The sequence below is a fragment of the Schistocerca serialis genome, chromosome 1 (genome assembly GCF_023864345.2).
Source record: "Schistocerca serialis cubense isolate TAMUIC-IGC-003099 chromosome 1, iqSchSeri2.2, whole genome shotgun sequence".
NCBI lineage: Eukaryota > Metazoa > Arthropoda > Insecta > Orthoptera > Acrididae > Schistocerca > Schistocerca serialis.
In genome coordinates, this window is record NC_064638.1 from 1,008,565,416 (window position 1) to 1,008,853,773 (window position 288,358).

A 288,358-nucleotide genomic window follows, 5' to 3' on the forward strand; every position below is an offset into this window, starting at 1 on the left:
ATGAGCCATACAATGAATTAACAATTCCGTTGATCACTGCCTTTCTCACGAAGAGTTGGCCTTCAGAGAGAGAAAAGTAGGTATCACGGACATTATTTTGTAGATCGGATCTGTTCTAAGAGGCGCTAGAATATGTAAGTGTCGAAGAGTGAACGGCTAGACATAGTCACGAAATTGATTTTATTACGATTAAACGAAGAATCATTGTCCAAACGGCAGTTGATTTTTTTCACGACATGTCCATTTGTTTGTTTCACAGCACATCGGAATAGGGAATTGGCGGTACGCATTGCGACTCAACTTTCAATTTTCGTGATTCAACTTGTGTGCTCCATCACCTCGTTGTGGAAGAAAGAGTATCTTTTCTGTACCATTGCCGCAAATTTGGAGGAATTCCCTTTTATTTTGCAAGCAGTTTCTCTTGATCACTGCATGGCTACGCTACTACTTCAGCGCTTCAAAAATTACATCTTATACTTTTGCTGCCGATACGTCATTTTAAATCTGTATCGACGTACTCAGGGTGTCCGGGTATAACAGTGGATACTTCTATTACTCACAGAGGACAGTTTACTGGCGTTACAGTCTGCCAGTATTTCAGGTTCTTCAGCATAATTGCGACTCTCCCCCTCTCACCCCCCTCCCCCATTGTGTAAGAGACGCCTGTGCTCAATTGCGCTGCCCTTTTTGGCATACCGTTTACACCCCTATTAGGCCTGTTTTGTGTACGTCCTTCAAACTTCAGCTATTTTCTTGTTTACACAATCTCATTTGTACAATGGTTGCATTTTACTGGTATCCTAACGATAAACCGAAGACTGTCAACTGATTTACATGGGATGCCCAGAAAGTAAAGCACCACTTTTGTTTTCTTCAACAATTTTTTATTGAACATAATGAGAATTACACACACGAAAGAATGGTGTTTTATCTACACATCCTATTTTTCCACGTAATCTGCATCCCGTTCTATGGCCTTCCTCCAGCTCGAAACAACGATGAGTATGCCCTGTCAGTACCAGTCCTGTTGGTGGCGGAGCTAGTGCTTCACTGCGTGAATCACCTCCTCATAGTCCTCAAAACGTCTTCCACAAATAGCATCCTTTAATGACCCAAACCTCAGCTCGCTGCAACATGCCAGGTTTGACAGCGGTGGATAGTATTCCTGACCGCTGCAGATCGTGGAGCTCCGCCGAACCGCCTTCTGATGACCTCACCCTCCGTGTCCAGCGACTAACTGCACTTCTGTCGACACCAGATGCTCCATAGACTTTGCACAGGCGTTTGTAAATATTCGCCACACTTTCGTTCTCTGCAGAGAGAAATTCAATGACCGGACGCTGCTTGTAACATACATCACCTACAGACGTCACTTTGACATTGTCCTGCAGCTACGCTATCTGTCGGAAGTGACGGAAGCTTGACGCGCTCACTCAAAAGACTTCAGCTAATACATACGTAACGTTTCGCATTCGTAGCATTGTTCTCAGCCGAGAAAAAAATGCGGTGCTTTACTTTCTGAGCAACCCTCGTACTTAACAACTAAGCATGTGTGATCGTTCCATTACACATCCATTGCAACCTGTTATACGAAGGGATTTGTGTGAACTGACTGATTTTAACTGTAGCTCATTGATGTGATAGTTAGAATGTACTACGTTTCTGCGTTGTGTAAAGAGCACAGCCTTATATTTATTAACTCTTAAAGCACCTTGTAAATGTTTACACTACTTTGAAATCGCTTCGAAATTTGACTAAAAACACTATTAGATCGGAAAGAGTCTGAGAAGCTGGTAAGGATGTTGCTGGGGAGATTGTGTTGAGAAATAATCGTTAAGAAAAAAATCGGTATGTTGCTCCGGTTCCAAGTTATTTAAGATCGACGTTAGGCAGTCAGCTCGTTGCAGACACAATCTCAAGCAATGCACAAACGCCTATGGGTCCATGAGCTATCGCTTGTGAAAAGTTCATTATCGATTAAGATGTGCCTTTTGCAGAAGTGATATTTTTAAGATAGATGAGTAAAAACTACGTTTGTTCAGTTTGAGGAAACCACATTAAGGGGACCACACCCTGCCTATCTACCCCATGTTAATGTAGGCAAGTATTTGACCCATTTCTGAAAAACCTATTTGATGCAGGGCCTTAATATTTTTACTGTACCTTACATGATGCTAATAGAGTCAACTGTACTAAAATCTACTTTATCCATTTTATGGTTTTTAAGACATGCTTTTTCAAATTTATTAGCAAACAACTTTAAGTTTTTATGCAGAAAATATGTTTTGTGAACTTCCTAATGGGGAGATATTAATGAATGTAGTACCAGAGGTGGCTTTTTATGTTATGCATAGTCTCTGAAAATTTCATTCATTTATCTGTGATAGTTTCTGATATAATGGGACATATGTAGTGAAAATTTTAGTTTCTGGGATATTGACTTTAACGAAAAAACTTTTGAAATTTGTTACTTACTGTTAACTAAAACTGTCCTGCTGCATATGATGGCCCTTCTTTGGCCTCTAGCACGTCTTCCAGCTTCTTTTTCACCTTCCTGGTTATTTGTCTTGCTTTCTTGGCCATATTAGATGCAGACCTGTCTGCATCGCCTATCCTCATTTTATCGCAGTGTGGCAGCTCGGTGATCATATTTTAACCAGGATTAATTCTCAGATTTTTCAGTACTATACACTTTCAAATATTACCACAATTGAATGTAATAACAGCATCATGAGCTCCTAGTTTCATTGTATGCAATCCTACAATTACAGTTTTGGAAAGGTGGTTCCAAATTACGCTGTTGAAACATTCATTTGGGTTCCGTGTCTGCCCATGCAGACATTTCCTTAGAAGATCAGGATGAGCCATGTCTCTGAAAATAGGTTTAGTTGCTGTAATAACAGCAGCAGGAAGAGAATGCTGGTGAAAATGCCTTAACGTTTCGTCATCTTCAATAAACACAACAAAACACACGTAGACAAGCACTGCAAACGTAAGTATAAAACACTTGAACAAAACTAACCGCGTATTTGAAAGCGTGTTATTTACAAACAGCAGAAACAAAAGAATACCGACCGTTGTATTCCAAGGATATCCAACACACCCGGGAGTAAGGCAAAAAAATCCCTAACGTGCAATGAAGGGGATATAAAGATCTCAAATATGTGCAGAAAAGTGGGAGACAGAAAAGTGGCTGTGGCACATAAACACACGTGGTAGACCAAATGCTTTTAAATGCTCGAAAAAAATTTTCTTCCCCAAAATCCTTTTTTGAGTACTTAAATAAAACCTTAATCTATCGAAAAATGTTGAAAACCGAAAATCGATCTTTTTCGACCTGAACCACCGTGTGGTCCCCTTAACAACAAGTTTGGCAACACTGTCTCTGGCAGCTGCTTGAATATGCCCGCTAGACCCCTTTTCTGGCTAACTTCAGTGTTAAATTACTGAGAAACGGGGCAACGGATCGAATTTCTTTCTAACTGACTATTTCTCAGCACAGTCTCCCCTGCAACACCATTACAGTCTTTTCAGACTATTTATGATCACACTGTACGTGAAGAGTTTCTCAGACAGTACTTAATTATAGATAACTGTTTCACCTGCGAAAAATCTCGGCATATTGTATTATGAAAGTATTGAAAGACAGTTGGACTTCTAGTGCATCTGGAGTCGATTACACACGTGGTGTCTGGCATCTAGGTAAGCAAACAGTAATTATTACTCCCGTCTAAAACTAAAGAAAACAGTCCCGCGACCACGTCAACATAAGATAAATATTCGATTTCACTGGAATGGTTGCGCGGACACTGGCAGTGACTGGCAGAAGGAATAAGAAGTCAATAGAATGAAAAATCTGTCCAAGTATTTTCTATGCACTGTAAATGTTCAGTGTACATTTCTGACATCTTCGAAAAGTGCGATTCCCGACTTTGTTATGTTGATCTGAAAACGGGTCCTGGCCAGAAACGTGTCATCGAATGAATAAAAAGTAATAATTTGCAACTTGGACTGGGTTTTCGTGCTATTGATTAGCAGAAGTTGTTGACCCAACCACTCCGGCATGCTGGAAGCTCGTTCATTAAAAAAAGTCAGTTGGTATTCTCTTTGCAAGCCAGTGGCGAATCAAATGAATCGAAACACGGCTGTCTGCGAGGAGCACTGCGGTTGTAACATTACCGAAGCGTACCTCCTTTTCTTCGTCTCTCTTCTCCCTTTCACACCACGCGTATCGCGCGCGTCTCTCTCTCTCTCTCTCTCTCTCTCTCTCTATGTGTGTGTGTGTGTGTGTGTGTGTGTGTGTGTGTGTGTGTGTGTGTGTCTTGAAAAATAGTTATCGTTTTGAACTGACGAGATTACGATTACTGTGAACATAGCATCGGAAAACATGTTGTCTTTCCTAGGGTATAACAGATGTTAAATCACTTGCAATGATGATATTCGGCAGAATTACATTTTGTGTTAAATATGATAAGAAGGCATTCCGCTGAGTTGTTCACGTTCATCAGAAAGCTTCAGATAGTCAAGCAATGCACATTCTTCTTTGGGCGGTTACACATTCCCGCGCCGAACGCTGCGGCCTGGAATGTACCTCTAACAGAGATAGCCAAACAGCGCGGCAAGCGACCTAACCATGCCGGCCGGTCCAGCGGAACGCAATATCGCTGGGGGTCGCGTAATCCGCCACCGATTCCGCAGAGCCGAGCTTACCGTCCTCCTTCCTGAATACTGGCTGTAGTCGATTGAAAGATCAATTATAGACAAATAGCGGTACGGCTACTTACGCGACGTAAGGCGCTTTCCGGGCAGCGAGGGAACTTCTGCAGGCTCTTGCAGAACTTCACTGGTGGTGGAAAAGTGGAGAAAGCAGGAAGCGAACGTTAACTCACTCAAGCACAATGATGAATTCTAAAGACTATGTTTAATACTAGCAGACTTGTCTTGCCCAGGAATGCCCTTTTTGACAGTAATGGTCTTCTTTTGATGTCCTCCTTGCTCCGTCCATCATTGGTTATTTTGCTGCCTAGGTAGCAGAATTCCTTAACTTCATCTACTTCGTGAGCGTCAGTTCTATTCTCATTTCTGCTACTTCTCATTGCTTTCATATATCTTCGATTTACTCTCAGGCCTTACTTTGTTAACATTAGATTGTTCATTCCATTTAGCAGGTCATGTAATTCTTCTGCACTTTCACTCAGGATAACAATGTCTCCAGCGAATCATATCATTGAGATCCTTCAACCTTGAATTTTAATTCCACTCCAGGATCTTTCTTTCATTTCCGTCATTTTTAACCCGAGGGCTTCGTTCTTGGTCGTCCACTCTTATTATTCCTTCTTGGCTCCTGTACAATTGAATATATTACCCATCACTCCCAATAGCTTACACCTATATCTGTCAGAATTTTGAACATATTCCACCATTTTACATTGTCGAATACTTTTTCCAGGTCGACAAAGCCTATGAACACATCTTGATTTCTATTTAATCCTGCAATGTCAGAATTGCCTTTCTGGTGGCTTTAACTCACCTAAAGGCAAATTAATTGTCATCTAACATAAACTTAATTTTCTTTACTATTTTCTGTATACTATTCTTGTAAGCAACTTGGATTCATGAAATGCTATGCTGATTATGCGATTATTCTCGTACTTGTCAGCTCTGCAGTCTTTGGAATTCTCATGGTTTGTTCGCAGGTACCTTTTATGTACCTATGTTTTTCTTGCCAACTTCTGTAATTGTTATTCATAGAGATGTCCATTCCTCTGTTCTTTATTGCTGAATCTATAGCCTTAGCGAACATCGAGCGTATCTCGTCTTTACATAGTACTTCCGTATCCCACTTCTTTGCTGATTGATCCTTTCTGATTAATATCTTAAACTTCAGCCTACTCCTCATGATTACTACACTGTGATCTGTATGATCCTGGGTACGCCTTACAATTCGGTATCTGATTTAGGAACATCTGCCTGACCACGATATAATTGAAATCTAGTTGAAATCTTCCCTTGTCACGTGGCATTTTCCAAGTATACCACCTCCAATTGTACTGAACAGAGTATTTCCAATTACTAAGTAAAATGTATTACAGAACTCAATTGGCCATTCTCCTCTCTCACTCCTTGATCTAAGTCCATATTCACTTGTAACCCTATCTTCTACTCCTTTCCTTACAACTGCCTTCCAGTCGTCGATACTGATAACAACCCTGTGACTGAACTGTTCACAGTAACACACCCCCTGCCCTATCTTCCTATTCATAACGAATTCTTCGCCCATGATACCGTTTTCGGCTGCTTTTCATATTATGCTATATTCATCTGACCAGAAATCCTTGTCTTCTTTCCATTTCACTTCACTGACCCCTCTTATATCTAGATTGAGCCTTTTCATTTCCATTTTCAGATTTTCTAGCTTCCTTAACAGGTTCAAACTTTTGACGTTCCACTCACCGACTAGCAGAACGTTATCCTATCGTTGGTTGTTTAATCTTTTTCTCATTATTATCCCACTTCGGCAGTCCCCTCCCAGAGAACCAAACGCGGACTACTCCGGAATCTTTTGCCAATGGAGGCATCATCATGATACTTTTTCAATTAGAGGTCTTGTGTCCTGTGGATACGCGTTATGTGCCTTTAATGCAATGGTTTCCTTTGCCTTCTGAATCAGAACTTCTGTCCTATCCCTTCTCTATGTGAGTGTTTTTCACATTTTCCTCTCCTCTCCTGCACAGGACCTCCTCATTCCTTACCACACCAGTCCACCTAATTTTCAGCACTTGTCTGCAGCACCACATCTCAAATGCTTCGATTCGCTTCTGTTCCAGTTTTCCCACAGTCCATGTTTCGCTACCATAAAATGCCTAAAGGGACTAAACTATGCAAATGAGAATATTTGCTGTTTTAAACAATGGAGAACAGAACAGCAGTTCATCACAAAAGGCATTGTTGTATTGCAACATATTTAGATCTTAACAATTCCATACTCATCTTCAGTGCTACAAATTACAAAAAAGAAGAATCATGTACAAATATATTAAAACAGCTGACAGAATACTGCAAGTAGATACATAAGCACCATACAGTTGCATAGAATATAGCAACAGATGACTTTGAGCAAAGTATCGTGAAATAAAAAGAGCAGGGGTGCAGAGCATACAGGCGTCTAACACGAACTGAAGCCATTGCTTACATGGTTAAATAGGAAGAAAGCATGTTATCAGAGCTGTGTGATGCCCTCCATCGATCGGCCGGTGCATATTAAATTATAGAAAAGCTATATAGTTTTATATTTTTTTTAAAATGTTCCGAAAGACAAACCTTAAGTAATGTCTAAACAATAAACATGTTTGAAGCCTTATGTATAACATACTCAATTACAATAAACACAAGATAGTATGTACATATTTTTCCAATACAGACCAATAGAAGCACATCTATTTACAATTTCATACAACATGAAAAAGTACAAATTAAAAGTAATGTACCAAAATAAGCAGAAGTTAAAGGAATGAAAACATCGTGTGCTCTTCCTGAGCATAAAATAAGAGTGTACAATTTGCAATAATACATTAGCATCATCTACGGGTTTACGGTATATACGTGTGGAATAAATCAGCGTCACAAAATCGAAAGATATGAAAGTAGCACAAAAATAAAAAGATAACTAAATTAAAGGAATGAAATAGTACAGTAAAAACTTTGTACCCTCTTTGGGCGTAAACCAAAATTGTATTGATCGTAAAAATACAATGGCATCATCTCTGGACTTATAGTAAATACGTGTTGAATAAAAAGCACTCAATACCAACAGATATGGAGCATAAGAAATGATGAAGTAAGTAAAATGAAGGAATGTAAAAGTTATGTGACTTACAATATGTTCAAACACCTTGGAATTACCCTGCTGATTAAGTACTTAATAACTACAAAAATACCCCTTTTAACTGAATACTTCATATTTACAAAAAAATTGCTAAGGAGTAGAGCAATAGAACTATGGAAGGATTCAAACCCTGGAGGTACTGACAGTAACATGATGTACATTTCACTGCTGTACTATGTGATCTTCAGTACAGAAATTGCTTCAGTTTTCAGGAAGTATAAAATAAACGTTTTGTTGAACTAATATTACGATCTCTGGTGCTCAAGGAAGGCAGGATTTGGTTACATTGTGGACGGGGCCTTAATCAGTTACTACTGGTTAGCCTGTTTCTAATCACACACAATTTATTTAAATTGAACAACACATTAAAATAATGACAATAATTTAAGAATTGTTTCACGTTTGAAGGCCTTAATGGTAATAGATTAAGAGTTGTTTTAACTTACTGCAAGTTACAATTACAGTTATTAAAATATTGAAAACAAATCACGAAGATCTTAAAGGTTAACTGCTAAAATACAATTGCCACATTAGAATTTTAAGACAAGTATCAACAGTCATGGCTGAAGACCTTTAACGCCAAGAATGGAAATTATTAAAAACAAGTAATAAACATGCTGTCAAACACCAAGGCAATAGCAAAAGTTAATTTAAAAGACAGGCAACTGATCACCAAACAGGCGAGACAAAGTGATAGTAAACGTGGTAGTACAACCGTTTAAACTTGCCGTAACGCCAAGAAAAAATTTAGAAACCTACAATAAAACACCAAATATAATAACAAGGGTAATGTAAAAGGACAAGCAACTGATCAGAAAACAGGTGAGATAAATAATGGTAACTTGGTTCAAATGGTTCAAATGGCTCTGAGCACTATGGGACTTAACTTCTGAGGTCATCAGTCCCCTAGAACTTAGAACTACTTAAACCTACTAACCTAAGGACATCACACACATCCCTGTCCAAGACAGTATTAGAACCTGCGACCGCAGCGGTAGCGCGGTTCCAGACTGTAGCGCCTAGAACCACTCGGTCACCTCGGCCGGCTGATAACTTGGTAAAACAATAATAAAATAATAACACAAGAATAAAACACAAGGGCTAGTCATAGACGGTGCTCCAGGAATCGACTTCTGAGTAGGTCAGGCCAAAAACACTTTCGCTAGCGATGAGAAAGACAGCCAAGAGTTGCATTCACTTTGCAAGATGGTTACTCACACTGGTAGCCGTCTATCGAATGAATAATGATAATCTGCTAAAGCCACCTAACGTCCAATAACCAATGCAACGATGGAACACCACGCCAAAGCCGGAACCGACGGTCAGCAGTACGACTTCAGAATGCTGTGTTTTAGAGTGTCCGAAAAGAGAAAGGAACCACTACTACAAGAGTAGAGGAAACACCAGCCAACCTACAGATCAAGGAAACTGTCAAAACTACACGCCTTACCGGACAGGAGCGGCAAGGAGAGGGAACGTACACTGCCGTTACATACGCTAACGGCCAGGGCAGGTCACTGGGGCATCTGCGGCCACCAGGCAGGAAAAATACCGCTGGTTGAACTTAACAAATAGTAACACATAGAGTGCAGGAATTAGTAACAAGAGATAGAGGAAGGCTAATTGGATCCGCCTTCCCTAAGCACTCCATTCGCTGCTCTTCATCTCGACGACACTGCGAGCAACAACACGTACCCAAGTAACTGGAGAATCGCGACATCTCACAATGGTGGATATTTCACTGATAGGATTAAAATCCACTCAACTTAAAGCTTGTTGGATCCGGTTGACGACTAGGTCGTGTACCCTCATAACCGCAGCCCTACCATCCGGCAGTGCATGCGTGCCGCCAGTAGTCCCAGCGTGTTCTCGCCCTGCCCTCTTGGCTCCACCAGAGTCCCCAACCGAACTGCTCACTCACACGAAACGGAAGAACAACGACGTCACCCCAAAGATAGGTCCACGATTACTACATATCAATAACGCCACTGCTGCCAATAGCGGACAGGCAACGCTTCAGAAATCAAGTGGCGCCAGTCAGAACAAGAAGATAACAAACAACCGCAACCATGTCAACTAAACGATACAGCCCGGCCTCCAACACAGCAACCTACAACACCACCAATTCGAGCCACAGCTAGTCTCATAGTAACTTACAGTTTTGTAGCCCATAAATACTTTTTTGTGTATCTGGCCCATACAACGTTGTTAAAAGAGTCATGTACATTTTGAATTTTCCTGTGAGGCATTTCTTCAAAAGACGTGGAAGTGCTACATCTCTATATACTGTTTCTATGACTGTGCCAGCAGCTTCTGGGATTGTGTTTCTATAGGTAGCCTATATTCGGTTCATGCTGCCCCAGCTCTGTGCTGTTTACAAGAGTCTATTGAACACAAATTGTGTTGTGGCTTCTCATTACTTCACATTTTGTGCAAAAACGTTGCCCATACTGCTTGTTCATTACTTCTAGGTTGTTTGTATTTTTTCTAATGGCTTCGCTATAATATTCAAGTAATCAACTGATTGTTTTGCCTGTCAGGTGTCTAATGCTCTTGCTATCTTCAAACTTTTTGCTAAAAAAGTTCTGCCTGATTTTTTAAAGTTGGGTATCGATACATATCTGCACTCGGCTTAGATAGTTCAACATATGATTTGTTAAGTCATCAGAGGGCCTGCTGGAAACAATCTGAATCAAGTGGAATTAATACTATAAACCAACATTGTTCTTGAGAGTGCCGAAAGATCTTCACAGCAGAGGTCCTTTCCATTCTTCGACTGCATCCCTCATATGTTTTCTGACAGTTGTGTTCATGCAATTGTTTCTTTTCATTATTTGTACCCAGGTTTTTGGTTTTACATTAATTCATGCACCTGGATGGTGTCAATACTTATGGGAGTTACACAAGAATTTTTGTTGAGGGCCTCTTTCCTGCCATGATTCGTCAATTGCTATGCGAATATCCTTGTTACCGTCATTTTCTTCAATTGGTATCACTATTGTTACCGTCATTTTCTTCAATTGGTATCACTATTGCAGATTGCACTGATCCCTTGTCAATTAAGTTTACCATATTCTTTAAAGCACCTGTAGATCTTGAAACTTTAGTTGGAGTGCATGAAGATTCATAGGAGTATGTAAAATCTGTGCAGCCCTAGGGTCCTTACCAATGCCTCTCAACCCCTAGAAATATCAGACGTTTGTTAAAAAAGACTATTGTTTTAACATTTTCCAGATGTCAAAATTTTTCTTAGTCGAACAAAAGACTTCCGAACTAAGAACTAAACCGTGACTTTTGAAGATATTTTCTTCAATTATCAACTCTTCACCACACGAATTACAGCATGCAGTTTGATTAAACGTTGTTTTTAACACATTTAAGCTGGTTGTTAAACTCATACCACTGGAACCACTTTCATTGTACACTTCATTACTGTTCACTAGCTGTTGTGAAGAACAATACTAATACTATACTAGTATTTATGAACAACGACATAAATCCAGAAGCTCAGGCTACTGGAGGATTACTCATGAATTTTCATGAATGTTGCTAATAGTTTCACTACCTTAATTCCTGTTGGTACGAATAAGTATTGTTGCTGGTACGAAATATGCTTACTTCGACAAGTATGTTCCTATTTTAAATATATGTAATCTGCCCAAATAATGAATCCTGTTAATACAGTTGATAACATTGGATTCATTATGCGATTCCACCTTCTTGACATTCAATTTGTGACATAATACCAAATCCTCGTGAAATTTAAGTATAAGCATCTGGGTGACCAAGAATCAGAATGTATTTTGGAATGGAATAGGATCACTTTCTCCTTAGGGGTCAATGAAGGAAGTTGGTACAAATGGCTCTGAGCACTATGGGACTCAACTGCTGAGGTCATTAGTCCCCTAGAACTTAGAACTAGTTAAACCTAACTAACCTAAGGACATCACAAACATCCATGCCCGAGGCAGGATTCGAACCGGCGACCGTAGCGGTCTTGCGAATGAAGGAAGTGTTTGAGTGTCAATTGGTTAATAACATAGTAATTGCACCAACCAAAGTTTGAGCTTATGAAAAAGTAGAAAAGCTGGGATGGGAAACCTCCCTTAAAAAAAAATGAAATTTGATAAACTTTTGTTATAAAAATACCTCCATACATACATGGTCTCGTATTATTCAAGAGAATATATTCTATCCAACGGAACTACTTTTCAACATTGCCATTACCTTCTTTGCATGTGGTTGTTAGTCGACACAAAGGACCAGTACGTAATAGTCCGAAAATGGTTATGGAATGAAGACACCGTCAAAAATTAACACACACAATTACCACTAATAAATCGCTGAGAAGATTAATTACACAATAGATAAGGACTTTCACAATTTGCGAAAAATCAGGGACTGTCACACAAGCCACATCATTTTGATAATATTATGAAAATTTCATAGATATTACATGCTCCAATGAGATTAATGCTTCACAAGATGGTATGTGATAATTATGTCGTTCAGAGAGAAAACATTGAAGTTAATAGGAGATAACCAGATCACGCCAAGAAACAAAGCATGATTACAGATACATGCGTTTCACCTAGATTCAACCAGATAATACCGCAGTGTGAACCTAAACATATTTCTGAATACGTGATTGAGAAAAGCGTGTGAGTCCCTAATAGAAATCACCAATCATTCTTCACAACACAACCTGAACTCAAATCTGGAGATTGTTCTGATGAACGAACATTCTCACAGGTCAGCAACAGGCACGAGAATGTCTCAAAAATGGCCAAAGGTTGAACGTTGCGGAGCCGGGTCGGTTCTTTAGCATGGTGAAGGTCGTTTCCGTTGCTGGACCTAGCCAGTCTCACAGACAAAAAGAAATTGGTAAGCTCTGAATCGTCAGCATGTTACTCTACTGAATGGAAACTCCTTGATAAGTTTGTTCTAGCTTACTGTGATGAAAAGGATCTTCTCTACTACTGGAGAATTTAAATTCACTCATCCACACCCAATTCTTTCATCCAGACATCCGAACTTTACAGTAATTTTTAAGGAATAACTGGAGAAACAGGTTGGTTAAATAAGGATGGAAAGAAAAGGTGCTACAAACTTATTCTTTTTTCAAGTATTGAATCGGACAACAGAATAGCGTCTGAGAGACATTCCGATAAGCCAGCAGGACATCATAACGGAATGAAATATGGAAGGGAACCATAATAGGCCCATTTCAGATCGTGCATATATGTTTCCTGTTTCCTTGAAATTAGACATTAAGCGTGACCGAGAGAACATGCGAGTGGGAGATTAATGGACGAGGGACGCTGCAGTGCTGCATGCGATAATTTGGAAATATGATTCGTTCAGGGACCGTGACCGGATAACGAATCAGCTGGCTGGGGAATGAACGTCTTGTTTACGTGTTATTTACGTCGCCGCCGTGCTGCTAGCTCACAGATTTCTTTAGGTGATTATTCCGTCATAGCGTGCTACATTTTTTTTAGAAATTCCGCTCACAGAATAGCGACACTGAAGAATAACTTTTCGAATGATATACTCGACCGAAAGCACTTGAAGTCATACAGTTTCTCAGAGATGAAGATTGATTGTAACGATCCTGTTCATACCCACTTGTCTATAGTGAGCAGTGTGCAGTACGTGAAACTGATTAATAAAGACGTATGTGACAGAATTCTAGGTGCAACTAGAAATCGTTTTATTTCCGGCACTCTGGTGGGTACTTCTGTGACGTAACTGTGGAACAGGTGGGACCTGGACTGCGAACGATTCGTAATTTCTACTCCCTTTTGAGGTGCCTTCAGAGGTAGTGGTATCTGCATTCTGCCCCTATGGGAAGGTGATTATCCATACAACTGAAAAGCGCGCTCAGTTCACCATATACCCGGTTCTCAATGAAGTAAGACAGATCTGCACAAAGCTAACCACACATGTGCCGCCTTACTGATATGTTAGGGTATGCCGCGCCATTATAATTTATGATGGACAGCCGAAAAAGTGCTCGGCAAGAGGCCAAGAAGTACAGCCCTTTTCCAGTTGTACGGAATGCAGAATGACACAGTCGCCGCCTGGGGACCAGAGGGCCTGGACAGCCTCGACGACGCTCCCACTGAGTTTGTCGAGGTTCTCCAATACAACCCGCGACCAGTATCCGCGTTGGCCTCTACTGCTGAACTATCGCTATCTCTGGTAGTGCCTCTGGGTGTCGCACACGGAATGACACCTGCGCCCTTGCCCCTCCTCCACCGCCTCTCTTGTGCGGTGGTGAACAGTCTCTGACGCAGGTGATTGCCCTCGACTCCATGGTTGTGCCTACCGATGCTTTTTTGCCTGACCGACAGGATCCCCAGGCGTCTTTGAACACCGAAAATCACGGTTACCAAAGAGACATCGTAGCGGCGGATCGCCCAGTCTAACACCTATAGGGCACAATTCCATGACGATTACGGTCACACTTACCAAGATGATCTCCCGATGGACGATTCTGTCGTGGAAGCATCAGCCCACCTCCCGTCGGAGGTGTAACCATCAATGCATGCACCAGGCGCTGTGCCTATGGACATTAAACAGCGGTTGAGCCAGCACCACTCTTCCACAGGAGACATAGCAACGCCTTCAGGGTAGACAGGAACTCCATTGGACGTCCACCATCAACTCACTTCTACGTGGTCTGATGACGTAGACGACGAGATACCAATCGTTATGACAGCGCGAATGCTGCGGACGCTACCGTCCATGACTGCTGATCTACAGGGTTACTGGACGGTGATATGCTGCCAGCTGGGACCACAGTCCTGTTCACTGCTGCACGTCGTGGCTCAATGAAGTAGTAGCAAGTCCACCACAAGCTGTCAAGATTGGCACAATCAGTGTCAATACCACTGCCACCCCTGTCAAACTACAATTGGTCCGCAAAGTGTTGAGGGCGGCGGACCTCTATGTTGTCCTCCTGCAGGAAATTTGCGTAGCTACGTTTACGACTATCTATGGCTATGTTTCACTCCATGTGCTGACAGTGGCAGTGGGACGGCTACACTTTTACATGAAGGCACTGAGGCAGACTAGGGAGGGGTCTTGCTGCGACTTTCCATGATGTCCTAGTCATCAATGTTTGTGCTTCCTCAGGCATGGCCATGCGACGGGAATGGTCGCGATTCTATTCAGAAGAGATCGCTGCTTTATTTGAGGGCCATTACGACTATATTATTCTTAGCAGCGACTTCAGTTGTAAGTTATTCCAGAAGGACCAAAAACCAAATTTTATCAAATTCCAGGAACTGAAGCTGCTAGTGCGCGAACTGAATCTCACCGATAGTTGGGGCCGTGTGCATGGTAATAGGCCACAATACACCAGTCACTCATTCGGTCGTCTTGACAGTGTCTATGCTTCCCAAGCATTCGTAACTACTACACTCGACGCTGAGTTGCGGCCTAGGGCTTCGCTATATCGCCTACATTTGCACTGTTTCACTCCAGCAGCATAATGTGCGGCATGGTGAAGACCCATAAAAGCTGCATGTTGCCCAACTCAAGGATTTGTAATGCAGGCAGGTCATAGAGACGACCTGTAACAACTGTGTGACACGCCTTCCAGCATATCCTTCAACATTCGGGTGGTGGCTCGACTGCACAAGCCCGCTCTACGTTGTTCGATGATGAATTACGGTCGCAACAAAAAGTTGAATCAACGACATACCGTGGTACATTATTTCACAATTTCGCTCTGTTCAACGACATGTTGAAATTCAACGGATTAAGGCGAAGATAATTTCGATTAAGCGTCGCCGCCTTGAGGGCGCAACAGTACGTGAGAAATGTCACGACTGGGTACGAGGAGAACCTCCGTCTATCCAGCCGAGAGAATCAGTGGTGTAGGAGAACGCTGGTCAACTCCCTCGACGTGGCAGATGTTGGTCTATTGACGTCCCACAATGATACCGCAGGCGCCTTGGTGGACCTCTACAAACAATACTTTGTTACAGAGGACCAGAACCCCACAATAATGAATGATTTCCCCCACTCGTTGACAGGGACGCTTGACGGGGCGACTGTGGAGATTCTCACAACGACGATTTCGGCGGTATCTTGCCTTACGCTAACATTCAGAAGGAGCTCAGCGATTATCGTGACATCATAGCACTGACAGCGACCAGCACATATGCCGTGCGCTAGTGACAGTGAACGTAAACCGCGCCTTTGGTAGAGTGAATTATGACTTTCTGGATAAAGTGCTGCAAAGCATGATATTCCCCCAGAGATTTATACACATCGTCTCGCGACTCCTTCGAGGTGCCACGTCGCGAATGCTGGTCAATGGCCATGTATCGCGCCCTGTTACTATCGTGCGGTCAGCCCGCCACGGATGTCTGCTGTTGATTCTTCTTTAGATCATCGCTCTTGAACCACTGTTACACGGTCTTTTTGGAGCTGGATGGCTGGGGCACAGGGAGGGTACATACTTTCGTCTGCTGTGCGTTCGCTGATGACCTACTGTTCTTGGTTATTTCGGGGGATGAACTACGAGAGCCACTAGAATGGATCAACCAATAGGGGAGAGCTGCGGGAAACCGTGTGAATCTGTCGAATGGAGTGTGGCTCCATTAATATTACTGGACAAGCTGGGAATCACCTTTATCCGTGATATACTGTACCTTCATGCGTGGTATACAGCAAGCGGCCTCTCTGAACTATGAACGTCTACTTCAAGTGATGAAAATTCGTGGCAACCTCCTATGAACATAAGACATGATACTCATCCGGCTTCGCGTCTACACCATTTGGCACAGATTCTACCGATGCCGAAGGCAATAGCACACGGACTGCAGGCGGTGTTCGGATACTTTGAAAGGGCGGGTCTTATCATCAAAGCCCACTACAACACGATAACTCTTCTTCCTCGAGACGGTGGCTTCTGTCTTGTCAACGTCCACCCTTTATGTAAGTACGGTGTTTAAATCGTGGAACCGCCACCAAACCGGATTAACGGGAAGCCTGATTGATAAACTGGCTCCTGCCTTCCGAGTGGCGCCAGTTCCATTAACACTTATTTCTGTCTCCCTCTGACAAGCTAGGACCTTCTCATCGAATACAGTTATGTCCATACCGACTTTCCTTGTACTAGGAATACTACAGAACTTTATATCTATCGTCTAATGATGGGAGATCATACTCGGAACGCGGTGAAAAACCGATATCCTATGGTCACATGGCCCGTGGCCTGGTGTTCTCCGCATGACGTCCTTCTTGACACGGACTCAAGTGCAAACGGGTATCTGGTTCTTAACGGGAAATACGTGTCGTAATCTCGTCTACATACCATCAACATGACAGATTTGCCTCTTTTCCCACAATTTCACACGCTTGACATGGATGAACATCGTTTGATGTGTGGATATCCCGCAGAAAATGCTTACCTTTCTTCTACGTACAGCTCCCCATGCCATTGCAGCGAAGTTACATCTGTTTCCAGATGAAGCCTGTTTCCCATCTACGAAGACCAATGCGGTGAACTGGATAAACGATCTATAGATCCGTTACATGTTTGATGAAGGAGGTAAGAGATTTCTTAATTGTTGAGTATTCTGCCAAGATCACTTTACTTTCCTCCCGTACAGTGCGAGATACAGTCAGTACTACACCAACTTTTTGAGTAGTGCTTTCCTGCTTTCCTGGATCCCCTCCCACCCTGAAGTTTGAGTGTCTCAAGTACGACAAAGTGATATCAACGTGCGTGTGTGTATCATCAGGACTTGAACCAATGTACTGGTAAAATCGAATATTCTCTCATAAGACGTGCCCGGAACATGTCTGACACTTTGGAGTCTGACTGCATCTACCCACAAGTTGGCAGCACGCGGATTCCATTTCGTGTAGTTCCAATTTTGTTTTGTTTGTTGCTGATGCTAGTTGCACGTGAATATTTTTCGCCTGGAGGGCGTCCTACTTGATCTTAATTGTTTATTATTTGGGTAACGGTCACACATAATGTATGAACCTTTCCCACATATATTCATTCCTATTGTATGCTTTCCCACATACACTCCTGGAAATGGAAAAAAGAACACATTGACACCGGTGTGTCAGACCCACCATACTTGCTCCGGACACTGCGAGAGGGTTGTACAAGCAATGATCACACGCACGGCACAGCGGACACACCAGGAACCGCGGTGTTGGCCGTCGAATGGCGCTAGCTGCGCAACATTTGTGCACCGCCGCCGTCAGTGTCAGCCAGTTTGCCGTGGCATACGGAGCTCCATCGCAGTCTTTAACACTGGTAGCATGCCGCGACAGCGTGGACGTGACCGTATGTGCAGTTGACGGACTTTGAGCGAGGGCGTATAGTGGGCATGCGGGAGGCCGGGTGGACGTACCGCCGAATTGCTCAACACGTGGGGCGTGAGGTCTCCACAGTACATCGATGTTGTCGCCAGTGGTCGGCGGAAGGTGCACGTGCCCGTCGACCTGGGACCGGACCGCAGCGACGCACGGATGCACGCCAAGACCGTAGGATCCTACGCAGTGCCGTAGGGGACCGAACCACCACTTCCCAGCAAATTAGGGACACTGTTGCTCCTGGGGTATCGGCGAGGACCATTCGCAAACGTCTCCATGTAGCTGGGCTACGGTCCCGCACACCGTTAGGCCGTCTTCCGCTCACGCCCCAACATCGTGCAGCCCGCCTCCAGTGGTGTCGCGACAGGCGTGAATGGAGGGACGAATGGAGACGTGTCGTCTTCAGCGATGAGAGTCGCTTCTGCCTTGGTGCCAATGATGGTCGTATGCGTGTTTGGCGCCGTGCAGGTGAGCGCCACAATCAGGACTGCATACGACCGAGGCACACAGGGCCAACACCCGGCATCATGGTGTGGGGAGCGATCTCCTACACTGGCCGTACACCACTGGTGATCGTCGAGGGGACACTGAATAGTGCACGGTACATCCAAACCGTCATCGAACCCATCGTTCTACCATTCCTAGACCGGCAAGGGAACTTGCTGTTACAACAGGACAATGCACGTCCGCATGTATCCCGTGCCACCCAACGTGCTCTAGAAGGTGTACGTCAACTACCCTGGCCAGCAAGATCTCCGGATCTGTCCCCCATTGAGCATGTTTGGGACTGGATGAAGCGTCGTCTCACGCAGTCTGCACGCCCAGCACGAACGCTGGTCCAACTGAGGCGCCAGGTGGAAATGGCATGGCAAGCCGTTCCACAGGACTACATCCAGCATCTCTACGATCGTCTCCATGGGAGAATAGCAGCCTGCATTGCTGCGAAAGGTGGATATACACTGTACTAGTGCCGACATTGTGCATGCTCTGTTGCCTGTGTCTATGTGCCTGTGGTTCTGTCAGTGTGATCATGTGATGTATCTGACCCCAGGAATGTGTCAATAAAGTTTCCCCTTCCTGGGACAATGAATTCACGGTGTTCTTATTTCAATTTCCAGGAGTGTATATTCATTTTTGTAAAAATAAGATAGCGTAGAGTCTATTGTAAAATAAAAGAAAAACGAAATATCCTTTTCAGGTTCCCTTATTATTTTTACATGTTCGAAAAGTCCTGGCATAAAGAAAACGGTTAAGGCAACCGCTCATGAGAAGCGGTAAATCGGGGTTTATAGTATCGGGCCTGCAAAAATTTTCAGTTTTCGGCATTGCATTACCACAATGCCCTGTGCCGCTGAAAGTCATCAATTCCCACCCATCACTTCCCTTTCCCTCCCATTCTTTATTTCATATAAATGTATGTACCAGCCGCGTCATCACGATTGGTGTCTGTTTCTGGCGGAAAGAACAGATACACTCACAATACACAAAGTACTGTATGTGACATAAATAATTTTTGTTGTGCACATATCAGAGATGAAATTTGGTGCTGCTGCTGCTGATGATGAGGTAGAGCTGCAAGAATTTTTTGTTTCGAGAGGGAAGAGGTAGGAGCGGAGGACGGGAGGAGGTTAAAAGCAAAACTGTATTAGTTCTGACATTTTTAAATTTCCAGTCACTATCATCTTGCATTTTTAAATTTCCCACCACCAGCGTCTATCTCTCATTTTTAAATTTCCTGACGCCGACAACGTGTTATTTTTAAATTCCCCACCAGCGCCATTTCGCCTTTTATAATTTCCTACTGTCAGGATCTAAGATCGTTCAGCGAGTGCAGGGCCAACTTTCGGCGTGAAATTGAACTGATACCTTTACTGTACAACTCATACCAACGTCCTGTTTTCAAATGGCTCGCATGCAAGTAACTGTTTTCTATTTTATAAATTTGTTTCCTCTGAACTGCTATTGCAGGCAGTTTCTTAAATTTTTGGGCGTTTCTCTACAAACGTATCACAATATTAGCAAAACAAGCAAGAAACTGTTAATACTTGTAAGTAGGCTGTTTATGTTTTCTCTATGTAAGTAGGCTGTTTATGTTTTCTCTATGTAAGTAGGCTGTTTATGTTTTCTTATTGGCAACGTTACGTAGCGCTCAATATGAAAATCACTGGCTGTGCTGTGTGCAGTCTGTGGCTATTTTGCATTGTTGTCTGCCATTGTAGTGTTGGGCAGCGGCAGCTGGATGTGAATAGCGTGTAGCGTTGCGCAGTTGGAGGTGAGCCGCCAGCAGTGGTGGATGTGGGGAGAGAGATGGCGGAGTTTTGAAATTTGTCATGAACTGCTATATTTATATATGATGATATCAGGGTAAATACATTGTTTGTTCTCTATTAATATCTTTCATTTGCTAACTATCCCTATCAGTAGTTAGTGCCTTCCATAGTTTGAATCTGTTATTTAGCTGGCAGTAGTGGCGCTTGCTGTATTGCAGTAGTGGGAGAAACGAAGATTATTGTGAGGTAAGTGATTTAGTGATTTGTGAAAGGTATAGTTTAATGTTAGTCAGGGCCATTCTTTTGTAGGGAATTTTGAAAGTCAGATTGCGTTGCGCTAAAAAATATTGTGTGTCAGTTTAAGCACAGTCATGTATAAATTTTTCAAAGGGGACGTTTCATATACTGTAAATTTCTACTTGGTTGATTTGATGTGTACTTATGGATGTCCTTATTTTCGAGAAACCCATTAATAATTTGACATTGCGTCTTATAAGATCGGTAGTTCAGGATGTGAAAGTGTTTAGAGGGCCAGAATATCGACGAGATTACCATGTGGTACTGGGAAGAGTCATATTCCCCCTAAATATAAAGATGTAGAGAGGAAACAGGAAGAAGTACTCAGTACAGAAACGTCACAGTAACTTAGGGTTTCTGCAAGACTGGAGTATACGAAACCTGTAGCAGAGGGGAGTCGAGCATAAACTCAGAGTGAATAAGGACGGAACTACAACTTCACTGTAGGATAATTAAAAATCATTTTTGCTGGGACCTGCTAGGGAGGATCATGGGAAAGGAGAAGGAACAGGGTGGGGGCACTGAGGTTTTAAGAGAAAGGCGTGAAGAAAAGAAAACTGCTTACAAGGAACAGTTACACTCTAAAAGGCTGGAAGATAGAGAGCACTACAACACAATTAAGGAATACGTAAAACGGATAGTTAGCTGTGCTAATGATAAGTCGTGGTAGAGTCAATGTTTCGAGGTAGAACATTTAGTTGGATACAACAGGACATCAGAAGCTTGGAGAGTTATACGTCAAGTGAGAGCTACTGCTAAATTTAGGAGAGAAGCTAGAACGATTGCCATTTCTGAGTGGAAGACGCATTTTATAGACCTTCTTACAGAGGATGGGGAAGAGATTTGAAAAGAACAGAACGAAGCGGAGATTTATCCTTTGGAAGAGGTGGCTGTCGGTGAAGTTTATCAGTCCCTTCAAAATTCAAAACCTGGAAAGGCAGGTGGTCATAGAGGTACAGTAATGGAATTAAGGAATTGAAGAGGGTCTTTAGTAATTATTTTAATGATGTAGTACAAGGAGATGGAGTACATCAAGAATGGAAGATGTCAGGAAGATATCATACATTCCACATTAAATAAGGACGGGAGCAGGAGAGATCCGACTATTTACAATGGAATAAGTTTAATGCCTTTGGTGATTAGGTTGTCCAGTTGTACAATAAAGAAAACATAGGAAAAGTTTGCGGTTGTTGAAGAGCAGGAACAGTCAAGTTCTACTGCTGGAAATGCTGTGTTGTAACGTTTCTTGTGTGCGCCAGATGTGTCAGAAAATAATTGCAAAAAAAAAAAAAATCTATGTCTCCATTTTATTTTTGTTTATTTAGAAAAGGCCTACAATTCTATGTCAAGGAGTTGCTATGGTCAGCAATGGAATATGTTGGAGTGTATGGTGAATTAACAGAGTAGGTGAAAAGAATGTACCAACAATGGTAGGCAGCTGTCAAGAATGGTTGTAAGAAATCGGAAAATTCTATGACACGAATCATATTTAAACTGTATTCAGAACTTGCTGATTGGAACAGACGCTGCAGAAGTTTGTGAGTGACAATACAGCATCAAAGTTTCCATACGTTACAGTTTGCCGATAATCAAATACTATGACTCTGGATAAGGATGATGCCAAATATCAAGTGACTGTGACTCAGCTGAAAACTTAAAAACTAGCAGCTTGGATTTTTCAATTGATTAATAATCAGTTACTTCAAATCATTTAATCAAAATTAATTACTTATTAATTACAACTTCTTTAATGACCTCTTGGTCAGGCAAAAGCATGGCAACAAGGCAAATCTTTAAATCTTACACTCTATATTTACATACTGTACAAATTACCCATTCTGTGGTATTAATCAATCTTTGGTTGGTACAATTTCAAGTCTACAATGTTCCATATACTTAATAGTTTTCCAGAGTTTGGATACTCTAAGCAATAAGCACTTGTGTGAGGTATACCAATGACTTTATATGGTACATTATAAACAAACTTCAATTTAGAGATTTCACTGTCTATCTCGCTCAATTTCTCATGAGCTTTTACAAGTACTAAGTCTCCGATTGGAAACTTAGCAAAAAGCCATTTAGCGTCGGCTTTTAGCTACATTATTTCTCGCAAACGATCATTTTTCACACCAATAATAATGTCAATCCGTGGAGGGAATTTGATTCTCTCTTCCACTAAACTTTTACATCTGCCATCTAACAGGATTTCCTCTGGAGAAAATCCCGTAGATTCATGTCTCAAGGTGTTCATAATTCTCTCAAATTCTGCTACATATTTGCCCCATGCTCTATGGTTGTGAAGGCAATAGGTACGGCAAAGTCGGCGTAGCTCGCACATGTACCTCGCAGCGGGATTTCCAGCAGGACACTAAGCTGAAATATTGATCACTTCGACCCCATTACTTGCCATGCCTTCATTCCACAACTTAGAAGTAAATTGTGCCCCATTGTCTGATAGAATCGCCTTGGGCTTACCAATATGAACAAAATAATCGTTCACATGCTTGCTATAGACCGCTTTGGCTGTAGCTTTTCTAATCGGGTATAGTTTGATGAACTTGGAAAAAGCTTCTAGCGCTACTAAAATGTAGGCAAAGTTTCCTGATGACTCGGACAAAGGTCTGTACAAGTCCACGAATAGTAATTCAAAGGTGTCGTTAGGCCTCATACTTTGCATAGGACCACGACTTGTACAGTTGGTAACCTTCACCATTTGACATAAATCTCAAGTTTTCACTCTGTCAGTAACGCGTTTTAACATGTTGTTAAAATGCACTACTTCACTCAGCTTTTCCGTACATTTCTTTGGTCCACAGTCACCATACGCCAAATGATAGTAGTCTATTACTTCCATGACGTATTTGGTGGGCCAGCATATCAGCCAATCATCACCCTTACGTATGTACAAGATATGATCGTATATCTTGTAGTACTTCCTTAATTTCTCTCCTTCTGGACTCCTTTCGTCATATCGCGTTTCCACCATATTCAAACAACCGTCCTCGTTCTGATGACGACGTAGATTCTTACAGATGTTCACTATTAATTTACTTCCCTCAACTTCTTGAAAATAGTATAATTTGACCACTCCATTTGACTCATTTTTCAATACATCTTCATTAGACTCCGCAACCGTGGTAGAGCATCCGCTACGCAATTGTCGGTCCCTTTTATGTAGCAGATGTCGTAGTTAAATTGCTGTAAATACAGCGACCATCCAGTCAGTCTTCCGTGAAGTAGTTTACAATCCTTCAGATAAGTGAGCGCCTTATGGTCCATATGAATAATCACCTTACAGTCCCATAGGTAACCCTTAAACTTCTGGAATCCCCACACGATAGCGAGACACTAATTCCCAGAAATCGTGTAGTTTCGCTCATTTTTTGATAAAGTTCTACTCCTGAACGCTATCGTCTGGCGTTCCTTATCCTCTCTTTCACCAACTTCTTGGAACAGTTCTACCCCCACCCCGTAATTCGACGAATTTGTCCCCAGATGGAAGGGTAGTGATAAATCAGGATGAAATAGTATGTTAGATATTAACAACTCATCTTTTAATCTCTCGAAAGCGGCATGTCAGTCCATACAAACGGAACATTTTTGCGAAGAGGTTATTCAAATATTCATCATTAAACACCTGTTCTTTTACAAATTTACGGTAAAATCCTGTGAGCCTTAGAAATTTTTTTAACTGTTTCCTAGACTTGGGTGGAGGACAATTCCTTATTGCCTCTAGTTCCCTGGGTCTTTCGTAATACCAGCAGTGGTAATTACAGGTCCTAAAAATTTCAGTTCCTGCTTCACAAATTCGCATTTTTTTAGATTTAGAGTCATTCCGACACAGTGCAATACTCTAAAAACTTCTTCTAACAGGGCACAATGGTCATGCCAAGAGGCATAGGCCGATAATAGGTCATCAACATACACAGTTAATATTGAACTGTTTGCCGGAGTGGCCGAGAAGTTCTAGGCACTACTGTCTGGAATCATGCCACTGCTACAGTCACAGGTTCGAATCCTTCATCGGGCATGGATGTGTGTGATGTCCTAAGGTTAGTTAGGTTTAAGTAGTTCTAAGTTCTAGGAGACTGATGACCACTGCAGTTAAGTCCCATAGTGCTCAGAGCAATTTGATTTTGAATCTTGAACTCAAAACTGGGTCTAGCACTTTATCTGGGGCCCTGATGAATGCAGATACATATATACACTCCTGGAAATGGAAAAAAGAACACATTGACACCGGTGTGTCAGACCCACCATACTTGCTCCGGACACTGCGAGAGGGCTGTACAAGCAATGATCACACGCACCGCACAGCGGACACACCAGGAACCGCGGTGTTGGCCGTCGAATGGCGCTAGCTGCGCAGCATTTGTGCACCGCCGCCGTCAGTGTCAGCCAGTTTTCCGTGGCATACGGAGCTCCATCGCAGTCTTTAACACTGGTAGTATGCCGCGACAGCGTGGACGTGAACCGTATGTGCAGTTGACGGACTTTGAGCGAGGGCGTATAGTGGGCATGCGGGAGGCCGGTGGACGTACCGCCGAATTGCTCAACACGTGGGGCGTGAGGTCTCCACAGTACATCGACGTTGTCGCCAGTGGTCGGCGGAAGGTGCACGTGCCCGTCGACCTGGGACCGGACCGTAGCGACGCACGGATGCACGCCAAGACCGTAGGATCCTACGCAGTGCGGTAGGGGACCGCACCGCCACTTCCCAGCAAATTAGGGACACTGTTGCTCCTGGGGTATCGGCGAGGACCATTCGCAAACGTCTCCATGAAGCTGGGCTACGGTCCCGCACACCGTTAGGCCGTCTTCCGCTCACGCCCCAACATCGTGCAGCCCGCCTCCAGTGGTGTCGCGACAGGCGTGAATGGAGGGACGAATGGAGACGTGTCGTCTTCAGCGATGAGAGTCGCTTTTGCCTTGGTGCCGATGATGGTCGTATGCGTGTTTGGCGCCGTGCAGGTGAGCGCCACAACCAGGACTGCATACGACCGAGGCACACAGGGCCAACACCCGGCATCATGGTGTGGGGAGCGATCTCCTACACTGGCTGTACAACACTGGTGATCGTCGAGGGGACACTGAATAGTGCACGGTACATCCAAACCGTCATCGAACCCATCGTTCTACCATTCCTAGACCGGCAAGGGAACTTGCAGTTCCAACAGGACAATGCACGTCCGCATGTATCCCGTGCCACCCAACGTGCTCTAGAAGGTGTAAGTCAACTACCCTGGCCAGCAAGATCTCCGGATCTGTCCCCCATTGAGCATGTTTGGGACTGGATTAAGCGTCGTCTCACGCAGTCTGCACGTCCAGCACGAACGCTGGTCCAACTGAGGCGCCAGGTGGAAATGGCATGGCAAGCCGCTCCACAGGACTACATCCAGCATCTCTACGATCGTCTCCATGGGAGAATAGCAGCCTGCATTGCTGCGAAAGGTGGATATATACTGTACTAGTGCCGACATTGTGCATGCTCTGTTGCCTGTGTCTATGTGCCTGTGGTTCTGTCAGTGTGATCATGTGATGTATCTGACCCCAGGAATGTGTCAATAAAGTTTCCCCTTCCTGGGACAATGAATTCACGGTGTTCTTATTTCAATTTCCAGGAGTGTATTAAGTCCAAATGGCAGTACTCTATACTGATAACACCTGCCCACAAACAAGAAGGTGGTGTATGGCCTAGATTCTTCTTCAAGTTCTATTTGCCAGTAACTAGCCGTGAGATCGAGGCTAGTCATGAACTTAACATCATGAAAACGCTGCAAAATCTCCTCCATACTCTCCGGTCTGTTTGTTTCGTGTTGAAAGACCCTGTTCAATGTGCGTGCGTCAATCACAATATGCACACTACCATCCCGTTTTCCTACAATGACCAAACTGTTATTGTATGGACTCATACTTCTTCCAATCACTCCCCATTCGGCCATCTTATCTATCTCCCGTTGCACTGCTTCCTTCTTGGACAGCGGTATAGCACACGGTCTCACAAAGAATGGTTTGCCGGAATTACATGCAACTTGCATTTATATCCTCCCACAAGTCCCGATTTCTCTGAGAACACACTCTTATTCCTCATTATTACTTCATACAGGTCTCGTCTTTTTTGTGTGTTACGTTGGACACACTATCCACAATACTTTCCAATTCACTTTCTACACTATTGTCAATGCCGAGATTCCTCACGTTACAGTAGCTCAAATTCATGCCTACGTCAATGGCATCCAGCCAGTGAACAATGTGTATAGGCTGGTATTGCCTATGCACACCGTCTCCTGCCTCATAAATACTAACTACTATTATCTTGTGACGCACATGTCAAAGTTTTGCTTTCGCAATTAATCACTGCACGGTACTTTAATAGCCAATCTAACCCGATAATTACTTCCGTAGTTAAGTCTGGCACGACGACGAACTCTTGTTCTAATCGTGCCCCACATATCTCGAAGTTGACAAAAATCTATTTTGTGACCTGTTTACTGGCCTTCCCAGTAACACCGATAATTATCACTCCTGTTACTGGCATAACTACGTTACCAGGTCTATCTTTCAGTAACTCAAATATTTTCCCAGATACAGCACTCAATTCAACACCGGTGTCAATCAACATGTATAGTTGTAGGTCGTGCATATTAATAGACAATACTATCTGTCTATACTTGTCCTCAATTGTTTCTTTATTTTCCAATAATAAAACCTCGTCTATATCCAATTCACTCCAGAAAAAACCATCCGGCTTTGATCCTAAATCCGGCTTGTTTGGCGGCTTTTTCAGCATCTGTTCACATACAGTTTTAATTTCAACACGTTTGTCCTGAGGCATAATCTGTAGCTTCGCCTCTAATACCGAAACCTTTTCCTGTAACTCGTCAACTAGTGAGTGTTGCTTTGCTATCACCTCACTAATTGTCATCTTCGTTGACTCCTCTTTGGCCAGATTGATCTCATCTGCCTATCTACCTAGAGGAATGTGCCCAGTAGTATCTCCAGTTACTTCCTCTGGATCTGCGCAACCCACACTGCTACCGTCCGACCGTATAACGTCAGCTCTAACCTCATACACGCTGTAATGTACGGGCTTTTCTACCAACCGTGTCCGGCTATCACTAAAATTCTCGTAATCTTTCTCCTTAATACTTTCGCAATGTTTAAACTGGAGTTTTGCGTCGGATGGGTTCGCTACTTTTACCACAATAACTTTCGGTAAAGTCTGCCGGTTAGGGCCAGAATTATCCGTTACTACTTCAACATTCAACTCCTGCAGGACGAAACACGACAAATCTTGCTCGTACTCCCCATTAACATCAACTATTTCTGCTAAAGTCTACCGGCTAGGGCCAGAACTTCCTATCACTTCACAAACAGTATCTTCCTGCGGGACGAGACGCGGCAAATCCTGCCCGTGCTCCCCATAAGCACTTTTCCCATACAGGCCCCTATAATCTCTTAGTTCGTCGTATAAGCAACCGAACTGCCTTAACCAGACATCATCCCTCTCTGCATCCCATCGCTAGATGACGGACGTGTTATCCGACATCTGATCTTCTCTCAACACTTGCGAACCATTCGTAAACTCAGTCTCCGGTTCCGCTGTGGGTGACAGCTGCCACTTTATAATCGGTTTCCGAAACACTACTTAAGTTGTTCTTACTGTCAGGGAATGTATTTTGTACAGCCATGTCTACAGCTGATCTACTACTTGTGGGCGCACCTCCTTTCTCCTAACACTGGCACACTCTCCAGCCGTTGATTATTCCATACGAAATTTTCATAACGACGACACCTCGGTTTTCTCCCGTTATTGGGCCGCCAAAATTTCTTCATACCCGGTCGGTCCCCCACCGGCGCGGCTAATGGTTTCCCTGTCTGGTCCCAGCAGACCCGCTTCCCGGATGCTGCCGAGGCGGCTGATCACACCCTCTGGCGTTATTACTATTCTGCGAAGCCCGTATCATGTTAGTATGATACTGGTTCCCGTCATTCCTTTTATTATATGGATTGTACCGATTGTCATTACGGTCCGAACGATTACTGTTGTTGCTGCCATGGTTGCCGTATGCATTGTTCCCATGGTTATTACGGTTGTGGTACCAGTTGTTGTTACCACGGCCTTTACCATTGTCGCGATTACTGCGCCAATTGTCTTCGTCCTCAACTCTTCCCAGGACTACAGTCTGGAACCGCGTAACCGCTACGGTCGCAGGTTCGAATCCTGCCTCGGGCATGGGTGTGTGTGATGTCCTTAGGTTAGTTAGGTTTAAGTAGTTCTAAGTTCTAGGGGACTGACGACCTTAGAAGTTAAGTCCCATAGTGCTCAGAGCCTTTTGAACCATTTTTTCTTTCCAAGAAATCATTGATTGTCCTGTAATTGCTTCCTACGTAGCGTTTTGTATCATCTGGAAGCTTCTTGTACAGTTCCCAGACTATTTCGGATTCCGTGCGGCGATCACGCAAATATTCCAACTTGCGGATCCAGCCAACACAAAACTTCTTCATCAATCCTCGCGAATTCTCATCAGAAGGCCTCGATACGACAAATTCGCGCCAGACACTTTGTTGTCTTTGCTCTGACCAGTATTCAGACAGAAACAAATTTTTAAACTCGTCGAAAGTCAGGTTCGTGATGTTGAGGTTAAAGCCACAACACTTGGCATCACCAGCCAACACGTCAATAACGGCGTTAATTTTTCTCTCATTAGTCCATGATGTGGGTAAAACTCTTTCACAACTTTTAATGACATCAGTCGCATGTATACTGTCTTTTTTCAAGGCGTTGAACCGCTCCCCTTTCATCAACAATTCCGAAGTATTTGCACAGATTGGCACATAGCTCTGTTTTTCGTCAAGTTTCTTTTCTAATTCCGACGCTCTCGTAATTACTTGGCAAGTGGTTGACGCAAGTGTTTCCACTTCCCTCTTTTTCTCTTCGCAGGTATTGGCCTGCTTCCTCACTTAAGTATTTACCTCGGATACTAAAGCCTTTAAAGTTTCCACCTTCTGTTGATCCTCTTTTTCACTAATTGAATTTGTTCCGTCATCTTATTCTCGATGATGGGAGCAACTGCTTCTCCCACACTTTTCTCGATTCTGCTAATTTTGGAGTCAAAACGAGTATTTATGCTCGCAATTTCCGCCTGAACTCCTATCATTTCCTGTCTAAGTTTACCGATTTCGGTATTAATCACAACAATACTTCTTTGATTTTATCAACTTTTGTGTTAACAACTCCAACATTGTTATTTACAACATTAATAGCTTTGTTCTGATTTTGAAGCTTCCTGTCAATTTTTTCAGACTGAGCTTCTTGCTTTGCAGACTGAGATCCAATTTCTGCCGATTGAGTTTCTATCTTGCTAGACTGAGCCTCAATTTTGCTCGACTCAGCTTTGATTTCCATAATCAAAACATTCAATAAATCGGTTAAATTCCCGGAAACTTGTAGCAGTTTTACTTCCGTAGCGCGTTCCTCTTCAATTGTCCTCCCCCCCCCCCTCCCTCCCCCCCCCCCCCCCCCCCGTTTTCATCATCAAGGGGTTCAGATTTGATTTTCACTTCCGATTCCGAAACATTTTCTAGAGTTTGGAATTCCATTTCTGCTCTTTATTGCGTTTCGGCAGTCGCGTCTTTCATGCTAACCGCCTGCCCCTGAACAATAGGTTCCGCGGGGCCTGTTTCCCACTGTCCGACCGATTGTTCCGTACCCAAGTCAGCCAAATTTTGGTAATTGTTGCCTTCACTCACTTTACTAATTTTCAATATTAACGCCAAATCTCAAATCTAATTAGGATTCCTCCCACTTCTTATTCTCGCTGACGTAGCCAGTACTTTGTTACGAGATTTGCACAATGCAAAATTCGTGTCCAGAACAGCCTCAAAACCGAAGATTGTCCTGGCACCAGGTCGCCACGTGTTACCTACCCCTCACTTATCGACCGTAATGACAGTGAAAACTTATACTGCATGTACCTAATGGAAATTTGGGAAAAGCAATCGTCACCGAAGTTAATCTGTCGGTCAAGAGGGAGGAAGGGTTACATCTAAATGAAAGGAAAAATGCAAATGAAACTGGTGGAAATTAATTTTGAAAAAAGGTAAAGTTAATAAAGAAAGTAAATGTGCGATCGTTACGCTAACAATTAACTGGCGTTAATTAGATATTTGAGATTTGGGGAAAATTACGGTCGCCAGTCCTATGGAAAACTACCATAGTAACTGAAAAAGAAAGGTTAATGCACATATAATTAGCACTAACAGCGTGGCAACTGAAGATTGATACATGTTGTGTGAAAACTGAATGTTTGTTAGAAGTAATAAATTTCGCAAAACACTGACTCAATTTAGCAAAAGAATTAATAAAACCGGAAAATTGAAAGTTAATTTAGTGACTGAAATTAATAGTGAACGTTGTTTCTGAAGCACTACGAAATAAAATAAAATAAGGTTAGTCTTGGGCTACCTCAACAATCATCTGTAAAGCAACCTGAATCTACGCAATTTAGAAATAAGAAGTTTAACTTTGAACTTGAATGAAATGATTTTGAACAACTAACAATAGTAAAATTTTGTACGTACCAAGCTGAGCTGCAGTCACAGGTAAGCGAAAATTTGGTAACAAAACCCGCACTCTTAATTTGTGCTTGTGTAATCTAAATACAGTTCTGTTTGGTTATTGTAGCCAGCTACGAATACTTCAACTGAACTTAGAAATTAAAGCAGTGAAATGGAATGATATTACTTTAATGCTGGCGTTTGAATTTCAACGACACTCGGGTTCATTTCGGAAAAGGTAGGGACTTTGCTTGGTAATGCAATTGGGACAATGAGCAACAAAGGTTCATGCTAAGTTGCTGTATTTTAGTGATGCAAATGGAACAGTTTGAAAAGCTGAGGTCTGCCATACAGTTCTGAAACTTTACGTGCTTTCAGTCTTCCTTGTTGGTTGATTGAAGGTTTGAAGTCGTCGATCGAGGAGGTGGCGACAATCACATATTTTCGGCCGTCGCTGTTGCAGAAGCTGGATGTTGGCGCGCCTTCTTCTCGACACGGTCAACAGGCAAAACGGGCTCTTGATGTGTGCCAGCTAATGTTTCCCGTCCGTGACATCGTGCCAGAAACTATCATAGCAAGTCGATTGCAATTACATGCTGTCAAACCCCGAAAGCGCGGCAGCTCGCGAGAGCATCACTCAACACACCTGCTCCATCGCCAGCCAGACTCTGCCCTGCCCACGCTCCACGCGGCAGAGTTAACACTACCCAAGATCCTAAACACTTTCGCTCTTCACACGACCTATCGATGTAATCGTTCGATAGCATAGTTTTCCCTAGGCATGACCCAGCGTAAAAATACAAATAGTATTTACAAACCAAACCAATTATACATCGACATAAATGCATAAATATATATCTACAAATTGTAAAACAGTTACAATATACAGTATAAAGACACACAAATATCATTTCTTCAGGTAACAAAATAAGGAAAAATTTATAGTACAATAGATGGAAATAGGAGATCACTCTCATCAGAAGGAAGAAAAGATTAGGGGATCATTTGCAACATCTCCCAAAAATAATGAACTTGTCACTGGAAGATGCAGTAGAGGGGAAGAATTTAGTAGTAGACAAATAATAGCTTGTGGGGGATTATGAGTCTAATGTTTTTATAACTGTAAAAAGATTAGAACAAGGAAGGATAAATGGAGGACGCAGAGAAATCAGTAAGAAAAAGCTTTTGACAAGAATAAATACGTGTTAGTAACCACTACATTGTAAAAATTATGTGCTGACACATGTAGCCAGTATTCGAACTCAAGAATGTATTAAAAAACGGGATTGTACTTCCGGTTCTGTTTGGATTCGTTCGGTTAGTAACTTGTAAGTTCTTAAAGACTGAAGATTGAAGGAAGTGAAGTGAAAGACCTATACCATAAGTTTTAAGGTAAAATTTCGCTGCCAGACTCAGCACATACTGAAAAGAATGGTTCAAATGACTCTGAGCACTATGGGGCTTAACTTCTCAGGTCATCAGTCCCCTAGTACTTAGAACTACTTAAACCTAACTAACCTAAGGACATCACACTCATCCATGCCCGAGGCAGGATTCGAACCTGCGACCGTAGCGGTCGCGCGGTTCCGGACTGTAGCGCCTAGAACCGTTCGGCCACGCCGTCCGGCGCACATACTGAAATTTAAAACGTAACACGTCGCGGTACTGTACATGTGAAGCGAATATGTTACGGAAGAACCTTAGGCTACTACGTAGTTTGCAGAAAATAAAATTCAGTATTCAGATGAAAGTAAACGGTTGTTTCTCATGACGACTAATAAAATAATCCATTGTCAATATTTACCCCACAGATTTAAAATATACTGGTTATTGTGCAGTCGATCAGGAAAGGGTGAGAGCCCTTCTGTAATTATTTCATAAACTATTAAAAAACATTTCTGCATGTGTAATGCGGGGTGGTGTCAATTGATTACAGGCACGTGCTACCAGAGGATATTTATAGTGTGAACGTCCCACGTTTACAGCTTGCTTCACACAGGCAATATCTCAACGGACAATCGAATTATGTAGCGGAAGTAACGTTCTCAATAAATACAGCCGGCGGTCGGGCGATATGATCGGCGGCATTGTGTCAGCTGCACCTAAATACTGATGCGTTTGCTTTCACGATCCAATCAGAAAAGAATAAACTACCGAACGTCTTTTATTGTGCATTTGGGATAGATTGTCTGATAGTTGACAAAGCAAATTGTGTTCCTGGATTTCTCGGGAACGAACTTGGTCACGTGATAAGGCTGTGCTAAGTTCTGTTTCACAGGAGTTCTCGTTGTTACCTCGCAGTGTATGGATGGAAAGTAATAGAGGAAGATGTCTTCATGTACAAAACCAACGGATCGTTAATAACGATTGGCAACGACCAGAAAAATGCGGCAACGACGACGAAAAAGACATAGCGCCCATATAAAACGCCTCAACAGAGCAACTGAAATGTGTACAAATTATTGAAGAAGAAACACAATGGTAAGGATAGTGTGATTAGCACCTCCTTCCGAAAAGAAGAGGAGGATGAAGTAAAACGGTCAAACTCCGCATTTCGCTGAGTAGACACTCGAATGTGGTAAAAAACAAAAACTTTAGGATAGTCCATGCTACGAAGAGTGTGAAAACTTACTAACATCTGCGGAAACGCTATACTTCAATTGAATTTGGCTGAGGAGTAGCAAGGAAATTGTATGAAACCACATTTGCGTCTATTGTATTTGGTTTCAAAGATGAAAGATTGAAAGACATATATACCACAAAACATCATAGCGGTAAGCGTACACGAGAATACATTTTTAGGCACGAATGAAGAATCAGCTAGAAAGCTGATAGCTTACTCAGAAGAGACGTGTATCCTTATTGTTGACAGCATCGGTAACAAGTAGACACCGCTGGAAAGAAACCTCTGCTAGATTTTTCCAGCAATACGGTCCTTAGGTGTATAGATTTATGTTGTTCACAAGCGTCATCTGATACCATCTGCTAACCCCCATTTAGTTGTCGTCTCATTTTCTAAATCTCTTGGAATCCAGGAAAAACATCCTAGGTCCATCCACCAAAACTCTCCTGCTTACACTTCCTGGCCGACTTATTTCAGTTTCATAACAGTCATAATAGATTTTGTGGTGTTCAAGTCTAAAATTTGTTTCAAACTAAAAGCTTTTGAATCCATTTGCATTTCTAAGGCCCACTTTGTAATATAATTAAAACTTCGTACAGAAAGGTGAGAGAGATTTACGGGATGTATGTTCTACTGTAGAGGTGAAAGATATTTCTGACATGCTATGAGAAATTTAGATACATAAAATTGTCAACTGACGTTTAATTCTCGCTTGCCTATCACAACGCTCCATTTGTAGGAATAGCGAAACGTAAGCTGTTGGTTTGTATCTCTCTTCCTGGCCGTAAGCAGGAAAGTGTTGCCACCATAGCTTGGACTTTAGTTTAATTTTTCGGGTAGTATGTAAGAACTGATGTAATTTTTTGCATAATGAAACATGACACTATAATGGTCGCTGGGAATACTGAGATAAAATTTTTGCTGCCACCTTTCTACTACTTTAAATCACACCATTCTAAAATCAAATTATTCTTGAAGAATTAAGTTTGCTAAGTATGTTTGTAATGCTTTTCATTGTTGTTACCTGTTTCGACAGATCTTTGCTGTCGTCATAGGATGTGAAAATTACACAAACAAGTACGCCAAGTGAATGTGGCCCAGACGTATACGACTATACATAACCACTGCATACACTACTGGAGCACAAGATTATTTATTTCAAACATATATATTTGCAAAATCAATTTCCCCTAACTTTCTTCGATTCATTTGGATGATGCTGAACCAAATCGAAACATTTTGACACCTCGCTGCTGAATCAGTCATCGTTTTACAATATATTTCTGGTAAGTACTTCTTTAAATAGTAGTCTTAGTTTACCTTGAAAAGGCTTTCTTGACATGGCTTTAAAATTGACGTAAGATGTGAATTTCATTTATTTTTGGGACCATTTGAGCCGAAACCAATTGGCTTTGGAACGCCTCACAACATAATTTAAAAGCTGATAACAAGACATGAAGCCCAAAATAGAAAATTATACAAATTATGAAACACAAAGATTTACATAGTTGTACACAATAAGGCTGCTGTACATGATTCTAAACTGCAGCGAGGAGCTCCTGTGAAGCATAAAATGAAGCTACCAAAACAAACCTTCCCAACATAGACTTGAAAAGTCACTACGATTTCCACATTTTCTTGGAGGTTTGTCGAAATTCTAATCCGCGAAAGTATACACATTTCTTGTTGAATGCTTCAACAAATTCTATCAAAATGGAAATATTTTCCCTATGGTGTTTTCGAAACTAATGAAGAAAGTTAAAAAAGATTGTCGCTCAACCAAGGCATCCAGTTTCATTCATTCATGTATTTATTTTTTCATTCAGCTTATCATTCAAAAAGCATTCTCGCAGATCACATCATGAACGAGTACTTTCAAGTATGTTCAAAGGGCTGAGATGTGCGTTATTAGAAAGATGTATCTGTCATAAAAGATTACGAATGCTACGTAAAATTAACTTTAATGGTAACGTCCTTTCTTTATTTATGTAACTTAGAGATTTAGAGGGTTATCTCAGAAAATATTCCATGATCCTAATGATACCTTTCAGCTTATACATTAGGGTAACAGGCAAACCTTGGGTTCCTGTCACACTGAAGTTATGTCACTGAAAATGCAGAGGACGTTAATTGTTACACCTCTGTATCGACAGCACCATCGACTTACCTTTCTCGACCGACCAGGCACAGGCGGAAAAGCACAATGCCAGTTGTGTCACTTAACACCTAAAGGTATCCAAACAAGATAGTAGAAACACTGGGGAAATGTCTTCAAATTTGTTACACTATGACGATATTTTTAAGTAATTTTATTAATTCGAATGAATTAAAGGAAGTTTTAATCTGGGCTACTTGAAGCGCTTATTAGTATTAAAAACTTGGCACGTAGAATTTACGATTATTTAATTACTATTCACAAAATTATTGAGTCAGTTTTCAGTATAACAAGTCGGATTATTTCTTGTCATATGAAAGCGATATCTCTAACTTCTAATACTATGTGACCAATGTACCTAGCATACGATGTCTCCTTCAGATTTAAGCATATCCATTTACCTCAGAATCTGAGTAACAATGTAAGGTGTCAGGCAAATCCAACACCTTCCATGAAAACCCTGACATTATAAGCAAATCTGGCAGGATGTCACATAGCTCCGAATAAATCCTGACATTAAATTAACCAAAGTAATACGATCAACGAGTGAGCAAATGGAATACCACAGACAAACACAAGAATGCCTAAATGCATGTCATACCTTCCCACCGTGAAACAGACGCAGTTCCAAGGGAAGAAACGAGAACAGAAGCCGAGAGCAGAACCGTGTTAAGCTAGAAGGCCCTACGATCAGGGACGACACCCACGTCGCCAGCCAACCACCAGAACCACCCCACAGCCCATGTTAAAAGATAGAGCCCTCCAGAAGAACAGTATAGATCTTACGATAACACTAAAAGGGCCACACAGCTGCAAGTTTTAGCGTGAGACTTTTTCGCGTCTCTGTTACGTTGCAAACGTTAAAGACATTGCCCCACAAAGAAAAGTATAACGGAGCTGTGCCACCCGCCGCCCCCTGATGAACACCGACAAGGTAATGAACGCACGTGATGTCGCATTTTTGAGCGCATGAGGCTTCACTCAGAACTGCAGAAGTCTCTTCTGTTACATCCCCTGTTTACGTATACTAGTGTCGATCGTCAATTGAAGCTCATGGTATTCACATTTGCTACGTGAAGTTAAAATCTGAAACGCAATGATTTTTCTGTTATATAATTATTGAGAAGCCACATCAGCCGCTGTAATTTACGACAAGTTAGATAAGTAATTAAAGATAATTGAGGGTCACTGTGGACCATTTTGATAGTTTTCTCTTTTGTGAAACTTAATTTAAACCTAGATTATAGATGTGATATAGCATAGGTCATCCTTTGATCCATTGTAGAACTTGGAAACCCACTCAGGGAATATTCGTTCACATTTTTGTCGAACGCAGTTGGTTTTTGTCATCCTGTATTAAAATATTTCCTATTATCAATAGTGCAACTTATAAACAATGTTTTGTGAGTAGAATAAAATTTCCAATGGTTAACGTAACTGCTTTTTCGACGTTATTTTACCAGCTAACTAAAAACAGGAAAGCCTTGAGCCCCTTCCACTAAATTTAGTTAGTATTAAGATTCTTTTACAGGGAGTGCAGTGGAGCTCATGCTGAAATCATTCAGTAATTGGTTATATCATTGCTAGTCTCACTGAACTCTTCTGAACTCTACATGTGATGTGTGGTCTGGCGTCTCCTTACCAGCAACAGGTCCCAGGTTCAACTAGTCAATTCCCTAAAAAACATGCTCAGAGCATTGTCGTGCGAAAGTGGTAGGGAGACATGACTTAGAACAGACAGACACCATGCAGAATGTTAGAGAATGGTGACCCTGCCAGGATGGTAAAATACCATGATTGAAGGTCGACCACATGCCTAACTAGGTCAAAAAAATATCTTGTTGAAAAATTTTAGTAACAAACATTTTTTTCCTAAAGTTATAAATAGTCGAAAACAGTAGCTGCAGTGATAAATAGTAAGAAAGTGTTCAATAGAACGTGAGACAGTCTAGCAGAGACAATATCATAATTAAGTTATGAGTTTTAAAATTGTTAGAATTAAGTTTTCTCTCCAATGCAAGCGCACATGTGGCGGATACATCGTTGACAAGTTGGTTCTGACCCAACAAGCAAGTGAATGGATTGTCAAGTCGTGTGTTCAAAAAGTTTAAGAAACGCGTGAGATCGTATGAGTGCATGTCGACGCGAAGTAGGGCGCGTAAATTGCTTTTAAAACAGAAAATAAGGGATTCGGAAAGATTGAGGTAGAGACCCAACATGAAGATGGACAGAGAATAGAGGACAGTACAACAGACGACGCAGTATCGCGAGATATAGGACAGATAACGCTCCATAACGAGGATAATGAAAATCAAGGCATAGAAAACGTAAGTCAGCATACGACGGAGAAGCAGGAAAGTAGAGAGACAGTCGATGAGGGTTCTAACTTGCGTCTTGAATACGTAGAACCCATATTACAAGTAATCAGAACTCCCTCACCACAGAATACAAGGAATACGAGCAGAAACGTGTCACCGCACAGTTCAATGCATTCGGTTGCGAACCAACACTTGGACGAAAACACAGAGCGTAGGACGTCGGAAGAAAACGCAATAGGACCCACCAATCTGGAAGAATTATTACAACAAATTACGGAAACCATGACAACGCAAAATAAAGAAATGGCGAAACAAATTCAAATTCAGAATGCAGGAACCACGAGACAAATGCGTGAGATTAAAGAACAAAACAAAAAAATTCAGTTACACCTAAGCCACATTGAAGACGAGGCAAAAGAATCTCGAGAAGTGATAGGAAACTTAGTTACAGGTCAGAATCAATTGAGAACAGACATTGACAAGGTACAAGTGGACGTACAGACATTGCGTAATGACATTCAGGTCGAGATCAAAACATTACGTAACAACACCCAGGGAGAAGTCAAGAAACTAGAGTAACACATAAACGTAATTACTAGACAAGCAGCAGGTGCAGCGCGTGAAATTGTTGAAAACAGTGTGTTACGCAAACGTATCACAAAAGCTGCGCCGAAAAGATATGATAACCGCATAGTCAAAATAGAAGCGCAAACGAAGCAACAATTTCAGAAATTGCGAGCAGAGTTGTTGCAAACTATTGAAGAACATAGTGAACAGGGTCGAACAAGCAGTGAGTCTGCAAAGACATCCATATCTGTAACAGCACCGGAAAAACAAGCAATTAACGGAGATATTACGCATTTGCGATTCCAATCACAGGCGGAAAGTAACATACGTGAAATCAGACAGCCTGCACAGCAACAAACACGTTTCGAAATTCTTGATGAACAAACGTCATCACAAACACATGCGGAACCACAAATGTATGTTTCAAGACAGTTTGAATCGTGCAATGAAGCGGCAAGGTTAGCTAGACAAGATACCCAACCAATACGTGACAATGGAAAGCCAGGTCGCGAAGAGTACAGTGCAATGCATTCAGCTACACGTTCACAACCAATGGAAGAAAATTATTGCGTGCCACTCCAACGGTACTACGCAAGGGTAGGTGAAAGTTACAGTGGACTATATCCAATGGATCTACCACAACCGGAAAGAACGACGGGAGAAATGACCAGAAACAAAAGTGGCGAAGAATCGCGAAGTTCATATCGAACTATGTCGAAGTGCGACAACGATCATTTCCTCATAGTCAGAAAATTTCAACACTTTCGAGAAGGAAACTCATTACATCAATGAACGTTTATTGATCAATTCCGAGTAGGATTACCAGAACACTGGACGCTAGCACACAAATTAGACTTTATATGTGCACACATGTCAGGAACAGTCGCAGAAACCATGCAGAATGTTGCAGCGACATGCCGATCGTACGAAGATTTCAGAGAGAAGTTTCTCTCACGATATTGGTCCAGCGAAGCACAGAACAGAGTGAAGTACGAATTATTACAGAACCCATATTTTGAAAATTCGGGAGAGAAGAGTCCCGTGGAATTTTTCGAATTAATGGCAAAGAAAAATCAATGCTTAGATGTACCACACAGTGACGGAGAGTTGGTTACATTATGCGCGATGAAGTAACCATTGAAATACCAGCAATCATTATTAGGTCACGGAGGCAATGACGTTGAAGCATTTAAAGATGACACAAGAAAAAGACGAAGTGCACGTGAAAACGAAAGCAAAAAGCAGTGGAATCCACAAGACACAGTACGAAGAAACAATAATTACGAACCACGTGATAACTTTGCACCAATAAACGACAATACATTTCAGCAAAGAACCGGTTATGGATTTAGAAGAGAATATGGCAATAACTATAATTCGCCCAGGAACGGCGACAACTATTACAGAGGGAATAACGATAACCGGAACGGGTATTGGAGCGCCAATAGACCGACAAATAATCAACAAAGAAACCAATATCAACAAGTGGAGCAAGAAAAGAGAATACAGATAGAAGAGGTGGAGGTAAGACCACCAAACCCCGAAAAACGTTCGAATAGACAGCTAAGCGCCCGTGCCAAATGGAATGACGCACTGACCCAGGACAATTGCAGCACCTTGAACAGAGAAATTAATATTTTATCACGAGAAGAGAAGAAGGAAGAAAGTAATCCGCAGGGACCAGATGAAAACGAAGACAGGAAAAGAGTAATATCGTGTTGGGACGAAATTAATTGGGAGAATACTGACGAGGAAGATGAATTACCAGAGGCATGCACAACGAATGTGGGAGGAAAGGACGAAGTTATGAGTATTGCAGAGCTATTTGAGATGGAAACCAGGGAAAGCGAATTCAGTGAGGATAATGCGCAGTCGACAGAAGTTGAAAATAAGTTACTAGTGGGCACACAACCCAACGTATATATTGAAGGAAGTTATGAAGCGATAATTAGAGTATTTAGATGCGATTATGTGGAAGTATCGACGAAGAAGGAGAAGAGAGACGAGGATGAGAAAAAAGTAGAGGATGTTGAAGAAAGCGTAAATGAAGGAAGAAATAGAGAAGAGGAAATAAAAGAGAGAGAAGTAGCAGTCGAAGCTTATCCTACAGAAAGTTCGAATTCACAAGGGAAATTCATGAAAAGATTCAGTGGAGGATTCGCTGATGCAAGGAGAAGAAGAACAGAACCAAGCCTTTCAAATTCAACCAATTGTGAAGGCCATGGTAAAGCATATCCCAGTCAATATTGTAATTGATAGCGGAAGTGAACTGACCGCGATCTCAGAAAATTTATTCATGCAGTGTAGTGCCAATGAGGAATTGCCAGTTCTGAAAACACGTAAGATTAAAAGTAAGAGGTCCTATTAGAAACAATGCTGCGGAAGTTACGAGACAAACAAGGTTAACTCTTTCGTGTCAAGGTCAAAAGATCGAAGCCAACTTCGTGATTATACCTAAACTAACTGTAGATTTGATTCTAGGTGCAGATTTTTTAAATGAGAGACGAGCGATAATAGATATGGGGAAAGGTAGCGCAACATTCAGGAATGTCACGCTTCTCTTTGAGCAAAAGCTAAAATTAGAAGAAATACCAGTTATAAACAAACAATTAAGGCCCGCATCTCGTGGTCGTGCGGTAGCGTTCTCGCTTCCCACGCCCGGGTTCCCGGGTTCGATTCCCGGCGGGGTCAGGGATTTTCTCTGCCTCGTGATGGCTGGGTGTTGTGTGCTGTCCTTAGGTTAGTTAGGTTTAAGTAGTTCTAAGTTCTAGGGGACTGATGACCATAGATGTTAAGTCCCATAGTGCTCAGAGCCATTTTTGAAACAATTAAGAATGACGCTAGATAAAGAGGATGAAGAATTAGAATGGTATGCACAAAAGGGGGTATCGCCTCATCTCATGTTAGAAGTCCATAAAGAAATCGACGAAAAATTGCAAGGAATTCAAGGTATTTCGGAACACAGTAAAAGAGAATTAGAGGGTATTTTACAAGACAAACAGAGGTATTTTTATCTAAGACTGGCAGTATTAAACAGTTTCAGTACAAGTTTGAAGTAAAACAGCACAAACCACTTAGAGTGTCACCCTATACACAAAAGCATTAGAATTTCTGTTATCCGCCAGACTATCTCATGGGAGGTTAGCCAGATGGATGTTAGTACTACAAGAATCTGACTTCACTATTACACACATACTAAGATCAGCGAATGTATTAGCAGATGCTCTATCACGATGTCCACAGGGTGCATCCAATAAGCTACAGGAATAAAGTATTCCAGGAGATATCTAAAATGTTAGATGATGATGTTTTTGAACCAGCTACCTCCACATATAGCAGCCCGCTCCATATTGTACAAAAACGAGATTGGAGCATCAGGTTAGTGCTTCATTCCAGACAGATCAACACAACCATTATCACTGAGACAGATCGCCCAGAAAAATTAGAGGAATTGATACAAAACTTCCAAAGTGCTAAGACATTTTCATCAATTGATTTACAGAGTAGTTTCTGGCAAATAGAATTGGCCCCAGAATGTAGAAAATTTACAGCATTTATCGTATTCGGTAGATGTTACCAGTTTAAACGATTGCCATTTGGTTTAAGCATATCATCAGCAGCGTTTATTAGGGGATTTGATACTATACTCAGTCCTGAAATTTTACAAAAAATTTTTTGTTATGTTGATGATGTGATTATAGCAGAACCCTCTTGGGAACATCACAACGACACATTAAATCAGTTTTTACAGATCATGAAAGAGCAAGGGGGTCACAGTAAATATAACAAAATCCAAATTTGGAAGGCGAGGGGTCAAATTTCTAGGACACATAATTTCAGAGAAAGGGGTAATGCCCGACCCAGAAAAACTAACGGCAATCAAAGAATTCTGTACTCCACATAATAAGAAAACTCTCAGACGATTTCTATGTCTCAACGGATTCTATACAAAGTTTATTTAGATCGACTCTCTCGCAACACCACGCCTATGTGCATTGACTGGAAAAAACACGCCGTGGGGATGGGATCAACAAGCCAATGAAGAATTTTTAAAAGTGAAAAACGCACTAACAACAGCACCTATTTTAGCACATCCTGATCTAACACAAAATTTTTGTATGGCCACCGATAGCGCGAAAACAAGTTTAGGAGTTGTTTTATTCCAAGAATACGAACTGGCAAGGCTAAGATCACATAGAACAACTGCATTTGCCAGTCGTGTACTGAGAAAAAGCGAGAAAAACTATTCATTCACGGAGCTGGAAGCATCGGCCATTGTATGGGGCTTCCAACGTTTTCGATACTCCCTATTTAGAAGAAAAACACAAGTATACACTGACCATAAAGCATTAGAATTTCTGTTATCCGCCAGACTATCTCATGGGAGGTTAGCCAGATGGATGTTAATACTACAAGAATTTGACTTCACTATTACACACGTACCAAGACCAGCGAATGTATTAGCAGATGCTTTATCACGATGTCCACGGGGTGCATCCAATAACTTAGGTTTGGAAGCAGCAGAAAACCAGTTTTCAATGTACTATACGAAACAAGTACCTTTCGAAAACTACATTACGACAGCATTGAAAAACATAGGCAAAGAACAGGACAAGGATCTCGAAATACTAGGAATCAAACACAAGTGGTGAAGTAAGGATTTTCCAGATATTCGACAGCACTATCTCGTAAAAAACAATGTTTTATTTTTAGACTAAATGTTGCAACGAATGAATGGTTAATTTATATCACAGATGAACTGATTAATAAATACATATGGTATACACATTTAAATAATGGCCACTTTGGACCAAGGAAATGCTTTTTAGAAATAAAACAAACAAGCCATTTTCCCAATAAGGATAGACGAATTAGAGCACTATTAGTCAAGTGCAAAAAATGTATGAGGGCTAAACACGTCACTTTCCAAACCAAACAAACTATGTTTCCAATAATCCCTAAAAAATTAAAACAAATAGCTGCAACAGATTTGATGGGGCCCCTCCCACGCACAAAAATGGATATATTTTCATATTTGTCGTTTTGGAACTTACTTCTCAATATGTTACCTTGACACCATTAAAACGGGCAACGGGTCTTACTATAAGTAAAGCATTTAGACAAGAATTTTTCATACGAGTAGGTTGAGTGGAACGAATAATTTCGGATAATGGCCCACAATACAAATCAGTGCAATGGAAGAACACGTTAAAACAAAGCAAAATAAAACCCATCTACATATCTACGTACAAACCTAGCATAAATCCAGCAGAACGATCTATAAAGGACATAGGCACTTTGTGCCGATTATATGCAAGTAAAAGAAACAACACTTGGGATATATACCTTAAAGATTTTCAAGAAGTAATAAATGGAATGCCACATAGTATTTAATCCCCAAAGATAACCAGAGAAAATGTTAGATTTCCTATAGTACCACATACACAGCACAAACAGATCATAGCAACAGCACTCTCCAACAACAGAAAGGCAACCATTAAAAGAAAAGAGAGAGGAGGTAGAACAGCAATTAAAAGAACATTCTCTATAGGCCAGAAAGTATTTGTAAAAACACACCATCTCTCCAGCAAACAGAAACACAAAATACATAAGTTTTACGCTGCATACAATGGACCTGCCATAATTAGCCGAATTCCTCATGATAATGCTATGGAACTAATGAACCCAAAAACAGGCAAACCATTCACCATGTCAGCCATATCAAAAAGTTTGAAGATTAACTTTATTATTGGTAAATAATCAGCACAATATTTCAAGTTTATGATGGAGATAAGAACGTCAGGCAAAAGAAGGATGAAGAGAGAACAAGATGAAAAAAAAGAAAGTAGATTCAATAAAAACAAAAACAACAATAACACCAATATTAACATAGATTAAGGTGAAGTGATAAAGCGTAGATAGTCTAACAGCATGAAATACTAAAATGCTATATACCATGACACTACAATCTTAGAATTGTAACATGGAAAGGGCGCCAAAATTAGTAAAGCTTTATAAGAAGGCGTAGAACAATGTAGGTACTAGACATATGTTAGATGATTATAAGTAAAACTTATTGTAAGAACCCCTGTAAAAACTCCAGCAAAGACCAGATGCAACGACCCACAAGTTGCAACGCGTGAAGTGTCAAGAAAGAAAAGGACGTAATTAGCAAGACACGATTCTTACAAGGCAGAAGCGTTGAGAGAAGGGAAAGGACAGCGAGACCAACAGAGGGCCCTTGTAGCCAAAGTGGGCAGTAAATCTGCTGCCAAGCGGAACCACAGAGTGGCAGAACCCTGCTGGGACAGAACACGGAACCACAGAGTGGCGAAACCCTACTGGGACAAAACACGGAGGGCCAAGAGGGTCTTGGAATGCCCCGATTCAGTGGAGCGAGCAAAGAACTGTCCAACGAGAAGACCTCTTGGGAAAGGCACCACTGGCAAAAAAAATATGTGTAGAAGTCACACTACAGCTATTAAACAGCACGCTGATGCACAAAACTGAAGAAAACCTGCACAAAGTAAAAATGACTCGCCCAAACAATTTATCAAACTGTAACTAAGAGGAGAACTTCAGAGCGACTAGTTATCAATAAATATTTCCATATCCTGCCCAGAGAAGAACCAAGAATCAAGTAAGAAGCAGAGAAAAAGCAGCAACAACAGAAGTTGAAGATTTGCAAGATTGAGACCAAGAAAGAAGATGGGTGAAGAATAGATGACATACCTTCCCAAATCCCTATCCTATTGTAAACTAGTCATCTGCAAAGTATTACAACGAAAAACGACCGCTTTCAGCGACACGTAGCGATGACTTTCACACATACCAAGCCAGTAAACCACGATATTCTGCACTCACAGCTCCATTCCGTTATGGGACCTCCACAAAAGCAACACACACTTGCAAAGCCAACAAGGAACAATGAACGAAGCTGTACATCAAATACTTGCCCACATCCATCTCGCTCAAGTCCATCACCTCCGTGCAAAAACATTCGCCAACCACATGCTTAAACATTCATAGGATTGTGTGGAGGAACCCGTGGTCTAGGGGTAGCGTCTTTGATTCATAATCAAAACATCTTCGGTATCGGATTCGATCCCCACCACTGCCGAAATTTTAATAAATAATCAGCATTGGCCGCCGAAGACTTCCGGCATAAGATGTCAGCCTCATTCTGCCAAGGACCTTGTCAAAGAGCTCGGAAGAGCGGATAGAGGTTCAGGGAACTCTCTTGTCCTAGGGGTGCGAAATTGCCCCTAAAAGGCGGAAGAATCAGCAATGATCAACGACATGAGGATGCAGAAGGCAATGGAAACCACTGCATTAAAGACACGTAACGTGTATCCACAGGACATGTGGCCTGTAATTGAAGAAGTGTCATGATGATCTCTCCATTGGCAAAAGATTCCGGAATAGTCCCCCATTCAGATCTCTGGGAGGGGACTGCCAACGGGGAGGTTACCATGCGAAAAAGATTGAATAATCAACGAAAGGATAACGTTCTACGAGTCGGGTTGTGGAATGTCAGAAGCTTGAACGTGGTAGGGAAACTAGAAAATCTGAAAAGGGAAATGCAAAGGCTCAATCTAGATATAGTAGGAGTCAGTGAAGTGAAGTGGAAGGAAGACAAGGATTTCTGGTCAGATGAGTATCATGTAATATCAACAGCAGCAGAAAATGGTATAACAGGTGCAGGATTCGTTATGAATAGGAAGGTAGGGCAGAGGGTGTGTTACTGTGAACAGTTCCGTGACCAGGTTGTTCTAATCAGAATCGACAGCAGACCAACACCGACAACGATAGTTCAGGTATACATGCCGACGTCGCAAACTGAAGATGAACAGATAGAGAAAGTGGAGGATATTGAAAGGGTAATGCAGTATGTAAAGGGGGACGAAAATCTAATAGTCATGGGCAACTGGAATGCAGTTGTAGGGGAAGGAGTAGAAGAAAAGATTACAGGAGAATGTGGGCTTGGGACAAGGAATGAAAGAGGAGAAAGACTAATTGAGTTCTGTAACAAGTTTCAGCTAGTAATAGCCAATACCCTGTTCAAGAATCACAAGAGGAGGAGGTATACTTGGAAAAGGCCGGGAGATACAGGAAGATTTCAATTAGATTACATCATGGTCAGACAGAGTTTCCGAAATCAGATACTGGATTGTAAGGCGTACCCAGGAGCAGATATAGACTCAGATCACAATATAGTAGTGATGAAGAGTAGGCTGAAGCTCAAGACATTAGTCATGAAGAATCAATACGCAAAGAAGTGGGATACGGAAGTACTAAGGAATGACGAGATATGTTTGAAGTTCTCTAGCGCTATAGATACAGCAATAAGGAATAGCGCAGTAGGCAGTACAATTGAAGAGGAATGGACATCTCTAAAAATGGCCATCACAGAAGTTGGGAAGGAAAACATAGATACAAAGAAGGTAGCTGCGAAGAAACCATGGGTAACAGACGAAATACTTCAGTTGATTGATGAAAGGAGGAAGTACAAACATGTTCTGGGAAAATCAAGAATACAGAAATACAAGTCGCTGAGGAATGAAATAAATAGGAAGTGCAGGGAAGCTAAGACGGAATGGCTGCAGGAAAAATGTGAAGACATCGAAAAAGATATGATTGTCGGAAGGACAGACACAGCACACAGGAAAGTGAAAACAACCTTTGGTGACATTAAAAGCAATGGTGGTAACATTAAGAGTGCAATGGGAATTCCACTGTTAAATGCAGAGGAGAGAGCAGATATGTGGAAAGAATACATTGATAGCCTCTATAAGGTTGAAGATTTGTCTGATGTGATAGAAGAAGAAACAGGAGTCGATTTAGAGGAGATAGGGGATCCAGTATTGGAATCAGAATTTAAAAGAGCTTTGGAGGACTTACGGTCAAATAAGGCAGAAGGGATAGATAACATTCCATCAGAATTTCTAAAGTCATTGGGGGAAGTGGCAACAAAACGACTATTCACGTTGGTGTGTAGAATATATGAGTCTGGCGATATACCATCTGACTTTCGGAAAAGCATCATCCACACAATTCCGAAGATGGCAAAAGCTGACAAGTGCGAGAATTATCGCACAATCAGCTTAACAGCTCATGCATCGAAGCTGCTAACAAGAATAGTATACAGAAGATTGGAAAAGAGAATTGAGAATGCGCTAGGAGAAGATCAGTTTGGCTTTAGGAAAAGTAAAGGGACGAGAAAGGCCATTCTGACGTTACGGCTAATAATGGAAGCAAGGCTGAAGAAAAATGAAGACACTTTCATAGGATTTGTCGACCTGGAAAAAGCGTTCGACAATATAAAATGGTGCAAGCTTTTGGAGATTCTGAAAAATGTAGGGGTAAGCTATAGGGAGAGACGGGTCATATACAATATGTACAACAACCAAGAAGGAATAATAAGAGTGGACGATCAAGAACGAAATGCTCGTGTTAAGAAGGGTGTAAGACAAGGCTGTAGCCTTTCGCCCCTACAATTCAATCTGTACATCGAGGTAGCAATGATGAAAATATAAGACAGGTTCAGGAGTGGAACTAAAATACAAGGTGAAAGGATATCAATGATACGATTCGCTGATTACATTGCTATCCTGAGTGAAAGTGAAGAAGAAATAAATGATCTGCTGAACGGAATGAACAGTCTAACGAGTACACAGTATGGTTTGACAGTAAATCGGAGAAAGACGAAAGTAATGAGAAGTAATAGAAATGAGAACAGCGAGAAACTTAACATCAGGATTGGTGGTAATGAAGTCAATGAAGTTAAGTAATTCTGCTACCTAGGCAGTAAAATAACCAATGACGGACAGAACAAGGAGGACATCAAAAGCAGACTCGCTATGGCAAAAAAGGCATTTCTGGCCAAGAGAATTCTACTAATATCAAATACCGGCCTTAATTTGAGGAAGACATTTCTGAGGATGTACGTCTGGAGTACAGCATTGTATGGTAGTGAAACATGGACTGTGGGAAAACCGGAATAGAAGAGAATCGAAGCATTTGAGATGTGGTGCTATAGACGAATGTTGAAAATTAGGTGGACTGATAAGGTAAGGAATGAGGAGGTTCTATGCAGAATCGGAGAGGAAAGGAATATGTGGAAAACACTGATAAGGAGAAGGGACAGGATAATAGGACATCTGCTAAGACATGAGGGAATGACTTCCATGGTACTAGAGGGAGCTGTAGAGGGCAAAAACTGTAGCTGAAGACAGAGATTGGAATATGTCAAGCAAATAACTGAGGACGTAGGTTGCGAGTGCTACTCTGAGATGAAGAAGTTAGCACAGGAAGGGAATTCGTGGCGGGGCGCATCAAACCAGTCAGTAGACTGATGAGCAAAAAAAAAAAAAAAAAAAAAAAAGATTGTGTGAATGAGTGAAATCAAATTATGTGACATAGGAATTGTGCAAAAGAAACGTGTGAAAAACTAAATAAGTGAAGCACACCAGACAGATAATAAACTACAAAATGTGTCATTGACTATGGACTTAAGTAGAAAACAGACTATCGGTAAAAGTAAGTCATTAGTTCTGAAATGGACAGTATATAAAGAACAAAAGTAATGCTTATTAAACACTAAAACTATATGCCACTTATTTTCTCCACATAAAAATAAAAGAATAACTGTATTTTACTTATTTTCTCCTTATAAAAACAAAGAATAAAAAATTATCTTGTTGAATGTTTTCCCTTTTTTTAATATTTGTAACATTTGTTAGGATAATATCTCAATACCTGAGTATGTATATTTCTTTGTCAAAGCAATTCTTGGAAATAATTCTTATTTGCTAGTGTTACAACGTTGAAATGAGTGTCTAGAAACAAAAACATTTTACTTGTACATGATATTTAGAAAATGTGTTAGGAATAGATTTTACTTAATTACTACATTCATAAAAAAAATAAAGAAAAACAATATTCCTAAGAAAATCGACGTGGAAGATTCCTCAATTTCGATAACAAGCTTCTTAAAAAACAAACCTCACACTTAGGTAAAGAAAGAAACTAACTAAAAAATAATAATTTTAATAGCATAAAAATACTCTTCTCTTGTCAATTTAAACATATTTTTGAGAATAATGTGGAAGAATATAAAAATATAAAGTAGTAATACAAACTAGAATAGAACCAGGATAACGTGGCTGAACAGTAGGCAACAAAATTTAGATAAAGGAATAATTTTTGACTGACTTAGACAACGATTCAATCATTGCCTAACTTCTGTGCAAAAATGAAGTTCGAAGGGTTGTAATATGTAAGGTGTCAGGTAAATCCAACACCTTCCATGAAAACCCTGACATGATAAGCAAATCCGGTAGTATGTCACATAGCTCCGAATAAATCCTGACATCAAATTAACCAAAGTAATACGATCAACGAGTGAGCAAATGGAATACCACAGACTAACACAAGAATGCCTAAATGCATGTCATACCTTCCCATCGTGAAACAGACGCAGTTCAGAGGGAAGAAACGAGAACAGAATCCGAGAGCAGAACCGTGTTAAGCTAGAAGGCCCTACGATAGGAGACGACGAACACCCACGTTGCCAGCCAACCACCAGTACCACCCCCCAGCCCATGTTAAAAGATAGAGCCTTCCAGAAGAACAGTATAGATCTTACGATAACACTAAAAGGGCGACACCAGCTGCAAGTTTTAGCGTGAGACTTTTTCGCGCCTCTGTTACGTTGCAAACGTTAAAAACATTGTCCCACCACGAAAAGTACCCGCCAGCACCACCCCCCAGCCCATGTTAAATGATAGAGCCCTCCAGAAGAACAGTATCGATCTTACGATAACACTAAAAGGGCCACACCAGCTGCAAGTTTTAGCGTGGGACTTTTTCGAGTCTCAGTTGCGTTGCAAACGTTAAAAACATTGCCCCACCACGAAAAGTATAATGTTTCTCATTGGATAGACAGAATTTTTGTAGGCGGAGCTTAAGGTTAACATTGAGACCCTGATTGGTCAGATGAAAACACAGCCAGATAGTTCTTTTTAAACCAACTACGGTAAATTGTAGTAAGGAGAAATTAGGAGGGGCGAGTTGCTTCCGAGGCGGCGAGGTGCGTGTGGCTGTGCCGACCGCCGCCCCCTGACAAACACTGACAAGGTAATAAACGCACGCGATGCCGCATTTTTGAGCGCATAAGGCTTCACTCAGAACTGCATACGTCTCATCTGTTACATCCCCTTTTTACGTAATACTAGTGTCGATCGTCAATTGAAGCTCATGGTATTCACATTTGCTACGTGAAGTTAAAATCTGAAACGCGATGATTTTTCTGATATACAATTATTGAGAAGCCACATCAGCCACTGTAATTTACGACAAGTTAGATAAGTAATTAAAGTTATTGAGGGTCACTGTAGACCATTTTGATAGTTTTATCTTTTGTGAAACTTAATTTAAACCTAGATTGCCGGCCGAAGTGGCCGTGCGGTTAAAAGCGCTGCAGTCTGGAACCGCAAGACCGCTACGGTCGCAGGTTCGAATCCTGCCTCGGCCATGGATGTTTGTGATGTCCTTAGGTTATTTAGGTTTAACTAGTTCTAAGTTCTAGGGGACTAATGACCTCAGCATTTGAGTCCCATAGTGCTCAGAGCCATTTGAACCAAACCTACATTATAGATGTGGTATGGCATAGGTCATCCTTCGATCCATTGTAGAACTTGGAAACCCAGTCAGGGAATATTCGTTCACATTTTTGTTGAACGCAGTTGGTTTTTATCATCCTGTATTAAAATATTTCCTTTTATCAATAGTGCAATTTATAAACAATGTTTTGTGAGTAGAATAAAATTTCCAATGGTAAACTTAACTGCTTTTTCGACGTTATTTTACCAGCCAACTAAAAATAGGAAAGCCTTGAACCCCTTCCACTAAATTTAGTTAGTATTAAGATTTTTTTACAGGGAGTGTAGTGGAGCTGACGCTGCAATCATTAAGTATTTGGTTATGTCATAGCTAGTCTCACTAAACTCATCTGAACTCTCCATGTCATGTGTGGTGTTGCGTCTCCTTACCAGCAACAGGTCCCAGGTTCAAACTAGTCAATTCCCTAAAAAACACGCTCAGAGCGTCGTTGCGCGTAAGTGGTAGGGAGACACGACTTAGAACAAACAGACACCACACAGAATGTTAGAACAATTAGTATAAAGATCTACGTTTTCACGAGTTCATTCGTTCCACAATGTTTGTCATTATATTATTTCCGCTGTGCAGATTTTAGAATCTCTGTATTGGCGACAAACAGGTTCGTCAAGATCATTTATGGGATTGCCGTCCACAAACAGTAACAACATTTTAATCTCGAATTCTGGTAAACGAAATGTCCTCATTATCTCCGTATTATCGGAGGTCTTCTCTTTACATCCTACCGTTCAACATAATGTTTACGAGAACTCAATACCGCAACGGGGAGAAATAATCCAGAGTAGCAGAAATACGTATTGCAGGTGTGGTAGGGTCTCCTGTGGCTCTCACGCTGATCCCACAGCCAGAGGGGTACCGATGCAGCGTCTGTCTCGAAACAAGCGCCTACTCTCACGCCACACGCAGCCAGAATTGTACACTTCTTCCCGCCAATAGCGGCACACCGGTGTACACCGTTATTGGAGCTGAGGAATAAAAGACGAATCACAACGAAAGAGGAGTGCGCTGCTCCTAGGATTACCGGCCGATTCAGAGCCGTGATTGTCATCAGCCGGCAACGCTTTGTACCGGCGGCTCAGCGCCAGCGAGTCCCGTTCATTTGCGGAAATGCTCGACGGGCTACCCATTGCTTCTGACCAGGAAACCACGCCACTGTGGCCTTCATCAGAACGTACCACACGCTCCAGGTTGTTGATTCGGTCTTTCTCAGCAATACCCAGCTTTTGTGTCTGTATATACATTGCTGTAGATTACAAAATAAACAAAAGTTGTTCGAACGGCTAAATGATACACAGAGTGACGTCAGAGCTACTGTTTTCATGGAGTCTGAATGTTGAACAGCACAAAAGACTAGGTGCACACGTATACGATAGGTGCTGCAGCGAAATACTTGCAGTATTTCAGAGAGAAGCTGTTTATTAATGTTGTTATTACATAAAAATAATCAGATTATGGTGGTAATTTCCTTGAAACAGACCTGGGTCTTACACACACACACAATACTCTCTACATTATATGTGACTATGTCATATTTCGTTTGAGTTATACAGGGTGATACAAAAAGGTACGGCCAAACTTTCAGGAAACATTCCTCACACACAAAGAAAGAAAATATGTTATGTGGACATGTGTTCGGAAACGCTTACTTCCCATGTGTAAGTAGGCTGTTCAGGTTTTTATATTGGTTACGCCACGTAGCGCTCTGTATGAAAATCACCGGCTGTGCTGTGTGCAGTCTGTGGCTGGTTTGCATTGTTATTGGCTATTTTAGTGTTGGACGTTAACAGCGCGTAGCGTTGTGCAGTTGGAGGTTTGCCGCCAGCAGTGGTGGATGTGGGGAGAGAGATGGCGGAGTTTTGAAATTTGTAAGACTGGATGTCATGAACTGCTATATATATTATGACTATTAAGGTAAATACATTGTTTGTTCTCTATTAAAATCCTTCATTTGCTAACTATGCCTATCAGTAGTTAGTGCCTTCCGTAGTTTGAATCTTTTGTTTAGCTGGCAGTAGTGGCGATCGCTGTATTGCAGTAGTTCGAGTAACGAAGTTTTTTGTGAGGTAAGTGATTCGTGAAAGGTATAGGTTAATGTTAGTCAGGGCCATTCTTTTGTAGGGATTATTGAAAGTCAGATAACGTTGGGCTAAAATATATTGTGTGTCAGTTTAAGCACAGTCATGTATAATTGTTCTAAGGGGACGTTTCATACGTCGACCCTTAGCCGAGGATACCTCACTGGAATCTTCTGATTTTTTCTTGTAGTTTGTGTAATTAGTGTAGCTTTTGTTTATTGCTAGCGCGTAATTGTAGAGAAAATCTCCTTTGTAGTTGCAGTCTTTCATTGTTGTACAGTAAAGTAGTTGTGGCATGCATGTAGATTTGCACCAAGTATTTCGCAGCTGCAATTAACTAGATATTATTTTCAGTGCTATGTTAATGTGTTCTCTTATTTTTGCTTTTCAAATTGTTCTTTTCTGTGTTATCGTGTGAAATATTGTGAGAATAATGGCGTGTGAAAAACGTAATACTAGGCTCCAAAGAAAACTGAGAAATGACAGTGATGACGAAAGCAGTGTGTTAGCGCCACCGTGCAATGAATTAACTAATGTTCAAAGTAGTAATTAGGTAATTGTACATAGGGAAATGGAGCGGGCTGCAAAGAATGGTGTAGGCAGTGAAAGAATTAGTGAACAGGGAAGCATTATCGATCGATCGGTGGGCAACAGCTTGCCTCAGGAATCCGAAATGACAGGACACAATCTTGCAAATACTGTAGATTCACGTTTTGCGTCCTCGGCGTTTTCTCAAATAAGTCAAGACACATTTTCTGCTTTTCAAAATGCGAATATTGGCGGTTCAAATGCATTGCCGAACAGCACTGAGGAACATGTTTCAGACACCAGTGCATTGTTATTACAATTAATGCAACAAATGGGACAAAAGCTTCAAAAGTTACACACAATGGAACAAAATCCTCAAAAGTTAGACACAATGGAACAACACCAGAGACAAACACAGCAACAGTTAGACACAATGGAACAAAATCAGAGACAAACACAGCAAAAGCTTCAAAAGTTAGACTCATTCGAACAAACTCTCGAACAAACACGTGAAGATTTAACTACTGAGTTACACAACATTGAATCGAAATGTCAAGAAGTCTGTAATGACGTAAAAACACAAATTTGTGAGCATATTCAACCTATTTTTTCGCAGCATGAAAATACGTTACGGAATCACGAAGCAGCCATAAAAGAACTGCAAACTATTGTTCATGAAAATCATGAGACCTTGCAAGCTAAAATTGACTCAGCTGCATCTACCGATTTGGTTACGCAACTTACAAAAACTCAGGAAAACTTAAAAGACACAGTAGATACTCTGAAAATTGGTTCAGAAAGACACATGGAGAAAATTAGTTCATTATCAGAGAAAGTAGTTGAACTTTCGGATCAGCTAAATAATTTATCTACGAAGGTAGATGATAATCTGAATGACACAAAGCCTTTAACGATACAGGAGAGTGCGAACAAATTAGCGAATGGATTTTCGTACGTTCTAGTCGCTGTTGAAATTACTTCAAAATTTGCTTCTTTCACTCCGTTACGTAAAGCCACTGGACGGTCTGTATCCAACGCCTTTGTTAAAAATTTCTTACGTGAAGTAGGACATGTTAGTAAAGTCATTTCAGATAACGGACCGCAATTCAGATCTGCTGTTTGGGAACGCATGCTTCGGCACCTTAAAATCAAACCTGTTTTTATTTCATTGTACTCAGCACACTGTAACCCCTCCGAACGGATTATGAAAGAAACAATAAGCTTTGCAGACTTTATTGTCACAGAAAGCATCAGCAATGGGACAGATATTTACACTTATTTCAAAACATGCTGAATGAAATGCCTCATAACTTCACTGCTTTACCACCTACTCTTGTACTGAAAAATGAAGAACCACCGAACAGAATCAGAGAGTTTGTACCTTTCCCGAATACACATAAACTTTGACACAAAGACATAATTGATTTGGCTATTAAAAATATAAAATCTGCGGAAGACAAAAGGAGAAAACTAAATGGTAAAGCAAATGCAAAGAAATTATATATTGGTCAGAAAGTTCTCATTAAAGCTCATTCATTGTCACATAATAAGAAACACTTGAGTCACAAATTCTTTCTAGTTTACAATGGACCTTACAGGATCCGACGTATACCACATGACAATTGCGTTGAAGTTGAAACTCTGCGTACTAGGAAGAGTAAAGGTTTACACCACATTTCACATGTAAAACCGTTTATTGAAAGATGATCTGTTTTTTTAACTTTGTCTTTGCTATAAAATTTTTCACTTTGCATTACTAGTATGCTTTGTCAGACTTAGAATCTGTTAACATGCAACAATGTCTGAAGTTAAATATCCAGTCAAGAACCAAGAGAACTTATTTAGACAGTAATTACCACTGCATTGTGATAGTGAACAGAGGACACAGTGTTACTGTGTGTGTACATTCTTGCTTCTTAGTTGCACGATTACGTAACTACTATAAGGCTTACATACTTAGAACATGTACTGCTAATGAGATTTTAATGCAACATTTTGGTTTACTTGAAAAGACATTCCTTATTTGAAGTAGTTTTTGTGAGATTAAAGATGACTTAGTATTTGGTTTTTTGACAGCTACACGATTATATCACGACGCTACTAATGTGTGATACAATTTACATTTTTGCTTTTGCGGTGTTCCTGTTTTATATCTGCACAGTTTTTCTGAATTATTCTGGAAAGAAAAACATGTTTTAGTAGTACCTTTTGTGGTATAGCTACAATGACAGAGCCTTTTTCGTAGCACAACAATACGTTACATTATAGTACTTTCTTGATCACGGTAAGGTACGTAATAACTACGATATCTACACTCCTGGAAATTGAAATAAGAACACCGTGAATTCATTGTCCCAGGAAGGGGAAACTTTATTGACACATTCCTGGGGTCAGATACATCACATGATCACACTGACAGAACCACAGGCACATAGACACAGGCAACAGAGCATGCACAATGTCGGCACTAGTACAGTGTATATCCACCTTTCGCAGCAATGCAGGCTGCTATTCTCCCATGGAGACGATCGTAGAGATGCTGGATGTAGTCCTGTGGAACGGCTTGCCATGCCATTTCCACCTGGGGCCTCAGTTGGACCAGCGTTCGTGCTGGACGTGCAGACCGCGTGAGACGACGCTTCATCCAGTCCCAAACATGCTCAATGGGGGACAGATCCGGAGATCTTGCTGGCCAGGGTAGTTGACTTACACCTTCTAGAGCACGTTGGGTGGCACGGGATACATGCAGACGTGCATTGTCCTGTTGGAACAGCAAGTTCCCTTGCCGGTCTATGAGTGGTAGAACGATGGGTTCGATGACGGTTTGGATGTACCATGCACTATTCAGTGTCCCCTCGACGATCACCAGTGGTGTATGGCCAGTGTAGGAGATCGCTCCCCTCACCATGATGCCGGGTGTTGGCCCTGTGTGCCTCGGTCGTATGCAGTCCTGACTGTGGCGCTCACCTGCACGGCGCCAAACACGCATACGACCATCATTGGCACCAAGGCAGAAGCGACTCTCATCGCTGAAGACGACACGTCTCCATTCGTCCCTCCATTCACGCCTGTCGCGACACCACTGGAGGCGGGCTGCACGATGTTGGGGCGTGAGCGGAAGACGGCCTAATGGTGTGCGGGACCGTAGCCCAGCTTCATGGAGACGGTTGCGAATGGTCCTCGCCGATACCCCAGGAGCAACAGTGTCCCTAATTTGCTGGGAAGTGGCGGTGCGGTCCCCGACGGCACTGCGTAGGATCCTACGGTCTTGGCGTGCATCCGTGCGTCGCTGCGGTCCGGTCCCAGGTCGACGGGCACGTGCACCTTCCGCTGACCACCGGCGACAACATCGATACACTGTGGAGACCTCACGCCCCACGTGTTGAGCAATTCGGCGGTACGTCCACCCGGCCTCCCGCATGCCCACTATACGCCCTCGCTCAAAGTCCGTCAACTGCACATACGGTTCACGTCCACGCTGTCGCGGCATGCTACCAGTGTTAAAGACTGCGATGGAGCTCCGTATGCCATGGCAAACTGGCTGACACTGACGGCGGCGGTGCACAAATGCTGCGCAGCTAGCGCCATTCGACGGCCAACACCGCGGTTCCTGGTGTGTCTGCTGTGCCGTGCGTGTGATCATTGCTTGTACAGCCCTCTCGCAGTGTCCGGAGCAAGTATGATGGGTCTGACACACCGGTGTCAATGTGTTCTTTTTTCCATTTCCAGGAGTGTATATGCAAAGCATTTCACTTTCGTTTATGAAGAGGTAAGTACATTGACTTCAGCAGAACTATGCTTACAGAGAACGATAACTACGACACTTCCACAGAATTATCTTACAGCAAGACGCACATTTAGCGCTACAGGACACACATTTGAGTGATTAATTTTGTACTTAAACCATTTATTTTTCAAGATTTTTGAATTACAAAGAAAGTTTTCCGTGATACATTTCATTCCATTGCAGTAATCTGTAACACCTGAGGGTATAATTACATTAATCCTCAGGGGGGTATACGTTTACTTTGTGTACCATGTGTTTGGCAAGCACAAGGAGCCCTAGCTAATATGGTATTTGCTTATACAACCTTACACATCGGTACCATATTTCTCTAACACACAAATTACACAGCTATCTGATCATTTAACTGAGAGATAAATATTTTTTTTACTACATCAGTGACACATGTTTACACAATTACACAGTTGGGTAACTTCACACTTTTGAAATTGTATTTTGTCTGTACTTTGTGAACTGTTCATATTTTTTTGGAACCATTCTGATACTGCGAGAGCTTTGAATGATATGTTTGATAAGGGAGCATGATTTTTAAAGTACGTTGGAGGTAGATGACACTATTGAAATGAGCAGAGAATTTTTTTTAGGTTTTGACGTTATTGCAGAAAGCTATGCCTTTTTTTGAGATTTGGCTGAGGTTTTATGATGTTATGATGACGATGTGTATTACGCTGTTGCGGTATGTTTATGATCAATAAGCTGATGCTATATGAGGAATTTGATTATGCTACGTATTTATTATGATGAAATATTGAAGAATTGTCGACAAATATGTATATGTGTAATAAGGTAAGGAATAATGAGTAGTGGTTAGGGACTCTGCCCTGTGAAAAAGTATGTTGGAAACCATGAATCGTACTTATAGAGTTATGAAATGTGTCTAAATGCATGAATGTATCACAATGCCGACGAATTTTTTTTGGACGCTGTTATATTTATAGGATTTTGTTTCTACAGATTTGCAACGCAATATGAGACTGTCACAGTAGTGCAAACTGGTGTCGTAAATATTTCGGTAAGAAAGCCAAGTGACCTTGATGTAATGCGTCGTGAGTGGCCAGCTGCATCAGACGCCTGGAGAAAAAGCCATTAGTGTGTGCCTTTTCAGAGGCACAGGTAAAAAAAAGAGGGAGGCCATCATTCTTGCTATTGACATTCCTTTGTAGAAAGCATTGTAAATATGACACCCTCAAACTTGAAAACATGATTACACTGTAGAGTTCTTAATTTATGATATTTACTGAAATGAAATGATGAGAAACATTTCATGTCTATTGTCTTGCTAGTTGAAAGATTGTTTGCTGCATTATGAAATGCCATATGGCTAGTGAATGACGTTTCACGCCTTGCTTTGCCTATTTTGTTGCCTATCTAGTTCCTAGCTGCACGCAGCATTGGTTAAAATAAAATTTTATAGATGTACTAATATAAATATTTTATGCCTACAGATCCAGTAAAAAATAACTTTATGATGGATGTACTCCAAAAAAATGAGGAGCACAAAAAGACATTTCCACTTCACAGGAATTGCATACGTAATTGTTGTCAGTGACTTGGTAACTTGCCTGCTAGAGCAAGTTACAGTGATGCATCACTCTAGTGTTAAGATGTGACACAGGTATTAGACGTGGCCACCTTTACTGTAATATTTTTTCTGCTTGAGCTTTTTCATGATTAGATATAAGTTATTGCATTTGCTGCTGCTGTTTGCCAGGCATAGTGTTATTAAATTTCACTATGTATTACTCTGTTAATCTAGTTTTACTACTGATTTATTTTTCTTGTTTGCTGCGCATTGCCTTATATTAGTTGTAATATTGCATTTGCTTTGCTAATTTATGCTGCTTGCTTTGCCATTTGTATTTTTTATCATTGCTGTTTGTGTTAATTGTTTTTTGCTGCTGCATTGCCTCGTTCCTTAGTTTAGCATCTGAGCTCAGTAGATTTAAGTTAGCTCAAGATGGGGTAGGCTATATGAGAGAACGAGTTGTGATGAATTGGAAGAAATGCATTGGGAAGGTATAAGAAAATGGTTTGGCCAAAAAAAGTATTTTGAAAGAGGATATGAGCAAAAAAGTAGGGTTTAGGGACAACAGGTTTACATAGGATTTTCTTGGAAATAAATGATGGGGTAAGATAATGGAAAATAAATAATGAGGTAAGAAATATGTGAACATATAAATACAGAAAGCATGCTGGGATAGGATTTTTTTGGTGGAAACAAATGTTGAAATAAGACGAAAGATCTCTGGAATGAAGTTTTAGGTTGGACTGCAGTACCAAATGTCACACTGAAAATAAACCCTGTCCTGTATTTTTGTGTTATTACACTATGTGAATTTGTGTTTTTCCTGTCTTAATGTGTTTAGCTAATAAGAGTTATGTTGTAGAATTTTTCTGATAATATGTTATTTTCTTTGTAAAGATGTTTAGAAATTATTTATTCTGTTCTGTTTTAATGCTCATGTGTGAAGATGATGTTTCGAAAGTTATTCTGATCTTTTATGTATGTACTCATGTCAATATTCCTGTAACACTGATGTATATGTTATTTCGATTCTTTTGGAAAGCCTGTACTACAAATGTTATCTGTATTGTTAGGTTCTTTAATGATGTATTTTGTACCTTTGTCATTGTATTCTTATGTTATAAAATTGTAATTGACACCAGTTCATCATATTATTAACTTGTAAGTTACATTTCACTGCACACGTTTCTGTTGGTCATAGTTGTGGACAATATGTGAGAAGTAGGGACTGTTAGTGTTTTCACGTGTGTTAATTCAGCAAGGTACTGGATAACAGCATTGCTGGTTCTAAGGACAATTCCAAAAACTTTGTGAGTGCACAAGTGGTGGTTATGAACTTGCTATATTCTCCGCAAGACTCTTCGATGGTGATTGTGCACCTGCACAGTCGCAACAGATGGCTGATGGCCGTCTCTACAAGGACTACAGTGGGTCTGCATCTTTGATGGCCCACCAATACCATTATCTCTACAAGGACTATAGTGGATCTGCATCTTTGATGGCCCACCAATACCGTAATCTCTACCAGGACTACAGTCGGTGTACTCTGTGATGACCTACCTACCAATAGTCTTCAAAACTTCGAATGACTCTGTTGTGGGTTTGCTCTGTTGTGGGTTTGCTCTGTTGTGGCCCATTACCTGTCTGCATGTCGAGAGTCAGGACTGTCTTTCTGTTGGAAGGACAACACTACTTCTTCAAGACTGCATGGAAATCCCCTACTTCCATGTGCATTGGCCTTTACTGCTCAGACATTGAGAAAAACACTGCTATGTTACTGTGATGAATGATCAGGACTGTCTTTATGGACTGTGAGAAAATTTTAGCTTTTGACCAACATTCTATCAATAAGTGTGTGCATTTGATTTCTTTGTTACTGTAATTGTGAAAAAATTTTTAACAAATATGTATTGGCCAGTGCCCAAAACAATTTGTAAAATTTTTTGTGGGGAGCATGGGGGCTATGTAAGTAGGCTGTTCAGGTTTTTATATTGGTAACGCCACGTAGCGCTCTGTATGAAGATCACTGGCTGTGCTGTGTGCAGTCTGTGGCTGGTTTGCATTGTTGTTGGCTATTGTAGTGTTGGACGTTAACAGCACGTAGCGTTGTGCAGTTGGAGGTGAGCCGCCAGCGGTGGTGGATGTGGGGAGAGAGTTGGCGGAGTTTTGAAATATGAAAGACTGGATGTCATGGACTGCTATATATATTATGACTATTAAGGTAAATACATTGTTTGTTCTCTGTTAAAATCTTTCATTTGCTAACTATGCCTATCAGTAGTTAGTGCCTTCCGTAGTTTGAAACTTTTATTTAGCTGGCAGTAGTGGCGCTCGCTGTATTGCAGTAGTTCGAGTAACGAAGTTTTTTGTGAGGTAAGTGATTTGTGAAAGGTATAGATTAATGTTAGTGGCTCTGAGCACTATGGGACTTAACTGCTGTGGTCATCAGTCCCCTAGAACTTACAATTACTTAAACCTAACTAACCTAAGGACATCACAAACATCCATGCCCGAGGCAGGATTCGAACCTGCGACCGTAGCGGTAGCACGGTTCCAGACTGTAGCGCCTAGAACCGCTCGGCCACCCCGGCCGGCCGATTAATGTTAGTCAGGGCCATTCTTTTGTAGGGAATGTTGAAAGTCAGATTGCGTTGCGCTAAAAAATATTGTGTGTCAGTTTAAGCACAGTCATGTATAATTGTTCTAAGGGGACGTTTCACATGTTAGAGCTCATTTTATTATTTCTCTTCAAATCACATTAATCATGGAATGGAAACACACAGCAACAAAACGTACCAGCGTGACTTCAAACACATTGTTACAGGAAATGTTCAAAATGTCCTCCGTAGCGATGATACATGCATCCACCCTCCGTCGCATGGAATCCCTGATGCACTGATGCATCCCTGGAGAATGGCGTATTGCATCACAGCCGTCCACAATACGAGCACGAAGAGTCTCTGCATTTGGTACCGGGATTGCGTAGACAAGAGCTTTCAAATGCCCCCATAAATGAAAGTCAAGAGGGTTGAGGTCAGGAGAGCGTGGAGGTCATGGAATTGGTCCGCCTCTACCAATCCATCGGTCACCGAATCTGTTGTTGAGAAGCGTACGAACACTTCGACTGAAATGTGCAGGAGCTTCATCGTGCATAAACCACATGATGTTCATGCGACGTACTGATGTGCTTGATGCTAGTACTGTAGAGCAATGAGTCGCATGTCAACACAAGCACCGAAGTCAACATTACCTTCCTTCAATTGGGCCAACTGACGGTGAATCGATGAAGTACAGTACATACTGCCGAAACTAAAATGAGCTCTATCATAGAAATTATGCGTTTCCGGACACATGTCCACATAACATTTTTTCTTTATGTGTGCGTGAGGAATGTTTCCTGAAAGTATGGCCACATTTAAGGCAGAAAAAGTCGTAGCACTCTTCATGCAGTGTGCTAATAATCACTACCTCAATCTTCATCTACATCAATACTTAGCAAATTCCTTGATGGTGTGAGGCAGAAGGTAGTTCAAATAGCACCAACAGATCTCTTTTTTCCAGTCGTGAGTGGCACTTGGGAAGAATGATTGTCGGATAGCTCTAATTTCTCGGATTTTCTTGTTGTGGTACTTTCACGAGGAGGAGGCAATATACTGTCCGACCCTTCAGCGGAAATTACAACGTATCTTGAAATTTCATTAGTAAATCTCTACGTGATGCACAACATTTCTCTTGTAGCGTCTGCTCAAAAATGGGTTAAATGGCTGTGAGCACTTTGGGTCTTAACATCTGTACTCATCAATCCCCTAGAACTTAGAACTACATAAACCTAACTAACCTAAGGACATCACACACATCCATGCCCGAGGCAGGATTCGAACCTGCGCCCGTAGCGGTCACGCGGTTCCCGACTGAAGCGCTTATAACTGCACGGCCACACCGGCAGGTGTATCGTCTGCCACTGAAGTACGTTGAGAATCTCAGTGACGCTTAAGCGCCGTTCTTCGTTGGATCTTATCTATATCTGTAATATTTATATACAGTTTGTCCCATTTATCTTGAACCCCCTCCCCCTTAGTGGCTGTTGGCCCCTTCGTTGTAGCTTTGTTTTTTTACAAAGCTAGGAAAAGAGGTATGGTATTTTTAAATGAAACCCTGTATTTTTTATTCGGTGATTCATTTAATCTCCTAAAGACCTATTCAAAAATGTGTCACAGTGTACCGTTCACTGCAACACAAAGTTATTAAATACATAACACAGAACTGACGTCGACGCTCCTAGCGCTTAGTGCAGGTACTCGGGGTAAAGGAACACATCCATGTGCCGACGTAACAAAAAAAATTGGTTCAAATGGCTCTGAGCACTATGGACTTAACATCTGTGGTCATCAGTCCCCTAGAACTTAGAACTACTTAAACCTAACTAACCTAAGGACATCACACACATCCATGCCCGAGGCAGGATACGAACCTGCGACCGTACCAGTCACGCGGTTCCAGACTGAAGCCCCTATAACTCCACGGGAACACCGGCCGGCGTAGTGTCTGCCACTGGAGTACGTTGAGAATGTCGGTGACGCATAAGCGCCGCTCTTCATTAGATCTTGTGTGTATCTGTGTTATCTATATACATTGTGTCTCATTAATCTTGAACCCTTCCCCCGCCCTAAGTAACTGTTTGTCTGGTTCGTTGTAGTTTTGTATTTTTACAAAGCTGGGAAAAGTGGTATGACTTTTTTAAATGACACCCTGTACGTTTTATTCGGTGATTCATTTCTTCACCTAAAGACCTATTCAAAAATGTGTCACAGTGTACCGTTCACTGCAACACAACGTTATTAATTACGTAACACAGCACTGACATCGACTCTCTTAGCGCTTAGTGCAGGTACTCGGGCGAAAAGGAACACATCTATGTGCTGACGTTGACAAAAATATGGCTCTGAGCACTATGGAACTTAACTTCTGAGGTTATCAGTCTCCTAGAACTTAGAACTACTTAAACCTAACTAACCTAAGGACATCACACACCTCCATGCCCGAGGCAGGATTCGAACCTGCGACCGTAGCGGTCGCGCGGTTCCAGACTGCAGCGCCTAGAACCGCTCGGCCACTGCGGACTGCCTGACGTTGTCAGAGGACGAATGTAAACATAAATAGAATGCACACCCGTCATTCGGTCAACCATAGTCAGTGGAAGAGTTGTGTGAGTAGAATGTACACCAACGAAGAGAAGGTAGAAATGCTACTCATCTGTGGGCAATGTGTGTTAGCACAACAGTAATTACATTACTGTTTTCCTATGTTCGGGTACATTTAGTACGGTAGTGTAGTCCTTTTAAACAGTGTTGTGTAGAGTAGGTATACAGTAAAGTCTGTCCTTCCTATAGACTGCATCGAAATAACGTTTCTTTTATTGTTGTTGTTGTTGTTGTTGAAGGTAGACGAGATGCTGCGCAGGCAGCGGAACTGTACAGAGAGCGATATTCTGACAAAAACCCACCTTCCCGACGGATGTTTTCTCGTCTTGTTGCGACGCTTCAGGAAACGGGAAGTTTCAACCCACGACAACGCAATCGTCGTAGCACTCGCACAGACGAAACTGCCGAAGCTACTTTTCTGGCTTCCGTTACCATAAATCCACATATGAGCCCACGACATCTTGAACTCGCTATTGGCATGACTAAAACCAGTGTACATCGTATTCTTACATGTGACGGGTTCCATCCTTACCATGTACCCCTACATCAAGAGCTGCATTTGAATGATTTCCAGAATCGTGTACAGTTCTTTCAGTGCTCACAGCAACAAATCCTCGCTAACCCGAACTTCTTCTCCAATGTTCTATTTACCGATGAATGTTCCTTCTCAAACAAAGGACAGGTAAATACAAGATAAGAGCATTATTAGTCCAGCGACAACCCGCGATGGCTTAGACAGGTGGAACATCAGCGTCAATGGGGAGTTAACGTCTGGTGTGGGATGCTTGGTACTACAATTATTGACCCTTATTTCATCAGTGATAGTCTAAACAGCACAGCGCATGCCAACTTTCTAAGAGGAGTTCTTTCTCCTCTTTTGAATGAAGTGCGGCTAAGAACCAGAATTCTTATATGATATCAACACGTTGGATGTCCAGCACATAAGGCCATGCGGGCACGTCGTCTTCTGAACCAAAGTTATCATGCCAGCTGGATTGCTCAAGGAGGAACAGTTACTTGACCTGCTAGGTCTGACTTAAATCCTCTGGACTTTTTTCTTTGGGGATGAATTAAAGACGTTGTCTCTCGCAAATTTCCATTAACTCCAGAGGAAATGCAGGAAAGTATCGTGCTTGCTTGTAATTATCTTCAGCAGGCAACACTGGAAGCAGTAAATAATTCTTTCATTCAACGAGTGCACCAGTGTATCGGCGTCCAGGGTCATCACTTTGAGCCTCTTTGAATGTTCTACACCTGCGCAATGATACAGGAGAATCAAAGTCAAATCTGTGTGATGTTTTTACTTGGTTTGTATTTGTTTTCTGACAACTCCAGCAAGTGGACGAGTTTGTGATTCCGGGCTCAAAGTCAGTGTTGTGTTATGTAATTAATAACGTTGTGTTTCAGTGAACTGCCCACTGTGATACATTTTTGAATAGGTCTTTAGGAGAGGAAATGAATACCGAATGAAAAATACAGAGTGCCATCTAAAAAGACATGCCGCTGTTCATATCTTTGTAAAAACAAAGCTACAACTGATGGAATCACGCTGATTGATGTCCCAATGACGCCTGAAGAACATCTGCTTCAAACATTTTGTAATTGGCGTCTCGACAAACAGATATTTGGGACGGTCAAGATTAATGGGACACCCTGTATATAACCTATTAATGCGTGTGTTGTGGAATGGAATGTGAATGGGGGTTTTTATTATTTTGTTTTATTTATGTATATTTTGCTTCTCTTTTTTATTTGATTTTTGTTTCACTGCAAAGATGTGCGAAGGTAAGGATCGTTCTTAGATTTTGCTGACAAAAAAGTTTAGCATGGTATACTGTATAATTATTGAAATTACGTAAACGAATCCGTGCTCAAAAAGATTCAATGATTATAGCTTATATACATACATAAAAGTAAGCCACCATTTTCAGTACGTAAGGAGCTACGTGTGATTTAATTACGTCTTAGTGCAGGCCAAGTCTGTGTCCTATTCCACGTGACATAAATGTTCTGAATAAATCGGTAAGTCAATTTCCTACAGATCATGAAGGAAAGAAATGATATCGCCGATCTCCACCTTCGCCTGTCGAAAGAAGGGGATAATAATTACTATAACTTGAAATTGCCGCTTAATGGCGGCCAGTAGTTGCGGTCCAGCGATATTCAGCTTGCTGACGGCGTGGCGTCTGAATGTCTTTTAAATATGATGGGACAAGCCAACGGGATGTGTGGTGCAGGTTACACTTAAAATTAACTACAGCAATACTTCAGACATATATTGGAGCTCACTGCTCAAATAATGAAACATGTACACCCCTTATTATGTAGATTTCGCACAATGGCGTCCTATCCGAACAAGACAAAGCATGATAGTGTCTGGCGCTTTTTGTTTCACGCCGATGCCAAAGACAACGGAGATAATAATAATACTTACATTACAGATAATAGGTTTTCTTTATTTTCTTGACTTTCAGTAGAGTTTCTTTTGCATATGACAAATATAATTGCTCAATATCGTGGAAAATATTTAAGAATTTATAGTTAACCTAATCTGAGCCATGGGACGTCATATGTTCTCTATCAGTTCCACCTGTCTGGATTCCATACTGATCAACAGATTCTGTCGAACGAACGCTTTGCAGACCAATTCTCTCGTGGACGGGTTAAATTTCATCAAGATTCTTCACATCAATCTCGCTTTGACACCTTATTTTCCTACTGTCTGCAGCCATTTAACTTAAGGCCGCTGCTGGTGGTTAGTCTTAAGCATTATCTAACATTCTGCGTGGTGTCTGTCTGTTCTAAGTCGTGTCTCCCTACCACTTTCGCGCAACGACGCTCTGAGCGTGTTTTTTAGGAAATTGACTAGTTTGAACCTGGGACCTGTTGTTGGTAAGGAGACTCCAGACCACACATGACATGTAGAGTTCAGAAGAGTTCAGTGAGACTAGCGATGATATAACCAATTACTTCATGATTTCAGCGTCAGCTCCACTGCACTCCCTGTTTAAGAATCTTAATACTAACTAAATTTAGTGAAATGGGTTCAAGGCTTTCCTATTTTTAGTTAGCTGGTAAAATAGCGTCGAAAAAGCAGTTAATTTTACCATTGGAAATTTTATTCTACTCACAAAACATTGTTTACAAATTGCACTATTGATAAAAGGAAATGTTTAATACAGGATGATAAAAACCAACTGCGTTCAACAAAAATGTGAACGAATATTCCCTGAGTGGGTTTCCAAGTTCTACAATGGATCGAAGGATGACATACCACATCTGTAATCTAGGTTTAAATTAAGTTTTAAAAATGGCTCTGAGCACTATGGGACTCAACTTCTGAGGTCATTAGTCCCCTAGAACTTAGAACTAGTTAAACCTAACTAACCTAAGGACATCACAAACATCCCTGCCCGAGGCAGGATTCGAACCTGCGACCGTAGTGGTGTTGCGGTTCCAGACTGCAGCGCCTTTAACCGCACGGCCACTTCGGCCGGCGAAATTAAGTTTCACAAAAGAGAAAACTATCAAAATGGTCTACAGTGACCCTCAATTATCTTTAATTACTTATATAACATATCGTAAATTATAGTGGCTGATGTGGCCTCTCAATAATTATATAATAGGAAAATCATCACATTTCAGATTTTAACTTACGTAGCAAATGTGAATACCATGAGCTTTAATTGACGATCGACACTAGTATTACGTAAAAAGGGGATGTAACAGATGAGACTTCTGCAGTTCTGAGGGAAGCCTTATGCGCTCAAAAATGAGGCATCGCTTGCGTTTATTACCTTGTCGGTGTTCGTCAGGGGGCGTCGGTCAGCACAGCTACACGCACCTCGCCGACTCGGAAGCAACTCTCTACTAACTCCTCCTGACTACAATATACCGAAGTTGGTTTAAAAAAAAAACTACCTGGCTGTGTTTTCATCTGACAAATCAGGGTCTCGATGTTAACCTTAAGCTCCGCCTACAAAAATTCTGTATGTCCAATGAGAAGCGTTCTACTTTTCATGGTGGAGCAATGTTTTTAACGTTTGCAACGTAACAGAGACGCGAAAAAGTCTCACGCTAAAACTTGCAGCTGATGTGTCCCTTCTAGTGTTATCGTAGGATCTATACTGTTCTTCTGGAGGGCTCTATCTTTTAACATGGGCTGAGGAGTGGTGCTGGTGGTTACTTTTCGTGGTGGGGCAATGTTTTTAACGTTTTCAACATTAGTGCGGTTAGTGTTATCGTAAGGTCTATACTGTTCTTCTGGACGGCTCCAGCTTTTAACATGGGTTGGGGGGTGGTCCTGGTGGTTAGCTGGCGACGTGGGTGACCGTCGCTTATCGTAGGGCCTTCTAGCTTAACACGGTTCTGCTCTCGGCTTCTGCTCTCATTTCTCCCCTCGGAACTGCGTCTGTCTCACGGTGGGAAATTATGACATGCATTTCGGCATTCTTGTGTTAGTCTGTGGTATTCCATTTGCTCACTCGTTACTCGTATTACTTTGGTTAATTTAATGTCACGATTTATTCGGGGCTATGTGACATACTACTGGATTTGCTTATCATGTCAGGGTTTTCATGGAAGGTGTTGGATTTGCCTGACACCTTACAATTTTACACTAGATACTGTTTCCAGCAATTGGTCATCAATAATCAGCTCCGCCGTAGTGGTTTTCTCCTACGTTTCGGCAATAAGTAAAATTTATTTGCGTTCAGCGTCAACTGCCAGTCCATATACAATTTGTTAATTCTCTAGAGGGCCTCTTATAAATCGCTACTGTCTTCTAGCGTTACTACCTTATTAGACAGGGTGTTACAAAAAGGTACGGCCAAACTTTCAGGAAACATTCCTCACACACAAAGAAAGAAAATGTGTTATGTGGACATGTGTCCAGAATCGCTTACTTTTCATATTAGAGCTCATTTTATTACTTGTCTGCAAATCACATTAATCATGGCATCGAAACACACAGCGACAGAACGTACCAGTGTGACTTCAAACATTTTGTTACAGGAAATGTTCAAAATGTCCTCTGTTAGCGAGGATACATGCAACCACCATCAGTCGCATGGAATCCCTGATGCGCTGATGCAGCCCTGCAGAATGGCGTATTGTATCACAGCCGTCAACAATACGAGCACGAAGAGTCTCTACATTTGGTACCGGGGTTGTGTAGACAAGAGCTTTCAAATGCCTCCATAAATGAAAGTCAAGAGGGTTGAGGTCAGGAGAGCGTGGAGTCGCTGGAATTGGTCCGCCTCTACCAATCCATCGGTCACTGAATCTGTTGTTGAGAAGCGTATGAACACTTCGAATGAAATGTGCAGGAGCTCCATCGTGCATGAACCACATGTTGTGTCGTACTTGTAAAGGCACATGTTCTAGCAGCACAGGTGGAGTATCCCATATGAAATCATGATAACGTGCAGCATTGAGCGTAGGTGGAAGAACATGGGGCCCAATCAAGACATCACCAAAAATGCCTGCCCAAACGTTCACAGAAAATCTGTGTTGCTGACGTGATTGCACAATTGCGTGTGGATTCTCGTCAGCCCACACATGTTGATTGTGAAAATTTACAATTTTATCATCAGAATCGAATAAGTACAGTACATACTGACAAACTAAAATGAGTTCGAACATGGAAATTAAGCATTTCCGGACACATGTCCACATAACATCTTTTCTTTATTTGCGTGTGAGGAATATTTCCTGAAAGTTTGGCCGTACCTTTTTGTAACACCCTGTAGACAACCCCAATATCTGCGAACATGTTTATGAAGATTCCTACGTTTTCTACTAGATAATTTATATGTGCTGTAACAATACTATCACCTTTCCTTGTACACCTCACAATACTTGTGTATCTGTCGATTTTGACACTTATTATATGTTAAGCTCTACCAGCAACCAAGCCTTGAATTGTGGCACAAGTCTGGTACGATACTCGGTAATCTCTTATATATTTTCACTTAACGACAATGTGGAACTGTTCAAATGTTTTCCTGGATTCAAGGAATACGATATGAACCTTAGCGCCGATGTCTCATCTCACAAAGAGACAGAGCGAACTTGATTTCACAATATCTCTGTTTGCAGCATTCATGTTCATTTTTATAGAGGAGATATTTGTTTTCCAAAGCATAAGGCGTTCCATAATTCTACAAAAGGTTGGCGTCAACGATACAAGTCTATAATTATATACCTGTATCCTATGAGCCTTCTAGGAAACGGGAATGACCTGCCCTTTCTTCTAGTAGCTAGGTAACCTCCGTTGCTCAAGCGACCTACGGTAAAGAGATGCTAGAAACAGAACTAGTTTTCCCTCATGATCTGTGTAGAATCTTACATGTATCTCATCTGGTTCAGATGCCTTTCCGGTACTAATAAGTTGTAGTTGGTTTTCTATTCCGCGAAGACTTATCTCAGTATTTGCCACTCCGGCATTAGTGCGATGACTGAAAGCAACGACGGTATTGTGATATTCGGCGGTGAAACCAAATTCAATATTTCAGTTTGTCTCTGTCATCCTGCGAATCGATGGCAGTGTGGTCACTGAGGGACTGAACTGATGATTTCTAACCGCATACTGACTTCACGTAAGACCAAAACCTCTTGAGGTTTCTAGTCAGATCTATTGGCAAAATCTTGCTTTCAGAGACACTGAACGCTTGTCTCATTGATCTTCTAAGGTTTATTTTCGCTTCGTTCATAATTTATTTCACAGCTAAATTTTGACAGCTCTTAAATCTTTGATGAATTTCTCTCTGTTTACACAACTGTTTTCTGCCACGCCTTTTACACCACGGTGAGCCTGCCCCGTTCCTTGAGACCTGGGAACATACTTGCGTAAGACATATTGAAGAAAGTTTTTTAATTTTTTTTTTCCATTTGTGTTCAACATCTTCGTCCTCAGGCCTGAACGTTTGACGATGACTACTCAGATACACAGCAGTTTGTATCCTGTCACTCTTGCTAAAGAAAAATGCTTTACTACCTTCCTTAACAGTCCTTATAACACACTTAGTCATTGATGCTATCATCGTATTGTCACTGATACCCTTGTCTATGTTACCTGATACGAAAAGTTGCAGTCTGTGTCTTGTAGGTGTTGAAGACGTTAACTTCAGATGTTTATTCTCTGTCCGTAGGAAATGATGTTCGGATAAGCCAATCAGAATAACGTCATATGCACGCCTGTCTCTGGAATCAGTTTTGATTCCATGATTCACCCATTCTGTAGCTGGGAAGTTGCAGTCTCCCCTTATCAGCAAGTTCTTTCAGAAGTGCTCCTGATGCAGGTGGTCTATAAAACCATCTGACTACCAGTTTTGATGCACATTTGATGCTTAACTTCACGGAGATTAATTCACATTCTAAATCCTTGTTAACCTTAATAGATAGTATCTCATTCTTTACTGCAATAAATACACCTGCACCATTGGCGGTTAACATGGATTTACAACAAATACTCCAATCAGAATTTAGAATATCGTTGCTATTCACTCCCGGTCCCAATTAAGTTTATGCTCCTAATACAATCGGGGCATTGTTAGCTTTACTAAGCAACAATACATCTGATTCCTCGTACCAGACGATCTTGCATTTTACTAAGAGCACAGTACCATTTTCTATTTCAAATCTGGGGGGAGGGGGGGGGGTGAGAATTCTGTGAGAGTTAGTGGCTGAACTATATTCGATTTTGACAGGCAGACACCACTGGATACAAGTTGGGGCGGAGTATTCCTGTAACTTAAAAGAAAAACTACGACCGCATCATACGTATCCGCTAGCCTATCAGCCGCTTCCTGCGTGTAGCGCACTCCTGATGTGTAAAATGGTTCAAATGGCTCTGAGCACTATGGGACTTAACTTCTGAGGTCATCAGTCCCCTAGAACTTAGAACTACTTAAACCTAACTAACCTAAGGACGTCACACACATGCATGCCCGAGGCAGCATTCGAACCTACGACCGTAGTGGTCGCGCGGTTCCAGACTGAATCGCCTAGAACCGCTCGGCCACTCTGGCCGGTGACGTGTTTGCATCCAGACGACGGCGATAGATTCGTGGTACGATGCTTCAAATTGTGAGCTTAGCCGGGACTCTGCATGCGAAGCTAGCTGCCTTCACCAAATCAGCGATCCGCCGAAAGCAATCCATGATGACCCCAGAAACCAGTCGCGTATTATTCAAGCCAACGTGAACCACGATTTGCAGCCCGATGCATCCTACGCAATAGAAGCTAGTTGAAAAATAGTAACAATAATACTCGTTTTGAAAATGTAGATCATGACAAATTTTATCACAAAATACCAAATTCCAAGCGTATAGTTGTAACTGATTATAAAAAATACTTTTGACTCTTTGTACAAAGTAAATTTAAATGATGTACTCTTAATTCATGAATCTAGACGTAAAACCTGTTGAGAAAAATTAAAACGTGAGCCTCTCATTAGTATGGTCTATAAAATAAACGTTATCATTCAACATCGAAAGCCATGCAGCTAAATACGGAAGTAGACGAGACAATGGCAGAATTTCAAACCCATTCAATTGTATTTTCAAGTAAACGTAGAGAAACTGTAATAAAAAAATCTCTCAATAAAAATTTCACAAATATTCTTGGCTACGGAAAACAGTCATTAAACTGCACGGCCTGCTGTCTGATTGATTACGTTGTGCTTACTGAAATTTTGCAAGTGTGGCAAGGTGGGGAAAGTAACAATTAAAACAGTTTCAAGATTCTCTGGAAGAATTATCAAATGTATATTTAAGATGATTTATACAAGAGAAAATGATCTATGTAAATGAATTAAATTTGAAATGTTTATAAAGAAAACTGCAGTGAAAATGTTACGATCATCAGAAAAACGGTACTCTTGGAAACTAGTACTGTTGACACGTGTGAAAAAATTCCGATATTACAGAAACAATATGAGTGACAGTATTAATACTCACTGACAATTTTATGGAATGAATGACTAAAGATTGTCGGCCGGGGTTCTAGGCGCTACAGTCTGGAACCGCGCGACCGCTACGGTCGCAGGTTCGAATCCTGCCTCGGGCTTGGATGTGTGTGATGTCCTTAGGTTAGTTAGGTTTAAGTAGTTCTAAGTTCTATGGGACTGATGACCTCAGAAGTTAAGTCCCATAATGCACAGAGCCATTTGAACCATTTTTGACTAAAGATTATGTTAACAAGTACGCACATCACTTTGCTAAAGAACGTCAGCTGTAAGCTAGATTCGCGAGACGAAGTAGGATGTACAAACAGATAATGCGAAAGAGGAATATACAGGAGATACACTATGTTCTACAGTGGAACTTTAACACACTAAAAGAATTCAGGGCTGGATAAAGCACAGGGTTGAAGTGCAATAATAACAGTATATTATATGAATGCGTGAATGTCCGAAAAAACAGACGCCATGCTGAAGCCAAAGTGTGACTGGAATTACATGAATTATAGGTGGGATGGGGGGGAGAAAGGAAAGTAGAGGGAAGGGAAGGAACTATTGTCGTCTCCTACATCGGGACTTAAGCGGAATCAGCGGCGACGAATGAAAATGTCTGCTGGACCCATATTGCAACACGGTATCTCAAACTTACTTGGCAGTAGCGTTACCATGCCACCATCCAGACACCGTCTTTATTGCAATTGCGCGAACTACACTCCTGGAAACTGAAATAAGAACACCGTGAATTCATTGTCCCAGGAAGGGGAAACTTTATTGACACGTTCCTGGGGTCAGATACATCACATGATCACACTGACAGAACCACAGGCACATAGACACAGGCAACAGAGCATGCACAATGTCGGCACTAGTACAGTGTATATCCACCTTTCGCAGCAATGCAGGCTGCTATTCTCCCATGGAGACGATCGTAGAGATGCTGGATGTAGTCCTGTGGAACGGCTTGCCATGCCATTTCCACCTGGCGCCTCAGTTGGACCAGCGTTCGTGCTGGACGTGCAGACCGCGTGAGACGACGCTTAATCCAGTCCCAAACATGCTCAATGGGGGACAGATCCGGAGATCTTGCTGGCCAGGGTAGTTGACTTACACCTTCTAGAGCACGTTGGGTGGCACGGGATACATGCGGACGTGCATTGTCCTGTTGGAACGGCAAGTTCCCTTGCCGGTCTAGGAATGGTAGAACGATGGGTTCGATGATGGTTTGGATGTACGGTGCACTATTCAGTGTCCCCTCGACGATCACCAGTGGTGTACGGCCAGTGTAGGAGATCGCTCCCCACACCATGATGCCGGGTGTTGGCCCTGTGTGCCCCGGTCGTATGCAGTCCTGGTTGTGGCGCTCACCTGCACGGCGCCAAACACGCATACGACCATCATTGGCACCAAGGCAGAAGCGACTGTCTTCGCTGAAGACGACACGTCTCCATTCGTCCCTCCATTCACGCCTGTCGCGACACCACTGGAGGCGGGCTGCACGATGTTGGGGCGTGAGCGGAAGACGGCCTAACGGTGTGCGGGACCGTAGCCCAGCTTCATGGAGACGGTTGCGAATGGTCCTCGCCGATACCCCAGGAGCAACAGTGTCCCTAATTTGCTGGTAAGTGGCGGTGCGGTCCCCTACGGCACTGCGTAGGATCCTACGGTCTTGGCGTGCATCCCGGCCTCCCGCATGCCCACTATACCCCCTCGCTCAAAGTCCGTCAACTGCACATACGGTTCACGTCCACGCTGTCGCGGCATGCTACCAGTGTTAAAGACTGCGATGGAGCTCCGTATGCCACGGCAAACTGGCTGACACTGACGGCGGCGGTGCACGAATGATGCGCAGCTAGCGCCATTCGACGGCCAACACCGCGGTTCCTGGTGTGTCCGCTGTGCCGTGCGTGTGATCATTGCTTGTACAGCCCTCTCGCAGTGTCCGGAGCAAGTATGGTGGGTCTGACACACCGGTGTCAATGTGTTCTTTTTTCCATTTCCAGGAATGTATTTCGGGACGCCTCCCAGCCGACTCACATTCCCGCCTAACGGCAGCTATTCGCAGTCCCCGTCCACGTTCTCTGTGCTCACCACTTTGAGACATCAACAGGGAGGCGAACGTAATTGTACATGCGCACTATAGGCGGTGGATTCATTGCCAATCGAGTGGAATTAAGTATGCAAAAGTGTGGTAACTGTCCGAATGTAAAGACACCACGCATTCATGTAATTGATTCGCCTCGATGGGCGATGAATCCACCACCTTCAGTATGGATGCATAATTACGTACGATGTCCTGTGTGAATCTCAAAGTAGCGAGCATGGAGGCCGTGGACGGGGAATGGGAGACAGTAAAGCTGGATGGGAGTGTGCGTCACCCGGGAGGCCAGTTGAGATAGTCCGCGTAATTGCGCTAGACGCTGTGTACGAATGAGGCGGTGGTCAATCCATCTTCCTATTAAGCGGGATATCAAGCGTTCGAATCCTGCCCCCGCACACGTTTCCAGTCGTCCCCGCTGATTCCGCACAAAGCTCCGATGGAGCTGACATCGATAGTTCCTTCGCTTACCTTTCCTTCCTCCCACATCGCCTTCAGTTTACGTAATAGCAATAGTAATAATGTTTATTGTAACGACACGTTATCAGAGCAAAAACATTTTGAAGAATAAGAGGCATATCGGAGCAAGGTAGTTGCTGATTGATAGTGAGAGGGAATTCTGCAGTTTCAAGAAACAGGTAATAGTAGCAATCTATGAAATAAAGTGGTCAACCTGAATTTGGGATCGAACATACGGAACAGAATCTTAGAGACACCATGCGTCATCTCTTCATGAATACATGAAAAATTTCCGATATTATATAGTCAGCAAAATTTCATAAATGTGATAATCATGTCCTTGTCGTCTACCCACGAACAGAGCTTACCCTTTTTTTTCATTTCTAAGTATTTACTTGGATGAAGCGCTATGAAATCCTATTTTTCTCTTTCCAGCAGGAGAAGTATTCGGTACCAAACCGTCAAGAGAAGGGGAATGTCCTTCTATAAAATAGTCATGAAATATTCGTCATAATTTATCGACGTCGCTAGCGTGTGTTCGTCCAATAGGTTACAAGGACGAACGGAACAAATATTTATTGTCATTGTTGCGAAGTTAAGGTCGGAACCTTTCCACAATGTCTCAATATTTATCAGTACTATTATTGATGAAGGAAGCCTACAGTTTGAGCCGGACATGCGAAATACCTACGGTAGTCTCTTCGACGTTCTTCGTGAGGAGTAGCTTCTGGTCCGATACCTGATTTCATACTCTCCCTTGCTTACTTTCCATGTATAAATATAACAAATACTGATCCTACGGTGATGGCTGAACAACCTCGTCAGATGTCGCACAAATCTAAGGTCCTTACAGAGAGTTCAAAATTAAGCAATACCCTTTCTGGCTTCATAAGGGAATTATAACTGTTCCGTTGCATAAACGTAGGTATAGATCCTCACAAACTTTAGTGTTGAAGAAATTTCCAGTTCGATAATACTAGTTACGTATCACAGACTAGTGAAAAAAAGGAGTGGGTGGGGCGGCGATTTGGCGAGATTTTGTATGGCATAGTAACTGATGTTTATCCTCCCGTCTCGTTTATTCCTTGACGATGACGAAAAGTGAGGTCTTGCACGTGTTCAAGTATTGGTGTTTAAAAGTATTCCACAGTAGTTTGCCCTATGTCTTATAACGTATGTCAACATCATTGCTCGATACAGCTGTAAGTTAACGTACATTCCCTTGGGTTATAATTTTTTGTAGAAATTAATCAAAATAATGTTCTGATATAGGAAACATTGTTTCTTATGGAGCTGGCAGGAAGTTGTGAGTCTATGTCATCGCCACGCTGCGGACCTGAACTGTCTGACGAATAGGAATACTGTGAAGACGGACTCGACCTCGCTAGATCACAGGCAGCTGGCTTGTAGAGCTGCTTAGGCCGCATAAAGTAGTAAAAGGCATTGAATAGAGCAACTCTATTCAGTAGTTCCATGAGAAGACTTCCATTGAATTTTGGTTACTCGGAGTTTCACATAGTCCTGAGTTTCCTGGAGAATTACGCCGAGTCCTGTGTCCCTGAAACCCCTGATAAGCTTGTAGGTTCTTAACAAAGTAGAGTCCTACAACCTGCCAAAGCGAAAAGTCACTCTTCGATAACATCGATCGAGATAAGCCCTTGTCAATAAAAAAGTGTCTTTCTGACTCCCTCTCGGGACACGACAATGGTGGCGAACACCTTTTGATGTCAGATGTGGGGTGGGTTGTGTTTGAGTAATTGAGCAGGTGGACCGAGAAGAATGCTAAAGCGAATCAGGGCACCGGAGTAGATGTAGGGAAGCTTAGCAGATTTATGAAAACTCCGACCGGGTACGTGTCGAGGGAACGATTTCGGAACAGAGGGCAGCCAATGCCACCTCTACCGCCACCGCGCAACCGTGAGCGAGAGGCTCATCTGACTAGAGGGACCGCCACTGACGCCGCCTTTGTCTAAGCAGAGGGTAGCAGCCGCCAGCGCCGCCACCGCCACCGACGCCGCCCTAGCCGCAGCCGCCGCCATCGTCGCCACCGCAACCGCAGTGGGAGGCTCGCCTGGTCCGAAGGTAGACAGCGGGAGAGCAACGCAGCAACCATCAAGACGGAAGGTTAGTGACCCTGGGTTCACCTGACGAGTCCAATAGTGTCACTCCAGACAATGGGCACCAACTATAAAGCAACAAATTAGTGCCACCGAAGTTTGATAGGGATCGCAAACAATTGCCGGAATTTATTAATAACTGTGACGGTACTTTTTGGTTAGTAGACTGGAAAATATCTACGTTTTATAGTAGGACATATCACAAGGACAGCCCGTAACAAAATTTTCGTGATCATACGGAATCCTGGTACACAGAACGTGTTATTCTGACCGAGAACTAAAACGAACGTTTGACTATTATACCAGCACATTCTTTGGCAGAAGGCAAGCATTGATGAAAGTGTGGCTCAATGAAGTGCGCGAACAAATACAATGCAATTCCATTTCCGTTGCTGTTGTTGTGGTCTTCAGTCCTGAGACTGGTTTGATGCAGGTCTCCATACCCCTCTATCCTGTGCAAGCTTCCTCATCTCCCAGTATCTACTGCAGCCTACATCCTTCTGAATATGCTTAGTGTACTCATCTCTTGGTCTCCCTCTACGATTTTTACCCTCCACACTGCCCTCCATGTGATCCCTTGATGCCTCAGAACATGTCCTACCAACCGGTCCCTTCTTCTTGTCAAGTTGTGCCACATACTCCTCTTCTCCCAAATTCTATTCAATACTTCCTCATTAGTTATGTGATCTACCCATCTAATCTTCAGCATTCTTCTGTAGCACCACATTTCGAAAGCTTCTATTCTCTTCTTGTCTAAACAATTTATCGTCTGTGTTTCACTTCCATACATGGCTACACTCCATACAAATACTTTCAGAAACGACTTCCTGAGACTTAAATCAATACTCGATGTTAACAAATTTCTCTTCTTCAGAAACGCTTTCCTTTCCATTGCCATTCTACATTTTAAATCCTCTCTACCTCGACCATCATCATTTATTTTGCTCCCCAAATAGCAAACCTCCGTTACTACTTTAAGTGTCTCATTTCCTAATCTAATTCCCTCAGCATCACCCGACTTAATTCGACTACATTTCCGTAAGCAACGAAGAGAGTAATAAACGAGGAAGGTGTCTCAGGAAGTAACGCATTGATCGGAAAACTCGGACGGGCGTTTTCTTTCGTGTATTGTATGAGGACCGAATAAAGAGGATCGTAGACCTCAAGGGGAACTCCTAACACTGTGTGAACGTAACGATTTAGCGTCAATTGAAAAGTGTGCCGTAGTTTCGGATAGGGAAACGTTTAAGGGGTCAGGCAGCTCAAGACAAGGCAGTAGATCTGGTGCAAAGTGCTGCCATTACGATCGGAAAGGTCACTTGGCGTCTGAGTGTAAACGAAAATACCAAGTCCGACAAATTAATCAGACTTAGAACAAGTTGCCCATAAAAGAGATAGACGCTCTTTACTTCAGCGATAGCCGTTCCAAGTTGCAATGTCTGCCTCCAGTTAGTTGCAGTCATTGCAACCTGACGGAAGACACTCCCCCATGCACCCAAGCGAAACCAGTGATATGTTTTACATGTCGTCGCTCGGGCCACTACGCCAGGAGAGCCGATAGCTAAATATCCGTAAGAAGAATGCTCAGAGGAAAGAACGTAAGGTGTAATGATAACGCAAAGCTTAAGGTCGACTTCACCAGCAAAACTGATTTTATTCAATTGAACTGCAGTGATTCACGTAACTCTCAGTTGAAGTTGCTCATAAATAGTGGTGTGCATGTGAGCTTAATGAAGGAGGAAGGACTGATGCAAGGGAAACACTGATTTAAGGAGTATTGTACATTCCGCATGGAACAGAATGTATACAGAGTTTTCAGATAGTTTAGTTGGCAGAGATTTTCTGGACAAGCACCGCCTAACTATTGATCATACAGGCAGGTTAAACTATTGTACGAATGGATCGAGTAGCAAGAGGCGGAAAACTATGCAACAGTGGCCAAATTGGATATGACGCCAAGCAGAAGCACCGAAACAGAACACACAAGATGCGAAACGAGGATCAAGAGATCGAGAGTTAACAAAAAAGCATTGCGAAGAATTACGAGGCCTCAGAGGTACGCAAACTCGGGAGACTTAACGCAGGAACGGACAGCAGCGCACACAGTAAAGAAGAGTTTACCCAGTCTATTAAACGCAAGCGGGAGGAGAGAGAGAGTAGAGGAAGTCCCAGACAGAGGAAACCGGCAGGGATTAGCACAAGCAGCACTTGACCAGTCAAAGTCCATCAGAGTCGCATAAAAATGATTATCGCGATAAAGGATTTCGCTAGAGAGACGTGTAAGCAGGTCGCGTAAAGTATATGGTAGTCCATAGGAAAGGCGCCAGCAGCAGTGGCTACAACAGGTGAAACGAAAACGCAGATAGGAGCACGAGCGGTAAGTTTTGTGAAGGCACCCCTATCAAAACTAACAAGGGCTGAAGCTTTCATTCCGAGGCAAGAAATATGAATGGGTGTATTCATCCCAGATGAACAGTGACAGTGAAAGATCGGACACGTATTGCTAGCGTGATAAACACTCGCGAGGCTAAAGTGCGACAGTCAATGCCCAAGGTACTTTTAGGACATGTGCCTCCACCAGACGAATGTAAAGCTAGACGCATAAGAAAAGAAACACCCGCTGTAAGTAAGTCTAGAAAGAGCCTTTTACTAGAGCGTATGCAAGCAGAGTATTTGAACGAATAGGAAAAACAGTCAGTTGAACAGTCGCTTATGTCACATTTACAGGGTGGTCGACTGAAGGGTGCGACAGTAGTGAAGCCGAAGATACGATTATCAGTCAACTGCCGTACCGGGTTCTGCATGCCCAGCAGGGAGCACTGAAGAACGAACCCGACAGTATTTTAGAGGATGGAATAATATTACCTAGTAAGAGCGCCTGGAACATCCCATTAATATTGCTAAGAAAGAAATTAGATGCTATTGGCCAACATAAGTGGGGAGTCTCTGTATGTCCACCTTTTCACAGGAGGTTGCGGGATCTCGGCTGTTGAGTACAGAATGTCAAATCAAACACGCGTGTGTTATTTGACATTCTCTATTAGGAGAGTGGTAGCAAATTACCGAAAGTTAAACATAACCTAATCTCTTCCCTGCATAGACGAAATATTAGACAGCTTAGGGAAAGAATAATAGTTTTCTACATTATACTTAGCTAAGGGATACTGCCATATGATTCCAGACGAAAAAGATCGAGAGAAAACATCATTTAGCACGCCCATAAGGCATTTTGAATATAATAAGATTCCCATGAGGTTGAAATCTGCATGTAACACGTTGCGAAGATTGATGAACACTGTGCTGACTTTTTATCTATTTAGATGACATGGTTCTATTGGGAAGCTCGCTTGAGGAACATGACGCCCGACTAGAAGCATTATTTGAACGGCTGAAACAAAACACTCTAATGCTCCAGGTTGTGGTGTGCGTACTGTAAGTCATTCGGTACACAAACGATCAGATTATTTGACTTGTCGCTCTAACGAAGTAGGCGAGTGTCAGCAATATGTCTCGTGGTCTTATCGTGGCGTGTTTATCTTCTGCCGTTAGGTCAGACGATAGAAATGCCACTTACACCCTTAGAGTAGCAGATTGACAGTGACCAACTTCAAACAGAACTTGATTAATTTTCACACACGTTTATTAAAATAATAAAAAATATAGACATCACATAACTTGATTCTGGATGCTGTTTGCAACTGACAATCTGAAGTTCCTTGGGTTTTGGTATGTTAATCTTATTCTCACATATCTCTGATACTTGACAAATTGTCTATAAATTTCTCTTCATGGCTATGTACAAGAATACGATCATCTTATTAGGCACAGACTGGAACTTGACTATAGAATGGTGCAGACTAATGCAGACTGATGCAGACTGACTAATCGGTGGTCTGTACACTCGTTGTAATACCTCGCGCGTTCAGGTATCACTGCGCGAGTGTGATTTGCGAGGAGGAAAGGTTCTGCGTTAGCAGCAATCTCATTGGCTGCGTTACATATTAATACGGGGATCGGCGGAAGCAGAATTTGGTCCGTCTCTAAGACAGCGCCATCTCGTAGTGCGGAGGCGGACGAGCGCTGCGCTGTTGTGCTTAGTGGAGCGCGCTCTATTGGGAAAGTTGTGTACGTGCTGACTACGCGTAACTATGTACACAACACAGGTACATAAGTGCAAATTTTTGAGAAAAGAAATTACGTTTGTAGATCATTTATTGACGGCCAGGAGCTTGAGCTGGATCCGTCCAAAGTGGAAGCCGTCATGAAATATCCGCAACCACAAACGACTACACAATACAAAGCGCAGTTAGGCCTCGTCGAGTACTAAAGGTGTTTTTTGAGCAACTTAGAAAGGCAGCGGAACCCTTGTATGAATTCTTGAGAAAGAGAGTTCCGTTTATCCGAAGGATACAACAGGAGGAAGCATTTCAGCAGTTAAAAGAGAATGTAGGCAGTCCACCCACTTTACAATACCCATTTTGAACAGGAGTTTATAGTAACCACAGATGCCATCCAGAGTGCTATTGGTTCGGATCTGAGTAGCCCTTGTATCCCGAATACTTGACGAAGTGGAGTAAAATTACACCAAGGTGGAGCGGGGACTACTCGCAGGTGTCTGGCTTGTGATATATATGCGAGCTTAGCTCTTTGGAACTCCCTTCAAAATTTTGACAGATCACAAGTCATTCATTGGGTTAGTCAGTATTTCAGACTCGTCTTCCCATCTGATGAAATTCAGGTTAAAATCAGAGGAACACAATTAGCAGATTTTATGTAGGGAAAGAAAATAAAATGAAGTGGCAGAAGCATTCTCTGTACTAATATCCGAGCTGTATGATATTATTGTCGATGTTCGTGTAGCACAAGAAGTAATTAAGGTGACTTATTCTCAATACCAACGGTACATGCAGTTGTAAATGCAGAATACTCAATTCTACTTACACATAATGATGTTCTCTGATATGTAAGGTTGCTAGTTAGAAAGTGCAACACCATTAAAGCCACCTTATGGAGCTTTGCTATTTTCAATAAAAAGGAATCTACCTGTCGTGGGCGCCTTGGCCCCAGACACTTTAGTTTTATAAGAACTTGTCGTTATTAGAATATTATGCTTCACGTTCCTTTCGCAGACGCGCAGTGCCGCTCTGAAACACGAAGCCGAAATGCTGTGTTAAAGTGCACCAAAATCTTGAAGGTTACGTAAAAGGCTTTGATTGTTGTGCGCGTAATGTTAATTTCTTTCCAACTGCGAGTTTAAGCAGTCTAGCATGTTTGTGTTTAACGTATTAGACGTGAAATGGAGCAAAACTAAATGTCGCACACATTAAAATCCGACCAGCTTCATTGTTCTGTTGAAATGAAATGTCGTGTGACGAGGGCCTCCCGTCGGGTAGACCGTTCGCCTGGTGCAAGTCTTTCGACTTGATGCCCCTTCGGCGACTTGCCCGTCGATTGGAATGGAATGATGATGATTAGGACAACACAACACCCAGTCCCTGAGCGGAGAAAATCTCCGACCCAGCCGGGAATCGAACCCGGGCCCTTTGGATTGACAGTCTGTCGCGCTGACCACTCAGCTACCGGGGGCGGATTGTTCTGTTAATGAGAAGAGACTCTGGGCTTTCTGTGAGGTTCGCATTGAAATCTTGTTATAGAACAGATTAAAATCCTTTGAAAGCTATTTTCTATTTACATCTGAATTACAATTTTTTTTATGCAGTGAATTGTGACGACCTGATCCGAGCTGACTGGTCCACGCTAGCACAAAAACTGTTTCTGCAATGAAATATTAATTCACTGTTAGGTGAAACACTTAAGCAGATAGTTCTCAACGAGTGAGTTCCTATTTTTAAGCCGTGTGGCGTAATGAAAAACTTAAAATTATTTTCTCGCCCGTAATGGCGTCTTCGAAACACCATCAGCTCAGAATATGAAAACTGCAAATTATTCAGTAATAATTATGGGATGCCTTTCCCTACACTATTGAAGGGAAAACACAAGTTCATACATTTATGGAATTAATTATTATTATCATAAGAATGTTTTTTCTTACAGTTTTAGTTATAAACACATACCATTCTCATCACGAATCAGTAATGGCATCCTCTTACAATCAAGAACAAGACGAAGAGTAGTTAGTTTTTTCTCTTTTTTCCTCGTTAGAGGAGTGTGTATTCATTTTTATCTTTGTCCACAGATTATCCTTGAAATACATAGTTTTCGTATTAATAGTAATTTTCATTCTTATTTTTCTACAATATTTTATAATATTTTACTGAATTAATCATAACACATCGTCTTTATGGCTTTTATCAATATTTTCGTTATTACGATTGTTTTTATATCGTCGCACTAGTTTCGTAAATTTCCACGATAACGTCAGGGGGATGGCACATCTTTCGTATTAGGAATGTGCGTGAAGTAACAATTAAGCCAGAGAGGAGAGTAACAGGGAATGCAGTGACTGGGGAAGATAACACTGTAAATACTGGCAGTGCAACTGATGGAGTCACCAAGGAAGCACACCGCGAAGACCTGCAGGTAACACGATGAGACAACGAGACCCTCCGCGCGGCCTCAGAGCCACCGGGAGAGCAGTATAAATAAACGACGTAGACTTGAGTAACAAAGAGAAATTAGCCGTTATGAGCCCGTCCGGTTAGCCGTGCGATTGAACGCTCTGCTTCCTGGCGGGAAGGCGGCTTAGTGTCGAGGTCCAGTGTGCCGGCCAGTCTGTGGATGGTTTTTAAGACGATTTTCCATCTGCCTCGGTGAATGCGGCCTGGTTCCTCTTATTCCGTCTTAGTTACACTATGTCAGCGATTGCTGTGCAAACACTTTCTCCTCGTACGCGTAGGCTGGCCGGTGTGGCCGTGCGGTTAAAGGCGCTTCGGTCTGGAACCGCGTGACCGCTACGGTCGCAGGTTCGAATCCTGCCTCGGGCATGGATGTGTGTGATGTCCTTAGGTTAGTTAGGTTTAATTAGTTCTAAGTTCTAGGCGACTGATGACCTCAGAAGTTAAGTCGCATAGTGCTCAGAGCCATTTGAACCATTTTTGAACCTCGTACGCGTACCCCATAATTACTCTACCGCGCAAACACTGGGGTTACACTCGTCTGGTGTGAGACGTTCCTGCGTGTGGGGGGGGGGGGGGGGGGGGAGGGGGCGGTTTCCACTGGGGGCCGAACCGCACAGTAACCCTCGGCTTGGTGTGGGGTGGCGGGGTGGGGTGAGTGTGGACTGCTGTAGCCTGTTGTGGGGTTGTGAACCACTGAGGGCTAAGGCGGCGACGAAGCCACTCCGCGCCATTTCTAGGTCCCCAGTTCCATACAATACAATACAATAGCCGTTATGAGGCACTTGTCTCCGATGGGAGGTCATCAGGGTATGCGTGGAAAGTATCGCAGCTGGCCGCGATCGAAGAATGAAGACCGACATAGAGAAGTTTATTCGCGAATTGCCGTGAAAGTAAGATTATCGAAGTTAAAGCCGTTAGAGATAACGCCTAACCCAGAATTTGTAATCGGGAGGTTTGATGTAGACGTAGTCTGGCTGCTACCGCTATCTCATGCCGGGTACAAATACATTTTGACTTTCCAAGATTCGCTGACGAAATTCGTAGTGACAGAGCCAGTTGATAGACAGGGTACAGAGAAGTTGATAGAGCACATTATACTGGAGTTCTATATACCAATACCTTTGCTGATCGAAATAGGTAGAAAATGCAAACTATTAACGCTAGAGAAGCTCAAGACTACCAGTTATTAACCCTCAAACAAACGGTGCACCGGAAAAAAAAAGCATAGAACTTTAACGCAAATGCTGAGACATTTTGTCAACAGAGATCAGGCAAAATGGGATATGCGAGTGCCTTCAGCCTCCTTCATCTACGAAACGACCGCCCTTAGCACCATTTGAATTATTCTCTGGACGAAAGTGCAGTCTACCGTGCATCTTGCAAAAGAAGCCGGCGAATGTTATCTATAAATACATGATTATGTCAGTGAGACACGCCAGAGAAAGCGATTGTTACGCCAAGAGATCAGAGCCACCACGCAGAAGAGCAAGGAAAGGAATGAAGATCGGTACGACAAAAAGGAGCATCCCAAGAATTTTAAGGTGAACGGTCGCGTGCTGTTATACGACGAGAGTGGAGAGGACCCTATAACGTAGTCGCCGTGGATAGACCTAATTTGATAATTAGATAAAAGGACAGAAATATGCAAAGAAACATGCAGACATGTTGAAAGAGTTCTTTTAATTGCAGAAGGCAAGAGTACGAGACATATGAGGATTGCTGATCATCAGCAGTGAACGGAGACGCCGCGGACATACAATTACAAGATTCCAGTCAGTTCCAGAGATTTAGTACGACAATCACGAAATGGTTAGTCTGTACAGCATTACCTGTCGTGTAGTAAGTTATTTTAATTTGAAAAATTTGGACGATAAGTTTGACAAAATCCGCCAAGCGGCGAACCAAGCTGTGTCGCGCTGCATAACGAGGTTACATAAGTTGGTTCAAATGGCTCTGAGCACTATGAGACTTAACTTCTGAGGTCATCAGTCCCCTGGAACTTCGAACTACTAAAACCTAACTAATCTAAAGACATCACACACATCCATGCCCGCGGCAGGATTCGAACCTGCGACCGTAGCGGTCACGCGGTTCCAGACTGTAGCGCCTAGAACTGCTCGACCACTCCGACCGGCGGTTACGTAGGTAAAGCTGGTAAAATTAGAATGCGAAAATGCACAGCAAGTCGTAACACGGCATTTACAGAAGATAGGTAGCGCTTAAGAACTGATACAGCTGTTGGCTACACATGAGGTCGTCAAGCAGAAAAAAAGCGGTATGACATTTTATCAGGAAAGCTAGTGGAGTTTAGTTTGGCGCGCTAGATGAGGATGTTGTGTCAGTTTTCAAAGCGAAGGTAGATGTTCCGGATGAACAGCAACGAGAATTATTAAGGTTATCGAAGGACCAAGTGACAATAGGCCTCCCTAATGAGTTTTAATCAGATGATCAACGTGTTTACGAGAAACGAAAAGATAATCGCTGACGGAATCCAGAAGTTAAGTAAAAACGTGGAAGAGTATGAAAATAGTACGTGGAAGATTATGAAAAAAGTTACAGCACGTGTTAATTATGATAACGGTAAGAGAACAGTTGGAGCAATTAATGACCATGTTCAGTGAATTAGAAAGATAAAGTATTTGCTGATTACGGCAATAGTGGATGCGTAGAGACTCACTTAATAAACCCGGCACAAGTAGTACGGAACTTAGAGTCAATAAAATGGGATATGAAAGACAAAAGATTTCCAGCTGAACTCACTTTAGACCAGGGTAACCAATTGCTGCGTATTATTAGCCAGAAATACTTTATGTTCCAAATGTACCACTAGTAGATAGGAGCGAGTATAATATATATAAAGGTATGGCCATTACCAGCAGAAGTCGATGCAACTAAGAGAATATTTACATATATTGCTCCAGAAGCCGAATTTTTAGTAATTGGTGAAGCCAGAGGCGGTATGCGCAAATGTGTCTGGAACAGTTAAAGTGTAAGTGTGTTAAGGTTAAACATCAGGTATGTTAACAAAACTTTGTGCTCATGTCCAAATACGATAATGAAAGGAGCGAAGCAAGAATGGTGCAAGCAGTTAAAGAGGTACTTACAGACTGCAATCTAAAGTATACTGTGTTGAACGAAAGTTTCTGGTCGCAGATAAGGGACAGCGAAAGGTTGTTCGTAGCTCTGTAAATCGAGGGGTTAACATTTCTATGTAAGCAGTTACCACCGATGATACCATAGTATGCGGTATGGACAAGTTCACATTTTTGTGAAAATGCAATGGTTATGGAGCTCAGATCATGTTACAATCAGAACATGTAATACATACTAATATCAGACTGCAGATATAGTAACTGTTTTAAGTATATAAACATACTGTTGTCTTACAGAAGATGAGATGCCGACAACAGCAGAAATACTTTTAATGTTATCTTTACGCATGTAGTTCGCCAGCAGGATAACTTAAAATCCGCTAGACATGAGATTGAGGAAATACAAGGAGAAACAGAGTATCAACAAAGGATGGTCGATGAACGGGTATTCCACATAGGGATACTGAAGATCCGCTGTCTTATTTATATTAATAATCTAGTATTGCTTATGCGCTTATTGTGAATTTGTAGAGCGTTTGGTATCAAACTGTCCCACGTACCAAGTGCAGACTGTTATGCTCGAATTTGTGTAACCTAAAAATATTGTGAAAGACTGTGCTCCAAGCACAGTTGTGAGATACACCCTAGCTCTCCAAACTGATGTAAACGATTAAGAAAGAGAGCTACACACTTACGAATTAAGGTCAACAAAATATCTCCTTTAGCATACCGAAGACTAAAGAGGGCTACCAGTCCTCTACCAAGCATAACTGGAGACATTAAATCCAACTGTTCAATACCAGAGCCCCTAAAATACACACTGATTAAGGATTAATTCCCAGAAAGTTGTGAATAACAAAGTTAAAGTCGTTTTTACCTGTTGAAAAAGAAGAAGATACCAGCTGTAATTTTGTGATGTTTGGTCAAATATAAAAATGTGAAATGAAGGTAATGTTGTATAGATCTGTTGAATATGAAAAATGATTCTGCTCTTAATTCTATCAGTTTTGTGGTCAAATATAAAAGTGTGAAAGAAGGTAATGTTGTCTATGTGTGTTTAAAATGAAAAACGATAACAGACATAATGCCGTGTTCAGATGTAAACATGAGTGTAACGTCGTATAATCCTATTGAACATGAAGAAGGATAACAGTCATAATATTATGAGTTGTATGTAAAACTGTAAAAATGAGTGTAATATTATATAATCTTGTAATCAACATAGATGCCAATCGTGATATTGTGAATGGGTTCGAGGAAGTGTTGGCACAATCGCCTGCTCACACACCGTCAGCAAGCCTGCCGCCGTACTACACACAAGCAATGTACACACAAGAGGCGGACTGTAGCCAGCGAGTGAGTCAGGTCCGTATCGAGCGCGAGACCGCAGTGTAAGTGCCTCGTGATTTGACCTAGTATGGTAATGTTCACACACAGGCTCACTATGTACGTCAGAGAGAATATTCCAGAAACTTGGGGAACGCTATAACGAGGGGATCCGCCCTAAAACGCCTGAGCCGCCACCCCGGTGTCGGTCATCTCCAGGCTGTGGACTTAGAATATCTGGGGGACCGTCTGAAGGACAGCAGTATTCAGAAGATAGACTCGGGATCGCGAGATCACAAGCAGCTCATTAGTAGACCTGCGTAGGTCGCATACAGTAATAACAGGCCTTCCGTTAGAGCATCTCTAGTCAGTAGTTTGTTTCCTCCAGGGTCACGCCGTGTTCTATGGCCCTGAAACCCCGGTTCGCTTGTAGGTTCTTTACAGGGTGAAGATCAGCGAGCTGCCCATGCGAAAAGTCGCGCTTCGACTGCATCGATCGAGGTAGGCCATTGTGAATTAAAACGTTTCCTCACTCTCTCTCGGGACACGACATATTACAAAATCACATGTCGATCTTGTGATCCCGTGCATGTGGGGCAGACAGGTCGTGACTTTAAATTTAGAGAGCATAATATAATGAGAACGAAACCGCCTTTGATGTCATTTAGCTAACGAGAACCATACCCTAAGACCAACTGAAACTACGGTTTCGGTCTTGCACTCTTGAGTCGAAAGGTGTAGCTTTAGATCATCTTGAAGAACTCGAAATTTACAAACATCGTATGAATAATCCACTCAAGGCACTTAAAAGCAAATCATCTCTAATCGTAAATGGTTCTCTCACATTTATAGCGATAATTTTGATATATAATCGTGTTTTTGCTCTCCGTTGTTTCATAATCTTGCTTTTCTCGTTTGCCTGCTTGTCAAAATGTTATTTTTAACTACTCTTTCCATCAAATCCTTTCCCAAAACCCCTTCTACTTCACTTTTTATCTTCATATTTACTATTTATGTGTGTGTTCATAACTACTTGTAGTTATATTTAAGGCTTTCTGTTTTAATCTTGGCCAATGTCCTCTGACCCTTCTAACTTTTTTTCCCTCTGTTACTCGTAAAAATTAGCAATTTTCTGTCCTGGTTGTTACGCTGTGCAGCTACACGGCGCTTAATTACTCATACACTGTTTCATTTCCTTATTTGTTTTCTTTTGTGCTACATTTCGGCACTAAAAGTTTAATTCTTTTTAACTATTTACGCCATATTGTGCATGTAGCTATATTAGGACATATTCGCTCGTATCTACGATAGTTTTCATTTCGAATAGGCACAGCATTATGCTGTTTAGGTTATTTGTTTTGCGCTCGTCATCTGTAAGTCTTGCTTATTTTTTACTCCGCTTGCTGTTATTTTTCAGTGTTTTATATTTGTACATACCAATTAAAATTTTGTCACTATTTAGCATCACACATGCATGTACAACGCTATCTAGCGTCGAACGTTTGCACCCAATTTGTCATACTGAGATTGCGATGAATTATACCGTGTAATTATTTTACATCTTGTATGTTGCACTAAATTCTCTTGGTTTAATGCTGTTTGTAAGTCATACGATGGTGCTGTAGAGTGCACACAGCCGCTTCCGCATCGCCATCTTGTGCTCAAAATTTGTATCCTCGTGTAATCATCAGTAATCTTGTATCATTCTGCACATGTTTGTTACCACTATGATATGTAACTATTATGTCCAATAGTTACTTGAAATTGGGGGGGGGGGGGGGTATATGTGTAATGATTCTAATGTTTATTGTTGTATGACTATGTTACTTTCGAAACCCACTTTTATTTAATTTTTTTCTAATAAGATTTCCTTAATTTTAAGTCATATCTACTGGTGGGAAACGCCGAAACGCATAATACTGAATTAATAAAGTCATTTTACATTCAGTCAATGACTTTTTCCTCAACTACCTATTCAGCGTTTTGCATGGTAAACATAATAACGTTATTCTCCCTCCAGGGCTTGGTAGGATCAGAATAAATTCTGAGGACAAAAACCCTATCTCTCACCTTTCTTCTTAACGGATTAATTTTTATACGTTTCCGCAGGGTGTCTCATATAACATTTATTTATTTAATTTTTTTGTAATTACAGTGCACTTATCAAAACAATTTTCTAATGAAATTTAGCGCACAGAACAGGAGGAGATTGCCCATACATAAAATCTTGAGAACAGATACAGGAATTCCAAATGCCAAAAAAGAAGTTTTCAGAAAAATTGATATTCAGGAGAAAGATATGAATGTCAGCTTATGATTTTGCAACAGTAAAGAGAACAGAAAAACGGAAAGTGGAATTCGTAAGGTTTAGAACCACTACAACGAAGGAAACCAACTTGGATGCAATGATACTTATCGAGAAAACTTGAAAATTATGCTGATCTAAAAATACAAAAATCATTAACATCTAAAATTATTAAATTAGTTGAATGGAACCATATGAAAACCCAACTTTTTTCCGCATGGTGAGAGCGGCCTCAAAAATAACACACTGCCCTTTTATGAAGATTCCTAATCTAGTTTACAAACATTCAAATCACCAGATCTGTGCCTCATAGATGGAAAAGCCACGTTTGCTCTAATTGAAGGGGAAACTGTAGAATACTAGCAATACACTTTCAGAAATTTCGAAGCTGTGCAGAACCAAAAGAGAAAATCCCAGAGCAAGTTCCATAGCATAAATCTGAAGATTCGTAACTGCAAAATGTTTAGGAAATTCAGAAAATTAATGAGGAACTAGAAACCACAAAGGTAGTGTGGAAAACTAGTTTCCTTTAAAAATGTATAAAATGCATAAGTTGGAGCTGTCAAGAAACTAAGACGAACTGAAAAAATATGGAAAACTGGGCAATTCCAGAAGATCAGAAAATAGCAAAAAAAGGGAGACAAAACAGGTTTTAGTGACGTATAAAATCCTGTCAAAAACCTTTAAAACTAGATCAGAAGGTCGCATGGTGGAACATTTAAGAGAATACCAGGAAGTGGTTTGAAGAGGAAGATGATATATCGGAGAGGTAATAAACCGAAAGCTCTTAATTAGCTATAAGAAGTATGGAGCACGAAATCTTCATAATTCTTTGTTGGCTTTAAAAAATCCTAGGATTTCGTCAATAGAGATACAATATTCAGTATGCAAGAAGAATATAGAGCTGACTATAAAAGAATGGCAATCATTAAACAAATTTTAACAATACAGCTGTTAAAGTTGAATTTTTATGTGAAATTAAAACTGGCATGACACAGGGGGATGTACTGCCTCCATTATTTTTCTCCTGAGTGTTGGGAAAAGTAGTATGAGAATAAAGAAAAACAACTGAAGAAGAGTAAATAAATAGCATGAAACTGGGAAGGAAGAGAGAGAACCTTGAAAGTGACACCTTAGCCTTTGCTGATAATTTAGCAATCTGAGAACTTACAAGATGCAACAAGTAAGTTGAACTTTCTCCAAGAGCTAGCTGAAAAAGCTGTATTTGAGAAAACTGATGCACCGAGTCACCAGATTACATGAAATTAAAATTTTAAAAAATTAAGGAAGTTTCATAATTGACATACTTTGGAGAATAACACTGTCCAACAACTCACTCCAATCAGATCTCGTGAATTTTGAGGTGATATAAACTAATATGAAAAAGAAAAATTTTTATTGGCTCTAGTTTCTGCGATTTACAGTAGGTAGAACTATTCTATTTTAATGGATTAAGGGAAAGCGATACGTTTTAATCACATATGTCAACAACATTGAAAGTTCACTTTACATTTTTTAATGGTAGTTACTTTCTAAGATTTCTAAATTGATGGAAGATTACATAGCAGTTGATTAGGTGTAAAGAAAATAATGTGATGGCTTTATGAGATCGTTACCTGTTGCCTTGTCTCTTGCGAGTGATTTCTGGAGATTCCCTACATACAGACTAGCAGTAATCCGTCGGTATTACTTCGTTCCAGTGGCCTTGAAATTTTTGTTCCATTACGGAAACATCTCAATCAACTACTTCTCCGTGTTTATCAGTGGCAACTCCACAACTAGGTTAATCATCTTTTTCGTCAAAATCAGACTCATCGTAAGTGACGGGCTTATTGGATTCTTCTTCCGCATTGTCTTCATTCTCTACCTCAGGCTCATAATTTTAGATTTGAAATAGGAAATGGTAAGCTATCTGAACGAGGACTAGGTCGAATATCTGATGGAAGATTATCGTATTGAACTATTTTGTTGTTCTTCCGTTTACAATCCTGACTTTATTGGTGGAGGCAAGCAAGCAATCATCTGTATGGTTTGTGTGCCCCCTACAAATTGTGGGAACAGCAAAAGCCACATACTGTTTTAGATTTCTCAGTCATTCTCTCAATATAAACAAAAAAGGAGAACAACATTGTGACATTGCAGTATGGGGGTGAGTTATTCGTCCATCTAGGCCTCGTACTGAGGATAAATGAATTTTTCGACAAAGAGCGCGTCGCCGGAAACGGGTAAATTCCAGAACTGGGAATTCGGGCAGCTGATGCTCGCATTGCCTTTGAGCAGAATGTGCTTCAGGAGATGACGGAGTGTCAGACACACTTAAAGATGAGCAAGTTAGAGCTCTTTGATATTCGACATCAACTATTAATGCAAATCTGAATACATTTACGATCTCAGATAAATGAAGTGCATATAATGACACCACACTATTCCAATATTTTTAAAACTACAGGAGTAAATATTTCACAGTTAATAGACATTTCGACAACGAACCTCTAAATTGACAACCTTTAAACGTTTAATGTGGCTTCAAAAGACGTTATCTCAGATGAAAGCATTGCACTATAGCTATCATCCCTGAAAGCTACCTATCTGTAGCTATTTTACTTACTGATTTACGACGTCTTTTACATCGTTTTCTCCACACAAAAGTTTGTCAGAACTTCGCATTCTCCACATTTACACAGCAAATGAACACAATGAAAGTACCTCGAATTTATCGTGGTTTAGTAATGTGCTACTATTACCCAGTAACTTCATTTAAATGGTGGTTGCAAGTGCCAGTAACTGCGGATAGACATAGTAAACGATACCATTCTTGGCATCACGTGTGTTTGAGATGCCCTCTCTTGAATAAACGTTATTCAGTATAGTACGCTGTGGTTTAGATGAATTACAGACAATAGAATATAACATAGAACACTTGTTATTAAATTATTCATTTATCTTTTACTTTATATTTCTGTGTATTTTATTAATTTGCATTTTCAGCCAGTGCAGAGACTATTTTACTGCAGGATCATAGCTACAAGTTGTTGTTGCATTGAATTATCTGCAGGATATGAAAGCAGACATGCGCGGCCCGACCCTATGACTTATCGAGCTTTTCTTTTTAAACAGATACGCGCGTTACCCAAGTACCTAAAGCGCGAGTAACATCTGGCAAAGGCGCAACTGGTTTGCTCGTATGGACTGCTGTTTGGAAGAGCAGCTACGCCAGGCAGAAACCTTTACGTAGCGTCGCAACTTACAAGCGGATTTGTACCCTCATACTTTCGGAGGAACAGATCAGCTATAGACCAAATATTCACCCTGCGTCAAATTTTGGAAAAGAAATGGGAATACAATAAACCAGTTCATAATATTTTCATAGATTTTACAAAAGCATATGATTCAGTATTGTAGTCAAAACTGTACAGAATTCTTTTGGAACTTGGAATACCAAAGAAGTATGTTAGACTTGTAGAAGCAAGTTTGAAAAACACAAAAGGTAGAGTACGCGTGGGGAAATTGGAGTCAGAAGAATTTGTAATACAGAACGAAATTAAGCAGGGGGATGCCCTGTCTCCACTACATTTTAATTTATTCCTAGAATATATTGTACGAATGGCAGCAGATAATTCAGAGGGTGTGGAGTTAAATGGAAATATTAAGTTATTAGGGTATGCAGATGATTTAAACATCATTAGCGATAGGAAAGAATCTGTAACTGCAAATGCGAATGCGTTAATCAAGGCTAGTGAAGATGTAGGGCTAAGGATAAGTGAAGACGAAACTAAATACCTGGTTACTACTAGAATGCCAACAGCAGTAGATCAGGAAATGTTAAGAGTTGGAGACATGCAGTTTGAAAAAGTGAACACATTTAAGTATCTAGGCGTGGACATCACTTCGAGAAATGAGAATGAACCCGAACTGAAGAAGAGATTACGGGCGGGAAATGCATGCTACTTCTCACTGAATAGATTACTTTCATCACCGATATTGTCTAGGAATTTAAAGATTAGAATATACAAAACTATTATTCTACCAGTTATGCTGTATGGGTGCGAAATTTGGTCTCTCACTATGCAAAATGAAAAACTGTTTCGAGTATTTGAAAACAAAATTTTGAGGAAAATTTTTGGAGCAAAAAGGGATGACATTAGCGGAGAGTGGCGAAAACTGCATAACGAGGAGGTTCACGAACTCTGTTCAAGCCATGACATAATCAGTATTATTAAATCACGTAGGCTGCGATGGGCGGGACACGTAGCTCGAATGGATGAGGGCAGGGCAGCGCGCAGATTACTGGTAGGGCACCTAGAAGGAAAACGTCCTGTGGGGAGTCCGAGGCGTAGGTGGGAGGACAATGTGAAGGCTGATTTGAGGAGCCTACGTATTGAAGGTGAATGGAAGGAAGAAGCCCAATACAGGGACAGATGGCGAAAATACGTTGCTGCGGTTATGACCAGTGAGTGTGTGTGTGTACTAAAATAATGCTGTTAGGCAGTCTACACAAGAGCGATCAGATTGCGTTTTTGTGATGAAAACGTTATTATTCTGTGACTGTACATATTTTCGTGGTACTTTGATTTAACAAATGTTACACTTAAAAAGCTCTTAAAAATACCGAGGTATGCACCAATTACGACACAAATGGTATTAAATTCACAGTCACAGCAACAGTAATGATGTTTAGAACCTACCAATAGCTGAAGAATGTTGTTTTCTGTCATTTAATAGGTGTTATAACTGCACATACAAAATTAGCCCCAAACCAAAGCTTTACGCCGGGAAAAAAGTTATTACAATTATAAAAAGATATTACTATTCGTTTTATAATATTCAACGAAACAGCGAGGGATGCCATGAGCAGCGAGGAATCCCTACCATTCATAAGTAGTATCATTGTACTGCCAGTTGCACGCTAGTAGATATTTTAAATATATTTCAAAGCATTTAGCTACGTGGTATACTACCTCATAATCACGTGCACACACATTGTTTGTTCCGTGAACGTACAGGTTAAGAGGCACTAGTGAACACGCAAAGTACGATTTCTATACCATTCATGGTGAAAGGCACAATAAAGCCTCAAATTAATTATTTTCCGTGTGTAAGTTGTTTCACGGTGGTTGTTATGTGCTGCAATGGCATCGTCACGTCTGAAATGCGTGAACTGTGTTGTCATTTCAGTCTGATGATGCTATGTTGATGGCTCATAAAACGGACACCACTTTGAAGTTTTTCAAGCAACGATTCATCTTTGCAAGTAATAATTCATAATCGGCGATCGTAAGGTTTCAGTTTGAGAGCGATGCTGCAGCGTATACGTATACAACACAGCGCGACTCCGATGATGGTATAGAAACACTGACATGCAGTCAAGGGATTAGTGTAGCATTCCTGTCTTTCCGGCGTGTGTGCGGTAGATGGGGGAACGTGGACTACGCGACACTATAACCAAATGCGTCCTAACAGGACCAAAGTGCTGTTCTCATTTTCTTGTTTGTTCGAGGACAAACACCAACAGATATCCATAGGAGAATCAAGTATGTGTAAGGGGCAGCATATCTGTCGAAAACCGTCGTTGTGGAACACTGTGTCAAGGGTGTTGCTGCTAGGGCAACTCAAGTGAGAGACATTCTAGCACCTACCCTATAGTCTTGATGTCTCCCAATGTAATTATCACTCCTCCGAACCCTTAGAGTAGGTCCTGAACAGTCGACGATTCATGTCGGACGAGGGGTGCAGCAGGAAGTTACGTACTTCTTCACCTTGCAGGACACGGTGTTTTATCAAATCGGTATATTCAACCTGGTGCGTCGGGGAGTGATTGCTTCAAAGCTCATGGTGGTTTTTCCTGACTGGAATACCGATTCTGGACTGTACAGTCTTCCAAGGGATACCTTCTGATCACCCCTTATAAGAAAGACGAAGATCTGCACTAGAAATAGTAGTCTATGTTATTAACAGCCTAACATCCCTTTTATTTGTATCTGAACTAGACGCATATGCAAAAACCTAATGAGGAACGTCGCAGCTTTTACCAATCAGTAATGTGGTGTCAAATCTCTGTAAAAGTCTTACAGACTGTAAACACACACACACACACACACACACACACACACACACACACACAACAATATTCATGAGAGGAACGGAATGGCTCAACAAGATTATAGGAAGGAAAGGAGAAGGTTTTTTAAGATTATTTTATTGAAGGGTATCACTTAAACTAAACTTTTTCGTAATACGCAGGGAGAATGTCTGCATTGTTTACTTTCATCACAACTTCGCCGAAGACAGGGCTATAATAAGACAGGGATGAAACGCAGCCACAGATAACGGTGCTACTAGTCACAGGTGAAAAGTGATGTCCTGAGAAACACACACACACTCAGATAGACACACAGATACGCGTGCGCGCTTGCGCGCTCAAGCAACAAGCACAGTTTGTTTATCGCAGTACACAAGTACTGTATAATTACAGATCTCTGATCGCGAAGAAAATTCTGAACTTTGCACCAAAATGAAATTATTTTCAAATATGAAACTTCACAATACTCATGTTGCAGTACCATCGTAATTTAATCGTACTTCAAGATTAAATAAAAAAAATGCACATAGCTTGTATATTCGTATTGCTGATAAGACTCCTAGGTTAAGCAGCACTTGTAGATGACGTTAGTTTATAGACTAATATTTTCATACCTTAATTGACTGTGTTGCTTATCAAAATACCATGACAAGCTTATTGGCAGTAATGATAAAAAGTATAAGTTATTAGACGACCATAATATCATTTTTGTAGGTACACTTGACAGCAAAAAAAGTGGGTCACTGCCAAATACAACCAATATAATGTAGCTGTGTTGCAGGTCCTCTAAACATCCAAACCCCGTGGGGTACAGTCGTTTGACTACTGAGAGACCAAAGGTCTTTATGGCAGTCAGTATGAGCGTCAACTAATATCGTCGTACAAAACATATTAGAAAACACGTTCTTAGCGATGAGACACCCCATAACACTCATAAATTAACCTTAATTACAACAAGTGACATTGCAAAAGTTATGAGAAAACGAATTATTTTACGTATATCGTACAGTAATCCTTAGTCAAAATGATATACTTGAGAAAATACATGGAGTTACAAAGCTGTACGGCAACTGGAAACAGTTTTTCGCTCTCAAAAAGGTTTTCCATCCACGTGCTGAACATCGCTCAACGGAGTGGCTCTGAAAAACTGGATATTGGACGAACCAGTAAAAAAACGCGATTAACGGCAATAAGCACTCTACGGAAAACTCAACATTAACAGCGAATTACCAGTAACATCATTGTTCTCGTAACACATCAGCAGCTACGTGTACACAAAAATGGTTCAAATGCCTCTGAGCACAAAGGGGCTTAACTTCTGAGGTCATCAGTCCCCTAGAACTTAGAACTACTCAACCCTAACCAACCCAAGGACATTACAATCATCCATGCCCGAGGCAGGATTCGAACCTGCGACCGTAGCGGTCACGCGGTTCCAGACTGTAGCGCCTAGATCCGCTCGGCCACTCCGGCCGGCACGTGTACATAAATTTGAACTTTAAATGACATGAACAACGTCGTCGTTCTGGACCTGGATTCAATCCCAGCACCTATAGCCATTGCTAACTAAGCTAAGCATTGTTTGTGCCTTATTGAGACCCAATCACTAGCCATAAAGATACGTGACGTATAGACGTTTGCACCAGTATCAGTTATCAATTCAGAGCCTGAAAGTAAATGACGAAAATGTTTGTACTGAACTGGGAATCCTGCCATAACAGCTACCTTCCTGGGAACTACTCACAAGGAACAAGGTATGCCATGTTTAAAGTTGAATGCTATCGTGTAAAGCTTGTGACAGGGATGCGAACCGAGCATCTAATCGGATTGTTAACGAAGTACGTAAAATCAGAAGTTAAATACCAAATTTTTTCAGCAATAGCGAGATGCTGGAACCTTAAATGACGATAGAATTGTTTTTGCCTGACTGGGATTCGAACCCAGCATCTAGCGCCGTCGTTTTCTAGCCAGGAACAGATGATAAATATTCTATTATTTTTGGTCCACCAGTAGCGAGATGCGCGCATGTTTAGTTAGACATCAGGTGACGAAAAGTTCTGTGCTGAATGGAATTCAAACCCCGCACACTTGGTCATGAAGACACTTTAACTATCAAATTCTCTTTCAGTAATAGCTAGGAGTGGCATGTTTGTACTTTCAATGGTGTGATGGAAGATACTCTGCTGGCCAAAAGTTGAATACACAACATATCGTCGTTGGTGATCACAACGAACACAACGTCAAACGCAAATCCGTTTTCGCCAGTGGGATGGAGAGGAATATTTGAACTTGAAAATATGTAAGGAACTGTTTGATCTTGTAATGTTGTGATAAAAAGCTCATCATGTGGCTGTGAGTTGAAACGAACACGTTACAGCTGACAATGCACGAAGAGACGTTGAAAATGCAACTATTTCTCACTAGTAGTTCCTAGTGCACATGTTAGGGCTTGAAATGAAATAATGAATATTTTGTGCTAATCAGGACACGAAACCAGATAGGTGCCTTCCGAGGTGGCCTAGAAGAGTTTGCAATCTTGAGGAACACAGTGAAATCGAATTCTAATCCCACTCCAGCACCACAATTTTCAAAGTCTCAGTTTCAAATAAAGTAAGGGCCTTGTGAACTTACATGGCCATTGGTTCATTAAAAGAAATACGTTTTCTGGTTTACGACGGCTTGCTGTTGACAGAGTCTGTGCTTTCCGGGGTTTCTCCATCTATCACAGCTCAAACGAATGCCGCTCTGCCGCAGTCGGCAGCAAAAAAATGGGTCTGAGCACTTTGGGACTTAACATCTATGGTCATCAGTCCCCTAGAACTTAGAACGACTTAAACCTAACCAACCTAAGGGCACCACACACGTCCATGCCCGAGGCAGGATTCGAACCTGCGACCGTAGCGGTCACGCGGTTCCAGACTGAAGCGCCTAGAACCGCACGGCCACACCGGCCGGCAGTCGGCAGCAAAGGGATGTTATCCTTACTGCGGATATTGAACTATAGAGCCTACTGGCGTTCTGCACTTGGCGTTACTAGGGGCGAAGGAGAGTTACTTGTATGTGTTAAAAACCTACGCCTGACGTGAGATGTGAACCTACACGTTTTACACATCAATAAAATATTAATCCACCAGACCACAGAATCCCTTGCCAAGCACATAATTATGAATTGCAGAGTATTCATTTAGATGTAGATGCAGATTTCAAAGGACGGGTAACAGGAAGGAGAGCGGGATCTGGGAATGGATAGAAGTGCAGAAGTGCAAAATATAAGCGTGAAATGCTTGCAAAGTATTGCTTACTTAGATGTGTGCCACAGTTCGTTTTATCTTAGACCGAGAGATAAGGAAGGACTGTTTTCAGAACGAAGAATGGGTTATACGGAAGGGGGATCAAAGAATACGGTTTCATAGGTGTTGAGAGGAATGATAGAGAGTAAAGACAGCAGCAATTAAAACAGAAAATGTAGCGTCAATGGAATCCGCTAGATTTGTTTATAAAGTTTTGGGGAAATGGAATAGAAGGGCACTTGCAGCGATAGTGTCAGAGAGAGAGAGAGAGAGAGAGAGAGAGAGAGAGAGAGAGAGAGAGAGCGAGTGAGAGAGAATAGAGGAGATTAACAACGAGTAAGCATAATATGAAATCGTTTGTGTATTGTGTGGAGGACGGAGGTTGTATTCATGAATGGAGGGGAAGAGAGAGATGTATTTGAAATGACAAAAACTACTGTGACAGAGTCCGTTTACGCTGATTAGTTTTTAAGTATCAAGACAGGGTACAAATAAAATGAAAATAGAATATTTTACAAACTGTATGTTCAAAAGAAACCCACTTGAATTAAAAAGGCAACTCAAAGGAAAACTAACCCATATTGCATCTTTTCCGTTGCCACGCGATCTTCCACTAGCTCCCAATGAGGAAAATGACGAAAAACAAGACGTAACAATCATTTTAAGGACTCTAATGTCTTATCCAGAATCCTTCATTGTTTTGTACTTCTATCATGCGTTTTGGCATAGAATGTATAAGCATTCGAACGTAACAGCCTGAAGAAGCAACTTCCTCCCAGACATCCAGGACGCAGTCCCAAAGAGCATCCGCAGTAGTTGGTTAGTTTCGTAGCCAGTTTTCTGCCCATGTTTTGGAGACCTCAGCCCACATGTTTTCCATAAGGTTCATATCAGCCGCCCGCGTCGGCCAGTCCATGACGTTGACGCCAATCGTGGAGAGCCGCTGCTGAACAAATGCAGACTTGTGAATGGGAGAATGGTCCTCTTGCAATGTGACGTCCTCTGCTGCACACAGCATTCGCACTGACGGAAGCATCGCATTTTCCGATATGTGGGCATACTGCACACTGTCCTGTGAAAATTTTCCACCTCTCTAGTAGAAATCCAACCCCAGTAGGTTACATATTCGCGTCGTGGTTACATATTCGCGTCGATGGCGAGTCCCTTGCGGCCTGTAAACGATTCGTGGACCGTCTTCACGCGTGGAAAACACCTTCTCATCAGTGAAACTATTGTCCCACGACGCCTTCAGATGGAGCTCCGCAAATGCTGGCCGGTATAAAATGTTGTCTTCGCTGAGCTCTGTTTCACGGTGGATCGTCGTGCATGCAGTCCAGCGTCAGCCATCGGCGAATCGTGTCACTGGAGCTGGGGAAGTTGGTCTCCCGCCGCAACTGCTTCGCACTCAGAAAGGGATTTTCTTTGCTCCTAGACACTAGGTCCCTGTCTTCCTGCTGTGAGCTCACTCTCTTCCTGCCTGAGCCAGGAGTCCTGTTGGTGGTGCCTCTTTCAAGGCAGATCCTCCACCATCTCATTGCAGTTGTATGTGGTACGCCATACCGTCTGTCAGCTTCTCTGATGAAACATCCTCCTTCTTCAATGAGAGCGACGACTCTATCTCGGATGACCTCTCCCAGTGAGTCATTACGGCAGGCAGCCTGATGTGTATTTCTGCTTGCCTCTCTTATACTGATGCCGGGAGAGAGAGGTAAACATGTTTACGTCAAACGGAGCGTCAGAGGCAAAGGCATGCGGCGCAGCCGTGCTAGCTCGTCCCTGGCTGTTGGCCCACCAACGCCACCGCCAGCTCGCTCACTTACGTCTTGCCTCGGCCAGCTTGGCTGGCCCGCAGCTGGCGAGCCATGGCTAGTACAGACCCGGGCCGCAAGGCCACAATCACCCCTTGAAGGATCAGAAGTTACACCTAACCTACCCATGTCTGTAGTATAAACTAACGCAGCTACAGCTGTTATGCTATAACATGTGCTGGCACATCTCCAGTTGACAATTCATTCAAATATTTGACGAACAAAACGTTCAAACATACATTCATTTTAAACATAGCTACTACAAAATATTTCACCTAGCTAGCTTTCTTGTAAGCGCTCTGCATTAGATGTGGCCTTAACAAAACGTGTATTTAATCAGGACAACTAAGCGGAATGTAAAAGTAAACAGGTTTGGCGGCAGCTTCTCCAAATAATAGTATATACGTAGTATATAATACACGTTTTGTGCACTTATAACATGTACTCAGTGTCTCTTAAACAATACGTGCCGCACGACGGAAATTAATTTCTGCTGAGGCACTTCATTTATATTTCAATGATACGCGACTACTAGAGAATATTGCTCTTTATGTCAGTCAATCCACTTGTAAATTAACACCATGACATCGCAGATATTGGACAACACGTTACTAGGGATGAGAAAGGCCTTAAGATTTGCAACTTAATACTGAATAATAATTTGATTATTAACGTGTCTTCATAACCATGTGTGCGGCGTTCGACTCTCAGTCAGCATAGACGTTTTCGACACCTTATTTCTAGTTAAACGTGCTCACATCTCGCTAATGGTGGACCAACATTGGACATTTCACGTCTGTTCCTGGTTAGACAACGACGGCGGTAGGCGCCGGGTTCGAATCACGATCAGGAAATTCAACTTCATTCGTCATTTAAGGTTCCAACCTCACTACAGGTGACAAACTGTGATACCTACATACTGATTTTACGTACTTATTGAACAATCCGATTAGGTGCTGGGTTCGCATCCTCATCACCAGCATTACATGATGGCATTTCAATTTTAAACATGTGCATCCTTTGTTCCTTGACAATGCAACAATATACAACGTCTTTCGAGGTTAATTACCAAGAAGGTAATTGTCATGTTAGGGTTCCTGGTTTCGTACAAACATTATCATCAATTACGTTGAAGTTGAGAACTGATAACTGATACTGGTGCAAACGACAATATTTGACGTCTTTTCTGCCTAGTGATCGAGTCTCGATAAGGCACAAAGCTTTGCTTGGTTAACAATGGCATTAAGTTCTGGGTTTGCATCCGTATCCAGAACGAAGACGTTGGTCATGTCATTTAAAGTACAACTTTGTGTACAAGTAACTGTTGATGAGTAACGTGAACAATGATTTTACTTGTGATTCGCCGGCCGAAGTGGCCGTGCAGTTAAAGGCGCTGCAGTCTGGAGCCGCAAGACCGCTACGGTCGCAGGTTCGAATCCTGCCTCGGGCATGGATGTTTGTGATGTCCTTAAGTTAGTTAGGTTTAATTAGTTCTAAGTTCTAGGGGACTAATGACCTCAGCAGTTGCGTCCCATAGTGCTCAGAGCCATTTGAACCATTTGAACTTGTGATTCCCTGTTAATGTTGGGATTTCAGTAGAGTGCTTGCCGCCGTTAAACACGTTTTCTTTTAATTGCTTTGTATTACATAAAGGTGACGCGAAATAACTCCCCGTTGAACGTTGAACGACGTTCAGCATGTGTTGGGTAAACCTTTTAGACAGCAAAGAACTTGTTTCCAATTGCCATACAGCTTTATAAACCCATATACTGTCTCAAATATTTAATTGTGGTTAAGTATTACTGAAGGATTTATGCGACAAAATTATTTGTGCCATAACATTTGAAATGTCACTTACTGCAATTAAGTTTAGTTTACAAACATTAAGGACAGTGTGATCTCTTCTGTACTATCGTGGTGTTACTTTACATCTGGATGGACTGTCATAAAGACCGGTGTTCTCTAGTAGTCTCTAGTGGTACCCATTGTCTATTTTACAACTACTGTACTGTGGAGGGTTGCAACAATATGCAACACAGATATGCTACGTTGGTTGCATACATTCAGGTGTAGCCTACACGTTGGAATTCAGTCGTGACCCACTTTTTTTGCTGTCGAGTGTACATTAATGGCATGAATTAAATTCATCAAAACATATAAAAATTGTTTCTTTAACATTGAAAAACACACATGAGAACTACTGACGGTCAAACGTATTGCTTAAAGTGTATTTTTCAATGAGAATAATCCAGGTAAAGAATGCTTTTCCCATGCATAATTAGTCAGAAACTCGTCTATAAAACTAATACCAGAATCAGCCTAGTGTAATAGTGCGTGTATGCTAGAATACAACTTCACTTTGCACTTCAAAAGATTTGTCATCATCTGTTGCACAGCAGAAACTGCATGACATTTCTATGACATAGCATACAGAACAGTAGTAATACACATTCATATAGGTAAGAAATGAATGTTGTTAATGCTTTAAACATCGCCCAAACGTTGTAGTGACTCTTCCTAAGAAACTCGTTTTATTTTACAATACAAAACGTTTGTCACCTTTGCTGATTATGATAAACAGGCAAGGCAGTGACAGTTAGTACAAATAAACAGGCATTCGGAAAGAGAAACAGTACACATCTTAGAACGGTCTCCACTACATGACTCAGCAAAGTAGAAGTAGTTGCGAACAGTACCGAGTAGCCGCGACTGCTGTGGACTGGCTCCTACAAGACACATCGTTATATTACAGCAGAATTGTGGGTGGTAGCCATTACTGATGGATATAAAACATGGGGAGGGGGGAGGAGGACGATGACATTCAAATGACAAGGAGAGCGTTACTATCTTGTCTTGGTGAAATATGGCATGCTTGGAGATTACCTCAATGTGCCTGTGCAGACATCTGTAAGTCTAATCATGAAGTCAACTAAGCAAGCCAAGCCTTCTTCCAGTAAGCTGCGATTTGTTCCAACATGCAAAAGTGATTGGTCAGCAAGATGAGATTTATCATGTGAAGATTCTTTCCCACACTGCAGTGGATGCCAGATACTGGAGACAACTGAACTCCTATTATTTCGCCCATAATGCCTTACAAATTTTTGTTACCACATTATGGTAGGCATTATGGAGAGCTAGAGAGAGGGAGAGTAAATTTATTCTTTTGTATAAGTCAGATGATGATAGACAGATGTAGAAATACTGTTTTACACTCCTCTGACCTGAAATTTAGCGTTGAACCAATATACACATAGTCGAACGTTAGGCAGAGAGTATGTGTATAAAATTTATGACGACTTGCCTTGAAAATCATCAGCTTGCCCCCCGATTGTAATAGCTTGCCCTGAAACTTTAACAACTTGACTCCAAAAATATACCAGCTTCCCCTGGAACTGTAACAGCTTTCCCTACAGGGACAACAACTTGCTCCTCAACTTTAACAACATGTATCTCACTGCAACAACTTTCCCTACAACTGAAACAGCTTGCCCTGCAACTGCAATAACTTTCCCCAGAACTGTAACAACTGGCCACAGTACTGTAACAATTTGCCCCAAGAAATTAACCAACTTGTCTAGCATCTTAAGCTGCTTGATTCTCGACTGTAACAACTTGCTCTGTAAAAATTTTAACTTGCCCTACAACTATAATAAGGTACCTGACAACTGTAACACGTTCCTAACAACTGTACGAACTAGCCAATGATAGGGTGTCAGCTTGCCACTGGTAAAATATCAACTTGCATTACAACTGTAGCAACTTGCCCTTAAAACTGTAAAAACTGGAAACATAAAATTGTATTAACTTTCCCCACAACTATAAAAACTGACCTCACCACTTTCGTCTCTTTAAAATTAATTATTACCAGAAACCCAGTATCTCTGTATCGAATCAGTCTTCTGACCTCTCATTCAGAAATGGTACACACTATGCTAAATCGGCTATGATTGCTTGATGCAGCTCTACTAGCCGCATCCGTAAACAGTTTGTTCGTATTAGTTGGCCAAAGCATTGTCAATATATCAGCTTTAAAACTTTCATAAATTTACAATTTTTAAGATAACATTAACTTTTAAACTGTATGATAAAATCTTCTCTGGTTGACAGCCAAGTCAGTGCGCTGTTCTCCAGCAACGTTTCAGCAAGTTCCTCACTTGCCATCTTCAGGCGAAAATAGCAGTTAAGAAACTTGCTGAAACGATGCTGGAGAACAGCGTGCTGACTCGGCTGTCTACCAGAGAAGATTTTATCATCGAGATTCGTCGAGGAAGCCTGCATTCTCAACTTTTAAACTATTATATATTTTTGTGGCGCGTGTAGATAATTTAGCTTTACATATTTTTCTGTCCATGAGTGCCAACTCGCAACTCTGTGTCCCTCATGGTTTTGTTCTTACCAACTTTTCACTGGCATATAAATTTCTTCAAGCGCGCAGACACTGCCATGCGCCCCCCTGCCAAGCGCTCCGGTTTTTTCCAAGGTCTCGTAGACGCTGGCCGCTCGCCGCGGCCCTGTAGTAACCACCAGCCACGAGCTCTCCGGCTGGAAAGTGCCGCTCTAATCTCCCCCCCCCCCTTCACAGCTTGTACAGTCACAATTACCCCCCCCCCCCTTGGTACTCCATAAACACAGTGTATGGTGTCGCAAGTAGCACCAAACCCGATCTTCACCCTCAGAGACGAAATAATAAAAAATTTAACTCTACATACGATAGCAGAAAAATCCAAATGAACAAGTCCTTATATTATCTTTTGCGGCAGTCCTTCCTACCCTTACTTAATTAAACTTACGCTAAATACATTTATCCATTGGCGTTTCCATAATGCTGATATGACTGGCCAAAGGTTGTGAGTAACACAACAAACTAATCGTAGGTAAACTACTAATTTTTCTTAAAGTCCACTAAATATTGCTCTCTTTCTTTTTCTTCAATCTTTTTATTTCGATGCACTATATTTCTTAGTTGAAATTACACAGCACATACATTAAGCACTACACATTTTGTTGTCTTCTGTGGTGTGCCTCTGACCTGCTTCTTTGCTGCAGCTCAGACGTCAGGCGACGTTTCTGAAGTTCTCCTGCCAGTCAGCTAACCCAATTTTACCGGGAACAAACAAAATTCGCCCAATGAATTTCCGATCAGAAAAGGTGTCTGGGTACCAAGAACCGGTTGGATGTAAACTCACCTCCGCTGCTAACCAGACATGACACAGTTAAATCCAAATTTCAAGGGGAATCCTGACACAGGCACACAGATGGTAGTGTTACCAGGAAATACACGCTACAGACTTTTCTTTGATCGCAACAGTTTGTTACATTCAAGAACAGAAATGGCCCAAATCATTGCAACTGTACAACCTTGAGACAAGGTTTCTCTAACCAAAGAGAAACTAAGAAAATATGTGACCAGAATAGTACTCAAACATTTATTATATGATGTGTTCCATGGTAGGTTTCAGCAACAACTCTGTCTCTAGTTTTGACCCAAACAATATTCTAACTGCTGCTCAATGACCAATGAAAATTACAGCACCTCAAACTGAATGAAATCAAATATATAAAATATCCCTTAGCACAACATAGTCCACAAATCAGCCTATATTCCTCTGAAGCTAAGTAATCTGAAACATGTAAACAAAAATAAGAGCAAATTATATATCCCTCAAATCTAAACATTTCTTCAATGAATACAAGAACATATTACATGTATATAATTCAATTCCATATTCTCATCAGTCAATCCCATGCTGAACAATCTCCAACCCCAAGCACCAAAAAAATTTGGTGCGTGACGAAATCACAACCACAACTCATGAAAAATTGAATCAATATTCGTATCATTATAGACAATAAGAAAAGTGCCACTCAGTATCCCTCTCTCACATTCACATCCTATTATGTACATCTAAATACTATACAGTGACTACAGCTTTGTAGCCTGTATCACTAGTCATTATGAGAGAATTAATAGAGAATTAGCTGTGTCAACCAGCTGTTCCACAGCTTCAAGGACCACTACACTTTTACCAAGATAAACAAAAAGAAATCTTTGCTAACATACACATGATAAATTATCCTTTAACTGCCTCCATCTCTGCTATAGGGTATTGCCTGACCTTAATGTGCTAATGTGGATTCACTTTGAATACTCAATGTCAGTCACCTTCCCTGGTTTTTCAGAAAACATATCTTTTATTTTACTCAATAACTGATATAATTCTGCCTTCTGATCCTCAGAAATCCCCCTCGTATCATTCACTTTACACCTTATCTCTTTCGCAACCTCCACTCATGTATTAAGCACTGTGCTAAATGCAAACTAGCCACCAATTCTTAATCATGGAGTGAATTTTTGAACTCTTTTCCTTCCCTCAACAATATTCAGATCCACTAACTGGTCCTTAGAATCTATATATGCCTCACATTTACTTAGGAAATCAATCCCCAACACCACATTCATACATTTGGGACCACCAAAAATGAGTGACTAAATAATTCACCTTCAATGTTTACATCTAGAACTACCTCCTTCTTCACTGGTTTGCTGAAAGTTCCTGTAACATTTTTAATTCTCACCCCTGTGATTGGAAATTCCATTGTTTCCCTGTTCTCAACATGATCACAAACGCTTCCTGCCACCCCAGACACAGAACTTCCAGTATCCACCAAAGCAGTTTCACAGACCCCTGCCACACTAATAGTTATTATTAGCAGCACCTTTTCAATAAAATCATGCTTCAATTGTGTTAACAAGTCCTCCTCTATCTGATGTATACAATCTTTAGTCATTTTGCACTCCTGCTCATCACTAAAAGATTCAATATCCCCTGAGAATATTAAATCAAAGGCCTCTTTAATTCCAGGGTTTCTGACATTCAATCCCCCAGCTTTCTATAAACTCTACATTTTTCTTCCTTCCATGTCCCTGGTATCAACTGCCGATGCAACTTTGCAACATTAACCCAGTCGTCACCATCATGATCACACTCATCTTTACCCATCCATTCAGTATTTAGCTCCTCATACATAGCTATCTGTGGTTCATCATTATACACTATGAAATTTTGGATTTCATCAACATCCTCACCTTCCTCACTAATTGTATCATTATTCACCGTATTATTATCAGCTATACCATTTTTTCCATGATAAATACACATTCTTCATCCAGTGATTTAACAGATTTATCCTCATTAACTATTTCCTTAGAAGCTTGTTTGAACACCTCACTTTCCCTAAATAAATCTCTGTCTTTGCTGGTATAATCATGCTTGCTAATCTCCCAATCGTCAGGAGCCCACTTCTGAAAGCATTTTTCCCTGGAGCTATCCCATCATCAGAATCTAAATCACTCTTTGCCTTCTTCTCCCACGCTTTCTTGAAAAAATGTGTCTGCCCAGCTTCTTCACTCATACCATTATCAAAAGACACAAACTCAGTTTAATCAACAGAATCCCTCACAGTTTCAACCACAATATCAACACCTGCAGCTACGTTCTGCAGATTAAAAACTTCACCCACAATTGCTGCTCGTTCATCAGTTACAGGAACTATTGGTACACTCCCTATCATTACCGGAGTGAGTGCCTCCACATAGATTAACAACACATTCTGCAACCTTGTGCCACATATCAACATTGTTACCCATGCAGACATCTGATACAGGATCTACTGCCTGCTCACTATTTAATATAGTCACATTGCTGGAGCATATATCTTCCTGTGTATCTCCATCTACAACAACATTTGAATCAGGCACCGTTGCCTCCACGTAATTTATACATCTTACCACTGGTGAAAGTTCCACTGCATTCAATGGATTGCTATTTCTGCTGTCATTCAAATACACACTCTCAACATCGCAGCATGCATTTTCTCCCACATGTTGCACAGCTGATGCATTCCCATTACTTAATTGCGAAACCAATACTATTTTCATCATCATCCGGCACATTTTGGTCACTTTTATTGAAAAAACCACAAATATTATTTCTCCCTCCTGATTCCTATATTTCCTATTATTTTTGCTTCTAAAGGCCCTCCTCTTATCACGCTGATTAAACCAGCCTCGAAACATCTCATCATAAACCATAATTGTCCCTATTCCACAAATCCTTTCTTCCCTCACTTGTTTAATTTCGCCATGATCAACAAGCCCCCCGTTAGTTTGCCTATAATTCTTATTCCATGCTTTACCTTCCCTTGCTTCACTGCTTTTGCTTTCATTAAAATACTTCCCATTATTTTGCCTAAAACTATTAAAAGGTCAACCATTATTTCTCCCACAATTATTTTCTCATCTCATAGACCTATTTCCTGCATGGTTTATTGTCTCAAATTGGACCCTGTTTGGAACCAATCTCAGTTTAAAAAATTTTGTCCCTGTGTTCCCCTTGCATTAATCTCTCCCATCTCTCTGTTCTTGCATTGGCCTTTGATCACTCCTGCTTCCATTTCCCCATGCACCACCTCTCTGGTACCTGTGATCATCATTAAATCTTTTTCTGTTATCCCTCCAACTTTCATTATGAATTCTTCTCTCTTTTCTCTCCATTTACCATTCTGAGTACCTTCCATGCTTGAATTATGGTGGTTATTACTCCAACTCACATTATTTCTTCTCGCTCCATTATTCCTCTGATTATTCCCTGAATTATTACCCCCTGAGTTTGGCTTATAGCAGACTGCCTGGTCCATTCTCTCAATAAAATCGAAGAAATTTTCTATGGATTCGGTTGGACAATGTATCAGTTCCCACGGTACATTTTCTGGTAACCTCCTTAGAGTAGAAATCTCAGTCAAAATTCCCTATGTCCTACGCAAATGTACCAACTGTCTTAAATCCTACTGTCAAAATTTTCTTATAGTTTGACTACCTCTTCTGTAAACTGACCCATTCAAAAAATTATTCTGTAATCTGCATTGTTTTTATTCGCTCCAATACCTATTCAAAAACATCTGTTCAAAAATACTATATGATTTAAATTGTTCACTACATTGATTTGCCCATGTCTCAGCAGAACCCTCCAACAATCTTTCTACCAGCTTAATTGTTCTGTTGTCACTCATACCAACAATAAAACAATCCTTGCATGCTGCCAGAAAATCTGCAACAAGCTACTTGCTTTCCCCTGAAAAAGTCTTACCACTTGGTACTTGTACCATACACCAACACATACTTCCATTAGCATCGCATAATTCTATATTACATAACCTACTGTTAATTTTGTCAATTTCTACATTACTCTTTACAATAACAGCAGCCACATTTTCAGTTTCCTCTCTTAGGTCGCTATCTGTCTCTGCCAGTTGACCCAATAATTAAGTTCTGGTTTAATCACAACTAGCAACAATCTTCTGATCCACATCAATCAGAGCTTGCCTTGTCTCATCATTCCTTGTGTCACACAACTGCCTGCCTGAATCAATTCTACCCTGTAATTAAACAACACCTGCATCAATCTTAGCATTAAAATTTCCTTCTACCTCCTCAAATATTTCTGATAAATTCCCCAATTGATTATTTAATTCTTTTATTTTTGTCCCGAAGGAACTTTCCATATCCCCCATATCAGCTTTTAAACTACTTTTCAGTCTTTAAATCCTCCTACAGTTTTTAATTCAGTTCTGAATTCCCCCATTTGGCTCATTAATGATCTAAGCATAGCCACTACACTAGCTTCTGCTTCTTCTCCCTGTCCGTGTGGGCTCTGAGGCTCACTCTCACTCCCTGTAGACTCAACATCAGTAGCTGACTTCTTTATCAGCATCTCTCTACATCCGTATGCCATGGCTCAACTGATTGTGTGATAGAGAAACGAGCAATTAGTGAGCCTGCTACCAACACATACCTTTGTTGAGACTGCTCCTGCGTGACGAATTCTGTCTGATGCTGTCAGTTTCCGTGCGGTGAGATTCGGTTCAGTGCGAAATGGCTTGCAGGTGGCCGGCGGAAACAGCCCCAGCTCTGGAGTGTGGCGGCAAAGTCGGCGTGTCGATGTTTGGCGGCCAGTGGCACTTCAAATCCCACTTTGGTGGTCGACGTCAGACTCAGCGTACTGCCCGGCGATCGGCAACGCATTTCTTCCTATCTTCTTCTCTTTCAAACACTATCCTGCTCTGGCTACCGAGCCTGTTGAGGTAATACAATCCCGGACGAGAAACCCATATTACGACTGTACTGGGCTCTACACAATGAAGTCTGAATGGTTTGACTTGAGCCTCCACGTGCTATGGCACGAAAAAGTATATATTTTATACACTCGGCTTAATTGAGTGCCCTGAGATGTGGCTGGTCTCAATGTTTGGCTACGTTTTTCGCCATAGGATGGCACAAAACAATGCAGGCAGGTATTGCGGTGAAATTAAAAAAAAAATTTAGTCACTCATGTTGATTTATATTTTGAACAAGTGACCTAAACACATAAAATGCAGTGTGACGGACTTTTACGTAAGGGTGGTCTGTAACAACTGATGCTCCAACCCTTCATTATAAAATTCATATGTCGTGATTACGGCACTCCACAGTCTGTTCACGATTCACAAAATACACTCTCGTGTGTTGTCCTAAACCACTATAATGCGCTCCACTTGATCGCTTTCGAACATGGCTATCAGCCCCACTACTACCGCCAGCTGCGTGGCATGTCTGGCTCTTAGTGTCGCTCAGAACAAGTCCCCATCATCAAAGATGATCCACCGACGAAATGACTGCCTTACTGAAAATAACTTTTGAGAAAAATTACTAATATTCTAAAACTATACAAAAAACATATAGGACATATTGAAAAATATGGGAGTTTTCTAGCAATAACAACTGAAAGTCCAATATTATTGTATCTGCCACCGTTTTCTCACAAATAATGTTCTTGTGGTGTAATTTTGTTTTTTCCCGGATTTTTTGTACTAACATAAATAAACAAATAAAAATGCATCCTTAATTACTCATCTACCTCTTCAAACTTTACATTGCATCCGCTATTTTCGTCTCTTTCTATTTATTTATTACCAAAAACACAGTTTCTCTCTGCCGAATCACATATTCCGACCTCATTCAAAAATGGTACACACTGTGCTAAATCGGCTATGATTGCTTGATGCAGCTCGAATAGCCGCATCCGTAAACACTTTGTTCATATTAATTGGTCAAAGCATTGCCGAGATACTAGCTTTCGAACTTTCACAAATTTACACTTTAATAACTTTTGATTTATTGCATATTTTTGTTGCGCGTCTAGTTAATTTAGCTTTACATGTTTTTCTGTCCATGAGTGCCAGCTCGCACTTTCATGTCAGTCTTAATTTAGTTTTTACCCACGTTTCTCTGGAATATACACTCCTGGAAATTGTAATAAGAACACCGTGAATTCATTGTCCCAGGAAGGGAAAACTTTATTGACACATTCCTGGGGTCAGATACATCACATGATCACACTGACAGAACCACAGGCACATAGACACAGGCAACAGAGCATGCACAATGTCGGCACTAGTACAGCGTATATCCACCTTTCGCAGCAATGCAGGCTGCTATTCTCCCATGGAGACGATCGTAGAGATGCTGGATGTAGTCCTGTGGAACGGCTTGCCATGCCATTTCCACCTGGCGCCTCAGTTGGACCAGCGTTCGTGCTGGACGTGCAGACCGCGTGAGACGACGCTTCATCCAGTCCCAAACATGCTCAATGGGGGACAGATCCGGAGATCTTGCTGGCCAGGGTAGTTGACTTACACCTTCTAGAGCACGTTGGGTGGCACGGGATACATGCGGACGTGCATTGTCCTGTTGGAACAGCAAGTTCCCTTGCCGGTCTAGGAATGGTAGAACGATGGGTTCGATGACGGTTTGGATGTACCGTGCACTATTCAGTGTCCCCTCGACGATCACCAGTGGTGTACGGCCAGTGTAGGAGATCGCTCCCCACACCATGATGCCGGGTGTTGGCCCTGTGTGCCTCGGTCCTGATTGTGGCGCTCACCTGCACGGCGCCAAACACGCATACGACCATCATTGACACCAAGGCAGAAGCGACTCTCATCGCTGAAGACGACACGTCTCCATTCGTCCCTCCATTCACGCCTGTCGCGACACCACTGGAGGCGGGCTGCACGATGTTTGGGCGTGAGCGGAAGACGGCCTAACGGTGTGCGGGACCGTAGCCCAGCTTCATGGAGACGGTTGCGAAGGCTAAGCAACTGCTGTTTCTTACTTGCATGAATGTGTATTACTGCTATACGTGTTTTAGATGTGGATATGCCAGTGTTACATTGAAAGGCACACACAATTTAGATGTGAAAATATATAATTTTAGGCTGCATAGTGTCTTGCACCAAATGTAGTTCTAAATAATGGAATTAATTATATTCTTCCAATAGATGGCAGTAATCCAGACTACCTTTTTGTGTGCTTACCTGTTTAGCATAACATTTCACCTTGAAATCTTCTTCTGCAGTTACAAGATAAGTCCGGTTGGTTTTAGTACAGCTTCCAAAATAGGCCTAAACGTGATGTTTACCTGCCTGTTTAGCATGTTATTTCTTAGTCGCATGTGATCATGCATTAAAACAGCATTGGGGCACTTAATTTAAAAGTTAAAATCATGTTTTAGTCACAAGTTTTGATAGATATGTCTGTTTTTGTGTGTGTGTGTGTGGGGGGGGGGGGGGGAATGGCGGCGGGTGGGGAGGGAGGGGGTTGTTATTTTTGCTGGTGTATTTTAAGTGTAGAAATACTACAAGATATACGCTTCACATAGTTTTGAAATACATATTTTTGAACAGATATCAAGAAAATTCAGATGTACTTTTGGGCACAGGCACATTGTGATTTCATTTTAATGCCCACTGAAATACTACGGTGTGACTGTTTCATTTTAATACTGTGTTGTTATTTACTGGACATGAATGGGGTAGGAGGAGGCGACGGGAAGGACGCGGCTTGTCCGTTGATGACGATGAGATCATTGATAAGGCAATGGGGCTCGTCACCATCTTCAGTCGTTATTCATTACCGCAGCAAGTAGGCAAGACGTACTAACACCAGCACTCGAATTCAGTGGTATCGCTAGGTTCAACACTGCATATACTACTGCTATGGAAAACGCGTGGTGCCCGTTGGTCGCCAAAGATCGTGAGAATAGTACCGACATCTCTCTGCACCGGCATCCAACTGGTTAGAAAGTGTTTTCTACGTGACTCTTTCACAGATATGCATCTTAACTGGTCAGATTTAAATACCTAAGACGATCACCTCATCTCCCCGCCAAGACTGGCTTACTGTCTTACAAATCGATTTCGGCGCGGCCAAATGCAGGCCGGATTAGAAACTTCTTATGGTCCATTTGAAAATTTTCTCCTGCTCAAAATACATTTACAGAAAATAGTACACGAATCGAAGAACTACAGCTAATGTTCCGCCAATTAATAAAGTCAACTTCGATGTGATGTAAAAAGAAGAAATTTAAAACGAGATAATGAAAATGAATCACCGAATGAATGCTCAATAACCTGAGCAGGAACGTATAGTCTCCTCTCGCCAGCACGGCAAGAAGTTTCTGAGAATCATTATACGAACGTTTACTCTAAACGTCCAAAACAGTGCCCTTCGACGACAGAGTGATACTGGGGAAGGGCTTCAGCTACGTTTATTGGCTCGTTATAACAGACAAAGCGCACAATTTAGCGCTTCATTTGACGGAGAACCTTTGCGTTCCTTTGTAGCGGATACACTCCGTGCCTGACTTCGTGATATTCTTCGTAGAACATACTAAACGTGTGAATCAGTATAACTTTATATAAAAAGACTTCCCAATAGGTGTCGTAGTTAATAACTTTAACAACACGAAGTAGAATAATCATTTGCGAGAAGGCGTCCTTTATGTTCATGTTTAATAAGGTATAAAGAGTACGTTGTATCAGATTAGTTTCTCAGTAGAGGCTTCTGTTCCGAAGAAATGTATGAAACGAAAGAAATTGGATAGCTACATTTTGTGCTAGCACGCCTGTATTGCAGAAGCAACGCCTAAAATATAAACATGAAATCGAGTAAATAATACATGTCTCCTAAGCACGTCAAGATTCCGTTTTACTTGTTTTTTTTTTCGGAGTATTGCACATTTGTATACATAGGCGTATTGATCAATTGGTAAAATAATATTGTTAAGGGCAGTAACTGCAAAAATACGATAATCTTATAGCATCGAGAGAGTGCAATGGAGATGGTCCGGCGAGACTTCAGAATTCTTATTCTTTCAGAAGAGAAATTTGTTTTCAACAATGCCAATACCCGTTGAAAGTGAGAGAGGCCGTTTCATTATACGAAACTCTCTTCCTCTCTCAGCGATTTTTTTAATGTTTATGATCAGGTAATAGTAGCGTGGAGAGTATCCGGGCGGTTGGGTGGGAAGGTTTGACACGCCGTTCGTGGTCAAGACAAGAAACAGTCACGTCTCTACTCTTTGCCTAATGCGAACATTCCTGTGACTTTTAGTCCAATATTTCGCAGAGGATAACTATTTTTTCTTTTTTTTTCTTTTCATGCGTTCCACCTTCGCCATGGTTCTGTGGTGGCAGTAGTTTTGTGCCCGGCGCAACCACAGTCTATTAAAATTTCTTCTCCAGTCGACGACACCAAAAAGTCTTTCGATTTACGCTGCAACGGCGTGGAACGGGTCATCGAATGTCTGACCTGTAGATTATTTAGTGTGCAAAGAACAAAAGTGGGAAGCCGGAACATCAGAAAGATAAGAAAATCAGCTTCCTGAATGTGGGTATAGAAAATTCAAATCATCAATTAATCGTAAAGGTATATGAAAAACATACAATCACAGGTGCAGTAAAAAAAATAAAATACTCTCATTCCCCATCTCAATCAGGTATGATTCAGGACAACATTAGCAGCTCATACAATTATACAATTATCTACGAAGTACTACGGGCTGCCGACAACATGTTCTGACCCTGGGAACGTCTGTCGCAGAATCTTTTATTGTTATGGTTTGGTCGTGAGGAATTTGTTAAACCACGGCGTTGCCCTAACTAGTAAGTCACATTGGCACCACGATGGAAAACATCACACTATTTGTAAACTGGCCATATGTCGTGTTTCACTTGGCACCAAAACATCCAATTCTACTTAAAGGGGTGTGCAAAAATATGGAAGTACCAAAAACGAAACACCGTGTAGGAACACCGTCGGCATTCACAACAGCTGTCAGTCGTTTCGAAATTGATAAATGCCGGTAGTGTACGGTTTTTAAGGGAATCTTACACCATTCTTCATACAATATAGTGACAAGCTCGAGATAAGATCATAGGGGTGTACACCTATCACGCACTCTTCTCTCCACAGATTCATTGTTTCAACCCATTACCTTCGCGATAAATTCAAGGCTTTTAAGACTTCCATCCACCATCCTTAACACTCTTTATCATTGTTACAGACATTATCTTACACTGATCCACATTCAAAAAGAGGGGCTATTGATTATAAAAACTAAAAATTTTGTCAAGATATTCTGTAATTCCGTGGGATCGTCCAACGATTACACGTTTCTGTACACAACAGCTTTCTCAATGAACAGTCCTACAGCACTGCCGATGTTGATAAATCGTATATGTATACTGGGAACATTAGGCGATCTACTAAGTCTCCTCGGGAAAAAATCGATGGTACAATGATATACTTGTAATTATTGAAGTTTCTCACACTTACTGAAGATGCGCTAAAGAAATGCACAAATACAAGCCAAGAAAGAAAGGGAAAAGAATGACGACACACCACGAAGGAATTATCCGAATAGGACTGAAATCGATAGATGTGATGTGCATGTACAGGCAAATAAATGATTACAATTTCAGAAGAATTTGACGATTTATTTAAAAGATAGGGCTTCGCTGATTGAAGAAGTCAGTAACACGTAAGTCCAACTCTGATCATTATGCAAGTAATTATCCGGTTTGCCATTGATTGACAGAGTTGTTAGACGTCCTCCAGTGGAACATCGTGCCAAATTTTGTCCAGTTGGTGCGTTAGATCGTCAAAATCCCGATCTGGTTGTAGGGGACTGGTAATAATGCTACAAACGTTCTCAATTGGGGAGAGATTCGGTGGCCTTGCTAGCCAAGGCAGGATATGACATGCATGAGGACAAAAAGCAGTAACTCACGACGTGTGTGGGTGGTCATTATCGTGCTGAAATTTGATCCGAGGATGGCTTTCCGCGAAGGGATAACATTTCATACTGTCGACATACTGCTGCATTGTAAGGGTGCCGCAGATGACGACCAAAGGCGTCCTGCTGCGAAATGGAGTAACACCGCAGACCATCACTCATATTTGCAGGGCTGTGCGGCGGGTGACAGTGAGGCTGCTAACCCACTACTCTCCGGGGCGTCCCTAGACACGTCTTCTGCCTGGAATCTCATTAACTGGAGTATAATTGTCATCAGGGATGAGACCCGCTTCGAACTTAGTTGCGATGACCAGCAAAGATGTGTCTGACTGTCGCCCGTTATATGCCACGACAACCAGAAGCGATGGTCCGAGGTGCCATTTCATACATAGCAGGATCCCTTACGTTGTCATCTGTAACACCCTTACAGCACAGTGGTAAGTCGACGATGTCGTGTGCCCTGTTTTGTTACACTTTATGTCAAGCTACCCAGGGCTTACAATTCAGGAACACGGGAAGAGTTTCTACTGCTTATATTCATGTCTGTCAAACCCATTCTTGTTTGCAACATTATAGGCAGCACCCTTCAATCAGCTCGGAATTCCATCTAACGCAGCAATTGAACAGAATTTGCCATTATATCTCTCAAGAGGACGCGCAACAATTTTAACAATCATTGCCGAATAACTGCTTATACACTACTGGCCAATAAAATTGCTACACCACGAAGATGACGTGCTACAGACGCGAAAATTAACCGACAGGAAGAAGATACTGTGATATGCAAATGAGTAGCTTTTCAGAGCATTCACACAAGGTTGGCCCCGGTGGCGACACCTACAACGTGCTGACATGAGGAAAGTTTCCAACCGATTTCTCATACACAAACAGCAGTTGACCGCCGTTGCCTGCTGAAACGTTGTTGTGATGCCTCGTGTAAGGAGGAGAAATGCGTACCATCAAGTTTTCGACTTTATTAAGGGCGGATTGTAGCCTATCGCGACTGCGGTTTATCGTATCGCGACATTGCTACTCGCGTTGCTCGATATCCAATGACTGTTAGCAGAATATGGAATCGGAGGGTTCAGGAGCGTAATACGGAACGCCGTGCTGGATGCCAAAGGCCTAGCAGTCGAGATGACAGGCATCTTATCTGCATGGCTCTAACGGATCGTTCAGCCACGTCTAGATCCCTGAGTCAACAGATGGGGACGTTTGCAAGACAACAACCATCTGCACGAACAGTTCGACGACGTTTGAAGCAGCATGGACTATCATCTCGGAGACCATGGCTGTGGTTACCCTTGACGCTGCATCACAGACAGGAGCGCCTGCGATGGAGTACTCAACGACGAACCTGGGTGCACGAATGGCAAAACGTAATTTTTTCGGATGAATCCAGGTTCTGGTTAGAACATCATGATGGTCGCATCCGTGTTTGGCGGCATCGTGTTGAACGCACATTTGAAGCGTGTATTCGTCATCGCCATACTGGCGTATCACCCGGCGTGATGGTATGGGGTGCCATTGGTTACACGTCTCGGTCACCGCGTTGACGGCACTTTGAACGGTGGACGTTACATGTCAGATGTGTTACGATCCGTGGCTCCACCCTTCATTCGAAGCCTGCGAAACCCTACATTTCAGCAGGATAATGCACGACCCCATGTTGCAGTTCCTGTACGGGCCTTTCTGGATACAGAAAATGTTCGACTGCTGCCCTGGACAGCACATTCTCCAGATCTCTCACCAATTGAAAACGTCTGGTCAATGGTGGCCGAGCAACTGGCTCGTTACAATACACCATTCACTACGTTTGATGAACTGTGGTATCATGTTGAAGCTGCATGGGCATCTGTATCCATACACGCCATCCAAGCGCTGTTTGACTCAATGCCCAGGCGGATCAGGGCCGTTATTACGGCCGGAGGTGGTTGTCCTGGGTACTGATTTCTCAGGATCTATGCACTCAAATTGCGTGAAAATGCAATCACATGTCAGTTCTAGTATACCATATTTGTCCAATGAATACCCGTTTATCATCTGCATTTCTTCTTGGTGTAGCAATTTAATGGCCAATAGTGTATAAGGGCCAGAGGCGAGTTTCTAAGTTTCTTAAGTTCTGCCTTTTGAATAAATCATCCAATTTTTGGGAAATTGTAATCATTTGCTCGTATGTGCACACGCAGCACATCTACCGATTTCCATCTCCCCCCTTTTTTTAAAATGTCTGCTGAGAACACTACGAGTGCTCTTAAGTTTCCTTGGAAATAAACCGATAATAATCTGCATGTATAGTTACTATGAACCCACATCTACATCTAAAATACAATTCATCAGAGGTTAAAAATATTGCTACGGTTGTAAGGGTCTTTTTTTTTTTTAGAGCCGACCGATTTCCAGCTCTTATACACAGATCTACAATACAATAGTTACTATGAAACCCACATCTACATCTACAATACAAGTCATCAGATGTTGAAAATACTGCTACAGTTGTAAGGGTCTTTTGTTTAGAACCGACCGGTTCCGGGCTCTTATACACAGATTTACAATACAATTCACAATTAAGGGCCTAACAGAGGGTTCATCGAACCACCATCAGATTCTTTCTCTACCTTACCGTTTTCGAAAGGTGCGGAAGAAACTAATACTTAAACCTTCCCGTGCGAGCTCTGGTTTCTCTCCTTTTAATTGCAGTGATCATTACTTACTACGTAGGTGGCTGGCAGTAAAATATTTTTGCATTCAGAGAGGAAGTTACTGCTTGACATTGCGTGAAAAGATCCTTCTGCAACAAAAACTGCCTTTGTTTTAATAACTGGCACTCCAACTCGCTTTGTCATATACGTGACTCTCTCCCACCTACTTTGGGATAATATAAAACGAGCCGGGCTTGTTTGAACTTTTTCCAGGTCCGCCGTCAATCGTACCTGAGCGGATCCCACATCTCACAGCAATAGTTCAGAAAAGGGCGGACAAGCGTAAACCGGCAGTCTCATTAGTTGGACTATTGCGTCTTCTAATTGTAAGTGCTGTGCCAGTAAAACGTATTCTTTGTGTAGCCTTTCTCATAGCGTTATGTATGTGATTCTCCCAGTTTAAGTTTTCGTAACTGTGATCGCTAAGTATTTTGTTGAATTCAAAGCCTTTAGATATGTGATATTTATTGTGTAACCGAAATTTAGCGGATTGCTTTAGTATTCGTGTGGATGACTTCACACTTTTTATTATTTAGAGCAAACTGCAGTTTTTCGCACCACAATCATGTCTTGTGTAAACAATTTTGCATTTGATCATGTGATGACTTTACAAGAAGGCAAATGACAGCATAGACAGTCTAAGACAGCTGCTCGTATTGTCAACTAAATATTTTATATAGATCAGGAACAGCAGAGGGCCTATAAAACTTCCTTTGAGAAAGCAAGATATTGCTTTTGCTTGACCCGATGACTTTCCCTCATTTAGTAAAATATTTTACCTTTGTGACAAGAATGTCGAATTTAGTCGCGCAACTGAAGTGATACTTCGTAACCACACAAGTTGATGAGAAGTCATTAGTGAGCGGTGTCAAGAGCGTTACGGAAATTTAGAAACAAGGAATCAATCTGAGATCCTCTATCAATAGCACTTATTATTTCATGTGAATAAAGACTCTCTTGTGTTCCACACCAACGATATATTCTAAATCTGTAGTGACTTTGTCAATGGATCGTTTCCTTCGAGGTAATTAATTGTGATCGAACGCAGTATATGTTCCAAAACCATACTGAAAAGCTATTTCAGTGATCTGGGTCTTTAATCTAGCGGGTTTCTCCTGTTTCCTTTCCTGAGTACTGGTGTGACCTGTGAAACTTTTCAGTCTACGGGTACGGGCATTTCACCGAGCGGGAGATTGTGTATGATCGCTAACCACAGAGCTTTTCTATAAGCATAGTGAGAAAGAATGGATGAGAACTTCAAGGCTGTATTATTGAAATGGAATAGGACGTAGGTGAAAAAGAGATGGGATATACTGCGAGAAGAATTTGACAAATCACTGACAGACGTAATTGAAGACAAGGTCTCAGGTATAGACGACACTCCGTAAGAACTACTGATAGCCATGGGAGAGAGAGCTATAACAAAACTCTTCCATCTGGTGAGCAAGATGTATGAGACAGGTGAAATACCCCCAGACTTCAACAACAAATGTAATAATTCCAATAGTAAATCATGGTTGCAAAATACTAACACGAATTCCTGACAGAAAAATGGAAAAACTGGTAGGAGATGGCCTCTGGGAAGACCAGTTAGGATTCCGGAAAAGTTTAGGAGCAGCGAGGCAATGCTGACCCTTCGATTTATCTTAGAAGATAGATTGAGGAAAGTTAGAACTACTTTTATAGCTTTTGTAGATTTAGAGCAAGCTTCTGAGAATGATGACTGAAATACTGTCTTTCAAATTCTGTACGTACCTGGAGTAAAAAAATGGCAGCGGAAGGCTCTTTCCAATTCGTACGGAAGCCAGACGCTGGTCATAAGAGCCGAGGGGCATGACAGTGAAGTAGTGATTGAGAAGGTAGTGAGACAGTGTTGTAGCATATGTCCGTTGTTACTCGATCTACACATTAAGCAAGCAGTAAGGAAAAATATTGGAGTAGGATTTAATGTTCAGGGAGAAGAAATAAAAAGTTAGAGTTTTGCCGATGACATTGATATTATGTCAGAGACAGAAAAGGACTTGAAAGAGCAGTTGAAAGCAAGGGACAGTGTCTTCAAAGGAAGATATAGGATGTACAACTATATGGGCAGAAAAACAGTTGATGATGACCGAAGTACAGAGAATATAAAATGCAGAAAATTGAATGTAGATATGAGTTTGGAAGACTTTTCTGAAAGTATTTGTATGTAGTGTAACCACATCTAGAAGTGAAACGTGGACGACAAATAGTTCAGACAAGAAGAGAATGTAAGTTTTTGAAATGAAGTGCTACAGAAAAATGCTGAAGACTAGGTGGGTACGACAAGTAACTAATGAGGAGGTACTAAATATAAATAGCGAGAAAAGAAATTTGTGGCACTATCTGATTAGAAGAAGGGCTCAGCACATTCTGAGACATGAAGGAATCACCAGTATAAAATTAGAGGGAAATGTGGGGGAATGGTAGAAGCTGACCAAGAGATGAACACAATTGGTAGATTGAGAGGGATGTAAGTTGAGTAGTTATTCGGAAATGGAAAGGCTCGTGTAGGATAAAGTAGCATGGAGAGCTGCAGCTAAGCTCTCTTCGGACTGAAGATCACAACAACAGCAACAACAACGACGACGACGGCTCTGAAAGGAACCGAACTTATATACAGTCTGGGCCGAAGGGCTTGTCCTTATTAGCTGATTTAAGCTTCTTTGGTACGCTCAGGATGACTACTAAGATGTACTTCTTAAATACTCATGTTGGCAGTTGTTCTTGACTTCAGATCTGTGATATTTATGTCATTTTCTCTGGTGAAGGTGCATCTGAAAAACGTGTTTAGTAGCTCCGCTTTAGTGGCATTGTCATTGTTAACATTATCAGGTATTTAAACTTACCTTTTTGAGACTGAGGTAGAATTGTCGTCTTTTGGTCAATGGGGGGTTATATAAGGACTTAAGAAATCCTCTTATTTTGTGTAGTAATTTTACAGAATATTAGCTTCAATTTGCTTTAGATCACACAATGTACGACACCATTCAATTTGTTACTTTACAGCTCACGCCTGAGGACGTGGTAATTTCGCCTTGTCTGCCTGCCAGCCGTTGCTGGCGCTGTTTCGCAGGTGAGGGAGTCTGCGTTGCTAACGACTCAGTTCTGGACGGAGCAGAGAGGAGGCAACACCTGAAATGAGAAGGGGCTCGGCAGCGCGCAGGCGGTCTCTGGGCCGGAAACTGATCCGCTTTCATCCAACCAGAGGTCAGGGGCCTTCATTAACGGAACCGCCCCCACAGTTCTCGGACAAAAGGGCCCGTTTCTTCTCGGTCACAGGGGAAGTTTGTGTAGCAAATCATCAGGATGAAAGCATTTTCCGTTGCGAAAAAGTCTGTGCTGAAATAATTTCACCTTTTGTTTCCAGAATCCCACAGACTTTGAAATTCAGTGACGTTTATTGTGATGAGAAGTAGACGCACTTGCGGAAAAAAGACTCCATCTCATCTGACAAGGAAATTCAATTCCTCCTTTGACAAAGAAAGTTCATACGCGCCTATTTTTAACGTCTTACTGGTCTGCAGTTACGAACAATGTATTTCCTCTTGTTAAAATTAGTTAACAAATGGCACACGTCTGCCAAAAGATATAACAGAATTCCAGTTCACATGTCTCGTAACATTTTCCAGCTTGCTGGTTAAGTGGATTTTTTGAATATGATTGGTAATATATTAAAACATAATAGTTAAGATTATTAATCGGAAATGACGTTGAAAACATTTTTTTTTCATACAGCAAGCGCAACATAAACTTCTACAAACTCGAAAAGAAATGTTTTATTAATATACATCAGTCATCAGGTTGCACTTATTTTGTACTCAGCCTATACGTATACAGTGATAACTCTGTACAAACTGTTCATAAATTTGAGATTTTCAGTGACGGCCTTATTAAGTTATCAGGTTTGAGGGATGATATGCTAATAAATAAATGACAAAACATATGTGTCCGAATGTTAAATGTATTTCAATCCTGTCAAGTACCTCCATTATACGCAAATATAAAAAAAAGAGTCATCTTCGTTATGTCCAGTTTTGGTTTAGACATCCTTGCTTGGTCCAGTTTCAAGCAGACTGCAGCTGGTCTCTCCGTCTCTTTTTGGGATTCCCATCATTTCTTTTCCTTTGAGGTCAGGTGGTTGTAGCCTGTCACCGTTAGAAGGCATTTCGACCCACATGTCAATACGACCTTTTCTGCTTATTTTGCTCTCGTCGTACTGACATGAGAGTCGAAATGATACCTGACGATGATCTTTGACGGTGTCGGTTTCAGTGACTGTAAGGAGACATGAGAACATTCCATGTAACTGGAGATGTTCTGTTTTGTCTGCACTACATCAACTGAGTGTACCTCCCCTGGAACATACTTCGGCGATACGTACGTATGACGTCTTTTAGTTCTTGTCCTTTCAGGAATCGTTCCCTTTAGTTTGTCCCCATTTAACAAAATTACTCTTTATAAACAGGGCATAAGAATTGCGTTTACCAACTTTTGAGTGTTTATGCGATATAACAGAACCACTTTTTCATATCACTCAAATGTCAGAAGTGCTCCGTTTCTACGCTAGGTGTTCGGGAATGTTTTGACGCCAGTGACATTCGGAGATGGTATTCAAACAGACGGAATATTGTTTTTCAGAATTTATCTCATCCCTATTGATTTCTTTTTGTGGTGGGAGACGGAATGCTTGGTGTACGAGACACTGACACACAGTCCAAAAGAGTCAGTTGCCTATTTCGCTGAAGCTGAAGCTGTAGCGCGGAAGAAAATCAAAGGTGTCAGGGTGATTATAATTAAAGTTAAACTTTCAAAACGGTGTAGATATAACACCACTGGTCAGAATGACGTCCAATTTGCAACGGAGTATTATCGGAGAAGAGGGGAAAACGTATGGCAGAAGAAAAAACAGTGTGAAAATTGATCAATAGATGGCGCTGTAGGTGTCAGAATACGTAAATGAAAGCACCTGTCATGCCCACGACCAGTTGAAGTTGGTATAAACACACCGGGTACACAGCCTTTCCTCCTATCGCGTCTGCGACGTTCGCCACGACTCAATGCAGCATCCCGCTCTGCTCGTAAAGCTATATTACAGGAATGATAACTGTACACACGTCGCTCTGCAGAAGTTCCGGACACTGAAGGGTCTGATAACAGGCGTTGGTCCGATGACTGCCGTGGGTCTGAAGAAAGTAATTCGGAAATTCTATAAGAAGGTTTCTTTTGGTGTGCTACCTAATAGAGGGAGGAAACGAATTGATTCGACGTCAGTGCAATCAGTGGCCACAGCAAATCATAAGGAAAAGATTGGTGGTCTTCATACGTGTACTGCACGGAGAATTGCCCGGACATTGGACATACCCGTGAGCACGGTACGTAAAATCGTACGAAACATCCTTCTTTGCTATCCACTCAAAATTACCCATGTGCACGTGTTGCTTCCTTTTGACCTTCCAGCAAGAGAGGCCTCTGCTTTAGAATTTCTTGCACGCATAGAAGTGGACAATGATTGGCCGTGCAAGATTTTGTGGACAGACGAAGCCCACTTCCACCTGACAGGATATGTCAATACACAGAATTGTCGAATATGGGCAACGGAAAACCCACACGCAAATCAACCATTACCTTTTCATCCTGGAAAGGTCATTGTGTGGTGCGGGTTTACGGCATCATTTATCATAGGGCCATATTTTTTCGAAGTGACAGGCGCTTCCGGTTCTGTTACCTGTACAATCGCTGGTAAGTGCTATGAGTTTCTTTTGCGCAACCACGTCGTTCTAGCTCACCAACAACGTGGATGTGTGGACGGGTTAATTTTTATGCAAGATGGAGCACCTCCGCACGTTGTGAATCCCGTTAAACAATTGCTGAAGAACCATTTGGGAAGTTCTAGAATTATCAGTCGCAATTTCCCTACAGTCTGGCCGTCCCGATCACCTGATCTTAATCCGCATAACTTCTGGCTGTGGGGCTATCCGAAAGATGTGTTTAATATTCCGACTGCAAACTTAGCTGCATTGAAGGCTCGCATTGCGCAACACATTCTGAACGTGACCCCGGAAGCACTTCGATTAGTTGTGGAACACGCCGTATCTCGGTTTCAACTTGTTGAAGAAAGCGGTGGACAGCATACTGAACATGTTTTGTGACAGTCACACGGAAATGCATAACTCGATTTGATTTTGATTGATGATCCTTATGCAGTTTTTGGCCTCAGGATGATTAAAAATGGATGTGATTGATGCTTTCTATGCGGTTTTTGGCCTTAGGACAGTTAAAAACCGATTTTTCCCATTCCAAGTGATACGACCTTGCCGTGGTGGATGAGCTTACGTAACTAACAGTATCACACCTGTACAGGGATGCACACTGAGTGGTACAGTTTGTGTAACACCAAATGTACACATTAGGCATTGTTGTATGGTTCATTTGTCGTTTGTACTCGACCACTATTAAATTATGATGCTTACAGCGCCATTTATTTGCTACATTTTTTAACTATTTATTTTTCTTGTGCCATACGTCTTCCCCCGTCTCCGATAATATTCCATTGCAATTTGAAGTCATTCTGACCAGTGGTGTTATTTCTACAGCGGTTTGAAAGTTTAATTATAATCATCCCGTATATGTGTACGAAATTAATTCAACTGATGTCTTCTATAATGTGTTTAGTACATTATAGCCTTTGTCAGTCCTTACTTAGACCTCTACTGCTGCTCGTTCGAGTACATGCGAAGTGACCTTTCAGTGTTTGTGAAAGCACCGCAGACAATATGCAGGCGAAGGTTCCTTTACCGTTTGTTTGTTTGGCCATCAGTTTAATTAACAATTAAATACAAAAGTTTTTGGTTTATACGAATAACTTTCGGAAACAGGCAGCCGCTCGTGGTCGTCAGAACAAGCAGCCGTGCAAGAGACACCGTAGATCGTATTGGCAACTTATCGATACACAGCTGCCAGAGATGGATACGCGGCTGGGGCTGTATCTCATCAGGGGCACCACACCGCCACACAAGAAGGAGGCGATACTGACGTTGTCATAGGCCGCACACTGTCACCTGCTCGTGACCAAAGATAAAGCGGAGGGGTGGAAGGGGTGGGGGGCAGTGTCACCACATCAACAGAAATTCAGCGGAATAGGTATATTCCACCTGTCGAGCGAGTCAAATACATCTACACGTAAATCAGGCATTCAGATTTTTAGTCTGGGACACATTTTCCCAGAATTAAAAATACTCCTCATTCTCCCCCTCCCCCAACACCCCACCCATTCCCCACAGTTCTGGCCAAGATTATTTGGAGGTTTCCCTTGAATGTACGAAAAACGCTGGACCTGCCGTCCTATGCGCTCCGAATTGGGGCCCCCTATGCCCCACTGCAAGTTCACCTGGCATTTCACCGAAAAGTAAGTGACACTTCAGTGGGCCTTTAGCGAAAAGCGCGTTATACGTTCACGGATAGGGAATGAAAAGCAGATTAAAAAAAAGTGTCATCAGCGCACTGATTCGAAGACGACCAGCGCTGCTGCGACACTCAGTTTTCTCTCACAAACCTTACTTGGTTTACTCGAGTTTGTGCTATCAACGCCTCTTGTGCGCAAACAGGTTTTCGAAGTGTGCAGACTAACGTTAGAGTTTCTAGCGAATTCAGTGTCCTTTCCCTCATTTATTTTGTCTCCTGTTCGCATTGTAAAGTGCAGCTGTGGGATGAAATAAAAGTAACCTATTTTCCTTCGTTTTGGACTGAAGCTGTTCGTGTATTTTGCAAATTGCCTGGTTTTAGACGAAGCAGTTGCATAATGTCTTTATAATGTGGTAATTTTACGTAAGAATTATTTTTAACTTCTTCATTTTTTGCGGGGAGCTGAAAATTAAATGTAGCTCCGTAACTACTAATTTGCATTTATAATATATATATATATATATATATATATATATATATATATATATATATAAAACTTTTCGATTCCTACCAGCATTTTCTGTATATCAATTGATTTTCCGTGAAGATCGAAAAGTTTCCCTGAATATACGGTTTCAGATTGATCATATTCAATCCCTTATTAATAGAGCCTTCAGCAGCTGTTGTACCACGATGAAAACTTGGTGACATGCTTCTTTGAAGTAGAACATGAACTTGATTTATCTTAATTTGCTTTGTCGTTATCACAAATAACGTATAGAATAAAATCATTGTCAGTATCCACCTAGAAATTTTCTTCATTATTATTCGTCGTTATTCTGTCCCTTCTTGAGTTTTGATATCTTTTCATTTCTACGTAATTCCATAATCTACATTACCTATTATCTGTTGTGCGCATTACTTATCTGCTACCACGATATTTTCCTGATACTGATCTTTCTTGTGCCACGTTAAATATATTTGTATTTCTTTGGTGATAATACTCAGCAAATGTCTGATGATGGACTTGTAAGCCGAAAACCGGTTTACAATAAAAGTAATATTGTAGAACAAAAGCAAACTGGTGCTTTTCATTTATATTTGTACGACTCACTAATTTGTTCCTGCTCTAGTGTACGTGTGCCCTAGACTTCTATCCAAGCCCATAGGTGAAGTTTCTTTTCATTTCGTTCCTAACAATGCAGCTAGTTTTCTATGCTCCCCAGAATCACATTTCTAATGTTTCCAATACATTCGATTTTGAGTTTCCAATGTCCCACGTTGCATTTCCATATGATACTGAACTGGAGACGAATACTTATAGGAAATACTTCCTCAATTCGATGTCATTAGTCTATATTACAAGGTTCTTTTACTGAAGAACAGCTTTCTTCGTTCATGGTGGTCTACCTCTGACAGATTCCTGCTTTGACTGTCATCTACATCTACATCTACATTTATTCTCCGCAAGCCACCCAACGGTGTGTGGCGGAGGGCACTTTACGTGCCACTGTCATTACTTCCCTTTCCTGTTCCAGTCGCGTATGGTTCGCGGGAAGAACTGTCTGAAAGGCTCCGTGCGCGCTCGAATCTCTCTAATTTTACATTCGTGATCTCCTCGGGAGGTATAAGTAGGGGGAAGCAATATATTCGATACCTCATCCACAAACGCACCCTCTCGAAACCTGGACAGCAAGCTACACCGCGATGCAGAGCGCCTCTCTTGCAGAGTCTGCAAATTGAGTTTGTTAAACATCTCCGTAACGCTATCACAGTTATCAAATAACCCTGTGACGAAACGCGCCGCTCTTCTTTGGATCTTCTCTATCTTCTCCGTCAACCCGATCTGGTACGGATCCCACACTGATGAGCAATACTCAAGTATAGGTCGAACGAGTGTTTTGTAAGCCACCTCCTTTGTTGATGGACTACATTTTCTAAGGACTCTCCCAATGAATCTCAACCTGGTACCCGCCTTACTAACAATTAATTTTATATGATCATTCCACTTCAAATCGTTCCGCACGCATACTCCCAGATTTTTACAGAAGTTACTGCTACCAGTGTTTGTTCCTCTATCATATACTCATACAATAAAGGATCCTTCTTTCTATGTATTCGCAATACATTACATTTGTCTATGTTAAGGGTCAGTTGCCACTCCCTGCACCAAGTGCCTATTCGCTGCAGATCTTCCTGAATTTCGCTGCAATTTTCTAATGCTGCAACTTCTCTGTATACTACACCATCATCCGCGAAAAGCCGCATGGGACTTCCAACACTATCTACTAGGTCATTTATATATATTGTGAAAAGCAATGGTCCCGTAACACTCCCCTGTGGCACGCCAGAGGTTAATTTAACGTCTTTAGACGTCTCTCCATTGACAACAACATGCTGTGTTCTGTTTGCTAAAAACTCTTCATTCCAGCCACACAGCTGGTCTGATATTCCGTAGGCTCTTACTTTGTTTATCAGGCGACAGTGCGGAACTGTATCGAACGCCTTCCGGAAGTCAAGAAAAATAGCATCTACCTGGGAGCCTGTATCTAATATTTTCTGGGTCTCATGAACAAATAAAGCGAGTTGGGTCTCACACGATCGCTGTTTCCGGAATCCATGTTGATTCCTACATAGTAGATTCTGGGTTTCCAACAACGAAGTGATACTCGAGCAAAAAACATGTTCTAAACTTCTACAACAGATCGACGTCAGAGATATAGGTCTACAGTTTTGCGCATCTGCTCGACGACCCTTCTTGAAGACTGGGACTACCTATGCTCTTTTCCAATCATTTGGAACCTTCCGTTCCTCTAGAGACTTGCGGTACACGGCTGTTAGAAGGGGGGCAAGTTCTTTCGCGTACTCTGTGTAGAATCGAATTGGTATCCCGTCAGGTCCAGCGGACTTTCCTCTGTTGAGTGATTCCAGTTGCTTTTCTATTCCTTGGACACTTATTTCGATGTCAGCCATTTTTTCGTTTGTGCGAGGATTTAGAGAAGGAACTGCAGTGCGGTCTTCCTTTGTGAAACAGCTTTGGAAAAAGGTGTTTAGTATTTCAGCTTTACGCGTGTCATCCTCTGTTTCAATGCCATCATCATCCCGGAGTGTCTGGATATGCTGTTTCGAGCCACTTACTGATTTAACGAAAGACCAGAACTTCCTAGGATTTTCTGTCAAGTCGGTACATATAATTTTACATGTGTAAACATACTTCATAAATCTTAAAATATCATCTTTTTCTCTTATTTTGGTATCTGTTTCTCTTGTACTGTTACTATATATTTAAAATCTTCTTCCTTCACTATATTTGCACTGTCAATGCTAAAGTAATGGCTTTAAGCTGCAGTATAGTTCACACATTTTTTAACACAGCATGACTGGCTTGATCTTTCAGAATCGTTTCTTCCGCTTGTGTTTTGTAAATGTGTCTACTTATTCTAGATTAATCATTTCTGATATGTGAACATAATTTTCCATTGCTATTTTCGAAGCTATAACTTCTACTCTGCTCATTCCTGAAAGCAGATTATTGTGGGTCTACCCCTCTTTAACTGTGCTTTCGCTGAGTAACGGTGCTGCTGACAGCACAGAATGTGCGTGATCATTCCAAATGAGCACAGCGAATATGAATTTTCTTCAGAATGTTCTACGTTCAATTCCTCGTCTACTCATTTTCCTGTATAAGCCCTGTAATTTTGCTATATAGCTTAAATGATGTTTGTTGGTATTTAGTCCCATCAGTGGACACCGTATAATATAGAACGACTCTTTGATCATTGATTTTAACCTATCACGTTTACGTTATCGTTAGCGCCTAAGGTGTTGCGCTTGGTTACTGACTGCATTTACACGTGGACCTAGTATGCACTAAATTTCCCGTATCGGCGTGTGTAGATACACAAATTTTATTCACGTCTTGCAGTGCTGGAACAAGTCTCGGTAAAAAGACATTCTTCTCCACGTTTTTAAGCAAGACGTAACATGGTAGCCGCTGTAGCAGCATTACATGACTTTGTGCCATCTTTTATGCCGAACAGGTATTCGATAAATACTTTCATCTTCCGATGGAAGTGTAGCTAAAGCTATGCTTACGCAGCATGAAAATTGAACTCCTGGCAGCTGTAACAATGCCTTATACAGTACATTGTTGTAAACCATAGATGATCATTGGAACGAGTGGCTCACTCAAGGACAGAGGATGGTTAAGAGTACATCCCTGCTGGCTGAGGGTTTGGCCAGTGTACGACCACAAGTGTGTGATCAAAAGTATACGGACCCATTAGTGGACATTAGTATGGACTGATACTTCCTGGCAGATTAAAACTGTGTGCCGGGCCGAGATTCGAAATTGGGACCTTTGCCTGTCGCGGGCAAGTGCTCTACCAACTGAGCTACCCAAGCACGACTCACGCCCTGTCCTCACAGCTTTACTTCTGCCAGTACCTCGCCTCCTACCTTCCAAACTTTACAGAAGCTCTTCTGCGAACCTTGCAGAACTAGCACTCCTGAAAGAAATGATGTTGCGGAGACATGGCTCAGCCACAGGCTGGGGGGGATGTTTCCAGAATGAGATTTTCACTCTGCAGCGGAGTGTGCGCTGATATGAAACTTCCTGGCAGATTAAAGCTGTGTGCCGGGCCGAGATTCGAGCTCGGAACCTTTGCCTTTCGCGGACTATATATATATATATATATATATATATATATATATATATATATATATATATATATATATATATACCTATGAAATTTGTTATGAACAATCCGAAAGAATTCAAAAGTAATAGCAGTGTACATGGCTACAAGACTAGGGGAAAGGATGATCTTCACTACTCAAGGTTAAATCTAACTTTGGCTCAGAAGGGGGTAAATTATGCTGCCACAAAAGTCTTTGCTCACTTACCTAATAGCATCAAAAGACTGACAGATAGCCATATAGCGTTTAAAAGGAAATTAAAAGAATTTCTTAATGGCAACTCCTTCTACTCATTAGATGAATTTTTTGATATAGTAGGTGGGTAATTTCCCAACCCCGACAAAAAATTAAAAAATTAAATATTGAGTGTCATGTAATATTTTGTGTAATGTAATATTTTGTATAGGCACCTTATATAAACTTACACGTTCCACATCATTACGAAGTGACGTATTCATGATATATGGAACTAGTACTAATCTAATCTAATTCAGAGGCGTGGCTCTTTACACCTCTCAAGCGTCGCTTAGCAGTGACTACAGAAATTTGAGTTTTATGAAGAGTTGCTCGGCCATTCGACCCCATTCCTCTTAACACCCTACACACAGTCGTTGTGTTAGCTGGACTGCTGAGAGCACCTTGGAACGTAAGAGTGATTCCTTCCGCTGACATCACGCGATTTTTTATAACCACCCTTCATAGTGGCAGGCGGTCCCTCTTCTTCAGCACATGAGGTTGAGCTGTGGTTGTTCCCTTGTGTTTCTATTTCTCGGTGACATCGCAGGCAGTCGGATTGGGCAGCTTCGGAATGGTTTAAAGGTCACTGCTGTATGTGTCGCTCTGGTGACATTCAGTGACCAGTCGAAACTGGGAAGTCACTGAGCTTCCCTGACCGGCCTACTCCGCTGCTACTACTTCTCGACTGACGATATAATAGTGATGGGTGCTACTCTCGTAGCACGTATTGGCTGATCTCACATTACATAGGGGTTCCAGATACTTTTGATCAGATATTGTACGTCTGCTGGATAAATTGCAAGCTGTGTGGAATAAACAGCTGTTTCGATCCAGGAACTGTAAATTCGTCTATGTGATTTGGTAGTTGAATCTTCCTCTAAGTGTTTACGAATATAGTCTTAAAGACTGTTGAAGAAAGTCGGTACGTGCTCATCCTATAACTCTCCAAATCGTTGTTCAGATTCCGACAGCTGCCTGAAGACATTATTGACAGTCCCTGTTGAAATAACTCTCGTATCTGGTTGACAAAGAGCGTAGCAGAATGATTTTTTTTTCTTGGAGTAGACAGAGGGTAGCATCTTTCCACATTCTACGACGACGTAGCGCTGGACTGCGGTGGCGGAACAATGTTGGTAAAATTTTTCCGAAAATCTGATGGAACGTCTCCAGTCTCATAGGTTCTACACTACTACTGGAACAGTCATTTGATTTCCACATTTCTCAATGATTTTGAACACTCCGTTATCTACCTATACATTGCGCCTTATTTGGTCTCAAGGCTCCCAAAGTTTTTTTTAAAATCTAATACGGGATCCCTATGTCTTCCACATCAACTTTCTGCTACTTTTACGTCATCAGATAAATTCTCTCTCTCATAGATGCCATCTTCCTCCTGATACATGCCCTCCATGTAGTATTTCCACACATCCGCTTTCTTATCTGCCTTTAACAGTGGAATTCCCATTACACGCTTGATCTTTCTGACCTTGATTTTAATTTCAAATAAGGCTGGTTTAATTTTTCTATATGCCAAATAAGTATTTGGCCGATCATTTCTTTCTTCACATTTCCGTGCATCATATTGCTTGACTTCACCGCAGTTTCCTTTACATCATTCCTAAGTAATTTATATTGCTGTATTCCTGTCTTACCTTCAACATTTTTGTACTTCCTTCTTTGGTCGATCAATTGAAGTGTTTCTTCTATTACCCAAGGCTCCTTCGGATTTAATGTCCTTATACCTATGTGTCTCTAAAATCTGTGATTGCACTTTTTAGAGATGTCCAGTTCTCTTAAACTGAACAGCCTACTCTGGCATTTCTTACCGTGGTGTCCAGAGCTTCAGCAAACTTCAAGAGCGTCTCACTCTTCAGAACGTCAGTATTCCACTTCCTTTCACAGTCATCCTGCTGTACGATTTTCTTAAACTTCATTCTACTCTTCATCATTACCAAGTTGTGATCTGAGTCTATATCTGCTTGTAGGAACACCTTACAATCCAGTACTGAAAATCTCCTCATCATGCGATTCCTGTTACTAGTTGACAGTGTGCCCGTATTCCAAGCCAATATTCCCCCTGTAACTCTACCTTCTAGCCCTTCCCTTACAACCGCATTCCAATCACCCATGATTATTACTTTTTCATCTCCCTTTACATTCTGAATTATCCGTTCAGTATTCTCACATACTTTTTTAAGCAGGTCATCCTCACCTTGAAGCATCGACATGTGTACCTGACTGATTCTTGACGGCGCTGGTTTGCTATCTTGAGAACTATCCTGTTATTGAGCTGGTCTAAGTAATTCACTTTCTGTCCTATTTTCCTATTCGTAACGAATTCTATTTCCACTATATCATTTTCCTCTGACCAGAAATCTTTATCTTTTTTTCAATTCACTGACCCCTAGTAAAACTACATTGAGCATTTTCATTTCTTCTTTCAGATTTTCTAGCTTCCTTGCCACATTCAAAATTCTGACATTCCACACTCCGTCTCACAGAATGATACCCTTTCGTTGGTTGTATCTTTCTCTCATGACACTCCCCCCCCCCCCCCCCTTCCCCTTTTGACAGCCCTCTCCCGCAGTTCCGAATGGGGACTAACTAGGAATCTTGTGCCAATGAAGAGATCATCATGACTCTTCTCAATTACAGACCATACGTCCCTTGTTCCTATCATTAAGTGCTTTCCATTGCCTTCCACGTCCTCGTGCCGTTGATCGCTATTCATTCTTCCGCCTTTTAAGGGCAGTTTCCCACCGCAAAGGCAAGAGAGTGCCCTCAATCTCCGTTCGCTCCTCCACCCTGTTTGACAGGGCCGTTAACAGAACGAGGGTGACTTCTTATGCCGGAAGTCTTTCGCCGCCATTGCCGATCATTTTTATTCAGAATTTAATCAGTGGTTATCTTTCAAGCCTGACTCACGACGTTTTGATTACTAGTCAAAGACTGTGCCCCTAGACCATATCTGCTGCATAATATCCACAGAAGAAGTTTAATAGAGTGATTAAAAAAAGGGGCGGGGGACAGGACCTGAAGGATGAGCGTTTCCAATAGGAGAAAAATACACACAATCAAAAAAAAGTTTTGCATCACCCTGGTTCCGAGAACTCCTGAAGATAGACGTTGACTGTGGGTATTGTATCACAGACACAGTCCGTTTGACTATTCAGAGATGTCACTAAACCCGCCCAAAGATGTAAACAACCATGTATCAGTAGCGCTTACTACACGGAGGGGGTCCGACAGCCGATCAGTTCCAGTCATTCCTCCAGGACAGACTTCCACGGCTCGTGTTGTCTGGAGTCCAACCATGTCTAGACGGTCAATACCGCGGTTCGATCGCGTCCGCGTTGTTACTTTGCGCCAGGAAGGGCTCTCAACAAGGGAAGTGTCCTGGCGTCTCGGAGTGAACCAAAAAGATGTTTTTCGGACGTGGAGGAGAAATTGAGAGACAGGAATAGTAGATGGCATGCCTCGCTCAGGCCATCCAAGGGTTAATACTTCAGCGGATGACCGTAACCTATTGATTATGGCTCGGAGGAACCCTGACAGCAACACCACCATATTGAATAATGCTTTTTGTGCAGCCACAGGACGTGGTTTAACGACTAAAACTGTGCGCAATGTGCTGCATGATACGCAACATTACTCTCGACGTCCATGGCGAGGTCCATCTTTGAAACCACGACACCATTCAGCGCGGTACAGATAGGCCCAACAGCATGCCCAATGGACCGCTCAGGTTTGGCATCATGTTCTCTTCGCTGATGAGTGTCGTATATGCCTTGAACCAGACAATCGTTGGAGACGTGTTTGGGGGCAACCGGGTCAGGCTGAACGCCTTAGACACACTGTCCAGCGAGCGCAGCAAAGTGGAGGTTCCCTGCTGTTCTGTGGTGGCATTATCTGGGGTCGACTTACGCCGCTGGTGGTCATGGAAGGCGCCGTAACGGCTGTACGATACGCGACAATAATTCCCACCCCCATCGTGCACATCTTGTGAATGACTTCCTTCAGGATAACGACATCGCTCGAATAGAGTGGCCAGCATGTTCACCAGATATGAACTTTATCGAACATGCCTGGGATAAATTGAAAAGGGCTATTTATGGACGACGTGACCCACCAAACACTCTGAGGGATCTACGCCGTATCACAGTTGAGGAGTGGGACATCATGGGCCAGTAGTGCCTTGATGAACTTGTGGATAATATGCCACGACAAATACAGGCATGCATGAGTGCAAGGGGACGTGCTACTGGGTATTAGAGGTACCGGTGTGCACAGCAGTCTGGACCACAACCTCTTAAGGTCTCGCTGTATGATGGTACAACAAGCAATGTGTGGTTTTCATGAGTAATAAGAAGGGCGGAAATGATGTTTGTGTTGATCGCCATTCCAAATTTCTGTACAGGTTCCGGAACTCTCGGAACCGAGCTGATGCAAAACTTTTTTTGATGTGTGTATTTCAGAACTGATTCATGAACTGGTCCTGCCCACTTTCATATGGAGTAGCTCACTGGATTATAGGCCACAGGCAACACACAAGGCGTACGGACGCCGCAGAAGCAGAATACCACCTCTAAGTGATACTAAGTACCGGTAATGTGAAGTGGCTGAAATGAGAACAGCGAGATACTTAAAAATTGTCATGCGATAGATGTAATTAAGGAATTCTACTACCTAGGTAGCAAAATACGCCATGGCGAACATAACAAGAAAGACATAAGGGAAACTAGTACTACCAAAAAGGGCAATCCCGGTCAAGAGATGTCTACTAGTATCAAACATAGGTCTAAATTTGAGGAAGAAATCTATGTTAGGCAGCTAGTTCCATATTGTACATGTTTATTTTGAAGCCGGGCGTACTAAGGCTGCACTGACGGGGCCTGATCTTAATCATAAATCATTAAAGTGGTAACACGTGCTTTACAATGTTTGCAGAGTGAGTGCTACAATCCACACGTATCTCTTACCAAGTGAAAATCATACTTAGTAATAGGCACGTGTGGATTGTGGCATTCATGAAGCAAGTGTTGGCACTTAGAACTGTATTGTTAAGATCAGGCACTGTCAGTGCAGCCTCAGCATACCAGGCTTGCAAATGAACCTGTAAGGTTTGAAAGCAGTTGCCTCATACAAATATTGCAACTGTTGAAAGCATCGTTATTAAAACCTTTAAGAGCAGTACGTAGGAATTAGTACCTCAGGAATACCCGGATGTTGTATCGTAATCCTCTCATGAGGTGCCCACCATGTTTATACTAAGGAATTTCCTCTTGTGTTTACCTGTAAGGGACTGTATGGATTTAATATTATTCCTGCATGCACCCACTGCGTTTTCTGTATAGAATAGTTTTATTATAATAAAATAGTGCCCAACTGATAGTATACTACCTATTGTTGGCCATATTCCCCTCTCTCGTACTGCATTTTCTTGCAACGTCCGTAAATTTAGTGATTAGAACCATCAAGCAACGAAAAGATTTTGTTGCTATACTCCATACCGTGTAGTCGTTCTGAAGTCACAGCGATTCTTATTGCCCAGTTTGAATGCTGGGTTACTAATTTCCAGGGCTTAATCGTTGATTTCACTACTGCTTTGCCCGACATTGCACACACAGTGGGTGACGAATAGATGAAGGGATATTAAAAAAATTCTTTCCCCGTTTGTGTGAGATCACAGTGTCGAAACAAGTCCACGGCATACGCTGAAAGGAGTATTTTAATGAATGACAATAGTCCGTGTAAAGCAAGAAACGAGCCCAACAAGCGTTTCGAACTGTAGTCGCTAAAATAAAGTTAGGGACCTCTTTCACTCGTGAGTGTTTCATTCGGCTGTACATTTGAAATGATCGGTGTGAAAAAGCAACTTGTATAAGGAATAATAAGTGTAAAGTAATGTTTGTAGTAACTGAAAATAAATAAATAGACTGCAGATAAAAGATTTTAACCTACAATAGCCAAACTGTGACGGGACTTACTAAACAAACATTGTTCTACCATAAATTTACTGAAATTCAGAGTGGCTATAAAATAATCCGTGGGCCATATCTTGCATTTGGGGACTTTTGGCCTCGCAATGGTTTTTCGTGAGAGCAGACAACGATGAACTTTCAAATTTGATTGATTTCAACAGTAAGATATATTGTCTTCCGGTTTTGAACAAAAATAAAAACTAACATTTTAAATCATTTACAGTTATCAGGTTATTTCAGTAGATTAACCACGTTAGTTTTAATAAATACTGCGAGAAAATTATGTTTTGAGCACGATATTTATGATGACGTCAGCCTTGCTCTAGGTTTTTACGCTTAAGTGCCATACATTTTTCCGAGGGACGAGTGACTTAGCGATGACCTTCGTTGTAGAAGACTGCTTTTCAACTGATCAGAAAAAGTTCCATATCGAAACCAAGCTGTGAGGGTCACTCTGTAAGTACTTGCCACGAAGTGGTTTCTTCATCAAATGAAGAGAAAAGAAATCGCGTGGCCTTTTCAGGAAAATACGGTGGAGAGACAAAATTTGAAAGCCCAAGGATTTAGCGTGCATTTCGTTTCTTGTGCAGATGTGGGGTGTTGTCGTGAAGCGACACTTCGCCGTGACAGCTTCACTAACCTCATCGAAGGATTTCAATAGTAAGTTTCTGAGACGGTTTGCTCCTGACGAGCAAGATACGTAAGCACAAAACTATGGCAGTCCCAAGAAGAACTCTGCAGCACTTTGCCAGATAGTAGGTTTCCACTCCTCTCCTTGCGTTACTATTTCCTGTCTCGGGAACGTAGTCGTTCATCTGGAACTCGTCGATAGTAAAAAAGTAAATAATGAAATAATCTAGATTGGCCTGATACAGCTTGTAACGTTTCATCTCGACCTTCTCTCTGAAGATGAACACGCTACTCCTCCAGATTGACTAACACAAAATAAGAACTAACATTGGCGTTCCAACAGGAGAAGCGATGAATGACAATCCCTGGGTAACATGATACCTGGTATAGCTTGGCTGACTTGTATTATAAGCGATAGCATTACATGTGTGCATGGCGGGTCCTTTCTGTGATTTACCCATGTATTTGCAGCGTAGTCACCTTGCGCACTTTATCGACCTGTAATCTTCCTGACTTACCTACAGTGCAGATACGCCACTGATAACGAAAGTAGCGAGGTTATGGTAAAAATCATGTTTATTCATGAGGCATTTTGGCATCTAGGAAACCTTCTTATTTTTTAAGAAACACTACCACTTCCATACTGTGCCACCCATAATCCACTATAATGACGGCCGTACGGTTATGCCCCTCCTTGTACCGCTTACACCAGTGGTGCAGCTGTTCGTCCTGTTCAAAGTTGTAATAAATCTTGTCACAATTAGGTTAATCCCAATTGCGCATCCACGAGTATAATGCTCTTTCTGCACACAGGTCTTCCCTAAACAACGAAAGGATCTTTTCCAAAGAACGATACGGAACTGCATCATCCTGGTCCTCTAAATTTCCACAGTTCAAATTAGTAACGATCGAAACGAACAGGCTGTCATCAATCATTGGTCGATCACAAAAGGGCAGTATAGAGGCAGGAGAGGCAAAGCAGCTGACTTACCATGTTTGGAGCCATCGGTGTTGTTGTAAAGAAAAAGCTTTGCTAAACGAATTGCGATCGTCTATGCCTCTTGTCATCAACACAGTCCAAATCAAAGTGTAATTCACTATTATAAAATTGCTCAACCTACGTGAAAGTGAATGCACACATTCTGGCTCTTGCAGCGCGGGTTAGCCGCGCGGTCTTAGGCGTCTTGCCACGGTCAGCGTGGCTCCTCCCCGTCGGTGGTTCGAGCCCTTTCTCGGGCATGTGTGTGTGTGTGTGTGTGTGTGTGTGTGTGTGTGTGTGTGTGTGTGTGTGTGTGTGTGTGTGTTTGTGTGTTTTGTCCTTAGCGTAATTTAGTTTAAGTTAGACTGAGTAGTGCGTAAGCTTAGGGACCGATAACCTTCGCAGTTTGGTCCCATAAAACCTTATCATAAATCCCCAAAACTCCACTCTGCCTCAGTTTGAACAAAATACAAAGTTTGCTTACGAAATCTACACCTATCCGTCCCATTCTTCGCCAGCACTCCAAGTCCTAACAGTGACGTTCCCGCAATCCTTCCCACTCTCTGCTCCACTGTGACGTCAGCCACCAACTTTTCATAAAACTGAACATGCTTAGGTTTGTCTTGCCCTTGTCGACCTTCTATCATTGCATTTATCTAATTTTTGCCAGTGCTCCCTGCTTTGTCTTAGTTGTGTGTTGAAAGAACTATTATTTCCTTGCTGGAGGATGCTGGTAGGACCACCCCACCTTCCCCAATGTAGTGTGGTGTCCTCCAATGGGTACTGAATTTTAGTTTTTGTTCACCTCTACCACGGCTGTGTTCCTCCACTTCCACTCCCATGAAAGTCACTGCGACCACACGGCGACATTGAACTCGGCTCACTCTGGAAGCATTCGGCACAGCCACACCTCCATCTGCGCTGGCTTGCTTGTATCAAGCAGAATTCTGATTCACCCCTCTCAATGAAACTGTCTATAACTTTTGTTTAGTTGGTTTTACAGCAACTACTTTTGCTTCTGCCATAATCGATTATACTCCAATTTACAGATGTTACAGATCGGAAACTGTCCTATGGGATAGTGTCAACAATCATGGTGATCCCGATGCCACGTTCGAAGCTTAAATACTTCCGCTGATGCCTCTGCTTGGCGCGCTTTTCGAATGGATGTAAGCAGTCATGTCAAGGCGATTGAAATTGTTCCATAGCTGATTTTCACTTTTTTCAATATAGCCTTCACTGTGATACGACTGTTTACGAACACCAAGATCTCCATGCATTTTTCGATTCCCGATTCTCTACAAAGAGATGTGTCCCATTTAGTTTCTTGTCAGTCAGAATTGGTTGACGATACTAGAAGTACATGCGCCATCTAACTGCATAGTTGGCGTACATTTCAAGCAACTCAGTATGTTCAGATAACTTATGGGAATGCAGTCTGGTGACGTTTCCAACAACCGCTGATACTTCTACAGGAACGGCAAAACTGCAGCACGTAAGCGCTGTTCTAGGGAATTTAGAGCCTCGGGTTTCAGAGCAACTGCAGCAAGATAACACCCACATACACTGTAAACACTAGTGCCATCACACAACAATACCAGACGTCAGACGTTATCGATAATGGTATTTATAATCAACGGGTGAGGTAGCGTAACTCTGTCCCTCCGATTTTTGAAGGAGGAGAGCAGGAAAATCCCCATATATATGATGGGAAAGGAAATTGACACATGAAAGGGTTGGTGCACGTTAAAAACATCATTTTTCCTTTGACAGTTCATATTTATTTACAGAACACATTACACTAATAAACGGAATACAATATCAAACACATTAAAGAATTAGCAACAGGACTACATTATTCTTTTCTTTTTTTGACGAATAATCGGTTTAAACCACTGATCAAAGGCCCCAGGCCACAAGTAAGAAATCTGAAATAATACAAAATTGCAGGATAAGAAGGTAACACATTTCTTAATTAAAGCAATTTGGTTTTAGAATTATTATATGACTTACTTTTCCAAAGCTTTACGAATAAATTGTCACTTATGGCTCTTAAAACGGTTTTGAAAAAGAAATTTAAATTAATTTTAATACACTCCTGGAAATTGAAATAAGAACACCGTGAATTCATTGTCCCATGAAGGGGAAACTTTATTGACACATTCCTGGGGTCAGATACATCACATGATCACACTGACAGAACCACAGGCACATAGACACAGGCAACAGAGCATGCACAATGTCGGCACTAGTACAGTGTATATCCACCTTTCGCAGCAATGCAGACTGCTATTCTCCCATGGAGACGATCGTAGAGATGCTGGATGTAGTCCTGTGGAACGGCTTGCCATGCCATTTCCACCTGGCGCCTCAGTTGGACCAGCGTTCGTGCTGGACGTGCAGACCGCGTGAGACGACGCTTCATCCAGTCCCAAACATGCTCAATGGGGGACAGATCCGGAGATCTTGCTGGCCAGGGTAGTTGACTTACACCTTCTAGAGCACGTTGGGTGGCACGGGATACATGCGGACGTGCATTGTCCTGTTGGAACAGCAAGTTCCCTTGCCGGTCTAGGAATGGTAGAACGATGGGTTCGATGACGGTTTGGATGTACCATGCACTATTCAGTGTCCCCTCGACGATCACCAGTGGTGTACGGCCAGTGTAGGAGATCGCTCCCCACACCATGATGCCGGGTGTTGGCCCTGTGTGCCTCGGTCGTATGCAGTCCTGATTGTGGCGCTCACCTGCACGGCGCCAAAAACGCATACGACCATCATTGGCACCAAGGCAGAAGCGACTCTCATCGCTGAAGACGACACGTCTCCATTCGTCCCTCCATTCACGCCTGTCGCGACACCACTGGAGGCGGGCTGCACGATGTTGGGGCGTGAGCGGAAGACGGCCTAACGGTGTGCGGGACCGTAGCCCAGCTTCATGGAGACGGTTGCGAATGGTCCTCGCCGATACCCCAGGAGCAACAGTGTCCCTAATTTGCTGGGAAGTGGCGGTGCGGTCCCCTATGGCACTGCGTAGGATCCTACGGTCTTGGCGTGCATCCGTGCGTCGCTGCGGTCCGGTCCCAGGTCGACGGGCACGTGCACCTTCCGCCGACCACTGGCGACAACATCGATGTACTGTGGAGACCTCACGCCCCACGTGTTGAGCAATTCGGCGGTACGTCCACCCGGCCTCCCGCATGCCCACTATACGCCCTCGCTCAAAGTCCGTCAACTGCACATACGGTTCACGTCCACGCTGTCGCGGCATGCTACCAGTGTTAAAGACTGCGATGGAGCTCCGTATGCCACGGCAAACTGGCTGACACTGACGGCGGCGGTGGACAAATGCTGCGCAGCTAGCGCCATTCGACGGCCAACACCGCGGTTCCTGGCGTGTCCGCTGTGCCGTGCGTGTGATCATAGCTTGTACAGCCCTCTCGCAGTGTCCGGAGCAAGTATGGTGGGTATGACACACCGGTGTCAATGTGTTCTTTTTTCCATTTCCAGGAGTGTATTAATCAGACCAGCCTTCAAAATGAATAGCCACATCACGACCATGAATCTTAAGTGTCAGCAGTTACGAAGAAGCAAGATTTTCTTTTACGGGCATGGAATAAATACAATACGGATGTGATGCCAAAATCATTAGAAAAACATCTGGACACTGACCACCAGAGGAAGTAAACTCAAAGTTTCCAACTATAATAATGTACAGTAAGTACAGGCTGAAATAATCTGATTGAGATGATCTGAAGTTTAATCATAAATCGGATAATATTTCCAATATCAGGAGAGAGGAAAAATATTTGGCTGAAAATATTAACGTAAGAGTTTGTGTGTAAGAGCGTAGGCGACTTAACTTCCGCTGCTAGTGTGGAAAGCTCTACTAAGGTAATGTCTGGCACCCACAAACACACCCGTAAAACACCATGCCGGTGTGTACAAGCAACAGGTTCCTGTCCCTAAGCGTCGCCCCAGACAGCCGACTAGAAACGCATAAAACTAAGAACAGTTAACGAACAGCATTTAGGTGAAATAAAAGCTAAAATGTACGAGTTAAGAAAATGTAATTCGCCAAGCCAAAATAACTTAATGGCATAAAGAGCTCCTTAGTAGCTGGGAGTATTTTGGTTTGGTGCGGGACGTTGAACCATGGCGAGCTCCCTCTTTGAATTTCCGCCCCGCACTCCTCGCGTATATCACTTTTCGCGGTTCGGAGCTTCTGGCGCCAGGGGGCGTGGTGCAGCCAAACTAGGTAGAGAGCCTGTATACAGAGAGAGTGGCCATAGGTCAAGTTGCCCGTGATTGGTTGATTAGCTTTGGCAGAAAAATGGCGCCAAACGTCTCTCGCGCTTTCTATGTTCGCCGTGCTTTTGAGTTGAATTGAAGTTCAGAGGACTTTTGGAAACGATTAAAAGGTATTTGAATTATTGAGAGACTTGTTATGCGTTGTGCATGCGTGTTCGATTTAGTTGACGTGCCATGGAATGATCCTTTTAAACGTCGTCTGATGCATGGTTTTGGGAACGAGTGTTATCTAAAGACAGAACATTTGTGTGGCCCTGATTATCTGAATTTGCTGTTGCTTCTTCTCGATGGAAGATATCTTATGCAAGGAGATCTCTGATTCGATAAATTGCCCGATTTGAAGTGTGTTGAGTGACTTAATACCTTGCGGCGTTGCCTTGGAAGCAGTTAAGGTAGCGTGTAGCAACCGGAGACATTTGTTATTCAATTCAATTTCTCTCGTTCATCAATGGATTCGTTGATTTGGTAATGCTGTATATTGTTTTAAGTGCGACCGGCTACAGCCTTAGACCAACTTTTTGAAGATCATCTGAAGTGTCCGTTGATCTGCTCAAGTACTGTGGTCACTGGGTTGTATTAAATGGAATTTAGATGTTTCCTTAGTCTGTTACAGTTTTCTACTGTTGTGGCACTCTTTGACTGTCCTTGACCCAATGCATGCTCATAGCATAATGGCTGTTAACGTCTCCTCTGTACATAGGTTTCGTGGAATGAATCGCCGCCGGCTATCTTTGGACTGCCTTCATTCAAGTTACGGAAATTTCTTTCTGGATTTCTTTATTAAAATTGTGCACATTTTTGATGTTTGGGGCTTTGTTGAGTCAAGTGCGCTTCATGGACATTGTGTCGAACCCTGTTAGGTTGGCAACATGTTGATCTGCTGTACATGAATCACACCTGAAATATTGAAATGTCATCTGGACTTGTGAAAGTACAGACTGTTGATAATAACTAATTGGCGCATTTAATCTTCATGGCATGTAAAAAGAGAAAGGGTATATATCTATTAAGTGCTACTATACTCTGAAGGTTATTTATTTGTTCGTTCGCACAGCCATTTGTGAGCTGAAGAGTAAAAGAAATTTGTTCCTTGTCTCAGGGCTACTTACAGCTTACTAGATGCAATTGTTCAGCTATTTCTTATCTAAATATTTTCATGGGCTGACCTTTTCTCAAATTTCATTTATTTATTTATTTACCTTCTGTCGCAAGTTGGTTGTGAGTACTAATTACTGGTTCTCTTGCTTTTTTAAATGGCGTTCTTGAGTCGCTATATACTTTCACTTACTAAATCACTTAAGGGTTGTTTAATGTATACCTTAAGAGCGCTTTCACTGCCTTCATGAAGGCAGTTACGTCAACCTGTACACACTCGTTCTCTTCTTAATTACTTAACTGCTCATTGAGGTAAGATTTAAGGAAACTTTCTCTGTCTGCCTGAGGGTAGCTCGATAAACTTATGCAACTGTTTACTTTATTAAATTATCTAGATGCTCTTGTAGGCGTATTTGAAGAATTCCTTTTCCTAGCTGTCTCGAGGCAGCATTAAGTTACTCGCTCTTTCTGCACGGCTATTAAATTTTTAACCTTTTGGGAGGAGTTATGCTTCTATGTTGTCTTAAAGAGGTATCTCTTTCCAAATATTAACTAATTACTCATTTGTTGAAGCATTTTCCGTTTCTGGTTCGTAAAGGTAGAAATTTTGAGTCTGACATCTAAGAACCGCTGACAGACGAAGCTTTGTCTTTACGTATTGGATTATTGAAATTGTCACTAAACAAAGGCGTCTAATTTCTTAAATCTGAAAAGTTCACAGTATTGTTTGTAATCCTGTTAAATGGCTCTATCTGACAAGTTATTTTTATTAAATAAATATTTTTTAATAAACTATGGTGAATGATGTGCACCCTAATCCGTTCAGTCCTTCCACTTAATTTCCTGTTTGCCTGCTTCAGGTTTGAGCTGAGAGGGGTGCTTTACGTTGCGTTAGTGTTGATCTGTGCACTATTGTTTCCCCAGCAGTCAAGGGCATTTATACCATTGTTTGGGACAAGCTGGACTACTCGTAAAAGTTGCAGTATTTACTGTTTGATTCAACGTATCGCAGGATCGGTGCTAACCCCACATAAAGTGCTGAGAGAAACACCAAAATCCTCCTGAAGAAAATTTCTTTATCGCAAGAGACTATCAAGAAATTTAATTTCTATTGCACTGTTCCTCTGGATTATATTACCTCCCTAATGTCCACAAGGAAAGGATCTGTCTTCGTCCGATTGTAACATTAGTGCTCCTATATATCGGGTAGAAAAACACCTTGCTCTCTCTGGGGCCCTATAGTAAGGCGTTGTGAACACCGCAAAATCGGTGGATTTCGTACACAAATTAGAGGGAATGTATCTGAATGACTCTGACAGCCTTCTAAGCCCTGATGTGATCTCTCACTTAACTCGTTTTCCTCTGCCTGACTGGTTACGGTTGCTTGAGGTTATACGTGTGATGACTACCACTCACTTTTTATTAAAAGGCCATAACTACAAGCAGACACGTGGATTTGGGATGGGAAGTCCATGGTTAGTATCACTGCCAATTTCTTTACGGAAGATTTCAAGGAACATCTTTTGGAATCAGCGGCCTTGAAACCTGCTTGTTTTTTTTTTCAGATATGATGACGGTATTTTTGTTGTTTGGCCTCGTGGCAGTCAGAATTTGAACGAGGAAAGTGGACAATACGGTGGGACATGCCGTTTATAGGAAGCTTACTCGCACTGATTTGTGTCCAGAGCTGATAGTTGTCACCATTCTGCTCGACGTGAAAGGATACTTCATACGTTCGTTCACAGGGACCAATGTCATCTCGGGCCCTGAGAGTTTGTCAGCTGAGTTAGTCCATGTCAGACACTAGTCGTCAGATTTGTTACAGTGAAAGACACATCAGTCGTGCGTTGTGCTATCGACCAAGTGTGCACCGGGTGAGTGATGATAATACCGAGGTGGTACCGAAGTTTTGTGTTTTGGCAATACAAAGGATTTCGAACAAGACTATTGTATCCATCAGTACCAAAAATCAGTGTTCTTTTAGGTACCGTAAAGGATGATATTGGTTTGCATGAGGTGAGTATCTATCGTGTTCCTTGCATTATGGCATGTCATATATTGGTCACACTATAAGGAGGCACATACTCTTACAACAGCCGAGCAAATCCGTCATTGTAGAACACTGTCGTGGCACCGTTCAGCGTATGGAATATAACAACACGAAGATTCTGGCATGCACTTCCAGCGATTGGGATAGCGTTATTAAGGAAGCTATTGGAATTGAATTAGAATGTAATGTTAATAGAGGTGATGATTTTTGTTTAAATGCTGCCTGGAATCCTGCTATCTCCCTTCCAAAATCAAAGGGACAGTGCTGATCATTAATATCACTGTCGAAAACTCCTAACGGCGGCCATATTTGGTTTCTGATGGCGCTAGTGTTTACAGTGCGTTGAGTGTTATCTTGCACGAGTTTATCTGAAAATTGAGATTTTAAATTCCCTTGAACGGTTCTTACTTCCTGCTGAAAATAACGGCCATAAACTGCAATAAACTAGATATAAAAAGTCCGAGAAGTCTCTCCCTAGTTTTAAGCAGATATAATTTCTTTATTCATGAAACAAGAAATACTACGCTTTTTGGAAACAACGGCTACTGAGGTTGTGTTAAACATTATTTTTTCATTTCAGTTTGGAATGTTACATCTGTTGATATGGAAAAGACGCCAAAATAGCGGCACTTTATGAGGTCTGGGGGTGTATGGTGCGTGTACAAAGGTGGTGGAGGGCTGAACGAGAGATCCATGCAACACTGGATGCGGAAGCAATTAAAAATAGCCACGCCAAATTACTAGCAACAGGGAGTGTGGCCAATGTAAGAAGACCAGGAAAACAATCAGCTTGGAGGACACCGACAATGCTGACAGTGTTTGTAAAACGTTCACGAAGAACACTAAGAAATCACTGCGTCAAAGATCTCGTGAAAGTGGACTTTCATGTTACACATTTACAATGATTCCTAAGAAAGATCTCACGTTTACACCCTGTAAGCCACGTTATGTGCAGCAATTATTTCCTTATGACTGTGACAGAACAATGGAGTTTGGAGAATGGTGATTGGCCTGAACTTTTTGACAACATTCTGTGGACTGATGAGACAGTATTACGAATTGAAGCATTTGTAAACAAGCATAACTACTATTATACGGCTGCTGAAAACCTACACGAGTGTGTTAAAGAATACGTCCGAAGATGGCAGTATGGTATCCCATCATCCATAGATGTTGGTTCTCTGTTTCTGCGGAACACAATGGATGGCGAAAGATACCTGCAAATGCTGCAAGATTGTGTATGATCAGAAATTTCACAATGAAACAACCCACAGCGTCACTTCAAGCAGGAGGGAACACCTGTACTTTTTGCAGATGATATCCACAAATGGCTCCGTGATCATTTCCCATGACGTTGTATTGGCAGATTTGGGGCACATAAATGGCCTGTCCGCAGGCCTGATTTAACGACTTGTAATTTTATTTATCTGGCCGTGGGGTAAGGAGAAGGTGTACAAGAGAAAACCACGGAACTTGGGTGAATTGGTAGCAATAATATCTGATTCCTTAGCCAATATTACACGTAACATGTTGCAGGCAGTAGTATAGCAGGTACCAGTTAGTTTACAAAAATGCATAGGGAATGCTGGAGCATATGTGGAAGTATAAAATGATTTTAAACACAACATCAAGGAATGTCGTTTCTAACAAAAGTAGTTCTAAGAAAATTGCTTCACAAGTAAATATATTATAATTGTTTAAAATAGGAAGTGACTTATGAGATAACCTGTAGTAAATCTTACGAGAAGTGGAGAAGCGTCCAGAGAAGCAAAGTCGAATTGTCCGCTTGACATTGTTCCCTCAAGCTCAGGCATTATTAATGTACATTCAGCTAAAATACAGGTTGAGGCAAATAAAAGTGGTCCGGAGAACAGAATTCCGGGATACAAAGAAACACAGTAGAGAAAAGGAAAGCGGTACTAACCTGACTATAGCACATGTTGAAAGTGACCACTAATTATCTTTGGCACTTTCGGGCCCTTGCCAGCAAGCTGCTGAAAGCGGATCGAAGCTGGACTGTGTAATATTAGTAATTTTCGCCTCACAAACATTAATATACGCTCAATAGTAAACGCCTGATGGCCTAAAGTTATCGAACAATTGTAAAGTAAAAGAAATGAATCATCGCATAGCAGCGACAGAATCTATGATTCTTTGTCTTTGCCGTTCTTGCGCGGTGCCAGTAAATCTCTATGTACATGTATCGATTAATGGTATAAAAAAGAGTTCTGTCGTTTCAAGACAAATGAGGCTTTTGGCGCCTCACCTTTTACTGTTTGTATTCCATTAGAGGGGGACGCGGACTTGCTGCGTTCCACAACTGTATTTTATATTTGATGTGAAAATATTGAGTGAATATGCTAATTGTTATTTTTTCCAATCAGAAAAGATGTAGTTTCTTGTAACTGATATCGAACAGACAGCATCAAGAGGACATTTTGACTGTTATGTATAAAGTATTTAACCACAATGGTCATCTATTGTAATTTAATATGAAAAGGTACGTAGCATTAAAAAAAAAGTGTGTTAAAGATAAGTGTGCTTATTTTCGTAAATTAACCTTGATGAGTCCATTTGCTTATTTACTTAACTGTTAATTATTTTGTGTTACTCCATCATCAGAAATTACGATCACGCTGATGGGCCGAACGCAGCATGAGACAGAAGGAACATTATCGTTTTCCTATTATTTCTGAACCAATTTTTTTTTTATTGTGTAGTGTTGCATTTCTTTTAAAGTCTATAAATCTTCTGGTCCCTTAGTGTTGATCCGGGTATGTCTACATCGCGACTATAAAAATGCACAGAAATGATAATGTTTCTTCCGAGCGATCTCAAATATATATATATATATCAATATGCTGCTCTTATTCAGGTATTTAATGGTCAACGTAAGTTATTATAATAGCGTAATAAATCCCTGATTCTGTTTCCAAGTGGCCCACCAAAATATTCACTTTTTCGACATTAAAAAAAAAAAGTAACAGTTCTTTTTATTTTCGTCCCCCAAGAACAGCGCTACACTTGGCGCCCGAACAGGGACTTGATCAAAAATCATTTCATGTATGTGTTTATTAATTTTTCAGTGCTTGTCCTAGTAATTGTTTCATTTTTTCATGTGGATGCAATTCAACCGAGAAAGAGAAGTGGGAAAACCTTTTAATTAATTCAGAAGAACGATTGATGAAATTACCAAAAAACGCGAGTATCCAGCTGTATCATTATCAAGACAGCCATAGTAAGTCAAATTTTTATACGCAGTAGCCAAGCTTTCGTAGTGACGTAGCATCTTTCGAGTTGATCAGAACGTAAACCTGTCTTTCCTTGCCTTGAAACAGCTTTATTTCAATTTGTCCATAGTCCATTCTTATGTAGTTAAATTCAGTGAAAGTGTACCATTGTTGTCAGCGCATAAAAAATTTACGATATGGCGGATAACTACGCTCAAAACTGGTAAAACGTGTGATATTTCATTTGTTTGTAATTAGTAGGAACCATCTTGTCTTCTTGGCGTAAACGAACGTCAGTTGTTACCCAGAGTTAAAATTTTATCTTAGGTCCCAGTAAGCCATAGCACTACGTCACAGACAAACGACTGACGGCAGTGACAAACAATATCTGTAGCATTTTGACGTTTGACAAATAATTCATGAACATGGCTGACGGTAAACAGCGGACACAAACAAAACCAGACGACAGCGGTGATGCGAATGGACCTCACTATCCATTACGATCACGCGCGATAGGTACACGAGCGGAGGCAGAAGCAGCCTCGACCGAAGTTATAGAAGCTGGTCCTAGTGTGCAAACTATTCCCGCTTTTGAAAAAAAATGACTTGGCTGCAATGATCGAAGCAATAATGGAACGCAAGTTCGAAAGCCAAAAACAGGAAAGATTAGATGAAAAGGCCCGCGAAGAAAAAGAGAAGGCCGAAAGACGGCATAATAAAAATCAGGGCCTTACAAATCTGTGCAACTCAGTAACAGAAGACATAAAATCAGTACAAACAGAAATAAATTCGGTAAAAACAGATATAAATTTAGTAAAAACAGACATAAATTCAGTAAAAACAGATCTGCAAACGGAGATAAATGACCTAAATACACGGTTAAATTCGGTAAAGGCCGAACTAAAGGCAGACATAACAGCTGATTTAAATACCCTGTTGGGTAATGTCCAAAGCCAAATCAGTAGTCAGATCACGATCATGAGGCTAGAAATTGACACACAGGTAGAGTCAAAAATAGAGGATATTTCAAAACGGTTAGATGAAAAAATCGAAGCAGCCAAGGGAGAGATAAATTCAAAAGTGATAGAATATCAAAATCAAGCTGCGACCTTAAAAGAAGATTATACTGCAATCTCTGATGAGGTCAAAGGAGTTAAAACCGCAGTAGACACGATCGAGAATGTTGTTGATGATCTTTCCAAACAGATTGAGACTCTTTAGGTAGAGGATCAAATAAAGAATACTGTTAAGGCACATGCTGAAGCATTGTCCGACCACTACCAAGAGTGGATTAAAAACAAAAACGGATTCATAGAAAACAAGGTCAAGAACGAACTCAGGGAAACGGTCAAAAACGTGGCCTTTGAAATACTGGCAGCCCCTGGAAAAACAGGAGACACGGTGATGTCAGAATTAGGCCAGATAAGACGAACGTTAGCTCAAGATTTACCTGAATGGCGTCAACAGATAGTTGATGAAGTTCGTACACTAAAATGTCAAGTTGAAAATTCCCCACCTCCCGTGTCAGGAAACTGGAATAATTCACCACGAAGTAATGAACAACAGCAGGTACATTACCGTTCACCATTTGATAACGCTCAAACTCATAGTTCTATAAAAGCACAAGTTAACCAGACTACCAGCCCACCCACTTTTGTCAGTTTGATGCAGGAGGAAAGCGTGATCAAACATCGTATTTTTCCGACCTTTCACCCACAGAAAAGAGACATTCATCCTATAGTGTTCCTCCGAAATTTTTCAGGAATTTTCCCGAATAGCTGGAGTGACCGCCAGCGAATTCAATTCGTTAGTGGATTTATCGTAGGCGATGCTGCCTTATGGGGAACCGAAATGGTCGACTCTTGTAAAACTTACAAGGAGTTTGAACAGATGTTTTTAGCTAAATTCTGGAGTTCTGGTGTGCAGCAGCGCCTGAGAAAAGAGGTTTACAATGCCGAAGTGTTTCACAGTAAGCGCGGTAGTTTGAGAAGATATTTTGAAAAGTATTTGGCGAAAATCAAGTTCTGGGATTCGCCGATCACCGCCAAAGACGTTATTATGATTCTAAAAACTAAGCTACCGATTGCGATCAGAGAAAAGTTAGTAAACGTGTCTGAGGACGATACGGACACTTTCCTATCTGTGTTAGACTCGTTAGATCTGATTTACGAGGACGCTAGAGTTGATGTTGGCAACACTCACTTCAGTGCAGGCGGCCAGCACAATACAGAATACGTAGGCAACAATGGTGGCCGAGTGAAAGCGCGTCACAGCGACAGCCAGTACCAACACCACAACGGTTTCAAAAATAAACACACTACGTACTCCAACAGCAAATACAAAAATAAGTACAAAAACGGCCAGAGATACAATCCAATATACACTCCTGGAAATTGAAATAAGAACACCGTGAATTCATTGTCCCAGGAAGGGGAAACTTTATTGACACATTCCAGGGGTCAGATACATCACATGATCACACTGACAGAACCACAGGCACATAGACACAGGCAACAGAGCATGCACAATGTCGGCACTAGTATAGTGTATATCCACCTTTCGCAGCAATGCAGGCTGCTATTCTCCCATGGAGACGATCGTAGAGATGCTGGATGTAGTCCTGTGGAACGGCTTGCCATGCCATTTCCACCTGGCGCCTCAGTTGGACCAGCGTTCGTGCTGGACGTGCAGATCGCGTGAGACGACGCTTCATCCAGTACCAAACATGCTCAATGGGGGACAGATCCGGAGATCTTGCTGGCCAGGGTAGTTGACTTACACCTTCTAGAGCACGTTGGGTGGCACGGGATACATGCGGACGTGCATTGTCCTGTTGGAACAGCAAGTTCCCTTGCCGGTCTAGGAATGGTAGAACGATGGGTTCGATGACGGTTTGGATGTACCGTGCACTATTCAGTGTCCCCTCGACGATCACCAGTGGTGTACGGCCAGTGTAGGAGATCGCTCCCCACACCATGATGCCGGGTGTTGGCCCTGTGTGCCTCGGTCGTATGCAGTCCTGATTGTGGCGCTCACCTGCACGGCGCCAAACACGCATACGACCATCATTGGCACCAAGGCAGAAGCGACTCTCATCGCTGAAGACGACACGTCTCCATTCGTCCCTCCATTCACGCCTGTCGCGACACCACTGGAGGCGGGCTGCACGATGTTGGGGCGTGAGCGGAAGACGGCCTAACGGTGTGCGGGACCGTAGCCCAGCTTCATGGAGACGGTTGCGAATGGTCCTCGCCGATACCCCAGGAGCAACAGTGTCCCTAATTTGCTGGGAAGTGGCGGTGCGGTCCCGTACGGCACTGCGTAGGATCCTACGGTCTTGGCGTGCATCCGTGCGTCGCTGCTGTCCGGTCCCAGGTCGACGGGCACGTGCACCTTCCGCCGACCACTGGCGACAACATCGATGTACTGTGGAGACCTCACGCCCCACGTGTTGAGCAATTCGGCGGTACGTCCACCCGTCCTCCCGCATGCCCACTATACGCCCTCGCTCAGAGTCCGTCAACTGCACATACGGTTCACGTCCACGCTGTCGCGGCATGCTACCAGTGTTAAAGACTGCGATGGAGCTCCGTATGCCACGGCAAACTGGCTGTCACTGACGGCGGCGGTGCACAAATGCTGCGCAGCTAGCGCCATTCGACGGCCAACACCGCGGTTCCTGGTGTGTCCGCTGTGCCGTGCGTGTGATCATTGCTTGTACAGCCCTCTCGCAGTGTCAATGTGTTCTTTTTTCCATTTCCAGGAGTGTATAATTCGTCATCACCTCAGTACGAAAATGCACATTATAACACACAGCCCCAGCAATGTGGAAACACGCAACCGATCAACGGGAATTATCAAAACGATCAGTCTTACGATTCAAATCGACAGTGGAAAAGAAATAAATGGCATAATCAAGGTGGAGACCAATGTACACCTTTCACTAACGGTTACAATCAACACAAGCCACAGCAAAATACTTTTCAGCCACAAGTGAACGGACCTTCGGGAACTCTGAAGCCTAAACGCCCGCATAATACGCAAATTTATTATGCGCAAGCGAATACGCCAGGACAACAAGATCCGTTTCCAACCGAGTTCGTACCACAAAACCAACACCAGTTCTAGACGGAAGAAACATTAAGAAATATAAATCAGCAGGAAAGTAAGCGTCGAGCGGAAAATTAAAATCATCACCTTTGAGCCTCTTAGAGGATGCTGCAAGTTTGAATGAGGGCACCCTGTCCCTTAGTCCACACGAAATTAAAGCAATTAGGTATGACAAAGAGACAAACTTACGGGATGATCTAGTAGCAGACACTGAGACGAAAGACAATGATGACGTATGGGACGAACAAGTTCAAGCTTCCATAAGAGTATCAATTGCCAACATACCAGTAACAGCCATTGTAGATACAGGAGCTAGTACAAATGTCTTATCTTTATGTTTATTTAAGCAAATATCCTCTGTATGCAAAGTTTTATCACTTCCAATTCAAGGTTGCACCGTTTCGGGAGCAATTGGTCCACTAACACAACGTGTAAATCTTCAGACTCAGCTTCAAATCCAGATAGAGTCTATTTCAGTAACGTGCATTTTTCTTATTTAATCGCAAGTGGCAACACATTTATGAAGGTCCCTTTGTGGTAATGAGGAAACCACATATTGGTAGCTATTTGTTATCTGACCCTGCCACGAATAAAATCAAAGGATTGTTCCACCATCAAGATTTAAGAAAATTTTATAACGCCAGGAATTAAGTTAATTTAAGCTGTAAGAAAATTCTAAGGTATTGGAGATCAGGATTAACCAATGAGTAACAAGAACGGAACTGAACTGACTACGGACGTTAACCGGTGCTGAAAGGAAACCTTATGTATTAAAACAACGCGTCTGGAAAATAAAATACAGAATAAGTGTAGACAAGTATTTACATGAATAATCTTTATGCAAACAGGAGGACATCTCCTAGAGGCGATTTTCAATTTTAGTTATAAGTTAGTATGTAAGGAAAATGATGTACTCTAGAGGTATTAATTAGCCCCGAGGTACTAAAATGAGGAAACAGGAAGGAGCGAATAATGCACTTCTCTCGCTAAATAGTAATTTGAGAATGAGCGGGAAGGAGCGAATAATGCACTTCTCTCACTAAATAGTAATATGAAAATGATGATTATATGTGCTTAGTATTAGTAAGTGAAATTTAATCGAGGACAAATTAATGACCTGTTTTAAAAGGAAATACTTAAACGTCCAGACGAAAGAGGAAAGTTGTGAGAAAAGATTCGATTCCATGAGGTTATTCCCTATTTTCAAAGGTGACGTAAATAAGGCACCACCTGTTAGCGTAAAACAGTCGGTAGATTTAACTTGTAAATTCCAGCAGAGTGCTGTGCCAGCGAAAAAATAACATCTCTTTGAAATGAACAGATACCTAGGATTAAGCATGAACAGATTGATAACGCAGTGCAATTGTTCTAAAAAGGCCTGACGTTAACCTTAAGTAAAAGCGTGATGGAATAAAAAGGAAGTTTATTATATAACACAAAGTAAGATGAGTCCAGACTATAAACAGGCTGAGTAAAAGAAGATATGAGTAACATGGTTTATTATGGCAACTTCACGGTACTATTGAGCATTAGCGGTACTGCAAATTCACAAGCTGGCAGCACATAGAATAAGGATCTCGTCCAAGCCTCAAAGGTAGCGACGGCAGCAAACAACAACACTCTAGTGAGAGGCTTATATATACTAATGATAATTAATACCCAAATGCGTAATGCATAAACTTGACTTAGTCTAAGAAATGAGCAAAGAGTAGTAAGCATGCTGCAGCAAGATACATATTAGATATACATGCTTGAAGTGATAGATTTTATTTTAAGTGTGCACTGCAAGATTTATTGTTTTCTCTGTGATTATGTGATTATTGAATCCCTTTCCTAAGTGCAAATCCTTTAAGATCCTTGATCCTATCCACTCCTCAGGATCAACTTGTAAAGATGCACGTGTGCTTAGGAAGTGAGGCACTACATATAAAAATGAGTAGGTTCGCGACGCGCATATTGCTTTTGTAATGCGCAAGGTAAATTAAATTTTCGACCTGGTTGAGGAGTAATTTAAATTCTGTCGACGATCAGCGAGTAGACCCGCTTTTCCCACCTTTCTTTTTTCGACTGTTTGTATTTCTACACGAAACTCAGAGGCGGAATTGCTATTTTCAAATCTGTCCTCGAACGTTCCTTAAAGACAAGCACATACAAGAAAAACTTTTTACATAAATGAAGCTCCCCTCACAAATCACTAAATAAGACGAGCACTAAAAAAAAAAAAAAAAAAAAAAAAAAAAAAAAAAAGTAAGTATTGGTCCTACAAAATGAATAAGCAAGCGTGATAAAGATTACTATGAATGAAATTAATTTGTAAAGGAGATTGGAATGGATTTGGTCAAAGAAAAAGTACTTATAATAGCCTACCTGTGACCGTAGGCATAAATAAAAAAAGACTAATTAAGAAACAATTGTTTTGATTCAAAGTGGTCAATTAGATTATTTATCGATTTAAATGAACTCTTGTAAATATTAGTATGTAAATCAACTCGTAAACACCGTGTGATGTTAAGACGCGAGAATTTCTTTTAATACACCGTTCACGCAGACGCTCACCACAGTGCAAGTGAAGTTTTAAAGTTCGACGATTTTCAGTGGCAGTATTCTACTGCACCATATGTGTAAAAAAAAAAAAAAAATTCATTGATGTGTGCAGTGTGTAATAATCAGTGTCATTCCACACATGCAGTTGCAGCGGTAGCTACCACTTACCTGTGAATCCGTAACTGGATAGTGGACAGGAAGTGATGTGAGGCAGTTTCGGTGGCAGAAGCTCCCTCCAGCAATCTAAAAAGCGCAAAGCCACGATCCGCCGAACAAAAGCGACGCACGGCACGTCAAGCGCGAAATCAACGCTCTGCAAGAAAGCTCCGGTCACGTGCGCGCGCACAGACTGAATTTCAAGATTGCTCGCAACAGTGGAGGCGGACAGCCACCACGTGACGAGATAATGTAAACGTTCAACCGCCAACACAGTTGCTGTGCGCTACATTCTGTAGCAAAAACATTCACATCCAGTACTGAAAACAATTTTGTATGTATCATAAACCTTCCGAGAGACTCTAAGATAGAGAAGTTAACGTAATTATTATAATGACTAATTGTACACAGAGACAAGTCACAAGGTCACCTCTGAACACTGTTGAAATGTAAACCTTGACGAGAGATCACGATACGAATGAAAATAAGCACACGAAAATACGTCAAAGGATCCGATCCTTCCTATATCACATTCCACATGTATATAAAATTAGTTTTGTAAGCTATTCTAATATAAGATATTTTATCTGTTTCATATGTGAAATAATTCGGAGAGCCACACTCGAGCCCTGAAAGCGAAAGATATGGACTTCCTTGTCGAAGCCATCACCAGTGGCCGCTCTACAATCCAAGTCTATCATAAATAGTGTATGTGCGACGAAAATAAATGTATAATTAAGTGCGACGATGGACAAGGCAATCAATCGACAAGACGATGACAATATAATGAATACTGACAAAACAGAAAGTTGTGTACCAGTTGTGATAGTCAAATTACTTTTGCAACGATGAAAAATGAAGTGTGACTCTATTTCCTTATAAATTTTGTAAATATGTATACTTATAGCCTTAATTTTAAGAATCATCAAAAAAGACTGAATCCATGCAAACACTGACAGAAACGCAGAACAAATTCACAATGATCCACCGTCAGTAATTACAAATTGAAGCGTTAATTCTTTTATTATGGAATGAATATGAAATGAAACTTTTAATAACCTGTATGTTACATCCGAAAATTACAAATATTCCAATGGGCATGAGGATGAAAGTAATACCTTCGGTATTCCTTCCCTCCTCATGGGAGGCAGTGTAATATTAGTAATTTTCGCCTCACAAACATTAATATACGCTCAATAGTAAACGCCTGATGGCCTAAAGTTATCGAAAAATTGTAAAGTAAAAGAAATGAATCATCGCATAGCAGCGACAGAATCTATGATTCTTTATCTTTGCCGTTCTTGCGCGGTGCCAGTAAATCTCTATGTACATGTATCGATTAATGGTATAAAAAAGAATTCTGTCGTTTCAAGACAAATGAGGCTTTTGGCGCCTCACCTTTTACTGTTTGTATTCCATTAGAGGGGGACGCGGACTTGCTGCGTTCCACAACTGTATTTTATATTTGATGTGAAAATATTGAGTGAATATGCTAATTGTTATTTTTTCCAATCAGCAAAGATGTAGTTTCTTGTAACTGATATCGAACAGACAGCATCAAGAGGACATTTTGACTGTTATGTATAAAGTATTTAACCACAATGGTCATCTATTGTAATTTAATATGAAAAGGTACGTAGCATTAAAAAAAACGTGTGTTAAAAATAAGTGTGCTTATTTTCGTAAATTAACCTTGATGAGTCCATTTGCTTATTTACTTAACTGTTAATTATTTTGTGTTACTTCATCATCAGAAATTACGATCACGCTGATGGGCCGAACGCAGCATGAGACAGAAGGAACATTATCGTTTTCCTATTATTTCTGAACCAATTTTTTTTTAATTGTGTAGTGTTGCATTTCTTTTAAAGTCTATAAATCTTCTGGTCCCTTAGTGTTGATCCGGGTATGACTACATCGCGACTATAAAAATGCACAGAAATGATAATGTTTCTTCCGAGCGATCTCAAATATATATATATATATATATATATATATATATATATATATATATATATATATATGCTGCTCTTATTCAGGTATTTAATGGCCAACGTATGTTATTATAATAGCGTAATAAATCCCTGATTCTGTTGCCAAGTGGCCCACCAAAATATTCACTTTTTCGACATTAAAAAAAAAAGTAACAGTTCTTTTTATTTTCGTCCCCCAAGAACAACGCTACCAGCAAGTTGCTGAAAGCGGATCGAAGCTGGACTGCTGGAATTGCTGCAGTCTCATCTGAAAAATACTGCTTCAGTTCTTCAAGACTATGAGCATTGTTACGATGTACCTTAGAATTGAGGGCTACCCACATAAAGTTCTGTCTCACTGACAGATCAGGTGACCTGGGTGGCCAGCTAGGGGCGCGACCAGACGGCCTCTGCTAAGAACGCTGTCAGGCGTGAAGATTGTGCCACAAGGTTCGACCTGCTGTATGGGCAGTCCTGTTGTAAGTAACTATAGGTTTTTTCCTCTTCCGTTAATGCTTCATTTAATTGTATGCACTGATCCGAGCCACTTTTATTTGCCCCCACCCTGTAGGGATACATTTAACGATACACAGGAACAGTAAAAGAATTTGCGTTCTACTTATAACTTTAGTTATACACCACTGGTTTCAACCTGAACGAAAATGCACAATTAGATTTTGCACGTCTCAGCACCCTGTCTAGACATGTAAACCAAGAACCATCCTACAGCGAACACACAGACACTCGGATATACGTATCCCACTTGCTCTGCTTCCACAGCATAATTCTAGATCTCTTAAGTTACCATTCCAAGTCATTTCAACAATATACTTTTCTTTATTTAAGGGTCCATGTGTAGTGGCGTTAACGTAAGCCTGTTCGCTGCATGGCGATTCACGTAGCTTAACTGGTGATAGTTTCCAGTCAAAGATGTCTCATGACACTGGGTATTCTGTAAGTCCGTTATTTATGTCTGGGTGGCAGCTGCTACTGTCAATATGTTTTGAAGTGCGTGGCGCACAGTATCATTGTCCTCCTTCGGAACTTGTCGACCAGCACCTTGACGGCGCTTATGATTTCCATGACGCACACATTCAGTCCAACATTAAGGCACGATCACGTTTAAACTCCCACATGCCTTATATTGCACAATTCTACCAGCTAGGGACACGCAAGGTCGGAATATTGCCCCTTAGCAGCTACGGTAATGTTCTTATGTGAGCACGTAGCATTTTCCGTAGCTACTTACGAATCCTCATGTTGCACTGCATCCCCATTATATATCGATGATTACATGGGCCATTCTAGCCATCACACATGCTCTCCGTTCATGGTTAAATGTGTCTATGAATTGTGTCTTCAGTGGGGTGCTTATTGACAACTGAGCTGTTGAGACTCACACATGAGCATACCACTCCGTTGATAAGCTCAAGGCAGGAATTAATTATGTTTTTATAGTGGGAGAACGTTTCCAGTTTTCCTCATTTCCAATGATTACACACGAATTTGTAACTTTTTAACAGATCTTCTAATTATTTTTGATTACCCTCTTTCTTCTGTAACCATTTCAGAATGTAGTGTAGGAAATGATCTTTCACTTTCGTATTCTGAAAAGTCTTCTTGATCTGGAAGAATGTAAATAGAAAAAGGAACTGTACATTTCATCGAAAATGACCCGATACGGTGCTCCGAAAGTAATATTCTTCACAATATGTTTCACTCCTTGGCGCAACTGTATTGAGTACAAACGTGGCACAGAGAAGTTAACGCATTTGCTGCATTCAGAATAGAAACAGATTCTGCTTAGTTTATCTGGCACCGGGGAGCAGCACATATACAGCAGTTGCTATTTGATTAACAACGGTCGGGATTAAATTTCAGCATCCGAGTTAGGGTGCTTCTTTTTTCATTACTGAACACGGCACAATTTACAGAGGGATGGCTCTCAACATGTCCAGTGGACAGTTATACACTCTATTGCAACACTATCATTGGCACGAGCTGTAACGTAACGCGTGAGGAGTTATGTTAGTATGGCTGCCATCGTATTGTTGAATTGCAGATAAACATAAGTAATTTAATGTACACTGCTTTTCTCACGTGATACTTATGTGTCAGACTGTGCTTGACTGTTGTAGCTTTACGTACGAGAATATTCAGTGGATGGCAGACTATAACGGAGTAGACATTCAGACATTTACCAAGTTCGAAAGAACCATACATTACTTTCAAATCAGTAAAAATGAAAAAAATACTGGTGACAGTTCCATGAGATGGGCTGAGGCACAGCATTTCCTGGCGTTACACAGGACCGTAGGTAGTGGCTTATTTTTGTGGTTATATGATTGGTTGAGTCTCAATATGCAGTAATGTGCTAAAGAAATTCCGGAATTTAATACAGCAGCTATTCTACGTGTCGTGGATTCGAAACGCCCTTGGCAGGTTTCCGAGACGTGTGGCAGCAGATGCCTATGCGCAATCTAACAATTCCCATAAGTTATGGGACGATGGTTTCTGGGTGGGGAGCTGGTTTGTTTTGGCGTTTTAAACATGTTCCACTGCGTTCAGGTCAGGCGAATTTTGTGGCCAAGACAGCAACGTGAGTTCTCTATCTCGCTGCTCAAACTACTGCAAATTGAGTCTCTCCATGAGACACGTACAGTTATCTTGCTGGAAAATGCCATCGTCATCTTGGAAGATTTTAAGCTTTGTAGGGTGCAGCCGGTCCGCAATAATGTTCACGTAGTCCAAGCTGTCACGGTGGCTTCGGTTACTACCGCAGGCCCAATGGAAGCCCAGGTGAGTATCCACCGTAGCATAGTACTGACCACACAAACTTGCGTCCGTGAGACGGTGGATGTTAAAATCAGCGGTTCGCCTAAATGACAGCGCCTGGACGACCGTCGACCTGGTGTAACAAGAAACATGACTCATCCGACAAACTGACGCATTTCCATTTATCTACAGTCCAGTATTTATGAACAGTGGGCTCTGAACCACTTTTACCTGCACCAGCATTGTACTATATCGTCAGATCTAGCTCGGATGGACACTGACACCTTTCTTTACGTAGCGGGAAAACCTCTAACCTGCAGCTGTATGATGAGGCGTCGTCATCACATAGCTGATGAAATCCTCGTACCATCCATGATATCGGCAGCGAACATGACTTCCATTTCTACGCCTTGCCTCCTTCTCTTGGATTCACCGTCCTTCAACCGCTTTCCACAGATCCTAATGATGCTACAGCAGCGAACGAACGCCCAACGACCTTCGTCACTTCGGACAAACTCGTAAGTTCCTTGACTCTATGTTTAGTTCTGTCTGTGGCTGACTTACTAGTCAGTCTGTTGTGCAGCGCTCGGGATATTCTTATTTGGGCCATAGTAGCGAGCTGTTGAGTTTTTCAGAAAATAAAATCTGTTTCCTGTAAATCTGGGAAAAGCTATCTGGAATGGTTTATTACTGAGATGAAAACTCAGTTATAATACTTCGTCTTTCTGTATATTGGAGAGGACTTTAGAGGAATGTTAAAAGTGACCAAGGCATGTTCAAAAATGATATGCTATTCAGACCTGTTAACTGTAGGACTAAGTCATAACTTTCATGATTTATATCAATTTTTTTCATTATGTCACAAATGACTCAGCTGGTTGAAACGTTTGTCATTCCTTTGTAATAAGAGAAGTTTTTAATCGTTAGATGCTACTTATATTGTGCAGTCTTTTTGACAATAACCGAAGTTAGATTTTTCAAAACGATTTTTTTAAGGTGGCACACGAAAGTTTAAAATATTCTATTGTATTTGCATTGCTCCATAAACCACATCCAGCAACAGATTGTTTATAATAAGCAAAAAATTTAGAGTAACTGTTTATTTTTAGCTGCTACATTTGATTTGTGTTTTCTTTCGAGAATGTCACTATTCCAAACACAACGTAAGCTGAGCGAGAGGTGAGTCACTTTTGTTTCGGGGCTGATCTCACCTTGCATTCTTGAGCAGGCAGTGTGTGGTTAGGATTGTCAGTTATCGTGTGAGCACGCAGATTAATTTTCAGTGATCGGTGTTGGTAATTTCAAACTGTTATATTCTCCCGAGTAGAGCAGTAATTCATTTATCTGGATTTTCCAAGTAAACATTGCTCTTCATATCACACAACATTTATAATGTACTGCGATACCGTTTTGTAGTTATATAGTTTCCACTGAGCACACAATTAGTTTCTCTTAGCATTTAATTAGATTCACTTTCTTTATTTCAAGTTTTGAATTAAACGAAGTTTAAAGGTTAATTTCACAACACTGTTCAAAAGCACAACACAAGGCCAACCAACAGTCAGTATTTCTCAGAAATTGAATACGATATGTAAAGTACACGTTACATGAGGAGAAAGTTTATTGGAATCAATATATTCAGTTTCCCCAGATAAAGGCAATTTATTAAAAATGCATACACATGTCGACTCTTTCGACTTAGGATAGTCCTCTGGATTTCTGTTAGTGCGTAGTTACGTTGCAACGTACGTTCATTGAAAGTAAATGAGCGCTACGCACTTATGTACTAACATTTGTATTTTATCTTTCAGCAATTGTAATTTCATTGTCATTTTTGTGTGTGATTTTTCTTATGAGACCTCCATGATTCATGATAAGCCATTGCGCGTAATGGCAACATTGTAGCACAGATTTTACGTGCAGTTAATTTGGTATACAGGTTGCGAGTTCATTCCTCTTCCACTTACAGAACTATTTAATCTAATCTTTTATGTGACTCGTGTGTAAAAAGATTTTATTTTGTGAACGATAGGAATTTTGCAATGTTCATTTTTGTTACAACTTATTATAACTTTCAATATAATTTTTCTGCGTTTGTGGCCGCAGTGTCAAAATACATAAAACTACGGACGTTTAGTTAGTTAGTTAGTTAGCTAGTCAGGTGATTTGTTTGATGATTAAAAGTTGTGTGGCCTCTGTTATACCGGAGCAAAGGTAGCCCCTGAGGGCCGGCAACCCATATAACACCACAGAGGACGAGATTGTCTATGACCAAAGGCGTACCCAAAAGCATCATGGTAAACACCAGCTATTTACACACAAGATAATGGAAACACATTCCCAGCACTACTTTCTGCAGAGGGAGCTCGAGCCACGTCCAGCATGAAGCATCACTACTCCGAAATCTGATTGGCTGGAGACAGCTATTTAGGGGCTGGAACCAGGCCCGAAGATCATGACGGGTGCCGACCTTGTGTACCGCAACCGTCGAAGATTACGTCTTCGTCTCGCAATTGGAGTGTTACTAGCGTGTGGGTGTGTTATCACGAACCTTTGCAGAAAATAAGAAGTGAACTTTTGTTTGCCTCAATTAGGAGACTTTTATCGTTATTGTTACCTTTAGTTTGTATATTCAGTCATCAACTTTGTGAACTTACATCAATAAAACTTGTGTTTGAAAAATTGCGCATTGTCAGTCACAACAGCCTCAAGACCACGACACAAAACTATCCGAATCTGCGGAAAAAATTAAAATCTGGGTCAACATTTGTAAAACTCTAATTCCTCTCTCTCAAACTCCATCCTATGGGGAGAGAGGGAGAGTTTTAGGTCTAGCGAATTAAAATTTACGAAGTAAATAAGTATTTTTTATTTATCCGTAACCATTTTCCACGCAGAAATGAGAAAATGGATATCCTTGAATTACAGCGCCAACTACCAAGAATCGAAAGAAATGTTTAAGAAAAAATGTACGTAGTTTTTTATGTAGAATCTGATTCCTCAAAAAAAATGCGTTTTCCCATTTGAAATTTTAAAGTTACCTTCCGCCCCATCCCGATGGGGCTGGGGTGGCGGGCTAATTTTAGCAGCAGCAAATGTCCCCTTAAAAATAATCAGCTGCGGATTCTACACATTTTTTCATGTGAAGCTTACTTTTCGAGTTAGTGTGCTTTCTCAGCTTAAAATTTACACCCTGCATGTTGTCAATGTGGTCACAAACCCAGAAAATTTTTATTGAACGTGACAATGGCCGCGGAAGCCTAAGTTTAATACTATAGCTTGTTACTATGGCTTCTTATGCAGAAACTCTACCTGCTTTGCCAACTGTTGGCATTTCTTTGGAATGTGAGAATGCAATTATAGTAACACTGGTGCTACAGTTAAAGAAGAGAATGTATGAATATAATAAATCACAGAAATAATTTGTTAGGTAACTAAGAAAGACGAAAACGTTACCGAAAGAAAATAACTACGTCACAGGTAGAATACACGAAGAATCAGAAAGAAATGATTTTGTCACTGAAAGAACAGGCATGTACGATTCCGGACAAAATTGACGAATTTACTACCATAGCGACACACTTGTCAGACAATACAGACAGAAAATCTGACGACGCTATACTGTTTTACTTTCCGAAAACAGTACAATGCGAAATTTCGAAGTAATGTAAAGTCGATCAGATGCGAATCAACCAAGAACAGAAATTCCAAGCAAATACTAACACAAAATTAGCTAACATAAGTTTAAACAGTCAAACAGATTCGCTTCAGAACAGTTATCCAAAGAAAACAATTTAATATCCTGTACCATTAGAGCATATGGAGAAAAGCAAATTTCTACCCCGATCTGAGAAAAAAAACGATCAAATTGCTATCCTTTCGAGTAAAATTGGGAGAAACTCGGATAACATTTTTCTAATTTATTCTTAACCTACGAAGAAACGCAAAGCTGTGAAACAGCATACAGACGGTCGTATAAGAATAATGGAACAACAGCTAATACGTAGTGAAAGAAAATGCAAGTGCAATGACTTTGGTCATTCTGATTTACGTTTTCGTGCTTTTGGTATTTGTATGTGTTCATAACATTTAGGTGACTTTTCGCGAGAACACGGTCTCACTGGCAGAAAAAATGGTGAACAACCTTGGTGGCACTCTACAGATCTTTTGTGGATGCAGAAACCTTAGTCCCGATTATAAACGTTTTCACATAGTCAGCTAAGGCAATTATCTTGTACAAAAATGGCACTTACGCATAAAAGAGTAAACAGTCCGCGTACTGTTATATTGAGCAAGTGACAATCTGAATTCCATGGATTTTACTACTTTCAGAAACAAGTAGGTGATACTTTATAACATTTTAGGTACATTGTAAGATCACCAATTATATCTGTACAGATATCTGCTTCATATAGATAAAACTTACCGGCCAATGATCGTCTTCAGTGCGGATGCACTCAGAGTGCCCGAAATCTTACGGAAATCAGTAGATTGACTGCCGCGAGTAATGAGTATGGTGGGCAGGGCCACTACAAATGTAGTGTGTGAACAGAAAGTTGAAAGTGTGGGTCTCACAGGGAGAGTGCCAGAGATAAGTCCCTGCAGTCCCACTATCCTCGGTGGCTCAGTCGGATAGAGCGTCTGCCATGTAAACAGGAGGTCCCGGGTTCGAGTTCCGGTCGGGGCGCACACTTTCAACTGTCCCCCCTTGATATTTATCAACGCATGTAAGCAGCGAATGGTCTACATTTCATTATAACTTGATTCATGAAAAAAAAGCTAATATTGGGTGAATAATCAATGCACAATGCATCTTGGGCCCATTTTTATTGACGTATTTGTTACAGCGGACACATAGTGACAAGTAGTGCTCCTAAACTACCGTTTCATGCCGGGCAGAGCGCTTCCACGTCATACTGCGGATGTCTTCAATTTCTTTCAGAAGACGTTCAGAGATCAGATCAATCACCTGGATACCTTAGCATTCGCGCGAGATGGTGTGGAGTCCCGAATGGTTCAAATGGCTCTGAGCACTATGGGACTCAACTGCTGAGGTCATTAGTCCCCTAGAACTTAGAACTAGTTAAACCTAACTAACCTAAGGACATCACAAACATCCATGCCCGAGGCAGGATTCGAACCTGCGACCGTAGCGGTCTTGCGGTTCCAGACTGCAGCGCCTTTAACCGCACGGCCACTTCGGCCGGCGTGGAGTCCCGATCTCAACTGATGTTACTTCTAATGAGGTTATCAAAAGGACATAGTCTTTAAAGATGGATGTGCAACACTCCAGCATATTGCTACTGCAAATTCCAGAGAGATTCGTGCGATCTCAATAATGTTGTTCTGAAAGTCATCACGGAATTCAGTTGAAGGCTCTACACATTCAGTGTTGCAGAAGGAAAACAATATGAAAACTTTCTGTATTAAATTTCCGGTTGTCGCTATAGCATGACTACGGAAACATGCATCTCACCCCGTCTTATGTTGTATTGGACATATACTTCCAAACATCTATTTCACGCCACCTTGTAGCTGAAGATGTTATAGAAATTGTCAATGTAATACTTTAAGTATCTTCAATTGTCACACCATGAAGATAAGGATATACAGCAGCAGTTACAGAATAAGAAAAAAAGACTGCCCTCGAATTTTCTTCTCTAAGTTCAGTATACTTAAGTATTGACAGCGTACAGTGTTCGGCGGTATATACGTGCCTGACGCCGCTGAACGCCAGGAAACAGACAGTGCAGTAATTAATAATCCTGAGATCCGTGTTTCGGAACAACGACAGACAGAAGGGGTCGCGACAACATGATCTGCTTTGATCGACAGAACAGCTATTTTCCGGGCTGCTTTGTCTGTGAACTCGATAACACTGCCAGCGCGACAACCTGCTGCGGCTCGTTACGTCAAGACCAGCAGCGTTCTAGATTTTCTGGTGTCGATAGATGACATCGTGGACTGGAGGCGCAGCACAACCTAGCAAACAGCAGCTATGGTCTGGCGGAGGAGAGTCACGTCAACAAGTTTAATTATGACCTAAGGAATGCTACTACTCTTTGAGTGTCTAAGTTGGAGCTACTAGCCCAAAATAATTTTTTATCAGGTATCTGAGTGTACAAACACATAGTACAGAACGTAAAATATCTGTGAACAGCAGGAAACAGTAATGGGCACTGGTCAGGAGTGGATGAAGAGCTGTTGTCTGTTTTACACTGTCAGAGCAACTGGTACCGGAGGTGTACAGCAATTTAAGACAAACAGTTTTGGTAATGGTAGAGCAAATCAGTTTAAAATTTAGTGAACAGATGAGAATAACTAAGAATAGCTGCTAGCAATTACATAAAAACAAAATGAAACTATGGTAGAAAACAATTACTTGCGAACAAATTAATTTACCGAACAACTGGCAGCCGAAATAAACAAAAACGTTACGGTTATCGTAAGTAAGGAGTCACAAACTTCAGAAAAATAAATTCATGATAATGAAGGATCTTGTAACTCGCATACAGAGTACAGAATATACGAGTACTTATGAAACTGCATGGCGAAGAACTGTAATCAATCTGATAAATAAGATGAATTTTCAGTCTCTAAAATAGAAGCTAGACCATTTGGTAATTTAATGGAATAAGGGGAAGTGATTTCTCTCTTCGAAGGAAATTACCCTAAGAGTAAACTGTAAACAATAATTGCTGTTAAGCGTAAACTCAACATACTAGAAGGGTAATTCAGTGGCAGCGGAATAAACGGAGCACTCCATGTAATACGTCCTGCAATCTATCGAAACGTCAGTGTTCAGAAGAACAACTATTGGTTTATTTTGCGTGCTAGAGGTAGTAATGATTTTTCCACGATTCTATTTACATGTTCTAAATTTTAATTAGACTCATTATTCGTTCCTCTGTAAGGGACTTTAATTAGTAATTTGAGTAATCCATAATTTGTGGAACTAATCTTCATCTATAATTTTCTGATTTACAGTTTAAAGTGTTTTTCCTCATTCTAGCTTCCGTGTATATTATAGTCATATTTGGATGAGATGTTACAATCTTCCACACTGAAACAGTTCCGGAAGACCTAATTCGTTCTTTCAGCCACCATTCTGCCATGTTCCGTTCTTGTGCCCTTATGATCACTGGTCTCTAGGCAGTTGGAGAGATTTAGATATTTTATTGACATCTTGTAGGACCAAAACTACAAGTTGCAAGGCACAGGATACAAAAGGCATACCAAATGAAAACAAAATTTAAAAAATTAGAGTTACGTGTGAGCTATATTTATCTGAAATGTTATTCCCAGCGCAGTTTATACATCATATTATTCGACAACATACATTGATCTTTGATTTTCAAAAATTATATCAGATCTTTTCTTGTGGTGCGTGACGACTGTGACACGACCCGCCAATGTATTGTCTGTACTTTGAAGCGCACAAAGTGACTGATTTCTAACAATTACTATAATGAAATACTATAATTGTGTTTGGTGGCCGATCGACACTATTCAAAGAGTAAACGTAGGGCGTGGCGTGATTTGGAAAACATGTAGTGTGACATCAAACACGCTCCGCAGTGTGTAACATCAGCGAAATATCTTCATCCTACCACCAATATAAGTTGATCAACATGAGTTTTTGGAGAAAGAAGCGATCTCTTGGTGTTTTTTCTAAATGTTTTGATTCACTTATTGTTTTTATTTCATATCCACACTTCGATTATTAATAACATCTACGCACATACTGTATTTGAGGTCAACAGATGAATACTGAAATTCGACTTAATTTTAATGTAAAATGCATAACAGAAGTTACCGTTCGTGATTCTTACAAAAGAAAGTCCACCTCGACATTTTCTGGAGACTGACTGGGTTCTCACATGCAGTCGGCAACATTATAACTTCCTAATTTCTTCACGCTGGTTGCCTGTCAAAATAAACTATCTTATATAATATTTCCTAATACAATAGCAAGCTAGATGCGAAACCTGAACTTGACAGGTGTATCGTTACCGAAAATACTGCCTGTTTTGGAATTAAACAATTCTTTGTTGACTTAAAGATTCCTTAGAAACACATACGATTCTTGTGGTGACCAAAGTCGAGAACAGTTGCCTTTACTTCGGATTCACCTAGAAATTGCGTAAAATGATTTCACGTAGTCACAGGACACCTCCACAAGAAAGATCGCTGCTTCGAGCTACAGACGAGGAGCAGTAAACGACCAAAGGTTCTTAGCTTTAAATTGATGATAATGCAAATTAATGATCGTTCTGTTCATTAAAACCACAAAGTCAGTACATGCTTTATGCAACCATTAATCACAGCCTAAGTTTCTTCGGGTTATTATACTGGTTCAAAAATAATAGGTGTACCATCGGTTCTACTTTTTGTTCTATATTTAATATTTAATTTGCTGTACTTTGGTTCCTGAAGGTACAGTGCACGTTCGTACAGAAAGCTGTAATTACAAATTATTGAATAATAAAAGCTATCGGCGTAATGAAAACAAATGCCTTCGGAAGAGGACATTATGCAACTTGCAATCTACAGGAACCGTAAAGGCAATACACTCTCCAAGCCCATTATATCTGATAAAACCACACTCAGTGTACTGTTTCTATATTGTTATGTAACTCGAGGTAAAACATCAATCTTTAATGTGGTATTTAGTTAGAATGAGGTCTGCGACGGGGGTTGTGCAGGTCTGGGACTCAGTTAACAGTTATTTCATTAAGCATTTTAAATTTCGTTTAACAGAACATATAACACTTGGAAGAAAATAATTAAAATTTTTTAATCCCAAAGGAACTTAAGCATTGCTGAAACAACCAAGCACAATATATGCTTTAGACAACAACATAACCAGATAAAATATAAAACATTCAGTCTGGCTATACTACGGCCGCCAGGTAACAACATACGCCTTAAAATATCAAACCCTGCCACAGTCAGAAATGACAACAAAAAACTTATAGTCGCAGAAAACAGTTACTATTTAGAAACAATAATACAGCCTCTAAATACAAGTTGTCGTATTACTGGCAGATAATACTCAAAAAAACTTGGAAATAATAATATAGGCTCCGAGTACACCTTCCTCTATTATGCTATTGACACTTCACAACTAAAACACCAGTTACCGACAAGACTATCCAACTGGCCACAGGTATGTCTGCACAATACACATACACTGAAGCGCCAATGAAAGTGGTATAGACATGCATGTTCAAATACAGAAATATGTAAACAGATGGAATCTTCGGTGAGGTCGGCAACGCCTATATAAGACAACAAGTGTCTAGAACAGTTTTTACATCGGTTACTGCTGTTACGGTGGCAGGTTATCAAGATTCAAGTGAATTTGAATGTGGAGTTATAGTCGGTGCACGAGCGATGGGACACACAATCTTCGATATAGCGATGAAGTGGGGTTTTTCCCGTACGACCATTTCACGAGTGTACCGTGAATATCAGAAATCCAATAAAACATCAAATCTCGGACATCACTGCGGTCTGGAAAAGACCCTGCAAGAACGAGACCTACGATGACTGAAGAGAACATGACAGAAGAGCAACTCTTCCACAAAATGCAGCAGATTTCAAAGGTGTGCCATCAGCAAGCGTCAGCATGCGAACCGTTCAACGAAGCATCGATATGGGCTTTCGGAGCCGAAGGCCCACTCGTGTACACTTTATAACTTCACGACACAAAGCTTTACGCCTCGCCTGGGCCCGTCAACACCAACACAGGACTGTTGATGACTGGAAACACGTTGCCGGGTTGGACGAGTCTCGTTTCAGATTGTATCGATCGTATGGACGTTTACGGGTATGAAAACAATACCACGAATCCAAGAACCCTGCATGTCAGCAGTGGATTTTTCAAGCTGCTGGAGGCTCTGTAATGATGTGGAGCGTGTGCAGTTGGAGTGATATGGGACCCCTCATATATCTACATGTGACTCTGACAGGTGACACGTACGTAAGCATTCTGTCTGATCACCTGTTTCCATTCACGTCCGTTGTGCATTCCGACTGACTTGGGCAACTCCACAGGACACTGCGATACCCCACTCGTCCAGAACTGGTATGTCTCCAGGAACACTCTTCTGAGCTTAAACACTTCCGCTGAACACCAGACTCCCCAGACATAAACATTACTGAGCATATCTGGGATTCCTTGCAACGTGCTGTTGAGAAGAGACCTCCAGCGCCTGGTACTCTTACGGATTTAAGGACAGCCCTGCAAGATTCATGGTCTCAATTTCCTCCAGTACTACTTCTGACATTAGTCGAGTCCATGCCGCGTCATGTTGCGGCACTTCTGTGTGCCCGCGGGGGCCCTACATGATACTAGGCAGGTGAACCAGCTTCTTTAGGTCTTCAGTGTATGATAAATTATTACCTTTATGACAGTTTAGTAACATAAGGCAATAATAAATCAAAATGTTAATGTACTGAATGAACCACAGATTCAAACACAAGAATTCAATAAACAGTCAGCTCTTAAAACGACTGAATAATCAATAAATTCATTCTGTGACAAAAAAACGAACTTCTTTGTTAATTTCCTTAATCACACCCAAGGCATGTGCTAACACAATTATGCTAGCTCTCTATCCCAATACACATTGCTGCACATCCAGCGTGCCGTAAGTACAAACAGACTGTTACACAGTAAAGCAAATTTCCGTTCAGGAAGTAGTTTTACAAGTGGTAACACTCAACGCACGCAACACTTCAATCATGAAGCCACCAGGTTACCGGTAGCATTTGCGAAAGCAGAGCAGAAGCTGTTCCTTCGCCTCCTCTGAAATTGCTGTGCTACCAGCGAGGTGAAGACAGCATTCGCTCTCCCGTGGTGTTGTCCATACGGCAGCCCCGTCTCTGATGAACGTCGTCTCGTCCGGCAACCGTCCCGTGCATTCCAGTTGTTGAGACCCCTCATACCTGGCTCTCTTCCCAAGACTCGCTGCTTCATGTCACTCCAGCAGCTGACTCCGCCACCATTTGTACACACTTCCAGCTAGGCCACGGTGGCGCCCGCAGCACTTATGTGAATGCCGTCACACTTCAATGATCATGTTTTCTGGTGCCAGGGAAGTAGCCGTTCCATTCGAAATGTGAACCGTTCCATTCTACATGTCACATCTCTTTATCACACCGGATTGCTGCCCGTTATACCTTTTAATGTTCGATATCCGACTGTGTTCTTGTTTATTTCAGCTGGTCTTATCACATTTACCTTACCATACAGAAAATGGTGCAGATGTCATCGCTCCAGTTGCCTCCGCGTGCCATGTGGAATCATGTCAGCTCTTCTCTGATTACTCATTACTTTTCATGCTCAAGATCGCATAGCTAACATGAATCTTCATTGACTAAATAGATTACCAATACACAACAAAGAAATATACCTATAATTGTAAACAGTTAATCATGTGCAACCTATACCATGTCGTAGGTCGAGTCGGCGCATAAAGTACTCTTCTCAGACAACACTAGCCGAGCGGTCTTAGGCGCTGCAGTCATGGACTGTGTGGCTGGTCCCGGCGGAGATTCGAGTCCTCCCTCGGGCATGGGTGTGTGTGTTTGTCCTTTGGATAATTTAGGTTAAGTAGTGTGTAACCTTTGGGACTGATGACCTTAGCAGTTAAGTCCCATAAGATTTCACACACATTTGAACATTTTCTTTTTCAGACAACACTAGGTGACGATCGGGCCTAACACCCCCATCAGATGGACAAATTACCATCAACACTGTCGCATGCCCACGCTGCATGCAGAGAGATTTGGAATTTAATTCAGGACATTGGCACAAAGACTGGTGATCAGGAAATATATGCAATCATCTCACCTGCCCTGACGGCCAAATACTCGCAGTGAAAATTTCATAGTTAAGTCCCATAGTGCTCAGAGCCATTTGAACCATTTTTTGAAAATTTCATACATCATCAAGATGCCAAACGGTTTGCCATCGAGGCAAGTGGAACCACCCAGGCATGCGTTAGCGACAGCGGCTACGATGGCTAGTTGCTGAGTGTTTACTGCATAAAGAGGCGAATGGAGAAACAAATTAATTTTCCTATTGAATGCTGTTCTAGCGTCTGCTTTTGGTGTTATCATATGCTGAAATGAATGTGACTTGCAGTGCATCTGCTACCCATCACATGAACGTTACGGGGACCCCAAGTGAGGTGAAGTGCTGTACTTATAGCAAACTGGAATCACACATGCGACCGATACAGGGCCCAACGAAAAGTCTTGGCTCTCCCTGAGTTCTCGTGCCATTGAGTTCTGGTGCACCTTTTGTGTAGTGACAAGAGGTACCAGTAGTTACGTTTCGCTCAAGCTGAAAAAGGTATCAGTTTTATTGGATTCTCTTCCAGGACGCCGACTTAGGTGCCTGAGTACGTATTATTACTTACTTAGTGAACCTAAGAATGCTGTTCGTCAACTGCAGTGCGGTACATTTATAATTACATGCGTTATGGTTAAGACCTTACGGAGCGATTTCCTCATATAGCCGTCTCAGTATCAGATGTATTTGCGGTAAAATCTTTCATTCCTCCTATAAAAATATGGACATCACACAATTAATTATAACTGAACATAATTACACGTGAATTTGAGATTTTGGATGCCCTTTTCTAGGCAGATAACATATACGATTTTTATATTTAATATTAACTATTGTTATACTAATGCGACGCACTGTTGATGTTTGCGTAGTGAAAGAAAAGATACAGAGAGTTCAAGATAACGGATGAAGAAATTAATATTAGAGTTTAGCGTACCGTCTACAACGCGATTGCTTTCAAAGGAGGAATTTGCCGTGAGTGAGTAAGGGAAATCACGGAAAACCTTAATCTGGGCGCCATGTCGTCCTCCTAGATGCAACTCCGGTGTCTTAACCATTGCGACATCTCGCTCGATTTAAATTGGTAGTGTGTCGTCCTTTTGCCCTTTATCACTGTATATTGTTGCTAATTTTGTATATTCACAATCCTTCAGAAACAAAACACATTATTTCACAAATTCATTCCTGTAAAAAGGAAGCATATTCCTGATACATCTTGTTCAGTGTTTCTATTGTCTATGGAGGTTTCTGTTGATATCTCCACCTCATTCTTATTTGAGTTATTGATCTTTTCCGTGTTAGTCAATAATTCATTATTATTTTCAGGCGTGATGTTTTCATTTATTCTTGTGACATGATCTTTCGATTTATTTCTTTATCCCTTGATTTGTTCGCTTGTGCTTTTAAGTTTTTGACTGATTGTGCTCATATTTCTTGTCGAAATTAGACAGTCAACAGCCACCTGCTCTTCTTAAAAACCTCATTTCTGCGGCTTTTATGCTTCGTTCGTTTCCAGCTGTCACCATCGACGCCTCTCTGCCATAAACAATACATGGTAGTCTCACTGTTTCGTAGAACTTTACTAGTTCTTTTTCCACATTTTTTTAGCGTTGTGGTACGGTTCCACAGTCAAGTGTATTATAAGCAATACCTACACTGTGGAATGTACGCGAGATTGCACCATTTCTGTAACACAAGCTTAAGAGTAATAGTCTCTCAGGCTCCCGAAGTGAGTGCAAGAAAAAATATTGGAAAGAATGAAGATATATAATTTAAATTTATTGTATCTAGTGGATTCATGTCAACAACATTGTTTACAAATTTCTCAATGCTAATAGTCAACTATAGGATGTAGTTTAAGGTGAATGTTCTCCGGGAGTATAATAGTGTTATTGTACTTGAACCTCTAGTTAATTCAAATTCAAGTAGATGTGTGTCACATTTGTACTTACCCAGCGGAGTTTACTACAGAGTTACTTGTGACTTATACTTTATCGCATCTCTTTCCAGACTGTATTGTATTGCACTACAAGAAGAACTTCTTATAACGTGAATACCGATGCGCGATTCTCCTTTTCCCGCTTCTCAAAAGTGCCACGCACGAAGCAGTATTTTACCGCTGACTTCCTCGTGATATCCCCTTGCAATTTCCTGATAGGAACGGAGTTATAAATTTCTTTAAGGAGATACTTATTTTATATATCCGGAAATATCGGAACAAATAACGAGCAGCGGACGTCAATTCTGTGCGTAACTGTCGCAACTGAGCGCAATTTACTCGCCGACGTCCCTAGAAAACTTATAACGCCTGTAAATTTCACACTCCGGTTTCAAATTTTCAGGCCTCCATATGTCACACGAATAACGGCGTGCGCTATGACGGAAGAATTCAGTAGTCGATAGACGTTCACCGTTTTAACCGATACGTGAAGAAAAAGGCACTCATATGGCCTGAAACTGTAGTGTCCGTTATCTGCCACAGTTCCACGCTTTTTTCTATTGTTCTGCTCTTCAGAATTGTTAAATACTGTTCATTAGGTACGAACCATAATATAGTTAGGATTTACTGTTGTACTACACTCGATATACTCAAGCATGAATTGCAACGTTCCTGCCATATACGTTTCCATGGCAGAATAGCGTTATTACACTTCAGTAACATCAAAGCTTTCTGTTGATATTCAGCAGCATCTAAACTGAGAAACAGATCTGTGTACAGTGTTGTGTCGGCTACTGTGGGGGTCAGCACCGACACAAGCAAGCGGGGAAAGAAGTTTCTATGGCCAGAGGTAGGAATCCAAAATCACCTGTACTTACACTTGTAGATTAATAGAGCTCTTTATTTCTGAAAAGGAAATAAACTTAACCTAACTTCTCGTTATGAAGTGGCTTGATGTGCTTTCTGCATCTCCTACACGCAGTTACTTTCCACGCTATTACTACTCGCAGAACGCAGGCTAAATATCGTCTTTTACTACTACGCAGTACTGGTGCTCTCGAAGTCTGCGACCGAACTGGACCGACCAGCGATTGGCGGTTGGTTAAATCAGCGTTGACTGGGAGCTCTGAATTCTTGTCTTCCTGGAGATGTCGTGCTGCCCGCTCTTTCCATTTGCGTGCACGGCTGTGTTTTCTTGATGGTGTTCCGGAGCTCTGCGCTGGTCGGCGTGCAGTGGATGCCTTAGGACTGCACAAGCAGAAACTCTTAATTTATTTCACTCTATAATAACTGTCTTAATTGTCTGCTGTATGACGTTGTTTATAACTGCGATCGAAATTACATAGGAACTTGGTGACAAGTTCACAACACGTTCCTTCAGTAACATCTATCTAATCACCTGTAAAGTGTACGTAAAATTTGCCACTTTTACGCTGAAGTGTCAGCTGTGAACTACACGAACTGTGATTATATGTTTTCTGTATATACTCAATACAGTCAGCAACGTAAATAAATCGGAATTACATACAACTGGTACTGATAACAATCCAAATTTGTTAAATAGTTTGTCTTTTCATCAAACTGGGGTGAAATTACATTAGGTGTTCCACAGGGTTCGATCATGGGTCCCCTCCTGTTCTTGATATATGTGAATGAGTTCCCTTCTTATGTGGAACAAGATGCCGAACTGACACTGTTTGCTGATGATACAAGCACAATTATTAATCCAGTAAAACAAAGTCCGATAGAAAATGATACAAATAAGGTCTTTGGAAAAGTTAGTAATTGGTTTTCTGCAAACGAGCTTGCTCTGAACTTTGAAAAACACAGTAAATCCACTTTTTAACTGCAAAAAGTATAATTACTTCATAAACATAACACATCAAAAGAAGTCAGTAGCCACGGTAGAGCATACTAAGTGTTTTGGTGCACATATAGGTGAGAATCTTAACTGGAAAAGTCATATTTTGGATCTCCTAAAGCGACTAGGTTCAGCAAGTTTTGCAATCTGAATAATTGCCAATTTTGCGGATGTAGAAATTAGTAAGCTAACATACTTTGCATACTTTCACTCTCTGATGTCAGACGGAATAATATTCTGGGGCAACTCAACATTTAGGCAAAAGGTATTCACTGCTCCAAAGAAAGTAGTTAGAATAAAGTGTGGCGTAAATAATCGCACATCTTGTACGCATCTGTTTAAAAGGTTTGCCATTTATGTAAGCGTAGGCTTCCGCGGCCGTTGTCTTCTTCAATAAAATTCTTCAGGGTATCAGACCGCATCGTCATAATTTAAAATGCGCCAACGTTTCGGCCAGCGTTCCAGCTAGCCTTCATCAGGGCCTTACGTTAACTCAAGGCCCTGATGAAGGCTAGCTGCAACGCTGGCCGAAACGTTGGCGCATTTTAAATTATGACGATGCGGTCTGATACCCTGAAGAATTTTATTGAAGGTTTGCAATTATTACAACTGCTTCACAGTACATTTACTCAGTAATGAAATTTTTTCTCAACAACATGGGCCAGTTTAAAATCAACAATCCCAGAAAAAAGAAAGACCTACACTATCCTTTACTTAACCTATCTTTGGCACAAAAAGGGGTAAAATATGCGGCTATAAAACTTTTTGATAAATTATCAGATGAAATAAAATGTCGGACAGACAGCAGTAACAGTTTCAAAAACAAATTGAAATTATACCTCCTTGACAACTCCTTCTATACCACAGGCTAATTCTTGAATATGAGTAAACAAATCTAGAGATATAATAAATGCATTTTGTGCCATTTAAGGGAATGGGATAGATAATAGAAATATTTAGGTGTAACACTATAATGTAAAAAAAAACTTGTTTCCTGTGCGCATTTGACACGTTCCACATCAAAACGGTTTCTCCGTGCTATTGATCAATGGAACACGTAACTAACTAACTAAACGAGCAGTAGTGCTATTGACACAGAAACGTAGGTTGAAAGGACTTGAAATGATCTACTTAGAATACATAGAGTTATTTAGTTTATGTCGATTAGTTCACATCTCTCTTTTCGCTTCCGCTAGGAAGGAGTGAAGGCCTTCATACATGTCGAAGTTTTGTGGTTGCTATTAATAACTGTACCCGTGAACTAGGGGTAGCGTCTTAGATTCATAATCAAAAACGTCTTCGGTCCCTGCCACTGCCAAAATTTTGATAAAAAGTCAGCATTGGCGGCCGAAGACTTCCGGCGTAAGAAGTCAGCCTCATTCTGCCAACGGCCTTGTCAAAGAGGGCGGAGGAGCCGATAAAAGTTCAGGGGTGGGAAATTGCCCCTAAAGGCGGAAGAATCAGCAATGATCAACGACATGAGGATGCAGAAGGCAACGGAAACCACTGCATTAAAGACACGTAACGTGTATCCACAGGACATGTGGCCTTTAATTGAAGAAGTGTCATGATGATCTCTCCATTGGCAAAAGATTCCGGAATAGTCCCTCATTCGGATCTCCGGGAGGGGACTGCCAAGGGGGAGGTTACCATGAGAAAAAGATTGAATAATCAACGAAAGGATAACGTTCTACGAGTCGGGGCGTGGAATGTCAGAAGCTTGAAAGTGGTAGGGAAACTAGAAAATCCGAAAAGGGAAATGCAAAGGCTCCATCTAGATATAGTAGGGGTCAGTTAAGTGAAGTGGAAGGAAGACAAGGATTTCTGGTCAGATGAGTATCGGGTAATATCAACAGCAGCAGAAAATGGTATAACAGGTGTAGGATTCGTTATGAATCGGAAGGTAGGGCAGAGGGTGTGTTACTGTGAACAGTTCAGTGATCGGGTTATTCTAATCAGAATCGACAGCAGACCGACACCGACAACGATAGTTCAGGTATACATGCCGACGTCGCAAGCTGAAGATGAACAGATGGAGAAAGTGTATGAGGATATTGAAAGGGTAATGCAGTATGTAAAGGGGGACGAAAATCTAATTGTCATGGGCGACTGGAATGCAGTTGTAGGGGAAGGAGTAGAAGAAAAGATTACAGGAGAATATAGGCTTGGGACAAGGAATGAAACAGGAGATAGACTAATTGAGTTCTGCAACAAGTTTCAGCTAGTAATAGCGAATACCCTGTTCAAGAATCACAAGAGGAGGAGGTATACTTGGAGAAGGCCGGGAGATACGGGAAGATTTCAATTAGATTACATCCTGGTCAGACAGAGATTCCGAAATCAGATACTGGATTGTAAGGCGTACCCAGGAGCAGATATAGACTCAGATCACAATACAGTAGTGACGAAGAGTAGGCTGAAGTTCAAGACATTAGTCAGTAAGAATCAATACGCAAAGAAGTGGGATACGGAAGTACTAAGGAATGACGAGATACGTTTGAAGTTCTCTAACGCTATAGATACAGCAATAAGGAATAGCGCAGTAGGCAGTACAGTTGAAGAGGAATGGACATCTCTAGAAAGGGCCATCACAGAAGTTGGGAAGGAAAACATAGGTACAAAGAAGGTAGCTGCGAAGACACCATGGGTAACAGAAGAAATACTTCAGTTGATTGATTAAAGGAGGAAGTACAAACATGTTCCGGGAAAATCAGGAATACAGAAATACAAGTCGTTCAGGAATGAAATAAATAAGAAGTGCAGGGAAGCTAAGACGAAATGGCTGCAGGAAAAATGTGAAGACATCGAAAAAGATATGATTGTCGGAAGGACAGACTCAGCATACAGGAAAGTCAAAACAACCTTTGGTGACATTAAAAGAAACGGTGGTAACATTAAGAGTGCAACGGGAATTCCACTGTTAAATGCAGAGGAGAGAGCAGATAGGTGGAAGGAATACATTGAAAGCCTCTATGAGGGTGAAGATTTGTCTGATGCGATAGAAGAAGAAACAGGAGTCGATTTAGAAGAGATAGGGGATCCAGTATTAGAATCGGAATTTAAAAGAGCTTTGGAGGACTTACGGTCAAATAAGGCAGAAGGGATAGATAACATTCCATCAGAATTTCTAAAATCATTGGGGGAAGTGGCAACAAAACGACTATTCACGTTGGTGTGTAGAATATATGAGTCTGGCGATATACCATCTGACTTTCGGAAAAGCATCATCCACACAATTCTGAAGACGGTAAGAGCTGACAGGTGCAAGAATTATCGCACAATCAGCTTAACAGCTCATGCATCGAAGCTGCTTACAAGAATAATATACAAAAGAATGGAAAAGAAAATTGAGAATGCGCTAGGCGACGATCAGTTAGGCTTTAGGAAAAGTAAAGGGACGAGAGAGGCAATTCTGACGTTACGGCTAATAATGGAAGTAAGGCTAAAGAAAAATCAAGACACTTTCATAGGATTTGTCGACCTGGAAAAAGCGTTCGACCATATAAAATGATGCAAGCTGTTCGAGATTCTGAAAAAAGTAGGGGTAGGCTATAGGGAGAGACGGATCATATGGAATATGTACAACAACCAAGAGGGAATAATAAGAGTGAACGATCAAGAACGAAGTGCTCGTATTAGGAAGGGTGTAAGACGAGGCTATAGCCTTTCGCCCCTACTCTTCAATCTGTACATCGAGGAAGCAATGATGGAAATAAAAGAAAGGTTCAGGAGTGGAATTAAAATACAAGGTGGAAGGATATCAATGATACGAATTGCTGATGAAATTGCTATCCTGAGTGAAAGTGAAGAAGAATTAAATGCTCTGCTGAACGGAATGAACAGTCTAATGAGTACACAGTATGGTCTGAGAGTAAATCGGAGAAAGACGAAGGTACTGAGAAGTAGTAGAAATGAGAACAGCGAGAAACTTAACATCAGGATTGATGGTCACGAAGTCAATGAAGTTAAGGAAGTAGCTACCTAGGCAGTAAAATAACCAATGACGGACGGAGCAAGGAGGACATCAAAAGCAGACTCGCTATGGCAAAAAAGGCATTTCTGGCCAAGAGAAGTCTACTAATATCAAATACTGGCCTTAATTTGAGGAAGAAATTTCTGAGGATGTACGTCTGGAGTACAGCATTGTATGGTAGTGAAACATGGATTGTGGGAAAACCGGAAGAGAAGAGAATCGAAGCATTTGAGATGTGGTGCTATAGACGAATGTTGAAAATTAGGTGGACTGATAAGGTAAGGAATGAGGAGGTTCTACGCAGAATCGGAGAGGAAAGGAATATGTGGAAAACACTGATAAGGAGAAGGGACAGGATGATAGGACATCTGCTAAGCCATGAGGGAATGACTTGCATGGTACTAGAGGGAGCTGTGGAGGGCAAAAACTGTAGAGGAAGACAGAGATTGGAATACGTCTAGCAAATAATTGAGGACGTAGGTTGCAAGTGCTACTCTGAGATGAAGAGGTTAGCACAGGGAAGGAATTCGTGGCGGGCCGCATCAAACCAGTCAGTAGACTGATGACCAAAAAATAAAAAAAAATAATATGGACACAGATGTTGGTAACTGGTATGTCTAACGTAGAACATTCTTTAGTAGCTTCGACTTGAAATCTCACAGATTTTTAATGCACTCTATAAATAGGTGATACGTGTCTTCCAAATCGTCGCATTTACAAACTGGAGATGGTGATGTGATTATGCGGTGTGTAAATGCGGTGTAAATCACTAATGGTTTAACTTCAACAGCACTATGGTATATGTAAATTTCCATGTACACGTGATTCAATGGTACCAAGATTTTCCCTATTCATTCCGAATCCTTTACCGGTAAATCAGCAGTTAATTGTCTGCTGGATGGTGTGTATAATCTTCCGTACCTGAGATTATCGCTTCGTTTGGATGAGAGTGGACGATCACGATTCCCAGTAGTTGTTGTACGTTTTAATTCAGTACGTGGAGACACTGCACCTATTCATTTCCAGTAGGCTTATGTGTGCTATGGTCTACACCTGCATCTGCGGGATTACTCTGCTATTCGCAATAAAGTGCCTGGCAGAGGGTTCAATGAATCACCTTCAAGCTGTCTCTCTACCGTTCAACTCTCGAATGGCGCGAGGAGAAAACGAGCACTTAAATTTTTCTGTGCAAGCACTGATTTCTCTTATTTTATCGTGATGATCATTTCTCCCTAAGAAGGTGGGTGCCAACAGAATGTTTTGTAATTGGAAGAGAAAACTGATGGTTGAAATTTCATGAGAAAATCCCATCGCAACAAAAAAGGTCTTTGTTTTAATTATTGCCACTCCAATTCACGTATCATGTATGTGGCACTATCTCCCATATTCCGCGATAATACAAAACGAACTGCCCTTCTTTGTACATTTTCGACGTCATCCGTCAGTCCCACCTGATGCCGATCCCACACCGAACAGCAATACTTGAAAACCGGGGGCCCAATCAAACAGAGGAAGCGACCAGTGGCAGTGGGCTGACCAGTTATAATCCAAGGAGCCGAAGTATTAGACAACAGCTCGCGTGCCAGTACAATAAACGGCACCATACCCGCACAAGAAGGATATTCACAACAAATCCTACAGGACAGCACAGTTACCAGCACGATGCTACAACAGGCAGCACAAAGAGCTACGGGATCAGACCCGAGAAGGCTGTACCCAAACTTAGAGTTCGCCATGCAGCTGTGGCACTTGGAGCAGCCGGCTGTCTTGACAACTGTGCTCTGACATGTACGCTTTGGACATAAATACGGTAGAAAGGTCACCTTCTCAACAATGGAGGCTGTAGGCAGGATACAACTAAAGTCTATGAATCTCCCCACTGACCCTGCGTGACCTCATTAAAAACGTTTTAGAAAGACGAGATTAAAGATTTGACTTGGAGGAAATTTACATACAGTCTGTCTTAGCAAATGCACACTTTGCGTTGGATTGGAAAAAGACCTGGCCTGATTGTAACGTACATAGCTACTTTCCAGAATGTCAAGTGAAATAATGATTGGACAGATAAACACACACAATAGTCGTTTGGTCATGCAGGAACTGCTAAGGGTGGCTAGATGTAATCTGCTTGCAGGAGCCATGCTCCAAAGCTGGGCAAATTTCCTTTATGGCTGCCACTTGGCAGGTAATTTACACTGTAGAAGAGCTCTAATTGTAGCAAATAAGGCGCAACGGGTCACCACCATAAAAGAATTATCAATTAGCCACTACAACGCCGTGAAATTACAATCATCATGTTTACATCATCAACATATACTTCTAATATTGCGGTAATTTTGAAGATTTTTCGGATCATCTCACTCGAGTCACCACGGCGTTGCGAGGGGGAAAGATTATCATAAACACCAATATGAATGCCAAATCCCCCCTATGGTACAGCGACACTAAAGATTCCAATGGGGAGAAGGCTGACGAGCTAATCATGGCCTCCCAACTAGTTGTGGCAAATAGACTTGGGAATCCCTCCACCTACAGAGGTGGCACCCAGTGCCGTCAGCAACATTAAGAACCTGAGAGTCTTAGATCAATCTGTTTTCAGTCTTAGTGATGAGGGGTGTCGCTGGGACCTAGGGTGGGATATTCAGTACAACTTCAATAAAACGGATTGGGAATCCCTATCTCGGGATTGCGACGTTACTCCGTTGCCTGCAGATAATGTAGACGTGGATAGATATGCTGAACTACTGGTGGGGTCAGTAGTTAGAGTGGTGAAAGATGCTGCACCAATCAGGAGCAGAGCCGTTGCGACTTCCCATCACCATGCGCCAGTCTGTGAGACAGGCGAGGAGGTACTACCAGCAAAGTTTCGTCTCGCAAGAAAGTTGTGGCTGTAGCGATACCGAGAAGCCAAAGACATCTTGCAGACAGAACTTGAGAAGGTTAGAGTTAAAAGCTGGCAAAGATATGTGCTGCACCAACTAGCCACTGACCCTTGGGGAGTCCTCTATAACCTGGTCAGAGAAAAATTAAGATCTACCGCAGTTCTTTCGACGACCAGAGATGGCGGCCGAATGACAAGAGTCCTGAAAGGAGACTGCCGAGGTCCTCCTTCTGACCCTGTTACCAGATGATGAGAAGAATGAGGACAACGAAATCCAACGCCAGATCCGTATGGCAGATCATGAAGAGTACACCAACGACACCATGTTGTACCCCTCAAGTAGTAGCACCTTTCACAGGGTTATTTAATGAGTCCGAGTATCTTGAAAAGGGCAAATGTTGTAATTATAAAGAAAGGGAAAGGCAACGACCCTGTGGAAGCCAAGTCCTACAGGCCAATATGTCTCCTGGATATCTTGGGGAAATTACTGGAGAAGCTATTGGCTGACAGACTGACGGCACACAGGATACTGCGCGGGATGAGTGACAGGCAGTTTGGCTTCCGGCAGGTGCAATCGCCGTCTGACGCTATTGCACTGGCAGCCGAGGTCTGCAGCTCAGCCCCGCACAAGTATGTGGTAGGCAACATGGTGAATATCAGTGGCGCCTTGGACAACCTGTGGGGACCCTACCTCTTCTCCCACTTGCGTGAGATGTGCCCAGGCCCCCTCTATGGCTGTCTGAGGAGCTCTTGTGAGGTCAGGGAAAGTAAGTAAAACCATTACGAATGGGTGCCCCCAGGAATCAGTACTGGGGCTACTCATTTGGGATATAAATATACAACCGCTATTAGAAAATTTACAACTCATCGAGGACGTGCTAGACGTGATAGCCTACGCAGACGACCTCCCCATCTGGTTGGCGGCCGAAACCGTGAAGACCTAGAACTCAAAGTGGAACGAACAAAAGCATCGCTTCCTGAATGGTGCCACGAAGTGAAAATGAAGGTTGTACCACACAAATCCAAGCATCTATTGCTGAAAGGTTGCCTGATTAGGAATCCAATTGTAAGAATCGAGGGAACACCAGTTCTTCGGCGCAGCGAGGCTAGATATCTAGGGGCTATAATTGATAAAAAGTGGAACTACACATCACATATAATCTCAACGAGCCTTAGAAGTCTTAAATAATCTCATCAACATTGGCCATAAAGGATTCCATCTGCCACCAAATCTCAGTAAACTTCATTACAATAGCATCTTAACGTCTACAGTAGGATATGGGTGTGGGGCCGGGGGACACAGGCTCACGTGGGTGATGCCTGCCATGACTTTAATAAAGGTGCAACAGAATATGCTGTTAAGCTCTGTTGGGGCATATCGAACTACTCCCGGGGGGGGGGGGGGGGGGGGGGCGTAGCTGGTGTTAATGGGGCTGTGCCCATTAGACATCAAGATACTGGAACAGGCAGCATGGTACTGGATAACCAAAGGGAAGACTGAAAAGATCAGGGAAATCGTTGGGGTGCAGGTAGGTGACAAGTTTGCTATTACGTCAGCCGCACTTTCTTGCAAGGCATGGACCATATCCGACATACTTATGTTGATTTGGAGAACGAGCTACACCAGCGTGTGACTGTGGCGCTCAAGACGGCACGTCCGAACACATCATCTCTGACTGTCCAATAAATGACGACGTGGCGAATGAACTGAGACATCAGCTACCGAACAGAGCCACCTGTTCCCTATTACGACGTGCTGACACCTATTATGTCCTAAATATGCTGGCGAAAGAGGTATCAGGTAATATCATGAGGAAATTCATTACGGACCAAAATGGTCAATAAACAAAAAAACCGACAAAGACTGAGGTGCACCTGCCCAGTACCGCCTGGCGCGGAATGGACCATCACCGTTACGACCACGCGGGATTAGTCGTGCAGTGTGAGGCGCTGCAATCATGGACTGTGCGGTTGGTCCCGGCGGAGGTTCGAGTCCTCCCTCGGGCGTTGGTGTGTGTATTTGTCCTTAGAATAATTTAGGATAAGTAGTGTGTAAGCTTAGGGACTGATGACCTCAGCAATTAAGTCCCATAAGATTTGACAATTTGAACATTTTCCGCCGCGTTTCAGGATCAGGCAGGCAGGCGTACCTAAATTCGTCAACAGTAACAGCACTTCCAATTAGATCCTAGGTATTAAAAGTATAAGTTAGAACGTAGATACAAACAAACAATACTAACAAGATTAGGGACTGCAGCGATTTTAAGTAATTTGGCCATCCCAGTGCCAGGGGCACGCCCACTGGGATTAGCTCGGTGGGCAGGCCACAAAGAGTGGGTTTTTAGTACAACTGGGACACTTGTAACGCTGCAGAATAGGCTAGCATTTAGAGTAGGTTAAATATTTGAATTAACCTTGTCCATAGAAATTGTGCCAGACACCAATTAAATGGAAGCTGTATTTGTTATTGTATTAATTAAAGGCACACTAATTAGTTTAGGTGGTGGGTTTTTTGTATAATTATCATTGTATTATATTGTAGTGATAAAGATTTTTAAAAAATACTCCAGAATAGTGCGGACAAGCGGATATTACTTCTGTATTACCCGATGACTTTCCGTCTATTACTACGAACTGTGATCTTTCTGACAGGAAGTCATGAATCCAGTCTCACAATTGAGGCGATATTCCAAAGGCACGCAGTTTGGTTGGAAGACGCTTGTGAGGAACGGTGTCGAAAGCCTTCTGGAAATCTAAAAATATGGAATCAATTTGACATCCCCTGCCGATATCAATCATTACGTCATAAGTTTAAAGAGCTAGTTGTGTATTTTATGAATCTGTGGTGACAATGTGTCAATAAATGTTTTCTTCGAGATACTTCATAACGTTCGAATACAGTATATGTTCCAAAACCCTACTGCAAATCGACCTTAGTGATGTGGGCCTATATTTCAACGGATTACTCCTACATCCCTTTTTGGGTATTGGTGTGACTTGAACGATTTTCCAGTCTTTAGGTACGGATATTTCTGTGAGCGAGCGGTTATACATAATTGCTAAATTTTGAGCTATTGTTTCAGCATACTCTAAGAGGAACCTGACTAGTATACAATCTGGATAGGAGGCCCTGGCTTTATTAAGTGATTTAAGCTGTTTTGTTACACTGAGGATATCCACTTCTATATTTTTCATCTTGGCAGTTGTTCTTGATTGGAATTTAAGAATATTTACTTCGTCTTCTTTGGTGAAGAATGGGACGTTTCGTGCCGCGATAAAAGTATTTAAGGAGAATCAACAAAGATTTAGAGTGCGAGAAGATGACAATGTTTTCCTCCGGTAGTGCATGACAGTACTTAAGGGCTTACAAGATCAGTGTACCACTTCCACAAGAGAATCCCAAAAGCTGCAACCTTTTCTCTGCTGGTTCTTTCTGCCATTGTCCAGGGTATCATTGTCTTTGGGTACTTAGATCTGCAGTCGCGCAAAACTTGAGACATTTCATGTAACTGCCAGATCAGTTCCCACTTCAGGTTCGAGGACAGCACGGAAGTAATTTTACTCAAACGTTATCAGGCGTCGTGCAGAAAGAGGTAATCGAACGTCTCGTGCTAGCTCTACACATTTGCTAGCCAGGAGAGGCATGTTCTTACCCAGCCAATAATTAGAAATGTAACATACCACAGAAAGTTTCTGGACACACGACTGGCAGATGTCCTCTAAAAATTGAATCCTCTTCATTGCGCTTCAATATTTGCACTGATGATTCTTTATTTCCCACGAACAAGCCTTTGGTTGACCTTGGCTTCATGGCACTGAGGCACCCGGAATTCTACCTCATAAAATTTTTGTAGTGAGGTATCCTCCAACGATGTGTAGCAAATGTTCCCGTAGTCCAAGTGTAATATTATATGGTCGCAAAATACTTACATGCAGGTGTTGTAGTTCGTACCGATGAAATTTCTAGACCAAGAAATTGTTGGATTTCGTCCAGTTCGGGATAGTCATCTGTCAATCTGTAGCATAATTTTTATGTCTACTGTGGGCTGACGGCTGCAAGTGATTCACCGAAAGGTATGGCCGCCGAGCGGAGTGCCACCACCGGTTTTGGACTGGTTTCGGGAGGACGACTGTTCAGACAGCGGTCCGGCTACCCAAATTTGAGTTTTCCGCTGTTACCCTAAATTTACTAACGGAGGATCAAGGATGATTCTTTCCAAAAGACAAGGGCATTTTCCTTCCTAATGCTTCCCCACGCCAAGAATGTGAGCGTCTCTAATGACTTCATTGTCGACGGATATTCTTCTTGAATCATCCATGTAACAGGTAGTAGATACTCCGTAGGTACCTTGATATGACTGCATTTTTTCTATGAGAGAACCATTACTTACCATTCGGAAGTAAAGTAAAGAAAGAAGAGTGAGACTGGAAACTTCAGTTGGTTGAGCATGTCCGCACAAATTTCGCTTATTTCTCTGCATTGCATTGATTTTGTCTTAATATGTTCTATTCCAATGAATTTAATTCCCTAGTTGCTTTGTTATGGTTTACGTGATATCTACAGCCGATATTAACTGTAGAGCAGTTGGACCTTGCTTAGCTTAATCTCAGTAATAGACGGGAGAGCACATTCAGTTGTATCAGTAATGTAGGAATTAATGTACTGCGTCAACAATATATGGCAACTAGCACTGTGCGCCAGAGTCACTTCATGCTACCCTTCGTGTGCGAACCACCGCTATTTGTCCGCCTGATTAGATCGGTGGTAATACGTTTGCCTACCATACAGCAGGCCTGGGTACGTTTCCCGGCCGGGTTGGAGATTTTCTCTGATGGTGGAGTGGATGTTGTGTTGCCGTCATCATCATCACCGACTTGCAAGTCACCCAGTGTGGAATCACCTGTACTGAGACTTGCAGCCGGCCGCTGTGACGAGAGTGGCTCTAGCCGCTTCAGTCCAGAACCGCACTGCTGCTAGGACGCAGGTTCGAATCCTGCCTCGGGCATGAATATGTGTGATGTCCTTAGGTTAGTTAGATTTAGGTAGTTCTAAGTCTAGGGGACTGATATATCAGATGTGAAGTCCCATAGTGCTTAGAGCCATTTGAACTGTTTGAGACTTGCAATCCGGCGGCCGAACTTTCCCAATGGGGCCTCCCGGCCAACAGTGCTACAAGATCATTTCATTTCTTTTCTCGCTGTTGTCTTGGCCTGACACCACTCACGTAAATTCAGCTTTTACCTGGGGGGTGTCCAACAGTACTCTTCAGAAAGGCTAAACTTAATTTTGTCCGTAACTTCGTTCACGCCTTCTAAAAGTGTTCCAACTAAACCCAACAAAATCGGTGAATTGGAAAGTAAAAATCCCATAAACACGTTAGAATCCTTGTCGCATACAAGTGAAGCTGCTGGCAAATGCTAATTAATCGAAGCACTTTTAAATGAAATAATGGTGCTACGGAATTTGCTTGTGCCAAAAATAACAAAGCTAAACTGTAGCTATTTATATATTATTACATTATAATAATTGCTTACGTTATATAGCACAATATTTTTGCAGTATTGTGCTATTCCTTGTTGACATTTAAGTTTGTGATGATTCGGCAGTTTGGTTTAAATTTTGGTAATATGTTAATGTAACTTAGTAAATAATAACAATTATTTTTATTGTAAGAAGTATATTTAGCCTTTTTACGACTCATTGCTAACGTAATTTTTAATTTCTTTCTAATCTAACTGCCCTGCCGCCTGCCATATCCTGATGAACATTCTGTCATCTCCCATTGTACTTCTAATGTGTGTTTGCAGCTTCTTTAACGTGAAGAAACGTCTTTCAGGGGTCGCAGTGGACACTGGGATTGCGACTGAAATGATAAGAAGCTTTTTTATCCAAGGGAAGAACTGTTCATCGCACTGATGAATAGCTTCGGTTACAACGTCGGGTTTTCTCCCAACACAAAAATGGTTCAAATGGCTCTGAGCACTGTGGGACTTAACTTCTGAGGTCATCAGTCCTCTAGAACTTAGAACTACTTAAACCTAACTAACCTCAGGACACCACACACATCCATGCCCGAGGCAGGATTCGAACCTGTGACCGTAGCGGTCACGCGGTTCCAGACTGTAGCGCCTAGAACCGCTCGGCCCCCCCGGCCGGCCCCAACACCTTTCCAGTAATAATGCTATATCTCATATTCATTCGGAAATATTGTGTCTATAGTTTCACCGAGAAGTATCTGTGCTATTCTTTTTAAGACTTCCTTTGTCCTGGAGTTATTACCGTTCTTCTGAGACAGAAACATCTGAATTTCCTTGATCGTTTCTTCTTGCGGTTTGAAATGAGCATCGAGTTCTGTAACTACATGTTCACTAAAAATATCAAAATGTTTCGACGGCAGTATAGTTGGGCAGTTTCTCCTGGTACATTCCTGCACTGGATTTGCCTTCCTGTCGTTCTTGGAACAATTATGTCGCATGAACTCCTCTACTTTGCCTGGTGCAAAAGGATTCAGAACTGAGTTTCATTCCGAATTATTTGTAAAGAAAATTTTGTTGTTTACGCATAATTAAAAGTCCATATTGACGTTCTACATTGCTTTGTTTAGGTTCGCCGTACATAAAAACTTTTCTGATTTTCCGTTGCGGTCCGCAGTAGGTATGCTTGAGTGGTGACATCCTTACTAGCAGCATGTTTAAGTGTTTAAATGTTCGCGTACTACAGGAAGCATTTCTGCAAATCTTTCGGCAGCCACATGCTTTTCGGTCCACCGCATCTCACAAAGGGAGATGGGTTAATCTGATCAGCAATTTTCTTGAACAAGTTGAGGAGATTGTCGAATACTTTTTGCGGTTACGATGCAATTGGGTACCGTAGGTATGCCATATGAATGCGCTAGAACTTAGTTAACAACGTGCGCTACACAGTCTACAAATTGGACTTATGAGTATTGTTATGCCATTATTGCTCTCACTCGTAGTAACAGGCCGCTAATCAGTGGATCGCCTTCAGAGTTTTTCCCTATCAGTTTATCCGTATCCAGGCTGTAAGATAATATACAAGTTATAATCAGAGTTTTAAATGCTTGAGCTGAAATGTCTTCTATGTAGTTAAGTTTAACAAAATCCTGCCTGACAATCCATTTTCCAATTGAGCAGCTTACACATCGCAAACACTACACTAATTGTTCTCGCTATGTTATGTATTCCGTTTCGTTAGCTAGTACAGTAAAAAGTTTCCGTCTTTCACCATTTTTTGCATTTTCGTTTGAATAGCGTTACCTCATAGTTCAATAATTTGATTCTAAGTTCGTTAAGAGCTGTACATTGTTCTACTGTGGATGCTTTCTGTAACTATGTGATTCTTAAGTTCTTCAGCACGGTATCGCAAACGAAGTAGCGGAATAGCATTATAAAATTATCTGCATTATGTGTGGGTCTGTTTATTCCATCTTGCCCGCATCTCGTGGTCGTGCGGTAGCGTTCTCGCTTCCCACGCCCGGGTTCCCGGGTTCGATTCCCGGCGGGGTCAGGGATTTTCTCTGCCTCGTGATGGCTGGGTGTTGTGTGCTGTCCTTAGGTTAGTTAGGTTAAGTAGTTCTAAGTTCTAGGGGACTTATGACCACAGCAGGTGAGTCCCATAGTGCTCAGAGCCATTTGAACCATATTCCATCTTGTCCAGATCACAGCATCCTCTTAGGCCATTTCCTGTCTTCTGCGCGAAATAACTTCTCATAATAGCTTTTAATCCTTTTGTGTTCTCTTCATAAAAGCGGACTCTGTAACGTCAAGCGCTGTGCCTTCCGCGACCTTCACAAAATTTGCTGCAAGCCCGAGAGGGAATTTAGATATTTTTATGCATGGTAATCAAAGCTTTCTAAAGCTTTCTTCCACTTAGTAAATAGCTTACTAACAAAGGCTCCAAATTCTTGTTGACCACATTCGTCTTCCAATTCTCAAAGTGACACACATACTTTCCAAAATGAGGGCTGCATGACTTTAGAATACAGAAGCCATAAGGGCCTGCTAGTCGAATAGCATTGAAAAGACGTATTATGTGACACCTTTTATTATTTGTATTCATTTTTCTATACAATAATCTAAGTAATTTTCTTAAATGAGTGTTATGAACCGTATATATTCCCTTTTGAACCCAAGAATGTCTACTTTCTCTATTATGCAGAACGACCAGAAAGAGACAATGTGAAAGGTTGATGAAAAATTTTTGTTAAGAGTAGTTTGTAAATTTTTAATGTTACACCTTTGTGCAATGTGAAGTCAACAGAAATCATAATTCCCTACTGTTTACATAAAGGATATTTTAATTTATGCACATCTTATCAAAGCTATAAATTCCTTTACACCTATACGGACTAAGAGGATACATGTAAAACTGTTGTCTGAAAACTCCAAAGTACAAGAAAACAGAGCCATTAAAAGGATTTCACATTTAATACAACAAATTGAAGATATAAGCATCCCATACACAGTAACGCACCCCTTATTTGATATAAAAAGCATATATATCCCAACATAGTGGTACCAGAAACAATAGACACAATACGTAAAACACACGGTCAACTGCCTATTGAACAGATTGATAAAACACTCACGTGAATAAATCTCACAACAGAACAAAATTATTTCAAATTCAATAATGATTTTTATTTGCAACAAGATGGATTACCAATGGAGATCCCAGTTTCATTTGCATTAGCAAATATTTTTATAGCCACATTGAACAGACCATTTCCACAAAATAGTAGCAAAGGTATATGGATGATGTCCTCTATTAACAAATAAACCAGAAACAAAAATTTAAAAACTACATTATGGCATCGACAAGGTACACAAAATTATGAAATTCACCACTGGAAGACAACAGAATTACGAAATTAGTTTTCAGGATATAGCAACCAAAACGAGAAGAACAGGCATATGTTTGCAATGTACCCTAAACCCACAGCAACTGCCATTATCATCCACCAATCTTCAAACCACACACACATTCAAAGCAAGAGCATTTCGACTCAAGCTCCATAGACTCAACACACTGCCACTCAAGAAAGATACCAACCAAAAAGAAAGAATCTGTAATAATGTACGTAGTTAAAAATAATGGTTACAATTGTAATAGATGGCTCAAATGGCTCTGAGCACTATGGGACCTAACATCTTAGGTCATCAGTCCCCTAGAACTTAGAACTACTTAAACCTAACTAACCTAAGGACATCACACACATCTATGCCCGAGGCAGGATTCGAACCTGCGACCGTAGCAGTCCCGCGGTTCCGGACTGTAGCGCCTAGAACCGCAAGACCACCGCGGCCGGCAATTGTAATAGAGTAACTAAGCTAAACAACAAAATTAAAAGCAAAATAAGAGCAGCAAACACAAAATCACAGACAACACAACAGAACCAAACACTCAGTACCATAACAAGTACAGAAAGTATTCAGGAAGATATAAGAGAACACACAAAACTATACGCAATGACGTACAAACGCAAACTCACATGTGAAACTACCAACATTTTCATATGACAAAGCTTAAAAATAGTATGTACAACACCCCAAAAGTGACAAAAGACGTAGTCATATGCCGCAAACAGGTATATATCAATTACAGTGTAATAACTGTGATGATAGATACGTGGGACAAACAGAACATTTGATGATAGATATAAGGAAAGCATGAGAGCCTGGAAATTTGGGAAAAATTATTCCACATTTGCAGAGCACGTTATAGGACACAGTCAGAAGCTATCCTCTAGAGAAGTGTCATGATGATCTCTCCATTGGCAAAAGATTCCGGACTGGTCCCCAATTCAGATCTCTCGGAGGGGACTCCAAAGGGGGAGGTGATTATGAGAAAAACGTTGAATAACCAACGAAAGGAGACGTCCTACGAATTGGGACACCGAATGTCAGAAATTTAAACGGAGTAAGGGAAACTAGAATATATGAAAAGGGAAATTCAGAGCTCAGTCTACATGTAGAGAGAGTCAGTGGAGAGAAATAGAAAGAAGGCAAGGATTTCTGGTCAGACGTGTATAGGGTAATATCAACAAAACCGTTCAAATGGCTCTGAGCACTATGGGACTTAACATCTTAGGTCATCAGTCCTCTAGAACTTAGAACTAGTTAAACCTAACTAACCTAAGGACATCACACACATCCATGCCCGAGGCAGGATTCGAACCTGCGACCGTAGCAGTCGCGCGGCTCCGGACTGCGCGCCTAGATAATATCAACAGCAACAGAAAATTTTGTAACGGAAGCAGGATTCGTTATGAGAAGGAGGGCAGGCAGAGAGTTAGTTACTGTGAACGGTTTGATGATATGGTTGTTCTGATCACTATCAACAGGAAACTAACACCGACAAAAGTAGTTCAGGTACACAGGATGTCCCATTTATCTTTATCACCCAAATCAACTTTTTTCCGACGCGTTTAATGAAACATTGCGTCAATCAATGTTTTTTAACATCATTGGTAGTTCTTACTGAGGATACGCGTTTTATGTGTCCCCACAGATGAAGGAGATTTGGGGTAGGGATTAAATTTCTTAAAGTGGTTAGGGCGATAAACGGGCCGTTTAATTTATTTGTAAAAGTATAGACACTGGAAGTTAGAATATCCTGTGACGCATCTCTTTCTCTAAGTCGGCCCGTTTGACGTCCTACCCCCCTTAAATGGAACCATGTTCGTTATATTCAAGGATACACTCACTCTCTCCAAAAACTACTCCAAAATGTATCACATTGTACTATTTTATCCACGAAACTAGCGGCTATGGAAGTGAATAAATAATACACAACTTTTCTAAATTAAATATTGCTTCAGTCGTTTCATTACGTACATTATGTAATTCATTTACCCTCTTCAATTTTACAAATTACCAATAAACATCGAATGCAACAGTACTGTTACGTACAGTATTTGCGTATTGTTACTGTCAGATAGCGTATTATAGTACGTACGAATATGCAGAAGTAACATGGCCCTTTGTAGTAACTTTTGCTGTGTGACTACCACTACATGAAAAAAGGAGCGTTTATATCACGTGCTCAAAACGACGACCGTTGGCATCCATATATAGGGTCACTTTTTGGACGAAGGACGCACTCCATCGCGCTACTACTTTTTCTGTGATGGCTGTACATGCATCAATAATGTGTTGCTGCTTGTCTTGTGGTGTTGTTGGAACATTTTGGCAGACAGCTTCCTTAACTGCTCCCCAAAGAAAAAAAATCCAGTGGTGGAAGGTCCGGAGATCGGGCTGGCCAATTAACTGGCCCACCACTTTCAATCCACCTACCAGAGTATTTACGGTTCAGAAGTCGTCGTGCTCACTAGTTGTTATGTGGAGGCATTCGTCACGCTGATACCACATGACTGTCCTCTGATTCAGAGGTACGGCATTCAAGAGAACGGGGAGACTGTATCTTCAAAATCGGGCATATTGTCTGCCATTTTGGCTTCTATATACAAAGAAAGGACCGATGGTGGTATCTCCAACAATTCCTCACGAAACATTAACATTACATGGATGTTGACGCTCCATCTGCACCAACAATGCTTATTTCTCATACTGACAATTCCTTTCTTGGAGAATGACGCTTCGTCGGTAAAAAGAACATCTGAGAAGAAATTAGAATTAGTGAGAAGTGGTTGCTGAGCCCTCTACCAAACTGAACCCTATTTTTGAGGTAATTTTCATGAATTTCTCAGTGAAACTTAACATTGTAATGATGGAACTTATGATGTTGCAGAATGCGATGTGCACTTGTTTTCGAGACACCAACTTTAAGTTGAATTCGTCGTGTTCTGACTTGAGGATTCACGACTACTGGGACGAGCCCATCGACCTTAGCAGCTTCGTCTGTTCGTGTTTTATGACTATTTCGAGGTCTTCCATTTCAACTTCCCGTTTCCCGTAGACGAGAAATGAGACGACCAACATTCAGCGAAAAGCGATGGCTTTTCAGGAAATCGTCTGCTGTACAGTACTTGTGCCTGAAGAGAATTTCTCCCTTTAAAGAAAATTACAGTACAGATATGTACAGTAGAGTAGAAGACAGACTTAATAACGTAATGACCATAATGTTATATAACAACACTGAACATGAAAATGCAAGCTACTACATCATCTCCTGTCAACGTACTTTGTCAGTAGATCAGCAGCATTTCTACCTTGGACATCGTACACCTTCACATAACAAAAATTGTATTCACGATGTGTACTACCGCCATGCAGCTACTAAGTTACTGTGATGCACGACTACACTGGTATGCTGTACGCTATAGCAACGACAAATGAGGTGCTCGGAGGCGAGATGAGTACGTGTGTTTACATGAGTCGGATATCATAAACAAAACCCACACTTCTGCTGTTGCACTGTATTGGGTACGGAATGTGCGCAGTCAAGGCAGTTAACACCTTGGTTTCTTCACAACCCGCTTACTCTTTATTGTTTGCACATCTACATTTTACTGACAAAATTGATACAGTGTGAAATATTTTTGAGTAGCTCTCGGAGAGGGCTAGTGTATTCTTTGTAAAATGTCCATGTACCATTTAAAAAATCTAACCTCTACCCCGTATCTCCTAAATCTGTGGGGATACATAAAAAAGATACCCTCAGCAAGAACTATCCAATGATGTTAAGAAACATTGGTCGAAAAATTTTTTTATTTAATGCATCAGAGAAAAGTTATTATTGGAATGCAAGATAAATGCGACATCCTGTACATCCCGACGACGCAATATGGAGGATATTGAATGGGTGATTCAGTACGTAAAGGCAGGTGAAAATCTGATAGTAATGGGGATTGGAATGCGGTTTCAAGGTTGGGAATAGAAGGAAGGGTTACCGGAGAATACGGGCTTCGTAGTAGGAACGAGAGAGGAGAAAGATTATTTGAGTTCTGCAATAAATTGTAGCGAATATCCTGTTGAAGACTCACAAGAGGGGAGGGTATACTTGAAAAAAGGCGGGAGATACGGGAAGATTTCAGTTTGATTACACCAAAGTCAGTCAATGATAACGAAATTAGATATTGGACTGTAAGGCATACAAAGAAGCAGATATGTAATCGGATACAATTTAGTAATGATAAATGGTACGCTAAAGTCTAAGAGACTAGTTAGGAAGAATCAGAACGCAAGAAAGTGAGATACGAAGGTACTAAGGACTGAAGAGACACGCTTGCAATTCTCTGAAGCTATAGATATTACGATAAGAAATAGTTCAGTAGGCAGTTCTGTGGAAGAGGAATCGACATCTCTAAATAGAGAATCAGGAAACTTGGAAATGAAACCATAGTCAAGGAAGGCAACTGCGAAGTAACCACGGATAACAGACCAATTAGTTCACCAAATCGATGACAGAAGGAAGTACAAATATATTCAAGTAAATTTAGGAATACAGAAAAACAAGTCACTTAGGAACGGAATAAATAGGAAGTGCAGGGAAGCAAAGCCAAAATGGCTCCTTGAAAAAGTAAAGAAGTCGAAAAAAAATTATTGTCAGAAGGACGGATTCAGCATATAAAGAAAAAGTAACTTTCTATAAAATTAAAATAAGGTTCAAATGGCTTTGGGCACTATGGGACTTTAACATCTGAGGCCATCAATCCCCTATAACTTAAAACTTCTGAAACCTAACAAACCTAAGGACATCACACACATCCATTCCCGAGGCAAGATTCGAACCTGTGACCGTAGCGGTCGCGCGGTTCCAGACTGAAGTGCATAGAACCGCTAGCCCAGAACGGCCGGCTTAAAATAAGGGCTATAACTTCAACAGTGCAATAGGAATTCCATTGTCAAATGATGAGGAGTAAGCGGATAGGTTGAAAATGTACACTGAAGGCCTCTATGAGTGGGGAGATGTATGTGATGTGTTAGAAGAAGAAACAGGATACGACATAGAAGAGATAAGGGATCCAGGATTAGAATCAGAATTTAAAAGAGTATTGAAAGACTTCAAATCAAATAAGGCAAAAGGGACACATAACATTCCTCCAGAATTTCTAAAATCGGTGGGGGAAGCGTCAACAAAACGACTATTCACTGGAGATATACCATCGCTATTTCGGAAAAACATCATCCACGCAATTTCGAAGGTAGTATGAGCCAACAAGTGGGCAAGTGCGAGACTTACCGGACAATCTGCTTAACAGTACATGCATCCAGTTTGCTAACAAGAATGATATACAGAAAATGGGAAAGATAATTGAGGATCTATTAGATGATGATCAGCTTGGCTTTATGGGAACTAAAGGCACCAGAAAGACAGTCTTTGCGTTGCCCTTCATAATGGAAGCTAGACGGAAAGAAATCGAGACACTTTCACACGATTTGCTGACATAGGAAAACCATTGGTCAAAATAAAATGCTGCAGGAAATTTGAAATTCTGAGAAAATTAGGTATAAACTATAGGGAATGTCCTTGAACCAAGAGGTAACAATAACACTTGAAGACCAAAAATGAAGTGGTCCGACTAAAAAGTGTATAAGGCAGTGATGCAGTCTTTCACCCCTACTGTGCAGTCTATACATGCAGGAAGCAATGAAGAAAATAAAAGGAAGATTCAATAGTGGGATTAAAATTCAGAACGAAAAGACGTCAATGATAAGATTCTCTGATGACGTTGTTATCACCAGAGAAAGTGAAAAAGAATAGGAGGATGCGATGAACAGAAAGAACAGTCTAATTACTAAAGAATATGGGCTGAGGCTACATCGAAGGAAGATGAAACTAATGAGTAGCAGAAATGAGAACAGCAAGGGGATCACGAAGTCGAAATAGTTGAGGAATGCTGTTATCTAAGTAGCAAAGTAACGAATAGCGGACGGAGCAAGGAAGCAAGGTATCACGAAAAGGAGACTAGGACTGGCGAAAAGCACATTCGTGGCCAAGAAGAGTCCACTAGTATTAAACATAGCTCCTAATTTTACGAAGAAAGTTCTGAGAATGTACATTTGGAGCACAGCATTCCATGGTAGCGTGTCATGGACTGTGGGAAAACCAGAACAAAAGAGATTCGAACATTTGGGATGTGGTGCTACAGTCGAATGTTAAAAATTAGACGAACTGATAAGGTAAGGAATGAGGAGGTTCAGCACAGAATCGGAGAGGAATGGAATGTGTGGTAAACACCGACAAGGAGAAGGGACAGAATGATAGGACATCTGTTAGGACATCAGGGAATGATTTACATGGTGCTAGAGGGACCTGTACAGGGTAAAAACTGTATAGGAAGGCAGAGAGTCCATTACATCCAACAGATACCTGAGGACGTAAGTTGCAATTGATTCTGAGATGAAAATGCTGATTCAGAAGAGGAATTCACGACTGCCACAAGAAACCAGTCAGAAGATTGATGACTCAAAAAAATAAATAAAAAATAAAATAAAATAACAAGTAAGAAATAAACAAAAATTAAAAAGGAAAAAAATTAAAAATCGAACCCTTTTCCCTTTAATCTTCCATGAACCACTCCACAAAACGTTTAAACCAAATCTCAAGTCAACTCTGTAGCACAAGTTCGAACCACTCTCTGACAGCTATTCACTTTCAATTTTCTACACCTTTATAAAATTTTTTACGTGCCTAAGATAGAATAAGTCTGTAAAAAAAATTCGCTATAGGTGAATAAGTTTCCTTTGTGGCTGCTGTAAAAAGAGAATGGGTTAGGTACAGGACGAGTTGGCGGTCGGAGTTTTCCACTTCTCCATTCCTCAAAGAACGCCCGGCAAAGTTGGACAGAGCTGCTACAACTTGTGATGAAGACTCCGTCTCTCTCTTGGCCACAAAAGTACTCACAGTCGCCCTAAAATTTTCTGGAAAACACTTTCGAAACGAGAAGGTTGAACAAACAATGGCATTGTGGTGTCTACTGACTAACAAACTGGTCGCTTAGGGAACGTCTTGAAGCACACAAGCTGACGGCGAAATACTGCGCGTCGTCCGTACCGTGACAGTACCAGATTCGCACAGTATTGTTAATTTGCGAAGAAATCACACTATCCACTGCATTGCAAAGCACACTAACAGTTTTTTTGAAGGTACGAGCATCCAACAGCGAATAAAAGTTCGTAAACAATATTTACCTTTTTCACAAATTCAATTTTATTCATGATAATCGCAATTACATGTTGATCTCTGCACTTCAAATTACTTCTATATATGCCCACTTATCTCCAACAAAAAAAGCACAATGTTCGATCGGCATTACTTATTTTCAACAATTACAAGAAAACATACACTCCTGGAAATTGAAATGAGAACACCGTGAATTCATTGTCCCAGGAAGGGGAAACTTTATTGACACATTCCTGGGGTCAGATACATCACATGATCACACTGACAGAACCACAGGCACATAGACACAGGCAACAGAGCATGCACAATGTCGGCACTAGTACAGTGTATATCCACCTTTCGCAGCAATGCAGGCTGCTATTCTCCCATGGAGACGATCGTAGAGATGCTGGATGTAGTCCTGTGGAACGGCTTGCCATGCCATTTCCACCTGGCGCCTCAGTTGGACCAGCGTTCGTGCTGGACGTGCAGACCGAGTGAGACGACGCTTCATCCAGTCCCAAACATGCTCAATGGGGGACAGATCCGGAGATCTTGCTGGCCAGGGTAGTTGACTTACACCTTCTAGAGCACGTTGGGTGGCACGGGATACATGCGGACGTGCATTGTCCTGTTGGAACAGCAAGTTCCCTTGCCGGTCTAGGAATGGTAAAACGATGGGTTCGATGACGGTTTGGATGTACCGTGCACTATTCAGTGTCCCCTCGACGATCACCAGTGGTGTACGGCCAGTGTAGGAGATCGCTCCCCACACCATGATGCCGGGTGTTGGCTCTGTGTGCCTCGGTCGTATGCAGTCCTGATTGTGGCGCTCACCTGCACGGCGCCAAACACGCATACGACCATCATTGGCACCAAGGCAGAAGCGACTCTCATCGCTGAAGACGACACGTCTCCATTCGTCCCTCCATTCACGCCTGTCGCGACACCACTGGAGGCGGGCTGCACGATGTTGGGGCGTGAGCGGAAGACGGCCTAACGGAGTGCGGGACCGTAGGCCAGCTTCATGGAGACGGTTGCGAATGGTCCTCGCCGATACCCCAGGAGCAACAGTGTCCCTAATTTGCTGGGAAGTGGCGGTGCGGTCCCCTACGGCACCGCGTAGGATCCTACGGTCTTGGCGTGCATCCGTGCGTCGCTGCGGTCCGGTCCCAGGTCGACGGGCACGTGCACCTTCCGCCGACCACTGGCGACAACATCGATGTACTGTGGAGACCTCACGCCCCACGTGTTGAGCAATTCGGCGGTACGTCCACCCGGCCTCCCGCATGCCCACTATACGCCCTCGCTCAAAGTCCGTCAACTGCACATACGGTTCACGTCCACGCTGTCGCGGCATGCTACCAGTGTTAAAGACTGCGATGGAGCTCCGTATGCCACGGCAAACTGGCTGACACTGACGGCGGCGGTGGACAAATGCTGCGCAGCTAGCGCCATTCGACGGCCAACACCGCGGTTCCTGGTGTGTCCGCTGTGCCGTGCGTGTGATCATTGCTTGTACAGCCCTCTCGCAGTGTCCGGAGCAAGTATGGTGGGTCTGACACACCGGTGTCAATGTGTTCTTTTTTCCATTTCCAGGAGTGTAGATGCTCCTCTCTTTTCTTTTTCAGCGAAAAGCGTTGTCGTCAGAGCAAAGAGCGTTGTCATAATAAATTCCGGTAGGGCTTCATCGCTGGTACTCACAGCCGGAATATTACAACAATATTACATTATGTAGGGACATTGAAAGTCATTATACACGCTACAAATGGCATCGATCATTTCTAGAGTCAGATGGGAAATTTGCAGATTAGAAACTAAAAAACATTTGTTAACCGTTATTTCTGCTTGTTGGCAATGTGATTCGTCAGTGGCCTTAGAATTAAACACAAACTTTCGATAAATAGCACTTTCCTACGTTTAAGGCAGTGGAACACATATTACTCATTATTCCACACTACATACAGTCGACACAGCGCCGCACTCTCAGTGAGCTCTTGGTGTTGTTGTGGTCTTCAGTCCTGAGACTGGTGTGATGCAGCTCTCCATGCTACTCTATTCTGTGCTAGCTTCTTCATCTCCCAGTACTTAATGCAACTTACAACCTTCTGAATCTGCTTGGTGTATTCATCTCTTGGTCTCCCTTTACGATTTTTACCCTCCACGCTGCCCTCCAATGCTAAATTTGTGACCCCTTGATGCCTCAGAAAATGCCCTACCAACCGGTCCCTTCTTCTTGTCAAGTTGTGCCACAAACTCCTCTTCTCCCCTATTCTATTCAATACCTCCTCATTACTTACGTGATCTACCCATCTCTTAATAAAGCACAATACAACAGATTGGAAACCTGGATGTTACTGACTAGTAGACTCCCTAGAGCAAACCGGATAACTGCTTCAAAGAACGTAGTAAAGTAGATACCATTTTAACATTGAAACAATGCTTTCCAAGTAATCTGGTCAAATCCTTTGAATATACAGCCAAACTGCAGTGCTGTTCTGCCTTAGGCTCCTCCCAAGATATACCACTGTAGAGGTATATCCAAATCCAATGGGAAGAGTCATTCCTCTTCACAGGAGACTGAACCCTTTTGCTTACAGCTGACTATCAGGCTATCAACTGCACTCCACACTGCAATGGCCTCCTGCCACAGGCCAAACTTCGAAACACGCGTGGTCTTTCTGGCGAGAACACCACGTTCACACTGCTTGTAGACCAAAACACTAATTTTTGTTATTGCTCTTACGGCACTGGTACCTGAGTGCTCTAGCCATACGTGCACTCCCCTACCAACCCATCTTCCACCTGCTCATTGGTGACAATAACCAAAAATCTTCTTATCGACCAGAGTAAATATATCTTAATCACCACTAACTTAATCACAAACCGTGTTCAACGGTTTAATTTCCCACGAGAAATACATCTAAATAGTGGTCCGGAAACGGCTACCCATAATAGTAGATCCAATGAGGTCTGTGCTCCACAGTGACAGAACAACTCACAGAGACAGAAGAAGGATGGGTCATAGATCTGGCCACAACCTTCAGAAGATGCATTTGCACTTTATCGAGGAACACTGGAGAGATCCTCAGAAAATATCAGCTTAAGATATCATAGGTCTGCTGACTACAATTTGAAAATTTGTAAGAGTTGTCATGGGTGTCTGACTAGTGAGGCTGAGACGTACCAAATCGTCAGCCAGTATAAAAGGAAATATGTGTGTCAAAAGGTGTGAGCAGCCGCAGATTGCACCTGTGAACGCCAACTGCACACTTATTTACTACAGCCAGCTACTAAGTCGGCAGTGATGGATTGTATGCCCAACCAGTATTTTGATATGAACAACCAAATGTCGGGTGTGTGTCGTCCCAGTTTGAGACAAACACCACTTTTTAAATTTTAACTGTGGATACATTTCCAGTATGATCTAGAAACTTCTGTCATTACAAGTACGGAAGGAGAAGAGTGGTGTATTCGGCAAACGAGGTGACTTCTGGGGCGGCTGGACTGCTAAAGGCCATGCAGCCGATTCCGTCTCTGCCACCGCCAATGCAAACACCAGCACAAAAAAGAGTCATCTGGAGGACGCCTTCTGGCTCCTTATTTAGTGGTCGAACAAACCCGACATCTGTGACATTAAGAAACCAGCCAGTAGTACACAACACCTTTGGCGTCGCCTTATCGAAAATTGCATGTCAGAGAAGACAGGAGTAGATTATGCACTGAACACAGTTGTAAGCCCTATCCGCTCTTACTATTATTCACCCATAATACGGTCACGATCATAAATATAGACGTGCTGTGTACAACTGTAAGTAGGCTGTTTTGGTTTTTATGTTGGTAATGTCACGTAGGGCTCTGTATGAAAATCACTCACTGTGCTGTGTGCAGTCTGTGCCTGGTTTGCGTTGTTGGAATATTTGCTATTGTAGCGTTGGGCAGTTGGATGTGGTGAGCGCGTAGCGTTGCGCAGTTGGAGGTGAGCCGCCAGCAGTGGTGGATGTGGGGAGAGAGATGGCAGAATTTTGAGAGTGGACGGCGTGGATGTGTGTCCGTCAGAAAGAGTAAATCTGTAATACTGTATATCATGAACTGATAAAAAGAGAAATGTCTGAGTACGTACAGTTCTGCTCAGCTGTTTGAAAATCAAATAACGTAAGAGGTTTATCACCACTGTAATTCACTAATTTTTCTACGGGGATGTTACAAAACCTTTCTACAGTGATAGATGTAATATGTATCATACACAATCAATGACTCAGTAAGCAGTGGCAAACCCACATTGACTAGAGTGTTCTTAAGGATGGCATGATTGAAAAATTTGGAAATTTGTGGTCTTATGGGACCAAACTGCTGAAGTCATCGCTCCCTAAGGTTACGCACTTCTTTATCTAACTGAAACTAACTTACGCTAAGGACAACATACACACCCATTCCCGACGGAGGACTGGAACCTTCGACGGGGTGAGCCGCGCCGAAGGTATAATTGACGGATGCATGCTGTGCCCTACGAGAACAAATGAGAATTACGCCAGTTTTGTTTCTCTTTTTTTCTTAGTGCTTTCCTAACAAATGGAAATTCTGGAACATGCGTCCATTGAGGACCCACGTAGGATTTGTAACAAAAAGAAAGCTAAAATTTAACGCAAACGAACCTAAAAACTATTTTTAAATATTAAAACCGCTACACAAAATAACGTAACGAATTTATGAAATGTGGTAGCAGCTATCGTGTTACGTCGTATACTCCCAACTAAGCCTCCTCAATGATATTGTTTGCTTCACAGGAAAACACTTCCTGGCAGATCATCTTAAACGGATACATTAAGTAGCTTGGTCACTCCAGTTGCTCCCTATATCGGCGATATTGTTTGAAGAGTTAAAGGCCACATCTCAGCGCCATCCGGCAGGAAATAAGTTAGCAACAGAAGTAATTTAGCGCCTGGGTACGGAGAAGACGCGGAGGAGCGTCAGCTACAGGGCAGCAAGCCGGGTGGATTGCATAAAAGGTGTCTGCGATCGCAGCGCCTGTCATCAGCAGCGTCCCCGCCCCAAACCAACACTGACGACCGCAAGAAAATTGCATCCCCACCCTTTCACGCACGCCCCGCTTACTCCCAGTGGCGGAGACCTGCTGGGACAGAGGGAGGGCTGTGGGCTGGGGGGACTTTCGCCCACCTGCTGCCGGTGGTCCGTTGCAAGCGCTCGTTGAGGTGAGGACGGGGGCGGGGGTGGGGGCAACCTCCTGCAGAAATGCCACGCTCCCAACGCGACTACTACGCGCCTGTGGCAAGGGTTTCTCGGAATCTAAATGCCAGCAAGTGGCTGCTAGCTGCAAATGTGCACAATTGGAAACGAGTTGTTGACTCACTGTGTATTTCATGTATACGGTTACATGTTTATTAATCAGACCAAATAGCTTGCACTTGGTTCAAATGGCTCTGAGCACTATGGGACTTACCAACTGAGGTCATCAGTCCCCTAGAACATAGAACTACTTAAACCTAACTAACCTAAGGACATCACACACATCCATGCCCGAGGCAGGATTCGAACCTGCGACCGTAGCGGTCTCGCGGTTCCAAACTGACGCGCTTAGAACCGCACGGCCACACCGGCCGGCGTTTGCACTTGGTTACTTCGTAACTGTATGCTGCACTGTGTACTGAATCTTTCTATTTTTGAACTTTCATGGGTTATTTTCTAAATGTTTATTTGTGTAATGGATTCTTATATCTGTTCACACGTTGCAAACCGACTGCAGTAAAATAAAGGTGTGAGAATCTGCTACATGAAAACTAATCTCGAATACTGTAATTGCAAAGACTTTATCTTCTGATGTATTTTCTACTTTAAAGAAGTACTCTGCTAGACACGTGTCGATCATTTCTGGATATTTCTATATTTATTTATTCGAATAACCTTTTCCAGTGGTACGATAAATCAACTTTGGTTTCGCTTCTTTGTGATTAATTTTCGTTGCTCTGTGGCTTTCTTCGTCGTTCGAGAGTGTCTTTCCTTTTCTTCCTGGGTCCACTTTCTTCCTTTTGAAGACCTCTTTTCTTCTTGAAATCCTGCCTTTTTCCTTACTACTCTAAAAAGTATTCTGTTACCTTTTATGTCCATTCTGATTCCAGTGCTGTTCATTTTTTTGTCAATTTTGGTGAACCATGTGGGTTTGGATTTGTAGCTGTTTAGTAAATTAAATGATCTGCTTGATTAGTCTGTTATTATCTATTTGATATATGTGTCCATGAAACGGTAGACTTCTTTTCCTTAGTACATTAGTTAGCTTTTCCATTTTCAAATAGATCTCTCTGTTCGATCTTAATAACAGAATGTACCAAAAAGAATCGTCCGATGTAAAAAAAAAAAATAACTATTATGTTATTTGAGATACGTGCGTGAACTAAGTACTGGTACAAAGAGCAAACTCTCGAGTTGTACACGGTTCCCGGTCTGTAGCAGCAGCATGCGCCCCCTTCAGTTCTAGTAAAAATGGTGTCCGGACAACGGAAAGTGTTTCATGTTCTATGTTTCACGCAGTGCGCATCAGTAATATCATTCAGCATGACATTCGCACTTCAGTCTGGAACCGCGCGACCGCTACGTTCGCAGGTTCGAATCCTGCCTCGGGCATGGGTGTTTGTGATGTCCTTAGGTTAGTTAGGTTTAAGTAAATCTAAGTTCTAGGGGACTTATGACCTCAGCTGTTAAGTCCCATAGTGCTCTGAGCCATTCGAACCATGACTTTCGCACTGGGTATGGTGTGGATCCTCCTACAGCACAGAAAATTAGACAATGGCGTGAACAATTCCGAGAAAAACGTTGTTTGGGCAAAGACAAGCCGCCGGGCCGTCCCCTAGTGTCTGACACAGACGTCGAATCCATCCCTGAAAGTTTCACAAGGAGTCCGCGGAAATCCGTTCGCCGTGCAGCTCGACAGCTCAGCATGCCCCCGATGTCCGTTTGGCGTATGTTGCTTCAACGTTTACCCATGAAACAATACAAAATTCAGCTACAGCATGCTCTTCGTGAAGATGACAAACAGCAACCTCTGGAGTTTTGTAACGTCGTTATTGGCAAGATGGAGGATGGCCGTTTTCTTCCAAGCTCAGTGTTTAATGACGAGGCAACATCCGTTTAAATCGATTAGTGACTCATCATAATGTGAGAATATGGGGTTCGAACAATCACATGAAGTTGTACAACATTAGAGGGACTCTCGTAAATTTAATGTGTTTTGTGCAGTTTGACGGGAAAAGGTGTAAGGTCGTCTTCTCTTTGCTGAGAACGCTGTTACAGGAAGCACATATCTCGATATGCTTGAGAACTTTCTTTTCCCACACTTGGAGACTGATTTGAACGACTTCACTTACCAACAGGATGGGAAAAGCCACACTGGCATCTGGAAGTGTGGGAGTTTGGAAATCAAAGGATTAGTGAATGATGGATTGGTTCGCACTGGATCAAATGACTCAGCCTTACATTATTGGCCTCGAAGGGCCCCAGATCTGACTATATGTGATTATTTCTTGAGAAATAAAAGACTCTGTTTATGTGCCTTTCTTACCAACAACAACGAATGACCTGAGACATCGCATAACAGCAGCTCGGAAAGCTGTAACTCAAGAAGATATTCTCGCTTCACTGTAGTGTGGGAACAATACAGCATTGATTTATACCGTGCATACCGTGAATCGCAAGCGGGAGGGGGGGGGGGGGGAGTGACATTTTGAACACCTATGGAAAGGTATGGCCAAAAACTTTTCGAGTATCTCGTTCATCAGATAACAAAATTAATTGTATACGTTTTATTAGTTTCAGAAATATAAGTGAACCAAATCGGATGATCCTTTTTGATACACCCTGTATATTGGTATTACTTGTAAGTGCCAGAATTTTCCTTTCAATTCTTCTTTTCCCAGATTTTCGGTATCCCTAAAATCGCATTAGTTTGAATGTTTCTGCTGTATACAGTGTTTCAGATCTCACGACTGTTTGACAGTGTCTTAGTTTTGTGTTCCTGGACAAAGTTTTCTCTGATATTTGATTTTTCTCATTTGTAATGTCCTTTCTTTTTTTATGTACTCTTATTCATGGCTATCTTTTCTTTTGTATTGCTTGTTACCTATTTGAAACAGTTGGTTTTACATTATGCTGTTGCTATGTATTTTCCATTAGCTTGTCTAATGTGCAGCTGAAAAGTAGGGGTGACAAATCATCCCCTGTCTTACTCCTCATATTAATTCGAAAGGTTTTGAGAGTTAGATGTTGTAGTTTCTTTAATTTTTACTGTTGTTTTATTGACAAGTCTGCATTCCTTTATAATGCTGTTTAGTGCATTTCTAACAATTAGGTCACATGCATTTTTAAAGCCTACATAAGTTACGACGTATTTCAAGATTCTCATTTTCCCCGTCTTGACGTTTATTCGTGGAAAAACGGTTAAATGAAATAAGTGACCATCAGCTACTTCTTTTTAGTTACATTTATTATTTATACTTTGCTTTACGGTATCAACTGTTACCATAGAATATTCTACACTTCGACCAAATAAAACAATTTCAATAAATTTCCTATTCAACAGACATACCTATCTTGTGCCCACAGTATTCTGTCTCAAGTTAATCATCTAAATATTTTTACAGCTCGCCCATATCTGTCCTTGTCCTTCACCGCTGTGCCCACCATTGTCTATGATCTTGGAAACGCTGTGGGATTATGCTGTTAGCTTGGCGTCTCGTCCAGCGGTTTGGCGTCCCTGCGTCGCACGCTATGCTTTCAATCGATTTCGCAACGCTGTTACACTTAATTTATTGATGAGGATATAACTCTTCCAACAATTTCCCTTCCTTACCAGTCCTTTTTATCATCTAACACCTGCATAAAAAATTGCTAAGTTGAAGGTGAATTTAAATATTCGTTTACCTACAAAAGTTTTAATTATTTCTCAGTAAACATGTAAGATGACGTCGACAATTTCCTAAAATATATTTACAGTACAACTGAGTCATTTAAAAAGTGAATAATGACAACGGCGCCACTGTCAGTGCTGCGTTATTCTCATCTTTTTTCTTTATCTCAGTTCCCCACTTATTTTCTAACATTCTGTGTGGTTTCTGTTTGTTCTATATCGTGTCTCCCTACCACTTTCGCGCAACGACGCTCTGAGCGTGTTTGTCAGGGAATTGACTAGTTTGAACCTGGGACCTGTTGCTGGTAAGGAGACGCCAGATCACACATGACATGTAGAGTTCAGAAGAGTTCAGTGAGACTAGCGATGATATAACCAAATACTTAATGATTTCAGCGTCAGCTCCACTGCACTCCCTGTAAAAGAATCTTAATACTAGCTAAATTTAGTAGAAGGGGTTTAAGGCTTTCCTATTTTTAGTTAGCTGGTAAAATAACGTCGAAAAAGCAGTTAAGTTTACCATTGGAAATTTTATTCTACTCACAAAACATTGTTTATAAATTGCACTGTTGATAAAAGGAAATGTTTTAATACTGGATGGTAAAAACCAAATGCGTTCAACAAAAATGTGAACGAATGGGGTTCCAAGTTCTACAATGGATCGAAGGATGACCTATGCCATATCACATCTATAATCTAGGTTTAAATTAAGTTTCACAAAAGAGAAAACTATCAAAATGTTCTACAGTGACTCTCAATTATCTTTAATTACTTATCTAACTTGTCGTAAATTACAGTGGCTGATGTGGCTTCTCAATAACTATATAACAGAAAAATCATCGCGTTTCAGATTTTTACTTCAAGTGGCAAATGTGAACACCATGAGCTTTAATTGACGATCGACACTAGTATTACGCAAAAATGGGGTGTAACAGATGAGACTTCTGCAGTTCTGAGTGAAGCTTTATGCGCTGTTATGCATCATCGCGTGCTTTCATTACCTTGTCGGTGTTCGTCAGGGGGCGGCGGACAGCACAGCTCCACTCACCTCGTCGTCTCGGAAGCAACTCTCCCCTCACTTCTCCTTACTACAGTTTACTGAAGCTGGTTTAAAAAAAACTATCTGGCTGTGTTTTCATCTGACCAATCAGGGTCTCAATGTTAACCTTAAGCTCCGCCTACAAAAATTCTATCTATCCAATGAGAAACGTTATACTTTTCGTGGTGGGCAATGTTTTTAAAGTTTGCAACGTAACAGAGATGCGAAAAAGTCTCACGCTAAAACTTGCAGCTGGTGTGGTCCTTGTAGCGTTATCGTAAGATCTATACTGTTCTTCTGGAGGGCTCTAGCTATTTACATGGGCTGGGGGTTGGTCGTAGCGGTTAGCTGGCGACGTGGGTGTCCGTCCGTTATCGTAGGGCCTTCTAGCTTAACACGGTTCTGCTCTTGGCTTCCGTTCTCGCCTCTCCCCTCGGAACTGCGTCTGTCTCACGGTGAGAAGGTATGACATGCATTTAGGCATTCCTGTGTTAGTCTGTGGTATTCCATTTGCTCACCCGTTACTCGTATTACTTTGGTGAATTTAATGTCACGATTTATTCAGAGCTATGTGACAAACTACTGGATTTACTTATCATGTCATGGTTTTCATGGAAGGTGTTGGATTGGTCTGACACCTTACATATCACCACACTTCGAACTTAATTTTTACACTGGAGTTAGACAATGATTGAATCGTCAGTCAAAAATTATTCCATTATCTAAATTTTGTTGCCTACAGTTAAGCCACGTTATTCTGTTCTATGCTAGTTTGTATTACTAATTTATATTCTTATATTCTTCCACATTATTATCAAAAATATGTTTGTATTGACAAGGGAAGAATATTTTTATTCTATTACAATTATTATTATTTTTTATTTTCTTTCTTTATTTAAGTGTGAAGTTTGTTTTTTAAGAAGTTTGTTATCGAAAGTGAGGAGCCTTTCACATTAATTTTCTTAGAAATACATTTTTGTAAATGTTGTAATTAAGTGAAATCTATTCCTAACAGATTTTCTAAATATCATGTACAAGTAAAATGTTTTTGTTTCTAGACACTCACTTCAACATTGTTACACTAACAAATAAGAATTATTTGCAAGAATTGCTTTGACAAAGAAATATACATACACAACTATTGAGATATTATCCTAACAAATGGTACAAATGTTAAAAAAAGGGAAAACATCCAACAAGATAATTTTTTATTCTTTGTTTTTATAAGGAGAAAATAAGTAAAATATAGTTATTCTTTTATTGTTATGAGGAAAAAATAAGTGGCATATAGATTTAGTGTTTATTATGCCTTACTCTTGTTCTTTATATACTATCCATTTCAGAACTAATGACTTATTTTTATCGATGGTATATTTTTTACTTAAGTCCATTGTCAATGACTGTTATTTTGTAGTTTATTAGCAGTCTGGTGTGCTTAACTTATTTAGTTTTTCACATGTTTCTTTTGCACAATTCCTACATGACATAATTTGATTTCACTCATTCACACAATCCTATGAATGCTTAAGCATGAGGTTGGCGAATGTTTTTGCACGAAGGTGATGGACTTGAGTGAGATGGATGCATGCAAGTATTTAATGTACGGCTTCGTTCGTCGTTCCTTGTTGGCTTTGCAAATGTGTGTTGCTGTTGTGGTGGTCCCATAATGGAATGGAGCTGTGAGTGCAGAATCTCGTGGTTTACTGGTTTTGTATGCGTGAAGGTCATCGTTATGTGTCGCTGAAAGTGGTCGTTTTTCGTTGTAATACTTTGCAGACGACCAGTTTACAGTAGGATAGGGATTTGGGAAGGTATGTCGTCTATTCTTCACCTATCTTCTTTCTTGGTCTCAATCTTGCGAATCTTCAACTTCTGTTCTTCCTGCTTTTTCTCTGCTTCTTACTTGCTTCTTGGTTCTTCTCTGGGCAAGATATGGAAATATTTATTGATACTAGTTGCTTCGAAGTTCTCCTCCTAGTAACAGTTTGATAAATGGTTTGGACATGTCATTTCTACTTTGTGGACGTTTTCTTCAGTTTCGTGCATCAGCATGCTGTTTAATAGCGGTAGTGTGACTTTCACATATATTTTTTTTTGCCAGTGGTGGCTTGCCCAAGTGGTCTTCTCGTCAGGCCATTTTTTGCTCGCTCCGTTCATTCGGGGCGCTCGGAGACACTCCCAGCGTTCGGCGTCCCGTCGCGTCTCTGCAGGGCTCTGCCACTGTGCAGCTCCGTGTTCCGTCCCAGCAGGGTTCCTCCTAGCGGGCAGATTTATTGCCCACTGTCGATACAAGGGCCTTCTGTTGGTCTTGCTGTCCTTTCCTTTCTCTTGATGCTTCTGCCTTGTAAGAATCGTATCTTGCTAATTATGTCCTGTTCTTTCTTGATACTTCTCTCATTGCAACTAGTGGGTCATTGCATCTCGTCCTTGCTGGAGTTTTTACAATGGTTCTTACAAAAAGTTTTACTTATAATCATCTAACATATGTCTAGTACCTACATTGTTTTACGCCTTCTTAAAACGCTTTACAAATTTCGGCGCCCTTTCCATGTTACAATTCTAAGATATTTTGAGTCTTAACTTCTACAAAAATCCTCAAATTCGTTTTTATTTTTTGTGTAGTGTCGTGGTGTATAGCATTTTAGTATTTCAGGCTGTTAGACTATCTACACTTTATCCCTTCACCTTAATCTATGGTACTATTGGTGTTGGCAGGCAGAGATTCCGAGGTCATATACTGGATTCTAAGACGTACCCAGAAGAGAATATACACTCTGACACAATTCAATGATAATGAAGATGTGGGATACAGAAGTACTAAGGAATGAAGAGAGACACTTGAAGTTCTCTAAGGCTGTAGATACGGCTGTTGAGAATAGCTCAGTGGACAGTAGGGTTGAAGAGGAATGGACGTCCCTAAAAAGGGCGATGACAGATGCTGGCAAGAAAAACATAGGTACAAATAAGGTAACTGCGAAGAAACCATGGGTAACAGACGAAATACTTCAGCTGATCGACGAAAGCAGAAGTAGAAACATGTGCAGGAAATTCATGAATACAGAAGTAGAAGTCACTTAGGAATGAAATAAATAGGAACTGAAACTAAGCTAAGGCAAAAAGGCTGCGTGGAAATGACTGTCGGAAGAACTGACTCAGCATATAGAAAAGTCAAATCAACGTTCGATGAAAAGCTACGACGGTAACATTAAACGTGCAATGGGGAATCCACTGTTAAATGCAAAGGAGAGAGTGAGAAGAAGGAAAGAGAACATTGAAGGGGTCTATGAGGAGGAAGACTTGCCTGATAGAAGCCCCACCATAGTTGAAAATTGTAACGCCTTGGGAACTTCAGCCAATCCAGACACACTAGTGTGAACTATAAGACTTCACTGATCACAACCACCACAATTTCCTTTAACCATTGTAGCCGAAAACATACTGCAGCTAACAACATTGGGCTCCTGGCTCTGCTACATTTCCTGGATCCCTGAAGGAAAGTGCCATCCACTGCTCGATTCTGCTTCATGCTGTCCGATGTTGACACCGAGCCACCACCAGTCCCGACTGCAAGTCCAACAAGCCAAGGTGCCGCTGCTCCATAAGTCTAGTCTTCTTTACCTTCTGCCATCAATAGGACAGCAGCCTCCCCGTAAACAAAGATGCTGCTGCCCCATGGCCAGTATCCTGAAACACCACTCCAGTACACAATGGATGCTCAGTGGTGCGCCCAGCATGGCCAGGGGTAGTACGCAAAGACTCTCCAGCCGCTGCTGTCCACGGCCCCGCCACCACCGGCTACAAGTTGACATTTTCGGTTCATCTTCCTATACCAGACTGCTTGTTGCGGCGACAGTACGCAACTCCATGCCTCGCCGCAGAGCTGTGTGTGGTTATGTTGCTGTTGCTGGATCCCTCTGCCATGGAGGAAAGCAACACCGACACTGGCGTCCAAAACCTTGTAAGGTGGCCTTACGACTATGCCGTAAATTGCTAATTCACGGCACAAATAGTAGACTATGTTTATCTGCTTACCTAATCTTACAGCTCACAACATATTTGTGCTAATTGCATTACATTAAATTGCTATTATACTGTTATCATGTTTATGTCTCTGTGAAAACTGACAACCAAGCACCTCGTTTTCTTAATAACGGTCACAAGTTACGTTCCGCACTCATCATCGTGGTCAATTACAAATATTACTTCGTTCCGCCAGTGTAGGTACAGAGAGCTGGAGACATCACATTCCACCTAACTACTTTTTTGACAGAAGTGAAAGCAACTATTTCAAAAGACTCTTACATCACATTCACATAATCATCTATCGCAAGTTAAGTTATTATTCAATACTGTGGTACATAACTATACTACTCTTCAAAATGACGCTTAAATTATGATTACAAGATACATGAGTCACACTCGGCTTTTTTCTGATCCAATGGAACACACATTCTTTGGTTGCCTTATTTTTCCCATACCAACATACTTCGAGGAAAAGTCGCAAACACATCCTACGACTTCTTAACATTTAGTATTGTCAATATCGGTTAGCTACTTCAATCTGCTTTGTCTCTTTCTGAATTAATTCCCAGAATACTTCGTCTCAGAGGATTTGTCATTACAAACAGAACGTTGTAAGAAGACAGTGTTGTGTGTTGAGTCCAGTGAGGTGAGTGTAATATATAATTACCTGACTTGGCCAATGAGGCGAAAAGTTGTTAGCTGTATTCAAAATGGACATCTCGCGGCCAGTTCCTTATCAGGGACACTTGCAGCCTGCGAAGCACAGACGTATTTCGAGTAGTATAAACTATAGGGGCTTCCAGCTTTGAATTCGTTTGCCACATACACTGTGCAACACAATTAGAGGATTACATTTTTGAAGATTAGCTTCTCAATGTCCATTTAAGCTCAAATGTGTCTGCAATATTCCTCAGTAATTGTACAAACACGTGGCACCCGTGAAGGCCTCTTCGGGCTCGGCGACGCTTAAAACATCAAGGTGTCGACACATGTGAAAAAAGACCAGTGATCATAAGTCCATGTGAGATGCAGGTTGTGTTAATGATGTCACAGTGCCACCACATTTCAGCACAATTCTACCCCACACTACCGTCGATGTGTCACGTGGTGGGAGGGTCGTCACCGCCCTTTACAACATATTTCACCTCTCCTTTTGACGTCTCAGCATTGGAGGTCAGAACCGTGACGCCTGGCGTTGAAATCATTCACTTTTCTTACGAGTGGCCGTTGGAAACATTTCAGACCCATCGACTCTCAGAATCGACACAAAAAGCTCTCAGGCGTTGACATAAAAGGCGTCAACGCAACCACCCCTTTCCCTGAGTTGATTCCCAGACATTTTGAAGTCGGAAACGACAGTTTGTGATGTGATGAGCAACGTGGAGGCCAGTATTGGCTGTCTTTTATACTACTAACTTCTTGCAGGCGCTTTATCCCTTTTCTAAGAACATTGTGGGCTGGCAACCCCTTTGGAGTGCAGTGCGACAGCAATGTTTGGTCTAGTGTACAAGGTGTAACCACTAGGGGCCGTTCAAAACCATTCAACGAAATTAGAAATACGAGGGCAACCGCAAAAGTAAGGTATCATATGTTTTATAAGTACATATACCTGTTTATTTCTACAATAGTGTACATCAGTTTACAGCTTGAACATTTAGCTATTTTAGACATAATCACCATTTCTGTCGATGCATTTTTGTAGACGCTGCGGCAGTTTTTGTATGCTCATATCATTCCAGCTCGCCGCCATGCTGTTCAGAAAGTTATGAACCTCTACTTTCACCTCGTGATCGGAGCTGAATCACTTTCCGGCCAAATGTTCTTTTAACTTAGGGAACAGGTGATAGTCACTGGGCTCCAAGTCAGGGCTATAGGGTGGATGGGTGATTATATTCCACTGAAACTGTTGCAGGAGAGCAACGGTTTGCCGAACGATGTGTGGGCGAGCGTTGTCATGGAGAATGTGTACGCCCTTGCTCAACATTCCTCTTCTCCGGTTCTGAATTGCCCGTTTGAGTTTTTTCAGGGTCTCACAGGACCTGTCAGCGTTAATTGCGGTCCCAGTGGGGATAAAGTCGACCAACAATACCCCTTCCCGACCCCAAAAACTGGTTGTCATGTTTTACCGGCAGATTGTAGTTGTTTGAATTTCCGCGGCTTTGGCGAAGAAGGATGCCGCCACTGGTGTGATTGTTGCTTGGTCTCAGGTGTAAAGTGGTATGCCCAGGTTTCGTCACCCGTGAAAATTGAGTCCAGAAAGTTGTCCTGTCCGTCTGTAAGGCAGTGAAGGAATGCGCGAGAATCATCAACTCGTTGCCGCATGTGGTCCTCAGTCAGCATGCGTGGCACATATCTTGCGCACACCTTCAGGTAGTTCAATGTTTCCGTTAAAATCCTGTGAGCGGTGCTTCGGGAATTCTCAGGAACCAACGTGCAGAGATCAGAGATCATCCAGGGTGATCCGCCGATCTTCACGCATGCTTTGCTCAACCTTTAACACTGTCTCCTCAGAAACTGGCGGCCTCCCGCTCCTTTATTCGCCTTGAATTTCGGTGCGACCAGCTGCAATCTCTCTACACCACTTACGAACATTTTTGACATCCATGCACGACTCACCATACATTTCTGTCAATTGGCGAAGGATTTCAATCGGCGCAGTGCCCTTTGCGTTCAAAAACTGAATAACTGCTCGCAATTCGCACTTGGCGGTAACATCGAACGGGAGTTCCATTCTCAACGGCTGCCAAGCCAAGACAGCGCCTCAGCGAGGCGTGCGCATGTTTATACACAGCGCGTGAAGCACTCTTCACAACAGTGTGACCAACTACCACACAAACAGAGTTCTGTTACCCTCGTAGTTCCGAAGAAGCAAAGCATTTTTATGTTTTTCAGTGCTCATGTTTCATGCCGTCGTGTGGCATGTTCATAGGTGCAAGGGGTGGGGGCGGCGTTGACATACGAGTGAATAAAACGGCAAAGGGCCCCTCTGAGACCCCTACTTCGGCAATAATCACGGTGGCCCTGGCCCCCAAGTTCTTGAGAATTTTAAAAACGTGCTTTCACAGAAAAGTAGTGCTAGGCGCCTGCAAGCAAACAAGAACTTGAGACACCCCCGGTGACCTTTGCCTTGCTCTGGGCGCTTAGCACTACTCCGAACGGTTTTTCTGTAAAGGCGCGTTTTTAAAATACTTAACAAATGTGAGGAAGGGGGTGTCACAGAGGTTATTGCCAACCTGGTAGGCCTTAGGGGGACACTTTGCCGCTTTATTCACCCTTGTGTCAATACCGTATCCCTCCGTGATTATGGCACAGGAGAGCGTGATGCAGGAGCACTGAAAGGCATAAGAACCATTTGCGCTTAGAATCACGTAGAGATTGCATCGAAGGGTTGTTAACGGTCTCATGTGGCTCCACCCTGCACGCCCGAGCAAATATTGCTTTCCTATCACCCTCTAAGGTGGTGAAATCACGTTGAAAAGGGTTGCTGTCCCACGGTGTCCTCAGAGAAGGGCTGAAGCGTCATTGAAATATCAGCAGAATCAAGGACTGTCAAAAATATCTTCAAGCTGCTCGTGGCAATGCAAACTGACGTTCTCGACCGTAATATGTGTGGGAATCAACGTCCCAAGGAAAGTGGTGGTTTCATTGACACGCTTTATGCCACCCTCTGATGCCTTTCCGTATCGGTACTGAGAGGCTGTGTATTCGAAAGGTTTTTCTCAGCCAATCACAAAAAATCGCCTGATTTCAACGTGGGGCCTCGTAGGTTTCGACCTGCATCGCACGGACATCGAAAGAATTGGCGAAATGTGGGTAATTCGGGGTTTAGCAGCTTTTCCGCCATATGGAACATCCACGACGAGTTGGTCAGAATCTTGGTGACGTTTGGTACTAATGGGATAACATTAACCCATTTTACACGTCACATGAACTTATGAGGTCTGGTCTTTTCTCGGTCTTTAAAGCATCGTCGAGGCCCGGCGTGATATTGCAGGCACCACACTTTTGTATCATTAGAGATGAAGATTTTAGACACCTTTGAAGTAAATTTCAAACTTATGCTCGTAATGGGAGACAATTACAGGGATCTCAAAAGTTATCCTTTAATTCTGTTGCACAATTTACATGTTCCTGTGGATAACGTCTGCAGCCCACGATGTAGTTCGCTGATGACGTGACGTTAGAAGGTTGTAGCAAAACTGCTGAAAGACCTGTAGATGATTCATGAGTTGTGCGGGCACTGGCACTGATCCTGAATGGAAGTAATAAGTGAAGACTGCATTACTGGTGACAGCACTGCAAGTATTAATTACATTAAAATACATGGGAGTAACGACCCGGAGTGACCTAAAATAGAAGAAAAATAGAAAAAATTGCAGGAAAAGTAGGTGCCAGGCTGAAATGAACCCTTAAGGAAAGGGCAATTCATTGACAAAGTCACTGACTTACAGAATACTTGGTCGACCGATTCTTGAGTTCTGCTCAAGAGTCAGGGGACTCTTAACGGTGGGGATGAATAGAAGAGAGAGAGAGAGAGAGAGAGAGAGAGAGAGACTCAACGAAGAGTGGTGCGTTTTTTCAAGGGAACGATTCGTCGACGCAGGAGCGTTACGGAGGTAATTAGCAAACTCCGGAGGCAGACGCTATAAAAGAGGAGTTATATGACACGGAGAAGGTCACTGTTGATATTCTGGGAGCGTAAGTTCCGTGAAGAGTCGAGCCCCGTCTTGCCTACTCTCTCAAAACGACCACAACCAGGAAATCCGATAAACAGGAGTTAATAAGGGCGTTTACCGATCATCACTCTTCTCATGCCTTATTGTGGAAGGTAATGGGGATGAGGGGAACTATTAGTGGTACCAGAATAGTGCCCTCCCTCACAACGTAAGCTTACTTACTGGGTGTAGACTAGACATATGAGTGAGCGTATGAATAGAACATACTGTATCCAATTTGAGAATGTGGAAGTATGACTGACACTGCCATAAATATGCTTGTATGTAGTTTCCTGACGTTCAGTCAACCTAAAAACTAAGGAGCGAAAATATATAATAACTCTAGCAGACTGTAATAAGATTATGGTAGGTGAGATAGAAAGTGGTTTGGCATCTTAAGAAAATGATTGTCTATTCTACATGAGGAATCGTCTGGGCGAACATTTGATTACTTTGAAAAAAAAAAAAAAAAACACTATACATCTTCACCTATGTGTAAAGGCTCTGAGAGTTCCGTATCAATTTTAAAGCATATTGGAATATTGTAAATTCATAAGTAACAGTAGTAGTTCTTTTCGTGATGAGGTTTACTATTTGTTCGCATGGACAATTCAGCATATTCTTGGGAGACGGCGTGTCTGAACTGAATGACATCTTCGCGGCTACCTCTGAAAAGCGACGGTCGCATGTCCGTTTTCAGTGTCAGAGAAGATTAGTTTTCAAGCTCTGTGGACAATTTCTAGCCGGCCGAAGTGGCCGTGCGGTTAAAGGCGCTGCAGTCTGGAACCGCAAGGCCGCTACGGTCGCAGGTTCGAATCCTGCCTCGGGCATGGATGTTTGTGATGTCCTTAGGTTAGTTAGGTTTAACTAGTTCTAAGTTGTAGGGGACTAAAGACCTCAGCAGTTGAGTCCCATAGTTCTCAGAGCCATTTGAACCATTTGACAATTTCTACGCCCGTGTTTTCTGTTAATCTTAGGACACGACTGAAATGGTTGCGAACGACGCTGAGAATAATCTTCAGTAATACTACTTGTTCGTTTTGACATTAAGGAGTGAGTAACGTATTTCTCCCTCAGTGTTACTCATTTCGCAGGCGTCTCTTCGACAGGTGCCAGGGCGTCTCATGACACAGATAACATGTCAGTTGCCAGTCTGTTGTGACGAAATTGACACTGGTTAATGCTGTGTGATTATCAGGAATTACTCAAATGTCAGGTCGAAAACCAGAGGGCCTGTGCCTGAATCTCTTCGTCAGGAGTGAGGCAAATTATAATGCCACGTGTGAGACAATCAGCTTACAACATATTGCATTGTTCGTTTTGGCATCGTAAGCGATACATCTCAATGTCTTGTATCAGCTTATACTGGTTCCCCAACTTCATTTTGACTTTCTTAGCTATGATAAGAAAGCTAAAGTCGAGATACTGCATGTGCGCTATCTTGTTGACACAGAAGATGCTGCTGTTGTTAAGGTCTTTGTTCAAAAAATGTGTGTGAAATCTTATTGGACTTGACTGCCAAGGTCATCAGTCCCTAAGCTCACATACACTAAACCTACATTATCCTAAGGACAAACACACACACCCATGCCCGAGGGAGTACTCGAACCTCCGCCGGAACCAGCCGCACAGTCCATGATTGCAGCGCCTTAGACCGCACCGCTAATCCCGCACGGCTAAGGTCTTTGTTAAATGAATTGCTGCAACTCTTAATTTGGTTGCATCATTTCACTAATCCTTGGCTACCGTGTTACTGTTATGGGCGTTCTTAGGAAAGAAGAAAGACTGGGTTTCATGTCGTGTCGAGGTCATTAGTGACGGAGCACAAGCTCGAAACGTGTCAAAGATTGGGAAGGAAATCGGTCTTGTCTTTTGAAAGGAACTATCCTGGCATTTTCCTGGGGAGATTTAGGGAAATCACGGGAAACCTAAATCTTGATGGCTCGACGCGGGTTTGAACCCTCGTCCCCCCGAAAGCGAGTACAGTTTGCTAACTACCGCGGCACCGTGCGCCCCGACAGCTGAGTACTCAGCGTGACGGATTGCCGTCCTACTGGCCCGTGTTCGATTCCCGGCTGGTCGGACATTTTCTCCGCTCAGGGCCTAGGTGTTGTGTTGTCTTCATCATCATTTAATCCCCATTCGGCGCGCAGGTCGCCTAATGTGGCGTCGAATGCAATAAGACCTGCACCAAGGCGGCCGGATCTGCCCCGTAAGGAGCCTCCCGGCCAATGACGCCAAACGCTCATTTCCATTATTTCGCGGCACCTCGCTCAGTCTTGTGTAGGTGCGGATCGGTGGATCCCTGCCACAGGTGGTTGGATGTACAGATGGTGTAGCTGACTTGTTGCTGAAACCCAAAGTGTAGAGCAGTGTACCTGCTACAGGCAAACAGCAGATGGCAGTCGATGACCTTCCGACCTGAGCCTGCTGACTCGGACGCCCTGACGCAAGTGTTCTTCGAAGTCGGCGATGTACAACTCTAGGCTGCCTTGTGGCGGGTGATTCAGGTTACGTGAGGACAGTGGGGCGGCGGAGGAAGACCGGAGCTCTAGTGGGACTGCACCGAATGTTAAACATGGACGTAGCAGGCTGCTAGACGGCCATGCCAAGCTGGCTGGACCTCACTGCGGGGGTCGGACCATGCGGCGTGTGCCGGTGGCGAAGCGGCCGGCTGCCAGACGTCCAGGCAGTCGGCCAGCGGTCTGTGGTTCGCGTCCCAGGGACAGCGGTGGCGGCTGCGTCACAACTTCGGCACTGGCTGGCACAGACTGGACGTCGTACTACCTCCCAGTTGTTCCATGGGCTTTTCCTGAAGCGGCTGGGTGCGGGAAGCAGTTGAAACACCACTGACCAGTGCGAAAGAATTCGTATTTCTGGGTCGCGTTGAAACATCGCTATAGGTATGAGTGTCGTCACTCGGAAAGGGGTCGACGCCAAAAACGTCCAATAGCAAAGGATTGCTGCATCGACATATTACATCCGCGGCTACTGGTGTTGACTATGGCATGTTTACGGCCCTGCACTATGACAGAGTCTTATGTCGTTACAGTAGAAAAGAAGCCGTCGCAACAATTGTTGTTTGCAATACACAGTTTCCGTAAACCCTGCTTCAGTACGATGGGACTACTTGAATATGTCGAAGTCACCATTTTAGTCACAAATGCTACAATAATTCTATTGCCACAGCGAGAATTTTCATGGGCGGTACGTATATAATGAAACAACCGCGTATATGCAACCCAGTGCGACTCTGATCTGGATGTATAGAAGCACCGTCGTGTAGGCAAGAGTTTTAGTGTGGCTTTTGAACGGATACTTTCTCACCGCCCTTATAACTCAAGTTTCATTTTTTTTTTCCATTCCAAGAACGATATTAGATAAACAATTTGTAGATCGATATTTCTCCGGAAAGTACCTTTAAATGAATATTTCATTGAATCTGTTTCATTGTAGCGGAATCTGGCCATTAATGCATCCAATTTTCCAGCGACCTGTGATCAGTCGTTATATCAGCGAGACACCTACAGCACCGTCATATCTTCCTCCTGCACTCCTAGATGTAGGTTAGCTGTCACTATACGTGACCACGGTTTGACCATATACTTCAAGGCCCCAAGCCAAACATACAGTATAACCGTCCTAACGCAAACCGTTCAGAAGTAATGAAGATTTTATTTCATATAGTTCAATAATTGCCACCCTGTGGTGTGCACTTGAGATTTCTCATAACCAGATTGAATTGCCGATACTTACTTCCGTAAGCACGGCGGGTAAGTAGCTACGCTGGAAAGCCTTGTAACTGGAAGGCTATTGAAAAGTCTGCTAGGCGTATGATGGTTCATGGAGATAACAACCGTGCTGATGGATTCATATTTTCTAGGTTCGATGGAACTTTTTGGATTATCTCATACAGTCAAGGCCATTTTCGTGGATTTAATAAATGCCTGTTTTTTCCTTTCGGTGTTTCATACGTGTTTTTCGGAATTCCTAATAATTGAACGCCTGCTGTGGTGTAACCGCGAAACTGTGACGTCAGGTGGGTTGCCTGACGGTCTGACACAAGGCGCAAGCCGCAGGGAGAGCGAAATATTGTATTTATTTGATTCCTAATTTAATCATGATTAATCAGTTCTTCTCCAAAGAAAAAATTACATGTACTTTCAGTAGACGGTCTGTCTGTATCACACCTTTTTTGCAAGCACGAAAAAGGGAAATGTTTGTGGTTACAAATTCTTTACAGCAGAATTCAGTGTTACAGCAGACCACTACTACGATATTATATCCTTTGCTGACAATATGCCAATGTTTTCTCTTAAGATCGAGTCTAAGGAAAATGTACACAGAGGATAATATGTGTCTGGTAATATGAGACCACACTGTTAACACTGAACGAGGTGTTGTCGTTTGATCTGTGTAGACATCAGCGATACTGAGAAATTATTAAATGAGACTACAGCTTTATGTGTCATGCGTTTTCCTTACCAAAATACGTGAAATCCATCTTTTACAACATATCTCAACTAACTCATTTTTCTTATTATTCAAAAAATTACATATAAACATGATTTTGATATATATTTTCCAATACTGGTACTTCCAAATTCACTAGTACGTAAATATGAAAAATTAAAAACTTTCATTGGTATGCTGGTAGTATGATGACCTTACAGAAGTGCAGCTGGTGTAATTATAAAAATCGGCCTATATTTCGGCGGGTCTAGTCACCTTTCTCTCTTTTCGTCGCGTTTCTCAGGTCAAAAACTACAAATACGTCTGCTGGTGCTACAAATTGTGTACCTAAAGTGGATGTATCTAATCGGCTGCGATAAACGTACAGCGTATGTCCCATACATTGATCGGTTGCAGGACACTGCCTCACTATTGACCACGAAATGGATATATTCCAGTACTCTCTCACTTCAGACTAGTACAGCAGTGTCCTGAGAAGAATAATTGAAACTTCATTAGACCTCAGCAACACAAAGGGCGAAAAATAGTACTATTGTACTTGCTTTGTATCAACTATATACCTTTAAGAAAACATTACAAGGGTTCAAATCGGCATAATTTTTTATTCTGCGCAATCGGTTGTCGCCATAAGAAAAAATTTCGCAGTAACAATTTCTGTTCCAGTCGCCGGCAGGCGGCGCTTGTGTTTGCTAGACACATTCTCTCCTCGTTTTGTTCATTTTTGCGGTCTGGGCCGTCACAGCTCCTCCTACCATGGCTTTAAATCACTCACCACTGGCAATCTCGTTTGCATTTGGTGTCCTGAGGATTACAAAGGTTTTGACTGCCAAAATAGAGATTGTTTTTATCCTCTGTAGTCTCTCTGTTGTCGATATGCATATTCGTTGCATCTAGTGAATCTTCATCGTACTGGCAACGCTGTTCCACTAGTTACTTCACAAATGTCGACGATCCTTTAATTACGGTAACATTTGTTTACTTTTATCATTATCAGCAAACTTTTCTCTGTTTCAAGAGTTAATTATCGAAAGTTTAATAGTTCGGGCATGTCTACTTCCTGTGTGAGAATTTAAAAAACTTTCCTTTCATCATCTTAAGATTCAAGGGGCGTAATATACACTCATTATCAACGCAAAGATAACGATAAATTTTGGGTAAGTCAGTCGCCTGGCTTCCCCGCTTCAAGAATATAAAACGAAACCAATGGAAATACAAAGGCATACGTTTCTGTTCGTATATTGGCATGAATTCTTTGTAATTGTAACGTGACGTGAAACTAGTACGCTAGTCCAAGAACGCTACTAAAATGATTACAAAAATACATCGTAATGAACTCTAAAAGGAAACATTACTGTACCTCTGCTATTCATGCGACGGTAACTTACGAGCAAGAGAGAGCTGTTGCATTGCAATACAGCACAAAAGAGCCTCAGGCCTTGTGATGGCAGAGAGGTCAGCGGTTTTATATTGTAGGTCTTTAATGAAAATTGCAATAACTACACACTGAAGAGTGATATGATGGAGTGCTCTTACACAAACTTTGATCCAAAAGACGTTTTACGTTACTATTATAAATTGGACGCACATGGCTGGAAGCGTGTCGCTGGAGAACCTCAGGCTCTATAGGCATCTCTCGAAAGGTTATCCACCACCAAATGTAAGAACTTAAGATGTAGCCAAGGAGATATATTGAAGCCTGGTATTCCTGCAAAACTACGCGTACCTCTCGTCTTTGTAAATCTTTTGTGTTAGAGGGGATCCAAAGCCCCCTCTTCAAACCATGTATAACCTCTATGCCGTCGATACGCATGTTCGGCACCTCCAATGAATACTCAAAATGCTGAAACACAATGTACTTGGTTCGTCGGTGCATCTTAATATTTCTCTATCCACTGCGAAAACTTACTGGGGTCTGTTTCTGCCATCTTTCAAGAAATTAATACTCGTAATGACACTCAGACTCATTTAGTAGAGCAGATTGCTTTTCTGCTACTTACTTAACATGTAGCCTATCCTGGGAGAAGTATTACGTTGGGAACAAACTGTACTAATTTCGTTTCCTTTTCATTTCGTATCAGCGTACTCGTACCCATAATCCTATCCAAGGGTAGCTGTGTAAGGTATGAATGTGTCTATGACTGGAAGTGCATGTGAAATCGCAGGGTCAAAATAGGTTCCTTGGTTCTTGTTGTTTAGTTTTCAAATCTTGTTTGTGGTGTGACTGGGCAAGACGCAAACGTTTGCCTCACTCTCTTAATAAAAAGTACATTTTGTAATTCCACTGACAGAACAACGGGAAAGCTGGAGATATTCCACCGAACTCTTGTTGAAATTTTATATGATAAGCTGGTGGGAGTCTTGAGCAACAGGCGCTAGCTTTTTCGGCATCCATCCGATTGGACAAAGTGCCTATCACCCCGGTATCGTTTCTTGCCAACTGGCTGTCTTCCGCCCCCACTCAGGAATGTTGCACCATACCACAGTCCGGGACATTTTTGAATTTTTCTGAGTTAAATAGCCATGGTTAAGAATGGGTTGTGCGTAAGTCACGCCGCTCTCAAACCCATTTAGGATGAAAAGTTTCTGTTGGGATTTCGGTTAATCGTTTCATTACGTAATTTAGGTAATCCCTGCAGTAATTAAATTCAACTGTAAAGGGAACTACGTAGTTACATTTTGCGTGTGTTAATTTTATCTATTTCAACACAGGTTTTTATTTGAAGGACGACTTGATTTCATTAGCCAACCACAATACAATTTTTCCATTGAACTCTCCAGAATTCCTTGAGCAGAATGAACGGCCATGAGCCATGTTTGACGGCAACAGTTTGCAATTCGTAAGAATTGTTCCAGTATTCTGTAATATGGTGGACTTATCTTCTTATGACTCTCTTTCGCACCTGCATCAAATGCTTTAGTGAGTTCACAAGATTACCCGTGTCCCATCCATCTGAGGACACGATCAATTGTGAGTGAATTTGTTAAGAATCCCCCTTCCCCGTAAGCAACCATAATTATTAAGATTACTTTGTTAAAAGATTGCTTAAATCGAGGAAAAATCACCTCTAATGGATAAGGTTCGTTCACCCAAGTGCTTTTCACCACATTCTTCCATCTCCTGTGCGCTGCTGAGGAAATGCTTCCATAAATTACTAATGAAATTCATTCCCTGTTCAGTCGTGCTGAAGCCAGTTCCGTTCCGTTGGACATTATAACGGAATCATTGGGCCATATTGCATTAAATTCTCTTTATGACTTCAGACGTTACGCTCAGTAAATCTGGCCTATAGTGAGTCTTGCTAGCTCATGATAAGAAACACAGTCGCTTTATATGGCGAAAGATGTATCGTACGTTATACTAAAATCAAAATTTAGAAAGTAATCAAACGACAAATAGTATCAACGCCGAAAGTAAATATTATAGGAAGAACAGTGGCCATCTTTTAAAATTACAATGCTTTCACTTTCAGGATCACATTCCTCCATAACACCTTACGAAAATACAGTCTTTATTTCTGTCCCGACTATGTTTCCAGATGGTTCTCAATTCCTATAATAAAATGTACTGCTTCTGTCACATATAATTTCTTACTATCTTTTGTGACACGTAGGCTGATAAAATTTCTCTTTCATCTACATTATTCAATTCATGTTTAAAGGGGACTGTAGGGTATATTTTGATTATTAATTCCGGTTACTCATGAATCATCATAGGAGTACTTATTAGCTACAGGCGCTACGTTGCCCCTCCCGCCTTCATACCCCACAACCACACACACATGCACACACACACACACACACACACACACACACACACACACACACACAAAAACACAAATAGTAATGCTGTGGCACTACAGATGCCACGTGCATAGTTTCAAGTGGTTCGTATGCTAACGGGTACTTATATAATAGTAGATTCCCAATTAGATTATTCTTGTAACAACCTTCTACCTTGCTTGTTTTGCATGTAGCCCTTTCAACAAGTGAACTGAGTATCTGATATTGTAATTCTTTCCTACTAATCAACGTTTCTCAAAAAATTTTCTGAACGCCCAATCACTAGGCAAATTATAAACGTGGTGGAAAATGGTGTAATATTTGGTGAATACGGAGTATAAGATACGGATTAATAAGTTTTACACATGGAAAAATGTGACATAGATGTGTAATGAAGATTATTAACTAGGTCAGTTGGTAGATAGCATAGAAAAGTGACCTGAAACTACGTTTTTGGCAAAAAAAACATGTGAGTCGAAGGATATAAATGTAAGGGGCGATCGAAAAGCTTGAAGCCGTTAATGCAGCGGATATGAAACGTAGCAATCCTCCAATACGGGTGTAGAAGCACCGACGTGTAGGCAAGGAATTAGTGTTGCATTCGCGTCTTTCAGAGGTTCGCGTGGCAAATGAGGCAACGTGAACTGTGGTGGTGTTATTACCAAACAACAGGACCAACGTGCGTTATTCTTTTCTTGGTTGCCGAAGAACTAACACCGGTAGACATCCGTCGTAGCATCAAGAATGGGTATGGGACAGCATATGTGTTAAAAACCACTATTGTGGAATGGAAACTGCAACAATCGGTACTGCTGCTTCATGATAAAGCACATACCCACATCGCTACTGTCGTAATGGAGAACTTACGCCAACTCAAGTGGGAAACCTTCATGCATCCGCCCTACAGTCCTGATCTTTCCCCAAGCGACTGTCACGTCGTCAGTACTTTAAGAAAGGCCTTGAAGTGTCGATGATACCTTTAGGACGAGGATGTGCAGCAGGAAGTTAAGGACTTCCTCACGCGACAGGACACGGTGTTTTAACTAACGGGTGTCTTCAACGTGGTGCGTCGGTGGGAAAATTGCCTAATTCCTTACGGTAGTTTTGCCTGATAAGCATACCGATTCTGGACGGTACGGCCATCGAACAGAAACCATTTGATCACCCCTTATTTCGAGATAGTTTTCATGGTCACCTTGTAGAAAGTCCGCCCTGGTAGCTGAGTGGTCAGCGTGACGGATTGCCACCCTACGGGCCCGGATTCGATTCCCGGCTGGGTCGGGGATTTTTCTCCACTCAGGGACTGGGTGTTGGTCTGTCTTCATCGTCATTTCATCCCCATTCGGGGCGCAGGTCGCCCAATGTGGCGTCGAGTGTAATAAGACGTGCACCAAGGCGGCCGGACCTGCTCCGCAAGGGGCCTCCCGGCCAATGACGCCAAACCCTCATTTCCATACTCTGTAGATTAACGAATGCTGGAGATGCACATAGGAACGCTCGTCATTAATTGCGCACACCTGGCGGTAGGGTTGGACATAATCTGTTCCAGGTGGCGGAGGTTAAGCACGGCTTCTGGCTATCAGGCAAACGGTAAGGCGCGAGAGACACTCAACACGCGATGGATTTTCCTACCATCAAGTTACGTGGCATGCGCACGCACGGAACAGAAATTATACCAGGACGCGTAACTCTCCAAAGGAACACTTATCGTGAAATCAGCGCAGCGTAGGCACATCCATAACGAGTTTTCTGTCTTAGTTATTTTACAGCATTCAGCGTTTTTGATAGTTACAATAAATTTATTGAAATAGACTATTAATAAAGCCTTCTATCATGTGTATGTGCTGCAGATGATTTTAGTTTCTTAGTGTATTAGGTGAAAAGTCATCAAAAGACAATTCGGAATAATTGGCCACTTAAATTTTGTGTTAATTTGTATGTTTCTTTGATTAAACCATTGATTCAAAAGTATACATTTTGAGTTGGTGCATAATCTCGTAGCATGTTTCAACAAGTTTAATAACACAACAGGTAAAAGTAACAAAGACTTTAGTCGCCAATAATCATTCTTCTTCACCATTTACAACAGTATGCCAACGCTGGAGTAACTTCTCGATTCCACGACGTGGTTTTGAGGCGAAGAACTCATCGAGCCGTGTTCGGAGCGCATTTTCATCTGGAAAGGAAGTGCCTCGAAGACTGTTCGACAGAGAGCAGAAAAGGTGAAAAATCTGGGGATGCAGTGTAGGTGAATAAGTTGGGTGCGGAATGACTTCCCAACCCAACTCCTGCACAGCATTTTCTGTCAGTCTGGCAGGATGTGGGCAGGTGTTATTGTGAAGTACCATCACTTCTCTCACTCGTCCTGGCTGTTGTTTTTAGGCTGCGTCTGTTGTCAATAAATGTGAGCAGTTATGGTTTTCCGGGGAAGCAATTCGTAGTACAACACACTGACGCTGTTCCACCAAATGCATAACATTAACTTTTGTCGATGGGCACAGGTATTTCCACCGGGAGCTGCTGCTTTGTTTGGGCTTCACTATTCGTTTCTTTTCCTTATGCTACTATAAAGACACCATTTCTCGTCACCACTAACGGAACACGCCAGGAATGACGATGGTGTTCACGAGCCAAATGACGACTAGGCAGCAGACGCGCATGTCCGGCCACTCACCGGATTTTGTTATTTTGGCTTAGAGTATGCGGCACCGTGCACCCGATTTTTTAACCTTCCCCGTTATATGCAAATGTTCACGATCCTCCTTAAAACGAGAATACCATTTTCTTGCCGTGCTCTGTCCAATTGCTTTATCCGCATACGCGGAAATGTCCCGATTTCTCCACTTGGCATTCGATTTGCTAGCGTTCACAGCTCCACTCACTACCTGTAATTCACAAAATGACAATAAGTAAACTCAACTGTCAACAGTGAGCTATAAAAAGAGGTAATTGAGAAATAAATCCATAGCAACTATAAAATCAACATGCAAAACAAACTTATGATTCAAAAGTAACTGTACGAACTTTGTTATGTATCATTAAAATAAGACTAATAGTGAAATAAAGTTTTGTCTGAAATTCCATTATTTCCGAATTATAATGCACAATGTCATTTGTGTCAGGCATTACATCGCATTTCTTGAAATCACCCTGGAAACGGTAGATGTAGATCCGACCATAAGACCGCGCCATGGAAATGTACTTTTGGGGTTCCTCAATAATCTGGCGCCAGTTACGGTGACACCATTTCCACCCTTTCCATCTGGAGATGGTAGAGAAACTGACATCTGTAAACTACCCTAAATGTCAGAATTTCTGTCAGTGGTTACTCGAGGGCCATTCTGCTGACCCCACTGTTAGGTCTTCGGGTACTTTTAACAGATGACAGCCTCTTTACCGTCCGCGTATCGTGAACGCTGATAACATTCACATGTGCGCGAATCAGAATCTTAGCGTAACTACAGGAAGATGATATAAACACAGTTTTGCAGTGAACATTTGGTGTGGTGTAGTGGACAATCAATTACTCGGGTGGCGTGTTCCTCCACAGCATCTGACTACGAGAGAGTATCAACTATTTATGGAAAATGAATGGGTGGTGGTTCATGATGTATAATAAACTACACGAACAGACTTGCGATTTATGCACAATGGTGCCCCTGTAGATTTCACTCAGGAGGCGTGTTAGTATCTCAGTGTTGATTATCCTGACAAGGCTGTGGAGGGCCATAAGTTTGGCCCGTTAGATCTGTTGATCTTGACGCCCTCAATTTCAACCTTCGGGGCCGCCTCAAAGCACTCGTTTATGATGTTGCAACTGAGAATGTAGCACAACTACAGATGCGGAAAGGAAATGGCTGTTCTACAGTGCAGAGTGAGATTAATAGCACCTGCAACAAGATCAATGGGGACGGAGGACGAGTTCAGATTTTGGAATGATGGAGGACGGAACTGGCCGTTTCCATTTCGAATGAATCATACCGGAACTACCTTATTTTATTTGAGAATATCAAGGGAAACCTAAATCTGGATGACGGGAAAGGGATGTCAACACTGATACTCCCGAAAGAAAATAAATTGTCTGACCACTGCGCCATCTTTATCAGTAGCGTGAGAGGGCAGTTTCAAATCACTTAACTCGCGTAAAACAAGAAAGGCGTTCAACACCTTCTCTTTGAACTATTATTGTTTGAGACACAGAATTTTTAGTTCTGTCATTTACGTATAAAGCAGAAAAAAGATACAAAAATTTACTTGAAAACTGTAGACCACAGGGCATAGATAACGGGGGTGAACGACGGCTGCGGAGATGTGTGCGGGCGAATGGACGTGCAACTGTTGAGCAACTGACCTCCCAGACGGACCAAGAGACTGCCAGGAGTGTCTACTCAACGATCGCTCAGCGAACGTTGCTGCGTGTGGGCATCCGAAGCAGGCGCCTGGCTCATGCATCCATGCTAACTGCTGTTTAACGGCGACGAAGACGAATTTACACCCCATAACCGCTACTGGACTTCCACTGAGTGGCGACAGGTAGCCTTTTCAAATGAAATACGTTTTAGGCTTCATCGGAAAGATGGCCGTTGGCATATACGGCGTGAAACGTCTGATATAGAACAACAATCGTCGGAAGGCTCCATGCCGAAGAAGGAAACGTTATGGCCTGGGCAATGCTTTCGTAGCATATCGTCGGTGGTCTCCTCAGTCCGGAAGGCACAACGGATCAGCGCTATTATGCATTTATCCCTGGGGATAACGTCCACACCTGCATGCAGTCTTTTTTTCCTCAGTACGATGCCCTCTACCAGCAGGACGATGCAACATGCGCAATATCCCGTGCGTTTCAACTTAGAAATCATTACCGGAGTCTATCTAGACTCTGACACACCCCTTAAGACACGATGTTGATACACAAATACGCTCTCTGAAATCTGTCCCTCAGATTTTAAGGTGAGAACTCGCTGTAAAATCTATTACTACTTGTGTTTTTAAAACAACTGATATTGAAAATGCGATGAAGGGAACACTATCTTTTTTAAATGACATTAAAGTGAGAATACACTCATGATTTATTATAACAGTACACAAGATGAACCAAACACGAATTTGATATGACAGACTATTAATCAGCACAAATAAGACCTTCAGGGAAAGATAATGCATTCAAGCTGCACACTCAGTCAGTGATATGAATAAGTCCTACAGCCGGCCGCTGTGGACGAGCGGTTCTAGGCGCTTCAGTCCGAAACTGCTCTGCTGCTACGATCGCAGGTTCGAATCCTGCCTCTGGCATGGATGTTTGTGATGTCCTTAGGTTAGTTAGGTTTACGTAGTTCTAAGTTCTAGGGGACTGATGACCTAAGAAGTTATGTCCCATTCTGCTTAGAGCCATTTTAACCATTTGAATAAGCCCTACGAATTTGAATTTGATTACGCAGTCGTCGGCTGTCCGCATTAAAATGAAAGGAACCCCTGTTCGTAAAGGGAATATGACGACACTCTGCATCGGTGTATCCTTAATAAAATTTAAAACTCGCACCCAACGAGCTAATACGTTCACCAATCTCTCGTCGTTACGATGGACGTGGGCATTTGGGTCACCGCAGGATCTGCACCAGCCCGGATTCTGCGGATCGTCAGCACTACGTCCAAGAATGATCGCCCCCTCATCGATCGATCACGTCCTCTAAGACGACCGATCCCAGAGCGTTCGCGATCATACGCCCCTGCACCCTAGTCGCCCGTTTGCGCCGGCAAAATGTTATTTACTTATGTCCGACGGCCTTAAAAAACAATGTTAAATAATCTCCCACAAGGAATATAAAATCCCGTCCTTCTTTGAATGACACGAGAGACCCGCAAGCCTCTCTGGTGGGTGTACATCAACCGTGTAAGCCAGAGACCTAAGCGTCTGAGTGGCGAGCGGACTGCACCGTTATTCCCAATGCCGTATGCCTCGGTTGTTCCTCAACGTCTGGACAAATGAACAGCAAGTTTGCCATGAATTCCTTCCGCCGAAGCTATGTATGTTCAGACAGATAAACCCTGCACATTTCATCAAATACAGTAGTCAAATCAAGTATGGTTATCAGAGTTAAATGAAGTGATGAAAATCGTGTGTCCGCATAACTCCAATCATGACAAGGAGCAGATAGTGTTAGCTTACTAACGGGTGGAGTCAAGCCAGACGTCTTGTAACCTTTCGTAACCTCCCTTTCCCTATAAAATTTTGAGTGGTAGTTGACCCACTTAGGTAAGGGAGTGGGTGAACTCAATGCAAAAATTCCGTGATTACGACCCATCAGAATTGGTTAGAGCACTCGTAGAAATATGTTAAATGTCCAACAAGGAATGACATTAAAGATATTGGGTACATGAAATAAACTCACAGCATACTCATCCATCGGAGACCCATGCAATACACGCAATTTTAAGAAAGAGAATCTGGCCAGTTGTTGAGGAGAAATCAGGGCTACGAAAGAAGACTTAACTAGTAACCAAGATTACAATATCCGAATAACCTGACAGAATATTCACACTAGCTGGATCAGAGTCAATATTTACTATAAACGTATCAGTTAAAACTCTGGCATCATTGGACAGGCTCCTGTTCTTCAGAAATGACTGCTTTCAAACGTGAATATGAAAGAGAGCCCCTAGTTGAGATGTTTGAAAATGGCCTAAGCTATATCTTTGTTTGTTGAGAAACGTGACTGAAAATAATAATCATTGAATAGCAAGATACACGAGATACAAAAAGAGTTCAAACAATTTGTAAACATGAGACAGTTCAACTATTTATAGAGTGTGATCCTGTTGATCGATGATTATATGTAAATGAAGACATTGATACTAAACTATAACATCATTAATCGGAAATTGACACAGAGCAGGCATAAAGTCATATAAGCAGAAACATTAAAAAATTTACAGTGGTCCAAAATGTAACGAGTATTCTTTAAAGGCTCAAACAGCTAGAAATGGGAGCACAGTAATTCGTAGTGATATACGTAACTAACGCATTTAGACATGAAAATATCGCTCTTCTTTAAAGAAGATACACTTACAAATCAAGCACAAGGAATAAACAAAAGACGTATAAAACACTTGCATACGATTACTTAAACGTTTAGATCGTTGTCATCACAACCTTTAAATAAAACATCTACATCTACATTTGCATAGATAACCCACAAGCTACCGTACGGTGCGTGCCGAGCGTTACACTGTATCATTACATGCCATTTTCCCTCCTGTTCCATTTGCAAATAGATCGACGTGAAAACAGTTGTCTGTACGCCTCCGTATGAGCCCTAATTTATCGTATCTTATAATTGTGGTCCCTAGGCGCCACCTATGTTGGCAGCAGTAGAATCGTTCAGTAGTCAGCTTGAAATTCCGGTTCTCTAAATCTTCTCAGTAATGTTTCTAGAAAAGAACGTCGCCTTCCATCCAGGGGTTCCCATTTCAGTTCCCGTAGCATCTCCGTAAACTTTGTTCGAACCGACTGGTAACAAATTCTACTTATATTGAGACAAAAAGATTTGGTGTGTCGAATATTTAGTGTTTGGGATGTCCTAATATATTTGATATGCGTTGTCTACGCTAAAATAAACAAGCAGTAGATCACAAGGGATAGGTCACTGATAGTGACTTAATACTAATTCATAATTTATAAAACAAGTTCTTTACAGGTTGGTTGCAATGTCTGCGGTAAAAAAATACACATGTGCACCAAGCGTATAATGTAACCTAGTTCTTTCTTTTGAGAGCGTCACACGAGAGGTGCGTGTCACTGTCACACGTCACGGTACAGCTCATTACACTTTCAGTACGAGGTGGGGGTATTGTAGAGGGTGTGTCTTATACTCAGGACGTGGTGACCCAGTGGAGAGTATGCAGGTGAGCGCGACACGGGTATGAGGTCCATTACCTCCATCATTTGCCTTTTAGGTGCTCTGGACGGGTCAGTGGGAGGTACCTCCTGGAACACTGTTGTCGCGGACCGTGGTATCAGTTTTCAAATAACTTCCGGGAATTCAGCCAGGTAACACTTTCAGCGACCGTGGTATCAGTGTTTGCCTCCACCGGTGCTCGAGAGCTACAAGACAACTATCTGGCTTGTGTTCCCTAGGACAAGATACTGCTGAGGTGTCAATTCTTCTGTCCTGAGAGAGGGAGCTGGTGAAGGCTCATTCAAGAGCAAAAATTGGTGGAACCTGTTAGAGTCCACAACTTGCTGGCGATAGCATGGGTGTGGTCTGTTAGAAATATGTGCGTCTTTAACGTCGGAAACTGCAGAGCTGAAGGTCAACGACTGGATGGTTGAACCCCCAAGAGAGAAAGGAAGGGTACATTTCCAAAATATGCAACATATAGGGCTGCTCAGTCCTGACAGCATGCGGCAGGACAGAAGCATGTATTAGCTGTCTGGCTCTCTCGTCATCAGCTGACCAGTGTTAACATGTTTTCTGGCTGATGTGCGCGTCTCCCTGCACAGCCCTCGTGGCTCTAGCAAGGGCCACCGCCACAGGAAGGAGCAAGTAGGAAAACAGCCCCTTCCTCTCACCGCCACTCGCCACTCTGTGTCAATAGACCCGGATTAGGGTCGCTGCCAGGCACCTGTGCCCGGCCTGCCTCCTTACGCAGCCCACCGCAAGTCACCGCCTCGTTTGGACTCCCTCCTCTGGACGTCTCTACGTTTTACTGATGCAGAAAGTGCCGAACAACCCGAAGTTGGACTCATAAAATTCTCTTGACTGTGTGCATGTGGTACACAAAAGTACATTATCCATACATAATACTAGGCCCAATCTCACGTTAAACCTCTGCCATGACGCTTATTGAAATTAATATCTGCACATCTTTTCATTCATACGACATTCACACACAGCATGTTACATTAATAGTGTTATTGTTAAACTGACTACCCCACCACTTACAGTGTTAGTGAAATACACGCAATTCTACTTTGTTAATTGAATAGCAGCTCCCCACATAAATGTCATAGAGAAAAATAATGCCTGTCAACGAAAGGAAGCAAGCTCATGATTCCTCATGCGGTTGGTATCTAATCACACATTAGACGGTCGATTCTTCCTTCCATCTGTGAGCAAACACCTTTAAGGTAGGAGCAAGTAGGAAAACAGCCACTTCCTCTGTCCGTCATGCGCCGCTCTGTGTCCATCGACGGGATTAGGATTAATGAACAAGGCAAAAAGAATATACATTTTTATACTAATTTCAAAATGAAGACATACACTCACACTCTTTTGATTTTAACCTCTTACCATTAATGGGTTCCATTCTGAATTGTGATGGCTGTTATTGCTGACCATCCCTCTTATTTTTCCATATTACGACCTAATCATCTCATCTTCAGTTCATAATGTTACTGGGAAGATACTTTCGTAAAGCAAGTTCGGAACATTATTAATAAGTTTGTAATATAAGTGTTAGTACCAAAGGTAGACTGTTCCTGTTCAGAACATTATTAATAAGTTTCTAATATAAGTGTTAGCACCGAAGGTAGACTGTTCCTGACAGTATATTGATATTGCCTCTTTTCTCTCACGTGCAACACCCCACACTCCGTCCTCCCAAATTGGAATCAAAACTCTTTACAATAACCCGTGGTAAGTTCGAACGCTGTCTGACATCGTACGATATCAAACGAAACAACAAACACCACCACTCTCAAGATACGGGTCCATGCAATGGTGAAGTGGATTAGTCCGAAAATACGTAATTCGTTATTCTAAGATTGCATGAATGGCGCCGACGACCGTAACAAAACCAAATAGGCTTACACTGCTTAATGTCTTCCTACCCGGTAGGGACAACTATAACTTCATCATAAATTTAAATATAAACCAGGAATCATATGGTTCCTTCTTTGTCACAGCCAACCAACGACAGTGTCTTGCCATTCCTGCGACACCCGTAGTAATTGAAATAAGAGCATCGGACAACAAGTCATCCCTCCTCGACCACTCTTTGTAACCTGAAACTCTTCATGCCGTTATTATTCATCCTCTGCTAGATTTTATTAAGGTAGGTGCACATCTGCGGTCATTTGCGCTCTGCTCACCGTATGTGAATTCCAGTTCTCTTAATGTTCTTAAACGCTTATATATCATTTAGACATCTGGCTATCGATAATTGTTGGTGGTGTTGTGAAGGCCACAAATGACAGAAGCGGATAATTTGAGCATCACTGCACGGTTCATTGAGAAATTGCTTCTGTTTAACCAAAACCTCCAATAATTTGATACGACTTTTAAATCCTGAGGTACACAGATCCTTGCTGAAAATGATTTCATGTGTAACTCGTTCTTGCATCTTGGACGATCTTCAGTTTGCCAAGAATGTATTCCTTAATTCCTTATACGACGATCACATTGGAGCGATCGTACACATCGTTAAAGCGACACCGCCCACGAGCTGCCGATAGACGAAATCTGTGTTCGAGTGGCCACTATAGGGATAATGATAGGACGAATTGTAAAGTAAAGGTACTTAGGTGTAATACGTTGCTGTCTTCTTTATGATTTTAGGATTTCTGCACCGATACAAAGCGTGTGAAGTCAAACACCCCACCTGTAACTCGTTCTTGCATCTTGGACGATCTTCAGTTTGCCAAGAATGTATTCCTTAATTCCTTATACGACGATCACATTGGAGCGATCGTACACATCGTTAAAGCGACACCGCCCACGAGCTGCCGATAGACGAAATCTGTGTTCGAGTGGCCACTATAGGGATAATGATAGGACGAATTGTAAAGTAAAGGTACTTAGGTGTAACACGTTGCTGTCTTCTTTATGATTTTAGGATTTCTGCACCGATACAAAGCGTGTGAAGTCAAACACCCCACCTGCAGCCAGCCGGAGTGGCCGTGCGGTTCTAGGTGCTACAGTCTGGAACCGCGTTCGAATCCAGCCTCGGGCATGGATGTGTGTGATGTCCTTAGGTTAGTTAGGTTTAAGTAGTTCTAAGTTCTAGGGGACTGATGACCACAGCAGTTAAGTCCCATAGTGCTCAGAGCCATTTGAACCAACTCCACCTGCTCGTCCACGCAATGCCGATACTGTGAGAGAGTCCTGCACTGGTTCAGGTTTCGAAATACCAGCGTCGCTCACTAGCAGACTCGCTACGTTTGTAACACAATCATGGGTTCGACGTAATGGTACGCAGTTATCTCTCTCTTAGTTGGCCCTCCTCCTAAAATCTGCTCCATACGTCCTTGTAGTTTTTTGTACCCATTTGTTACTTCTCCACAAGTCATTGGATATCGCTCCTACCTTTCGTGTCTCTTCCTTGACCAGCTTCCGAGCTCTGTTTCTTAACTGTTCAATATTTTGCGACATTTGCATGTGTGCTTTCTTCACTTCCTTTTCCGCTGCCATCACTAACAGGTTTTCCACCTATGCTACCTTGAAGACTCGCACAGGTAATGTTTGTATGCTTTTACCTTCCTGTTCCACTTCTATTTTCATTTCTTTGCCCACTTCCTCTTCCCTCTTTCCCACATGGTCTTTTACATTTTTATTTCGTTTTTTATTCTTTCTTAACTTCTTGCAATTCTTGTTCCTCCTTCACAGGCCTTTTCCCTCCCTTTTCCATCTTCGTTACGCTGTCTTATATTTCCTTTTCTCATTTAATTGCCTTGTCCTCCATTTTCTTTAAGGAGGTTAGTAGATCGTTCTCACCCTGCTCGATTTCGGTCCTATTGCTACACGAGGCTCTACGCGAACTCGATCACAAGACTGGTCGACCAGGAGTGAACGAATTCACAGTTCAATAGGTTCGCAAGACCTTCATCGCATCGTGACGTGACATCATCTACTTCTTCATTCCTGCTGTCATTACCGGGTGTTTACACACTGTATTGGATCCCAATCAGTTGCGTAGTCGTCCCCTCCATTGTTTGCGAAACCTTCTGTCTGACTGTGAACCGTGGTCTCTATCCTCTCAGTTTCGGCGAAATACTTCTGTACCTGACTGAGCCTTACTTCACGTGATGGTACAGAAAGGAATACCAATTTAAGAAAACTTCAAACTTGGCGGCATAAGCAAAATCATTTGTCAAAGACCAACATATCTGATCGCAATACGCATCACTGAGATGAAAAGAAGGAAAGAGAAGAGAAAACAAATGAAATTAATTCTGTCATCTGTCTGCAAATAAATAACTGAAAAGAGAATAAAAGAATAAATCTGACTGTGTAAAGTAACTTACGTTCACTCCTTATCTGCCCATAGAATCCCCTAAATGCCCAGACCAAAGCAGGCCCCGCCAATTGAAGAAATACGGTGCGAGTGTGTCCTTAGAAATCGTTACTGCATCAGAGGTTATCTAGATTCTGACACACCACTTAAGACCCAATGTTGATACACTTTACACAGTGGAAGCATGCTACTTGAGATTTGACCCTAACATGAGAACCTAAGATGCGGAACTTTTATAAACTGAATTAATAACTATATTTTAAAAACAGTTGATAATGATATTGAGATGAAGAAAACTCTATATACCTTAAATGAATTTCAAATCAAAATAAACTGGAGATTTAATACGAAAGTAACAAGAAAACCAACAGAATGAGAATAAGAACTTCATATGACAGATTATTAATCATCAAAAGTATGACGTTCGGGGAAGGATAATGGACTGAAGCTGGACATTCCCTCAGTGATGTGAACAAATCCCAACAATCTGAATTTGAGTACGCATTGGTTGGTTGTCCGAACTAAAATGAAAAGAACCGACCTTCGCAACTGGAATCTAACGGCATTGTGCCTTTGCTGTAACCATATAAAATGATAAACACTCGCCCAACGAACTGGTGCTACACAATATGTTATCAGGTGGTGGCAGCCCAGCCCTTAAGACTGAAACACGCTAGCGAAGCACCGGGCAGTGCCGTACCCCACAACACCGAAAATCTCGTCCTAACCTGAGTGATATTAACGTCCCGCAAGCCTCATTCGAGTGAGTAAGATAGGGACTTAACCCTAAGAGAAGCAAACGGACTGTCCCTTTACTTCCCGTGCTGTGTACCTCGTTCTCCGAATACTGTGAAAACTAACTGCAAGTTTCCCACGAATTCGCTCTGTCGAAGTAATCGATGGGTGTCATGAGTCCAGCATACCTCTAGTCGTGACAAGAGCAGAGAGTGTTAGTTTATTAAGGGAAGGAGGGAGCCAGACAACTTGTGATCTTGGCTGTTAGCGCTATGGATCCTAGCGCAGTTGGCAACTGCACTGGAGTCGGCTTGGCTTCACATCCCTGGAAGGCAGCTATGACGGTTTCATATCGTTTGACGTAAAAATTTTCTTCAAACGACACACCTTTAAGCGCAAATGGGTGACTAAAGATTAGGAAACATAAATTTATTATCTGTGTCTAATAGAAAGTGTGCATCAACAGTTGTATCTTGGAAGCACTTGGTGTACTTTGAATGAGAAAATCTGCTCAAAATCTTAGGGAAACTGAGAGAAATATGGTAGGATTTATGGATGGTAAATGAGCTAAATTCATAAGATAAGAGCTGAAGATAAAGTGACGTTGCTGAAAGTGAGTGGAGACAGGTACGACTTGTAAGGAAGTGACGCAAACTTGAACTAAGGATAGCTCTGGTTGGATGGTACTGTTAATATACGACAGGCACAAGAATCGGAAAGCACACAGATGCACTGAAAAACAGGGACAGTAAGTAAACTAAGACATATCAAATAGGTGTCTAATGGCTTTCGGGCTATTTTAACGCAGTAAAATGTAACACTCTCAGTGCTTCCTATCTTAAAACCCACTGTTTTACAGGTTCTTCTATTTAGAGAAACAGACTACAATAAGGACATTCGTTGTGGTAATAGCGAAAAAGTTTCCATCATAAAATTTTCACTCTGCAGCGGAGTGTGAGCTGATACGAAACTTCCTGGCAGATCAAAACTGTGTGCCACACCGAGACTCGAACTCGGGACCTTTGCTTACGCGAGCAAGTATTCTACTAACTGAACTACCCAAGCACGACTCACTCCGCGCCCTCAGAGTTTCAATTCTGCCAGTAACTCGTCTTCTACTTTTCAGACTTGACAGAAGCTATTCTGCGAACCTTGCACAACTAGCACTCCTGCAAGAAAGGACATTGCGGACACATGGCTTAGCCACAGCCTGGGGGATGTTTCCAGAATGAAATTTTCACTCTGCTAAGTCATGTCTCGGAAACATCCTTTCTTCCAGTAGTGCTAGTTCTGCAAGGCTCGCAGGATAGCTTCTGTGAAGTTCGGACGGTAGGAGACGAGGTACTGGCGCAAGTACAGCTGTGATGACGTACAGCTGGCTGTGAGTCGTCCTTGGGTAGCTCAGTTGGTAGAGCACTTACCCGCGAAAGGTGAAAGTCCCGAGCTCGTATCTCGGTCTGGCACACAGTTTTGATACGAACTCTTGATGTCTCATTATGGGTCCTACCAACGGCTTTGTTGTCTCTGACAGAATTACAATGTCATCGGGAAACCTCAAGGTTTTTATTTTTTCTCCCTGACTTTAATTCCAACTCCTAATTGTTCTTTTGTTTCCCTTACTGTTTGCTCAATATACAGATTGAATAACAGATTCATAGCGATGGAACTCAGAACGGAATCGCGCCTAAAGCAGTGTACAAAATTATTGAATTATTGGCAAATTATTCTACACAGCTAGTGCGACAAAGCTATATCCATTTCTTTTCTTCTAAATGAATGACACCTGAGCCCTTTTAAGACCAGCATCAAGAAGTATCCAGCAACGTCTTTCATAACCTTGGTAGAAATGTTCTAAGAGGAATTATGATAAATCTCCATCGCTTTCCAGTTAACACTTTAAGCATAGCGTTCAAAGCAACAGTTAGCGCGGAGGTTGTACTACGTGATTGTAGGAGATTGTGATATGAGGTTTTCATATGTATATAATTATAAATGTATGTAGTGATTAATTTGAAGAAATCATTGACAGTGACAGTAAATATATCTAAAGTTATTCTAACGTTAATTGGAATTTGTATCACTGCTTTTATGAGTTGTTTCGTAATGGAACCGCTTTGGCAGTATATATGTTTGATATTAACCTGTTCATTTCTGGATCAATTTTTGTTTGGTATTTAGGGCTATGATTTGTTTCCGGCATTAGTTCATGGACGTTCCGAGACGTGAGAAAAGTGAGAAATTGCCTCCAAATACATCACATGAAATCATGAGTGACTGAAAACTGTATGTCGCAGTGATTCCAAGGTGAAATTACCTTCTTAAAACAGTTTACTTTTTGCGTGTTTGTTCTTGTGTTCGTTGCTTACTGTGATAATAAAGGTTAGTTTTGGGAAAAATATTAATTTTCTCATATTTTTTATGATTCAGAGTATTAAGAGATCTCCTACGATGGAAATTGGGACATATACCCTTTATGTCTAAAACTTTACGTTTAATTTGGCATTATTTTTCCTGGCTGTAACTGGAACAGCACAACTATCGACGATAAATTTGCATTCAATATAGTGGCACAGAATAAACGGACAGTACTTTACTCCGAAAAATTTAGTGGACGCAAGTCCGCTCCATAAACCGAACGCCGACGCACGTAATTCAGTTAAACACAATACGGCTTTGATGACGCTATTGGGCGCAACATTCGCGTAAAATCGTGAAGCTGTTTCTAAAAAGCTTTCTCTTGCATGTGTACGGGTCTGTGTTCTGCGAGCAAATACAGTACCGTTTACGGTTGTGAAATACGCTAATTCAGAATTACGTGCTATGGTCATCCCAGAGAAGATATTAATGTTGGTTTATAGAAAGATTAAAGAGCCAAGACGATTATATTCTGCTATGGTTTCAAAGATAAAAAATGCTCTCGGTTTAGGAAACAGCTCTTAAATTTCACGATAATTGAATGAGCTGTTTCCATGTATGCGTATTTCTTCGTCGATTGTTTGGCGTTTAACAATTCCTAGATTCAATACAGTTGGTCATTTTGACATCATTATTATTTCGTCACCTTCACACAAGGTAAAGAAGTTTAGGAATTCAACACGTGGTCGAAAGTAAAATATATCGTACTCTTGACATCTGTTCAGTATGAGAATGTCCATAATGAATGGTAACTCGTAACATCTGATTGCTCCTCTGTTTTTATTAATTTGGTAACTAAATGTTTATGTAATTAAAAGTCATCTGGATTACTGAATCAATTCATTATCAGTGGACACGTTTTATTGAAGTTTGAACTATTTATGTCCGTCTTGATACTGAAATACGATCGCGTAATGGAGATCATGAAATGGAGTTAGGCCTTCGTCCTTGGTCGTTTAATATTTTTGTTGGTCGTCCGGTGCATCTTTTACGTTGCTAAATATATTGCCCATAATATACCGGTTATCTAGACTCCTCCTTTCACAGAGATGAGATATTCATTCTATACACTTTCATCAATTTTTCCGTTTACATGAAATAAAATATTTTCAGTTCAGTTTCACTTCCCCACAACAATGAGAGATCTTCGTGGTACAGTTTAAAACTGAACTTTTCCATTTTGTCTTTTGATCCAAGTCCGCTCTGTACTCAGCACGTTCTACAAAAATTTAAATCTTTCTTCTTGCTCAATAACCTACTTTTGGATTACTATTTTTGTCCTTACTCGGTTTTCCCAGAGAAAGCCATTACTTTAGTGTTTTGTATTGATACAGACCTTGTTATACATCTGTCATATTTTGTGCAGACTAACTAGTAAGCTAAAATACATTAATCGAGAGGTACTAGTCGACAAACTTATTTTAATTGTTGCTAACATGCATTCCACTATAATATCTGTACTTATCTAACTTTTTTTAGCTGAGTGAAAAGTCGCTTTGTACTGCCGTGGCAACAAGGTCATGGTCTTGGTCGAAATACTCTCGTTACTTGCGTGATTCAGTTTTTATTTGCAGGAAAGTAATGTACGAGAGCCGACACGTGTGTGTATGAGTATAAATCCTTTTCTTTACACGGTAGCTTTCAGATGTTGTGAGATTCAGCTTTGCGTACAATGCCGCTGGTTATTTAGCGTCATATGGTTTCAAATGGAACATTTGTGTTATGCAGCGTTATCTGTAACGTTTTTTCAAGATATTTACGTAAATTTTGGACAGGGGCTAGTCTGTAGATTGTTTTCGTTCAACTTAAAATTGTTATCAGAATTTATGTATTTAAATTTTGTGCACATTTATTCCGACTTTCAAAAATAATTATAAACATGTACGTGGTGGGATTAACATATTGTGGCCACACTAAAAATAATTTTAACGTATACTCGTAAAAAGTTGTCAGGAATATGATTAAAGTTACGTTTCGAAATAGGGACGTGCAGTCAGTGCAGTTATGCAGATGGATAAGAGAGAGTTGTTATTTTTCAGCCTGAGAATACAGTCAACATTTCTTTGCATGCATTGCATTGTTCGTAGCTATGTGGCAACAGTGACGGTGTGTGTTATTTACTCTGTTAAATATGTATGTTCTATGCTGTATGCGTTAGATACAAATAAATTGTACTGAGATGGGTATGGTTGTTGTTGCTGCTAAGGTCTTCAGGCGAAGACTGCTCTGATGTAGCTCTCCATGCTACTCTATCCTCTTCATCTCCGAGTAACTTAACTGCTGCAGTCTACATTCTTCTGAACCTGATTACTTATTCATTTCTTGGTCTCCCTCAACCATTCTTACCCCCGCCCCCACGCTTCCCTTCTGCGCTACTCTGACGAACTCTTGATGTCTCATTATGGGTCCTACCAACGGCTTTGTTGTCTCTGACAGAATTACAATGTCATCGGGAAACCTCAAGGTTTTTATTTTTTCTCCCTGACTTTAATTCCAACTCCTAATTGTTCTTTTGTTTCCCTTACTGTTTGCTCAATATACAGATTGAATAACATCGAGGATAGGTTACAGCCCTGTCCCACTCCCTCCTCAATCACTGCTTTCCTTCCATGCGCCTCTCTCTTATAACTGCCATCTGGTTACTGTACATATTGTAATAGCCCTTCGCTTCCTGTATTTTACCCTTGCCAGCTCTATAATTTGAAAAATCATCTTTAAAAGGTTTCTCTAATTCTACAAATACTATAAACATAGGTTTGCCTTTCCTAGCCTATCGTCTATGAGAAGTCGTAAGATTAGTATTGCCTCGCACGTTCCTTCATTTCTCCGGAAACCAAACTGATTTTTCCCGAGGTCGGTTTCAACAAGTTTTTCCATTTTTCTGTAAAAAATTCATGTTAGTGTTTTGCAGTCGAGAAATATTAAACTGACAGTTCGATAATTTTCCCACCTGCTAGCACCTGCTTCGTTCGGAATTGAAATTATTATATTCCTCTTCAAGTCTGTGACTATTGCAACTGTCTCATACATCTTGCTCACTAGATGGAAGAGTTTTGTCATGGCTGGCTCTCCAAAGGCTATCAGCAGTTCTAACGAAATGTTTATTACTACCGAGGCCTTGTTTCGACTTACGTCTTTCAGTGCTCTGTCAAATTCTTCATCCAATACCAAATCTTCCATTATATCTTCATCTACGTCCTCTTCCATCTCCATGATATTGTCCTTTAGTACATCTTCCTTGTATAGTGCTTCTAGAGTATATTCCTTCCACCTTTCTGATTTCCCTTCTTTGTTTAGGACTGGTTCTCCATCTGAGCTCTTGATATTCATACAAATGGTTCTCTTTTCTCTAAAGGTCTCTTTAATTTTCCTGCAGAGGACATCTATCTTTACCCTAGTGATATATGCTTCTAAATATTTAAATTTTTCCTCTTGCCATTCCTGCTTAGCCTTTTTGCACTTACTGTCAATCTCATTTTTGTGGCACCTGTTTCATTTACTCTGTTTTTATATTTTCTCCTTTCGTCAGTTAAATTCAGTATCTCTTGTGTTACAAAAGAATTTCTACTTGCCCTCATATTTTTACCTACTTGAGCCACTGCTGCCTTCATTATTTTATCATGAAAGGTAACCGTAATTCTTCAACTCTATTCGTTTCCCCTGTTCTTATCAGTCTTTTCCTAATGCTCCCTCTAAACTTGTCTGCTACCTCTGTTTTTTTCAGTTCTTTCAAGTCCCAGTTCCTTAAATTCCTACCTTTTTACAGTTTCTCCAATTTTAATCCACCTATCATAATCGATAAATTATGGTCAGAGTCCACGTCTGTCCTGGAAATCTCTTACAATTTAAAATCTCGTTCCGAAATTTCTGTCTTACCGTAATATAATCAGTTTGAAACTTTCCATTGTCTTCAGATCTCTTCCACGAATGCAGCCTTCTTCCATGATTCTTAAACCAAGTGTTAGTTATGATTAAATTACGCTCTGCGCAAAATTCTGCCCGACGGCTTCCTCTTTCATTCCTTTCATACAGTCCACATTCACCTACTAATTTTCCTTCTTTTCCTTTTCCTAGTATCGAATTCCACTCCCACATGACTATTAAATTTTCGTCTCCCTTAACTATCTGAATAACTTCTTTCATCTCATCGTACATTTCTTCAATCTCTTCATTATCTACGAAGATAGTTGGCATATGAACTTGCACTACTGTGGAGGGTATGGGTTTCGTGTCTGTCTTTCTGCTATAAAGCATTCACTATGCTGTTCATATTAGCTTTACCGCGTTCCTTTTTTTAATGATTAAATCTGCTTCTGCATTACCCCTAGTTGATTTTATATTTGTAACCCAGTATTCATCTCACCGAAAGTCCTGTTCCTCCCGCCACCTAACTTCATTAACTCCCACTATATCTAACATTAACCTATTGATTTTCTATTTTGAATTTTCTGATCTACCTGCCCGATTAATGGATCTGACATTCCACGCTCCGATTCGTAGAACGCAAGTTTCAATTCTCCTGATAACGAAATCCTCCTGAATAGTTCCCGCCGGAAGATCCGAATGGGGACTATTTTACGTCTCTAATATTTTACGCCAGAGGATGCCATGATCATCATTTAACCATACAGCAGAGCTGCACGCCCTTGGGAAAAATTACGGCTATAGTTTCCTTTTGTCTTTAGGCGTTCGCAGTACCAGCAGAACAAGACATGTTTGGTTGATGTTACAAGGCCAGAACAGCCAATCATCCCGAGTGTTTCCCTTCAACTACTGAAAAAGCTGCTGCACCTCTTCAGGAACCACATGTCTGGCCTCTTAACAGATATCTCTCAGTTCTGGTTGCACCTATTGTACAGTGCTACCTGTGTCGCTGAGGGACGCAAGCCTCCCCACCAACGGCCAGATCAAATGGCTCTGGGCACTATGGGACTTAACTGCTTAGGTCATCAGTTCCCTAGAACTTGGAACTACTTAAACCTAACTAACCTAAGGACATCACACACATCCATACCCGAGTCAGGATTCGAACCTGCTACCGTAGCGGTCGCGCGGTTCCAGACTGTAGCGCCTAGAACCGCTCGGTCACACCTGCCGGCACGGCAAGATCCACGGTCCCTTTTGGTGGTGGTGTGGGTGAAGGGGAGGGGGATAGAGGTGCGGGGACCAGTGCGGTTATTGTAAATAATGTTTCTGGTACCGGAACCTGAGAAATCTCGGGTAATCCAGGATGGCTGCAACGTGTTAGTGAATCACTTTGGTTCTGGTAGTGAAATTTCTGTTGCGAAGTAACTCTTGAATGAAGATCTGCGCCATCTGTGATCTCTTGAATCAGTGCATATGTGAGATACGTATGGATGTTACAGAACCAACTTTGTTTCAATTGTAATCACGCTGTAGCTGATGGATGCTGGCGGAAATTCGTAAATACAATACTAACAACATACATTAAATGGCTTCCCAAGACGACGCAGATATAGCTACCTGCACAAATAATTATTCAACCTTTCGTAAAAGCAAAATAAAAATACTGTTATGCGAATATTAACTTAGCATTCCCAGTTAGTAATCTTTTCTGCTCATCTACACCTACCTCTAAATGGATATCCTGCAAATCACATTAAAGTGCCTGGCAGAGGGTTCATCGAACCACCTTCACAATTCTCTGTTACCAAGAAACGTAAAGTAGTTAAAAATATATTTAGTTTAAGTAAATTGTTAGGGCAAAATATTCAATGTGCATTTTACTGGAGAATATTAGAACCACTGACGACAATGTAAGAACATGAGAGAATTTCGTGCGAGAAGTCTTTATAAATTGACTTCCATAAACTGGCTTGAAGAAATGGTTCACTTTTTAACCGGTTGGCCAGGTAGCGGCGCAATGGGAGCTTGATATTGCTCTTTTTGCCGGAAACAAATGGGCATGATTTGTACTAGCAGAATCCGATCAATTAAAGCAATGCAACAGAAGCGCGTGTAACAATCGGTAAAAAGTCGCCAAAAGTTTAGGGGGGACAGTGGTATGATACTTCTGATTACTTTCGTCTTTCTTCGATTTACTCTGAATCCATATTCTGTAAATATTAGATTGTTCATTCCACTCAGCAGGTCACGTAATTCTTCACTATCACTCAGGATAGCAATGTCATCAGCGAATTGTATGATTCATATCCTTTCCCCTTGAATTTGAATCCCGCTTCTGAACCTTTCTCTATTTCCTTCATCGCTTCTTCAATGTACGGATTCAACAGTAGGGGCGAAAGAATACATTTCTGTCTTACACCCTTTTCCATCCTAGCACTCCGCTCTTCGTCGTCCACTCTTATTATCACCTCTTTATTCTTGTATATATTGTGTATTACCGTCTCCCCCTGTAGCTTACCCGTAATTTACTCAGAATTTCGAACATCTTGCATCATTTTACATTGTCGAATGCTTCTTCAAGGTAGAAAAATCGTATGGCCGTGTCTTGATTTTTCTGAACAAGCTCTTGGAACAGTGCTAAGAGAAGCTGGGTGTTCCTACTGCGATATTGTAGAAAGACTTGGCAAGAATGTAAACACTGTGTACGATTGCTGGCACCGTTCAGCAGGAGGACGTACAGTAACAAAAAGACCGGGCTCCGTACGGCCAAGTGGCACTACCTGCAAAGAAGAACTTCGTTTTCGGCGTGTGGCTCTAGAGCAACATCTTGCATCTGCAGCAGCAATTTAAGCAGCAGTTGGTACCATAGTGATACAACGAACTCTTACAAATCGGTTACTTCAAGGACAGCTCCGAGCCATTCGCCTTGTAGCGTGCAGTCCACTGACCGCCAACCACCGCCATTTGCAAACTCGGTGCTGCCAGGCGACAGATCATTGGTGGGCAGGGTTCAGCTTTGTCATGTTTTTTGATGGAATCTGGTTCTTCCTCGGTGCATGTGATGGCCGTGTGTTGTTGAGATGCAGGCCAGTTGACAGTTGAGGGCTTGTAACCAACCTGTCTGCGTGGTAGACACGCTGGGCCTACACCTGGAGTTATCGACTGGGGTGCGATTTAGTATAACGGTAGCTTACATACCGCTGATGTAACCCAACATGCTCTACAGAGTGTCGACATGTTGTCTTGGCCTGCTCCATCACCAGATCAGTTTCCAATCGAGTACATATCGGACACCATAGACGGCAACTCCACCGTCATTCGCAAAAAGAAATAACCATCCCTTTATTGACCGGTCAAGTGCAACAGGCATGGAACTCCTGCCCGCAAAGATATCCGACACTTGTACAACACAATGCATGGACGTTTGCGTGCTTGCTATCAACATTCTTGCACATACACTGGTTATTAACGTACAGTAGTTTTCAGCTGACGTTTCTTACCGATTGTAGTGAAATATTTCTGTAAAACGTTCGTTCACTGCGATTAATTTCGTTGAGTGTTCCAGGGGTTGCCTGAATTTTTAGTTTTAGAGCAGAAATTGTGTTAAGTTTCTGCGGTATTGGTATTATCTATGGTTTAGTAGTATTAATAACAGTAGTTGCTTTGTTAGTAGATAGCTAAATTTGAGACCACTATGATTAGTTCTCTAAATGATCCTACTATAGTAATTGAACTTACGTAACATAGACGTTTAGCTTTTTCAGTAACTGTTAATATTTTACCATAGGTGAGGAGTGGGGGTTCTGTCGTAGGTTTGTGAGTATCAGGTTACGGTGTGTGATTTGTTCGAATTATTTTCAGTGGGGGGGATGCAGTGGGGAAGTCAGTGAGCATTCTAGCGAGACCCTTCCCTAGAAATGCAGCATTTGTTGCAGAAATAAGTTGATAGAGGAGCAGGAGCGCAAGATCTGCGCCCCTCAGGTACAGTTACAAAAGGCAGAGGAGGAAGATAGGATGAGGAGGGTGAAGGGCCCCATGGTATGGGAAGTGGCAGTTGGTAAGAAGTCTGCTAGAGGAGGAGATATTGAGTTGTTCCTTGGGTTTAACTAATAGGTCTGACAAACTCTCAGAGTTGAGTGGGGAGGAGCCACTTGTAGCTGTGGGTGTGGGAAACATGCAGCAGTCATTAGCAGTTAGGGAACCTAAGTCAGTTGCAAATCCTAATAGAATGAAGAACGTTCTGCTGGTAGGTAATGTGCATGGCAGAGGTGCGGGCCAGCAGTTACAGGAAGTGTTGGAGAGTGAGTACCATATCACCAGCATTGTGAAGCCTAGTGCAGTGCTGGCTCAGGCGACTGTTAACGTAGGGGAGTTATGTAAAAATTTTATCAAAGAGAATTAGGAAGTGATCATGGGTAAAGCTGGGAATAGTTTACATAGGGACGGGGAGTATGATGCAGGTCGCGACCTGGTAAAGAAAGCTACAGAAACTGGCCGCACTTATGTGCACTTCATGCAATTGTATCAGAGCCATGGTCCGCCTCATCATAATGCTGCTGTTGGGCGCGATGACATGGGGGTGGAGAAAGCACTGATGGTGGAGGGCATGGCTCTTATTGCGCTGGTACCATCTGAGCCTATTAATAAATCAGATTTCACTAGGCATGGCCTGCATCCCAATATGTATGAGAAGGAGAGGCTGGCAAATCCTATAAGTGACAGTGTAGTGGGCGGTGGTGGGATCCCTCATGGGAAAATTCCTGCAGTAGTTGGTGTTAGAGCGGCACCTTTTTTAGATTGAAGTCAGCTGATCGGCATCCCTACCTAAAGGAAGTCCCTCTAACAAAGCAATCACCTTCAAATGAGAGCAGGTACCCAAGTAGTGAAGGAATTATCTTGTTTCATCAAAACATAAGACATATTAAAGTTGGTGAACTGCTTATAGATGTCGACTCTGACAGAGCATCACTTACATAATTTCACAATTAGAGGCTTCCTTTACGAGTATCCAAACTAGCTGGCTGTGTTCCAAGGAGTTTTTTGGGGAATGGGGGAATGGCCAGTACTCATTTTGAGTACATCGACCTATCATGGAACTTTGCAGAACAGGTACTTGAATGTTGCACTTGGCAGTTGAATTTAGTGAAACTTATCTTCTAATTGTTGTTAGTTATAGGTCCACTAATTGTGACTTCGGACCATTTGAGCTCAAGCCAGGGAGGGTTCCTGGTTCACTTTACAGGAAGTACCAAAAATTAGTCATATGTGATGATATAAATATTAATTTTGTATGTCATTGTGTAAGAGAAAGGGTGTTGCAAGATCTCTTAGATTCATATGATCTGATGCAGACTATGTTTTTTCCAGTGAGTGTGCAGGGGAACAGTAGTACAACCATAGACAATATTTTTTTCATTGTTCATTACAAAGCGGGCTTTCTGTTAGTGAAAGGGTGAATGGCCTTTCAGAGCATGACGCCAAATTTTTACATTAAAGGTTTTTTGTGCCCAAACAAAATTATACACAATTACAAACTACGTAGGAAAGCTAGTTCAATGTCAATAGAGTGTTTCTTAAACCTCGTTAAGGAACTAGAGTGGTACGATATTTATAGCGCCGACAACGTAGATGACAAATATAACGCTTTCCTTGACACATTTCTCTTGCTCTTTGAAAGGGGCCTTCCACTAGAACGTTCACAACAGGGTACTAGCAGTAAACGGCAGCCTGGGTGACTGACTAGTAGGATAAGGATATCATGTAGAACAAAGTGGGATTTATATCAGAGTGTTAAAAGTAGTCACAAGCGCGCTACAGTAGACAGTTACAAGCAATATTGTAAGGTGCTTAAAAAGTTATTATGAAGGCAAAGAATATGTGGTACGCAAAGAGAATAGCTAATTCACAGGATAAAATTAAAATGATGTGGACAGTTGCGAAGAGAGGGTCTGGTCAACAGCATAAGATTGACTATATATAGTCAGTTCGTAGTAAAAATGTTTCTGTTACTGATAAGTCAGATATATGTACAGTATTTAACTATCACTTTCTGAGCATGCTGACTAATCAAATAAAAACTTAATTTCCACAGGGAATCATATAACTCTCTTGGCAAATGCCTTTCCGAGATTGACGTCTGAAATATTCCTCTGTGATACTGACAAGAGGGAGATCGAGTCAATAATTAAATCGCTGAAGACTAAGGCCTATCACAAATATGACAGAGTACCTAACAGATCATTAAAGTACTGCGCTGCACATGTTCGTTGCAATTTTTCCGTTAGGAATCGTCAGTTTCCTGAACGATTAAAGTACAGGTAAAGCCGCTTTATAAGAGGGATAATGGGATAATGTAGACAATTTTATACCTATTTCTATGACAAGAGTGTTTGCTAAGTTACTGAAGAGACTGTGTATGTAAGGATAATTGATCATTTTATGTCACATAATTTGGCATCTAATCGATAGTTTGGTTTTAGAAGTGGTTAAACAACTGGAGATGCTATATTCACTTTTTTCTGTGAAGTACTGGATGTATTATACAAAAGGTTTCGGACCAAGGCATCCTTTTTGATTTAACTAAGTCGTTTGATGGTGTTGATCACATAATACAGTTTCAAAAGTAGGGCCATTATGGAATATGGGAAGAAGCTCGTAACTGGTTCACCTCTTGCTTTAATAAGAGACGTTTTCCTCCACACTGTTGAAAATGGCTGTTGTATGGGGTCTGAGTGGGGAATGGTTAAAGGGGGCATACCCCAAGGATCAGTACTAGGGACATTCCTGTTCCTTATTTATACAAAAGATATGCCCCATAGTATTACAGGTCATTCTAAAATATTTCTGTTTTATGATGACACTAGTTTCATACTAAAGGCTTTTGTGTGTAACGTTGGCTCTGTTTCAAATAGTATAGTTCAAGACATAAGTTCATGGCTTGTAGAAAAACTAACGCTAAATCACAGTAAAACTCAGTTCTTACAGTTTCCGACACACAGTTCTACAAAACCCGACGTTTTGATTTCACAGAATGGGCATATGATTAGTGAAAGCGAGCAGTTCAAATTTCTAGTGTTCAGCTAGATAGTAAACAGTCGTGGAAATTCCACGTTCAGGATCTTGTGCAAAGATTTAATGCTGAAATTTTTACTCTTCGAATAGTATGTGACGTAAGTGATAGTTCGACACTAAAAGTAATCTACTTCGCTTATTTTCATTCGCTTATGTGGTATGGTGTTGCATTTTGGGGCAACTATTCCCAGTCTAAGAGGTTATTTCTGGTTCAGAAACAGGCGGTTCGGGCGATAAGTGGTGTCAGTTCTCGAACCTCTTGTCGACCTCTGTTCACTAATCTGTGTATTTTGACTTGGCCTCTCAATATATACATTATTTGCTGTCCTTTCTTGTTAACTGTATCAACTTATTTCCAAAAGTAAGCAGCTTTCACTCAGTTGATATTCGGCAGAAATCCAACCTGCATTTGTATCGGACTTCATTAAATCTAGTGCAAAAGGGTGTGCAGTATACTGCTGCATCCATTTTCAGTAAGGTACCACAAGAATTCCAAAATCTTAGCAGCAATCCACGCACTTTCAAATCGAAACTGAAGAGTTTCTCATGGGTCACTGCTTCTGTTCTGTTGAGGAGTTTCTTGAAAAATTAAGCTGATTCTTATGTTATATTGTAGATTACGTTTACTTAGACTTATGGCTTGACTGTTGTTGGGTTGATAAACATTTTATTTTTATCTGTTATTAATTTTATATTATAATTTTATATACTCACACGTTCCGTGAGCTTGGAGATTTGCTCCTTAATTTGGCAGTTCACATTTTCAGTGGCTTACATTAACCTACCATCTTGCAATGTTAATCACTTAAAGATGTTACCTAGAGAAATATAATCCCGAAACTTCGTTACACTGCATTAATCATTTTTCTGCGTTCCGATTTTTTTCACGTCAGTGTATATTACTTCTCAAGTCAACATCCCCTTTTCTCAAGACATACCAGCAGTAAAGGGATGAAAGAGGTATCGTCAGAATGTTTTTTTAGCCGGCTTAGAAGGATAATAATTTTTCGCTAAAGCTTTCTATTTGTGGAAAATTTTAACATAAACTACAGTTTTAATTGTAATAGGGAAACGGGCATTATGAATGCTAGCTGCACACCAACATTTTATGAAGGTAGCTTAATAATCTCGAATAAGAGACTGTCTTTTAATATTATCTTATTACAAATATCATTTTATTTGTTTCAGGCTACTTATTAGTTGGATAATTTGTATACGGCATTGTCATAGGTAATAACCATGACCACTGAGGTATCCATTACATCTCCCCGTCGTACACGTTGCCTATTCTCAACGCATATACTTTCCAAAATGTTTGTCATTGTCTGCGTGATAGTGATTTTCTTGTTGTTACTGCTGCTCAATTTTTTTGCAGAAGATACCAAGTGCCATTAAATTGTCAGATATACTTAGATGTTATTGTGACCTTAGTGATATACCCGGAGAGAAACGAACACTACATTCCAAGCCATATATTTCGGGGTTATTAACTACTTTGTATTTCATATTCGTATTTCTCATTAATCTTCTCTTCAACAACTCGTAAATGTGAATATTGCTGTTGTATATGCTATAATGCATTGAAGGCTATAAACAAGGATATGTAATAAATCCACTATAATTATTTCACGTTTTTCGTTTGATTTTTAAAGATCTTTTCTCTTCTTTGCTACAGTAATCCTTATGACAGTGACTACACTCATTCAAAATACTGTCGTTATTTAAAACTAAAAAAGTGCGAAAGTTTTGCACGAGTTCCTGGTCAGTTTATATTTATGCAAATCTGAACCTGGAAAACGTTAACAAATACCTTTTATTCCGGTAGGAGGGACAATCCGAGAAATTAGAATAAGCCATCTCACGATAAAAGAATTGGAAAATTTTTTTCTTTGCATCATACTTGTTCAGGTACAGTTTCACCATCCTGCAGGTGTCAAGCAGAAAATGCGAGGTACTGACTCCCAATAAGCCGATACCATAAAATTACGTAAATCTATAAACAGCGGAATGCTTTCAAAGAATAAACAGTGCTGACGTCATGCAACACGCGTCATCATTTATACTCTGACATTTCATAGTTTCTTTTTTGTTATTTCTTTGTATGGGTTGTCTCATTCTAGGACATGTAGCACCGATATGGACCGTCAATTGAATAAATAAATAATTTGCATGCTACTGCCTGAAAGCATTCTCAAAAAGGCCACATAGGGCTGCATATTCCTGACCATTCCCTTATTCCCACAGTTTGGTTACATATCAAGGGATTTTTCTGTTTGGCACTGCGATTGTCCATTTATTATTTACACTTTCATCATCACTATAGAGAGTTTAAAATGAAGTCCTGCTAAGCACATCCTTTCTCCGAGTCTCGAAATTTTCTTAAATGATTACGTCCCTATACATGTTTAGCTTTCTACGGCTTTCATAAATAAACTTCAAAAGAAAGCTGTGGTTATTTCTCAGAACCTATTTAGTTAGACTATCATTACTCAGAAATGTGACAACGTTTGCGATTGCCAGCTTTGTTCAGACGAGATAATTATTTCTCTTTGACAATCCGATGTATCACAAGAAATTAGACGACACATCAATGATGGATTCTGTAAGCAAAGTACTGCAACCCAAGTCTGCTTCCATGCTTAGATGTTAGAGAGTCCGTTTATAGGGTCCGGCAAAAGTTTATTGTCCAGTTCACTTCGATGCCCCATAAGTCTTCGAGATCGCCTTCTTGTCTCGATAATTGTATAAAATGTGCTTCGAATGGTTACCACAGAATGCGAACAATGCAGTTGAATTTAAGTTTTACTTAGTTTAAATTTATCATCGCTGATACCCTTTTAGGAATGTTTGGTTAATTAAATATTATAGAAGCCTTTTAACACTAGGTTAGCACCTTATGTAGGCTGTCTTTAGCCTAACGTAACAAACAGTAACGTATAACCGTATTCACTGATTGCCAAATCTCGACTGCCTCTGGCTCTATACCCACCTTGTACGTACAGAAATGCGTAGGGAGGCTCTTAGAAAAATTCTAATTTCACCTTATCTGTAAATCCAATAATACTTTAAAAGACGCGGAACAAATGTAGCATATATATGCATTAGAGATGGTAGTCATTCTGTTTAACTGAAAAATACATAATCCCAAAATGGCAAAAGTTACTAGTTCTATGTTTTTGCACATTATTCCGAACGTGTTATATGACCAAGCGATCCAGGAAGTATATTTTTGGCCCCCGAAGTTGGTTATTTGAATATTTCAGAAGGACGCAGATTAGTTTGGTGAAATTATACTTTTCTGGATTCAGAGACATCGGGGCTAGAAAACAGCGACACTGACTTTCGGAAGAATAGCATTTATAGATTCGAATATTTAAAAGTATTACAAAAAGGGGAGTTTGATCGTTTTTAAGCTAGATATGTTAATCGAAAGACAAGTAGCTATTAACAGGTTCGAATTTTCTAGTGCACTTTGGTTATGGATGTTGTAAATACTGGAAATATCATTAAACTAGATATGTCTACTTAAAATATCTCGGTATCATCAGTTACAGGAAAACTACGTGAATAACAAATTTTAAATACGAGGGTAATCCCAAAAGTAAGGTCTCCTATTTTTTATAAGTTGGTTCAAATGGCTCTGAGCACTATGGGACTCAACTGCTGAGGTCATTAGTCCCCTAGAACTTCGAACTTGTTAAACCTAACTAACCTAAGGACATCACAAACATCCATGCCCGAGGCAGGATTCGAACCTGCGACCGTAGCGGTCTTGCGGTTCCAGACTGCAGCGCCTTTAACCGCACGGCCACTTCGGCCGGCCTTTTTTTTTTTTTTTTTTTTTTTTTTTTATAAGTACATAGACCTATTAATTTCTACACTGGTTTACATCAGTTTACAGCCTGAACATTTAGCTATTTTTCGACATAATAACCATTTCTGTCGATGCACTTTTGTAGAGGCTGTGGCATTTTTTGTTTGCCCATGTCATACGAGCTCATCGCCACGCTGTTCAAAAAGTTATGAACCTCTTCTTTCACCTCGGAGCTGAATCGCTTTCCGGCCAAATGGTCTTTTAACCTAGGGAACAGATGATAGTCACTAGGCACCAAGTCAGGACTGTAGGGTGGGTGAGTGATTATGTTCCACTGAAACTGTTGCAAGAGAGCAACAGTTTGCCGAGCGATGTGCGAGCGAGCATTGTCATGGAGAATGTGTACGCCCTTGGTCAACATTTCTCTTCTCCGGTTCTGAATTGCCAGTTTGAGTTTTTCAGAGTCTCACAGGACCTGTCAGCGTTAATTGTGGTCCCAGCGATTCATCTCCGACGACGAGGTGAAAGAACAGGTTCATAACTTTCTGAAGAGCATGGCGGCGAGCTGGTATGACATGAGCATACAAATACTGCCACAGCGCCTACAAAAATGCATCGACATAAATGGTGATTATGTCGAAAAATAGCTAAATGTTCAAGCTGTAAACTGATGTACACCATTGTAGAAATAAACAGGTCTATCTACTTACTTTTGTAATTACCCTCGTAGTAAAATCACAGATAAGAATTCGTTAGGAACGATCAACAAGTTTCCGTTCGAAGCCGTACAGTCCAGAATCTGTAAGCCAGTCAGGCAAAACTGTCCTGACCAATGAGGCAATCATCCCACCGATGCGCCAGATTGAAGGTACCCTTTTGGTAAAACACCGTGCCCTGTTGCGTGAAGAGGTCTGTAACTGTCTGCTGTATCTCTTCTTCCGACAGGAATCTTCGGTACTTAAACGCCTTTTAAGGGGACCGAAAGCGTGATAATCGTATGGAGGCAGATCAGGACTATAGGGCGGGTGCTCGAGTATGTCTCACTTGATTTGGCGTAAACTTATGCATTACGACAATTGCGACATGGGAGCGTGCGTTGTCATAAAGCAGCAGAACCCCTAGTTGTGCGGCATTCGGTGCACCATTGCACAACGGTAGTTTTCGACGAACATTCTGACCCATAGACATTCCTCTTTCTCCGATGTACGTGTATCAGTGTTTCGCCTTTGGCACGCAAGAAAAGAATTACGGTAATTTGGTCCTGTTTGGACGCACTGGTAATAACCTCGCTATAGTTCACATTCCCGTAAATAACGCATGCACGTCGGAGAGACACGAATGCTGCACTAACACCTTGCCTACATGTCGATGCTTATACATCCTGGTCGGACTCACACTACGTTCCATATACACTGCAGTAATGCCCTAAAGTGGAAACTTCGTGTCGCCAGCCACCCCCCGTCCCCCCAGTATCTTTATCCAGTATATAAAGAGACCGGAAAGAAGGAAGAAGACGTTAATAATAGGTGGAGTATAAAAACAAATAGGTCACCTCCACCTACGTTTGTCACACCGCGTTCAGTTTTGGGTACTGCTAGGATTGTGTCCCAAGTGGGAGGACGGGGATGTGTTGCGTTAAGCCTCCAAGGCCAATTGAGGAGGTTGTTGTTGTTGTGGTCTTCAGTCCTGAGACTGGTTTGACGCAGCTGTATATGCTACTCTATCCTGTGCAAGCTTTTTCATCTCCCAGTACCTACTGCAGCCTACATCCTTCTGAATCTGCTTAGTGTATTCATCTCTTGGTCTCCCTCTACGATTTTTACCCTCCACGCTGCCCTCCAATACTAAATTGGTGATCCCTCGAGGTCTCAGAACATGTCCTACCAAACGACCCCTTCTTCTAGTCAAGTTGTGCCACAAGCTCCTCTTCTCCCCAGTTCTAGTCAATACCTCCTCATTAGTTATGTGAACTACCCATCTCATCTTCAGCATTCTTCTGTAGCACCACATTTCAAAAGCTTCTGTTCTCTTACTGTCTAAACTATTTATCGTCCACGTATCACATACATACATGGCTACACTCCATACAAATACTTTCAGAAACGAGTTCCTGACATTTAAATCTATACTAGATATTAACACATTTCTCTTCTTCAGACACAGTTTCCTTGCCATTGCCAGTCTACATTTTATATCCTCTCTACTTCGACCATCATCAGTTATTTAGCTCCCCAAACAGCAAAACTTCTTTACTACTTTAAGTGTCTCATTTCCTAATCTAAATCCCTCAGCATCACCCGACTTAATTCGACTACATTCCATTATCCTCTTTTTGCTTTTGTTGATGTTCATTTTATACCCCCATTTCGAGACACTGTCCATTCCGTTCAACTGCTCTTCCAAGTCCTTTTGCTGTCTCTGACAGAATTACAATGTCATCGGCGAACCTCAAAGTTTTTATTTCTTCTCCATGGATTTTAATACCTAATCCGAAATTTTCTTTTATTTCCCTTATTGCTTGCTCAATATAGTGATTGAATAGCATCGGGGAGAGGATACAACCGTGTCTCACTCCCTTCCCAACCACTGCTTCCCATTCATACCCCTCGACTCTAATAAATGCCGGCTGCTTTCTGTACAAATTGTAAATAGCCTTTCGCTCCCTGTATTTTACCCCTGCCACCTTCAGAATTTGAAAGAGAGTATACCAATCAACATTGTCAAAAGCTTTCTCTAAGTCTACAAATGCTAGAAACGTAGGTTTGCCTTTGCTTAATCTTGCTTCTAAGATAAGTCATAGGGTCAGTATTGCCTCACGTGTTCGAATATTTTTACGGAATCCAAACTAATCTTCCCCGAGGTCGGCTTCTATCAGTTTTTCCATTCGTCTGTAAAGAATTCGCGTTAGTATTTTGCAGATGGGACTTATTAAACTGATAGTTCGGTAATTTTCACATCTGTCAACACCTGCTTTCTTTGGGATTGGAATTATTGTATTCTTCTTGAAGTCTGAGGGTATTTCACCTGTCTCATACGTCTTGCTCACCAGATGGTAGAGTTTTGTCAGGACTGGCTCTCCCAAGGCTGTCAGTAGTTCTAATGGAATGTTGTATACTCCGGGGGCCTTGTTTCGACTCAGGTGCTTCAGTGCTCTGTGAAACTCTTCACGCAGTATCATATCTCCCATTTCATCTTCATCTACATCCTCTTCCATTTCCATAATATTGTCCACAAGTTCATCGCCCTTGTATAGACCCTCTATATATTCCTTCCACCTTCCTGCTTTCCCTTCTCTGTTTAGAACTGGGTTTCCATCAAAGCTCTTGATTTTCATGCAAGTGGTTCTCCTTTCTCCAAAGGTCTCTTTAATTTTACTGTAGGCAGTATCTATCTTACCCCTAGAGAGATAAGCCTCTACATCCTTACATTTGTCCTCTAGCCATCCCTGTTTAGCCACTTTGTACTTCCTGTCGATCTCAATTTTGAGACGTTTGTATTCCTTTTTGCCTGCTTCATTTAATGCATTTTTATATTTTCTCCTTTCATCAATTAAATTCAATATTTCTTCTGTTACCCAAGGGTTTCTGCTAGCCCTCGACTTTTTACCTATTTGATCCTCTGCTGCCATCATTATTTCACCATCAAAGCTATCCTTTCTTCATCTACTGTATTTCTTTCTCCCATTCCTGTCAATTCTTCGCTTATGCTCTCCCTGAAACTCTGTACAACCTCTGGTTCTTCCAGTTTATCCAGATCCCATCTCCTTAAATTTCCACCTTTTTGCAGTTTCTTGAATTTTAATCTACAATTCATAATCAATAGATTGTGGTCAGAGTACACATCTGCCCCTGGAAATGTCTTGCAATTTAAAACCTGGTTCCTAAATCTCTGTCTTACCATTATATAATCCATCTGATACCTTTTAGTATCTCCAGGATTCCTCCATGTATACAACCTTCTTTTATGATTCTTGAACCAAGTGTTAGCTATGATTAAGTTGAGGAGGTATCAAAGCTAAAATAGCTCATATTATGTTTTAAAGTCGGTAGAGCCCGGCAAACCGTAGTGATGATCCATGCGGCCCCCACCCCCTCTTTAACCCTCCCCCATAACGGTTCCAAATTACTTCACAAAAACTGACATAACGTCCTTGCAGAAAATTTTCTATCACTGGTTGTGAAACAGACTTTTTAATGTCAGTCTTGATTGCGTACGTAATTTTAAAAAGTGAATGCTACCGTTACGGCCGGAAAAAATCTGTCATAAACAGATATCATGAGGCAGAGGATACCACGACTGTCGGTCAGCATTGGACGGACGGCCAGGACGAGCGTGCCGTGCGTCAGTGGAAACCATTGGGTATTAGGCATATGTGAAGGAAATTTAACGCCTTTGACGTATGATTCTGTCACACAGTTGAGCTAGACAGTGAAAACGTATTTTACATTAAGTAATGTCTGGTTTGCAGAGGTGTAAATACAAATATCAACGAAAACAAATTTATTCCCCACGTCATACGAATTCCAGTTGGTTATTTAGTAAGTTCGGGCACATAATGCATACCTTTAAAACATATTAACAAATTATTCGTCCCTATGAAAATATAAAGGACTTTCGTTTTACATTTAGATTTCCGGCGTCTACTGAAATGATACAGAGGACTGCATCACTAAACGACAGAGATCGGCAACACTTGCTCACCACAGCAAAACTGAATGTTTCCTCTCTGCATATGAATAGATTTTATGGACAACCGGCTTTTACGTAGAATCTATACTTTTATTCCGCTCCAATAACAACTCAGCACAAGTGCACGTTCATGAGCTACTTATGTTAGCATATGCCCAGATAATTACAAGAATATATGGTGTACTTATACACCTTCCTACTACGTCAGCTAACATGTATTCCAATGAAAGCACAACACTGACCATTGGTCAGGCAATCAATTCATTCTGACCATGCCTCTTCTGAACCTAGGAATCTGCAAATGGCTTTTCCAGTCTATTTAAGTTTATTACCAGCTATATTGTGAGCAAAACGTTACAATAACATAATTAAACTCACAGAAGAGATTTTAAGCAATGTGTAAAAGAGTGTCTCCCATCTTGTTAAGACAGCAGTGAGGCAATAGAAACGCCAGGTCTGTCGGATCATAGAGACAATCACCAAACCCCAGACAAAAATAAAATCGTTTCATATTCTGATAACGACGAGGAGAACACAAGCATAATGATGCTCATTAATGACATAGAAGATTAGCCACAGGGTCCTGCGAGCAGAGATTGTATCAAAAATCATTCTGACTACGGTTAGTTTTCTTGGTTTTCGTTCACTATTGCAGCTGCTTTCCCTGAGTGGAGGATACTATTTGGATAATAAAGTAAATTTACGTCAAAAAATAACTAGTGAAACATTTGAATATGTGACTGTCGTCGACTACAGAAGTTTTTCCCTTCAATAACATTGTCTCTTGATGGTAGACTGACATGAATTCAAGTGCAGATAAATCCGCGACAGCTGAATTATTGTTCTTATACTATCATTAGCGTCTATTGTCATATTTGTCTTTATAACGGCTGTAAAACAGAAACAAATAACTGAAAGAATAATTGCGGAAAATCGTAAAATTAGGGGGAGAATGTAGTTCACAATGAAGGATGCTAGAAAGTATAGGCGTAGAAACAAGGTAGGAAATAACAGACCAATGTGGTGCTACGTGTGAATAGTGTGGGCCAGGGTTCTTCTTGGATGAAAAGAAAAAATCGTATTCTCGTAACCTAGAACAAGAAGTTCAACGTTTAGTATTAATAGCAAGAAAATTGATTTAGATTTTTGTGTGGTTTCAGTAAGTACCCACTTCCACAACTCGGGGCCTGCAATTGAGCCGGCCGCGTCCAAGGATAGCCTCCTGGATCCCTGGTTCGATCACATCTATGCTTAAATTCCGAAAAATATCATACGGAATGGCAGCCGATGACTTCTGATACTAGGAATCACCCCCATCGCTCCAACGACCAATCAAAGAGAGCTGAGCAGCAGAGTTTCAAGGAACCATCTTGACCCTTGGCTGGGAAAATGCACCAAAATGAGAAATGGCCAGTGGAAAGGGAATGCAAAAGTTGATGAAAACTACTGTATTAAAGACACATAATTTCTATCGACAGGACATATTGGCTGCACATGAAAAAGTATCGTGGATGTCTTTACATTGACAAATTGTTCTGGATTAGAGCCTTATTCTTATCTCCGGAAGGGGACGTCAAGTGGAAGATAACCATGAGAAATGACGTGATTGACTAAAGAACGACTGGGTAAAGGAACGTGGAATATGGTTGGGAAGTTAGAGATCTGAAAAAAGTGCAAAAGTTCAAGTCATCTACATCTACATCTGAATGGATACTCTGCAAATCACATTTAAGTGCCTGGCAGAGGGTTAATCGAACCACCTTCACAATTCTCTATTATTCCAATCTCGTATAGCGTGCGGAAGGAATGAACACCTATATCTTTCCGTACGAGCTCTGATTTCCCTTATTTTATCGTGGTGATCGTTCCGCCCTATGTAGGTCGGTGTCAAAATAATATTTTCGCATTCGGAGGAAAGAGTTGGTGATTGGAATTTCGTAAGAAGATTCCGTCGCAACGAAAAACGCCTTTCTTTTAATGATTTCCGGTCCAAATCCTGTATCATTTCTGTGACACTCTCTCCCATATTTCGCGTTAATAAAAAACGTGCTGCCTTTCTTTGAACTTTTTCGATGTACTCCGTCAGTCCTACCTGGTAAGGACCCCACACCACGCAGTAGTATTCTAAAAGACGACGGACAAGCGTAGTGTAGGCAGTCTCCTTAGTAGGTCTGTTACATTTTCTAAGTGTCCTGCCAATAAAATGCAGCCTTTGGGTGGCCTTCCCCACAACATTTCCTATGTGTTCTTTCTAATTTAAGTTGTTCGTAATTTTAATACCTAGATATTTAGTTGAATTTACGGCTTTTAGGTTAGACTGATTTATTGTGTAACCGAAGCTTAAAGAGTTCCTTTTAGCTTTCATGTGAATTACCTCACACTTTTCGTTATTTAGGGTCAACTGCCACTTTCGGCATCATTCAGATATTTTTTCTAAATCGTTTTGCAGTTTTTTTTATCTTCTGATGACTTTATTAGTCGATAAACGACAGTGTCATCTGCAAACAACCGAAGACGGTTGCTCAGATTGTCTCCCAAATCGTTTATATAGAAAAGGAACAGCAAAGGGCCTATAACACTACCTTGGGGGACGCCTGAAATCACTTCTGTTTTACTCGATGACTTTCTGTCAATTACTACGAACTGTGCCCTCTCTGATAGGAAATCACAAAATCCAGTCACGTAAGTGAGACGATATTCGATAAGCGCGAAATTTTACTACGAGCCGCTTGTGTGGTATAGTGTCAAAAGCCTTTCGGAAATCCAGGAAGTAGGGGGGGTAACTGAAAGGAAATGCAAAGGAGATCAGATAGGTTACTATCGATAACAGGAAGAAATGACATGAAGGAGTAGAATTCTTATGAATAGCAAAATAGTAAATGAGTGAGCTGCTATTTCTAGTTCAGTGACAGTTCTTTGTTATCAGCAAACAGGCACCAACAACAATATAAAGTGCAAAAGAGCGCAGATGAAGAGATTGAGAGAATAGAAACAGAGAGGTTGGCACTTGAGAAGAAGTCGCGGCGGATCACATAAAACCAGTCAGAAAACTGCTTTTGTGGCGTCATCACGAGCCCTCCTGCCTTACAGTCCCGCTATGCTCATTTGGAACCATACTAACACAAGTAAACCCCCTCTACTTACTATCTTTGTCTTAATTAATTTTCAATTACAATTTTACAGCATAAATAGTCTAAGCAATTATGAGGCAGTAATTTTCTTCTTTCATGATCCTCTTTGACTTGAAAGCTGTTTCGCCTGTGGTCAGTAGTTAAATATTTTAATAGTGCTGACAAGTAGAAATTACCGAACTTCGTTAAATATAATTTTTTAGGGAATTTTATATTATGTAGTACTCATCTCCAGTAACGATAAGTCGTTCAGATACCTCGTTGTAATAGATTAAACATATGTCCCTAAGCATTTTCCTCTAAGTCCTTCACCTTTTCTTTAGTGGTTGTCCCCTGCAATAACCGCTCACCTGTACTCAAATTGTGGGAAGACTGTTCTACTTAAACTTGCTGCCAGACGCCCTACCTATTGCCGCAGCCGTAAGCTACCTAAGGGAGTGAAGTCGTGGACGCCACTGTCTGCAATTGTGTAAACTGTTCTGTGTGTGATATTATTGTAACTTTTGAATATAACTGACGAAAAAAAATCGTAGCACCGAAAAGAAGTGGAGCGACATAAACGAATAGGCGTGTTTCTACATCAGACAGAAGAGTGGCGCTGATGGCGCCACTATGAGGATGCAGATCAAGTTGGCTTTCAATATATGTGCTGTAACAGTCGTGAGCGTTCGTTACCTTTGAGACTGGACATGGTGAGTGGATGTTAGTCAAGAAAGTCTTTTAGGCGAGAAAGATTCCATTAATAGCACTTCACTAAGTCTTAACGAGGTCATTAATTGGACCGCGAAAAGCTGGGCGTTCATTCTGCTTGACGTATTCCAATCTCTGTCTTCCTCTACAGCTTTTGCCATCTACAGCTCCCTCTAGTACCATGGAAGTCATTCCCTCATGTCTTAGTAGACGTCCTACCATCCTGTCCCTTTTCCTTATCAATGTTTTCCACATATTCCTTTCCTCTCAGATTCTGCGTAGAACCTCCTCATTCCTTACCTTATCAGTCCACCTAATTTTCAACATACGTCTATAGCACCACATCTCAAATGCTTCGATTCTCTTCTGTTCCGGTTTTCCCACAGTTAATGTTTCACTCCCATACAATGCTGTACTCCAGACGTACATCCTCAGAAATTTCTTCCTCAAATTAAGGCCGGTATTTGATATTAGTAGACTCCTCTTGGCCAGAAATGCCTTTTTTGCCATGGCGAGTCTACTTTTGATGTCCTCCTTGCTCCGTCCGTCATTGGTTATTTTACTGCCTAGGTAGCAGAATTGCTTAACTTCATTGACTTCGTGACCATCAATCCTGATGTTAAGTTTCTCGCTGTTCTCATTTCTACTACTTCTTATTACCTTCGTCTTTCTCCGATTTACTCTCAAACCATACAGTGTACTCATTAGACTGTTCATTCCGTTCAGCAGATCATTTAATTCTTCTTCACTTTCACTCAGGATAGCAATGTCATCAGTGAATCGTATCATTGATATCATTTCACCTTATATTTTAACTCCACTCCTGAACCTTTCTTTTATTTCCACCATTGCTTCCTCGACGTACAGATTGAAGAGTAGGCGCGGAAGGCTGCAGCCTAGTCTTACACCCTTCTTAATACGAGCACTTCGTTCTTGATCGTCCACTCTTATTATTCCCTGTTGGTTGTTGTACATATTGTATATGACCCGTCTCTCCCTATAGCTTACCCCTACATTTTTCAGAATCTCGAAAAGCTTGCACCATTTTATATTGTCGAACGCTTTTTCCAGGTCGACAAATCCTATGAAAGTGTCTTGATTTTTCTTTAGCCTTGCTTCCATTATTAGCCGTAACGTGAGAATTGCCTCTCTCGTCCCTTTACTTTTCCTAAAGCCAAACTGATCTCACGTAGCGCATTCTCAATTTTCTTTTCTATTCTTCTGTGTATTATTCTTGTAAGCAGCTTCGATGCATGAGCTGATAAGCTGATCGTGCGATAATTCTCGCACTTGTCAGCTCTTGCCGTCTTCGGAATTGTGCGGATGATGCTTTTCCGAAAGTCTGATGGTATGTCGCCAGACTCATATATTCTACACACCAACGTGAATAGTCGTTGTGTTGCCACTTCCCCCAATGATTTTAGAAATTCTGATGGAATGTTATCTATCCTTTCTGCCTTATTTGACCGTAAGTCCTTCAAAGCTCTTTTAAATTCCGATTCTAATACTGGATCCCCTATCTCTTCTAAATCGACTCCTGTTTCATCTTCTATCACATCAGACAAATCTTCACCCTCATAGACACTTTCAATGTATTTTTGCCACCTATTTGCTCTCTCCTCCGCACTTAACAGTGGAATTCCCGTTGCAGTCTTAATGTTACCAGCGTTGCTTTTAATGTCACCAAGGGTTGTTTTGTCTTTCCTGTATGCTGAGTCTGTCCTTCCGACAATCATATCTTTTTCGATCACATTTTACCTGCAGCCATTTCGTCTTAGCTTCCCTGCACTCCCTATTTATTTTATTCCTCAGCGACTTGTATTTCTGTATTCCTGATTTTCCCGGAACATGTTTGTACTTCCTTCTTTCATCATTCAACTGAAGTGTTTCTTCTGTTACCCATGGTTTCTTCGCAGCTACCTTCTTTGTACCTATGTTTTCCTTCCCAACTTCTGTGATGGCCCTATTTAGAGATGTCCATTCCTCTTCAATTGTACTGCCTAATGCGCTATTCCTTATTGCTGTATCTATAGCGTTAGAGAACTTCAAACGTATCTCGTCATTCCTTAGTACTTCCGTATCGCACTTCTTTGCGTAGTGATTCTTCCTGACTAATGTCTTCAACTTCAGCCTACTCTTCATCACTACTATATTGTGATCTGAGTCTATATCTGCTCCTGGGTACGCCTTACAAACCAGTATCTGATTTCGGAATCTTTGTCTGACCATGATGTAATCTAATTGAAATCTTCCTGTATCTCCCGGCCTTTTCCAAGTATACCTCCTCCTCTTGTGATTCTTGAACAGGGTATTCGCTATTAGTAGCTGAAACTTATTACAGAACTCAATTAGTCTTTCTCCTCTTTCATTCCTTGTCCCAAGCCCATATTCTCCTGTAACCTTTTCTTCTACTCCTTCCCCTATAACTGCATTCCAGTCGCCCATGACTATTAGATTTTCGACCCCCTTTACATTCTGCATTACCCTTTCAACATCCTCATACACTTTCTCTATCTGTTCATCTTCAGCTTGCGACGTCGGCATGTATACCTGAACTATCGTTGTCGGTGTTGGTCTGCTGTCGATTCTGATTAGAACAACCCGGTCATTGAACTGTTCACAGTAACACACCCTCTGCCCTACCTTCCTATTCATAACGAATCCTACACCTGTTATACCACTTTCTGCTGCTGTTGATATTACCCGATACTCATCTGACCAGAAATCCTTGACTTCCTTCCACTTCACGTCACTGACCCCTACTTTATCTAGATTGAGCCTTTGCATTTCCCTTTTTAGATTTTCTAGTTTCCCTACAACATTCAAGCTTCTGACATTCCACGCCCCGACTCGTAGAACGTTATCCTTTCGATGATTATTCAATCTTTTTCTCATGGCAACCTCCCCCTTGACAGTCCCCTCCCGGAGATCCGAATGTGGGACTATTCCGGAATCTTTTACCAATGGAGAGATCATCATGACACTTCTACAATTACAGGCCACATGTCCTGTGGATACACGTTACGTGTCTTTAATGCAGTGGTTTCCACTGCCTTCTGCATGCTCATGTCGTTGATTATTGCTGATTCTTCCGCCTTTAGGGGCAATTTCCCACCCCTAGGACAAGAGAGTGCCCTGAACCTCCTCCGCCCTCTTTGACAAGGCCGTTGGCAGAATGAGGCTGACTTCTTATGCCGGAAGTCTTCGGCCGCCAATGCTGTTTATTTATCAAAACTCAGGCAGTGATGGGGATCGAACCCGGGACCCAAGGCGTTTTGGTTATGAATCGAAGACGCTACCCCTAGACCACGGGTAATAGTCCCTAGAACTTAGAACTACTTACATCTAACTATCATAAGGACATCACACACATCCATGCCTGAGAGGATTCGAACCTGCGGCTGTAGCGGTCGCGCGGTTCCAGACTGAAGCGCCTAGAGCCACTCGGCCACACTGGCCGGCAAGAATGCTACAAATGCGAAACGTTACGTATGCACTATTTGAAGTCTCCTGAGTGAGCGCGCCAAGTTTCTGTCACTTCTGACAGGTAGGGAAACTGCAGGACAATTTAAAAGTTGCATCTGTAGGAGATGTACATTATGTGCAACGTGCCGTCATTGAATTTCTCACTGCAGAGAAAGAAACTGTGGGGAATATTCACAAACGACTGTGCAGAGTGTATGGAACATCAGCTGTCTACAGAAGTACGGTTAGTCGCTGGGCTCGCCGGGTGAGGTCATCAGAAGGCGGTTCGACGGAGCTCCACGATTTTCAGCGGTCGGGGAGACCATCCACAGCTGTCTCACCTGACATGTTGCAGGGAGCAGATGTTGTCATTTTCGAGGACAGACGCATTACGAGTCGGCAGTTGGCGCTGCATCTGTCGATCAGCAAAGGAAGTGTGGATGCAATTATCGCACTCTTGGGTATTCAAAGGTGTGTGCAAGATTAGTCCCGCGGTGTCTAACGGTGGATCACAAATCGCACATAAAAACCATTTCTCTTGATTTGTTGCAACGTTTTGAAGGTGAGGGGAGGTCTTCTAGTCCAGGATTGTGACAGGTGATGAATCCTGGGGTCACTCCCTTGGAGGCCAAAACGAAACAACAGCCGATGAATTGACGCCATTCCCACTGCCCACAGAAGAAACAATTCGAAGCAACTGCTTCCGCCGGTAAGGTTGTAATCAAGCTGTTTTGGGACTGTGAAGGCGTGATTCTCATTGATGTGATGCCAAGAGACGTTACCGTTAATTCAGAATGATATGTAAACACATTAACTAAAGTCAAGACGCTCTTCCGGTGACTTCGGCGTCAGAGCAACACACGAGATGTTTTGCTGCATCACGATATTACTCGGCCCAACACAAGTCTGAGGACTGCTAAACACATTGCTAAACGGGGTTGGGCGTTGTTGTCCCATCCACCTTAGAGCCATGATCTAGCGCCCTCAGACTTCCACACGTTTGGGCCATTAAAGGATGCCATGTGTGGAAGACATTTTGAGGACGATGAGGAGGTGATTCACACAGTGAAGTACTGGCTCCACCAGCAAGACAAGGATTGGTACTGACTGGGCATATACACCCTTGTTTCGCGCTGGAGGAAGGCCATTGAACAGGATGCAGATTACGTGGAAAAATGCGGTATGTAGCTAACACAGCATTCTTTTGTGTGTGTAATTCTCGTTATGTTCAATAAAGAATTGTTGAAGCAAAAAATGTTGTGCGTTACTTTCTGGGCAACCCTCGGATAATGAAATAATGAGCAACCAGTTGCAGAAAAGAAATTTAATTTCTATGCCGGTTTCAGGCATCTCGTGCCTTTCTTCATAAGGTTTTTCTATCGCATTTCTTGCGAGTGTCAATAATAAAGTGCTTACAGCAAAATGTCATGGTCCAAAAAAATATGCAGTAGCAATAACCAATACAATACTGAATCCTTTAACTCAATAAGAGCTCTTCGATGCCTACATGTAATTCATAGTGTCTGCATAAAACTGTACATGAATGCTGGCAGTGGTTGTCACCAGAATGTACGGTCACAAGAAAACCTTGCTCCGAACGAACACATGGCACTACAGATTGGGAATACCATGGTGTTCCGTGTATGGCTCTGGCGCATCGTACTGCAACTGCAGCACCAATCTGAGCATCAGTTGGTATCATAGTGACACAACGAACTGATAAAAATTTGTTACTTCCACGACAGCTCCGAGCCTGAATCCCTGTAGCGTACATTCCACTGACCACAAACCAACGCCGTTTGTGACTTCAGTGGTGTAAAGCGACAACTCATTAAAGGGCAGATTGGAGGTCTATTGCGTTTTCTGATGCAAGCTAGTTCGTTTCGATGTCAATGATGACCGTGTGCTCCGTAGGAGGAGGCCAGTTGAGTACTTCCAACCAGTCGGTCTGTATGCTGGACACGTTGGGCCTACACTTAGAGTTGTGGTCTGGAGAGCGATTTCGTACGACAGCAGGAGCACTCTCATGGTTACCCACACACACTCACTACAAATCTGTACCTCAGTCTGGTGATTCCCTCTGTTGTGCTGACGTTTATAGACGGCATTCCAGCACAAAGCTAGTCCGCATACTGCTCTTGTAGCCCAACGTGCTGTGAAGAGTTACGACATTTTGCCTTGTCCTGTTCGATCACCAGATCTCTCTTCAATCGAACAAATATGAGACACTATCGGACGAAAACTCCAGCGTCATCCACAAGCGGCATTAACAGTCCCTGTATTGACCGACCAAATGCGACAGTTATGGAAGTTCGTCCCACAAACTGAACCGCCTGCGTTCAACAGTCTGGCAGTTACACCAGTTATTAATGTGCCAGCATTTCATATCTGCGATGGCTTATGTCACGCGTACATTGACCTGTGATCTTGCAATGTTAAGCCCGTAAATATTTTATCTAGACAAATGTATTCCCAAAATTTCATTACCTTGCATTAGTTATTTGCTGGAATTGCGTTTTTTCCGTTGGTATAGGTTCTTTTTTTTTATTTTTGAGGTGGAAATTGGGGAACAGACCAACATTTAGCTAGACGAGCGTAGGAAACCGCCTATAAAAGACACTCAGACTAGCGGTACACCGGCCCCCTTTGTTAATCCGTTTCACGGATTCGATCCGGTTCTGTCGCCTCTTCCCGTCTCGTAAACTAGCGCATTGCGCGGTATCCTTTATAGGCATGTTTCTTCTGTTTTTATTTCCCTGCGTCACTAGGAAGTTTAAATGAATAACTTCCTACAAGAACAGCACGCCCTCAGCCAGCAACGCGGAATGTGGCAGTTATTTTCAGCTGTGGTATGTTAAGCACTAACGGACAGTACAAAAAAGACGCATTTGAAAACTGGTACGTTTAGAATAAATAAACCAGCTTAATCCATATGAGAAGAGTGCTGGAACTCTATAATAGCAACCAGTGATTAAGAATACAGAGAGATGGCCTCTCGTATGACTTGACAAGCGTTACGCCAATCTTACACGATGGAAGTCAAAACGAGGAAGGAAAATCCACAATGTTTCGTCAGTGTTGAAGAGCGCCACATCAATATGTAGGTTTATTCGAGGAACCACGAAAATTTTCTGGAAACGGATTTCGCATTACAGGACACTGTCTCGTACAGGGGTTGCTGTCATGACAATGATGCACACTTCGAACCAATTGATAGAAGAATGTCGTACGCAGTGACAAGATGGCACAAGAGAATCTCACCATTAGATGACCGCCATATTATCTACAAGGCCGGGATGATCAATATAGTTTAGTACATAATTGGATCCACACTGAAGAATATCAGCTACGACACCATATGCTGCGATCTTCGACCCCAGAATAAACCCAAATTACACTTGATCGGTTACCAGCAACCAGAAATACGTGAGGCTGGACTGGATGCGTAAATGACGCCGCTTTCGTGCTGACTGGGAAAGCGTAGAGTTTTCCAACGAGTTCACAGACTGAACCGGATAAGAAAAATTAGGGCTCATAGGGAGTCATGTAGATAGCCGTTTCTCCCTCGCCCCATTTGCGAGTGGAACAGGAAAGATATCCTCTGCCACGTACCGTATTGTGCCCTGCGGAGTATGCATGTAGATGTAGATGTACTTATTGATACATCAATTCACAACCACTCATAAAGTACATTTTGGAGACAGATGCGAGAAACACTCATTACCTTCCCGAACACGGTCCTATCCGAGAGGGTTGCTGCCTCCTTCCTCTCACCTTATGAAGTGCCAAGAGTTTATCTGTGTCGTTTGAATGCTTGCGATCGGTGACAATCGTTCCTATGCAGTTAATCGTTGTGTTTATGGAAGAGACGTTTCATATCAATAAGCAGCACGACACGAAGTACTGCAACGTGACCCCTGGCAGAAATTTGATTCCTTGAAGTATTGATAACATAGTAATACTCTATAACGAATTGCCTCGGCACACTTACATACACATCGAAAGAATGTAAGAAAATTTTTTATAATGTTTGGGAATTTGTAATGGACCAAACTACTGAGGTCATCGGTCCCTAGTATTACACTCTACTTAATCTAACTTAAACTAACTTACGCTAAGGACAACACAGACATCCATGCCCGAGGGAGGACTCGAACTCCCGCGGGAGGGAAGAATGTAAAACAGTCCATATTTAAGAGAATTGTGTTCCGTTTTTTTTACCAGAATGCAGCTTTGTGAACACACTTACGTGAGCAATGACACAAGAAAACCATATCTATAGTAATAAACTGTTAGTACCGGCAGGTGCTATCAACAATTAAATTCCATTATACATCCTTTCGGTTTTTCCACAGTACACCGAGACAGAAGAGAATCCAATCCTTAGAGGTGGTGCTACAGGAGGATATTGAAAATTAGGGGGACTCGCAAGATGAAGAATCAATAAGTTTTTCGCAGACTCGGTGATGGAAGAAATATATCTGAAATACGAACAAGAAGAAGGGAGAGGGGGGGTATAACATATGTTGAAACATCAGACAGCAACATCTATGGTCCTAGAAGAGCTGTGGAGGCTAAAATAATAGGGAGAAGCAGAGATAATTGAGGAAGTAAGGGAGCATGTGCCACTCTGAAGAGGATGGCACAAGAGAGGACTTCATCGCGACGCGCAACCAACCAATCAGAAGACTGATGGTACAAAAAGAAAATCCCTTCTCTTGTTGGAAGGTCCTATATTCCTGGTAACGCAGTTTAATCCACTCAGTTCACGGAGGTTCCAAGCCTTACTGAACAGCCACAAAAAGCTGCGTGCTTAGATACGAATCACTCAAGGAAAGCGACTTTTGTTAGATTATCTTTCTTTGCCTGCAACAAAATTCCAGGCGTACCGGCACGTTTGTGTATGAAATAGCTGGATGGATAATTTTCTCCTTAAGATGTTGTAGGAAGAAATAACAAATGGCTCTGAGCACTACGGGACTTACTTTCTGAGGTCATCAATCCTCCAGAACTTAGAACTACTTAAACCTAACTAACCAAAGGACATCACACACATCCATGCCCGCGGCAGGATACGAACCTGCGACCGTAGCGATCGCGCGGTTCCAGGCTGTAGCGCCTTAACCGCTCGACCAGAAGAAGTAATAATCACGAATTTTTTTCTTGCCATACGTTAACATATTTACTGACGAAGGCTAGGCTCCTCTGTACACTGTAAGTGCAAACAGTTTCACAGACCAAAGGCTATTCATACGGTGTGTAGGAGTAGTGAAACAGTCACTTAGCTTATACCAAGTTATGCCGCTGATTCTGATTAGCAGTAATACTAATCACTGTTGCGTAGATATTTAGTTGGTGCGTATGTTCTTAACGTTTTTGTTTTGCATAATGGTATTCCGATTGCTATGGGTCTATGGATCGATTGTCATTATTATTTCTAGTTCATTGTTACTATCTGAATTTACGTACTGTCATTTTGTAATTTGGAAATAATGACTGGAGCGGTGGGCGCTAGAAAATGAAGTGCCAATTAGAAAAATCGGAACGTTTCCGATGTATTCGTGTGTATTTGAGTTCAGCAGAGGGGTGACAGCAGCGGAAGTACCCAGAAGTATTTATGCCTTGTGTGAGGATAATGCCTTGACGGAACACGGCAATAAAAGTTCGTTTTACGGAGGATCGTTTTGATGTTAGTGAATATCCAAGTTCAGGAAGCCCTTTGGGGTTTGATGAAGATCGTTTTAATGAGTAAGTCGACAATGATCCATCTTATTGTACTCCACAACTGGCGAATGTGATAGCCTGTGATCATTCCACCATCGTGCGACATTTTCATGCAATGGGGGAAGCTTCAAAAATCGGGTGTATGGACAACTCATGCTCTAACCAAAACTCACAAAAATCAGTGGGTTGCCACAAGTCCATCTCTGCTTGGTCGTTGTCAGTTTCCTTGTGACCAACACCGGCTGTTCCTACCCTGTATCGTTACTGGTGAAAAGTGCTGTGTTTTTGCTAACATAAGCAAAAGGAAGGAATAGCTGAGCCCAAACAGAGCAGCAACTCCCCGCGCATCCAGAAAAGATAATGTTATCCATTTTGTGCAACAGCGACGGTGAGAGCTGCTACGAGCTACTTCCCCGAGGTGTAACGACCACTGCTGACGTTTACTGTCAACAACAGAGACATCTTCCGGAGACAATTAAAGAACAATGAGTAGGAAGTCTGCCTGAAGTGATGCTGCTCCACGAAAAGACAAGCTCGCATTCTGCTCGACAGACTAAAAAAAAAATTATATTGGTGTTGGCTGAAGTCACACCACACCAACCTTATTCACAAGATCTTGTTCCCTCCGATTCTCACCTTCCCTACTCCCTACCGAACAACCTTTAAGGAACTTCCTCTCTGGATGAATATACACTCTAACATATCTCGACGAGTTGTAACCCCAGAAACCGCACTACTTCTACAGTCACGGAATTGAAAAATTACCTCAGCGCTGGCAGACTGTAGTAAATACTGAAGTATATATTGCTGATGACTAAAGTCCCCATTATGGGCCGGCCGAAGTGGCCGTGCGGTTAAAGGCGCTGCAGTCTGGAACCGCAAGACCGCTACGGTCGCAGGTTCGAATCCTGCCTCGGGCATGGATGTTTGTGATGTCCTTAGGTTAGTTAGGTTTAACTAGTTCTAAGTTCTAGGGGACTAATGACCTCAGCAGTTGAGTCCCATAGTGCTCAGAGCCATTTGAACCCCATTATGGGTATCTGTAGTATTTGTTAAACTTTCGGAGAAACGCTCCGAATTTAAGCAACAACCAAATTTTTAGCTTACTTATACTAATGTGCTGAGATTTAGAATCGCCCTATTTAAGACGTGTAGTATTTCTCTGCACCTAGGCGGACTTTCCGATGGGTATGGCAACGGACATGCTTTCCTACTCTTTTACAGCATTATCCGATGCAGTGAGTGTTCTAGAGATCATTTTTCTCTATTTCCTCTTCACGAACATGGGTTACAGAGTTACTATAAATTGGAAAACTTAAAATAATTGTATAATGTCAACAATGTGACAGTCGGCCGTGCAGACATCTGTTCTTCCAACCGATCCAGGACGAAGACAAAGCGTTTAACTGTTGTCATGAGTGACAACTGTACTGTATATTGACGTGTTGGAGTGACGTAATATTGTTTTGACACGTCTGTGAACTATAAAATGAAATACATTTGGTAGTGTTCGGGTATGAAACTTAACTTTCTGTTTATTTCTTGCTTATTTTCCACTGGTTGCCGGAAGACACTCATCATAAAATCGTTCATTTCACTGCAACCACCTACTGTAAAAAGCAGCTACAAAAATGTTTACTTTTACAAGGATTTCAATATGAAGCCATTCCACAACTTGGCAGTTATCGCCAGACTTTCCCCGAAGAACAGCTGCACCAAGAACACTGCCATTGACGTCCATTAGTTGCAAGCACTAAGTAAAGGCCCTTGGTTTCTAATGTCGCTGGAAGAGGATTGGGGAGAAGAGAATTTTTTGGCACAACTTGACTAGAAGAAGGGATCGGTTGGTAGGACATGTTGTGAGGCATCAAGGGACCACAAATTTGGCATTGGAGGGCAGCGTGGAGGGTAAAAATCGTAGAGGGGGACCAAGAGATGAATACAGTAAGTAGATTCAGAAGGATGTAGGTTGCAGTAGGTACTGGGAGATGAAGGAGCTTGCACAGGATAAATTAGCATGGAGAGCTGCATCAAACCAGTCTCAGGACTGAAGACCACAACAATAACAACATTGGCTAACAGCTAAAAATTAACAAGCAACGATTCTATGTATTTCTTGACGGTAAAAACATAATGTATAGAAGAATGCCCCCACATTTTCCCCTAAACATAGGGCTCAAGTAATTTCAGGGATAATGCGTTTTCTTTCGAAAAGGATGATTATATGTTGGAAGAAAATCAGTAATACATTATCATACCTATGTGACAAAATTCTCAAGTTGGCAAAATATACCCTATGACGCACATACCGTCATGGAAAAGCAAAATCTCACATATAACGCTCGATGTTTGTTCTTGTGTTGGGTTTTACAAATGTCTGCCACTGAAAAAGCACCGCACAGAATCGGAATATCGATTATAACCTGCAGTCTCATTGCAGCCCTCTGTTTTGTCTCGCTTTGTAGAGACGAGAATTTAATTAACGGGAACAGCAGCAGCCACATCCTTGTTTTCGACTGTGTATGCATGTCAATGTGGTGTCATCATTTTGGCAAACTGATGCAATGTATTCGTACATGTTACGAATGAAACCCATCACAATTTTCCATTACTTGTACCTTTTCGGTATTTTTTAAATGAGAAGTATTCTGATAGCAAAAAATGGTTTCATACTATTCCTCTGAAGGCCGAATATAAGAGCTCGCTGTGCGTCATCATTTTAGAATCACTTGTGTGAGAAAAAGGGCTGTATTTACGTAGTTTGTTGGAAACTAACTTTTCAATACCCACACATCTCCAACCAATTGCTTCCGCTTTCACAAGCTAGTTACGCGTTTGCAACGCAGTTCGTTAAATCTCTTGCTTTGTCCGCTGACGTGCAAACGGGGGACTGACCTCGTACTCTGGTTTTCCTTAACAGAATGCCCTATTTTCAAATGTAAACTACCCTTTAAACGCTTTAGCCCACTATCATGCACTTCAACTCCGATCTAGTTAAAATTACTGAAAGACGACGTCAGTGGTGGAAGCTTACAAAGAGAGAAGATTGACGTCCGTAAGTTATGTATGTAACCTACTTCGCTAAGGCCATTGTGATAAACGTGCCAGTCCTGCGCCATAGAATTTCCTCCGTAAATAGCGCTCGTCCGAAGAACTGTTATTTCTGTGTTTCTGACAAGTTGTTTCTATCATTATCGACATCATGACATAAACAACAGAACCTAAATTCGAGAGAGATGTATCGTGGAACTGCAGTTGGAATCACTTTCGGTCTTAGGTACAGAAGGGAATGGGCCTGCTCAAGAAATATACATGATTGTGATTCTTCCCTGATGAATTTGTAAAGCACTGAATAGACACTGTCAAACTAAAACTTTAGACCTCTCCATGCTGTATTAATTCCACATAATACTGCAACTTTATTCAGCTGCACACAGAAAATACCTCATCCTTTCATGATGTGTTTCGAGCTCTTGAACTGTAAGTGGACAGATTTTGTATTTCCTTGTGTAATCGTCGTTTAACAGCGAGTGATACTGACAGACGTTTTCCATTTAGAGCCTTCCAGTGTTCAACGCACTTTCTTTTCCTGACATTCAAAGCGAAATAGAATGTTCTTACCATGTTGAAAGCCCCACAGAAAAGTGTCCACTTTATCATGACCTTATCGAATGCGAGTTTGACTTGTTGTTACTTTGATGATAATGGCTTTTAGTTGTTTCATTGTACAATACTGTCATATTTAGTACCACGTTGACGGCTCATGCGTAATACGAATTGCTCACTCTGATGATGAAACACTAGCGGCAGTGTATTCTATTTTATTATGAAACAACTAGGTAATGGATTACATTTTCATCTACGGCCACGATTAGTTCAGCAGAAGCAATTAAGAAATGTAAACGATGCTATGGTTAACACAGTCAGTGTATTTTAATTGCTACAATAAAGCAGAAATGTTCATTAGTATTTCCCCAAAACGTTTCATGCCATTGCTATCAAACTACCATGACATATTAATTTCAAACTGGTTGGGTAGTAAATTTGTTCATTACAATGACAAACAATGGTCCTTGGTTCAGTCAAGAGATAATCCTCGGAAACTGGAAACGATGCACCATTGACTACTCTGTTTCAGTCGTTCTAAATTCGTCACACGCTGGACGTGTGTACAGAACAGTTTCCCAACTGATGTTACTATCAGAACAGGTTATCCTGTCTTACTATATATGTTTATTAATTTTCCTAAACGACTGCCTACTTAAGTTTTTAATACAAGATACTCATTTAATAACCGAAACATGTAAGATTTGTAAGAGAAAAAAATGATGTATAGCGTCCACGATGGGTTATATATGATCCAGATACATGCAGTAGGAGACCCTTTTTCAGATCAATATAACAAAGTCGAAGACGGCATTTCCGAAGATGTCAAAAGTGATACATTTTTTGACATCCTTGGAAATGCCATTTTCGACTTTATTATCCTGTTTTGAAAACAGGTCCCGGCCCGAAACTAGTCATAAATTTTTCTACTTCGACTGCTTTTTCTTTCAATTGATTAACAGAAGTTGCTGGCCCAAGTTACTCCAGCATGCTGGAAGTTCGTAAATTGCATATTGTCGACAAGCCTGTGGAAGGCCCGCTGACGTCAGCGGCGCGCTACTTCCCTAGACGGCCCCTCGCTCTGCTTGTTTCTCTCGACAGCATGCACGGACAGCTACGTGCAAGGGGCGACACACTGTCCTCCGACAGGTTTCGGACGACGGATGGCGTTGTGGTGCAAAATCCCACTAACAGCTCGGTGTCAGAGGCAGCAGCAATTTCGGACGGCAGTCGATGGGGCTGAGACCTCGAATCCCATGAAGGACTTAATGCACGCGACAAGCGAGCCCAATCTCGAACCAGTGGCTGCTGCTAGCAGTGCCCAGTCATCTCGCTGTCCGACGTAGCTCTGGCTGTTCTGCTGGTTTCCAGGCGTGTGAAGACGTACTTGCTTCAAAATCCAGACTTACTTATATGCCACTGGTATAAATAGTTTCACTAAAAATTGTCACGTAATCACGTCAACTATAGAAGAGATCGTGACAATACCCTGCTAGCTACACTACTACCACTGTGCGGTACAGTTAACTACTGTGCTCAGATATGCGGGCTTAGCAAACCACTTGCGTTTCTGTAATTGTGATCCACATGTCGTCATACTGATAGCCACCGGCTTGCGGCCATTATCGCAACACTGCACGGCTGCTTCCCTACCACTTCTCTTTACTATTGCTAAAGACTGATCACTATGTAGCGGCGCTACACTGTCTTTCTTCACGGAAAAAACCCAATCTATCAGGTCTTTTCCAGCAGTTACTACTACCCTTTAATCTTAAGGCCATCACATAATACTAAATCGCCGGCCGGAGTGGCCGAGCGGTTCTAGGCGCTACAAACAATGGTTCAAATGGCTCTGAGCACTATGGGAATTAACATCTATGGTCATCAGTCCCATAGAACTTAGAACTATTTAAACCTAACTAACCTAAGGACATCACACAACACCCAGTCATCACGAGGCAGAGAAAATCCCTGACCCCGCCGGGAATCGAACCCGGGAACACGGGCGCGGGAAGCGAGAACGCTACCGCAGGACCACGAACTGCGGACTAGGCGCTACAGTCTGGAGCCGAGCGACCACTCCGGTCGCAGGTTCAAATCCTGCCTCGGGAATGGATATGTGTGATGTCCTTAGGTCAGTTAGGTTTAATTAGTTCTAAGTTCTAGGCGACTGATGACCTCAGAATTTACGTCGCATAGTGCTCAGAGGCATTTGAGCCAATACTAAATCGGATAAATACAATGAAAATTACACTATTAATTTCAAAAAGCAGAGCAAATTTGTGGCTGCCCAACCACAGTCATATGGCTGGTGGGGAAGAGGGGGTTTGGGACCATGAGGAGGGGTATAGGTGTATGGATGCTAAAGGTACGGATATGTACCATCTTGCAGCGACTCCGGAAGCATGTCCATCACCAGCTTAGCCGCTCGTGGGTTGTCTGGCAGCGGCAGGTGGTCGTATTTGAGGTATTTGGCAGCCTCAGCAGCTACTTGTGCGACCTCTTCGTCGTCCTCTTCTTCCGGCTGCAGTAGCACCTTCTCCTTTTCCTCAGCAACCTCTCCAGCAGTACCATCTTGCAGCGACTCCGGTAGCATGTCCATCACCAGCTTAGCCGCTCGTGGGTTGTCTGGCAGCGGCAGGTGGTCGTATTTGAGGTGTTTGGCAGCCTCAGCAGCTACTTGTGCGACCTCTTCGTCGTCCTCTTCTTCCGGCTGCTGTAGCACCTTCTCCTTTTCCTCAGCAACCTCTCCAGCAGTACCATCTTGCAGCGACTCCGGTAGCATGTCCATCACCAGCTTAGCCGCTCGTGGGTTGTCTGGCAGCGGCAGGTGGTCATATTTGACGTGTTTGGCAGCCTCAGCAGCTACTTGTGCTACCGCTTCGTCGTCCTCCTCTTCCGGTTGCTGTACTACCTCCTCCTTTTCCTCAGCAACCTCTCCAGCAGCCTCCCCGATTTCCTGTATTGCTACAGGTTCGGAGGGACGTCCGTTTGCGTCGCCACATCCACCCCTGCTTGTCGTCCAACCGTAAAGGTGGAGTCCTGGGCGGGTGTCTTCTTCTGCATCATCCTAAGTTCTTCCCGCAGCTGTTGAAACTGCTGTGAACAGCGATGAGTTCCTTCTGCATGGATGCCCTCTCTGCCCCCACTGCTGCTTTGGGAGCAGCCACTACGTCGTCGGTGGCGGCGCTGGGGGAAACTCCATCCACGTCGTCTTCTTGGTTCAAATGGTTCAAATGGCTCTGAGCTCCATGGGACTCAACATCTTAGGTCATAAGTCCCCTAGAACTTAGAACTACTTAAACCTAACTAACCTAAGGACATCACACACACCCATGCCCGAGGCAGGATTCGAACCTGCGACCGTAGCAGCCCCGCGGTTCCGGACTGCAGCGCCAGAACCGCTAGACTACCGCGGCCGGCGTCTTCTTGGTGGTGCGGTCCGTTTTCCCCTATGGGGTGGGGTGGCTGGGCGGCAACCTTTTCTCCGTGTGCCGCATTCTTCCTTGTGGTGGTGGATGTCTGCTGCTTCAAGTATTCCATCTGCGAGAATTTTCAGGGTGCGCTCCACCGCAGTTCACGCACGTTGGCGCGGTGTGTCGGGTTTGTCACAGTCGCGTGTATCATGCGCCTTGGCACACTTCTAACACTCGACTGTGTCCCCGCACGTACTGACGACGCGCCCAACCTTCTGTCGGCGGTAGCACTGCTTCTTGTGCTGCGGTCTGCTTCGCTTCTTGTTGCCCTGGCCATCTCCCGCCAGGGTGAGCAGAAGCTTGGCCACAGCAGCCAGCTTGCCTCCCTTTCCACGTCCTAACATAGCGTTTGGCTAATGACGTAGGCGAGCGACGGTAACGAAGTGAGCCTCAGCGAGTAGTCGGGATATCGTCGGCCGCGGTCTGATGTCTCTTGTGGCTGCTCTCTGGTATGGACAACCTTCTCTGAGGTGCTGTACATTGTCGAAGTCTGTTGTCTATTGACATTTACTGCACGAATATAAGATAAAATTGACTGGGTTTAAAAGGGTTAGCTAAAATTTGTCTGAGCTTGACTGGATGAAATACAGTAGGTGCTAGGTTACTAGCGGTACGAGGAAGAGGAATGTTTGTTCTTCTTCTTCTGCTCAACACTTGGAATACCAGCGATTATGCGCTGCCAGTCATACTCGGTAAAAATAGGGAAGCGGTTTATAAGGTCCAAGCCCTCTTAGGAACGACGGCGGTTAGATTGGCAATTGCCCAACCGAAATCATAAGGCTTGTGGGGTAGAGGTGGTTTAGGGACACTGGAGTCGGTAGCAGGGTACACGGTATTGTGATGCGCGTACGTCCTGTTACGCAGTGATTTTGCGACCATCTTCAGTCGTCCTGGCGCACTCATCTCTGTCTCTGTTGTCGGTCTATTGACTACCTCCTCTGCTGTGTCCTGTTCTTTGATGGGCGCAGCAGTTGTGTTTTCATCTTCCAGCAGCGGCTGTTCCGGCTTGTCCTTGGGAGGGTGGGTTGGCATTTCGATGCCGTTGGCCACGTCATCCCGTGTTGCTGTTGGAGCTGGCTCGAAATCTTTTTTCTGCAGGTCCTCCTCTTTCGAGGACGGGGCAGACCCATTCGCCACCTCCGTGGGCACCCCAATAGCGCCCAGCGTTACCGCAGGGGACGGGAGAGTTTCCATCTGCGTGGCGATGGTGGCAGTCGTAACGTCTCGCCCCTTGCGAGACTTGCAGGCCAGCAACTCGCGGAGCTGCACGGGCTGGAGGCGTACCTCGTTCTCCTCGGCCCGGAGTGCAGCCATGTCCTCTGCCATGGCAGATTTTAGAGCGGCAACTGCGTTGGCGACAGCATCATCGATCTTGCGAATGCTGTCGGGATTGCAGCAGCACGATCCTCCACTCGCGCCAGCACCAGCAGAAGTGCCAGTGGCAAAATGCGCGGGCGGAGCGTTTACCGCTTCTTGGTTCATTGCCACCTCTTCCTGGGCGGTAATTCGCCGTCGGCGTGTGTGCCCCCTTCCCGCGGCCACAGCTCTTGAGATAACTCCAGCCACGGTGGTTGGCGGCGTCTTGACCGCCGCAGTTGGAACATGTAACTGCGGTTTCCCTAGGCTTCGTGCACCCGCGAGTGAGGTGGGACTTTGCACACTTGAAACACGCAAGTACTCCTGTGCAGTCCGTTGCGAAGTGCCCCAGTTTCTGACAGCGGCAGCACTGTACAGTTTCTTCTCCTTCTGCTTGCTGTCGAGACCGAGCTCTTGACCCAGGAAGCTGACGATCGCGGCAACTTGTTCTCCTCGTCTTCCCTTCGGGCGTCCAGGCATGTTGTCGCGGCGAGCGAGAGTAGCAGCGAGCAGCAGCAGTGTGACCCACACAGAGTCAGCAGCTGATGTCGTCTGATGTCTCTGCTGGACCTTCTCTGCTTTCCGCCGCCGGCCAATCACGCGCCCGCGGAATCGCCCGATGCGCCTGGAGCGGCCGGTGGTGCTGGGGCGGGGGGATGCATGTGCGGGGTTCGTGTCCCGGCGTCCGTCTCTGTCTGCTCCGTCCGTGGCCCTCGGTGGAACGGAACGTGCTTCACTGATTTTTCTGATTGTAGGCTCCCAGTCTGTGCTGAGATGGTAGCCACTGTCGCGGTAGATTAGGTTGCGGTGTAACCGTATTTCTATGGGCTCTTTGATTACTGAGTCCCAAAATCCGTTTGTACTGCATATTTTCTTTGTGTCCTCGAAATCGATGGTGTGCTTCTCGTCAATACTATATCCCGCCACAGCAAATTTGTTGGTCAGACCACAATCCATGACTTGCTTAGTCAGCTGTCAAAGCTGTTTAACATGCTCATCTCCAAGTTCATAAACTTGTCACTCTACGTGTTTCCACAAGGCATCTTGCGGTTTCTGCTGTTTCTCCCAACTGACTTGCGCTGTTTGCATCTGCTGTCCGGAATATGGTTTTCGGTATTCTACCCCATTGTTAATTCACCCCCTTTTGACTCTCAAGGCTGGCCGGTGTGGCCGAGCGGTTCTAGGCGCTTCAGTCTGGAACTGCGCGACCGCTACGGTCGCAGGTTCGAATCGTGCCTCGGGCATGGATGTGTGTGATGTCCTTGGGTTAGTTAGGTTTAAGTAGTTCTAAGTTCTAGGGGACTGATGGCCTCAGATGTTAAGTCCCATACTGCTCAGAGGCATTTGAAATAATTGACTCTCAAGAATTCGTGCGTCACCTCTCCGTTCACCTCCCGCGCCTGCTGCTTTAGTCGTACATTTGCACCGAGAAATCTTTTGTGCACCCTTAAGACCCTTCTCAGCCTCCCTCTACTAACTGTAAACTGTTAAATTCTTGAAAACACCTCCTGCAGTCTCTTAATTTCGTTCTGTAACTTCCACACATTAAAGACTAAACCTGACGTCCATGTGTGACATGATAATACCGCGTCAGGTTACCTGGAAAACAAGCTCCTTCTTCCTGGCGATGATCCTGGCCCCGGCGAAGAAGTACAGCACTGCCAAAACTTGCATTTTTTTCTTTTTCGGCCCTATTGCTATACGGAAACCTGAGGACACGGGTGCATATCACCTCCAGTCAGAAGGCTGCAGATGCACCATTGAATGGTCGTACACGTCAACCATGCACAATCGTTGTCGGTGCCTGCAGATTCAGTTACTTGTATGGGCCCTGGTACCACATTACGAAGTTCTTCGCCTTTCCCTTTAGAGGATATGAGCCTGACAACATCACCCTCTAGCCTACTCTTTATCGAGGTAATGTTCCCATATGCTTCACCGTCTTTTCCTGCTTCTCTAGTGCCTAAGTATTGATTTGCTGGACCTTCCCCACATTTCCTTCATCGTTCTTGCAAGTTCCTGGACCGGTTCTCCTTTCCTGCCTCCTTTCTAGCTAATCATGTCGCATGGCAATGACACCTTTTTCCGTATACCACCTCGAATAACGACAAACCTGTGTTAGTGTTTATTTTGGAATTATTTACGCTTACTACGAAAGATAGATTCGTGTCCCAATCTGTATGGTGTGCATTCATGTGATAACTAAGCATCTTTCTTATTGTCTGATGAACTCGTTCTGTTCTGTCATTTCGTTAGCTTTTGGGAGAAGTAGAATAGTTCTCAATTTGTTTTTTTTGTTTTTTAATTTTAGCATGCGACACAAGTGTTTCTTCACGTCTGACATGAAGTTTCTCCATTGGTCCGTAATTATTTTCTCGGGCACCCCGAGCTTCAAGATCGATTTATCGAACAACGACTGCACCAGTGTGACAGCCTGCTGGTCAGGATTTAGCACCATATCGATGTAATGATGGAAATGGTCTACTGTGGTCGCCACGAAACGAGTTCCTGCTACTGTTCA